The sequence below is a fragment of the Myotis myotis genome, unplaced genomic scaffold (genome assembly GCF_014108235.1).
Source record: "Myotis myotis isolate mMyoMyo1 unplaced genomic scaffold, mMyoMyo1.p scaffold_m19_p_3, whole genome shotgun sequence".
In the NCBI taxonomy this organism is placed as follows: domain Eukaryota; kingdom Metazoa; phylum Chordata; class Mammalia; order Chiroptera; family Vespertilionidae; genus Myotis; species Myotis myotis.
The window spans coordinates 76,127,731-76,416,088 of record NW_023416335.1 but is presented as its reverse complement, the minus strand read 5'-3'; the positions used below and the strand labels follow the sequence as shown (position 1 = coordinate 76,416,088).

Below are 288,358 nucleotides of genomic sequence, written 5' to 3'. Positions count from 1 at the left end.
GATATTGCTATGACATATGACTGATATTTTGCTGCCTATGGATTCTTCTAGGATTTTTATGGTTTCCTGTCTTATGTTTAAGTACTTTATACATTTTGAGTTTATTTTTGTTTAATGAGATAAGTTGGTGGTCTAGTTTCATTTTTTTGCTTGTATCTGTCCAACTTTCCCAATACCGTTTATTGAAGAGACTGTCTTAACTCCATTGTATGCTCTTGCCTCCTTTGTCAAATATTAATTGAGCATAATGGCTTGGGTTGATTTCTGTTTCTCTGTTCTATTTCATTGGTCTATATGTCTGTTCTTATGCCAGTACCAAGCACTTTTGAGAACAATGGCTTTGTAATGCAGCTTGATATCTGATATTGTGATCCCTCCAACTTTGTTCTTTTTTCTCAGGATTGCTGTGGCTATTCGGGGTCTTTTTTTACTTCGTATGATTTTTTGGAGAGTCTGTTGTAGGTGTGAAATGTGCCATTGGTATTTTAATGGTGATTGCAGAGAATCTATAGATTTCTTTGGGTATGGACATATTAATAAAACCTTCAAGATTCAACCACTGGAAAAAATGTTGAGCAAAGCAAGATATGTGCATATTATACAGCAATTTCAAATAATTTGTTCCAAGAATATTCCATGGCATATGTAAGAGTTTTTATTATAACATCAGATTTGAAGAGCATCATATGAAAAACATATATAAATGTAAAAGTATTTTAAAGTAATAAATCAAAATGTTTAAGTGAGTTGTCTGTGGGTATTACTAGTTGAAGTGAATAATATTCTTCTCACTCTACTTTTCAATATTTCTATTTAATTAAGTATCCAGTTTCCTGCCTTCCCAGATTGTGATATACTTACCTGTACTCTGTGTGCAATGCTCTTTTAAGACTTATAAATATAATAATTTATTAAACAATTTTCTAATTTGTGAATAAACAAAAATAACAACTTCCAACCCTGATCTTCAACCTTGCACTGAATATTTTAACTAGAATAATTCAGCAAGAAAAGGAAATCTAAGCAATTAAACAGAAAGAACTAAGTGAAAGTATCTCTATTTACATATGACATGATTCTTATATGGTATATTATAAAGAATCTACAAAATACTAGAACTAATAAAACAAATTAATCAAAGTTACTAAGTACAAGTTCAACATGAAAATATATTGTGTTTGACTGCACTCAACAATAAATGAAATTAAACAGGGTATTGAATAAACAATTCCATTTACAATAGCTTCTAAAACAATGGTTCTCAACCTTGGCTGCACATTAGAATCACCTGGGAATCTTTTTAAAATCCTGATTTCTGGGCCTTATCCTCCAGAAATTCTGTTTCTTTGTTATGGGGTGGGGCCACAATCTCTTCTTGTTCTCCTCTAATGAACTTTAAATTCCTCCATAATTTCCTCCTAAAACCTAATAAAAGTTGACCTTCTCTTTGTCTCATTGGACTTGCCTGTCATTTTGCTGATCCTGAATTGCAATTCTTTGCCATCCCTATATAATAAAAGCCTAATATGCTAAGTGTCCAGTCATCTGTTTGTCCATTCAACCAATCAAATTGTAATATGCTAATGATAGACTAAGGCCACTCAATCGCATGCTATGGCATGCACTGACCACCAGGGGGCAGACAGTTGACCGGTTGACCAGTTGCTATGATGTGCACTGACCACCAGGGGGCAGATGGTCTGATCGGTAGGTTAGCTTGCTGCTGGGGTCCAAGTGATCAGGACCGATCCAGATGGACCTGACACTCCCTAGAACCCTCCTGTGGTCCCTCCCCGGCTGGCCAACCTCCTGCATCCCTCCCCAGCTCCAATTTTACACTGGTGGGGTCCCTCAGCCTAGCCTGTGCCCTCTTGTAATCCGGAACCCCTCAGGGTAAGTCGGAGAACTGGTTTCAGCCCAATCCCGTAGGCCAGGCCAAGGGACCCCACTGGTGCACAAAGTCATGCACTGGGCCTCTAGTTACTGAATAAACTCATTTTGTTGGTAAAATAACTATTTTCTTTGTGACTTTAAAAAGTCACATAAATGTGAGCATCCTTCTCCTTTTCTTGTTTCTTTTGAATTTTGGCTTCTTTTTTGTTCCTGATTTTCCTAACCACTGTTTCTGTGTTATCAGATATGTTGTTATCTGAATAGATGGTGCAAATTGGAAGAAAATGGGTAGATAGTTGAATGATACAGTCTCAATAATATGAAGACTGTAAAACTGTCCTTCCCAATACTCATATTTTATAGAAGAGATAAATAGCTTCCTTGATGGTAGTAACAACTTGTTAGTAAAAATATTACAATGCTCTGTGATTCAAATAGCTTATCACCTTCTCTATGTTATGTGGGAAGCCACATTTGAGATTAGCACCCCAGTTAATTAGCATAAAATTTTACTCTTCACTATAAATATGTGTGTTTTTTCTATTGTAAAATGTGTAAGGTGATAAATAACATTAATGCAGATTCACCAAATAAAACAATTCAGATGATACTTTTTATTTTATATAAATCTATGCATGGTGTATATTTTGGAAAAACAGAAGAACACGTTTTATTACCATTGGAGAATTAGGCAACGTATATACAATGTACTAATTAAATATTTTTAAAAGTACTTTAAAAATTTATTAAAAATTCTTAAGGAATAACAATAAACATTGAAATGCAGACAAAAACAAAAAGAAAAAATACAAAGCATATTTACATTTCACACATTTAAATAGAAATGGGAAACTAATTTGCATTTTTCTCTTTATATGTCAGTGTTAAAGTTTCAGATGATGTCATAAGAATAAATGTCATGAGATATTAAACAATTATTAAATTAAAATGTTCATTCCTTCACACTTAACAAATCATTTAGTAAACAAAAGAAACATTTTGTGAATGACAACTTATATAAAATACAAATGTCCTGAAGTAATTGTTTGGTTTCATATGAATGGATGTTTCAGTTACTTAGCATATAGTTGTTGTTTTTTATGCTGTCTAAATTTTGTGTATGAGATTTTTAAACAGACTATATCCTGCCAATCTCAATATCATTTGAGTAATGTATTCAAGAATTAATCTCATATCATATATGAACAAACAATATGAGGGAACTTACTTCAATACACATCCAAACTCATACTCATGTCTATATCTAGCACCATCATATAATGGATGTGTTTCCTTCCTGCTTCTCGAGATGTGTCAATTTACCCCACTCCGAATTTCCACTATGTTCCAGTTTTGTTACTTATCTTCTTCTCTCAGTATCTATTTGTTCTATTTCCATTGACTGCTCTCCTAAGGTTTATAACATAAACAAAAATTTTATAAAAACGAATGCCCTAATGAAACACTTTCAAACAAAAAGCAAGCAACTTTTGACACTTTATCTCCCTCTAAGGTCCTGGACATCATCACTTTCTTCACCTCTCATATAATTCTTGACCTATCAGAATCTAGACATCCATTTTTTTCCCACATGGCCATTGCCATATCTTATATAAGTTAGAATGGATGTGTGGGATAGAATAAATACACAGATTTGAAAATTTCTCAAACGAATCTGTCCTGTCTATGACCGATCTGTTTACCTACCCACATACTTACAGTGACAGATCTTAGCTTTTCCCTAGGTTGTCAGAGATGGTACAAAGATAAAGGTGTCTTTCCTAAACTTAACTCCATTATGAAAATATTTAAGTATTCTTTTGGATTTCGTATAAATACTTAACAGATTTTAGAATTGAAAACAAATGTTTATGAAAGTCTTTAAAAGTGTTCAATTTATAAAAATCTTCACACACAGTATCAGCTTGAAACTAAAGCATTTTAAGATTTTTTATAAAGCTTGAATATCTCCAGTGTACGGGATAATTTAGGACAATCTGTTTAATACTTTTTAAAGGAAATGATTTGCAAAATATGGCAGTAAATCTCATACTTTAAAACTGGAACCTAAATCATTTGATTTTATCTGAAAAAAAATAATTGCAGTGTTGGAATTTGGAAACAATAGTTTAGCATATTCTTTGATATAGTTACACCATTAAAAAATGTCAATCTTTAATTATATATTTAGAAAGCTATATAAATAGACTTGATATCAATGTAGTTTATTTATTTAAAAAATAAAAATGCTTCTTGAAAGGAATCATTTATGGATAATATAAATATATTTTCATAAAATAAATGTACTACATTTTATTTGTACATCTAGCTAGTAGTTATTGAGGTACATAACATAAAATATTAACTGTCTTGTATAATTAGAATATCTGAATGAGTAATATACTCTGTATCAGGAAAGTTTTGGTACTGTGTTTTTACTCAAACTACTGACATATTTACTGATTCTAATGTGTATAACATGTACTGAAGACTATAGTTATTGAGCATAACATATTATGTCTCATATATGTGGATAGAGGTCATTCATATTTTAATGTAAATAAATACAACTTTGCAGGTTGTTGTTGATGACGTTTAATTAAAGGCCTGTCGAGATACTACTGTTGGTGAGAATTGTAATGTTAAAACTTTTCTCAAGTGGTCTATGTAGGAAGAAAAATATTTAATCTATCACAAACCATTATTTTTTTAAGAATAAAAAACAATAATAGAAAAATAAAATGAAAGATATATAGAATAAAAATTCATGTATTATTTCAACACACATAAAATTATCATGTTCAATTGCTATCAAAGCATATAAATTATTACTCTCAATTTTAGTATTGTGTCTTAAAATATGACTAAACTGTTCTCACACCAGCAAGGATCCAAGACCACTGCTTTATAATATCACAGTTCAGGTATTTTTTCTCTCTCACATGTACATTGTAAAGCTATATGTAGTGTCTAGGTTCCATGAGTTGGAAACATCAATATACCATTTAAATGATGGATATAACAACTGGATAGAGGACCAAAAAGAAATAAAAGACTTGAACAAAATTACAAACCAATTAAACCTAATGGACATCTATACAATACCCTATCTCAGAATATGAATACACATTCTTCTCAAATGTACTCGAAATAATCCCCATGAGGTATCTATATTTATAGATTAGATATAGATGATATTGATATAGATATAGATGATATAGATATAAATATAGATAGATATAGATATAGCTATAGCTATAGATATAGATATAGATATAGATATAGATATAGATATAGATATAGATATAGATTGTCTATGAATTAAATAAGACATCTAAAATAAAATTAGATCATAATTTAAGGTGAATAAAAATGCAATAACAACATACCAATGTTTATGTGGTTCACCTACAGCAATATTTAAATGAAAGAGCTACACAATTTTGAAAAAGAAGAACAAAGCTGGGGAAGCTGGGATCTCACTTATCCTGTGGGATGATAAACCTAGATGATATATGCGTGATGGTTTACTCTACAAATCTTTTTACTTTTATGTTTTAAGATGCTCATATTAATTTTTTAAGTTGGCAAACCTTATCACACTTTAGAATATAAAAGAAGATTAAAAACTTGAATTCTATAAAATATTTTCATAATTTCCAACATGTTGCTGTTTTAGGGCTCTATGGTATCTGTTTCTATGATACATATGAACGTTATTACAAAACATAGTAAAATCAAAGTGCAATAAATAACTCTGATCTTGACCTTGCTCATTTGTAAAACAATGATAACAGTGTCCATTGAAGAGGCAACTTTTAAAACTTAGATCTAGTCTGGGTCACTGATTTTAATAGCTCATTCTCCATACCCAGCAACATTGTGCTTTGTTTTATAGCTTATATATGTCTTAGTATTTAGTATTTTGTTTGATTAAAAGTTACATTTAAATGTATGGTTGTCTTAGACTTAACACTTCAATTTTGTGCCTCAGTTTTCACCTTTGTTCCTGACAGACATATTCTGAAAATACAAATGCTATTTAAGGGCTAACAACAGTTATTACTGCCTCATCAATATTATTTCCTCACATTTAGCTAGGTATCAAAATATGCCTACATTTATAGGACAAGCTTTAAAACAAACATATGAAGAATAAGTTAAATTTTCCTTTCGTCTTGGGAAATGAACTTTTATTAAAATAAACTAGTTTTTTTTTAAGTGTTGATGTCTGATTGCTTTAAAAATTACTTTATCATTAAAATAGATACTCAGATACTAGCATAAAATTGTATGTATGAGATTTTCTTCAGGAATGTCAAGCAATCAAAAGAAATGATTACTTCTCTCAAGTGCATAAAGCCTATAACCACTTTCTTTCTATATCTTTCTCTTGAACTACAGGTATTCTTCTATTTGTTATTAGTTTCTCTTCAAATGACACCAAATAAACCTACTCCATATCATCACAATGCCTCAATTCTTCACTCTTGCAATAGAAATAGGAAATCTATAAACTTTGCCCTTTCCTATATCTAGCATTTTTTTGTTAATGTGAGATATTTGCTCTTCACTATGTTAAAGATATATGTCTTAACAGTTTCTGTGCATACAATTTTGCCAGAGTCTAATACAAAATGAAAATGAGATCTGAGGCATTTACCTTGGGCAAAACAAGAAAACACCAGCTACTGACACTTTTTTAAATTATATTTTTACTAGAGGCCCAGTGCATGAAATTCTGCACAGAGTAGGGTGTCCCTCAGCCCAGCCTGCACCCTCTCCAATCCAGGACCCCTCGGACATCCCTCTCACAATCTGGGACCGCTGGCTCCAAACTGCTTATCTGCCTGCCTGCCTGATTGCCCCTAACTGCTCTCTCCTGCAGGCCTGATCACCCCTAACAGCCTCTGCCTTGGCCCCTGTCACCATGGCTTTGTCCGGAAGGACATCCAGAGGATGTCTGGAAGACGTCTGATATAATTAGCATGTTACCCTTTTATTCGTATAGATTGATTTTAGAGAGGAAGAGAGAGGAAAAGAGAGATAGAAACAGTGATGAGAGGGTATCATTGATAGGCTGCCTCCTGCATGACCCACATTGGGGATTGAGCTTGCAACCAGGGCATGTGCCCTAGACTGGAATTGAACCCAGGACACTTCAGTCCTCAGGCTAATGCTCTATCCACTGAGCCAAACTGACTAGGGTACTTACTGACACTTTTGAAATGTTTGTTTAAAACTCAATATGATCAAATATCTTATTTGATAGGCAATGACACATATATTAAAAGTTCATTATTTCATATTTGATTACACATAATGTCATTAATAACCTTACGGCAGTTACCAATAATGAGATATTATCATTATTATGAGTAAATTGAGGACATAACATATGCTATCACCTGTTATTTTAAAAAGAGTAAAATGCTCAACCTATTATATACATATGTATTATGTTGAGTATATATACACATCCTATCTAATAAAAGAGTAATATGCAAATTAGCCATAACTCAGTGACAAAGATGGCGGCATCTGGGCCAGGATGCTTGCGTTGTCGCCATGGCGACGACGCAGGTGTTCTGCCCCAACCTGCTGGTGGAGGGCCTCTGGGCCTGCTTGGTCAGCACTGCCGCTGGGATGGAGGAGCAGAGACACAGCCCTCAGGGGGGCTGGCAGCCAGCAGCTCCAAGCCCCGCCTGGGCACCTGGGTTGGAGGAGCAGAGACACAAGCCTTCAAGGGGGCCGGAACCCAGCAGCTCCAAGCCCCACAGCTGTGGTGGCGCTGGGGCCGCCAGGGCAGAGACATAGCCTGCAGGGGGGCTGGCACCCAGCAACTCTAAACCCTGTGGCCCCAGAGGCGCTGGGACCACTGGGGTCAGAGTAGCAGAGACACAGCCCTCAGGGGGGCCAGCACCCAGCCGCCTCAAGCCCCACAGCCACATCGGCACTGGAGCCGCTGGGGTCAGAGGAAAAGAGACAGAGCCCACAGGGGGGCCGGCACCCAGTAGCCCCAAGCCCCGCCTCAGCACTCAGGTCAGAGGAGCAGAGACACAAACCTTCAAGGGGTCCTGGCACCCAACAGCTCTAAGCCCTGAAGCTGAAGAGGTGCTGGGGTCAGAGGAGCAGAGACAGAGCCCGCAGGGGAACGGGTACCCAGCAGCCCCATGCCCCGCGGTGGCGCTGGGGCTGGAAGAGCAGAGACACAGCTTGTAGGCGGGGCCAGCACCCAGCAACCCCTAGCTACAAGGCCACAGAGGCGCTGGGGCCACTGGGGTTGCAGCAGAGACACAAACCTGCAGGAAACCTGTGGAAAGGGAGATAAACTATCATAACTTTATATCCCTTTCCACAAGATGAGAAAACTGACCCTGATTTATTTAGTGATATGGCCCACACCTTTCTACAAGCACAGGGTGTGTTATGACCACTCCCAGGAAGGTCTGGTCATAATACTGTCTCCACGGAATAACGCTATTGTGGCAAATCATCTAAGAGAGGAAACAAGCTTTTGTTGGGTTTATTCTGAAGGTCAGAGAACAGGCCACCCCAACATATGCCATGTTGTTATATTGATGATCTTGACCTGCAGATGCTTGAAAAACAGCAAATGCAAGGAGAGGCTTTCACTGAAGTCTCCTGCTCTGCCTAAAATCGGACCCCCCAACAGGTACCCTTGGTGGGGAAAGTGCCATCAGCCAGCAAAGACTGACTCCTGTCACAGGACAGGAGACTAGAAGTTGACATCACACCCAAACATTGTTACAAACTATCTCCCCCACCCCCATTCATCTTTCCTAAAAATCATGTACTCTCCTCTATGAGGCCCGTCTCTTTTCCCTAGGAAGAAGGTATTTAAATCTGGATTCTAAGCTACCTTGGGGAGTTATTCATTTTTCCCTGGGATCTCCCACTTATACATGAGGTACACATGTTAATGAACTTTGTTTTTCTCTTGGTAATCTGTCTTTCATTACAAGGGCCTCCGCTAAGACCTCAGAAGGGTAGAGGAAAACTATTTTTCCTCCTTCATAATTCTATCTTGGAAAATCAAGTCCCGGGCTGAACAGTGAGGTTGGTCCAAGTGCCAGGCAGTCCCAGCTGAGGGGAGGGAAGCTTCTAGGGGGAATTCAATGATATTGGCATCAAATTAGGACAGAGGGCACACGCATGGTTGCTGGTGGGAGTTTAAAGTGGTTCAACATTTTTGGAGGATGATTTGGCAAAATCGATAGAAATGTTCAAGGTACATCCAAGAGTCTTCTTCTAGGAATCTCATCTGCTGAGATAAAGCACGAGTGCACAAGCCCTGGTCAGGACCCAGGATGCTACTGCGGGCTCCCCTTCCATGATAGGAAAACCTGCTAACAACCTGCATTTTTAGGCAAGGTGGCATCTATACTAATAAAAAGGTAATACAATAATTAGACTGAACATCTTCCAGACGACCTTCTGGACAAAGCCATGGTGGCAGGGCTGAGGCAGAGGCGGTTAGAGGTGATCAGGCAGGCAGGGGAGAGCAGTTAGGAGGATCAGGATGGCAGGGGAGAGCAGTTAAGGGGATCAGGCCAGCAGGGGAGAGCAGTTAGGGGGCTCAGGCTGGCAGGCAGATGAGCGGTTAGGTGCCAGCAGACCTGAGGGGTCCCAGATTGGAGGGAGCCCCTGCTCCCATGCACGAATTTCGTGCACAGGGCCTCTAGTTTATATATAAATAAATTTCAAGAAAATATATTTTTTAGAAAATATTGTACCAAATGACTGAGCAAAGTGGTCTAGATTAGAGACAGGAAAGAAATATAAAATATTAAATAAAAATTATCTAGCTCTGAATGTTATATTAGGTAGGCAATATTAAGAGCAATACATCAAAGAGATCCTATATAACAAAAAGAACCATTATGAAAAAGACAATACAAGTGTAGCTGCCTATAATATAATATATTATTTTTGATATAACATAAAGTCATATTCATGCCAGTAAGTATGGAGGTTTCTCTATGATGGAGACTCTAAAGGTGGCAAACTTCTTGCTGAAATGTGGAATCTGAACCAAAAGGACAAGACTTAGATGTTAATTTACAGCTAAATAGATAGTAAGGACTCCAGAGAGATTACTTAACTACAGATGCATTTCTATTTAAAAGGGTGTGAGACCAATGTCATGTAGGTATTCCAGCTTTACAAAATTAAAGTTATAGCTTTATCTTTCATCTAGAAATATTTATTTATATACTAAAGTATTAAAGTAAATATTATCCCCATTTAATTTCCAAGGTGATTTTCTCAGAAGTGTTTGAAAGTTAGTAATAGTTGCCTCTTTCCTCTATATAAAAACACCAAATTTATTTTTTTAATATGCTCTTATCCTAAAGTGCAGACCTCTAATATACACTGTGGGCATTTGGTTCTTAAAATGAACATTCTAAGGTAAGAACTGGATATAGGAATCACACAGATATTATTTAGCTGTAAGCAAATAATAATAATAATCCTATATAATAAAGAGCTAATATGCTAATTAGACTGAATAACAGAATGACCGTCTGGATGAAACCAGGGTGGCAAGGGCTAAGGCAGCAGCTGGGGCGACTGTGAGGGCCGAGGCAGCAGCCTGGGGGTGTGGGGGCTGCGAAGGCCTACCCCTGCACGAATTTCGTTCATCTGGCCTCTAGTAATAATAATAATAGTCTGTTCTACTTCAGAACTGGTTACAGAAATCAGACAGATATTATTTGCTTATAAGTAAATAATAATAAAAGTCTGCTCTACTTCATTACTTGCATGCAAATTCAGGGACATGAGTTAATATGGATATAAAAAAACCTAGCATACTTGTTAGCCAGAATTTACTACAGGTCATTTCTTGCTTCAAAAGGAGGCTGGGGTCTTTAGTTTGGTTTCTAGCCAAAGCTAAAATTCTATTACTAAGTAAAAAGGGAAAATCACATTGGGGCAAGGCTGGCAATTTTGGCCATAGTATACAATAGGAGGATGGAAAAATGGCGGCGGTATAAACGGACGTGTCCTGTGCCTTGTCCTGGAGCAGATAAGGGTGAGCAGCTGAAACGGGTAACATGCAGCCCGAATAGGCAGAGGATTTTCAGCTGAGAGACTGTCTGCAGCTAGGAAAGACCGAGAACCCCCAGGAAAAAAAGGACGGTTGGAGACTGCGGCTGAAGCCTCTCGTGGTGCGCCAGCTAAGCAGTGGAGACTGCGCCATCTTGGGTGGTTGTTGCCGGCATCCAGAGACCAGCTACTAACCTGGAAACAAGGGGTCTCAAGCAGCGTCACTGCCTGAACTCAGACGAGCACTGCTTCTTCTCACGGAAAGGTTGGACATCCCCTAAAGGTGCGGTTTGAAGTTCGGGTTGGAGGGAGGACCGAGCTCGCGCGCGCGCGCGCGCGCGCACGTGCGCGCGGGGCGGAATCTGCGCCCCACAGAGTCTGCAGCCATTGGGACCAGCGTGACCCGCGAGTGGGGAAGGGGCCCCACAGGGCTGCTGGCAGAAGGGAACGCGAAAAATGAGCCCATAGCTGGACTGGATGTAAGGGAGCAGCCTTGGACTTTGCCAATCTGCTGGCTGCTTGGTGCCAGGGGCGAGTGAGCGCGCGGAGACTGTGCGCGGAGACTGTGCACAGACCTGGAAGGTGGAGGCTTGCGAATTCGCACAACTATCAGGCTCTTGTTACAGTTCCCCTTAGATCCGTGCATTTGATTATTAAACCCAGTGCATGGGATTCCCCAGTTGGGGTCATTCACAGAGCCTGTAGGGGAAAGTTCTTTTTGGGGAGCCTGGGAAACAGCGGGCAGTGGCAAGGAACCAGCTCTGGGCAGTGGTCTTTCCTGAATCAGTTCCCAATACCATAGAGAGAAAAAAAAAAAAAAAAAACCCTACTGATAGAGAGGACTTATAGCCTCGGAGGTCAATCCAGACACACTGCCACCCAGAGGCAGAGCCACGAACTGTCTCTTCTACGATCACAAATAAAGGCAGTCTGGTAAACAAATACAAGCTGCCTTAAAATCAGGTCTGTGGTTTACTGCACGGAGGGACAGTGTATCGCAGGGAAGTTCAACACTCCCCTGAATGCCTGGCAAGACTGAGGCGTGCCAAAAAGAAGAGTGGAAGATCTGAAGCACCTTCACTTCCGAATATTTTTATATATATATATATATTTTTTTTTAAATTCTTTTTTCACCATTTCATTAAGAACCTATTTTATTTTATTTTATTTTATTTTATTTTATTTTATTTTATTTTATTTTATTTTATTTTATTTTATTTTTTCATCACTTGATTTTACCTTTTTAATTACTACATTTTTTAACCAGTATTATTGCTATCCTTTTACCATTTTTTCAAGTGTCATTTTATTTTTTATTATTTTTTTAATTTTCCTTTATTTTATTTTGGGATTAGTGTTATACACACTATTTTCATCGTTCCTTTAGCATCATTTCTCTCTAGCTCACATTTACCCTTAAGCCAAAACTCTCTTCCTCACTTTTCCCCTTTTGTTGTCCTCTTTCTCTTACCCTATTCCTGCTTTGGATTTTACCTATTCCTTCTTTCTAACCACTGTCTAAATTTCACCCTACTTATATATCTAATTTCCAATCCCTCGCTCTCCCCATACAAATAGCCTCTTCCCCACCTCTATTTCATTCTCTTACTTTTTTTTTTTTTTGTGTGTGTATTTTTGTTTTTTTTCTTCTCTCCCTTTTCCCAATCTCATTTCGGCACTCCTTTTTGTTTTTTATTTTTCTCTTTAATCTTTTTCTCTTTTTTCTTCTATATCCCCTAATTCTCTTCGCTCGGGGGGTCACCTTTATTTGGGGTTATTAATATCGTGAATGCATTTAGTTTGTTGCCTTGTACGTTGTGCCTTGTTGTGTTGTATTTTGTGCCTTTGAATCAGCGCAGCAGAGAGAGAACTACATAGCCAAACACCTTGAGAAGAGAAATCATGGTGAAACAAAGAACCAACCCAAATATGAGAGAAAAACAGGCATCATCAGAAAAGGAAGTAAACGAAATGGAGGCAATGGAGGCAAGCAACCTGTCAGAGAAAGAATTCAGAGTAATGGTCATAAGGTGGATGAAAAAAATGGAAGACCAATTCAACAATATGTGTAGGAACCAAGAGGAAATGAAGAAGAACCAAGAAGAAATGAAGAGAAACCAAGAAGAAATGAAAAACGACATCACTGCCATAAAGAACTCAATAGAAAGCATCAACAGTAGACTAGACTACCCCGGTTTCCGTAGTGTAGTGGTTATCACGTTCGCCTAACAGTAGACTAGAAGAAGCAGAGGACCGCATCAGCGAGCTAGAAGACAAGGTAGAAAAAAATACCCAAACAGAACAGCTTCTAGAAAAAAAAATTAAAAAGCAGGAGGAGAGCCTAAGAGAACTCTGGGACAATGCTAAACGAAACAACATCCGAATAATAGGGGTGCCAGAAGGAGAGGAAACTGAGCAAGGAATAGAAAACCTGTTTGAAAAAATAGTAACAGAAAATTTCCCTGATATAGGGAGGAAAAAACTCACACAAATCCAAGAAGCTCACAGAGTCCCAAACAAAATGAACCCGAAAAGACCGACACCAAGGCACATAATAATTAAATTGGCAAACACCAACGACAAAGCAAGAATCTTAAAAGCAGCCAGAGAGAGACAGAAAGTTACCTACAAAGGATCCCCCATCAGACTAGCGACCGATTTCTCAACAGAAACACATCAGGCAAGAAGGGAATGGAATGAAATATACAAAGTCATGCAAAGGAAGGGTCTGAATCCAAGAATACTATACCCAGCGAGGCTATCAATCAAAATTGAGGGTCAAATCAGGAGCTTCACAGACAAAAACGGTCTACGGGAGTTTATCACAACCAAACCAGCAATGCAAGAAATGCTACAGGGTCTGCTGTAAATAGAAAAAACAGGAAACAAAGAAGGAACGCAGCGGTAAAGAACAAAAATGGCTACTAACAAGTTTCTATCAATAATAACTTTAAATGTAAATGGATTAAATTCCCCAGTCAAAAGGCATAGGGTAAATGAGTGGATAAGAAAACATGACCCATATATCTGCTGTCTACAGGAAACCCACCTCACAAAAAAAGACGCACACAGACTGATGGTGAAGGGATGGAAAAAGGTTTTTCAGGCCAATGGAAGTGAAAAAAAAGCCGGGGTAGCAATACTTATATCTGACAAATTAGATCTCAAAGTGAAGGACATAAAAAGAGATCAAGAAGGCCACTTCATAATACTAAAGGGAGCAATCCAACAAGAAGAAATAACTCTGGTAAATATATATGCACCCAATATAGGAGCACCCAAATACGTAAGAAATCTTCTGGAGAAGATCAAGGGAGAGATTGACAGCAATACAATCATAGTAGGGGATCTTAACACCCCATTATCTCCACTGGACAAATCCTCTAAACAGAAACTCAGCAAAGAAACATCAATCCTAAATGACTCACTAGATCAGATGGAATTAATTGACATCTTCAGAACATTTCACCCCAAAGTCACAGAATATACATTCTCCTCGGGTGCACATTTGTCATCTTCAAAGATAGACCATATATTGGGTCACAGACAAAGTCTCTTCAAATTCAAGAAAATTGAAATCATATCAAGTATCTTCTCAGATCACAAAGGCATAAAACTGGAAATCAACTACAACAAAAACAATCCAAAACAATCAAACACATGGAGACTAAATAGCATGCTATTAAACAACGACTGGGTCACCAGTGAGATCAAAGAAGAAATAAAAAACATCATGGCAACAAATGACAATGAAAACACAACAATCCAAAACCTATGGGACACAGCAAAAGCAGTCTTGAGAGGGAAGTTCATAGCTCTACAAGCCTACTGCAAGAAACAAGAAACAATGAGAATAAATGACCTAACTCTACAACTCGAAGAATTAGAAAGAGAGCAACAAAAAAAGCCCACTGTAAGCAGAAGGAAGGAAATAACAAAGATCAGAGCGGAGATAAACGACATAGAGACCAAAAAAACAATACAAAAGATCAACAAAACCAAGAGCTGGTTCTTTGAAAGGATAAACAAGATTGATACATAGTATACAATAGGTATATATCACTGTAAAAAACGTGATGTTTGCATATGCCAAAACAATAAAAATGTATTAAGGTTTATTAATTTATTCATCTTACAATTATTGTACACTTACTGATACATTTATTGATTCAAACCATACCTTTTTCACATTTTCTCAGTGACTTTTCATTATCTTCTGATTTGTGCTTACTTCTAGTTTCTGTTTTATCAAAGCAAATAAATCATTATTTCTAAATCATCTCTTTAACCTAGAAAGAGAAGCCAGCAATATTAAATTATAATGAAAATGAGAATTATTAAAAAAATTGTTATACTTTTATTTTTAAAGTCAATTATCTCATTTCAGAAGTTAATCTTTTTCTTTCTGTCTATTCTATCTGTTCTCAGAATGTTGGCATAATCCTAAAATGTCTTCTGTGACTACATTTTTTTGGTCCAATAGGACAGAGTGAGCTTACTTTCTTCTTTCACCCAACATACATTTTGGGTTTAATGTAGTTTAAATAAATTGTCATCTATTCATTGCTGAACACATTACCCTAGGCTATGTATATCAGAATAAAAATGTGGCAATATGTATTAACCTGCTTGATTTAGGCCAGTCATGGCCCTGCCTGGAAGAGTGAATAGACTCCATCTCACCTTCACTACTTGAGACTCCAATGAGGGAAGAATGGAATAAATTCTGGTAGAGAACCATAATGATTGAGCAAAGGTATAGTCAGATTATCAGCCCCAACATATATTTACAGAAAAAGTAATAGTTAAAACAGACAAGATTGAAGCATAATTATAACACCAAATTATATTAAATCTTAATGGTGTTTGAACTGTTGAGGAATTGGCACTGAAGAGCCATAGTTAAGCACTCGAGGTATCAGGAGAGACCTTTATTCAAGCAGCGGTGCTGGCTCAGGGGATTCAAAGATCCAAAGCCTGAACAAATGATACAATGAGATTGTCCCTTATATACATTCCTAGGTTTCTTTGTTTTCTATCTGTTTCCTACCTACCAGGCTTTTGTGGTGGGCTTCACAGCCCCTCCTGAGTCAGTTAGAATGGGGAGGTTAGATTGTATCTAAATGCCTGTTCTGGGTAGTGCCTGTAGCTAAGCTGTTACATTCTTTGTTTGTGGCCCTTTGTAAATTGGGAGTAATTAGGAAAACAGGTCTTGCAAGACCAGATTGTTAAGAAGGGCACTGATTTAATCATAGGCTACCAAGAATGTACATTAGGATACTGATTAATAGAGTCAGGCTGTTAGACTTCCTATATTCTTTCTCAGAACAGTTGAATATGCATTTTTGAAGGCAAATATGAACATGGTGTCTACTTCATACCATATGAAAAAAAAATTAAGTTGATGTGAATAGACAGATTTAAAACCTAAAATTACATCATCTAGTAAAAATCATAAAAGAACATATTTTTACTCCCTGAAAATAGACAAAAAAAATCTAGATAGAACATAGGAGGCGATAATGACAAAGGGAAAACTAGATAATTTAGACTTTATTGAAATGAGCATTGGTTAGGTGTGCATAACCAAAGGACACAAGACACTGTGGGATGGGGAGGCCCAGGGAAGGTCAAGGGGGGAAAAAAAGGAGACATATGTACTACTCTTTGTAATACTTTAAGCTATAAAACAAAATTAAAAAAAAAGAAATGAGCAACTTCTACCAAATAGACACCAGTAAAAAAATGAATAGCCAATTCATGGATTGAGAGAATATAGTCTTAAAGCATAAATTGGACAGAAGATTTGTACCTAGAATCTACAAGAAACATTCACAACTCAACAAGAAAAGAAAACAAAAACAAACTGCTAAAAATAAAAAAAAAATTAAAATAAGTTTTGCAAAGTGTTTTACATAAAAAGTACCCAACATTATAAACCTTAGAGGAATTATAATTACATTTAAAGTGGGTTACCACTGCAAACTTCAATGGCCAAACTTAAAGTGACACCATATGATAATAAGGATATAGAGTAATTGGAACTCTCCTATATATAGAAGGTGGGCATGTAAAACAGCACAATTTTGTCAAAGGTTTCTTACAAAGTAAACTATGCACTTACCCTGTAGACAAAAATAAAAATTTTATTTTTAGGTATTTTTTGACAATAAGTGAAAAGAAGAAAAATCCATAAAAAGATTGTATAAAAATATTCATAGTGACCATGTTCATAATTGTCAAAAGCTGAAAACAAGCCAAATGTCCTTAAGAAAATGAAAAAATAAATGGTGGTATAAAATGGAATAATAATTAGACATAAAAATAACTGAAGTTACCTACAGCCACAAGGATGAATCTCATGGAAATTGCCCTTGAGGGAAAGACTACCTAAACACAAGACTACCTACTAAATGATTATTACATAAAGAGTTGGAATAGGCAAAGTTAATGTAGATTGAAAACAAATCAGAAAAGTAGTTGCTTCTCTAATGGGAATTGGGTACAATGGAATTTTAGAGGGTGTTAAAATGTTGTATACATTTACAGATCTACAAAATTTTCAATAAATATTTGACTATACCTTGAGATTTGTTTATTTCACCTAATAAAATGTTACTTAAAACAAATAATGACAAATAAATAATGAGCTCTAATGAATTACTAATTTCTGAAACTACTTTCTTTCTTTGTATTCTAAACTTAAGCTAATAAACAAATCTATTATGGATAATGGGAGCTAGATTATTCTCTATTGGAGAAAGGAGTTCCAAATATGAAATTTAAGAGAACTAGATTAAAAACTATGGTACTGAAATGGAATTAGATATCTAAATGCAATCACCTTGTATGCAATATAATGTAATATAATATTTTCACTTCAAAGGACTAGAAGGAATGACACCACAGAGGTACTTAAATAAAAGAATGATTCTAGGGCTGAAGAAGATAAAAATCCTATCTAATAAAAGAGAAACATGGTAATTAGCTGTACCCCTGCTACCCTTCCCATTGGCTAATCAGGGCAATATGCAAATTAATTGTCAGCCAAGATGGTGGCCGGCAGCCAGGCTGCTTGAAGCGAACATGAGGCTTGCTTGCTTCAGTGGCGGAGGACTCCAACATTCCCCGCCTGCCTTGCAGGCCTCTGAGCCTGCAGTTTGAAACATTTTAACAAATATAGAAGCTAAAAAAAACCCCAGAAACCAGCTTTCAGCGAGCGGGAATCTCAGAGGTGGAGTTGATCATTGTTTCGAACCGAAACAAACCAGATACCTACTTTCAGCAGCAGAGGCCTAAGAACTGGAGCCTCAGAGCTAAAGCTGGCCCAGAATTAAAAAAAAAGAAAAAAAGGCCGAAACCGGTTTGGCTCAGTGGATAGAGCGTCGGCCTGCGGACTGAAGGGTCCCAGGTTCGATTCCGGTCAAGGGCATGTGCCTGGGTTGTGGGCACATCCCCAGTGGGAGATGTGCAGGAGGCAGCTGATCAGTGTTTCTAACTATCTCTCTCCCTTCCTCTCTGTAGAAAATCAATAAAATATATTTAAAAAAAAAAAACAAAAAAAAAAAACAAAAAAAAAAAAAAAAGAAAAAAAGAAAAAAAGGAGCAGTCGGGAGCTTCCGTCACCCGCCAGCCTGAAAACAGCCCTCAGCCCCTCACCCAGACTGGCCAGGCACCCCAGTGGGGACTTCCACCCTGAAGGGTGTGTGACCAGCAGCAAACAGCCATCATCCCCTCACCCAGGCTGGCCAGGCACCCCAGTGGGGACCCCCACCCTGATCCAGGACACCCTTCAGGGCAAACCAGCCAGCCCCACCCTTGCACCAGGCCTCTACCCTATATAGTAAAAGGGTAATATGCCTCTCAGCACCGGGATCAGCGGAGCCAAGAGGCCTCCCGGCACCAGGATCAGCATGACAGGGGGCAGCGCCCAAACCCCCTGATCGCCCTGCAGCTCTGTTTGTGACAGGGAGTGGGACCACAACCTCCCTATCCGCCCTGCTCTGTTTGTGACAGGGGAAGGCGCCCCAACCTCCTGATCAGCCCTGCTCTTTGCCTGATAAGGGGGAGCTCCCCAAGCTCTGATTGCCCTGCAGCTCTGTGTGTGACAGGGTGCAGCGCCCCAACCCCCTGATCGGCCCTGCTCTGTGTGTGACAGGGTAGAGCCATAACTTCCCCATCGGCCCTGCCCTGAGTGTGAGAGTGGTGGCGCCCCAACCCCCTGATCCACCCTGCTCTGTGGGTGATAGAGGGTGGCGTCACAACCCCCCCTGCCCCACGGAACCTGCTCTGTGTGTGATGGGGTAGAGCCATAACCTCCCCATCGGCCCTGCCCTGAGTGTGACAGTGGCGGAGTCCCAACCCCCTGATGCGCCCTGCTCTGTGTGTGACAGGGGGCTGTGCCCCAACTCCCCTATCGTCCCTACTCTGTGAGTGACAGGGGCGAGCTCCTCAACCCCCTAATGGGCCCTGCTCTGTGCATGACAGGTGGGAGCTCTCCAACCCCCTGATCGACCCTGCTCTGTTTATGACAGGGGGAGCTCCCCAACCCCCCTGATGGGCCCTGCTCTGTGCGTGACAGGGGGTGGCGCTGCAACCTCCCCATCGACCCTGCCTTTAGTGTGACAGGGGGCGGTGCCTCAACCCCCCAATCGGCCCTACCCTGAGGGTGACTGAGGGTGGCATCGCAACCTCCTAATCCACCCTGCTCTGTGCATGACAGGGAGCGGTGCCCCAACACCCCAATCAGCCCTGCTCTGAGCCTGACCAGGGGCTGTACCTAGGGATTGGGCCTCCCCTCTGCCACCTGGGAGCAGGCCTAAGCCAGCAGGGCGTTATCTCCTGAGGTGTCCCAGACTGCGAGAGGGCACAGGCCAGGCTGAGGGACCCCTCTTTCCCCCTGAGTGCACAAATTTTTGTGCACCGGGCCTCTAGTCCTATATAATAAAAGCCTAATATGCTAAGTTTCAGGTCAACCGGTTGTCTGTTCAACCAATCAAAGTGTAATATGTTAATGATATGCTAAGGCCACTCAACCACTCGCTATGACATGCACTGACCACCAGGGGGCAGACAGTCGACTGGTTGACCAGTTGCTATGATGTACACTGACCACCAGGACACCGATGCTCCGACTGGTAGATTAGCTTGCTGCTGGGGTCCTGCCGATCAGGACTGAGTGAGACTGGCTGGACAGCCCCTGGAGCCTTCTCATGGTCCCTCCCTGGATGGCCAACCTCCCACATCCATTTCCAGCCCCGATCATGCACCAGTGGGGTCCCTCAGCCTGGCCTGTGCCCTCTCACAATCTGGGGGATGTCAGAGAGCTGGTTTTTACCTGATCCCACTGAATGCACAAGCTGTCCCCTGGTGGTCAGTAAGTTCCCACAGGGGGAGCGCCACTCAACCAGAATCTGGGCTCATGGCTGGTGAGCACAGCAGCAGTGGTGGAAGCCTCTCTCACCTCCACAGCAGCCTGCTCCCCTAAGCCATCAGTCGGACATCCCCCGAGGGTTCCTGGACTGTGAGAGGGTACAGGCCGGGCTGAGGGACCCCCCCGCCCTGAGTGCATGGATATTGTGCACTGGGCCTCTAGTCAATTATAATGGAACAAGTATAATTTTATAGTAGATAACTGGTAGGCACTACTTTAGGCTGTGATAACCAACATTGAGACAAATATTCATTATGTGCTTTGTGATGATGCATTGAGAAAGATGATTACATATGTGCTCTCTGACAAAAATATAATAGGGTTATTTTTAGAAAATCCATAAGAAAATATCTAAGAATAAATGAGCACAATATCTTCAAATTACTCTTAAGTAGTTTAGGAAATATATATGAATCTAGAAAGTAAAAAAAAACGGGGAAAAATGTAAAAAAATAAAAGAAATTTATGTAAAGTATATATACAGATTCTTTGAAATAATATTGATTATTCTATCAAACAGAAAGTCACCAAAACAAACAAAACTTAAAGTTTCCTTAAAATACGTGTAGCTTTGACGTATACAATTACTATTTTTAAAGTCTTGTTGTTTGTTTTTTAGAAAAAGGTACCGAGGAGCATACATGAAATCTTGTGACAGTGAGTAAAAGTGGTACCAAGGTAGGAACTGGTACCATGTATGCACCTGTGATGTGGTGACTCATCACTAACAATTCTTTACATTACTCATATTGTGGTTGTTTCATACCATGATTATGCATATATTTAGAGATCAGACAGGGAGTGTGTTGAGCAGAAAAATAGAGTGGGTCAGAAAGAGATGAATAACATATTGTATCCAGGAGGATTAAAAACTCAAGTTGACTCAAAATTGGAAACTGTTAAACATTACACACTGATATCAACAATGTACAAACTACCAAAACAATGAAATAAATTAAACAATTTTATGAGTTATTAGGAAGGAAGATGTTATTTTATGATATCTATTAGGCAAACACCAGAATTAAAAATAAGTAAAATAAAATCCATATTTCAATTCTTTTTATTTTTTAATATTTGAATTTTTAATTCATTAGACTTTGGGTCAGTTGGGTATATGTGATACCCGAATGGTGAGCTGGAGTTCTTTCTGAGTTTGTGTCTCACAAAGTTGAAGAATAAAATTGTGGACCAGAGGAGTTAAGCAATAGCATGGAAATTTATCATAAGCAGTTACAAACTCTCTGCATGGGAGGGGGGCCAAGAATAGGATGCCACAGAAGCTTATTCAGGGGTGGGCAAACTTTTTGACTCGAGGGCCACAATGGGTTCTTAAACTGGACCGGAGGGCCGGAACAAAAGCATGGATGGAGTGTTTGTGTGAACTAATATAAATTCAAAGTAAACATCATTACATAAAAGGGTACGGTCTTTTTTTTTTTTAATTTTATTCATTTCAAACGGGCCGGATCCAGCCCGCGGGCCGTAGTTTGCCCACAGCTGGCTAGAGGTTTTTATTGCCATGGGCCCATTCTTTGTCTATGTGTGTCATTCTCTGATTGGCTTCTTCTACCCTCCTTGTCAAGCAACAATTTCAAAATCCATCTGGTGCTTTCCCCTCCTTCTTCCCTCCTCCCCATCCTTCTCTTAAAATATCCCGCACCTGCAATATACTAAGCATCCTTGGTTTGCAGCTCGGCCCTGCTCGACCCTGGTTGGCCCTGCAGTTATGTCTGCACATTTTTCTTTCACCCCTATCTCTTGTAACCTTCTGCACAGGCACAGTAAGTGTTCTTGTCCTGTGGCATTCCGTTTTTCTGCAAGACCAGCATTCCTGTGGTTTTAGTTGGCTCCAATTGTGTCCACACTCCTCTTTCCTTTTACCCCTTGCTCTGTCTGCCTAACCCTGATTTTAACCCCTCTCATAAGTGTGTGTTGTGTGCACATATGGGTATGTGTTGTATGAATTTGAAGAGTCACTCCTTTCTGAATATATGTATATTTTTCATTACTTTTCCTTACAAACCGCATAGGGGAAAAGTAAGTTTACTATTGAGAGTACACAAAACAGTTTATTCTTGTATTCCTATTTATTCATGATTGTATTATTTTCCATAAAAACAACTATAAACCTACTTTTTCCTTACCCTATATTTCAACAACAAAAACCTTAAATAATAGTGAGTTAAAGAAAATAGAAGTTTTTATTTTGGATGTAAAAATGTCCTGAGGTTTTCAGGCCAGTATGCTAACTTCATGGTGTCTTTAGTAACCCAGGGTTCACAAGTTTACACCAGCAGATTTGTAACTGATAGTGAAATCCAAGATGTCTAGCTGAGTTTAGGGAGAGCATGGGGAAATGTGAAAGTTTTTAATTGTTTTAAATGAAAAATACTGTTCATTATTATATATAAATATAATCACTATTTTTATCCATATTTGAACAGTGCCAGACATATAATAAGCTCTATGTAAGAAACTGTTAAAGAAATGAAAAAGTTAAGGATTTATTCAAGAAACTGTTTCTCCACTTGTCTATAATTGCCATGAATACAGAGCCTCACATTTATTTGGGTTTTCTAAGTGATTGTGACATGGATAGTTAAATGAATATTAAAGGTCAGACATACATATAATCTTTACAGACAAGGCAACCTTAAGAAGAGATAATTGATATATTAAGATAATCTCTTCTTTCAAAGATTCTGATATGTTGACTCACATCAGAAAAAACTCTTAAGGGAAATGTCTTTTAAACCATAAATAATAAAAACATAAGTCTTGCTGGGATCTTCACAGCTTCAGGAATTTTATGGAGAAAAAAAATTGTTTGCTATCTTCCATTAGTTCAATCACCTAAAAAAATGAGTAAGCAATAAAAACAATGTCTGAGCTCTTTGAATTAATTTACTTGAATTTATAATTTCTTTGGAAAACTTATTGCAATTCACATTGATAAAAACATTTACATCCTTGTGGTATTCATAAAGATACTAATTTTTCAAAAGTGAAAACACTACCTGCTTCCCTACATTCATTGCCATTTATCATCAGTTTTTGTTTATGATCTATTAGTCAGTTTCAGTCCATGTGACAGTGTTCATATTCAAACAAATTTATATTAATTTCTTAGTAAGATTTTTGAGACATAATGGCAACTGATTTATTAAAGTCACTTACTTAACATCAATACTTATCACTAATTATATCAAAATAACCTATTTTTTCTGACATTACTTATTCAACATCTGTTTTTTTCTACAGTGAATTTTATTACATAATATAACATTTCTATTTTATTTTTTTCCAAGTCTTTCAGCTTCCTAGATATGCAGTGGTTAAAAATAATTTTGGTTAACCATTAACAAATATCGCCCTTCTTTCTTGTTAACAAAATCCAAATTTCATTCAGGTATCCAGACTGCATTGGATTCAGAATATGCATAACATGAGTACCAACTCAAAAAAGAAATTATAATTGTGTTATTGTAATCATGAAATCCAATTTACTTGGCAGTGAAAATAAAATGCAAATATATATGAAAAAATTGGGGCAATATGATTATGGGGAAGTATATTGACAATATTCTTTAGTTTGATTTTGCTTGTTTTAAAAATTCTTATGAGACACCAGTGTGCCATGGCACACTCGCTGAAAATCTCTGTTCTAAACAAAATAAAACATAAATATAATAACTACATGTAAACATCTCTTAGAGGCAATAAGAAAGAAAAATGCTTTATATTATTGCAAATTTGAAGAATACATTATTTTGAATCATAATGTGTATTTTTATTCATCAATTTTCACAGTAATCTGCATAAAATTACAACTTTGTTTATATTCAGAAGCATATGAAATAAAAAATGAATTTGACTTAAAAGTGTAAAGATCATTATCTTAGTTTTCCTTTTGACTTTGGTATACTTCACAAACTCATTTGTTATATATTTGTAAAGTTCTGATATTTTCCAAAAGAATTGCTTTTATTATATGTTCAAAAAATAATTTTTCATATTGTCAATTTTTAGCAATAAGACCAATTTAAAGAGAATCATTTTTTGCACCTGCTAAGTTTCCATATCTGTAGGATGTAAATTGATTCGGATGTATAGTTTTACCAGTCTGAGAAAACCACAAATCTCTTCTGTTTCCTGAATAATCAAAAATGTTGTATAATCAGAAAAGCTGATTAAAGTGAAATTGACTTCTACCGACCAAAGAAATATTTTAGGAATTTCTAAATTTACAAGAAATATGTTTTTTCCCCTCAAACTCCTATAATTTTGATACCAAGTTTTGCTTAGAAGCTAAGTTCTGTTTTAAGATCTGTTTAGAAGTCAGTCTATGCTTGCAGAGTGGACTAGGAAAGAGCCAGAGTGTGATAAAATATGGGAAGAATTCTCAGTTGGTCATCACCCCTTTAGAAAACATAATGTCCTGATTAAGAACTCCAGCTTTTCTATCAAACTTCTGTGATTTGAGTTTTCATTTGCACCTCTCTCACTTACTAACTAGGTAAACTAGAGCAATATATTAGGGTACTAGCTAACATATGGTAACAAACATTAAAAAAACACTAAAAATCATTGTGGGGACTTAACTAAGAATAGTGTTTATTTCTTAATTATATAAAATTCTAGAACTGAGACTATGGAGCAGTCCATATGGGTGGCACATTTGTTCAAAAGGTATTTAACGGGACCAAGATATACTAGTATTTGTTCTTTTACACACTTTGATATTGCCCCATTCTCATGGCCAAAACTGAACTTGATGTAGTCTCTTTTTAACTTGCTGAAAGAGTTAGGAAGAACAATGGGATGGTAAACAGTTTCCTTTTAAAGAAGTTTAGCACATCACTAATAATTAAAGTTGGTTAGAACATAATTAAATAGACATAAATATTTTTAAAGATGGATGGAATTTTCCTAAACTAGATCTAGTTAAATAAATCTCTACTTTGGTAAAATTATATTGGAGAAACATTATTCTATGTTTCACAATTTTTTCATATTTAAATTGTATGTTTATGAATTTGTTATGGCAAGTGACCATGTCAATGTGTGCAAAATTCCTGGAAAAGTACTTGATATACCCCTGAGCTCTCAATATTTTTACATCTCATTTTTCTTTAATTCTTTCTTCTGTGGGCTGTTCCAGTGTATTAGAGATTATTAATAGAAATAGAAATTCTTTATTTATTAAAACTGTATTATCAATTTTCATAAGAAAATGGAGCAATCAATGATAAAAAAATGAATAATCAATTTAATAACTTATGCTGAAATCCCTGATTGGAAGAATATTGAAGAATTTTTAGTTTAATGGATTTTTAAGTTGGTGTTCCAATGTACCTCATTTGTGCCTTTTGTCAAATATTGTATTGTGAAGGAATGTTTCAAATTGACTGGGAGAATCGTTAAATTATTAACTAAACAAAGATAAAGCACTATCAGTGTTTTGAAAATTCTAAGTGAGGAGGATAAAAATAGATGATTTTAAATCAAATTTTGAAAATAACTACAAGTGAGATAAAAACAGAATTTTGATTTATAAGACAAAGGATTTATGGCAATAGAGTTTAGCAGTCTGTTACCAGAAACTTTATGTAATATATTCATGAAATTTAAATTTTAATTTTTAACTTGAGCAACTGTTATAAGAGAGTAAGAAGCTAGAAAATTTTCAGGACAAGCGGAATAGGGAAACTAAGATAGTTAAACAGCAGTTTGCAGTCATCTAGTAAACCCTATCTTCCCTAACCAAGGACACTTAAGAGTAAATGCTTTGCATATGTTCTTTATGAATGTTGTTTTGGGGTTCTTAGGATCTATTCCCAGAAGTGGGATCATTGGGTCAAATGGCAAATTATATTTTTAATTTTTTGAGGAAACTCCATATTGTTTTCCATAGTGGCTGCACCAGTCTGCATTCCCACCAGTAATGTACAAAGGTTCCCTTTTCTGCACATCCTCACCAGGACTTGTCCTTTGTTGATTTGTTGATGGTAGCCATTCTGACAGGTGTGAGGCGATACATCATTGTCATTTTATTTATTTATTTATTTATTTATTTATTTATTTATTTACTTACTTACTTATTTTTATCTCTTTTTTAAAAGGTTTCTTTTAATTTTTCCTTTATTGATTAAGGTATTACATATGTGTTCTTAGCCCCCTATTGGCCCCCCAGCCCTCCACTCATACCTTCACGCCCCTGGTATCTGTAGCCATTGGTTATGCTTGTATGCATGCATACAAGTCCTTTAGTTAATCTCTCCCCCTTACGCCCACACTTCCTTACCTACACTCTGAGGTCTGATCAATGCTCCTCTGTCTCTGGATCTGTTTTTGTTTATCAGTTTATGTTGTTTATTATATTTTACAAAAGAATGAGATTATGTGATATTTATTTTCTCCTACTGGCTTATTTTGCTTAGCATAATGCTCTCCAGTTCCATCCATGCTGTTGCAAATGGCAAGAATTCCTTATTTTTTACCAAAGTGTAGTATTCCATTGTGTAGATATACCACAGTTTTCTAATCCACTCATCTGCTGATGGGCACTTAGGCTGTTTCCAAATCTTAACTATGATAAATTGTGCTGCTATGAAAATATATGCACCCCTATTTATTTATTTTTTAATTTTTTTTTTCCATTTATTTCAGAGAAGAAGGGAAAAGAGAGATAAAAACATCTATGATGAGAGAGATTTATCAGGAATTGAACAGTGACCTCCTGGTTCATAGATCCATGCTTAACCACTGAGCCACACTGGGCAGTTCATTATCATTTTAATATGCATCTTCCTTATGATTAGTGACTTTGAACATTTTTTTTTTCATATGTTTCTTGGCCATCTGTATGTTTTCTTAGGAGAAGTATCTATTTAGGTCCTTTGACCATTTATAATTGGATATTTTTTCCTTCTGATAAGTTGTCTGAGTTCTTTATATATTTTGAAATTAACCCCTTATTAGATGTGTCATTGGCAAATACGTCCTCCCACACAATGGGATCTCTTTTCATTGTGATGACAGTTTCTTTTGCTGTACAGAAGCTTTCTACTTTGATGTAGTTCCACTGCTATTTACAATAGCTAAGATTTGGAAATAGCCCAAGTGACTATCAGAAGATGAGTGGATAAAAATGATGTAGTAGATTTACAAAATGGAATTATATGTAGCTGTAAAAAAAAAGGACCTCTTACCCTTTGAGACATCATGGAGGGACCTGGAAAATATATGCTAAGCGAAATAAGCCAATCTGAGAAAGACAAATATCACACAATCTCACTTATATGTGTGCTCTAATTAAAAAAATAGACTCAGAGACATGGAAGCATGGAACAGACTGACAAATCTCAGTGGAAAGGCAGGAAAGGGGAAGGGAAGAGATTAACCAAAGAATTTATGTGCATAAATGCGTAACCCTTGGACACAGACAACAGTGGGGTAGGTCTGGGGGCAGGGTGGCTGTAGGGTGGAGTTATTCAATGGGTGGAAAAAAGGGGACACCTGTAAAACTATCAATAAAGATAAATTTTATTTCTATCTATTACTTTTGTTTTGTTAATCCTAACCCAAGAAAATTTCCCATTGATTTTTAGAGAGAGTTGAAGGGAAGGGGAGAGATGCAGAGAGAAATAACAATGCGATGGAGATACATCAATTGGTTGCCTCCCACATACACCTGACCAGGGCTGGGATCAAGCCTGGAACTGATGTATGTGTCCTTGATAGGAATCGAAACCTGTGACCCTTTGGTGTGAGGGCAGATGCTTTAAGCACTGAGCCGAACTGACTATGCCTATAAAAATAAATTTCCAAATTTTTTTTTTTTTTTTTAAAGAGTAAATGTTAATGCCTGGGGGAGGGGAGGCCGGGGGAAGGTCAATGGGGGAAAAAAAGAAGACATATGTACTACTATCTGTAATACTTCAAATAATAAAATAAAATTTAAAAAAAGAGTAAATGTTTTGCAATTCTCCCCAACCAGAGGGTAAATGATTTAAATCAGACTACTTAGGGAAACAGATAACAGAAATTTAATTAATTCCATTTGCCAACCACACTCTAGGACAGACAAAATAAGAGAATAAATCTAATATTGGTATATCAGCATAAAGCTGATGAATATTCTGTTGACCCATCCTGGAACCTCCCCTAAATACCCAGCCTTCAAAGCCCTAAAAACGAAGGTTCCAGGGGTACCCTTCCTTCAGGAAGCACATCCATGCCACAGGCCCTTGTCTCCTAACTCCAAGGAGACTTTCAACCAAGGAAGTAGTGGGCAGTGGCAACTGGTCCCATGCTAATCCCCTGAACCTGTCCCCAAGGTCCCCTTTTCTGACTTCCCATTCAGGCTCTCCTGTTACTTCTTCAATGCCCTTCCTTGTTTCACTGTCCTAAATGTGTTTTTGCTGCAGTCAATAAATTCTTGCTTGTTCTTGTACACTTAGTCTCTTGATTGAAATCTTTCCTTCAAGAAGACAAGAATGAGGTCTCACCAGCTTGCCAGGAACAGTTAGTTATATAGCAAAGTAATTATAGACATGTGCATACACATTTTTTAGTATACACACATATATTTCTGTGTTCTGTTACCTAACAGGGCTAAAACAATGACACTACAGTAGCTGCGAACACTGTTAACATCTATATTTTGATTTCTAATACATTCCCCAATTAAAGAAATCAGTGTTCCACTCAAAAACAGCTTTTTCTATAACTAGGACAGGAAATATATATGATGAGGAAGGATCATCTTAAGTGTCAGAAAAAAGGAAATGCACAAAAAAGAAAACACACACACACACACATACACGCACGCACGCACGCACGTACACATGCACATACACATATTTTGATGAAAGCATGTTAAAGAAGCACAGGAACCAAGTGACACATGAGGTCAATGCTCAGAGAAGTTAAATAGATACATAAAGAAATAGTGGATTGTTATCCAAAGTATAAAATAACGATGTTATTTCTGTATTCATTCTAATATGTGTGTGTGTGTGTGTTTGTGTGTGTGTGTGCGTGTGTGTTAATATGTAACTAGAGGTTTGGTGAATGAAATTAGTGCATGGGTGGGGTCCCTAGGCCTGGCTGGCAACCAGGGCTGATGGGGGCCAGGTTGATAGGTGCCTGAAGGCCCCAGCGAGGTTGGGAGAGGAGGCTACGATCCCTGGGCCAGGTGCGGAAGGAATGGAAGCCGGACGCTGGATGCTGACGCCACCATCTGTGCCCCACCGTTCCGTGGTTCCCTTCCTCCCCCCTCCTCCTTCCCTTGCTGCTGCACCACCACCCGGGCCGCCGACTGGGGGGAGGGATGGGACCTTCAGACAGGGGGACGGACCACAGGAGGTTGGCTACCTTCCCCCCTCCTCCTTCCCTCTCAGCTACACTACCACCGCGGAAGGGTCAGGGGGAGGAACTGCAGGAGTTGGCCACCGGCCCCAAGGAGGGAGCTGGCCCTCAGCCACCCACTCCTAGTTCCTTGTCCAAACCGGGGCTCAGCCCTGATCAGGTTATCAGAGCCTGCCAGCTGGGTGGAAAGGACTGTGGGAGGTTGGCTGGCTGGGAGGAGGTTGGCTGTGGGAGCACACTGACCACCAGAGGGCAGCTCCTGCATTGAGTGTCTGTCTCTGGGTAGTCAGTGCGAGTTTTAGCGACCAATTGTTCTGGTCAGAATGATTGTTTAGGCTTTTATATATAGAGAGATATATAACTTTTAAATTACATTTAAATTTGTAGCTTTTAAAAGTTTAGAAACAAATAAAATGACAATATTTTAAAAATATGTTTTTATTGACTTTTAGAGAGAGAGGAAAGGAGAAAGAGAAAGAGATAGAAACATCAATCTGCTGCCTCCTGCATGTCACCTACTGGGAATCTAGCTGGCAACCTGGCCATTTGCCCTGACTGAGAATAGAACTGGTGACCTCTTGGTGCATGGGTCATAGCTCAATCACTGAGCCACATCAGCTGGGAAGACTATAAAGATATTTAAAATGATAATACATCATGAAAAAAAATGCAGTTTATCTCACAAATGCAAAGTTGGTGTAACATTTTAAATTCAATCAAAATAATAATAATAATGATAGTAATAATGAAAAAAACATTGAGTCATATGATCACTTTATTATATGTAGATTGAATCTCCCGCCTGGGCATTTGTGCTAGTATATTTTGTTGAGCAATTTGGGGGATAAAACACTTTACATATCCTTTGCATTCTAAACAACATCGTATGCAAATTTGGAAGTTCTCTTGAGATTGCTGACAAAAGTCAGGTTAAAAGAGTCAGCAAATTTTGTGGTTTTTTTTCATCATTGATTGTGTATTCTGGGTGTTTTGCTTTCCAATATAAACTTTAGATTCAATTTGTCAATACCTACAAAGTAATTTTCCTTAATATTGATTTGGACTGTGTTAAATCAAAATATCAATTTGGGATTAACTGGCATCTTAATTAATCAGGTCTTTCCATCCATATACACAACATTACTCTCTATTTGTTTATATATTTTAATTTTTCAGTGCTTTATAAGTTTTCAAAATATGTTCAGGATACTTAAGTATCCTAAGTATATTTTTTTTCTTTTCTCCTTCTCCTTCCCCTTCCCCTTCTCCTTCCCCTTCCCCTTCCCCTTCCCCTTCCCCTTCCCCTTCCCCTTCCCCTTCCCCTTCCCCTGCCCCTCCTCCTTCTCCTCCTCCTCCTCCTCCTCCTCCTCCTCCTCCTCCTCCTCCTCCTCCTTCTTCTTCTTCTTCTTCTTCTTCTTCTTCTTCTTCTTCTTCTTCTTCTTTGTACTAAAATAAATTATATTGTGTTTTGAATTTTAAATTCTAATTGCTCATTGCAAGTATATTGGAAAGAAAATGAGTTTTCTACTTTAATCATGTATTACAGATTTATTATAATCACATTAATTGCAGGATTTTGTTTTATCATTTGGAATTTTATACATACATAATCATATTATCTGTAAATAATGTCAGCTTATTTTCTCTCTTTCTAAACTCTATAACTTTATTTTCATATTTTGTATTAGTTTATATTAGCTAGGATTTTCAGGACTGTGCTGAATAAGAGCAGTGACAGGGACCATTCTTTTTTAAAAAATATATTTTTATTGATTTTTTTACAGAGAGGAAGCGAGAGGGATAGGGAGTTAGGAACATTGATGAGAGAGAAACATCAATCAGCTGCCTCCTGCACACCCCCTACTGGGGATGTGCCCACAACCAAGGTACATGCCCTTGACTGGAATCGAACCTGGGACCCTTGAGTCCACAGGCTGATGCTCTATCCACTGAGTCAAACTGGTTAGGGCGGGACCATTCTTGCCTTGCTCCTGATTTTAGGAGGAAAGTAGCTGGTTTTTCTCATCGTTATTAGTAAGTATGTAAGTGATTTTGTAGATGTTCTTTGATAAGTTGAGGAAATTCACTTCTATTCCTAGATTCCTGAAAATTTTATTTTTATCATAAATGGTGTTGAATATTTGTCAAATGTTTTTTTCATCAAGTATTTAAATAATTTGATTTTCTTTACACTGTTAATGTAATATGTTGCATTAATTATGTTTTAAATGTTGACCAGCCTTGCATACTTAGCATAAATCCCAAATGGCTCTGATGTATAAAGCATTTAATGTATTGTTTGATTATATTTGCTAAAATTTTCTTAATTAATTTTGTATCTGCATTCACTAGAGTTTTTAGTGCATAGTTTGTTCTTTCTATAATGGCTTTATCTAATTTTGGTATTGGGGAGTCCTAGCTTCAGAGTTTTAAAACATCTTTAAATTTTTGGTAGAAGTCACCAGTGAAAAAATCTTGGACTAGTGTTTTGTTTGTTAAGAAGTTATTAATTATTGATTTAATTTCTTAATATATAAGAAATATATAGCATCTACATATATAAAAGGCTAAGTGACTGACGTCTGTCCATCCAACTGTCTGATTGACTAACCAGCCAGTATATATCATGCACACTGGCAATCCTATCTAATAAAAGACAAAAAGGGTAATTGACCGTACCCTTCGCTACGCCTCCCATTGGCTAATCAGTGCGTTATGCAAATTAACCACCAACAAAGATGGCGGCTAATTTGAATACTGCAGGGAGATCCCGCTGTGCCTCCCCAGCATGAGATCCTGGCCTGCCATGTGCGGGGAGGGGCAAGCAGGGGGGGTGGGGCAGGCGGCAGCACGATCTGAGCGGCCACTCACCCCAGCGCGGGATCTGGGCCTGCCATCTGCGACCCTAAGCCAGCAGGTGGTTATCTCCTGAGGGGGTCCCAGACTGTGAGAGGGCACAGGTTCAGCTGAGGGACCCCCTCCCCTGCCAATGCACAAATTTTTGTGCATGGGCCTTCTAGTTTAAAAATAAATGTTGACTCGCGCATGCACAATATATATAAAGCTCTCACTGGAGCCAATTGCACGTGTGTTTCGATCTGTCATTGTAGATCATGAATTTGGTTGTTTTTGTTGACATTCTGAAGCTGAAAGAAAGTGTAGTCAACAGAATATGTCTGAAGATCAAATATTGTCACAACTGTCCCCATCTGACACTGGCCTCCCATTTAAATTAATTCGAAGACAGTTTCCTGTGATGCCAGCATTTGCAATGACTATTAATAAATCACAAGGACAAACTCTAGACAGAGTAGGAATATTCCTACCTGAACCTTTTTTCACACATGGTCAGTTATATGTTGCTTTCTCTTGCGTTTGAAGAGCATGTGACGTTACAGTTAAAGTTGTAAATACTTCATCACAAGGGAAATTAGTCAAGCACTCTGAAAGTGTTTTTACTTTTAATGTGGTATAACAGGGACATATTAGAATAATTTTAATCAATTTATCAGTCATTTTTTATCAATGTTTTTAAATCATGTCTTTATTGTTGTTATATCATGTTGTTATTGTTTATTCATTAATCAATTTATATGTTATTTTAATATACATTTTAGTAATGTTCTTTCATCTCTGATACTTCTATTATAGAAAAAGGGCAAATAGCGTTATTAAAATATTTCTTCTAATTATTTTCTTTTCAATGTGTATAAATCCATGCACAGGGCCACTAGTATTAGAATATTTGCTTAGTCTTGTGTGACTTTTGGTTTTGGTTTCTTTAATCAGGAATTCGTTCCTTTCATCTAAGTTATTAATGATGTAGGCATATTTGTGGTTGTAAATATTATCCCTTATTATTCTTTAGGTGATCATAGGTTCAGTAATGATAACCCCTCTTTCATTTCTTGGTTAGTGCTATGTGTCTTTTCTCTTTTTTTTCTGGTTAACTTGTATAGATATTTACCCATGTTACTGTTTTTTTTAAAATGAACAAGATTTTTTGGGTGATTTACTTTTTCTATTGACTTCCTAATTTCAATTTCAACTTTTTATTACCTGTTTCTCTATGCTTATACTGCAGTTCTTTCTATAGTTTCCTAATATAAAGCTTAGATTATTGATTTCACATCTTTCTTTTTTTTCTAATATACTAGAGCAGTGGTTCTCAACCTTCTGGCCCTTTAAATATAGTTCCTCATGTTGTGACCCAACCATAAAATTATTTTTGTTGATACTTCATAACTGTAATGTTGTTACTGTTATGAATCATAATGTAAATATCTGATATGCAGGATGGTCTTAAGCGACTCCTGTGAAGGGGTCGTTCTACCGCCAAAGGGGTCGTGACCCACAGGTTGAGAACCACTGTACTAGAGGCCCAGTGCACGGATTTGGGCACATTGAAAGTAAATTAATTAGAAGGTGGCCAGCAGGGCGGGACTGGGTGGAATGGGCCAGACACACCCTGGAGCCAACCTCCTGCAGTTCCTTCCTATCTGGCCACACCTGGGGCAGCACTGGGACTCGAAGGACATATGTGGATTGAGCAGGATCCTTCTAGCAGGTGGGGTCCCTAGGCAGTCCAACATCCCCCAATGTGCGAGAAGTCACCCTGCAAAGTTGTTGTCGCTTGGCAACTGCTGCATTGAGTATCTTCCCCCTGGTGGTCAGTGCATGTTGATCGGTAGGCTGGCTGGCTGGTTGATTAGCCTTTTATATATATATAGACTAGTAGCCCAGTGCATGAAATTCATGCACAGGGGGTGTGTCCCTCAGCCTGGCCTGCACCCTTTCCAATCTGGGACCCCTCAGGAGATGCCCCACAGGGATCAGGCCTAAACCTGCAGTTAGACATCCCTCTAGCAATCCGGGCTGGCTGGCTCCTAACTGCTCACTTGTCTGCCTGCCTGATCGCCCCTAACTACTCTGCCTGCCTGCCTGATCGCTCCCAACTGCCCCCCTACCAGCCTGATCACCCCTAACTGATACCCCTGCCAGCCTGATTGCCTCCAACTTACCCCCTTTCCAACTGGCTCACCCCCAAATGCCCCCCCTGCTGGCCTGCTTGCCCCCAACTGCCCCCCCCTTGCTGGTCCACTTGCCTCCATCTGCCCTCCCCTGCTGGCCTGCTCACCCCCAACTGCCCCCCCCCCCGCCAGCCTACTTGAACCCAACTGCCCCCCCCTGCCAGCCTGCTCGACCACAAAGACTCCCCGTGCCTCCTTGATCTCCCCTAACCACCTCTGCCTTGGCCCCTCTGTATATGCTTAATCTCAAAGTAGTATCAGTTTTCCCAGCTCTTTTTATTATTGATATCCTGATAATTCTATATGGATTAAGAGCATGCTTTGTATGGTTTCTATTCTTTTGTTTTTTTTGAGCAAGAATGTGGTATATTTCGATGAATGTTCCCTGAGAACTTGAAAATAAATTGTATTCTGCCAATAATGGATGAACTATTCTAGAAATGTTAATTAGTTGCAGTTCACTAGTGGTTATGACCATTTTCACTATATCTTTATGTTTTTTATGTCAGTTGGATCTGCCAAGTAATTACATATATGCTTTTGAAATATTCAAATATAATAGTGACTTTGAACATTTTTTCTTGCATCTCTAACAGTTTTATCTTCTTATATTTTGACATTCTATTGCAAGGTGCATACATGTGGAGGATTGTTATATCTTCTTGTAGAACAGACTCTTTTATCTTTAAGTAATGTTTTTATTTATCACAATAATGTTCCTATAATTTCCCTGTCTGCTATTTCAGAAATAAATACATGGACTCCAACTTTGTTTGACTTGTGTTAGCATCGTATATTTTGTTCTCCATCCCTTTAATTTTAAGCTATGTCTTTGTAATTAAAATGGATTTCTTTGGGGCAGTAAACTAGTGGTTGTGCCTTTTATTTTATTTTGATTAAAAATTCATGCTGGAAAACTCTGCCTTTTAATTGGTATATTTAGATCTTTTAGATTTATATTAACTATTGATACAGTTGGATTAAAATCTACTATGTTTATAGGTGTTTATTTTCTTTGTACTTGTTCTTTGTTTCACCTTTTAAAAAAATTATATTTATTGTTGAAAATATTACAGCTGTTCCTATCCCACCTCCCTTCATTGAATTCTTCCACCTCACTCCCCTCTACCCAGCCTCAGTTCTTCACAAAACTATTGGCACTTTTATCTTTCCTTTTTTTTTCTTTCTTCACTGGTTTAAATTAATAAACCACTTAAATCATTTTATAAGATTTTACCTTCTCTTAAACCTTTGTATATAAATTATATTTTTTAAGTTTTTATCTTTTGCTTATAATTTGCAATATACATGTGCAAATAATATAACACCACTTTCAGAGAACACTATGTCTTTACAATTAGTACAGTTACCTTATACTAGATTATTATGAATTCTACTCGCCACATTTATAACTTGCTGTCATTTATTTTACTTAACAATATGCTATGATCATCCTGTAACATTGTTGCTCTTATTACTTTAAAAAATATCTATATCATTAATTTCATAAGGCAATAACAGAAAATAACTAACTGATAAATGATACTAATATATGATGAGGAAAGAGTGCCAGAGAATAAATAAGTTGGTACTAAGTAGAATACTGAAAAAATTTGTCATATTTACACATGCATGCCCTGTATTAACAAATGGTAACATATTTATTTTTTATTAAATCAGGATCTTGTTGGTGGTTATTCAATATATTTTACAGGACCTATGTTTCATATGTATACAGACACATATGTAAAACTGTTACACATGCATACATATCTATATATACATAAAAGGCTAATATGCAAAGTGTCCCTCAGGAGTTCAATCAGGAGACTGGGAGTTCAGTCATTTGCTATGACATGTGCTGACCACCAGGGGGTGGCGTGGAATGAAGGAAGACCCTGGCCGGCAGCCTGCAACCAGCCCTGGCTGGTTGTAGCCAGAAGGATGGCCCTGGCCAGCAGCCAGAAGGCCCCAATTGTCCCTGATCGCTGGCCAGGCCTAGGGATCCTACCCATGCATGAATTTTGTGCATCAGGCCTCTAGTATAAATATAAAACTGTAACTCTGTTTAGATTCAGAAATATAACTTCAATATTTTAATTCATTTATGCAACACACTAGGCAACACTATCACATGTATACCAAAATTCACCACGTATGTACATCTAGATAAATATGTTGTGTATAGCTAATTAGTTACATCATTATCAGGAGACAATGAGATGATGGGAGTCAGTGTTTTCCATTCCAATTTCATGCTGCTTTACACTTTTAATAAACTTTTATTATTGAATAAAATATATTAACATGTTAAATTATATTAATATAAGCAATAACAATATTTTATATATGTAGACTTACTTGCACATTCTTTTTTTGTAATAGTGAAATCTAAATAAGATTCATGGGAAAACATTCTATAGTGCATATCAAAAATCTTTATAGTGTTTATGTATTGATGACCAATAGTTCTACATTTAGTAATCTTTGAGTTAATTTAAAAACTTAGGAACTGCCGAAACCGGTTTGGCTCACTGGATAGAGCGTCGGCCTGTGGACTGAAGGGTCCCAGGTTCGATTCCGGTCAAGGGCATGTACCTGGGTTGCGGGCACATCCCCAGTGGGAGATGTGCAGGAGGCAGCTGATCGATGTTTCTCTCTCATCGATGTTTCTAACTCTCTATTCCTCTCTCTTCCTCTCTGTAAAAAATCAATAAAATATATTTAAAAAAATAAAATAAAAACTTAGGAACAATTTACAGGTAACTGAATATTGAACTCAGTTATATGTATTATTATTGCATATACACAGAACAGAATTATTTTTGAAACACACTCAATGGTATGTAATATGATCAGTATTTAATATGAAAATTTTAAAAGCCATATAAAAACATTAAAATACATGTTTACTTTTAATACCTTAGTACTGAAAAAAATGTAAATGGGGAAATACAGAAAAATTTGAGAAATATATAACTTTTTTTCCAGTTTTTAGTTCTTAAAAATAGTACAAATAATACTCCTATGACTATACTTATACATGTCTCTTGATTCAATATATGTGTGAATTTCTTTTGGGTATAGTATATTTAATAATGAAATACCAGTGTGATAGAATATGCCTGTATTCAACTTCAGTACATACTGCCAGTTTTCCAATGTGGTTGTACCAATTTATATGCCTACCACTGGAGTGTGAAAGTTCCTATTGCTTTATAATCTTGCCAATAATTGATAGTGATAACACTGTTAATCTCAGAGTTGTAAGTTTACTGGTGATCTTTTTTATCTTCTATTCATATTTTATGTTCTAGCATTTTAAAAATGAGTAAAAGTAAACATTATTAAAATAAGATAATTATAGCTCAGATGGTATGGCTCAGTGGTTGAATGTCAACCTATGAACCAGAAGGTCACACTTTGATTGCTGGTCAAGGCACATGCCCAGGTTTCAGGCTCCAGATCAATGATTCTCTTCCATAATTGATCTCTCTCTCTCTCTCTCTCTCTCTCCCTTCCTCTCTGAAATCAATAAAAATATATTAAAAAATAAGGTAATTATATACTAAATAATATATTTCTATAGACCTCTATAAGAATTATATCTCTTATGTTACACACGTAGAATTCATCTCATATATCAGTTAAGTAAAAGGATTAGGATTAATTTAAAAATATATTGTGAAGATAAATAGATCTATAGGTTTAAAAACGACATGGGATAAACCACACAATTTTGTAAAGGGAATTCCAGATGTGGCAGAGGGACAGATTCGCTGAGTTAGGAGGACTTTTGTATCCCAAATGTGCCAGCATCTGTGATGATAACAGTCCTTTATTAATAACAGAATTCTTTTTCCTTAATTGGAAATTTCCTGGCCTGCTGTTCAGTGTTTATTTAGAAAAGTTGGCAAAAAATGTAATGTCACTTCTCTTTATAAGTACTCTTGTAAATAATTGTATAAAATTCTGTGATTCACATTTCTTAAATAACAAATAAAGATTATCAGCCCTTGTGAAGAGAGCTCATTAACTTTAATCCCTAGTAGGAAATATCATAGAGGATTTTCTGTTCTCAAAAGATGTATATCACGCACTCATAATCTCCTCTTTCTGGTTTCCCCCATAACAATTGCCTGAATAGTTCCGTGTATGGTAACACGCCATATATGGGATATGCCTTTGCGCTTTTCAGTTGTCCCCTGGGAATTACATGTCTTTATTTAACGTGTACCTTGTTTCTGTTATTATGCAAGAAATCATGCCTGAGTAAGTTCAGACAGTTCGAAAGGCGGGGGTTTGTGTAATTGCTATCGCGCTCCGCAGGTTTTTGCCTGTCATCTCTTTTGAAACTAGATTAAGGGTTTTTTTTAAAGAGTATGCTGCTCACCTGATTGTTCATTACATTAATTTAAGTTGTCTTTCCTGCTATTTGTTAAAAACCTTCCACCAGGAGAATTTGGTGAGGTCACTTTTCTCCCCTCCTACCTGCCTAAAGGCATTAATATCACCTTGTTATAGAGCATCATGTGTACAGTAAACTCTCCAATTTCCTCAAATATTTGATAACAGTGCCAGAATCAATCCATTTGTCCCTAGGGATAGCAATGTATACTCTTCTAATCTATCAGGATGGGCTGTAAAGCATTTAAAGCATAAATATCTATGAAAGACATTCTCAATAGGAAATAGTATATTCCCCTTGATACATGGTGCAGCAAACCCAAGTGACATCAGCTGAATCACTTTTTCCTCTCTAAGTCACATGAAATAGGATCCAATTTTCTGATTTAGGATTCAATTCTCCATATTCTATGGACATGGCAATAAACAACACATTTGTTTACCTGTATTATCATTAACCTGTACAGCTGTAATTTCTGTACTTGAAAGTTTGAGAATAAATATGTGACATGGTAACTGAGCAAGAATATTATTTATTACAGTATTTTATTTCATAATTTTAATAAGCAATATTTAGAAATGTAAAGATTAATCCTATCACCTGCCTATCATTTATGAGTTGCTACATATAATTAAAATAAAGTTCATTGTGCTAAACCATAGGCATATTTAAATCCACAGTATATTTGCAATTATTGTCAATTCTTTATAATATCCTCTTTAAGTCACTGCTAATTAAGCCCTTTGAGCGTTGCATATCAAGACAATTTCATCTTGCCGACCATCTGTGCACAACACATCTAAAAAGTTATTCTAAAAATTAATGTGAGGTCACTTTTTTTCCTATCCTACCTGCCTAAAGGCATTCATATGACCTTGTTATACAGTATCATGTGTACAGTAAACTCTCCAATTTCCTCAAATTTTTGTTAACAGTGCCAGAATCATCCATTTGTCTAATCTACTCTTCTAATCTATCAGGATGGGCTGTAAAGCATTTAAAGTATAAATATCTATGAAAGACATTCAGAAGGGTTTTACTTGTGGACTATATAAATGATTGGAAAATTGTAGCCCCTAAAGAAGAGATTGATTATAATCTGTCCTTATAATAGAATACTACAATAAAATTTAAAAGGTGTCATATAGTTTTTTGTTGTTGTTAAACATATTTTAATTGAGAATTAGCACACCTAAAAAGAAAGTCTGCACAACGTGTGAACTCAGAAAATGTTCACAAACCGAATGTTAGTGTAACCACCTCCAGGTAAAGAACTAGAACCCCCTCTGTCCCCAACAAAATGACACCTTAGCCTGTCGCACAGTCTGGTCCTGCCTGTTCGAGTGAGGTGCTATCAGATTGCACGCCCTCGCATAAATCTCACCTCTTGATCAGCTGAATGTCTGGGACATTCATCCCATCTACCACGTTGATTCTGAAAGTATGCCATCAAGTGAGCGCACGAACTTCATTCATCCATCCTCCTCTTGATGGACTTCAGTTGTTCACTGTTTTGGTCTCTTATGATCAGGCTGCTGTGACCTTCAGCACATGCCTCCTAGGGGTCTGTCCACACTTGTGTTGTGCACACATGCAGGGATGGGCAGCTGGGTCCGGGGTTTACAGCCTCTGTAGATGCGGCCCGTCCACTGCCCTCCAGCATCAGCACCGGCATTGCCAGGCTAGCTGTTTTAGCGGTTGTTTTAATAGGACTGAAAACGTTCAGGTATTTTGTTTGCTAAAAAGCAAGGGGCATGCCACTTGCATTATATATTTATCATATATATACAAACACACACACTGATTAGTTCATGTGAGACTAATTAGTTGTAAAATACATGTTGATGGCAGACTATTTCATCTTAACATGAAAGAAACATTTTTACATCTCCCTGAAAATAAAACGCATAAATACTAGAGCACTCAAAATCCTCATGAGAGTTGTAAATGAGCGAAAGTAACAGGAGCCCAAACCAGGTCATGAAATAAAACTTTAATTCAGAAAACCAGTTTTAAAGATATCATAAATCCCAAGTCAAATCGGGAATCTTGAAGAATGGTAGAGTTAGCAAGAGCCAGAAGATACCTGCACCCCTGGCTCTGAAGGAACCAAGGGGATTGTATTTATTGTATCAGGGCCCCCATATTGGGGCTGCTCAGAGGGAGTCAAGTCTGTAAAAATAGGCAGCCATTGTCAGAAAAGCTGCGAGCAGCAGAAACAGAGACAGAAGCACCCCAGGTTTCTCCTTTTCCCTGTACTCCAGTCTCCTGCCAATACTTCCCATCATCCAAACCTAGAGAAACCAGTTAGCAAGGGGTTTGACTCCAAAGGTGTTTGGCTGACAAACGTGTGTGTGGGGAAGCTATTTAAGAACATAAGGCAAATGACTTCTGTCAGGTTCCACCCATTATGTTAATCAGCATATATTTTTACCTCTCTGCCCATGTTTTACAAAGCAAATGTTTGTGCTTTTCTTCAAAGTAATTATCTTTTTCACAAAATAATATTATCTCACCTTACCCCCTTTGGGGGAAGTATATATATATATATATATATATATATATATATATATATATATATATATATATATATAGAAAACCCTAATATGCAAATAGACCGAATGGCAGAACAACTAAATAACAAAACAACCGGTCGCTATGATGTGCGCTGACCAACAAGGGGCACGCAGGGAACATGGCGGGTGTCAGCAGCAGGAGGCAGAGCGCAGAACATGGCGGTCATCGGCCATGGCAGGATGTTGGAGCAGATGAGCAGGGGCGCCAGACCAAGGCGGGGAGCCGCTGGGTGCTGCCATTGGGGAAAGCCTCTGGTAGTTACTGAAAATTCTTTGCTCCCACGCGCCATGGTCCCACCAGGCGCTCACACCTGCTGCTGGTGCTGGCCCTGCTCTCAGTCATTGCTGGCACCAGAGCCGCCTCTCACACCTGCTGCCAGAGCCTGGCACCAGCCCCAATCACTTGGCTCAGTCAGTGGGTGTGAGCAGAGAAACCTAATCACCCCTGAGGTCTTCTCACCTCCCCCTGCTCCTGTGGGGCAATCGGGGCGGCAGCCCTCACTGGCACCCACTACTGTCGCTGGCCCCAATCACTCTGTGCTGTCAGCAGGTGTGAGCAGGGCCAGAGCAGTCAGTGTGTGGGAGCGGCAGCAGCAGGAGCCAGGCTGCCGGCTGCCGGCAGACAAGGGACCTGGGACCACAGCATGAGGGGCCGGGCAGCCGAGTGGAGGATGGGCCGAGACCCATCCCTGTGCCCACCGTAGCCTCACGGCCCACAGTTCCTTTCAAGGTGCATGAAATCATGCACTGGGCTCCTAGTAAATTATAAAGAAAATCTCCTACCCAGCCCAGAAAATATCCCCACAAAGTTAGAAGAGAAAGAAAGATGTATTATTGATTATGCATTGCGTCAAAATGTGATGCACATCACAGGCAATCTGCTAAGAGATTGAAAAGACAGGAAGAAATCTCACCATTGTCTACATACAGCCACTCAGATACAACCTGTGACATGTTCTCAAAAAAACAACAAACTAACAAACAAACAAAAAAACACCAGAGGACTTGACAGCAACATTTGTCACATGTAGTAAAATCACTTGAGAATTTCAGTAGCCATCTCTGTTAGCTAGTTGACTTTACCCAAAGGAAAATAAACTTCTTGTATCTTTATAATAGGAAATAATTTTGCAACTTGGAGCAAGGTAACCCCTACATTAGGCTTTTAGCCACCCAATGAAACTGGGAGACAGGTCCCTCTCTTCCTTGATGTTTATATTTCAAGGAGATGATTCCAAGGTCCTTGAGAAAGATGTCCCTGTGGCTTAAAGCTGGCACGAGACTTACTAATGTTTGAACAATTTCTACATTCATTTCAAAGAACCAGAATTAAATTACAATTAAATTGTTCTAAAGTAAATATTCTTTTAAAAACAGAGAGGAGAAGCACTGCTCTTATTTTCAAGAATAAGAATTAAGCCTCTTATTTGCAATTCATATTTGCACTTATGCCCACAAATAAGGGTGATGCATGGTCCCATGCATTAAATAAAACACACTATAGCCCTCTCAACATCCAGGATCTTCATCCCTCCTTCTAGGTCTAAATGGAATTGCCCAAGGTCTGATTAAACATGAACTAACTATCATAAAGTTAAACCTCACTAACACTCTTTGCTTAAAATACTAGAGAAAGGAAAAATAAGAAAATAATTGCAAGATATGTGTAGACATATGCATAGCAAGCTGTTCAATGATGTCGCTGTCCTCCTGTAAGCAGATGTTCAAAAATCTATAGTTTTTATTTACCAATATCATTACTCGGGTTTTTATTGTATATAATCCTAGTGCTCTTTGTGTTTTATTTAATAGTTGTTGCTTGGAAAATTGTGTTCTCAGGAAATTTCATTTTATACTTATAACTTTAAAGGCTATTTTTATTGATTTTTTAGAGAGAGAGGGAAACCTCAATGTGAGAAGGAAACATTGATTGGTGGCCACTTGCATGCCCTCTACCAGAGATCGAACCTGCAACCTAGGCAGGTGCCCTGACCGTGATTTGAACCTTCCACCCATCAGTGCACGGAGGATGCCCAGCCAAGTGACCACAGGAGCCAGGGCTATATTTACAACTTTTGTTGAAGAAAACAAGCTGGGCCATTCTTTGAATTATTCCTAAAAGGAACCTCATTCAAAGTAACCAAACTGTCTATGCACACTTAGGTCACATGGCGCAGTGAACTATTTTTTTCATAATATGTGCTATTTTAATAGTATTGATAATAATAATAAAGTTGTTTGACTTTTGTAAAAGTTAATGCATTTGAGAATGCAATATCATGTAAATGGTCTCTAGGGATTCCAAAGTGATAGTTTGATCAGGCCTTATGTTATAACAGGAAATATTTGTTTGTACTTGATTATAGTTTCTAACCCAAATATATGATCCAGAAACACTATGCAGTATCCTTACTTCTTTCTGAGATCATCAAGTTGCCAAATCTTCATTGTGCAACTTTCTGTGTCTTTTTCAAAAAAACAAGCCTAAGATCTCACTGTCATGACTCATGTTCGGAACCAGCTGCTATTCAGATTTCATCCAAATCTCCCTAAATAGTTTGAATGCCATATTTTCTCATTCTCACACTCTCATTTACCCATCGCTGACAGAAATCTGATTTCTGCCCCTTATGCTGAGATCTCCAAAACGTTACTTTTTGCTAAATCCTTTTGTCATTACTTGGCTGTAGCTTCTACTTTCAACAACTCTCTTTCTCCAGCATTTTTTCCTTTGGCTTTTACAACAGTATGCTAGGTTTACTTATCAACCAGCTAAAGGTAATGAAATATGTTCACCAACATGTTCTTTATTTTGGGAGAAGCAAAAAGCTTTACCTTTGCTCCCACCAACACTTTTCAGTGGCAAATGGTCAAATCCCTTATAAATGCCTGGTGATGTTTCATATTGACTGACCTTATTCTGGAGTCAAGAACCCTGACTTTAATTCTGGCTCTGCCACTTACGAGTATGTGTTTAAGAAAATACCTGTGCTTCCTTCTCTTATTTGTAACATGGGTACATAATAACTATAAAATAAAGATAATTTATTTAATTTTAGAATATTTTCTAGATATATTTTATTTAATCTTAGAACATTTTCTAGCACAAAGTTGCTCTGACTCATTAAGTTATTGGGGGATTCAATGATATAGTGAATCAAAGAAACTAAAACGACTTGCCATACAGCAAGTGGATGCCTCAATGCCAGGTGGACATGGCTTTAAACATCAAAATTTTGGAAACCACACATATTGGCGTTAGTGAATGAGTTTGTTTTTTTTTTTTTCTTTCAATCTTAAACAGAAGACTGCACTATAAATTACAATTATGACAGCTACAATGCTCAATGTAACAAAGTCTGAAGTTTGGCAACTGAATAGCAAGAAGGAAAACAGTCTGTGCCTGAATAAACTGATTGCCAAAGAGCTCATCTAAAATTAAGTAACATGTATGCTAATGTGCTTTTTTTCCCTTAAATTAAGAAGTTAATCCTCAAATCCTCATCCTAACTAAGCAGTTCCCATGGCGCCATGTTTCTCATCAGATCGCTACCGAATCTTTTTCAGTTTAATGTGCATTGGGCACCACAACCTCCTCCATTCTAACAGCAATGAAAATGCTAAAATAATAATGATTTAAGACTACTCAAAACAAAATGCAGGATGATATAATATGATTAAAATAAGCTGGAAAGTCCCAGGAGACAGAGGAAACCAACATTCCATTATGAAAATATCTCTCTCTCTCTCTCTCTCTCTCTCTCTCTCTCTCTCTCTCTCTCACACACACACACACACACACACACACGCCCCAGTCACCATAATTCTAAGAGTTTAATTCTGTGATTTCTCATCTCTGAATGCCATGGATAAAGCTTTCCCTTATGGGACTATTTTCTGTAGACTTTGATAAACCACTAGGCCTTCATTTTGAGAAATATTGTTCCAAGGTACATCGACTAGAATGTAGCTATTAGGATTTGATTATGAGTTTTAAGAATAGTATTTAAAGGCTTTAATATAATACTGCTCACACTGATTTATTTGTTCATGCTTTGAAATACGAATTTGCCTAGAATTCTAGACAGGAATTTTAAATGTTCACCTCTTTGGCACTCCATGTCATTTTCATACAGATTTTCTATTAGGAAATTTTATAAAAGTTTACTTACTACACAATTAGCAAAGTCTGTCCCTTTGCTCAAAGGAAATATGGTTTATAGGAATCTTTTATTGTGGAACTCAAATACCCACAACTTCATATAGTTAACATTGGTTTAATTTTGGTTCAAAGAACTATGTTCATGTAGATAATTCTTGATTTCTATCAAATGATATAAAAAGTAGAAAAATATCTAGAATACTGGCAATGAAAATTAATTTATTTGAAAGATTCTTAACACTAGTTCCAACTTCTCTCATTTTTAGCCTTTATTAATTTTACTATTGATGATGTGATAGAGAAGATTACAGATCCATGTTTTCCTACAGTATGAGTGTAATTGGGAACCAATTACATTTATAAACTAGTGCCCTGGCCAATATGGCTCAATTGGTTGAGCATCATACCATGCACCTACAGGTCTCCAGTTTGATTCCAGGTCAGGGCACATGCCTGAGTTGAGGGCTTGATCCCAGTAGAGGTTGTGCAGGAGGCAGTGATTGATGTTTCTTTCTCTTTCTACCTCTGCCTTCCTCTCTCTATAAAAATCAAAATCAATAAAAACATTAAAAAATTTATAAACTGGTAAACAGGTTCATAAACTTGTTATTTTCTTTTTTTTAATATATTTTATTGATTTTTTACAGAGAGGAAGGGAGAGAGATAGAGAGTTAGAAACATCGATGAGAGAGAAACATCAATCAGCTGCCTCCTGCACATCTCCTACTGGGGATGTGCCCACAACCCAGGTACGTGCCCTTGACCGGAATCGAACCTGGGACCTTTCAGTCCGCAGGCCGATGCTCTATCCACTGAGCCAAACCGGTTTTGGCAAACTTGTTATTTTCAAATGACATTTTGATAGTGTAATACTTTTTTAAAAATATATTTTATTGATTTTTTACAGAGAGGAAGGGAGAGAGACAGAGAGCCGGAAACATCGATGAGAGAGAAACATCGATCAGCTGCCTCCTGCACACCTCCCACTGGGGATGTGCCCACAACCAAGGTACATGCCCACAACCAAGGTACATGCCCTTGACCAGAATCGAACCTGGGACCCTTCAGTCTGCAGGCCAACGCTCTATCCACTGAGCCAACCGGCTAGAGAGATAGTATAATGCTTTTTAACCATCCAATTTCTCATATATTAATTTTTTTGTTTAATATTAAAGTCATTTCTACATATCTATTCACAGACATATCCTTAAATGTAATTGTGATTACTGAGAGTGTATTTGCTGAAAGTGAAATTACATCTTAGTGATTTTCTTGACAGTATTAGATGCTCACTGTCATCCAACAAAACTCATATTTGCAAAATAGTTTTAGAAATGTAATTTACATTAATCTGTGCAGGGATGACCTGCATATATAGTTCAGTACAAAGGTACTAAATTAATATTGCTGTTATTGTTTTTTGCTGAATGCTCACGTTTTGGAAAATGATTTTATAATTAAATAAGTAAAAATCTTCTATTTGTTATAATTTGCCACATTTTCACTTTCTGGATTATTTGGGCTTTTTTTTCTTGCCAAAAATATTTATAATGTACTTTTTCTAAGAGGAATATATTTTAACATGAATGTATAGTGTATGAAATATTATTAAGCATCATCTTTCAATTGTTATTAATCTAATAGTAATGTTTATGTCCTATTTTATGTCCTATTTTGTGTGCTTTCCCATTTCTTCTTATGATGAAAACTAAAAGTGAAAGTAAAGCATATTCAAAGTATATTTTAAAAATAAACTATGGAGAAAAAGCAGATTATTTCATACTTTTATTATTCATTGTACCATTCATTTTATATTAAGAACCTACTAATGTTGGGTATTGGGTTCATATGTGTGAAAATGTAAAATGAAATATGACATTTCCATTGTTTCTGAAGAAGTGCAACTCTTTGAAAAGATCTAAAAATATACTAAGTGAAATAAGACAGGAAAGTTAAGAACCATATGATTTCACTCATATGTGGGATATAAAACTAAAAGCAACAAATGAACAAGAAAAATAAAGAAACAAAAACTCATAGACACAGACAACTGCATGGTGGTTACCAGAGAAAAGAGGGTGTAGGGGTAATAAAGGATAGTGGTGGTCAAATATATGTTGAAATAAGGAGAATTGGCTTTGGGTGGTGGACATGCAATACAATGTCTTGATCATGTATCATAGAATTGTACACTTGAAACCTATATAATTTTATTAATCAATGATGTCCCAATATATTTTATTTTAAAAATAACACATATGACAGTTGTTTATAAAGAACATTAAAGTGGGAAGGAGAAGGAAAATCAATTTGACCTTTCTACATAATAAAATACAAGTCTGCTCTTGGCATCCATTGGTGTCCTCATACCATCCACCTCTCCCTAGGGCAATCAGCCACCACTGAGCCCTTAGAATAATTTAATTTGATCAATGTTATTTGACACCCGGTTTTCTAACATCAACATTGTTTGGGGTCCATTTTAGCTGATTTTCTATTTCTTCTCTTTGCATAGAGGACATTTAGTAAATGTCTCATTTGTGAATAATGTCTGGTAAAATCAAATTTAAGGGGAAACTTAATTAGATCCACAGATGGTGAAACATAATTGATGAAAATATGTCAGTATAAACTGAAAGTAACTGTTTCTAATACTGTGTCAGCACTAGAAAAAATAAGCATTGTTAAGAACTGTGCTTAAGTGCTTTTAAGAATAATGCACTTAATTTTTTTTTTTAATTTCAGTTCTGACATTTTAGACACAAGAAACTCTGGTTTATGTGAGCAGTTTTCCTTCAATAAGATAGACATTTTGTTTTATATCTGCTACAGGAATAAAAAAAGAAAGACAAAGTTTCATGCTGATAATACATAAGCTATTCTTCTTAAAAACTGTATGACACTACCACCTGATAAGGGAGAAGAAAGCGTGTATAACCTTTTCTTTAAATGATATAGTGTCTACTGTAATGAAATAACTTTGTTTTGTGATTCTGTGTACCAGTGGTCACTCCTTATTTGTTTATGACAAGATGTGTGTAAGTTGGGCAAAAGTACTATTAGATGAACATGACCACACAAAATCTTTAAGGAAAGAAATATCAAAACAATTTTAAAAATTTTATGTGCAGTAGATTTTGACATTTACTATGAATGAGGACATGAAACTGTACTTAGATATGCAGTTAATTAGATTAGGAAACCATAGCAAACCACAAATAACAAAATAATTAGAACACCACCATGCCCCCCAAAAATAGATGCTACTTTGTAGTTAAATAAATTACTAATTTATTGTCAACATTAATTTTAAACATGTTAGACTCTATTTAAATTAACTACTAATAAAAATCCTAAATAATTATTCACATTCAAGATAATGTATAATTTAATTTTCAAAATGTGTTATCCTAGTGTCCATTTAAGTTAACAATGTGAATAATAGCAATAACAACAATAAAAATAATGGATATCATTTTTTGGCTCTCAGCTATACACATACACTGTTTATAACTTTATATGTTCACTTTCAAATGAAGTTTTTTTTTTATAACTTAAAAGCAAAATACATATTTAAATAGAAATAAATACTGGCAATAAAGGAAAGGAGTTTCTGAAGTTCAGATAATTTCCTTTAAGAAATTTTACTCTGTCTCAAAAGTGATTCTTTTAAAGTTTATTAAAGAACAAGAATATTTATGAGGGTTTTAAACAAAAAGTTATGACTAAGAGTGACTTTACATTTACTCAATCTATTTATAAATATCAGAAGACTTCCTCAATTGTTAAAAAATAAACACTATTAAAAATTCTTCTTTTAACCTAAAAAGAAATAATAGATTTAACCCTGCATATTCTTTATGAATTACTACTTAAGAATAAAAATGTATAACAATAAAAAAATTGCTATACAAATGTATGAAACCTAAATGAATAGAAAAATAATTTATTTTTAAAAAATAATTTCTGTTTTATTGATTTCAGAGACGAAGGGAGAGGGAGAGAGTAAGATAGAAACATCAAAGATAGAGAGAATCATCAATCAGCTGCCTCTATCATGCCCCCACTGGGGATCAAGCTCACAATTCAGGCATGTGTCTTCATCAGGAATCCAACTGTGACCTCCTGGTTCTAATGTCACCCTGGAGCAGCAGTTTTCAACCTGTGGGTCACGACCCCTTTGGCGGTCGAATGACCTTTTCACAGGGGTCGCCTAAGACCATCCTGCATATCAGATATTTACATTACAATTCATAACAGTAGCCACATTACAGTTATGAAGTAGCAACAAAAATAATTTTATGGTTGGGTCACAACATGAGGAACTGTATTTAAAGGGCCAGAAGGTTGAGAACCACTGCCCTAGAGTATTAATTGCACATTATCTATAATATGACAATAACTTGATTTGAAGTTTCAAAAATATACTACACATTTCCAAAATAATGTCACTTTTCAAGTTTGCTTAAATGTAGACATTTTTGTTGTATAATTTATTTTTATATTTTAGCTTAATTAAAGAGATTTATGTCTCACTCTCAAATATAACAAGCTATAGGCATGCTTTTACATTCATTATTATATACTACTAGAGGCCTGGTGCATGAAATGTATGCAGGGGTGGGGGTCCCATCAGCCCAGCCTGCACCCTCTCCAATCTGGAACCCCTCGGGGGATGTCTGACTGCCGGTTTAGGCTCGATCCCAGGGATCAGGGCTAAACTGGCAGTTGGACATCCCTATAAAAATCTGGGACTGCTGGCACCTAACCACTCACCTGCCTGCCTGCCTTGTTTCCCCCTAACTGCCCCCCCTGCCAGCCTGATTGCCCCTAACTGCCCCCTCTGCCGGCCTGGTCAACCCTAACTGACCCCACTGCTGGCCAGGTTGCCCCCAACTGCTCCCTCCTTGCCAGCCTGGTCACCCCTTATTGCCCCCCTGCTGGCCTGGTCACCCCTCAAGGCCTCCCCACCAGCCTGGTCACCCCACGTAGCCTGCTGTTCAATCGTTTGGTCATTCCTCACTAACCCCCCTGCTGGCCTGGTCGTAGGCAGCCATCTGGTGAGGTTGTGAGGGTTGATTTGCATATTACCTCTTTATTATATAGGATTATATGTAGTCATATATATATATATATATATATATATATATATATATATATATGCCATTTTTATCTTATAAAGAAAATTTACTTAGAAATTTCTAACTTTTATTTCTAAATTAAACCAATTGATTGGTAAACTTGGTGAACAACTTTCATTTTGGGATTTTATTCTATTTTACTCGTGGTTTATTTGTGTTTGAAAAGATCAGCTCATTGAAATGCAAATTATATTTACTCTCTTATTTATGAATATTTGGATGTTTCTCATTTGGGGCTGTTAAGAGTAAAGCCACAATGAGCAATCATATAAATATTTTGTTAACAATATTTTCATTTCTCTTAGGCAAATATCTAGGAGTAGACTTGTTGGGCATATGGTAACTGTGTATATATATTTATAAGAAATGGTCAAATTGCTTCCACAAATGGTTACACAATTTCCTATTTCCACCAGCAATGTATAAATACCCTGGTTTCAGCACATCCTCACTAAAACTTGATATTATCCATCTTTTTAAATTTGGCCATTCTCCTAAAAGTGTAGTGATCTCTTATTATGATTTTGATATGCATTTGCATTGTTCTGATGACTGAAATACTGAACCTTTATATATTCAGGATACAAATTCCTGGTCTTGTGTATTTATTGTAAACACTAGAGGCCCGGTGCACAAAATTCATGCAGTCAGAGGGGTCTCTCAGCCCGGCCGGCACCCTCTTGCAGTCCAGAGCCCTCGGGGGATGTCCAACTGATGGTTTTGGCTGCCCCCCAACGGGACATACTTAGTGTTGCCACAGAGGCAGAAGAGACTACCACCACCGCCACTATGCTCACCAGCCATGAGCCCAACTTCTGGCTGAGCAGCGCTCCCCCTGTGGGAGCACACTGATCACCAGGGGGCAGCTCCTGCATTGAACGTCTGCCCCTTGGTGATCAGTGCACGTCATAGCTACCGGTCGTTCAGCCATTCAGTTGATTTGCATATTAGACTTTTATTATATAGGATTTTAACCTCATATGACTTTCCTTTTTATTATCTTTTAACAGGGATTTTTGAAAAGTAATAATTTTAACTTCAATAAAACTCAATTTATTAATTTTGCTCTGCTTTAACTGGTAAAGTTTATTGTATTTATGCATATATATGCATATACACATGTATGACTTGGCTTACATGCAGGATATGACAAAAGTAGGTTTACAGTTGTGAGTAGGTGAAATATGGAGTTTATTCTTGTATTATCATTTATTAATGTATTATTTTCCACATGAACAACTGTAAGCCTACTTTTGTCCCATGCTATATTCTAATGCGATGCATAAGAACCCATCTACACTTACCCTTCTTTAAATGAGAATGATGAGAACATTCATTTTTTAGGATTTTTGATATTATTGAGAAAATTTATATACTTTGAAAACAACTCAGTACACAATAAGCACTAAATAAATATTAGTTATTGTTATTAAACTGGTTAAAAATTCTGAGATTAATGCAATAAAATCTCAGAGCCCAAGAGTTTATAATTAATAGATGACATACTTGTGACAATCATGGTAAAGAGAATAAACCAACAAATTAATTAGGCAACACAATCCTGAATTAGTCCTTTTAAAATATCTAACAAAGCATGGCCAATATATACATGCTGAAAGCTATGAAACATTGATTAAATAAATTAAAGAAAACAAACAGAGATAAATCTTCTTCACTCAACAAAAGATTCAATATTTTTAATGCTCAATATTTTCAGGATATTATTTTTTTCTAAATTAATTTTTAATTTCAATGTCATCCTAGACAAAATTCTAATAACTTTACACACAACGCACACACACACACACACACACAATATATGTAAATTGGCAAGTACATTCTAAAATTTATATGTAAAAGCCAAGCAACTAGATTAAGTTAGTTTTGAAAAAATAAAAAAACAAAGTCGGAGAACTTACAAACTTGACTCTGATGTAGTAGACATAAAGTGAGACAGTGATCATGGCAGTTTACTATTAGCATAAAGATAAACATAGAAAATAGATCCCAAAATACTTTAGAAATATGTTCACATGTATAAAGTCAATTTATTTTTTAACAAAGGTAATAAGTTAAAGCAAATGGGAAAATCTAGTCTTTTCAAACATTAGTATAAGAGAGTTGGACATATCATGAGCAAAAGTCATAACAAATAGCTTGGCTGGTGTGGCTCAGTGGTTGAATGTTGACCTGTGAACCAGGAAGTCATAGTTCAATTACTGGTCAGGGCACATGCCCAGGTTGCAAGCTCAATCCCCAGTACTGGGCCTATAGTAGACAACTGATCAATGATCCTTTCTCATCTTTGATGTTTCCATCCCTCTCTCCCTTTTCTGAAATCAATTAAAATATTTTTTTTAGATCATAAAAAATAAATATTAGCTTTTATCTTACATCATAAAAAAACAATATGAAGTGAATTATGTACCTAATTATAAAATGTAAAAAAAAGTAAAGTAAACACAAGAGAAAATCTTTGTTACACAGGGTAATCGAAAGTATTTTTAGGGAAAAATATAACAAAGGAAGTAAAAAAAAAATGCAACTTGATAGACTGGGTCCTATCAAAATGAAAAATATGTTCTCTTTACAACCACTATTAAGAAAATAAAAGGATCCCTGGCCTGGCCGGTTTGGCTCAGTGGATGGCTCAGTGGATAGAGTGTCGGCCTGTAGATTGAAGGGTCCCAGGTTCGACTCCAGTCAGGGGCATTCATGTACCTTGGTTGTGGACACATCTCCAGTAGTGGGTGTGCAGGAAGCAGCTGATCCATGTTTCTAACTCTCTATCCCTCTCCCTTCCTCTCTGTAAAAAATCAATAAAAACATAAAAAAGGGAAAGGAAAAAACACAAAATTATATATCTGCTAAAATATAAATATGCAGAATTTGAAGAGCTCTAACAATTAAATTTGACAAAAATAACCAATTTACTAAAATTAGGCAAAAGGTTTAAACAGACATTTCACCTCACCAAATAACTATAGATATCAAATAAAAACATGAAAGATGCTTAAAATAATCAAGACTTAGTTATCAGGTAAATAAAACTTTTAACTATCATGAGACACTACTTCAACACTACTTCATATCCACTAAAATGAAAAAATATAACATATAAAGTACTCATGAAAAAGAAGAATAAATACAAATTTCATGTAATGCTGGTAGGAAAGCAAATGTCACATTCTGGTAAGTAAACAATGTAGAGATAAAATTATATCCAGGATTGCCATCAGTTGGGAGTGAGAAGAGTTTCATTACAAAGGTGTATGAGAGAACTTTCTGTCATGATAAGAAACTTCTGAATCCCAACTATGGTGGTGTTTATATAACCATAACATTTTGTCAAAATTCATTTAATTGTTACTGTAAACTTAACAGCCTGTAAATTATAATTAGTAAACCTGACTACAAATGAAAGTAAAATAGAGGCTTTTTTTTTTTTTTTTTTTTTTTTTTTTTTTTTTTTACAAACAAAAGCTATTCTGTTTGTCCCACCAGACCTGACTCCAGTAGGCCTAACTTCACGCATCTTTCCAGCTAAAGAAAACTCATCCTCAATAGAAGCAAAGGTTTCACACAACAGGAAATAAGGACAATGGTAAGGTAAATATATAAGTACATGTAAGTAAGTATTGACTATTTAAAACAAAAGGGAATTAGAATTAAGGAAATCTCAAGGAATTTCTTAAAGAGCATATATGCTTAAATAAAATGTACAAAAACAGTAGCACAAAATGTTAAAAGTTCTTAATTTTTAGGATTCTTAGGAAAAAATATTCAATATAAAGAAAAAAAAAACTAACATCATCTTATATTGATAGTGGGATAATGAATTAGCCAAATACATCATAAGGCCAATTGTGCTATGTATCAAAACCTTTACAATGTTGATAAACATTTGGAATAGCGTAAGAATATTTTCATAAGTGTATTTAAATTATATATATAAAATATTAAACAGTCTTTGTATAATAACAAAACAGAATATTTTAATATCTAAACATTAAAATTGGGTAAATTTATTAATTAGTGTACATTATTGTAAAATATTTGCATACCTATTAGAAAACATTTCTTTGTCTACCTAAAATCGGCCATATTTTGGTAGAATTTCCTTAGCATATTATAGTCAAAAAACACCTAAAGAATGAAAGAAGTCATTCACTGCCAGTGAGGCTTAGTTGGTTGAGAGGTTTCCCATGTATCAAAAGGTCACTGGTTGGACTCAATGTCAGGGCACGGGTCAGGGTTGTGGGCTCGATCCCCAGTAGGGATCCCCAGGAAGCAGCCAACTGATGTTTCTCTCTCTCTCTTCCTCTCTTTCTAAACAATAAATAAAAACTTATTTTAAAAAAGAATGAAAGAAGTAATGAGTAATAAAACACTAATGATGATAGTACTATGAAATATAAAATGGGGTCACTGAATTTTTTTATAAATAGTTTAATTTTCAAATTGACCTGAACTAAATGTTTGCTTATAAGTTTCTGCTTCAGATAAAGCTACAGGATTTAACGGAAATCAGCACTTCCATGTGTCTCTTGCCATGTATGCTTTTGCCATAAAACAAACATTTTACTTTTTAAATTGTAAGATTCTCTGTTATTGAGAATAATTAGGACCATGTAAAACAAGTCTTTACTCTTAGCTCTATAACTAGTTAAGGACAGTGTATTCTAGATAAAGATCTCAAAAATGAACATAAAAGTAATACAAGTTTATGGGTGAACTTTGATGTATGCTTATGCATTAATTAGGAGAATGAGAAAAGATATTTGAAATATGGAACCAGACTCAATTGATTCTTTTGTTGCTTTTGGTCCTATTCCAGTAACACATTAATGTGTATATCAATATCTCTGCTGGGAAGCAGCATCATTTATTTTGTATTTTCTCATATCTTGGCTTTGCTTATTCAACATTATTTTAAAAACATTATTTTTATCATTTATATAGACTTGTGGGAAGTTCTTACATTTTTAAATGGTCTTATGGAATTGTTTTAAGTTTAAAAATCTGTATGTTTACTATTATTAAATAAAAATGCTATTTTTAATTTAATGTTAAGGATTATTATTGAGTATATAATATTATCTCTGAAACTTTAAAGTAGCCTTAAATGATATGCAATTGCCCATAGATAATATTATAACTTTTTCTCTGTCCTGGCAGTCTAAAACATAGCCCTTAAATTGGTACACTAATAAATAGTTGAGTTGATACTGGATCAAGTCATCCTCTTTCCCTCTCTATCCTCTACACACCCAGATGGAATCAACTATAGATGCATATTGGGCTGAGCTTGGTTGGCTTAAATTAAATTTCTTAATTAACTGCTATGATCTGAGGCATCACTTTCAGAGGAATAAATAAAATTGTTAATAATACGAGTAGTTAAAATCTTAAAAAGTTCTAATGACAGAAATGACCTAAGGTATCTGGCCCATCTGGTCAACTAAGACCATGACTATGATGCTTGTAAAGAGCTCACACTACAGTTTAGTATGGAATCCGATAAAGAGATCCTACAGGGAATGGTCCTCTCTATTTTGCTTATTAGTTCAGTTGGTTCATTAGATTCCACCTATGAGTGAAATCATATGGTATATGTCTTTCTCTCCCTATGTTGTTACAAAGGGTAAATTTTTCTTCTTCTTTTTAAATTTGAAACAATATGTGCTCCCCTATGCTCATTGAAGCATTATTTACAATAGCCAAGACTTGAAAGCAGCCCAAGTGTCCATCAGTAGATGAGTGAATGAAATAGCTATGGTACATTTACACAATGGGATATTATTACTCAGTCATAAAAAAGAAGAAAATATTTTATTAATGGAGCAAACAATGTCACAAAAAATTGATTGACAGATTTGACACAGCTCTTTTCCTCAAGGAAATCTCAGTAAGAGCAAGAAACTGACAAGTGTGGAGAGGGAATGAATCTAGATAGTTGCTAAAATAGAGGTTCTCAATAAAGATTATAGGGACTATAGAGTGGTATCCTCTAACTCACCCTAAAATGGGTGATAAGTAGTGTGATGAGGGATTTACAGAGAAAGAAGGGCCAATTACTATTAAGACTTCTTTATAAGAAGTGATATCTTCTATGTGGATTATAGAAAAGCATATTCATAGAAAGAACATTGACAAATCATAACACACCCAGGAAGCCATTTGCATGCCAGTAAATTATTGATAATATATTGCTAATTATTTCTTTTGGAAATGTGTAGTAATGAAACTGATCTGGTAAGCAAGGGAAAATACAGATGATTTATTCACAATCTACTTGTATAATTATGTCATATGTGTGTCATGTACTAAGCCTAATATTAGGGATTTGTGAACAAATAAGATAGACATGTCCAGATTCTCATAGAACTTACCACCAAATAGCAAGGACTAGAAATGTAGGTGCAGAAAATGTATTAAACAAATAATAATAATAAGTGTTGTGGGAGAAAATAAAGTTCTGACAAATTTAGGGTAACATTTTGCAGCACTCAAAGGCCAGATAACTTATTTTTGTTGAGATGAAGCAGCTTCTGAATTCTATATCATGTGATTGCTAATCCCTTATGCATTTATTGTATATACAGGTTTGTTTAGAGATTTTGTTATTTACATGATAGATATTATTAAATTAGAATTTGGAGATTTGTCATTAATGGTGTTGATAAAGAAATGAAGGAAGAAGAGAACACAGTCAGAAACACCATTTAGGAGACAAATTACAAGGGGCAAATCCCAGCCAGTTACAGTAGTAACAATAAGGGTCAATTTATTTGAGAAAATATTAAGAAGTAGAATTAATGTAACATATATATCAGGGGACCATCAATTTTATTTTTTATCTGTTTTACTTTGTTTTAAATAAAAACACAAATACTATCCAGGCTAGAAGAAAATGGATACTGCTGTTAGTTGTATAAATTGTTACATCTCTTCTGTGAAACAAATTGGTAATATGCATAGAGTTTTTAAATTATTGACGCCCCATTGATAGTTATTCTACTTCTGGGAATCAGTCATATAGTAATAACTGTAAATAAAGGTGTCTTGTTAAAGAAGATCAATAAAACATTATTTATACTAGTAAAATAAATGGAAATTGCATAAATGTTTAATTCAGTGGAGATGGATACATAAATTATTATGTGGAATTAAAAGCATTCTATGTTAAATAATGTGAATGAAACACAAAAGTATATGGCCTTGACTACAACTCCTACTGAAAAATATGCATTAAAAAAAGGAAGCAGATTTTTCAAAGTTATGTTTTATCTCTAGATGGTAAGATCACTTTTTATTTTCTTTTAAATTTATTTTAAAATTAGTTGAATGTGAACATTTATTATGTTTGTAGTGGGAAAAAAGTTAAATTTACTTTATTATTCTTAGGATGTGGTAATCCATTATGTGGTGGTAAGGAATAAATTAATAATTAATAATACTTTATACCAGATTTCTGGCTTGCTGGCTTGACATGGATACTATGAGGAGGAGCATATTTTGTGGGGAATGATGTCTGTAAACTTGATAATAACTCATTTTAATTTACCATATAATTAGGTTAAAAAATAAAAATTATATGCATAGTACAAAAACATACTTATACTCTGACTACTGCTTTTTTACTTATTGGCATTATTTTTGGTTTTGTTGATTATATTCTATATAAAAAAGTTACATGTTTACACAAGATCTGAATACAAATGTTCATAGCAGTTTTATTTGCATTATCCAAACCTCAAAATGGCCCATATGTTTATCATCAGGTAAACGGCCCCAAAATGTATGATGAACACATATAATATTCAATGTCATTTTGCTTAATAATATTCAGCAATTAACAGTGGATAATAAATAAGCTAAGCAAAAGAACTCAAACAAAAATACATTTAAAAAATTTTATTTATAAAAAGATTTAGAAGCTCAAAATTAGTCTTTAGTGACAGAATTCTGATCAGTGTTCCATTGGGGTCCCTGTGAGGGACAGGAAGGCACAACTTAAGCAGTATAAAAAATAGAAAATAAATTTTTGTGGGTTATAAAAATATTAAATATTGTACATGGGTGATTTTTTATGGATATTTATAAAGTTCAAAAACTCATCAGATTTTATCTTAAATATATGAATTATTTTTCTATAAAATGTTAAAATTGAAAAAAAATCAAATGTATTTGTATATAACAGTAATAAGCAAATTTACACTGACCCAAATTTAAGTATCATTAAAAATACCATATACCTAAGAATAAAATGCATTCTATTACTGTGGAAATTACAGGAGTTCTAAACAAATGGAGGGAGATATGTATGTATATATATAATATTAGTATATGTTTGTCTGTCTGTATGTGTGTGTGCATGTGTGTGTGCTTATGCACATGTATGATTAAGGCAGATTTTTGTGTAATATGTTAATTCAGATAGATAGATAAATAGGCAAACTTATTACAAAAAAGAAAATTTAACCTTCAGAGTTAGAGATTATATTTGATACATGTATTTTCTATGTAAAAGGACTTGTATTCTGAGTTTTGTCTGTTTATCTAGCTATACTTAATAAAGTATAACTAATGCAATCTTTATAAATAAAAAACAAGTAGAGGACTTATAACAAATATAAATAACTTGTATGTTATATAAATTGTATAATGTTGACAGAAATAATCATTGATTAATAAAATATTTTCTTATTAAAACTCATAATGCAATATGTAAAGAATAACTTAAATAAATGGTACTGGGTCAATTGAATATCCATTTAAAAATAAATAAATCTTGAAACCTAATTCATGTCACATTAAAAAATTAATTCCTGATGAATTTTAGATTAATGTGAAAGAAAAAAAGCATTAAGTTTCTAGAACATAACTAAAAAGAATTTTATGATTGAAAATAAGACACAATAAAAATTGGTGAAAGGTTGATAATTTGATTCATGTAAAATGAAGAGTTTTTGTTCTTTAAAAGATACCATTACAAAAATGAAAAGTTAACCTTCGGAGTTAGAGAGAATATTTGATACATGTATCTTATATGAAAGAGAACTTGTGTTATGAGTTTTAAAAAGGAGCTTTTACAAAACAATAGCAAAGGATTTAAAAATTTTAACATTTTATAGAAAAATAATTCATATATTTAAGATAAAATCTGATGAGTTTTTGAACTTTATAAATATCCATAAAAAATCCAATAAGTCTGGGCAAAACAATTTGAAACTTCAGGATAAGTATACTGAAGTTATTTAAAAACACATGAGAAGTTCAAGTTCAGTAATCACTAATCAATCAAATTCATTCATTTGGGGGATTACATTATCTGTACATAAAATAACCATTTTCTGTGATCCAGAAATTCCATTTTTCCCGCAGATATAAAGCAGAAATTCATATATGTATTCGCCAAAAGTCATATACTAGAATGTTTATTATAGCACTATTTATAGCAGCCTCCTCCTAGAAACAACACAGTTGTCTATGAACAGTAGAGTGGAGAAATAAGTTGTGATATATTCATTCCATAGAAAGTTATACAGAGATGGGAATAACAACATCAATAGCACATGATAATTTGATGGCCCTCACAAAAATAAAATTAAGCTAATGAGGTCAGATACTAAGAACAACATACCATATGATTTTATTTTGATGAAATTCAGAAGCAGTTAATCATTATTTATAACAGTTTTCTTTTTAAATTCAATATACTGGGGTGACACTGGTTAAGAATATTATATAGGTTTCAAGTGAACAATTCTATGATACATAAACTGCATATTGCATTGTGTCCCCACCACTCAAAGTCAAATCTCCTTCCATCACCATATATTTGACCCTTTTACACTCCCACCTCCCTTCCCTCTGATAACTGCCATACTGTTGCCTGTGTCTATGAGTATTTATTTGTTTGTTTGTTCATTTGTTACTTTCAATTTTATATTCCACATAAGATTGAAATCATATAGTTCTTTTTCTGTTTGACTGATTTTGCTTAACATGATATTCTCAAGTTACTATATTGTTTATTCTTGCACGATAGGCAGGAACTGGAAGGAGACTTCTATGACCATTGTAATGCTCTATTTCTTGATCTCAGTGCCAGTTACAATGATGTGTTCCAGTTTGACAAAATTCACTTATGATTATGTACCTTTCTGTGTATTATAGTATATTATAATATAGTATATTATACTGGTGTAAAATTCTTAACTAAAATCATTTTCAAATGCACAGATTCATCTCCTCAGCAATTTTGTCTTGAGTACCTTTCAAATTCTAGAATATTTTCATAAAAAACTTGAAAAAAGATTCAAATTGAACACTAAAACATTCAGCAACAATTATAAAGCAAACGTGTTTATAAAACATACATATAAAAACTTCCACAGCTATTACCCCTATCAATTATGTACCTTTCATAATGTTGTTTTTTAAAATGTTTTACTTTGACATATACTCTTTTTTAATTGAATTTATTGGAGTGATATTGGTTAATAAAATATTATAGGTTTCAGGTATACAATTCTATAATACATCATCTGTATATTGTATTGTGTGTTCACCATCTCAAGTCAAATTTCCTTCCATCACCATTTATCCCCCATTTACCCTCTTCTACCTTTCCCCACCCCTCTTTTCCTCTTGGAATCAGCATATTGTTGTCTGTATTTACGAATTTCATTTTTTGTCTTTGCTTAATACAAAATTGAAGAAGTTACAAATGAGTGGAAGCATACCATGCTCATGGGTGGGAAGAATTAACATTAATATAATGCCATACTACCCAAATAATCTATAGATCAGTGTAATTCCTATCAAGATACCAATGATGTATTTCACAGAACTAGGACAAATATTTCAAAAATTTATATGGAACCACAAAAGAGCCTGAATAGCCACAGTAAACTTGGGAAAGCAGGACATATACTCTTATTTCTGTTAGGCATAAAATTCTTGCACATTTCAGCAATTTATTTAAGGAATTTATGATTTTTTGTTGAGGTTATGTAAACCTTTGACCTGTTATCTCTTAACTGCAAAAGTAACTCTTACATTATATTATATTCAAACTGAACTTAAAGGTCTGTCAGGGAAATTACTGTAACTTTATGTAAATTATGTTCGTAAACAAAAGTGTGACAAATTTCTGTGTAATACATTATACTAAAGTCACTTTGCAAAACAAAAATGCCCATTGTTCCATATGTCTATCATGTAGCATAAACATTAGTCTGACTAGTAGGGTTTTTTCCTACACAAATGCAACCAACACAATCATTTTAGATTTTTAAAATTTTTTAAAAATATATATTTATTGATTTCAGAGAGAAAGGAAGAGTGAGAGAGATAGAAACATCAATGATGAGAGAGAATCATCAATTGACTGTCCCCTACATGCCCCCTACTGGGGATCAAGCCAAAATCTGGGCATGTGTCCTTGACAGAATCGGACCCAGGACCTTGAGTCTCCAGGCCAACACTCTATTCACTGAGCCAAACCAACCAGGGCTAGAATTTTAATCTAAATGTCTCCTGTTTATTATGTGCTAATCAAAGCCAATTAGAGAAACAAAATCTTTACATTTTTAAACATATATTCTTAAATAAGGAATCAACCTTTGAAAACATAAAGCTTGCAACTGAGTCAAGAAGAGCATATTTTGATACTGTTCTATCTTCTTATAAGGTTTCTGCAATATGCCTAGAGTAAAAAGACAAAATTTATTTTTCATTTTCAAATAATGTTGTCTGAATCAAATTCTAATATGTTCTAGATGCTTGCTAAACATTTTTAAATCAACCAAAGCAAGTATATTAAGATGCTAACTGATTTTCTTTTTTCTGTATGTTACAAGAGTGATTTTGTCACAGAAAATTACCTTCTGTTTCTAGCTAAAGATTATTTTAAAGGAGAATGGGTTTTGCTCAGTTTATTTCTACCCTAGAGAAGGTTCTTATGCATATGTTTAGAAAATAATTGAGAATTCTTGTTTTTCATTCCCAGGGATTCTTTTAAGTAAACTTCTAATGCCCTATAAAGAAAGTAAGTAGAAATAGTACAATTTATATTTTGTGTTGCCTAAGGATCAGACTGGTTTCTACATAAACGGGAGAAATGCAGCAACACTTTAACCAATTGAATGATATAATTATTTCTGGCAAACGTGCCCTTATTGATATCATATTTATTTTTGGATCATTGTTGTAATTGTCATCTGATTTTATGCCCTTTTATTTTTTAATATATATTTTCATTGATTTCATTGAGGAAGGGAGAGGCAGAGAGGGATAGAAACATCAAAGATGGGAGAGAATCATTGATTGACTGCCTCCCCCACTGGGGATCCAGCCAGCAACCTGGGCATGTGCCCTAGCAAGGTTCATAGGTAAATGCTCAACCACTAAGCCACTCTCGTCTGGCTCATGCCCCTTTTTACAATTTAATAGCATAGCTATGTGTTCTACAGTAGTTCGTTAAAAAATGCTGTAAAGAAAAATATTCATGCTTTATGAATTAGACAGCAATAGGGCAAATAAAAAATATATAAAATGTTTCCTTTTTTATACTATGATGCAAGAAAATTGATAAGCATGTAAACTGCACTAATTGTTTGAGATAAGCATATGTATCTTCAATTTTATCATTTACACTACAAAGAAATAAGTACTATATGAATTTGTATTGAGTAAACTGGTATATTTCCTCATGAACATTAATTTCCCACACAAACTGTATCTTTCATTTAAAATCTCTGTGTTATACAAATGAGTAGTTATGAAATAGTCATGGGGAAGTAAGTATAGCATAGAGGATATAGTCAATCATATTGTGATAACTAAGTGTGGTTGGCTACTGGAAATAGTGAGGGGAACACTATGCAGAGTATATAACTGTCTAACCAGTAAGTTATACATCCAAAACAGAGCTTAAAAAAATAAAACCTCTGTGCGATAAAAAGTATTCTTTCATAAGTCTCAGATTTTTAACATTTAATCTTTCAAGGTCAATATCCATAAAACTTTTTCTAATAATCATAACTTTAAAAAGTACCCCCCCTTCCTAAAATCCCAGAATCTATAATACTAAAAGTGTAATATGCTAATTAGACTTGTTGCCCTTCTGGATGAAGCCAGGGCTGCGAGGGAAGCCCGGGTCCCGGGTGCCAGAGGGAAGCCGGTGCCAACAGCTGGAGAAGGAAGGCCTACTCTTGCACTAATTTTGTGCATCAGGCCTCTAGTAAATATATAATGCACAACTATTTATAGAAATAAAATTTGAAGTAAATGGCTTATGGCAACTCAGAGGTGACACATTGGTAGATAAGGTGAAAAAGAAAAACACCCAGAGAAAAAACATAGCCAAGTCCACCAGAGGCTACATATGCACGAGAACTGCACTTCACAGAATAAGTTGAGCCAAGCCACTTAAACAAACAATAAAACAACTAAGGAAATAATGACAATAACAATTTTCATATGGGGATAGGGAGTACACAAGGTTCTTCATCTAGAATTGCTGCATTATATTATTAAAAAGTCAAGTTTTTTAAAACCAAAAAGTAGGAGATACAATACAAATAAACAACAAGACATCATATGGAAGTGTGGCACATGTACAAAAACCAAAGAACAGAAGGTAGAATCAGACTTTGGAGGTGGACTTGGACACAAGTATTTCAAACCAACTGTTTGAAATATGGTCAAAGAAGCAAAATAAATACTTAAAAATTATGAAGGAAGATATGAAACAACGTTGCATCAAATAGAGAATATGATTAAATATATTGCATTAAAAGAAAGGCACCAAATGGAGATTTTATAATTAAAAGTACATAAGTAAAATGAATGATTTACCACTTCTCAATAGTACAGTTTGGATAGCAGAAGAAAGAATTAGTGAAAATGAGGATAGAACAACAAAGATTATGCAATCTGCAGAACAGAGACCAAAAGAAAAATGAACAGTGCCTTAAAAATATCTAAAACACAACTCAATGAAGACATGACTAATGGGAATGCTATAGGGAGAGAAGGGAGGAAAACTGATAGTAAAAAATGCCCCCCCCCCCAAATAATAATGTCAATGGGAATATGTCTCTTAATTTGAAAAAAAAAAAAACCATTATTCTAGATATTCAGAAAATGCAGTAAGTTTCCAGAAAGAAAATTTGAAAAAATATTTAACTCAGGCATGTTAATACTCAAAATGCTGAAAGACAAACTTAAAGATAAATTCTTAAATATTAAATGGAGAACACTGGTGGTACTGAATCAGTCATATTGAATATAGGGAAGAGTAAAACCATGAAACACATAAAGAAAATGTATGCTCCCAGTTTTACAAATAAATGCTGTAAAGTAAAAGGAATACATTTAGAATCATTTGAACAAAATAATTATTTAATTCATCTTCTACTCTATATGCTAACAAAGCTTTACTGTTTGTATTAATTTAGGAAAAAACTGATGAAATACCAGTAGCTGATGATACTTACCAGCATGATACTGACATGGAATTTTAGGTAATAATGAAGTCAGACAATAAACTGTGAAATTTCCACTTACTTAACACAAATTTAATGTGAAATGTGTAATTGTTTCTATACCAATAAATAATTAAAATGGATGAAATTTATTTGTCATGGTTTCTATTTTTATTTTCCTTCCACAGTCTGGGTGGTTTATAAACCTTAATTTATTTGCCACAGTTCTGGAGACTGGAGTTCCAAAATCAGGATTCCAGCATGGTCATGTCTGGTGACCCCAATTATAAACCTGTGTCCTTGCATAGGAGAGGGTGATAGGGAGATCTGGGAATGGGGATCTCTTTTATAATGGCACTAATCACATGAGAGCGACATCTCCATGACTTAAGTACCTCCCAAAGATACCATCTACTTCATTCATATTGGGCATTAGAATTTCAGCTTGTGCAATTTGCAGGGGATGCATCCAGATTATAGCACGAGGGATCTGGGAGAAGGGTGAACCCCTCCAGCACTGGGACTGGCAAAGGGCAGAAGACAGGGAAGCCACCCCTACCGCATATGGGAAATAAAAGGCCCGGATGTGGCTCTACTCTACAGCAGACTTTGGTGCCCATGCTTAATGTGTGAGCTGCGGTCCCTGTGATTCAAAGCATAATAGGGAACCAGGGACAGACTGTTTAGGGCTCAGTGGCCTATTTGACTCTCATTTCTGGGAGAGCTCAATTATGTTGCCAGCAGTTGTCTCTCTAACATTATGTGGGTCTTGGGTGGGTAGTTTCTTCTGTCAGAAGCACAAGGACAACTTATGAGCATCATATGTAGTCCTGATACTTTAGCAGGCATGAGAGGTGGTTGCTATTGCCTCTAAAGTGAATCCACTCTCTGTGTGTGCTTGCAATTTGGAGTTTTTATAACCTTTTGCTGAAGGGGGCCCCATGCAAGCTTTGCCAATTTGCAAGTAACAGCAAATGGGCTTATGAAAAATTTATTATTGAGGAATGTGTTGCCTCTTGAACACTACAGGACTAAAATATGTTTGGTTTGTGCTAACATTGTGGTCCTGAGAGGGTCAGTGGTTCTTATTTGACAATGTCAGATATGAAGCGGTCCTGATTTTATCAAATAACTTTTAGGAATTTAATGAGATGGTGGGGCATTATCATATATGAGGCAATGGTTCTTCCCTTTCTAGTAAGTTCCTTTTGGAGTAATTGTATGTTCTGAATAGTGTTCAAATGGTTCTCTCCAGAAGAGGATCTCATTCAGTGTGATATCATACCTCTTCCCATGGGAAAAAAAAATGGATGGCAATGATGCATGTGAGATAACTCAGGTACTCCACAAGCATCTGAAAAAGATATATTGGGTCACTTTGGAGGTAAAGGCAAAATGAAACAGTATTAGTCACTTATTTCTGCTGTAAAAAATTAATTTTTAATTCCATCTGCTACCCAAATTAATTTTAGCCATCCTATATAATAAAAACATAATATGCAAATCAACCGAACGGCGGAATGATCAGTCGGCCTGGGGCAGAGCTGGCGAGCAGGCTGCACCAGGACAGCCAAGGTGCATGACAGCAGACAGAGGGAGGGGACAGCGGCGATGGAGGGAGAGGCGGCGGTGATCAGTAGCGGCACAATGGGGGGGCAGGGCCATGCCAGCTGGTGCCATCCCCTCAAGGGCCCACCTGTTTGCCTCCCACAGAGGCGATCAGTAGGACATCCCCTGAGGGCTCTCAGACTGTGAGAGGGTGCAGGCTGGGCTGAGGGAGCCCCTGAGTGCACAAATTTTCATACACCAGGCCTCTAGTATAATATAAAAACATATTGATATGTCCTGGGGATTAGGGAATGTATTCTTGAGTATGTAATATTACAGTATTCCATGAATTACAAACATGCATTATAATTCTGAGTATAGCTCTTATGTATTTTACCTCTATTTCATTTATAAAACATGTCAAAAATTTGTATATGTTGCCCAGCCAGGGAGGTTTGATGGATGAGCATCAACCTCTGAACCAGTTCAATTCTCAGTCAGGGCTCCACATACCCAGGTTGCTGGCTCGATCGCCTGTAAGCGGGTGTGCAGTAGGCAGCCAGTCAATGATTCTCAACATTGAAGATTCCATCTCTCTCTATCTTTCCCTTCCTCTCTGAAATCAATAAAAACATATTTTGAAAATTGTGTATGTTGTTACTATTGCTAACAAAATCAGCTATCCTTTATTTTTTTTATTTGATATGTGTGCTAGCTCTAACCCAGCTCTAATTTTTTCTATCTTCTGTTTAATAATTTTAGATTGTGAGTGTATTATTTTGGACGATGCATAGAAAAAATAGTAATAATTTTTGTCATTCCAGTTCTGTTTTGTTTGTTTGTTTGATAGCTTGCTTGCTTTGTTTGTTTGTTTTATTGCTAGCCAATTATTTCCATCTTCTGTATTGTCCTTCTGTAATAATTTATTTTATTTTTTCAGCCAGCATTTTGGTAAGGATGAAGCCTTTCAAGGATGTTAAATCTAGATATAATTCTAACCTCCCACTTGTCATGTTCAAATTTTTAATTCCTGTCTCCAATGAGGCATCAAGACTTAAGTTTCTGAATTTCTAAAATTAACATGCACCATGAACTATCCCTGGTATTTAATCTCAAAACAAACAAACAAAAACCTTAATTTTAACCCTTGCAAATTCCCTTAGTTGCTTTAAAAATTAGCTCATCATTGAATGGGATTTTCTGAAGCATTTCTAAATGTTAATAGTAAAAGAGTTTTTATAATATCCAATCAATCATATTACCCTTTCTTGTAAATTTATTATTTCTTTTAATTCTTTTTTTTATATTTAAAGAGTTTTCCAAATAAAGAAAAGGATATAAATATTAAATAGCTCATTGTGAGAAAGTGATTTAGCAATTTACTATGTATACATTTTATACTTTACTGCACTGTATATGCTTTAATCCTCACTGCTCTATAAAATACATAGAATTACTCTAGTTTTTTGTTTGTTTGTTTGTTTTTTTAGATAAGAAATGTGTAGTTTAGTGACATTAACTGGAAATTCTAATTAGATTGGCCTGATTCCATCCATTCAGCCATTCATGCATGCATTCATCCATTTATTTAACAATATGTGCACAATCTAGAGGGAGAGATGGATATAAACAAAAATAATTAAAACATAATTATCCAATTGTAGTTGTAATGATAACTATGAAAACAGATTGTAGTTTTCAACAAGAGCTTATGGCCATATATTTTATCAAGGGAGACTTCATTAATAAGGTAATGTTTAATAGTGACATAAAATGTTCCTCTGTACAGATTATATTAAGGTTGGATATGTGTGTGTGTGTGTGTGTGTGTGTGTGTGTGTGTGGCATATTAATATGTGTATGTAGCTGTGTGTTTGTGTGTCTGTGTGTGAGGAGGGAAAGAAACACACAGAGACGGACAGAGAGAGGAATGAAGAAAAATATGAGGGTGCTGACTTTGGCATACAAAGGTTATTTTGAAATGAAAAGTGACTGGTTAGAATCTCTATATATAAAAGCCTAAGTGACTGTTCCACCTTTCCACCATTCCACCGTTCCACCGTTCCACTGTTCCACCGTTTCACCATTCCATTGTTCCACCATCCCATCGTTCCACCATTCGACCAGTAGATATGATACGCACTGACCACCAAGGGGAAGATGCTCAATGCACAGGCATGGAAACCTGAAACAGACTGATGAATCTCAGAGGAAAAGGGGGAAGGGGAGAGAGGGAAGAGATTAACCAAAGATCTTATATCATACTAGAGGCCCAGTGCATGGATTTGTGCACCAGTGGAGTCCCTCAGCCTGGCATGTGGAGATCGGGATGAAACTGGTAGTCTGACATCCCCTAAGGGGTCCCGGATTACGAGAGGGTGCAGGCCAGGCTGAGGGACCCCCCTCCCCCCTCCAGTGCAGAAATCCATGCACTGGGCCTCTAGTTTTATATAAAAATGAAGAATCCAGGCTGAATCCAACCCATGTAGAAATTCATAGGTCATGATAAAAGAATTAAAAAGTTATTGATTGATTTTATTGTAGTGAATGTATAGCTAGAAATGATATGCCTAAATTTTTATTGGCCATGCTAATCCAGAACATTCTGTTTTAATATTCACATGGGAGTAAGCATTATAAGGTATTGTGGTCTTTAAAACTGGGGAATTGGAATTCCACGAATTCTTAAAAATTACTGTCATACACTGAGTAAATAAGGCAGATGTGGGTAAGACATTACAACTTGATGTGGTAATACTAGCAAATGAAATAATATCAAAAGAAGGGGTATTAAATTAGTAGAGAAGTTTTTCACCAGTTACATTGAGAGTTCAGGTAATATATGTGAATGAACTATTTTAAATATCGATTGAGGGCTAGTTAGGTAGTTAAATCTTCATAATTGTTACAGGCAGTGCTTCAAAACAGTCTCCTTGTACACATGTGTGAGAGTTTCTTAGGGTAGACATTTAGAAATGAAATGTAAATGTCACAGAGTACATGCCATTAAATTCTCTCCAAAATGATCGAACCAACATTCACTTCAATCATCAATGAGATTTCAATTTCAAAACTTTAAGGATATTATCTTAAGCAGTCAGTGAAGAAACATCAAAGGAGTTATAGTTACACAGTCACAATGAGAGACAAATAGACACATGCCAATCACAGACACTGCCAATATCAAATTCAAGGAAATTATATATTTCTATTCCCTTGTTTCTCATTCAGCACCATTCAAGACCATGGCAAAACAGCAGCTGGAAGAAGGAGAAATGGAATGCAAGGGAATGGAAATAAAGTTCTCAAGATACTCCTACAATTTCCCAATTAAAGATTGAGAGTTCAATAGCCCAAGGTGGAGCAAAAGAGATATTTTAGATATTTCAAGTTTTATGAACAGTCACTGATATGACCCTTGGTCTACACAAACCCTATTCTAAGCAAATTTCAAATATCTAGACAAAACCTCATGATGTTATTGTTATTATTCTTTAATTTGATGATGATAAAACTGAGCTATTAAGCATTGACACTGGGATTTGAGCCTAAGCAAACTGAGGAAACCAAGGTCTAAAATCACCATGTGTTGCTACCTTTTAGGACTAAAGACATTAATTAATAAAGCGAGACTGCTTTTGTGACCAGTTATGACCAGATAATTTAATTTTTTCTATGAGCTCTGAAAATAGCTCAGTTTTTATTCAGATACATAAGAAGAATGAATGAAGATTTATAGGTATTGATTAAAAGGGAGATAAAATGTTTGCTTTATGGTTAACAGCTTTTTTCCACACTCTCAACACAACAGTTAAATACATCCTTCCAGCTAGACTTGGACTACTCAGGGTTGCCCTGGCTTGGTGTTATTTTTAAATATCCTAAACCAAAGTGTTTTTTGTTTGTTTGTTTGTTTGCCAGAAGTGATGACAGTCTGGAAAGACTAGAGATACCTTGGTAGGTAATAAAGTTGATATGGGAGCATATAAAATTAGAAAAAAAGATAGCTTTGACTTTATAAAGAAAGTACTTCAGGTGTCTGCAGAAGGAAATCTCTGAGGAAGTTATGTTAGAGAGTCCTAGGAGAATTAATTAAAACACTTCTCAATCCTTTAAACTACCAATAACAGATAAAGGCAATGCTAGTCAAGTGAATATTTCCAGATCTGTATTGCTCTTCTCTCTCCTAGCAGGATCCCACAGGAACCAAGGTAATCCAGTTGGGGGATAAATAGAGGTAAAATCATAAAGAGGGTAAAATCAAACACACACACACACACACACACCAATCATGCTCTCTTTTTTAACTGAAAGCTCTGTAGTGTGAATCATTGCCAAGTTGGGAGAGAGTAAATTGTTTTTACCACTAACCTTGAAATCTTTATCATTAGAATGAAGTGGAAATTATATTTGCAGTATAGGGATTATTATATTATCTGATTAATAACTAAAACTAAAAAGTTATGGGAACTATCTGAATTTTTATCTAATAAACCATGAAAACTAGCTGCATAGGATGATTTTGAATGGAAAATGAGGAAGAAATAGTTTTCTATTTGCATCCTGTAAATGTTGCTCTTTCAATATAATAGCTAGATATAAAGATGATAGATATAGATGATATATGGATATAGACATAGAGATAGAGATAGATAGAGATAGAGATAGAGATAGAGATAGAGATAGAGATAGAGATAGAGATAGAGATAGAGATAGAGATAGAGATAGAGATAGAAATGATAGAGATAGAGATAGATAGAGATAGAGATAGAGATAGAGATAGAGATAGAGATAGAGATAGAGATAGAGATAGATAGAGATATACATAGATGATAGATAGAGAGATAATTTTATTTTCTGGAAACAAAATATGTAGCAGTTTTTAAATGGGTTATTCTAATTGAAAAAAACATTGACTAAAAATGGTCATAAACTAGACCATGGAGTAAAACTCAGTTAATTTCCACAGAAAGTACAAAGTGTAAAGACATATTCCTAATCTCAATGTAGAAAAAAATACTAATCATAAAATAGAAAAAAAAAACTTATTCCAGGAAATTTTAATAAAAATACATTTCAATGCCAAAGACAAACTTTTTGTCAGAAAACAATAAAAAACTGCAATATTGCAAAATGTTTATAAAACAAATAAAAATAAAAATATAAACAACTCATGTTAAAATATGAAATAAAGCTATGCTTCAAAGTAATGCTATATAAAATAAGTATATAAAGTGATTTAATATCAATTTAGTAAAAGTCTAACAAAATGTGGACTAATATAAAATAATAAAAGTAATGAATATAAAATTAGAAATCTAAATCTCACTTATAGGACTATATCCCAAGAAACCAGAAACACCAATCAGAAAGGATATATGCACCCCTATGTTCATAGCAGTACAATTTACAATAGCTAAGATTTGGAAACAACCTAAGTGCCCATCAGCAGATGAGTGGATTAAAAAACAGTGGTACATCTACACAATAGAATACTATGCTGCTATAAAAAAGAAGGAACTTTTATCATTTGCAACATCATGGATGGAACTGGAGAGCATTATGCTAAGTGAAATAAGCCAGTCAGAGAAAGATAAATATCCCATGATCTCATTCATATGTGGGATATAATGATCAACATAATTTGATGAACAAAAGTGGATCTAGAGATAAATGGCAGGAAAGATGGGGGGGTTAGAGAGCAACCAAAGGACTTGTGTGCGTGCATAATAGCATAACCAATGGAAAGAGACACTGGGGTGGTGGGGGCTTGCCAGGGGTAGGAATGGAGGGGGGGTCAATTGGGAAAAAGGAGACATATGTAATACTTAAGATAATTTATAAATAAATAAATAAACAAAATTAGAAATCTAAATGAGTAAAATATGAAATATTTTTAGCATTGCAAAGGAAATACAAATGAGATTAAATAAAATTATTTAACATTTAAAATAAATTAAATATACTCATAAAAATATGTATCATTTTTAATATATTCAATATAAAATTCAATATAATTTATAAAACACAACATTAATTATTTTGTGATTTTTTGTCCTGGAAAAAGAAGTAAGGTATAAAATACATTTACAATATTTTGTTTTCTAAAAGTTGAAAAATCAATATTCAACATCAGTTTCACTCAAGTAGCAATATATGGATATCTTGATTAAATCATTTTATTTGATTCATATATTAATTAAAATAAATTTTTCTCAAATATGAAAAATTAAAATTGAAGGAATCAAAATAACATAAATAGGCATAGTGTCTGCCATTGAAAATAAAGTGGATAAATTATGGACACTGCATGAATAAAGGCTGCACACATACACAAACACACATCTGCTAAAATTGAATTGCTGAAACCGAGGGAAAATACAGACACAAAAAAAAGTAACAACTACCAAAATTTCAAGGATATCAGTCAGTATTATGTAACATGTTCTAGGCCATCATAGAATTACAAAAGCTTCCAATATAATTTTATTCTCCTTTACACTATTGATAATAATAAAAGAGTAATATGCTAATTAGACCAGACGTCTTCTGGACGTCATTCTGGACATCCTTCCTGACGAAGCTGAGGCTGGAGGGAAACCAGCAGGTCCTGGGTGCCTGTGGGCAGGCAGACTGAGGGAAGCCAGACCAGGTCCCAGGAGCCTGCCGGCAGCCAGAAGAAAGCAGCCCAGATCCGGGGTGCCTGCCAGCGGCTGGAGGGGGAAAGCAGCCTGGGTCCCAGGTGCCAGGAGGAATTTGGTGCTGGCAGCCCGGGTCCCAGGTTCCAGGGGGAAGCCAGTGCCAGCAGCTGGGGGAAGGAAGGCCTACTTTTGCCTAAATTTTCATGCATTGGGCCTCTAGTCCATATATCACAGTCAGAGTACACAAAAGAGCTACACTATTCTCATGTATGAACCTTGACTAAAAACACAGTGAATACTAAAATTATCTGCACCATGAAATAAAGCAATGAGATAAATGTTTTAGTGTGGTTATGAAAATATATGTAAGTTACTTATGATACATAAAATATATGTGTGTATGTATGTATAGATACATATTTGTGAATATGTATGATCATATAAAAACACACAATTTTTCTTAACATATATAAGGGCGACTAGAGGAAAAATGGGAGTTTCTTTGTTAATTCCAGTGTACTGTTTTTGTTTTGTTCATGTGTGTTTTTTTCCTCTGTCAATGCATTATTAGTGAATTTTTAGAGTTAAAATATTTACAGTTTCCAAGGAGAAGCCATGGATTGCTGAGAATGAAAGTAATAGAGAATGGGTGCACAAATCAAGAACAATAAAAGTGGGTCAAATTTAAAGATACTTTTTTCAGCATATTTAATTGGGTATATTGCCAACAAATGAACACACCTGGATTTTTGTTTTCTTGATTCTTTTCTAAGAAAATATATAAACAATCACCTTCCCCATCTGTAGTTGACCATCTGTTGAGGGAAGGGAATAGATATTATATCTGTTTAGCAACAAATTATTTTTAAAATACTACAAAACTAGAAAACACATGGAGAAAAAGTTTGGAGAACTTCAATCTTTAGCACACAGAAAAGGAAATCATTCCCATCAGAACAATCTCCAATGCTATGACCTAACATTTTAAGGAACAATTGGACTGTAAATTTTATATTGATAGAAAATTGAGTCAATTTCTCAATGGAGACTTTTCAGAAAGTATTATTTTTAAAATAACTCATACATTTAATGGATACCATAGAACAATTATGCATAACTAAAGAATATCACACAAATAATATTTTATGAAAAGCAATTTTTACCAATGAAAAAATTATTTTTTTATAAATTTACTTCACTTATTCTATTTGTTTTCCAAAGAAATTCATATACTCTTTTGTTTTAAATTAATAGGAAAATATAAGAATTATAGTAGATAATAATGGGAAAATTTACCAGCTTTTTTCACTGATTCAAAAACAAGTAAATTTAGCAATATCATTGCTAAAAATGAGAACACTGCAACAATGTTCTACTTTAGCACTGCAGGAAATTGTCTCCCGATAAGTGAGAAAAGTCAAAATGACTTTGATTTCATTAGATCTATCTTCTTTACAGTTTTTAGTTGAATATGTTTAAGTGATAAAAATATTGATTTTTTTTAATGTGTGTGCATTAAGGAAATGGAGAGAGAGAGAGAGAGAACATCTATGAGTAATATATACTATATTTTAACTGACAACCATGCCTTATATTGAAACAGTACTATCCTGAAAGGTTTAGGATTTGTAACCTGAATTTGGAATAGCAACAAAAATAATCCTAAATCAAAGTATTTATTTTGTTGTTCACACTAATTTATTTTGTCGTTTACACTTTCCTTAGAGCTAATCCAGATTTATGTCTATCATTTTGGAATAATTGCTAATAGTATGTTCAATTATTCTCAAAGTGATCTCAGTTTAGACAATAATGTATATGGTCAGTCTATATATGAAGCCATTAATAAATATATCAATTATATATACCATAAATTTTTAAACTCTCTGTGTGTGTGTGTGCGTGTGTGTGTGTGTGTAGACCTGTGGCTGAGGGTTAATATTCCGTTGCATAATCCAAATAAGAATCCATTAAGTGAATGACTATGCATCCAGGCAGAAAGCCAAGGAAAGTTCTCAGTATACAAAATGAGACAAACAACAAAGCAATAGCTATTCCTGAGAAAGAAATTGTCAGTCACCAACTGGTCTGGATTTAGAAAGGAAGGGACCACAAGAAATAGCTCTTTCCTCTCTCAACCTGACACAGAGATCTGGGACAGCTGATTCTTTTAAGAATCCTCACTGGTCTCTGGCTTCCATCAGTTTTCCTAGGAATCCAGCTGAAGTCCCAAGAGCAAGTGGGGTTTAAAGTAGGAAGTGTAGCCCTGGTACTTACCAGAATTTGGCAATGCTGTTCATTAACTTTCATTCTAGTTTTCTCTTGGAATAACTGGTTGGCTATTTAAGGAAATAACTGGTAGTAGTTTACCAGAGAATCCTCCACAGTTCCGTCAACCATGAGAATGGTCTTTTGGGGCCTTTCTGTGAAGGTAAATATGAGAGCTTTGGAGTTGGTGTGGAAGGCCATGACAAAACCTTCAACCACAATCTGTTTGTTTGTTTGTATGTTTTAATTGCAAATGAATTTTTGAATTCCCGGCTAGTGTTTTGATAATGGATCCTTGAAGGATACAATATGGGGAGGATAGGTGTTTCAGGTTTCTGGTATTGAAGGGTTGCAGTTTTAACACCAACTTAGTAGGCTTTTGTTTATGGTCTTGTGAACTCTCTTGAGTGGAAAGGCAATTCAGATGGATGATTAGTAGGTACTCAAGAAAGGAGGATAAGAAGGGATAGTTTGAACCATGTCCATCCTATTGTTTTGTTTCAGGTACCACTTGTGTCTTTAATTTTTCATTAGTCTTTCAATGAATCTTTCATGAAGCTATTTTGAAATCTTGAAGGCTTTCGTAGGCTGCTGCGTGCCAATTAAAAGAGGTATCCTATTTCGTTTTATTTGAGAACCCTTGCTCTCAAGTGCCCTTCTTAAATGAATTATCTTATCTAATTGGAATATTCCTCAAAGTGGCCATTGCAATTCTGTGTTGTCTTAGTAAGATTTTGTCATTTTTCTAGATATCTACAGCTTCTGGGACCACAGTTCTTAGACATAAAACATGCATTGAAAAGGTGGCATTTTCAATTTTTTTGAAATTTGAGTATCCCATTTCTTAGCCAAGTCATGAGTCTTGTGGAGCCAAATTCATACTGAAGAGGAATGTGTGATTGAGTTGAGGATTGTTGTGGTGTTTTACAATGTACTGTGTTGCACAGAATTTTCCTTTACCTTGTTCCCTAGTGTCAGTCTAATCTACTCCATAACCAGCTTATGCTAACATGGAAGTCTTAGAGTTGGGTAGTAAGTGTCCCAGCAGCTTTTATGTGCTTGACCCGTGCCTACTAATTGTGCTGCTTTGGCTTTTGAGATGTCCATTAGCAATAGAATAGTATTCTTTTCAAGAGATTTTTTTTTTTTTTTTTTTTTTTTTTTAGTGGAGGATGCATTGATGGCTTTTAATGGTCCAACCTGTGCCTACTTAGATTTTTTACTTTTAATGGTCTAAACAGTTTGAATTTCTTGTCTTAACTTATTTTCCCAGGTTCCCAAGTGGTTTACGCTGTGGACTGACCTTGAGGCTTTGTGAGCCCCATAGCAGCTGCCACTCATAGCAGACTCCTAATATCACTACCCCAGAACCTCTCCAAGCCCAGAGACTTTCTGTGAACTTTAACAAAATCCAGAACTTTTCTGGGACCCAAAACCTTTCCGGGAACTATACGCTTGTTTGAAAATAAAGTTTGTTTGGATCAGAGAGCTGCATGCAATAGAACACAGCTCAAGTAGAGACTGTCTTGCCCATAATCCTCAGTAATGAAGAGAGGAACAATGCCCTCAAAGGCTTCAGTAGGTGCCTTGCTGTTTCCCAGGCTGTCAGCAGTAAGCTTCAGATCTCATTTTTCATTGCCAAAAACTCCTAAAAATAAATTTTAAAATGTACACAGTGCCAACACATTTTATTTAACACTTCAGGAAGTGGGTGGTGTCTTCTCAGAGAATTGGAAAATGGAATTCTTGGCTTGTAAACGAGCCCCAAACTCAAAGGGCAAGAAGAGACCCAAGAAAGAGGAACCACTCTAGATGGTAGGTGGCAGATTTAATAAACAAGGAAATTTACATATGAGGCTTTCTTGGGTAGCTACAAGACAAATAAATATCCACACCTGCTCACCAAAATTTTAAACGTTTATATAGGGTCCTTAACTGAACACAGTTCAGTATTCAACCCAGATGGTCTTAAAAACACATTTTTCTCTCAAACTTATGTATTTGAAATAGTTCTAGTGTAGGAATGGAGAGGGAACATACATTTCAAGGACAGGGAAGGGAGTAGCGAACTTCTGATTGCCTGGATCCAGCTCTTAAGGTCAACCAGGTCTCAATGACCTCCTCTAACAGGGGTAGAAGGCAGGAAGCTTTTTATAGAACAAAGAATAAAGAACAAGTAAGAGACAAATAGACATATAGAACTGCCTGGGGTCAAATAGTCAGCCTTGTTTGGGGTAAGAAAACCAGAAACTACCAAATGTGTCATTAAATAGAAATGTCTGAGAATGCAAACTGGATTTTAATGCAAAGTAGATTTTAATAAATCTTAACAGGTATCAAAACATTTGACAAGGAGAGATTGAGTCAGCTGAGGAAGGGTGGGTTTATAAAATCAGAAAATAGCTTGAATCAAATGCTATATAGTACAAATACTCCTATTGGAAACCTTCACAGAGGCAGGTAAATATGGATAAATAAGTCCCAACCTATTTGTCACTTGGAGTATATCAATTCAACTGATCTATATACAAATTGCTTATGTGTTTGCTCCTCAAAAAATCAGACACATGGGATCAGGGCAATATTCTAGTTAAGCATTATAATTCACATTCATATGCAACTTTACGGCTTAAAGAAGACAATTTTATTTTGTAAACAATGATATTGCTATGGCTATCTAAAAGTTATTTATTCTGATTCCTTAATGGGACAGCATTAAAATGTTTATCATGGAGATACATAAAATACTTAATAACTGGTAGAATGTATTACTAGAAAGAATTTTAGTAGAGATAAGTGTATTACAATTAGGAGTAATGTGATAAAATGTAACATTAGATTGATATAATTATTAGTATGATTAAGATTTTGCATAAATATACATTTTTCTAAATTTTAAGTATGCTTACATATGTAAACATATGATTCATATGTTAAGATGTACACACATTTGCACCTCTAATTATGATCTCTGGTACACAGATTAGATGCTATTACCAATAGCATCTGTTACAAAATTACATGCTATTATTCCAATTAGGTGGGACCCAAAATTGAGGGGAAATGTTTTTCTAAAAGATCTAATTTTACAAGTAAGATAGGATACAAACTCCAGATATTATTGCAATATGTGTTATCTACACACCCAATTATAGCATCTTATAAAATATACCAGAATTTGGTAAAAGTAAAAGTGTATTTTGGTTATGTTATAGTTTCTGTATATGACTAATTGTGGCTTCAGAATTTATTGCACCTGGATGACATTTTACCTTTAAAATAATAAGGGTTTTTATCAAGCAATGGCTCAAAATATTTATTGACTGATACTTATATCTAGGCAAATTCTTATTGTTGAAAACATAAAGGTACTTTTTGAAAAACTCTTTTTAAAAAATCAAAGCTTTTAAGAAAAGCTTGTACTTGGAGAGCACATCAAGATAAGATTAGGAAGTTAAGATGATAAAAGGCTAAGAAGAATTTTAGAACAAGTGATGATAACCTGAATAGAGAAAAGGAGATTACAAACAGTTTGATATGATAGAATGAAACTCAAGTAACAGAATGTCATGAAATGACTCTGACTAAATATAATAATGCAGGTTTTTGAAACCAAATGAGTTAAGTAATTTTAGTTTTACCTAGATGTAGAAAACAAAGGAGTATTGAAAGTCTTCCAAAGCAATGCCTATGTGTCCTGATAATAAAATCTCCCTCATAATAGATGGTTGAGACATCCAAAATACTCCAGCCCTGTGTGTATAGAAGCAGTTGGCTAGAATAAACCCTTGTGTTAAGGTGCAAATGAGGTGGAATGGATACCTAAACACATGTAATATTAAAATAGGCATTCCTTGGGTTTTCACAAAATACTGAATCTTCCAGTGCCTTGATCTTAGACTTCCTAGCTTCCGTAGCAACCCAACTAACTAAGACAGAAATTGTCACTGAGTAGGCTGTTATAGTAACAAATATCTAAAATTTTGGAGGCAGCTTTGCTATTGGGTAATAGGTAGAGGGTGGAAGAGTATGGAGGTGCAGCTACAAAAAGCCTACATTGCCATGAATGGACCTTTTAAGGCAATCCTTGTGAGAGCTCAGAACAAAAGGAGAGATATAGAAAAGTCTTAAATCTCTCAGAGAAAGCCTCACTACAGCAGGTACTCAGGGAATATGCTCTAAGACCCCTAGTCAAAGCTTGAAACTGGCTAGCATAAAACCCTATGTATACCATATTTTTCCTTATACATACATAACTATGATAAAATTTAATTTATAACTTAGGCAGTAAGCAACCGTTACCGCAGAATGACCAGAACGACCTGTCGCTATGATGTGCACTGACCACCAGGGGTCAGATGCTCAATGCAGGAGCTGCCCCCTGGTGGTCAGTATGCTCCCACAGTGGGAGCGCCACTCAGCCAAAAGCGGGCTCAGAGCTGCTAAGGAGCAGCCAATCGAGCGGTAAGGAACAGTGACCAGTAAGGAGCGAAGAGTCCCGGACTGCAAGAGGGCATAGGCTGGACTGGACCCCCCAGTGCACAAATTTCATGCACTGGGCCTCTAGTAACTGATAATAAAATAGAAAAAGGATAACAATATACTATATTGATACTTATATAAATATGATCTCTCTCTCTCTCTCTCTCTTCTCTCTCTCTTTCTCTCTCTCTCTCAATATTTTATTGTACTGTACTCACCCTTCTTCTTTGAGATGAGGCAATGCCTATGTGACCAGATGATGTGAGGTGAATGATGTAGACATTGTGTGACGTAGTGTTAGGCTACTATTGACTTCTGATGATTTGTTAGAAGGAGGGTCATGGAATCATGACAATGTCATGTCTTCCACGCAGAAACTTAATGCCTTTTCCATCTTTTTTTTTTTTTTTAATATATTCTACTGACTCTCTATAGAGAGGAAGGGAGAGGGACAGAGAGCCAGAAACATCTATAAGAGAGAAACATTGATCAGCTGCCTCCTACACACACACCCCTGGGGATGTGCCCGCAACCAAGATACAGGCCCTTGACTGGAATCGAACCTGGGACCCCTCAGTCCCCAGACCGACACTCCATCCACTGAGCCAAACTGGTCAGGGCAATGCCTTTTCTATCTTAACTAAGCACTTACCACACATTGTGCCATAACTTTTTCAGTTTGAGTTGTGATAGCAAAAATAGCACACATTTCTTTTTCATTTTACATAATTTCACAGATAGGTTTGTTTTACCATAGATCTTAACAACCTTAGCATATGATATTTCTGTCCTTATTAAGTAAAAAAAAAAATCCACATATTCACTTAAAAGAAGCACTTTATGGCTTCTCTTTGGGGCATATACAAATTGCCAACATGACTATTCCTCCACTTTGGGACCATTAGGAAGTAAAATAAGGGTTACTTGAACACAAGCACTGATATATCATGAGAGGGAACACCTATAGCATGAAGATATTGGACAAAAAATGATATGGATCATGGGAAGGATGGAGTGGGATGGCATGAGATTTCATCACACTACTCAGAATACAATGTGATTTAAAACATATGAATTGCTTATTTCTGGAATTTCTCATTTAATATTTTGTACCATAGTTGACAGAGGTTAACTGAAACTATGGACGGTGAAACTGCAGATAAGTTGGCACTACTTATGTAATCATAATCAGAATTTTGGTAGAACTATTTGCATCCAGATGCCATCTCACAAGGGAATCAGGACAGGTAGGTTTTATACTTGACTTTGGTTTGGGTCATGGCTGTGGCGTTGCAGCAGGTAGCATGGCAATAAGGACCTGAGGGTACAGGAGTGAAAGGGATGGGAACAGTGAGTTCCAAGGCCAGACCAAGTAGAATGGGGTTGGTGACAGATTCAGGATCCAGCTGGCACAAAGGGTGGCCAATGAAAAACTGCCTGTCTACCAGCAGCTCTCTAACCAGGAGGAATTTGCTGTACTGATAAAAAATAAATAAATAAATAAAAATAAGAAGAAAAATAAAAGAGAAAGGAAGGAAGGAATGAAGGAAGGAAGGAAGGTAGGAAGGAAGGAAGGAAGGAAGGAAGGAAGGAAGGAAGGAAGGAAGGAAGGAAGGAAGGGAAGGAAATAAGGAAGGAAGGAAATAAGGAAGGAAGGAAGTGCTGATCCTAATAAAAAGCCAGGGGCTGTCATGACCGAAACAACTGGATAGATGATTGAACAGCAGGCTGCATTGGGCGACCAGGCCAGCAGGGGAGTTAGTGAGGGACGACCAAACAATTGAATAGCAGGCTGTGTGGGACAACCAGGCCGGCAGGGGGAGCAATAAGGAGTGACCAGGCTGGTGGGGAGGGGGGGCAGTTAGGGGCTACCAGGATGGCAAAGGGGGGAAGTTGGGGGCAACCAGGCTGGGGGCAAGGCAGTAAGGGGCAATCAGGCTGGCAGGCAGAGGCAGTTAGGGGTGATCAGACTGGCGGGGGGGGGGGCAGTTAGGGGTGAGCAGGCAGGCAGGCAGGTGAGCAGTTAGGAGCCAGCGGTCTTGGATTGTGAGAGGGATGTCCGGCTGCTGGCCCTAAACCGGCAGTCAGACATCCCCCAAGGGGTCCCAGATTGGAGAGGGTGCAGGCTGGACTGGGGGGACACCCCCAGTGCAGAATTTTGTGCACCGGGCCTCTAGTTTAATATAAAAGTCATGCTGATGAGAAGCATTTATTGGAAACAGGAGGGAGGGTGATCCTTGCTATGTAAAGTTAACAAAAAACTTGGCTGAATTCATGTTCTAGGGTTTTGTGGAAGGTAAAACAAGATAGTGATGAAATTGGATGTTAAACTAAACAGATACCTAATCACACTGTTGAAAATATAGCTTGACTCCTCCTACTATTTAATAATAAAATGAGAGTATAGAGAAATGACATAAAAGTAAAATTGTTAAGCAAAAAGAAAGCAGAACTTAGAGATTTGGAAAATTCTCAGCTTAATCATTTTGTGAAAATGAGATGGTATGGAACATTGACTCTTTGGTAAAGAGATGAATATGGGTCATGCCATCAGTAAAACTTCCAGTTTGAACTGAAAAGAAAAGAGATGGGAAGGAATAAAGGAAATCTATGGGGCTTTTTGGATTTTAGAGCTATATGGCCACAAATGCTATACTTTAAGACAAAGAAAGAATGACTTTGAAGGTGATTCGGAGATAATCCTTAGACAGAAGTAGAATTTATCCATTCTTAGCCTGTCTTCATTTTTTAAAATAACTCTAGTTCTCTTCTAATTTCCTGTGAAATGCTTTTTTGCTTTACATACAAAATAATGCAGCTGGTGAGGGAGAATGCATGGTCTGGAATTAGATGTTGTGTGGTCAAATAAAAGTGCCAAATCACCAGCTGTTTAACCTTAAGTGAATTAAGTACCCTAAGAATCCTGTGTCTCATCTGTATGAAGTTAATATATCCTTTATCATTGTTGAATCAAATAATGTAAACTAGATAAATGCTTGGTGAAAGAACTAGAACAAAATCAGTTCTCATAAAAAAATATCTTCCAAGCCTTGGCCTAAAAGTAATTTATAATTTAGTGAAGAGAAAATGTGTAAAATTGATTCAAATGTAGTATTATTATTTTGTATGAAGATAGGCAGAGATACAATTAGGTAGAGGATAGTGTTTACTTACTAACCAAGATAATGTTGGGAAATCATCAAGGAAGTAATATTAATTCTTAAGCAATAAACGTGAATTATATTTAAGATTTAACCCAGCAAAAAATATGGTCATATAGCATAGAATTTAAGGAAAGTAAGTTATGTTGAGGCACAAATTCTAAGTAAGTAATGGTGCTAAATTGAGATGTAATTTTCTATTTAATATTGTCCTTGAGTAGTGATATGGTCTAAATATTATCTTTAATATGTTAGTGAATAGAAAAGTCATGAATGTATTGCTTGTTAAAAATATGGCGAGTGGGTATTTAGGAAGAGAAAATATCACCAGGATTATGATTTATGAAGAACATATCAAGAAAAAATTAAAAGCTCCATTTTATTTTTTTAAAATATATTTTATTGATTTTTTACAGAGAGGAAGGGAGAGGGATAGAGAATTAGAAACATCGATGAGAGAGAAACATTGATCAGCTGCCTCTTGCACACCTCCCACTGGGGATGTGCCCAAAACCAAGGTACATGCCCTTGATCAGAATCAAACCCAAGACCCTTCAGTCTGCAGGCTGACGCTCTATCCACTGAGCAAAACCACTCAAGACATCCATTTTCTTTTTGTAACAGAGACAATAGACTGAACATCAAAAGCCTATTAGAGAAAAATGTTGTTTTTTTCAACTTGAGGAAATAGTTTTCTCATGATTAATAAATCAACATGAACCAGGAAGATAGTTCCTATTGGTATATGATGTGATCTGTTCTTTGTTTTTAGTTTCTTCTTCAATAGATTTATCAATAAGACTAGATGCCCAGTGCATGAAATTATGCACTGGAGGGAGGTGTCCCTCAGCCTGGCGTGTGCCCTCTCTCAGTCTGGGACCCCTAGCTCCCCTGCAGTGGAGGCAGGAAAGGCTCCTGCCACTGCTGCTGCTCTCGCCAGCCATGAGCCAGGCTTCTGGCTGAGCAGTGCTCCCCCTGTGGGAACGCATTATCACCAGGGGGCAGCTCCTGCATTGAACGTCTTCCCCCTGGTGGTCAGTGTGCATCATAGCAACCGGTCATTCCACCGGTTGTTCTACCATTTGGTCAATTTGCATATTAGGGTTTTATTATATAGGATAATTAAGTGTACTTGTGAATTTACTGCATATATAGACTTGAGAAGGATAGTCATGTCCCGTGGATTACAAAATAAAGAGATCTTATCCAACAGAAGGGTTATTTGAAAGCCATAAAGTAAAGTTTAAAAGAAATAGTTGCAAAAATTATCTTGAACTTAAAAATACTCACAACCATATGAGAGTAAAATTGTCATGTTAAGCACACTCTTATACCTTATATTCCGGTGTACATTATTTTAAAGGAAATGACAGCAACTTTTTAAAAAGAAGAAAAGCAGCTGGTGATTGAATTCACTTGAGAAATGCTAAAATGCACAAAATTAAAGAAGCTTACTTACTAAATAAACCCTTAGACTTAATTTTCTCTAATATCAGTTGTGAATTTTTTTGGGGGAATAATATTAAATAAAATTTTAATTACTTTAAAGTAAAACTTGCCTCTTTCAATGCAGCATCTCCTGAAATCTGTATTGCTTGAGGCAAAGCTCTAAGATTTCTAGAAATGATGAAAATGAAAGAATTTTGTAGTCAAGAGATCTTACTAGGAATACATTTGTACAACTTAACCAGATCACATTGAATGCCTTATAAATGAACAAGAAACTAGATACAAAGAACAGATTGCATGGCATACCAATAGGAACTTTTGTAATTCACTTAGAAAAATTTAGCTATAAAATGTATGCTTCCCATTGGGAGAAAGAAGGATAAAATTACTTGTAATAAGACAATATAAAGAGGCAATTTTGTTTATTTTTTACATGTATGAAATACTATTGGTAAGAGCAATTTGAAAGGAGAAGTGAAAAAAAAAAAGCAAACAGAAGTAAACCCTCAGTGATGGGGAGGTATGTGAAAGGAAACAGAAGCCAACTGAAAATTTTCACATAGCTAGGGTATTCTGAGAAACAAAATGAATAAATAAAGAGGTACTAAATTACAATCTAACACATAAATATCCATCAGTCCACTTTTGATGTAAATAAAGTATTGAATAAGTAAATGGATGAGACAAATGTCTTTTGCTGAAGAATCTCAAATAATTTACTTAGTTACTCCATTTAAATTCTCTATACTTATGTTCCATACAGCATAACTACCACTCCTAATACAGTGGATATAGTGTCTTCTCTGTACAATATAGAAAGTGGGGGAAAGTATGACTTCATAGTGGAGAAACAAAAATGATGTCATATTGAATTTCATGTACCCATGATATGATAGGATGTGAAGAAAATGATATTTTACCTCTATCTTCCTTCCGAAAAAACAGCAACTCCAGTATAATCATGAGAAAAATATAAAAATCCTAATTCAATAACATTCTCTTTTTTATTTTATTTTTTTATTACTTAAAGTATTACAAAGAGTATTACATATGTCTCCTTTTTTCCCCCCGCCCTTGAGAATCCCCTGGCCTCCCCTACCCCCCAGTGTCTTATGTCCATTGGTTATGCTTATATGCATGCATACAAGTCCTTCGGTTGATCTCTTACTCCCCACTTCTGACCCCCAACCCTCCCTGGCCTTCCCGCTGCAGTTTGACAGTCTGTTTGAGGCAGCTCTGCCTCTGTATCTATTTTTGTTCATAAGTTTATGATGGTCTTTATTATCCATGAATGAGTGAGATCATGTGGTATTTTTCCTTCATTGACTGGCTTATTTCACTTAGCATAATGCTCTCCAGTTCCATCCATGCCGTTGCAAATGTTAAGAGTTCCTTCTTTTTTACAGCAGCATAGTATTCCATATTGATCAATACCCTTCAAAATTTCATCAACCCAATGAAAGTCCGAGATTTTATTGAAGTCAAATAGCATAAGGAGAATGACACCTAATTATAATGTGATATCCTTGATGGGACCAGAAACAGTAAAAAGACATGGCATAACACTTAAGAAAATCCATAAAGTAAGGACTTCAAATCATAATATTGTATCAATATGGGTTCATCAATTTTAATAAATGTGTCGACTTTATACAATATGTACAAAATAGGAGAAAGAGGATGGGCAACACATGAGCATTCTCTGTACTATCTTTGTAACTTTCCTAAGTCTATAACCATTATAAAAATGTTTAAATTATTTAAAATAATGCAATTTTCAACAAATAGCAATTTAGAAATATACTTATATCATACATAACACAGAGAGCACTATATGCATTTTATCTTTTTTAAAAAGCTGCTTTTTAAGACAGTAAAAAAAATGGAGTTTCAGAAGCAATCATTTCTTTAAATGCTGCAGTTAATTTTTAAAGTTTTAAACATAGAGAAGCAGGTTTTCTTATTACTAATTCAATGTCTTGAAAGGGATTAAGTACAGAATTACAAGACTTGCTAAAAATGTGTAAGTCACTTAGAAACACTTAGCTATAAAAGGCATGCTTTACATAGGGTGAGAGAAGGATAAAATTATTAGACATTTTGTGATAGGACAAAATAAAGAGGCAATTTTATTTATTTTAAAATGTATAAAATAGTGTTGGTAAGAGAAATTTGTGTTAAACTACTTATTTAAAATTTAATAACCCACTTAAAGTTTTCATCATCATTATTCTCAAATCGTTCTTTAGTTTCAAAATCCTCTGAAACTAAATCTCAGTTCTGGATTCTGTATGGTAATTTGTGCTATAGAAAAAGAAAAAAACACAAGTGGGTTGTAATTGAAAGCAATTAATTTTTAAAAAATATATTTTTTATTGACTTCAGAGAGGAAGGGAGAGAGAGAGATAAAAACATTAATGATGATAATCATTGATCTGCTGCCTCCTGCACGCCCCCTACTGGGGATCGAGCCCTAAACCCGGGTTGTGCCCTGACCAGAATTGAACCCCGGACCATTGAGTCCACTGAGCCAAACCAGCTAGGGGGGAAAAATTAATTTTGACAGTAGAGTCAACATTCTGGAAAATTGGGCCCCAAAGTAGAATGTATCATGCTGGAAGCAAAGGTAGATAAAGATAGATAATAGGTGGCATGATGAATAGAAACAAACATAAAAAATAAACAACACTTTAAAGTCAAAAGTTAAACTAGTAACCTCAAGATACTCTAAGGCAGCGTTCTCAACCTGTGGGTTGCGACCCCTTTGGGGGTCAAACGACCCTTTCACAGTGATTGCCTAAGACCATCAGAAAACACATATATAATTATATATTGTTTTTGTGATTAATCACTATGCTTTAATTATGTTCAATTTGTAACAATGAAAATACATCCTGCATATCAGATATTTACATTACAATTCATAACAGTAGCAAAATTACAGTTATGAAGTAGCAACGAAAATAATTTTATGGTTGGGGGTCACCACAACATGAGGACTGTATTAAAGGGTCGAGGCATTAGGAAGGTTGAGAACCACTTAGAGTCTAAGCCAGCCGTGGGCAAACTACGGCCCGTGGGCCGGATCCGGCCTGTTGGAAATGAATAAAACTATTGAAAAAAAAGACCGTACCCTTTTATGTAATGATGTTTACTTTGAATTTATATTAGTTCACACAAACACTCCATCCATGCTTTTGTTCCGGCCCTCCGGTCCAGTTTAAGAACCCATTGTGGCCCTCGAGTCAAAAAGTTTGCCCACCCCTGGTAGGCGGAGTTCTTGCTTAAATTGGTAGAGTGAACTAAAATCATTTGTCCATGTTAGCTTCTGTCTTTCGTCTGTCAACACTAAATCAATCAATAAAAGAGCACAATTTATGTTGTCACAAAAATTAAGTAATCTTTTCAAGGTAATATAGGTACTTGGTGTGGTGTCTTTGATAACCTATTTAAAATAAGTCTTTGTTTTTTTAAGTTTATTGTTGACACTATTACTGATGTCCCCAATCCCCTCCACCCTTTGTACGCCTCCACCCAGCCCCTACTCCCACTTTCCCTCTGGCCATCACCACACTGTTGTCTGTGTCTATGGGTTATGCAGATATGTTCTTTGGTTAGTCCCTTCACTTCCTCTCTTTCTTGGTCACTGTACCAAATTGGTTTCCTTTTATTTATTGAGTCAAAATCAGGTACTGAATGTGTAAGATAATATGCACTTCTATATAAATACAAATACAAAATCAGTAACAAAATAAATTGTTTTTTGCTCTATATAGTTTCTAATGTCATATTTATTTGCACTCATTTTAATTCCTAATAAAACGTTATTGGTCTTTTAGCTCTCCTTAGTTCCCATGGGTTATATATTACTTTATTTTATATTTGTTACATTTACTTTTTTCACTTTCTTTTTATGAGTCAATGTGAAGGTTATATATTTTTGCAAAACTTGATAAGTTGAAAGCAAGATTGAGATATAAAAGCTATTCTCTGGCATATTAGAATATTCTATTTACTAATTAAAATTTTATTCAAAAATTTTTATGATGATGAAAAACATATAGCATATAATCTTTTTTCAATTATAGTTCACATTCAATATTATTCTGTATTAGTTTCAGGTGCACAAAATAGTGGATAGACAATCATATACTTTACAGAGTGGTCCCCTGATATTTCAAATATCCCCCCCCACCCCCGGCCTATACACAGCTATTACAATATTATTTTTTTACTCCATTGACCTCTCCCCGGACACTCCCCCAGCACACGTCCTCACCCCCCCTAGTGACTGTGTACATTGGTAATATTGGTAATGCTTATATGCATGCATGCAAATCTTTTGGTAGATCTCTTACCCCCACCCCCCACTCCCACCTTCCCTCTTAGGTTTGACAGTCAGTTTGATGCTTCTCTGTCTCTGGATCTATTTCTCTATTTTTGTTCATCAGTTTATGTTGTTCACTATATTCCACAAATGAGTGAGATCATGTGGTATTTATCTTTCTTTGACTGGCTTATTTCACTTAGCATAATGCTCTCCAGTTCCAACCATGCTGTTGCAAATGCTAAGAGTTCTTTCTTTTTACAGCATAGTATTCCATTGTGTAGATGTACCACTGTTTTTTAATCCACTCATCTGCTGATGGGCACTTAGGCTGTTTCCAAATTTTAGCTATTGTAAATTGTGCTGCTATGAGCATAGGGGTGCATATATCCTTTCTGGTAGGTGTTTCTGATTTCTTGGGATATGTTCCTAGAAGTGGGATTACTGGGTCAAGTGGGAGTTCCATTTTTAAGTTTTTGAGGAAACTCCATACTGGTTTCCACAGTGTTTGCACCAGTCTGCATTCCCACCAGCAGTGCACAAGGGTTCTTTTTTCTCTACATCCTCGCTAGCACTTGTTGTTTGTTGATTTGTTGATGATAGCCACACACACACACACACACACACACACAAACAAACAAATAAATAAATAATAAAATGTGATTTTTGACTAATTTAATTTGATTAAAATAATTTTTTAAAAAAAATTGTATGGTTTTTATTTTCCTTATGCTGGGTTAGCTTTGTCAAAAATAATTTAGGGGTACTTCTCAATAAATAAAAATTTAGTAATTTTTAATTATTCCATCGCTATTAAATTAACGCTCGTTAAGTGGAGCACAGGGTGCCAAATGGTCAGTAGTGGTGCAATGATCGACTATAAGAGAAATTGATAGAAAAGTGTAATACTCAGAGGACCTGGAGAAAGTACCCAGAAGGTCTCAAGAAGCCACATGTGAAAGTCAAGGCAAAGTGTAATGGAGAGAGAGATGCAGGACATGGGGCAAATGCCTTTATTAGAGTCTATGAATAGCGTATTTTGGGGTTCATGGTCTAGATCCAGATTGGTCAATTCAAACCAAAAGAATGAGGTTTGGGCAAGCCCACCGGGGTCTTATCTAAGAGGTACAAAAGGTAGCATATAAACACTGAGGTCAGGGGAGACTGTTATAAGAAAAGCTATTGAGGAAGTCACACCAGGAACTTGTATTTACATGTGCCTCTGTGGGCTGCTATCAGGGAATGCCTGTGCTTGAGGGAGTTAGTTCCAGTTTAGGGCACTGCAGGCTGCTTGGTCAAACAAAATGGATGCAGAGGCAGCAATACCATGGAGTGACTTTAGCTAACCTAGAGGATCATTTACACATTTGTTCCAATAAATATTAGCTGAGCACCTATTTATATGTAGAGTAACCTGAGATATTATGTATCAGATTAAAACAAAACCTGTTAACAACCATTCTCTCTACTTAAGGAACTTGCTGCCTCGTTCAAAGCAATAACATTATTATTAAGAAATACTGTTACATAAAGTCATATAATCATTGGCTAAATGAGTGACATACATTTCTGCTATGTGTGTTAACTATGATGAGTTTATTGGTATTAAAAATAAAATTCCAAAAACAAAAATTTGTATTCTAGTAAGATTTAGATATTTTAAAGTCAGTTTTGTAGAGACCATTTCACCAGGTACCAATATCTTATTTGATAAATTATGCTCCATTGAAATAAGCAATATTCCAGGGATCAAATGCTAACCATGCTTTTATGTTATAGTATGCAAATCATAATTATAATACTTTAATTTCATTTTATTGCCTTAAATTACAAACTCAAAGAAGTTTTACATATATATTTAAAAGAATAAAAACAAAGAGAACAGGTAGCACACTGGGGCCCCTAATAATTTATTAACAACATGCTACAATTGTATCTCTTTATTCTCTTAAAATATAATTGTGTTGTCATGTAATTGCATTAGAATATATATTACTTACAAGCATAGTGTTATTTTGGTGGAGTGGGAGCAGAATAGATAGTTTAGTAACAAATTTCTAATATACCTTATAACTCTCACCAGAGGTTACAAAATTATTAATTTTCTTATTATTTTACAAAGGAACATTATCACTATTGATCCTCATATCATGTGTGTTCTTTTATTTTATTTTATCATTTTCTTCTCTGATCATTACTTTCTTCAGATTAAATTCTTATTTGATTAAATTCTTTTTGATATATGTGTACATCATTAATTTTTCTCTCTCCTAATAAATACATTTTGGGCTATAATTTCTTTTATTTTAATACAGTTTATCTTGTATACCACTAGACAAATTATAGAAGTAATATAAGCCTTAAAATTATTTGCCTTTCTCAAGTTATGTTTATATGTGGCAGTAAACTGAGAACATTGGTAATCTTTACTTACTTTAATACAAAGTGAAGGATTGAGATCATCCCGAATTGGGCTTGAGTAATTGACAAAAGTGTTTCCAGTGTTTTCTAACACTAGGGTACAGTGGAATATGGTGTGGCTTTGACAGGCCTGAGATTTCAACTTTGCCCTTCTGGTTCCATCAGAATATGGATAGTTTTCATAGCCTCTCATACCTTGGGTGACTAATTCTGGGGTCTTTACTCTGGATTTCCATTTTTAATCAACCGATTGACTCATAATTCTTCACTAGCATGAGAACTCTCTGTGCCTTAATCTGCTCTTACCAAAAGAAAAAGTCTCTTGTGTGTTAAAGGAGTTTACCTTTAAGAAAAAAGACTATGAGAACTATTCACAGGGTCTTTGACTTACCATGGCTCGACTGGCTTTTTTTTTTTTACTTTAGGAGAGTGCAAAGGCAATACACATTTAATAGAAACTGTAATTTGAATTTTGGTATTTTTCTGGGCTAGCAGTATGTGGTACCATCCTCTCTCATTGTGTGCTGGGCAGCAGCAGCAACCCTCGGCTCCAGTGAGCCATTCAGTGGCTAGTGCTAACAATAAATGCTCTACAGTGTACTATTTTGCCAGGTTTTTTTTTATTATTATTTGTTTGTTTGTTTGTGGATCTTGTGTTTTATGTTTTCTCATCCCATCATGTCTACAAAACACTCATCTGTGTCTCCTGCTTCTGGTGACAGGAAAAAGAGCAAAGTATTACTTTTGAAAGGAAACTCACCATGACTGTCCAACAGTCGGCTAGTGTTAAGGGTATGAGTCCCTTTAAGACGGGCTAGGCTAAGCTCTGTAGTTCAGTAGGTTAGTGAATTAAGTACATGTTGACTTACATTTTCAACTTACTATTTACTGAAACATAACTCCATTGTGAGTTGAGGAGCATCTGTAAATCCTCAATGTTTTATCTATTTTTCTTTACAAATTCTAACATGCTTTCAGTCACATCTTTTAAAAAGTGTGGTAAACTCCTTGCTCTAATGCTTTGCTATAACCTTTTTCAATGGGAATCTTTAAAACTTTGCTATTGACTATGTATTAGTTGTTGATTTTTATTAGCGTGTATCACTTAAAATATTTATCATAAAGTGTTGCTGAGGAAACATGATACAGCACCAAGCAAATTAAACTCCTAAATACATTTTAAATTTGAAAGTTTTAAAAATAGAACGCATGATCCATATTTAATTTTCAAGATATCTCTTTACTGTTACATTTTTAAATGTACAAACTCAGTTTATGGTAATTTGTTCTTGAAACTAAAAAGTTTAATAATTTATTGTATTTCACAAAGTCTGAGAAAAAGTGTTATCTTTTTTATTGTTTTTATTGTTGGAAGTATTACAAATAGTAGTACATATGTCTCATTTTCCCCCCATTGACCTCCCTGCCAGCTTCCCCTATCCCCTGGCACATGCCCCCCCCACCCCTCGCCCCGTGTCTGTGTCCATTGGTTATGCTTATATGAATGCATACAAGTCCTTCGGTTGATCTTTTACCCCCACCACCGCCCCCGCCAATCCGCCCCTGCCTTCCTGCTATAGTTTGACAGTCTCTCTTAATGATACAAGAACTTTCCCAAATAGGAACTTTATGAAAAATGTTCAACTTGCATTAATTTACTATATGCCAAAATTTTAAAGTATTTTTATATTCAGTATTTAAGTTCAAAAATGTATTCCTTATTAAATATATTTTCTCACGCTTTGAACTCTGATCATATACAGGTAATTTGTTAAATTTACTTCTCTTTTAGAGTGCATTCGTTCATTAAGCTTTTCACATTGTCTGCATTGTTCACAACAAAGAATTTAGTCACCCAGTCTAATCAAAAGCTGGAGGGTCCTAGGATTCCTGTTTTATTAGGTTGCTTTTTACATCTCATTAACTTCCTCTAATTGACACTGCTATTCAATGTATACTTTTTGTACTGCTATTGCCACAGAACAAATTATTCTACCCCTCATGACTGCTCTGGCAACTTTCCAAAAAAACACCAGGCTGGTTTCTTGTGTGTTGTTTTTTTTTTTAATTATTGATATTAATGTATTCTGAAATAGTCTTCATCTGTTGTACAAATGCTGCAGTTTTAATTACAGTGTTGTTAAATCTCCATACTTAAGATCTCTTATAATTTATTATATCACCAGAGACATTGACACCAGGAAATTATTAAACAAAGTAAGATTTTTCAGTAGCAGATAGTTAAATTCTCCAACATATCTGTTATTTTTTAATATTCCAGAAGTCAGTTTTCAATAAAACATAATAAATAAATTTCTATACTATTTTCAGTAGTTTATTTCTCAATTAATATGCAATTGCGTATAAAGTTACCTGTGCAAAATACTTTTCTGCATCTTTCCTTGTTTTTGTATTTTTTTAACTTTTCTATATATTGTGAAGACTATTAAAAGCAGTTTGTATTTACTCAATTTGGGGAGTTGGATCTGCATAGTATTATATCATTTAGGTATATCATAATTTATTTAACTAGTTCCTATAAATTGATATCAAGGTAATTTTGATGATTCCGAGGAAATCTTGGCATGATAGGAGTGGCAAGTCTCAAAAAATTTTTTGAAATTGAGTTTTTTGGACTTCTGATATTAACATCCTTATGTCTAAGAATGTATACTCTCAATATCATATTTTGTCTTATGGAATAAGTTTATTGACAGATTTAACTTTATAGTGTTTTTTCTTTCTTTTATTTTTAAAAAACAGTGCAAAAAAAGCACACCCAAAGAATATAGCAGTCTGAATAATGTGTGCAATCATATTTAAGTATTTTTCCAAATTGCAAACTATATCAAATATCTAGAAAGCTCAAGAGATATAACAGACAAAAATGCATGCTCTCTCTTGCTCACGCTTTCAGTTACACCTGAATAGTCATGAACTATTATGGTAAGTTATGAACCTATGAATCCCCCCTTCCCCTTCCCAATACAAGTAACTATTATTCTTAAGTGCAAGAGTCTTCTTCTGATTAATGTTTCTATGCTCTTATTCATATGAACATTTCTTTCCATACTATATACTACTGTTTACTGTGTTATAAAAGTTATAAAGTCTCTATCATACCTTATCATATTTTATATCCTGTTTACAAATGTTATTCCTTTTTAACATTATTATTATAAAATTCAACTAGCATTGATAAACATAGATGTATTTCACTGACTCAAATAATTAAATAGCATAACAAAGCATGAACAAGCAACATCTGTGTGCCATCATACACTAAGAACAAATTTGTACCCACGCTTTTTCTTATACCAATACAAATCTCACTGTCATGAATATCCATATGCATATGTTTCTCCAGTGTGGATAATTAGATGTAAAATTAATACACCTTATAAGATGAATGGCACCTAGTTTTTCAGATAATGTCATCTGTTGGTTAACAATAGAATACATTCTAAGAAATGCAGCACTAGAGTTTTTTTTTAAATATATTTTATTGACTTTTTACAGAGAGGAAGGGTGAGGGGTAGAGAGCTAGAAACATCCATGAGTGAGAAACATCGATCAGCTGCCTCCTGCACACACCCCACTGGGGATGTGCCCTCAACCAAGGTACAGGCCCCTGACCGGAATCAAACCTGGGACCCTTCAGTCCACAGGCTGACATTCCATCCACTGAGCCAAACCGGTCAGCACTAGAGATTTTGACATTATGCAAACATCATAGAGTGTACATACAAAAATCTAGATGGTATAGCCTATTATAGGTTGTTTGCTATAGTTTATTATTCCTGGGCTGCAAAGCTGTATAGCAGGGGTCCTCAAACTTTTTAAACAGGGGGCCAGTTCACTGTCCCTCAGACCGTTGGAGGGCCGGACTATAGTTTAAAAAAAACTATGAACAAATTCCTATGCACACTGCACATATCTTATTTTGAAGTAAAAAAACAAACGGGAACAAATACAATATTTGTATTTGCATGTGGCTCGTGGGCCGTAGTTTGAGGACCCCTGCTGTATAGCATGTTACTGCACTGAATAATGTAGGCAATTGTAACACAATGGTAAGTATTTGAGCATCTAAACATATATAAAGAAAGAAAAGGTACAGTGAAATATGATATAAAATATAAATGGTGCACCTGGTTCTGGAAAGTGTTGCTGAGTGGTTAGAGCATTGGCCCATGGATTGAATGGCTGTGGGTTCGATTTCCGGTCCAGGGCACACACCTGGTTTGCTTGTTAAATACCTGGCCTCTGTTAGGGGCCCCTCCCTCCCTTCCACTCTCTCTAAAAATCAATGGGGACAAAATATCCTTGGGTGAGGGTTAAAATGAATAATAAATAAATAATAATGGTACACCTATACCAGACAAATTCTATAAATGGGGTTTGCAAAACCGGAAATTGCTCTGTCGAGTCAGTGAGTGAGTAGTGAGTGAACGTGAAGGCCAAGGACAATACTGTACACTACTGCAAACTTTATAAACACCATGCACTTAGGTTACACATAATTTATAATTGTTGCTTTCAATAGTAATCTTAGCTTGCTGCAACTTTACTTTATAAAGTTTTACATTTTTTTAATTTTTCAACTATTTTGTAATAACACTTAGCCTAAAGCCCATACACATGACATAGCTGTACAAAAATATTTTCATATAAGCTTTTACCTATTTAATTTTAAAAAATCTTTACTATTTTGTTAAAAACTGAGACACAAACCTGCACATTTAGCCTAGGCCTACACAGGGTCAGGATGATCAGTACTGCTGCCTTCGTCTGCCACATCCTGTCACACTGAACGGCCTTTAGAGACAATCACGTGCCTAGATCTGTCATCGCCTATGAAAGCAATGCCTTTTTCTGGACTACTTCCTGAATGATGTGCCAGAGGCACTTCTTAAAATGGTGATTTGTTGATTTGTTTCTTTTTTTCATTTTAGGTTTGCTTGTATGCAAATACTCACCATGAATGTTCCTCTATTAATGGAAACCTTTTTCTTTTGGAGGTTCATTGTTTTTTTTAATGTTTTAAGGAGCTTTTTGAGGTCTACAGAAGCTTCTACTTACCACTTCGCTATAAATTTTCTGGGGATTCTTCTTCTTTTTCTTCTCCTGCATGTTCATTTTTCTCTAGCCTCCTTTTTGGCTATGCATTCCTGTTTCCTTTCCAACAATCCCTGGTTAGTCAGTTCCTCAGGAACCACTTTAAGGAGCACCTCAATGTCATCCTCATCCATACCCTAGTTAAAGTACTTTGTCGTCTCAATCATGAACCTGTTGATTTTTGCAATGACTCCCTTGCATATCCTTTTGTTATATTGTAAATCAGAAGACGCCTTAATTATTAAGCCAAATTTATTTGGAGTCTTTTTCATTTCGCTAGCGCTAGCGGGCCCAGAGGAAATATTGCTTCTCAAATTCTGGGGCCCCACATGGTAGAAGTCTTTCCTGTTTATATGTTTTTTAGCTCTTTGTCTCCCAAATTTGGAATGAGACTTCCGGACCTTCTGAGAAAAAGTCCTGTCTGTTGGGACAGGGCCGTGAGACCATATCTCAAGGCCTGGCCTGGCGCCAGCACTGGCAACTCTGTCTGGGGTATAGTTTATGGCCTCTCTGGAATGGAAGTAATTTTATTTTGCCCTATTATTTAAACAAGCAAATGCTTACAGAAGCCAGAATAGCAGGGTTAAAATTTTAATCAGCAGTTTTTACCCAAGATGGAGGTTGCAATGTTTCACTTTGAAGTCTCGGACAAACCTCTTGAGTGTCTGCTTCCAGATGCTATTCTATGCTCTTTGGTGACAAAAATCCAAGACCAAGCAATATCCTTGATGGAGTCATGGAGGTTGTAATCCTTCCAGGACTGCATCAATATTTTCTCCACGTCTTTTTCAGTTGCAGCAATAGTCAGGACAAAGGTCTTCTTCGGGTAACATGTCCTATAAGCTGCTGTAACTCCTGATCCATTTGATCCATTGGTTGGGTCAAATAAGTAGTATTTTGAGGAGAAACACCACTTGGATATTGAGATAAAAGTCACCAATAAAAGGATGTTGTCTGGAAGCATGATCAGGTACACACATGTCTGGAAAAGTATATTATTCTCTCTCTCACTGGCATAGCAATTCATGAGACATCTTGTAGGAGAAGCTGCATTATCCACGTCTTCTTATTGCGCCTGCAGTGCACTGGCAGTGTGTGCTGATTGATGTGCTTGAAGGCCCTGGGGTTCTCACGGTGCCAGATTACAAAAGATTTTAGTGTATAGCCTACAACATTGCCCCCAAGCATGACTGTTAACCTGGCATTAAAAGCCTTGAAACTTGGGAGTGACTTTGCCTCCTTATGGATGAAAAGCCTTTCGAGCATCTGTCTCCAGAACAGAAAGGTTTCATCGATGTCGAGTATTTGCTTTGACAAGTAATGTCCCTCCACAATCAGTTCATTTCGAGTTCCCAAAAATTCTTTAGCTGCCTTCAGAGCAGCACTCATAAACTCTCCGCCCACTTTTAGATGATCTAATCTTTAATTGTTTAAACCACCAAAACTACCAGTAAATTCAACGTTGCAGATAAACCGTTTTGTTTTAGCCCTATTTATCATGGTGCTGAGAAGGTTAAGCTTCTGTGTCTGGTCTTCATTCCAGATCATTAGAAATTTCTCCATGTCTGATACAAGACATCTTCAAATTTGTGTAGGTCCCATTGCCTTCAATAAAGCAGATTCTTTAACATTTTCCATAACTTTGTTCTTTTTTTTCAAGATTGCAGCTATGGTGGAATGGGGCATGCCTGACTGACAAGTAATAACTATCACTGATTTTCCACCTCAATAGTCCTTAATCACTCTAAATTTAGTCCCAGGTAAATCACTTGTGATGTGGCCTCTTACTGGCTACATTAGCAGTGGATTTGGCACCCTTAGGGGTCATGATGAACAGAAAAATACAAGATTAAATCAAGCACCAGAGAAAATGATTCAATCAAGAGATGTGGTAATCAGGACATGCATGAGGCTGCTCCTGGCATAACAAGGCAATTTTTACAGCAAACTTTTTTTCTTAATAAGTAGCAAAAGTAAACTCTAAAAGAATGATAAAAATATAGTACAGTAAATACATAAACCAGTAATATAGGTGCTTATTATCATGATCAAGTATCATGTACTATACTTAATTATATGTGCTGTACTTTTATAGGACTAACAGCACATTTCATTTGTTTACACCAGTGTCACCACAAACACAGGTGTGTTGTGCCACGGCATTATGACTGCTATGACATCACTGGTTACAGGAATCTTTCAGCTCCATAATAACCTTATGGGACCACTAACATATATCCAGTTTGTATTGACCGAAACTCCATTATGTGGTGCATGACTGTACTGCAAAATTGCTCTTATGTATATGTAACAGTTGACATTCTCAACAATAATTACCAACAATTAATATCATAACTCATTAATTTTTGTCACTATCATAAATGTAAAACTTAAAATTCATCTTTAAATGTTTGGATTTCCCTAATATGCATAAATTAGCAACTGGAAATCCCATTTTTGTAAATTGCCTATTTCAATTCAGTGAACATATTTCAACTGGGATATGTGTGGTGTCCTTATTTGGTTGAAATTTTATAATCTATAACATAGTTAATATTTTTGCGATTAGATATTTTTGAAAAACATTGACTCTTGCCTGAGATTTAGCTTTAACTTTATAATATTGCTGTATTGAATGTTAAGATGTATATTTTATTGAACTATTTGATGTTTGTGTGGTTCAAAAATATTTATTTTTAAATAGAGAAGTATATACTCTACATTTCTATTAAAATAATTTTCTTTTTTATATTTAGATTGTAATATGTTTAGAAAAATTTTTCTGGTATATGGTGCAAAAACATGTATGTAAATTTATAAATTGTGTATATATATATATATATATATATATGTACACATATATACACAAACGTATATATATTCAAAAACATATAGGGGAGGGCCAAAGTAGCTGTACAGTCGATCATTTGATAAATGATATAATTATTAAGAAATAATAATATAAGAATAAACTCTGTTTCATGTATTTACAACTGTAAACCCACTTTTGCACACCTCTATTGATATAAATAATTTTTGCCTTACTAAAATAAACCCAAATTGTTCATGTTGTGCTTAAGCACAAAGTACTTTTTGCATGTTTCAATTTTGATTTATTCTATGAATATTGTCATCATAAAGTGATTTTTAGTGTTTTTCTGATTCCTTAGAATTTTTAAAAATATTGTAAAAAATAAGATTGCATATTCTTTAAATATGAGCATTAACCCTCTTGAAAAATATCTAAAAGTGATTTCCTGATATATTTTCGCATTTAAAAAGTTGGTAGATTTTAATTATTGATAAAGAAAGGTTATGCATGTGCTTAGATTTCAAAAACTATAACATTAGTAATAAGTCATATTTCCCTAGAAAATTTTCATTTATTTAAAACTATCAAATATTTATAATTTGTACATTTTTAAAAATTGATTTTAGAAAGAGGAAGGGAGAGAGATAGAAACATCAGTGATGGAGAGAAACATCAATTGATCTGTTACCGCCCACATGCATTCTGACCAGAGATGGGATTCCCCAACCTGGGTATGAGCCCTGACTGGGAATTGAACCCACTATCTTTTGGTGTACAGGATGATGCTCCAACCTAGTCACACTGGCTAGGTCTGCATGGCCTTTTTAAAATAACTCTCCACTATATCTGTATTTTATCTTTTTCCCTAATATTTATTTGCACACTGTTTTACTTTTCTTCTTAAATGCTGAATTCCCACTGGGATAGACTATCACAACTTATACTGTTTAATGCTTGAATTATTGATTTAAAATTTTTATTTCTTCTTGTATGTATTGATCGCTAAAAAATTCAGTAAGTCTTTTCTTATCTATCACAAAATTTTTTGATATTTAGTGAATTTTGTTGTCATTTTTATGTAAAAATTATCTAATCTTGATGCATAACTTAAACTGTAAAGTAGTTTGTCTCTTTAAAATGTAACATTTTCACTTTGTAATATTTATTTCATTATTGCATTTATAAATATACACATACATATGCTAGGATTTGTCAATTATTTGCCAGATGTTTATTTATTTGCTTGCTTTGACATTACTTTTTTTAAATAATAAAATATACAGTATTCTTTATTGTAAATTCATACAAGATACTGGTTAGCACAAAATATTTGTTTATTTTTGCCAAATACTTGTATCTGTAATATTTGCTGCATCATTTTCGTATGTCTAGACAATCAACAAAACAATAAATCAAGCCTAGCTCTATAGCATCTGCCAGTTTCCATGATGTAAATGCTCTCAACATAGCCAATTTCAAGTTACCAACAGGATGTCACTGAACACAGGGTTGGATAGAGATTCACAATAACTCACCATTATACAGTATTTCCACCATATAGATATAATAGAGGTAAATACCCTAACTAACCTAAATAATCCTATATTATAAAGAGATAATATGCAAATTGACCATCACTCCAACACACAAGATAGCTGCCCCCATGTGGTCAAAGATGACCAACAGAGGAGGGCAGTTGGGGGGGCAAGCTTGCAGGGGAGGGCAGTTGGGGTCAAACAGACCTGCAGGGGAGTGCAGTTGGGGGTGACCAGGACAGCAGAGGAAGGCAGTTAGGGGCAATCAGGCCAGCAGGGGAGTAGTTAGGCATCGATCAGGCTGGCAGGGGAGTGGTTAGGGCAGCCGTGGGCAAACTACGGCCCGCGGGCCAGATCCGGCCCGTTGGAAATGAATAAAACTATTGAAAAAAAAGACCGTACCCTTTTATGTAATGATGTTTACTTTGAATTTATATTAGTTCACACAAACACTCCATCCATGCTTTTGTTCCAGCCCTCCGGTCCAGTTTAAGAACCCATTGTCGCCCTCGAGTCAAAAAGTTTGCCCACCCCTGGGTTAGGGGGTGATCAGGCAGGCAGGCAGAAGCGGTTAGGGGCAATCAGGCAGGCAGGCAGGCAGGCAAGTGGTTGGGCATCAGCAGTCCTGGATTGTGAGAGGGATGTCCGACTGCCTGTTTAGGCCCCATCCCACCGGGTCCCCTGCAACTGCCCTCCCCTGCAGGCCTGTTCGCCCCCAACTTCCCAGTGGGATCGGGCCTAAATGGGCATTCGGACATCCCTCTAGGGTCCCAGATCAGAAAGGGTGCAAGCTGGGCTGAAGGACATACACACCCTGTGCACAAATTTCGTGCACCAGACCTCTAGTAATAAAATAAAGTTGAATAATTAGGAAATAATAAGTTTTAGTATTTATTGCCTTTTAAATTTGGTAAATATAGTTTTATGTATAAATAATTGTCTTTAATAAAATCTGTGTTTAACAGTTAATATGCAAAATTCTTGAAAAATTAACAGTCAGCTCTTATAGGCTGGTTAAGAGGTTTCTCCTGCACACCATTGACTAAAAACACCTTTACCTTCTAGCAGATGGTGAATTCCCACTATTTCAACAATCAGAATTAAACACATGTACCAACTAGGAAAAACATCTTCAGTAAGAAGCACCAGTAGTTTGAGAGAGAAATATCAACCTATAGAATTAGAATAAAACACCTTCAATTATTTTGAACATCATATTTTTTCAATTGACACACATATATTTATAAAAAGTTATTTATTTTATCATTATTAGACATCTTTATTTATATATAACTAGAGGCCCAGTGCACAAAATTTGTACATGTGTACAGTCCCTAGGCCTGGCCTGCAATCAGGACTATCTTCTCCAGCTGCCCGCAGCTGGCCCTGCCCCCCGCTGCCATGCACCCCTGGTTTCCATTCGCCATCGGGTGATTGGTGCCTGATGGCTGGGGGAAGGAACCGAGAGGTCGGCTGTTCCCGCCCACTCACTGGCCCTGCCCCCACAATGGGTGGCCATCAGGAGATGGGAGCCTGCCGGCCGGGGAAAGGAACCAAGAGGGGGTCAGTGTGCCTCATAGTGACTGGTCCAACGGTCATTCTGGTCATTCTGCCGTTAGAGTCAATTTGCATATTATCCTTTTATTATATAGGCTATCTCTTTTTAAAGATGTTTTATTTTATTATACTATATAGTAAAACTTCACAACCTTACCTTTGATTTAAATTTTTGAGGCATATCTTCCTCTCTCTTATTGAATCTTTCTGGGCATTATATTTATTAATTTCTTTTTATTTTAAAAACTTTGATAGAATTTTTGCTTTTAATCTTATAAGTTTAATCTCTTCACATTTTTTAAATAGCTAATACAGTGTGATTTACTCCTTCCAACTTTTTGTACTTTCTTCTTACCATATCTATTCTATTCTTCTCCCTCTCCTTTTCTATTAGATTTGTAAAGTTGTCTTTATTACCTTGTCATTCACTTTGTGATTTGACAATTCCAAATTCATTTATAATGTTTATTGTTATTTAGAGATAATCATAAATATTTAAAATGTGCACTCAATTGGACTAAATGAAAAATTATTAAAAACATGCAGAACTACATAGAATTTTGGGATTCTTATAACCATAAAAGCAAATAACATTATATTTTTTAATTAAAAATTTTAATGTTGACATTATTGCAGATATTCCCATTGCCCCTCTTTGACCACCTCCACTCACCCCTGTCTCCCCCTCTCTTGGCTTTCACCACACTATTATCCGTGTCTATGGGGTATACATATATGTTCTTTAGCTAATCACTTCACCTTCTTTATCCAGTCACCTCCACAATCCTCTCTGGTATCTGCCAGTCTGTTCCATGTATTCATGCTTCTGGCTCCATTTTGTTCATCGGTATTTTGTTCATTAGGTTCCACATATTAGTGAGAGAATATGGTATTTGTCTTTCTCTTACTGGTTTATTATGCTTAACCTAATACTTTGGTGTAGCTGTGACCAGACGAAGTGGGATCTCCTTTTTCCCACTGGTTACTGGGGTTGAAGTCCTTACAATATCTAGAGAAAAAGAATTTTCTAAAACTCACATGGGAGATGAGTGATTTTTACTTGCCTGGAATTACATCTCTGTATTTTTAAAGTCCAATTTCCCTTAATGAACTCATGGAAGAAGTGTAGCTGGAAGCAAAGGCAGTGTCCAGAGTTCCCTTTCCATGTTGGAGCTGGGTCCAGTACAGCAGCAGGCTAGCTTCAGCCCATTAGTCCATTGTATGTGGGGTCATGTGGGAGAACACAAAGGGAGCCCACAAATCCAGAGTCACACAAATCCTGAGTCCCAAGATCTGTAAGAGCTGCTCAGGAATTAAAATCCCCAATTTTGTACCCTTGCAGTAGACACACCCATACTGACCAATGGTCTCTTTACCAGGTGTCATCCCAATTTCACTGAGCATGCATCTGAAATGTGGGATTCAGGGTGCAGACTTCTTCTCATGGGTCCTTGTCTGACAAAGATGAAGAATAAATTGGTGGACTAACAGAATTTTTAATAAAAATGTAGAAGTTTATTGGAAGCATATACAAACTCCATCTGCTCTTTCACTCTCTCCAATGGGGAAAAAAAAAATCTAAAACCTAAAAATCTGAAAATCTGTAACCTAAAAAAAATCTGTCTCACGCCCTTTGTCTCCAGTTTATATATGCTATCATTCTTTGTTTAAACCTGACCCTTTCAAATTGGACCCTTCTTAATTTAAGACCCCTATGCTTTCCTCATGGGTCCTAGTGTCAATTTCAAAGGCCAAAGCCCACGTGGTGCCCCCCTTTCACTCTCCCCTTATCTTGCAACATCCCTCTCTTCTCTGTGGAAAATATATTTCCTTCTTTTCATTATCCTGTGACTTTTCTTTATCCACTGTGAATGTATGTCTTCCTCCCACTTATGCTGTGGCATTTCTCTATCCTCTGTACAAGTAAGATAACCATTTTGGCATCTCCAAGCCCCCATCTATGCATTCCTCTCCCATGGACCCTTCTTAATTTAGGACTCCCTAAACCTGCCTATTTTATCTCTAAAATTCCTTTCACATCTGTCTCCCCTTTGTTGGACCCCTGGGAAAGGTAAAGTTGTAGCTTCCTGATAAAACTGTCTAAATAACATGCCTATAATATTTGTCCTTCTCTTTGGTCCTTTTCTATTATTAATAACTAGAGGCCCAGTGCATGAAATTTGTGCATGGGGGGAGGAAGGTCCCTCAGCCTGGCCTGCATCCTCTCCTATCTGGGACCCCTCTGGGAATGTCAGACTGCCAGTTTAGGCCCGATCCCGCACCAGCAGTCGGACATCCCTCTTGCGATTCAGGACCGCTGGCTCCTAACTGCTCACCTGCCTGCCTGCCTGGTCACCCCTAACCACTCTGCCTGCCAACCTTATCACCCCCCCCTGCCAGCCTGATTGCCCCCAAAAGCCCCCCTGCCAGCCTGATTGGGGTTGGGTGTCCAATTGGTGACAGGGCCAGCTATGGGGAGGGGCTGTGGTTGGTGGGCCGGATAGCCATGCCCCTGAATGTGGTAGAGGTTGTCGATCGGGGGCCAGTGGCCTTAGGGAGGAGCCATGGGTGGTTGGCCAGCAAGCCCTGCCTCTGATCGGGGTCGGGGGGCTGATCAGGAGTGGGGCTGGTCATTGGGAGGGGCTGCAGGAGATTGGCTAGCCGGCCCCGACCCCTATTGAGGTGGGGGGATCAGGGGCAGGACCAGCCTGGGGAGGGGCTGCAGGAGGTTGGCATTCCAGCCCCTCCCCCTATTGGGATGGGGGGGTGCAGTCAGGGGCGGGCAGCTGCGGGAGGGGCTGCGAGCCTATTGTGGTGGGGCAGGCTGATCGAGGGTAGGGATGGCCGGGGGTGGGGGGGCAGGAAGGGGGTATTTGGCAGGCCCTCTGGCTCTTTATTTATTTATTTTTTTTTGGCAACTTCACGACTTTTATTTGTGGTGCCTGTGCTATGTCAGAAAAATACCTTCTCCCCCTGCCCAGGACAGCATTAGGGAGGGGTCAGCAAAAAATAGAAGATGTCCCTCTCTATTGCACACGGACCCTATATATAGGCCCACCTGGCCCAGGCCGGTGTGATGCTTGGCACAGTCTCGGATCCCTGCTCAGGGGCTGGAGGGGTGACTGGTGGCAGCACACGTGAGAGGGGACCTCTGGGTGGCCACTCTGGTCCTGGCTACTGGTCCTGGCATGTCCTGGTCCTCGGTTCCTTTCTGACCCTGCCTGCGGCCTTGGTGCCCCTACCTGGCTCAGCCTCCCGTCTCCATCCTGGACTCAGATGGCCCCCTTGGCTCCTGGGGAGTCTTTCTTCCCCTCCCAGCTTGGAAGTCCCAAGGGGAGGTTATGGCTTCTCAGAGCCCCCCAGCATCCCTGTCACTCATGTTCACACAGGGGAAGAGGTGCGTGTGGCAGAAGCGTCTGTATAAATGCAGGTGCAGGGGTAAGTCCTCCGGGGTCACTTGGACAGTTTGCTGATGACGCAGATCAGGGCCACATTCTCATCCTTGAGGCGCTGGTTGTCAGCTCGGAGGTTGGACAGGCCCTTCAGCTCCTCTTCCATCCAGTTCAGCGGCCTTTCTCTCCAGACCCCTGCACTCAAATCTCTCCAGCTCCAGGAGGGCCGGCCTCTCTGCAAAGCCCTCTTGCCTCTGCGTGGTGTGCTCCAGCTCCACCTTGAGCTGCTCTAGCCGCAGCGTGGTCTGGGTCAGGGCCTCATGAAGTCTCTCCTTTCTCAATGCACAGCTTTGTGTAGAGCTTCCTGAAGCTCCCTATTGCTCTTCTGATTTGGGCTGGGGTTCTGAGTTTAGGTCCTGCTGCCTCCAGAGGGGAAGGGCTGGATTCTAGGCTGATGTCCACTGGCTTCACCTCCTCCACCTTCGCAGGCCCTCTCCTCTCCTTGCGAACTCTGCAGTGCTCCCTGGAGGCCTGTGGTCCCTGTCCCTGCCCCTCAGGCACCTCTACTCTCTGGGCAGGGCCATCAGAATTCTCAACCCCAGGGACTCGGGGCTGCCAGGAAGGGTCCAGGCTCTGTGCACCCTGCTCTTGATTGGGATGGGAGAGTCCAATCAGGAGAAGGCCGCCAGGGGGAAGGGCCTCCAGGTTGGCTTCTGGCCTCACCCCCTGATCAGGCAGGTTGCTGGCTACAGTGGGCGTCATAGCAACAGGCCCAATCAGGGCCATCTTCTGCCCGTTTGTAAGTTCCCAGGCCCAACACTGCCTCCACTGCCAGGCTGTCAGGCCATTGGGATCACCAGCTCATCTCCAGCTGCTTGGGGGCTCAGGCCTGCGGGAAAGCAGGCACTGGTGACTTCACTTACATGCGTGTGCACCAGGCCGGCCACTGATGGAACGCGCTGCCCGCTGGGGGCCGCTCACGCCTGGGAGGGTAGGTCGCAGGTATTGCTGCTGATGCTACTACAGCTGCCACTGCCGCTGCTGCTGGGGCTTGAGGCACTGACAGCACGACTGCGACCTACCTGCCCCAGTGTGAGTGGCCCCAGCGGGCAGCTCATTCCATCAGCTGCAGGACCAGCACATGGGCAAGGAGGTAAAGTCACTTTCCCACATGCCTGAGCCCCTGAGCAGCAGGAGATGAGCCGGTGATCCTAACAGCCTGACAGCCAGCCCAGTCCTCCCGCCACCCACCCTGATTCCCCTGTTCACCATGGCAGATCCATTGGAGCCCGCGGAGGCCTAGGCCTGGCCCCAGGCCTCCTGGTGATGGATTGTGACAGTGATGCAAGTCCCTAATGCAGCAAGTCCCCACCGACCACGCCAGCTGCGTGTACAACCTCGTCTTGTCTGGTTGTGACCATTACTGCATCCCAGCCTAATTTGCATATTACCTCTTTTATATATATACTAGAGGCCTGGTGCACAAAAATTTGTGCACTCGGGGGGGAGGGGAAGATGTCCCTCAGCCCGGCCTGTGCCCTCTCACAGTCTGGGACCCCTCGGGAGATAATGACCTGCTGGCTTAGGCCTGCTCCCGGATGGCAGAGGGCAGGCCCAATCCCTAGGTGCCTTCCCTGCAGTTCCTGGTCAGGCTCAGAGCATGGCTGATTGGGGAGTTGGGGTGCCACCCTCTGTCATGTACAGAGCAGGGCAGATCAGGAGGTTGGGGAGCTCCCTCCTATCAGGCACAGAGCAGAGCTGATCAGGGGGTTGGGGTGTCTTCCCCTTTCACAAACAGAGCAGAGCAGATAGGGAGGTTGTGGCCCCGCCCGCTGTCACACACAGAGCCGCAGGGCAATCAGGGGGTTTGTGCACTGCCCCCTGTCATGCTGTTCCAGGGGCCAGGGGGCCTCGCGGCTCCACTGATCCCAGTGCTAGGAGGCCTTGCTGCTCTGCTGATCCCGGTGCTGGGATGCCTCACGGCTCCGCTTGACACAGGGGCAGTGAGGCCTCACTGCTCCGCTGATCCTGGTGCCAGGAGGCCTCGCGGCTCCACTGATCCCGGGTTCGGGAGACCTTGTGGCTCCACTGATCCCAGGCCGGGAGGTCTTGTGGCTCCGCTGATCCTGGTGCCGGGAGGCCTCATGGCTCTGCTGATCTCGGGTTCGGAAGGCCTCGAGGCTCTGCTGATCCTGGTGCTGGGAGGCATATTACCATTTTACTATATAGGATAGAGGCCTGGTGCATGGGTGGGGGCTGGCTGGTTTGCCCTGAAGGGTGTCCTGGATCAGGGTGGGGGTCCTGCTTGGGTGCCTGGCCAGCCTAGGTGAGGGGATGATGGCTGTTTGCATCTGGTCACATGCCCTTCAGGGTGGGGGTGCTGCTTGGGTGCCTGGCCAGTCTGGGTGAGGGGATGATGGCTGTTTGCAGCTGGTCACACCCCCTTCAGGGTGGGGGCCCCCACTGGGGTGCCTGGCCAGTCTGGGTGAGGGGCTGAGGGCCGTTTTCAGGCTGGCGGGTGACTGAAGCTCCCAGCCTCTCCTTTTTTCCTTTTTTTTAATTCTGGGATTTATTTACTTTCTATGGCTGTCACTGGAGCTGAGAGGCAGCTTTTGCTCAGACCTCGGCTGCTGAAAGCAGGTTCTGGACTTTGTTTACCTTCTGTATTTGAAACTTTGTTGTGACTCCAGCTCTGAGATCCTGGCTGACTGAAAGCAGGTTTCTGGGGTTTTGTTTAGCTTCTATATTTGTAACAATGTTTCTTAGAGAGCAGCGTAGAGCCCAGCAGCGGCAAGCGGGGAACCTGGCTTCCTCCGTCACTGGAGCAAGCAAGCCTCCCTGTTTGCATCAGTTGCCTGGCTGCCGGCCGCCATCTTGGTTGGCAGTTAATTTGCATATCTCCCTGATTAGCCAATGGGAAGTGTAGTGAAGTTACGACTAATTACCATTTTTCTCTTTTATTAGATAGGATATATATATATTAGCTAATTACAACAGCACCACAGCCACTATGGGAAACAGTTTGCTCAAAAAATTAAAAATGGAACTGTCTTTTGACCCAGCATTCATTCCCACTACTGGGAATATATCCTAAGAATCCCAAAACACCAATCAGAAAGACTGTATGCATTCCTAAGTTCACAGCATTGTTATTTATAACTAGAGGCCCAGTGCACGAATTCAAGCACCAGTGGGGTCCCTCGGCCTGGCCTGCCGAATTGGGCCGAAACCAGCTCTCCGACATCCCCTGAGGGGTCCCGGATTGCGAGAGAGAATGCAGGCCTGGCTGAGGGACCCCACCAGTGCATGATCAGGGCTGAGGAGGGACATGGGAGGTTGCCTGGCTGGAGAGGGACCACGAGAGGGCTCCAAAGCATATCCAGCCTGCCTCGCTCAGTCCTGATCAGCCAGACCCCAGCCACAAGCTAACCTACGGATCAGAGTGTCTACTCCCTGGTCATCAGTGCACATTATAGCTAGCAGTTGAGCAGCCTTAGCATTTCATTAGCATATTATGCTTTGATTGGTTGAACAGCCAACCAGTAGACCAAACACTTAGCATATTAGGCTTTTATTATATAAGATAGTCAAAATCTGGAAACACCTCAACTGTCCATCAGTAGATGAGTGGATAAAAGAGCTATGGTACATTTGTACCATGGAATATGACTTTTTAATGGATGTTTATTCCAGTTATACATATGTTCACCAATTTAGTTACTCAGATTGCCTCTTATATACTACTGCTTTTTTCCTGCTTGTATTATTTTGCTCCTGGAGGATACCCTATATCTCCACCTACTCCCATACCCCTGAAATCACCACAGTGTTGTCCATGTCCATGTGTTTTTTCTCAATTTTTTTTTCTTTTGTGCTCAATCTCCCCAACCCCTACAACAGCCCAACACCACCACAGCCTTCTGCCTGTTCTCTATCTATGAGTTTTTCTTTATTTTCTTGTTCATTCATTAAATTGCACATATGACTGCTTATTTCACTTAGCATAATTCTCTCCAAGTTCATCCATGCTATTGCAAAGGGTAAAATTTTACTGTTTCTTTTCTTCCTTCCTTTCTTTTTTCTTTCTTTCTTTCTTTCTTTCTTTCTTTCTTTCTTTCTTTCTTTCTTTCTTTCTTTCTTTCTTTCTTCCTTTCTTTCTTCTTTCTTTCTCTCTCTCTCTTTCTTTCTTCTTTCTTTCTTTCTTTCTTTCTTTCTTTCTTTCTTTCTTTCTTTCTTCTTTCTTTCTTTCTTTCCTTTTTTAATGGCATAGTAGTATTTCATTGTGTAAATGTACCATAACTGGTTAGTACTTGGCAATTTTTTCTTAATTTCAGTATCTTCCTAATTATCTCAACCCTATCTTATGATACTCTTTTTTGATATACAATCTATCTTCTATTTAAAAATGCCATATGTTTTCCCCCATTTTTATATGGATTCTGTGGGCTCTCCTTAAATCGTTTTTATAGTTTACTAATTTCTGCTTAAATATATATTTTCCACTTACATTTCTATGTCTACACATTACATTGGAAGTGATTTTCCACAGTGGTTTTGCCTATTACATACTATGTATCCTGGGAGTATGTTTAAAAATGAAAGATCTAGGTTAATGGGGTTACAAAATATGTAGTTCTTTCTTCATTTATGGTTCATCACTATTTCATTAGTATTTTATTTGTTTTATAAGATACAGTATGCACTGAAAGGTATTCTGTTTCATCCAGCACTTCTAAGTGTTTCTCAAGGGAAAATGCATATTTTCATATTTCCAGAATATAAACTGAATATAGCTATTTATTTATTGGTTACTAACTCACTTTAAATTTATATTAATGCAAATCAAATATGTTTAACATATATATATATATATATATATATATATATATATACATCTCAGTTAATAGATAAATAGATTTTAAATGTATACAGATGCTTTACATAAAAGCAAATTAAAACAGATAATTTAAAAATGTTATTTCAGTGTGATAAGAAGAGCTTATAAAATTTTATTAAAATAGATTAAACCTATGAACATAAGATATATTGCTAGAAGTGGGAACACTGGGCCAAATGAGAGTTCCATTTTCAATTTTTTAAGGAAATGCCATACTGTCTTCCATAGTGGCTGCACCAGTCTGCATTCTCACCAGCAGTATACTAGGGTTCCCTTTTCTCCACATCCTGGCCAGCACTTGTCATTTATTGATTTATTGATGGTAGCCGTTCTGACAAGTGTGAGTTGATACCTCATTGTCATTTGGATCTCTCTGATGATCAGTGACTTTGAGCAAGTCTTCATATGTAGCTAGCCATCTGTATGTTCCCTTTGGAGAAGTGTCTATTTAGGTCCTTTCCCCACTTTTTAATTGGATTATTTATCTTCCTTTTGTTAAGTTGTATGAGCCCCTTATATATTTTGAATATTAACCCTTTATCAGGTGTATCATTGACAAATATGTTCTCCCATACAGTGGGCTCCTTTTTCATTTTGTTGATGGTTTCTTTTGCTGTGCAGAAGCTTTTTATTTTAATGTAGTCCCATTTGTTTATTTTCCCTTTAGTTTCCTTGCTTTCAGAAATGTATCTGCCAACATATTTCAAAGACAAATATATGAGATTTTGCTGCCTATGGCTTCTTCTAGGATTGTTATGGTTTCCTGACTTACATTTAAGTCTTTTTTTCCATTTTGAGTTTATTCTTGTATATGGTGTTAAGTTGGTGGTCTAGTTTCATTTTTTTTTTGCTTGTATTTGTCTAACTTTCCCAAAACAATTTATTGAAAAGACTGAAAGATGCACTGTTCATAGCAGCATAATTCATAATACTTAAGTTCTGGAAACAGTCCAAGTTACCATATGTAGATAAGTGGATAAAAAAGCTGTGGTACGTTTATAACATGGAATACTATGCAGCTGTAAAAAAAAAAAAAAAAAAAAAAAAAAGGCTCTCTTACTCTTTGAGACAGCATGGAGGGAACTGGAGAACATTATGCTAAGTGAAATAAGTCAGTCAGAGAAAGACAAATATCACATAATCTCATATGTGTAATCTAATTAACAAAATAAACTGATGAACGGAGTGGGTCCGGAGACATGGAAGCATGAAACAGAGTGGGGAATCTCAGGAGGAAGTTGAAGGTGAGTGGTGGGTGGGGAGAGATTAACCAAGGAACTTATATGCATATATGCATAGCCCATGGACACAGACTATTGTGTGGTGAAGGCCTTGTGAGTGGGAGGGAGAGGGATCAATGGGGAAAAAAAGGAGTGGTCATAAGGAATACATTTAAACACATTTAACAATAAGAATAAATTTTAAAAAATAGAATATACCTGGGAGCTATTTTTTCTCAATTCCCTAACTTTGTCTTCTCTTCATAGTTATAGTTACCTAACATTATATCTTAAATTATAGGTTTGGTTTTTACCATCAGTATGGATGTGGTATAATACTAATATTTTTTATATATAATCATGAATGGAGTCAAGAAGAATGTATTTATTAGCTTTATTAGTTTGTTAGCAATAACCTTTTTTACTTTAAGGATATTAATGCATAATAAAATGTTATTGATAAAAATGTTGTCTTCAGAAATTAAGAGACTTACAAGACTAAAAGAACAGATTGGAAGCTGTTGTAAAAGCCTAAGGTTAGTATACATAGTAACATAATAAATTGAAGAAAGGAGATTTAGATTTATTTTCAGAAAATTTAAAATTAAAGTAGTCAGGAGAAAATTAGAAAAGGTAAAATATAAATTATATTTTTTGTATTATTGGAGAAAAAATAATGCAAATAAAATTTGAAAACATCTAAAGCAAGTCCAATACTCAGGTCATTGGTAATACATCATGAACTCCTATTACAAATATAAATAATAATTGGAACTCTAAGTGATTAATTTTTGTCCAACAAACATACTCTTGCTTTCCATGGCTTGCATAGATGTAATATTGAAACATTCTGATTTAATACATACGAGCTATAACTTGTTTTCCAACAGGTAGCAGCATATTAGCCTCTGTTGGGAATTTTCCCACAGGATGATATAAATTTTAATGTATTTTGGTAGTTTCATTTACTTCTTCCTATGTTTTTCCAAACAATCTTTGTTAATATTTTGAAATATTTAAGGTAAATCAGGCATTGTATGCATTTGAAAATGGAATTTCATAATATAGTTGTATTAATTTTTAAACCAATTATTATATCAATAATAGGATGGTTAAAAATTATGTTTTGAAATTCAAGTTTTTGTCTATATCAATGAGCTTATTTTTCTTTTGTTATTGTCTATGTTGCTTACTGAAAAATAATGAGTAGTTGATGTATATATATAATCTTCATAGTTACTGGAAGAATTAACACTAAAATAGAATTTCTGGGAATAATGTCAAAATTTTGATTAATCACTATTAACTGATACAATAATTTCATTACTTAGAACATCACTCTTCCAAGTAGGACAATTTTAAAAGAGAATAAATTAGAAAAGCTTCAACATGTATACATTTATTATATCTATCAAAATGTGATCAACAAAATGAGCAAGCCATTTCTTTAAAATACTAACCGGAAATCGGCAATTGATATTTATTTCCTATATTTGTGATACTTTTATTTTGTAATCAAATGCATACCCTATTAAGGACTGCATTATATATTTCTCATTTATTATATTTTCCTAGAAGCTTCATTGTAGACAATGAATAATGGAGTCTTTCTTAAGTTTGTAAGAGTAGTAATTTTCTGGAAATGATAGAAAAGGACATTTTAAATTTAAAATGTGCATTTGGGGAATTAAGATAATATTTTTCATAAAATTATTTTATTATAAATGTATACTGAACATTTATTTAAAGAGCTAGTCAATCATTATGTGTCATGATGCTAATGTCTTCCCTCTCCATATATCTTTTACATATACCGTCCTGATGTACCTTTCAGTTTTTATTTATTCACATCTCTGGTCTTCAATGAAAAGTCTAGATTTTGATCTTAATCCAAAGAGTTTGTACCCTGGAAGTTTTACATATTTTTGTCAAGAGGGAGTGAATCACTGGCTCCTGAGGCAAACCTAACTTGGTACGTATCCTTAAGGCAAACCTCCTATTCTCTCACCTGCCTGGAGCTAGCATAATTCTAGTGTCTTATGCACTCTTACCAAATACCCTACATTCAATTTCCTGGTCTCTGAACCATTTAAGAAGGGGAAGACTCCCTCTAATCCTTACAGATGAAGAAAGTTCAGATAGATAAACTGATTTTTTAAGAAAAGATCAAAGCAGCCCAATATTTCACACAAAGTAAACAATTTTCTCAACCAGAAATCACATAGAGCTGAATTTCAGTAAATCCTTAAAAACAAATGAAAAATACCCACTGTTGACCTAAATAGGGAATGAGAATTGTCCAATAATATTCATAATATTGATTCAGGTTCTTGTTAGGTCGGAGAGAGCCCAGGATCGGATACATGCAGACATGACAAGATAATGGACTTCCCCTGGAATTTCTCACAGATCAAGGTGCCAGACAGAGATACCAGCTTCTTCTTCCTGAATTCACATACCCCCACACAGATAAGAACTTAGTCCTCAATATTCCGCCCATTCCCTGCAGCAGAGAATTCCTCAGCTCATGTCCCCGCCCCTCACCCAACCGCAGTATAAAAAAAGCGCCCCCCTCCCTGTTGGCGTGAATCCACGTGCCCTGTCCTTGGGGTACGTGGGTCTCCCGGGGACGCAGAATAAACCTTTTCCTTTCCTTTCTTTTCTGATTCACTGGACTCTATTTCTTGCGCCGCCTCCTGAGCCACCTAACCTAACAGTTCTTTTTCTGAGCAGGATGCAAGGATGATTTCTTTCCGTGGTCCTTGTCCAGATGGATTCAAAGAATGAAAGGTGGTAGATAAAAGGGTGGAAATTTATTGGCAGCAAGTACAGACTCCCAGGTAGGGAGTAACCCACAAAGCCCTTTTTTTCTAAGGATTTTAAAAGCTGTAACTTTTTTTAATTCATGCTCCCTTCTAATTGGTCACTCCTATTGCAGAATATCAGATTCAAAGCCCAAACCCCACATGGTGCCCCACTCCCTTTCTCCCCCTTATCTTATAACATTTCTCTATCTCCTGTGAAAATCTGTTTTCCTCTTTCTGCCACTTATCAGGCATTTCTCTCTCCTCTGTGAGAGTTTGTTTTCTTTTTCCCCATTCTCTGTGGCTTTTCCTTATCTTCTGTGAATAGATGTCTTCCTCTCCCCTTATCCTGTGGCACTTTTTTTTTCTTTCTCTGTGAATGCATGCCTTCTGGTAGCTTCAAGCCCTCACCTATGCATTCCTTCCCCATGGACCCTTTTTATTCCTAAAACTCCCTAAACCTGCTTAGTTTGTCCCTAAAACTCCTTTCAATATAACTGAGCCAAAATTGAAAATAAAGAATTATCAAGGTATTAAGTATTTGTTTTATTGCATGACTGCCAAATTTAAATACCTAAACATTATATTTATTGCTAAATTTCTATGCTATGTTTTCTGCATAAATTATCCTATCTAATAATAGACAAACAGGTTAATTGACCATACCTTCGCTATGCCTCCCATTGGCTAATCAGCACAATATGCAAATTAACCACCAACAAAGATGGCGGCTAATTTGCATATGTAGGCCCCCACTGGCTATCGGCTATTGGAGCCTGCAATCAGAGCTGAGAGGTCCCCTGCCCAGGCCTGACACCTCGGTCAGAAGCGTTAGGCCTAGGCATGGGTGGAGCCAGGATGGTGGGGAGCAGGGGGGAAGCCAGCAATTGTGGGGAGCAGGGGCAGAGCCGGTGATGGCGGGGAGCTGGGGATCTCCTGCCCAGGCCTAATGCCTTGGTGAGAGGTGTTAGGCCTGGGCAGGGGTGGAGCTGGCAATCATAGGGAGCAGGGGCCGAGTTGGTGATCATGGGGAGCTGGGGGTTTCCTGCCCAGGCCTAATGCCTGGGCCATAGACATTAGGCCTGGGCAGGGGCGGTGCCAGTGATCACAGGTAGCAGGGGCAGACCCGGTGATGGTGGGAGCTGGGGGTCCTCTGCCCAGGCCTAATGCCTTAGACAGAGGCATTAGGCCTGGGAAGGGGCAGAACTTGTCATTGCGGGGAGCTGAGCATCCCCTGCCCAGGCCTAATGCCTTGGCCACAGGCATTAGGCCTGGGCAGGGGCATAGCAGGAGATCACAGGAGCAGGGGCCGAGTTGGCGATCGTGGGGAGCTCGGGGTCCCCTGCCCAGGCTTAATGCCTGGGCCACAGGTGTTAGGCTTGGGCAGGGGCAGAGTGGGAGATCGCGGAGAGTTGGAGGTCCCCTACCCAGGCCTAATGCCTTGGCCAGAGGTGTTAGGTCTGGGCAGGGGCGGTTCCAGCAATCAGGGGTAGCAGGGGCAGAGCTGGTGATGGTGGGAGCTGTGGGTCCCCTGCCCAGGGCTAAGGCCTTGGCCAGAGGAGTTAGGCCTGTGCAGGGGCGGAGCCAGCGATCATGGGGAGCAGGGGCTGAGCCCACGATTGAGGGAGTTGGAGGTCCCCTGCCCAGAAGCCTGAGGCCTGGGCAGGGGCCAAGCCAGCAATTGGTGTGAACTACAGAGGAAACACCTTTTCTGACTGCTCATTGGCTTAGTTCCCTGTATGCCACTGGTAATATTCTTAGTAACTTGGGTAATAAGAATCCAAATAGGTGATCTAGGGTTTTTTACCACACTCCTGGAGAAAAAAAGGAAGGTCCACTGCTGGAGGGCTAAGAAATGTCATATCCTGTCCTAGCTTGTTTTGCTCAGTGGATAATGCCTCGGCCTACCCAATGCTGGGTCTGGGTTCAATTCTGACCAAGGGCATGTACCTAGGTTGCAGGCTCCTCCTTGGCCTGGGCCCAGGTCAGGGCTCATGCAGGAGGCAACCAATCAAAGTGTTCCTCTCACTTTGATGTTTCTCTCTGTCTTTCCCTTTCTCTTTCACATTCTCTAAAAATCAATGGAAACATATCTCCAGGTGAGGATAAAAAGAAAGAAAGAAATGAAAGAAAGAAAGAAAGAAAGAAAGAAAGAAAGAAAGAAAGAAAGAAAGAAAGAAAGAAAGAAAGAAAGGTCATATCCTATGAAAGACACATCTTGAAATTGCCTAAAGAAAGTTGTCATTTTTTTCATGGTAAAGGGACTGGAGTCCGTGTTGATGAAAACACCTTGCTGGCTGCGGTGACTGGCAGTGGCTGCAACAGCGGGGTGATGGGGCTGGTGCCTTCCCCTGATCAGCCCGGTCGCCTGCCACAAAGGGAGACCAGACTGTGGCTTAGGCTGGCTCCCCAAGGGGAGCAGGGAGCAGAGAGTAGGACATCCCCTGAGGGCTCCCAGTATGTGATAGAGGGCAAGCTGAGCTGAGGGGCCTCCCTCCAGTGCACAAAGTTTTGTGCACTGAGCCTCTAGTCTCTTATAAGGGAGATATGAATTATTGAATTATCAGATGATTCTCTAAAGTCAAAAGTCAAGGTAAAAGTCAGTGATAATATTTCCTTTGTTTTATGTAATTATAAAGTTTGAAGTATTGTTTAATTTTTTTTATATTACATAATCCATTTCATTAGTTTTAGGTTTGAATAAAAAGTTTAAAAGTCATCTTTTTATTTGCCTAGTCAAAATAATGTAATCTTTGGTGTCCCTATTGAGTAAGATCTCAAAGAGTTTTATAGTAGATTAACAAAGTTGCAAAACATCTTGAAAATACTTTGGCCACACTGGAAAGAAAGCAACGTCCACAGCTTTTATATTAGAAATGAGACTAGGCTTTTAAATTTATTTTTAATTCTTTATTGTTGAAAGCATTGAAACATGGGGTTCAGCGTGTAGACTTCTTCCATGGGTTCTTGCCCTATGAAGTTTGAAGAATAAACTTGTCGACATAAAGTCTTCTTTAATAAAAATGTAGAAGTTTATTGGAAGCAGATACAAATTCCATAGGGTCAGAGGGTTCCCCAAATGGGACTCCTTGGGGAGCGGCCCCCAAATGGGAATAGGAAAAGCGCCCCCCCCCCCCATAATGGGAAAGTCAATCTAAAAAATGTGCCTCTTGACCCTTTGTCTTCAGTTTATATATGCTGCAGTTTTTTGTCTGAACCTGACCTTTCTAATTGGACCCTTCCTTGATTTAGGAGCCCCTTGCTTTCCTCATTGATCATTCTGCTACATGGTATAAGTTTCAAAGCTCAAAGCCCACATGGTTCCCCTCTCCTCTCTCCCCTTATCTTGCAACATTTCTTTATCCTACAAATAAGATAAGTGTGTTGGCATCTCGAAGCCCCCATCTATGCATTCCTCGCCCACTTGTCCTGGCTGGATATGTTTTATTACCCCTTTAGTCAGGGCTGTTTAGATCTAACTTATGGCTGCTTTAATTGTTCATGCCAGAAATACCTCCATCCTTCCTGGACCCCCTTTCTACTTAAACTAGCTAGGTAACCCTTTTCAGTATTACATATGTCCCCTTTTCCCCCCATTGTCCTCTCCAAGCCTAACACTGTGCCCCAACCCAGGCCTTCACTCACCTATTGTCTGTGTCCATTGGTTATGCTTATATGCATACAAGTTCTTTGGTTGATTTCTTCCCCATCCCCCATCTGCCCTCACGCCCCTCCCCTGCCTTCCTTCTGAAGTTTGATGGTCTGAGACTAGGCTCTTTTATTCTCACTCCAATTTCAGCCACACCATTCAAATAGATATTGCTTTATAAAAGCAGTAATCATTTGGGACGTTTTCCAGACTCATTTATAAGAAAGCAAAGAGCTCAATTTGAGCTACCTTTTGCAGGGCTCTTCATTGTTTTATTAGGACCTGAATCTCTTACACAGAACTCTCTGTAGCCTTTGTGTGGGAGCATTGAGTGCATCCTTTTGTCACTTCAAATGCATTATTCTGTACTGGGTATGCAGGAAACAATCCAGGCCTTTCACTGAAGATTCATTCTGTGAAATGCAAGATAGTGACTCAATTTGAGGACAATGTGCTCTGCTTTCTTTCAGGTGGAGCTGGTCAATATGCACTTCCTTGTTTCCAAGCCTGGAAGTTTCCCTGATATTTTTACAGTTTACTTTGTGAAATATACAGCAGACATAGTAGGAAATTGTAAGAAGTTTTTATATTAATTCGGGATCCCAAATGTCACCACAGCTCAGTCTAAATATAATTATAGGTATACTTTTGGGCAAAACAGCAGCTACTATATTTTCTTAATCATGTTTGAGTTCCAAGTATTTTGCATTCCAAGAGTGTTTTTTTTTCTTTTTAAATAAAATATTTTCTTTGCTCTTTCACTGTAATTAGATTTGTGTTTTTTGTCAATGTTGATATTAAGTTTTTTCAGACTTTCCTGGTTTGAGGACAGCTTATTCTAACACATTCTCTCACTATAGCTTTCCACTTATTTAATATTTTATCACCGTTCCAATAGTATTCCCTATATATAAGATCAGTGAAGGAAAAGTATAGTAACAACTAAGTATGCTTCTCAATGAGTCGGTTGTATTCATAATACCCTTTATAAATGGTGGTCCAAAAAGCTAACAAAACAACTAATATCTGAAGCCAAACATCATGCATTCACTTTCTCATTCATTTATTGCTTCTTTCAAACAATTTTTTTATTCTATAGTATCAGACAATGTCCAAAGAAGTCTTATTCTAACTCATTGAATTACAAAGATTAATTGTACATAAGCATATAAAAATATAAATATATCTTGAAATTATTTTAACCACATTTGAATTTGGTACTATACAACACACATTTCCAAAAACACTATATCTACGTATAACATTTAAAAGCAGATAATTTTATATAAATTTTGCTTATTTAATGAGCAATGTCATTTTGTCCTGTTTTCTATTTATCACACTGAAGATCTTTTCAAGTTAGATCCACACAACATTATTTAGTAACATTAATTATTTGAATAATAATCTGATATAAATAAAACAATTAATTAGTAGAATTAGCAATATTTGGGTAATTCTGCATATGCCATGTTAGTCCTCCCAAATACTGTGATAGTTTCTAATGAGAAGTCAACCTAACATTAAAAAATATAGGCTAAAAAATTATGTCTTCATGGAGAATCAATCCCTTATTAATTTGTAATGCCTCTTTTAAAACCTGATATTTTTTTGTTCTGAAGTCAGCTCTATCTGAAATTAATGTTGCTACTGTAGCATCTTTTAATTAGCATTAGCACAGTACTTCTATTATAATAATAAAGAGCATATAGGTATATCTCTAACAAAATATAAGCAAATTTTGTAAAAAAGTTAGAAATCTTTGATAAAAGTTATCAAAGAGCATCTAAATAAGCAGAGTAATTTCATGTTCAATAGGAGAATAATATTTTAAAATGGCAATTATTCCTAAATTGATTTCTAGGCCTAAGACAACTCTAATGAAAATCCAAAGAAGCTATATTATAAACATCTACAAACTAATTCTAAATTTTATTTGGAAAAACAGGATCCCAAAAATAACAAACAAAATACGAATTAAGAATAATGCTTGAGAACTAACACTACCCTACTTTTAGACTTATGATAATCTATCATGGCATTTAGCAAAAGAACATACATGTCAATTAATGAAACAAATAGTGAGCCCATGAACTAAATTAAAAATATAGCAAAAAAATTTTTGGCAAAAGGAGTAAAGGAAATTCAATGGAGAAATGACATCTTTTTCAGCAAATGGTTCTAAAAAAATTAGACATTGTATACCAAATAAATCAACCTAGAGACAGATGACAAGACAAAATTAACTCATAGTACATTTTAAACTAAATATAAAACAACACTGGAAAACTCATAGAAAATATTCTAGCCAATTGCTTTGTTTCTTGGTTTGGTGATGTATTTTTTTGATGTAAAACCAAAACTACAAATTATGAAAAATGTAATTGATTTGAGAGTCTATTGAAATGGAAACATTTTTGCTATGATGTAGATACTGTTCAGAAAAGAAAAGGATTAGTCATTTACTGTAAGAAAAAACATACACACACACACACACACACACACACACACACCACACACATACAGGCCCGGCTTGAGTTGCTCAGTGGTTGAGAGTTGATCTATGAACTAAAAGGTCACAGTTCAATTCCTGGTCAGGACACATGATGGCATTGTGGGCTCAATCCCCAGTGTGAGGTGATCCCCAGTGTGGGGTGTGCAGGAGGCAGCTGGTCAATGATTTTCTCTTATCATTGATGTTTCTATCTCTGTCTCCCTCTCCCTTCCTCCCTAAAATCAATAAAACTATATATTTTTAAAAATACAAAACACATATAAAGTTTTGTATAAAATTATACAAGATATTCTTAAAACTCAACAATAAATATAAATAATAACATTGAATAAAAAGAAAAAAAATGATCTGAAAAGACCTTACAAGTAAGATATATAAATGACAAATGAGAATGTGAAAAGATGCTCAACATTCTGTGCCATCATGGAATTGCACATTAAAACTAAAATGAGATACCACTACACACCTATTAAAATGACTATAATCCAAAAACCTGATAATACCAAATTCTGGCAAGAAATTAAAGAAACAAAAATTCTCCTTTATCCCTGCTGGGAATGAACAATGTTGCAGACACTTTGGCAGACAGTTTAGCAGCTTCTTACAAAGCTGAACACAGTCTTACTATATGATGCAGTAATTGTGTTCCTAGTGATCTGCCAAATTGATTTCAAACCTTATGTCCAAACAAAAATCTGCACAAAAATGTTTATAAAAGTTTTATTCATGATCATCAAATACTAGAAACAAATGAGATGTCCTTCTTGGGACATTTATAGATGAATCGATAAGCAAACTATGGGACATCTATGCAATAGAACTCATTCACTGATAAAATAAATGATTAAGCCACAAAAAAATATAAAGGAAATGTAAATGCATCTTGCTAAGGGAAAGATGACAGAATAAAAAGCTTATATAGTTTGTGATTCCTATTATGTGGCATTCTGGAAAAAGCAAATCTAGAAACAGTTAAAAACATCAGTGGTTATCAGAGGTTTGGGGACAACAGGAGGACCAGTTAAGAAACGTTATGGGGATTGATAAGGCACTGTAATCATGTATAGATGATATTATATATTTGACAAAACCCATACCACTTTACATTACAGAAATAAACTCTAATACATGCAAATATTTTAAAACCATTTAGGAGGCTAGAGACTACAAGAATGAGTGTAAACTGTGACAGAAGAATCTAACTACATCTCAAATGTATGAAACAACCTGAGTTTGGGGATGGGAGGAAAAGATGCCCATCTAAGTTACCTGGAAATAGGTGGGATCTATAAGACCAAACACAAAGGAACAGCACACAGAGCAGTAATATAGCTGTAAACAGTGCTGCCCATGAAGACGTGAGTTCACATTTCTGATAACGATACATTATAGTATAGTATAGTTATCTACTTGATTTGCACAACTAAATAAATGAATGACAGATAGTGAGAGGCTTATTTCTCACTAATGGCCTAAGAATTACAGAGTAGTAAGGGAAGGACCTTAGTATGATCTATATGGCAATAGATTAGAGTTGAAGACATCAGAAACAACTCATGGTTAGCTTTCCATATTTACCTAGAAATATTTATAGTTATGTATTAGTGTATGTGTTAGTAGAGGGGTATATATATATATATATATATATATATATATATCCCTTGTTATGTCAGAAGAGAAAGCCTAAAATAAATGATAACTCAGTAGCAACAACAAAACTAGCAATCAGCTCTTGGTTTTGACTGATCTTCTCCAATAAAAGGAACTGGTGTTGCTTAGATAAATTGTTGATTCTGAATCTCATCATAAAAATGATGAGCCTAGTACATTTTAAAATGCAAAATACACACACTCACACACACATACATTGATGAAATATATATACATATATATATATATATATATATATATATATATATATATATATATATATATATATATATATTCTACACAGAATGAAAAGGCTCCCAGTGGCTAAAACTAGAAAAGTTTGAGGAATGAAATAAATAAAATAGCATTGGGCTATTCCCCAACTTTAAAATAAATATCCATTTCTCCACACTGATATAAATAAATGGTTGGCTAAATTAATTTTAATGAGATAAAAAATAAATATTCCATTCAGAAGAATTTTTAATAATTTAGGAAAATACTCTGTCCTTAAATAATAAAAGCATAATTAAGTACAGTGTGTATAGTGACTCCATTTCAAAGAAGAGTATATGGAAATTAAAGAGAAAAGAATAATGTTATAGTGGAGAAAATTGGCAAGTTTCAGCTACGTGTAGAAAGCTAACATTAATAGTGATGATTATGTTGATAGATTAGGCCTTTTATATGATGAAAATGAAACTTTATGCCTATGTTCATCCTCCTCAAAATTGATAATTCCAATCTAATCATGAGAAAAATATCAGGAAATCTCAAATGAAGGACATTCAACTGTCATAGCTACAAGTATTCTAAGGATATGTGACTGATAAATGTAATGTAGTACCCTGAATGTTATCATGGAACATAAAAAGGAAATTATACAAAAACTACAATATATGGACTTTATTTAATATTAATGTACCAATATTAGTTTATTAATTGTAACTCATATACCATATTCTAACAAACAGAAGCGTAATATGCTAATTAGACCCGACAGCTGAATGTCCTTCCAGATGAAGCCATGGCAGCAGGGGCTGAGGCAAAGGCCATTAGGGGTGGTCAGGCAGGCAGGTGAGCGGTTAGGGGAGATCAGGCAGGCAGATGAGTGGTTAGGGACGATCAGGCAGGCAGGAAAAGGTGGTTAGGAGAAATCAGGCAGGCAGGCAGGCAGGTGAGCGGTTAGGCGGCTCCTGTCCCAGGTTGTAAGAGGGATGTCCCACTGCCAATTTAGGCCCACTGGGATCAGGTCTAAACCAGCAGTCAGACATTCCCATAGGGGTCCCGAATTGCTAGAGGGTGCAGTCCAGGCTGAGGGAATCCCCCCACCACCGTGCACAAATTTCATGCACTATGCCTCTAGTAATCTAATAATAAGTGAGTAACATGGGTATGAATATTTAGGAATTCTCTGTATTATCTTATCAACTTCTATGAATCTATATATGTTGTAACAAAAGTCTACATAATAAAAATCATGTAAAGATATTTTGATATTTTGAAATGATGAGAGTATATATGAGACCAATTTTCCCTCAAGTCCCAGTAAGCCTGAAAGAAAAATTGTAAATAAACATAATCCTTTATCATCCCTCTTTTTTTCCAAAAAGAATTTGAAAAATTGAACTTTCCCTTAGCATTTTTGCACAAAACCTAAGTTAATACAAATTTAAAATTACATTATTAAATTTTCTTATTTAACTCATTTATCAGCATGGAACAGCTCTCTGAAAGTGGTAACTGACCCAAACCTAAAAAACAAACAAACAAACAAATAAAAACTGTTCAGATAAATAACCCTATCTACTAGTATTATCATATACTCTTCATTTATGCATGTATTAAACCTACTTGTAGTCATTGAGAAATGAGAAAAATTACATGGCTTAATTTAGAATCACCCAAGTTGCTAACATCTATACTAATAAAAGGGTAATATGCTAATTAGACCAGACATCTTCTGGACATCCATCAATGGCCAGCCTGCAAACTGCCATCAGCCCCTCACCCAGGCCAGCCCTGCCCTGAGTGGGCACCCTCACCCGAATGGTGGTGTGGCCAGCCTTAAAAGGGCCATCAGCCCCTCACTCAGGCCAACCACAGCCTCCAGCAGGGACCCCCACCCTGATGAGGGTATGGCTGGCCTGAAAACCCTAGGACACCCCTCACCCAGGCCGGCCCTGCCCCCAGCAAGGTCCCCCCACCCCAATTGGGCAATCAGGGATGTGGCAAGTCTGTAAACTGCCCCAGGCTCCTTGCCCAGACTGGCACCACCCCTCAACAGTGACTCCCAACCCGACCGGGGTGTGGCTGGCCTGAAAACTGTCCCAGGTCCCTCGCCCAGGCTGGCCCCGCCCCCTAAGGAGACCCCCACCCTGATCCAGGACCCCCTTCAGGGCAGACTAGCTGGCCCCTACCTGTGCACTAGGCCTCTATCTATACTAATAAAAGGGTAATATGCTAATTAGACCAAATGTCCTTTTGAATAAAGCCATGGTGGTGGGGCCAAGGCAGAGGTGGTTAGGGGTGATCAGGGTGGCAGGGGAGAGCAGTTAGAGCGATCAGGCTGGTAGGCAGGCAAGCGGTTAGGAGCCAGTGGTCCTGGATTGAGAGAGGGATGTTCCAGATTAGAGAAGGTGCAGGCCGGGCTGAGGAACACCCCTCACCCATGCACAAATTTCATGCACCAGGCCTCTAGTTTCATAGATAAAGAAGAAAGCTATTGGCCCTCTAGTCTTGCAAATAGCTAACAAATGTGGAGTCACTGAATGATAAGATAATAAAATGATGATTTTTTAATTTTTTCATGTAATAATGTTCTGAGATATAAATGATATAAGAACATAGAATGAATGCTGCTTAAGTAAATATTTTAATTGTTTACTCATTGATAGCAGCAAATTGAGTAGAAATCATTTTTCATTGAATAGTGCCCTATTATAGAAAAGCAAAATAAAACATTTAAAATTTGTTTTATGAGGCTCCTGAACTAACTGGAAAAACAAAACAAGTGTGCATAATTAGATGTTTCATGCCTGGAGAAAAAATAAAGTATCTAAATATTTAAATGGTTTCAGAGCTTGATTTACCACTCAGAAATATAATTGTTTCAACCCTTATCCTTTCTTATTAGTGAAAATGCATACACACATACACACACACACACACATACACACACACAAATGCATACTCATTATAAATGAGAATAACTGAATTTGAAAATACAGTGTCTAATGATATTCTGTATGAAATATATTTATAGAACATTCTTTAAATCATACAATCCATCTTCTGATGACAAGGTAAAATAATACATGAATGCACTATCCTATATAAAAAAAGCCCAGCCACCAAACAATGGAATGACCAGAACGACCAGTCAACCAGTCACTATGACATGCACTGTCCACAGAGGGCAGATGCTTAGTGCAGGAGCTCCCCCCTGGTGGTCAGTGTGCTCCCATAGTGGGAGCTACTCTTGGCTGACCAGGATGACTGGTGCTCCCACAGCAGGCAGATTCCTGAAGGCCACACCCCCCACCAGTGCCTTAATCCCATGCACTGAACCTCTAGTTTTTAATATTTTGAAGCTGTTGACAAATGCATGAAAATGCAACACTTATGTTAGCACTCTAAATCATAGGTGCTTTAGTAAGAATTACAGCAGCTTCTGTTTAATTAAATTTATAAGGTGGAAATTAAGTATAGATTCAAAAGAGAGTTCATCATTGTAGATACAGTAAGTAAGCTTTAAAAATATTCAAGAATGAATGGAACATTTTTTATCCTCAACAATCGTAAACAGAAGACCACTTATTTCGTAATGATCTTAGTGAAATGCTATAAAATGTAAATAAGTAGCAAAGAGCTGCTTAGAAGCTAAAACACTATTGTGAAACTGGTAAATTCTTTCATTAATTACCTAAACCAGAAAAGTCCAAAGAAATAATGCTATTAATTTTATGATGGGTTTGTTGACAATCATAGTTTATTGATATTAAATATGCATTTTAGTGTCTTTTAGTTTTTCAAACTAATAAAAAACTTCACATAACATTTTCATGAGCAAAGTTAATGTCTTTATTTCTGAAATGTATGTTCTGGAAGTTCAATTTTAACCAAAAATAAGATAATTATCATTATTTTATAATTCTCTTTTTCTTATTTAATTCACCAAACATGAAAGATATGGTGGAAATGTCATACTTCATATATACGCAACATAAAATATTGTTTGATCTTGTCAAGATTTTCCTTTGCTTTTTCTTAGATTGGACAAGAACAGCTTTTAGTCTAGGGCCAATTTCCCCTTATTGTTAAGACAATAACTCCATGAATACTTTAACCAACACCTCATGTGTTATGAGACTTTTCTACTCTGGCTGGTGGACACACAACCTACTCTGAGCCTGTGTGAGCTTCAGGATTGTTCTGCCTGTTAATTTCTGGTGAGTCTCCCCAGGCTCAGAATTATCTTCACATAAGTTACCTGGTCAGTGTTCAGTAAAGACTCAAGGGCACCTTTGGCAGATCTCTGTGACTCTGTCTGTATAACAGTATTAACGAATAGTAAAAATACCACTCTACTTGTCCAGCTGGGTATATTAACCAAGAATGTCCACAATTTGCTGAAAAGCTTTTGGAATACCGTAGCCCTTCCTGTAAAAGGACACATGTTTTCCCTATTCAACCAAAATAGCATATCTTGACAGAAAAGTCTCAGGTCTTTTCTATTAAGCCAGACATTTTTATTTTTAAAAATGTTCCAATTTTTAAATTGGAAATATGTAGAACCATTTCACACATTACTACTCTGAGAGAAAAATATTTTTTAATCTGTTAGTTTTGACATTTTAATAGTTATATTATTTAATGAATTATTAATAAGTACTTTTAAATATAATGTTTTTATTGCTAATATTATAGGTGTAAATATCTCTACACCAAATAAAAGAAGTTAAACATTCATATAATTAAGATTTTGAGATTTGTTGATCCATTTAATTTTCATAGACTAATTATTAGTTTTACTCATTTGAAACAAACTAATGTCAATGCTTTTCTGTATGCTATTTTTTTTTCAGGGTAAATTTATTAAACATTAGGTTAAACTGAAACTTTTAGATGAAAATTGTTTTAGCCTCAATATTTGAAGATATTTGTCCTTTCTTTAAATATGTGATTCCACAAAAATGTCTGAAAAGTATGTAAGACAGAAACATTTGTGTAATTTTACCTTTGGGCGACTCAAATGGTTTCTTGTCAGTTAGGATGTGTGCATGAGATATGAAGATGTGGTGAGAGGTTTGTATAGGTAATATCATTTATTTATACCAATCGCCCCAAAACTCAAGATTCTGCTTGGATTTCAATTCTCAGAGAGATCTATGTATATACATAACATAAAGTATAGCACTGTCTATCCTTTTCTGGGATTTATACTATAGCATCATAAAGAGGAAATCCACTCACAGAAAAATGCTCAAGGGCCTGCACAAAGATCTTAAAAGATCCCACAATAGAATATGGAAGCAGGACTCTATTCTCATTTCCAGGAGGGCTGCAATTTATCATTCCCTAGCTATCTCCCTCAGCAAAGAAATCTATAAATTTCACCTTGGAGGAATTAGCTGAGCTGCTTTTGTGAATCTGTAATATGTTCATGAATTCTGTCTCTACTGTCTTATTAGTGTGAATCATGAGCAGTCGGTTCTTTATTCCTTAGTCTTCTACATCTTCTTCCCAAGAAAGACCTTTAAAAGTCACCTAAAAAAAAAAAAAAAAAAAAAAAAAAGAAGAAGCAGAATGCTGTGGGTCCTTTGAGACTAGTAAATTTCTACTCCTTAGCCGGTTTGTTACAATGTTAAACTCATTTCCTGACAAGTCTAAAGCTCTATACAGGACATTTTTGTCCTTTTTAAAGGTCTCCCATCAGGATGAGGATTTATTTTGCATTTATTTTAAAATCTAGCAAAATTTGGTGCCATAAAAAATTAAAGGAATATTGATTGGCTTCATAATAAATATCTCTAACGTAATAATTTCTATCTTTGGTAAAAACTGTCCAAATGTATTACCTTTACAACAAAATTATAATTTTTTTCCTTGCTATTGCAATCCTAGAAACTCTCACAAAGATTCCTAATTGTTTGTTAAATGAATTTAAAAATATTTCTTGCAATTGAAATGTAAATATATGACTAGAAATGTAAATAAATTCACACAATAATTTTTCATCTTCTAACCATATACATATACAGTAAACAATAGAGAAGAAAATATTAAAGACTTTATTACATAATATATTTATCTTTATATGATTATCATACACAAATTTATCTTGGTATTTATATAGGTTTGTGTGTGTATTTAGGTAGGTATGTATTTTTTCAAGTCAACTGATGGTAAGTTCCCTGACAAAATGACAAAAATTAATTATTAAAAAACTTGCATCATTTTTATTACTAACCGAACTACACTGTAAATAATAGATGAATAAATTTGTGCTTGATTATAAGACTGATATATTTATTAATACATTTTATTTAAATTAAATTTCCAAAATTTCAAAATTTTATAATTTAAAATGGTTTGATTAAATTTATATTATTTTTACTAGAACATAATAAGAACATATAACAAAAACATAAAAAAAACATAAAAAAACATTTAAAATTAATAAAATACTTATATATTATGAAAAATATATATTTTTCTCAATCAAATATATGTATGAACATACTAAAATTTTGAATAGCATCCTAACAAAATGGCAAGATAGATGACATAAAAGCTCTCCAAAGATAATTGAGAGAGAAAAAACACTATACAAACAAAACAAAACAAACAAAAAAACACCTGTTTCAATGAACTGATTTAAGTAAATAAATTTTCAGGAACCATTAAGAAAAACAGAAGCATATAGGAGAACAGTGAACATATATACAATCACGTCTAATATACTTTCTGTAAAACTAGAATAAATGAGTGAAGTATGTACAAAAGTAAAACACTACAAATTTTCCAGTTTGATGAACAACAAGAATCCTTAGATATTTAAATACAATGCACAGAGAATGAATTAGAGTGATAACTTAAACTATATATTACTGATATAATTTTCAACAAAGAATGAAAAATTAGACTAGAAATTAATTTTATCTGAGCAGAAAAAAAATCATAAAATTTTTATAGGCACCTCTCACTGACACCAGAGAGATGTTACGAGACAGGACAGCCCCCAGAGCTAGTGGGATACAGCTGTCCCCAACCTCGATCCTTGTCTTCTCATGCAAATGAATTTATATGAGAGACACTGACTGCATTGTGAAATGCCAATTTATTCAAGCAATTAAAGCATGCACCTTTATTGAAAAAGCAAACAAAGCAAGCAATTCTATTTCATCAGGCTTGGAGCACCGGAAAAGCAAATGTCTGGAGCAAGTTCGAGGAGTAATATACCCTCCTCCTGTCTGTAAGTTTCAAAAGATTCTTTTGCTGAATATCTTGTTATAGATAAAGTCCCAACTTTTTCTTGTTGTGGTCTTCCCAGAATCCTGGCAATTTTATCTTGCCAAGCCCCAAGACTGCTGGCTTCTCTACTTAGGGCATAAAAATGTCCTTTTTCCTTTCCCCTTTTCCCCTGCTGTTCTCTCATTAGGGAGGTCTTTAACTATTTACTCTCAGAGTGTCCTTGGCTGGGGAACATAGTGGTTTGTTATTTCAGGCCAGCTTCAAATTATTCATACTGTTTGGTCTTGTCCTAATTGTCCTATCTCAGTTTCCCCTATTCCTCCTGCCCTGGAATCCTGTAACAAAATAATGGAATATCATTAAATACTGAGAAAAAATTATTTATCCATCTGATGAAATACCATTACATTTAAAGTTAAACCCAGATCAATTTCTGTCTCCTTATTTGTTATCCAGAGGAAATTATTATCCTTACATCAATACCCATGATCACCAAGCACATATTTTTGCTACATTATATATATTCACTTGTAAAATGTTTTGCTGAGTTGTGCTTATATCTTTTTGCATTTTTGTTATTTATTCTTTTTTTTTTGTTGTTCATAGTTTATAATGGTCTTTATTATCCATGAATGAGCGAGATCATGTGGTATTTTTCTTTCATTGACTGGCTTATTTCATTTAGCATAATGCTTTCCAGTTCCATCCATGCCGTTGCAAATGGTAAGAGTTCCTTCTTTTTACAGCAGCAATAGTATTCCATCGTGTAGGTGTACCATGGTTTTCTAATCCATTCATCTACTGATGGGCACTTAGGCTGTTTCCAGATCTTAGCTATGGTGAATTGTGCTGCTATGAACATATGGGTGCATATATTCTTAATATAAAACTAACCCTCTCATACATAAATGCAATATATTTATATGAGTAGAGAAACTTGTTCTAAATGCTTTAGTATCAATAAAGTTTTATAAATGTTATAAGTAAACACAAAATTTTAGTAGGTTTTTTTCCCCTAGATACCTCATAGTTTTGATGATTTCTGAAATAGTATTTTTAAGGTAAGAATGCTTTTATGAATTTTCTAAATTCTTGTTGTTAAAGTGTAAAAATGCTGTTTATTCACAATACACACACACACACATACACACACACACTCATACAATTTAGCCAAATTATCTAAGTATATAAATTCTTTATAAGTATATTCTTTCTTAATAAACTATATCATGTTAATAATAGTTTATTTTCCCTACTAGAAGCCCGGTGCATGAAATTCAAGCATGGCAGAGGGTTGGTGGGGGGGTCCCTCACCCTGCCTGCAAACTCTCCAATCTGGGACCCCTCGAGGGATGTCCGACTGCCCATTTAGGCCCGATCTCACAGGCCTGCAGGCCTGGTCCCCCCCAACTGCCCTCCTCTGCTGACCCGGTCCCCCCTACCTGCCCTCCCCTGCAGGCCATTTTGTGTCCACATGGCGGTGGCCATCTTTGACCACATGGGTGTGGCCATTTTGTGTGTTGGAGGGATGGTCAATTTGCATATTACCTTTTTGTTATATAGGATATTAACCTGATACAATTTATTATTTTCCCATCAAATTTGCCCAACTAGTATTTTCCAAATTACATTACAATAGCAAGCTTTTTATTATTATTATTTATTCTTAAATATAATAATTCTACATTTCTTCAATATTATTTTCAATATAGTGTTGGTATTTGTATTTCAAGGTGAAGCAAACCTCCTTTATTACCGAGTGGCTAGGAGACCTGTGGTACCTTAAATTTATCCTGCTTTTCTCTTCTCCATATTATAGTCCCCATCTATATTCTTTATAGCTTAACTTATTAATATTCACAAAACAGCACCTGCTTTTTTGTTATTTAAATATTTAAAATCTTGGAATCTTCCATCTACAATTTCATACATATTTAGGTGCTGTTATACAAATGGAAGCATACTCTGACACACTTGAAATGATAAACTATTGATGACTGTCTTATATCTATTTGAGTTAACCCACCTACTATTTTAAATCTTCAATTCAGTTTCTGGCATTTAAAGCTATCTTCAGCAATTCTTTTAGGCATAGGCTCTCCTATGCTAATATACCCCAATATATGAGACCAATCTCTTTCGGAAAAGTTTAAACTTTTAAGATATATATGTCCCAAGATCTTCGTATTGTTTTTGTTGTTGTTAATTCTCACCCAAATATATGTTTTCCATTGCTTTTTAGAGAAAGTGGAGGAAGGGAGAGAGGGAGGGAGGGAGAGAAGGGGGAAGGAGAGAGAGAGAGAGAGAGAGAGAGAGAGAGAGACATAGATGTGAGAGTGACATATCAATTGGTTGCCTCCTACATGCACCCTGACCAGAAGACCAAAATAGTGCTGGGGTTAGAACCTACAACCTTGACCGGGACTCAAACCCATGACCCCTCCCTCAGGCTGATGCTCTAAGTACTGAGCAATACCAGCCAGGGCTGGCCCAGAATTTTCTTTATTGATGTAGCAGGCAATGGAATGGTCTCTGAGTCATTATGTAAGCCAACATCAAAGAGCTGTGACTGGACATATAAAGGTTAAAAATGCAATCTCAATCTCAAAATGGTTTCCAGTAGTTCCCTCTGAATGAGGGAATTCTAAAAAATGAGTCACATATTAATACTTTTCCTTTTAAAATAAACATGGTAAAGATGCACAGATGATGAGCCAGGAAATCATGGTTCAATTCTTGGTCAGGGCACATGCCCGGGTTGCAGGCTGGGTCCCCAGTGTGGGTCATGCAGGCAGTGGCCGATCAATGATTTTCTCTCATCATTGATGTTTCCATTTATTTCTCCCTCTCCCTTCCTCTCTGAAATCAATCAATCAATCAATCAGATAAATCAATCAATCAATCAATCAATCAATCAATCAATCAATCCCTGGAAAACAACCAAGTAAATCTAGATCAGCTAACCACTATTTATACACCAGATAGAAATATTCATTTCTGTATGTCACTGAGATTCTGTGACATCTTTTAATCAGCAATTTTGTGGCAATACTCATTTGAACTAATTGAGCTAACTACCTAAAACCAGTTAAACGACATAGGCCCTTTTAATTATTTTCTCATTTAATGCTCACAAAAAGCATTTATGTGTATGTATCAGATTTCACTGAAGGTTTTAGATACACATGGTTTCCAATATCAAAATCTTTAAAACTGAAACTGTTGTGTAGTCCTTCACCACCTTGCCATAAGGAGTCCTCATTATGTATTGCCCCAGAGTTCTACCTCCTGACAAGGCTCTCCCATTGAATAAGAGATTAATGTGCCTCTACATGCTCCAGCCCTCTGTGGCTCTGGCTCCCGACTTATTTCATCACATAGATGAATTAAATTCCCCCTTATTCCTTAGGTCTAGGTTTACTTTGCATATAGAAAGGGTCTTTAATGGGTTTTTCTTAGCAGAATCACGTAATCAGTGTCTCATCACTTCATATCTAAAAGAACTGGCAAAGCTTGAATATATAATCTTCTCTTTCTCCCTTTCTAGGTCCTGTTGAAAGAGCAAAATCCCTATTTATTTTTCCACTGATATAAAACTATGTATCTATTAGAAGGTAGAAGCATTTATAATAATTTTAAAATAACTAATAATTAATTTGTATAATACTGATGTTTATAAAAATACTGTACATGCACACACAATGATCTACATTTGCCAATTTATTATTGAAAAGTTGTGATTGGCAGGGTCCTATATAATTGAGCTAAATAGTGTCAATACATTGTTTGATATGTTATGAAAATTATATGTACCTACAATTATTGTAAAGAAAAATCTTCTGCTAAAAATTGCATTTTATTATAAATTCATAATAACCTAGAAATATCAAAGTGAAATCTAAAGCTAAAGACACATTAAAAGTGGAATATGTGTCTCTGAAACTCAGAAAGCAACTACGCTAATAGTATTTTTTTGGTCATGACTAGACTGGTATATGGTGTAATTTAAAAGATGCACTATGTTGGTCAAATTTTATTTTTGCAAAAAGTCACTTAGTAGCAACGTGAAGACTAATTTGGAGGAGACATAGGAAGGCTTATTAAATGTCTACGGTATTCATATAAAAATGATAATTATTGCAATGAAAATTGCACAATATATTAGCTACATTTCAAGGAATTTAGGAAGCAAATTTTATGAAACTTAAATATAGATTGGGTAGTAATTGTTAGGAACAAAGACTAGAAAAATAATGCTCTATGGTTTATACTTGAATATGAACTAATGAACAAATTGTGATGATTCCTATTTCCAATAGTTTCAAAATGGGCTTAATGCTTTTTTTATCCAACTGCAGATGATAGAAATATCAGGCACTACATTCAAACCTGCATTTATTTTAACAAAGTACTTCTGGTTATTTAATAAGAGCCCAGATATATTATTTCCCTTTATCTTTCATATATGCCTTTAATAGTGATATTGAAACTATAGATTTATTTGTGGAAGTCAGAAACATGGTTAGCATAGTAGACTCATCATTCATTTATTTTATTTTTCAATTACAGCTTACATTCCATATAATTTTTATTTGTTTCAGGTGTACAGCAAAGTGGTTAAACAATCATTTACTTTACAAAGTTGTCCCCTTGATTTTTCAAGTACCCACCTGGCACAGTAGGTAGTTATTAAAAAATATTATTGACTATATTCCCTATGCTGCACTTTCCATCCCCAGGGCTATTTTGTGACTACCAATTTGTAGTTCTTAATCTCTTCACCTTTTTCACCCAGTCTGCAGCTCACTTACTCTGGAAAGAGCAAATATTGTGGTTCCTCTCATCAGGATGGGCAGTTATTACGCTTGACACCAAGTGAGACTTCTTGGAGATACTAAATCTCATGCTTGGAAGCATCACCAAATATAAGATGGGTAGAATTAATGGCCTGGTAACTTGTAAATTCCATCTACCAAAGAGTGGCTCATATCAGTTACCAGTAATAGAACCTTCTTAGCATTCTTTTCCATTAAACTAGAGATGAAAGCGGGGGGAGGGGGGGTGCGGTATTTCAACTATTTCCACCTAACTATTAGATTTATACCTCAAGAGTTGCCAGTGGTCAAGGACAAAATCTAGCTGAGACTGAAACTAACGTTCAGAAGAAAGCAGTAAAAGAGAGAGGAAAGAGCTATCCCCAATGTCATTCCTATGATTCCTATGTGTGGATTAAGTTAAATCCACAGCCTTGCAGTAACACATGATTATGGCATCGATGAATTCCCTTTTTGGCCCAAGCTAATTTCAGTTGGGTTTCTGAACTCAAAGCCAATAGTCATATTAAATTCCATATTGCATAAGTGATTTTTAAAAGAATGGTCATTTATATAAAAAATATTATATACTTCATTATTTTTCTGGACACATTTTGTATTACTTACTTAATCAAATTGCAGCCATAATTTTGGTTTATGCCATAGTGGTTAACTAGTATATTTTACTACTGTACAGTCTATGTTTATGCTTCATTAGGAACATATTCTGCTTATGAAATTAAATATTTTCTAGTATGTCTCAAATATATAACCTTTGTAATATAAATATATGCTAATATCCCAAGTATTTAAAAATACTTTACGTTTTTCATGATATCATTACCCTGTACTTCACAGCTTCATATATCTAGAAACACTTGCCAGTAGAATTCTTAGTGTCATTGACCATGTCTGATGTTTATATAGCTACGTTTTGGAAAATTTAATAAAAAATATAATAATGTTCAGGATTCATAGCTACTCTATAGAGCCAATTTCTAGTCAATATAATCACTTCTCATTGTAAACTTCAGGATAAAGATAAGATTTGCAGTGAACAATAAGTTTAGAATCAAACTATTGAGTTAATAGAAAAAAATTCAAAATCATGTGGTTAAAAAAAACTTGGAATTATAAAGTAATATACAGAAACTGAACACTACATTATTATTTCAATCTAAACATAAGTTTTTGTTTTGTTTTTTTTTTTTTTGAGTAGAGGTAAAGCTCTGGCTAAATCAAAGCAACTAATTAAGGATCAAAAAGAGAAAGCCTGAAATATTTAAAGAAAATTTTTACATTTTAAAGACTACATTTTACAAATAAGTATTTGACCATCAAAACTTGAAATCTGTATGTATAATTAACCAATGTCACCCCAATAAATTCAATTAAAAGAAAATGTTTTAGTTTTGTGACCACTAATGCCAATAATATTCTTTCAGTGATATTTCCATCGCTATAAAAGACTGAACTTAGACACACACATACACACACACACACACACACACAAACACACACAGGAAATATCATGAATTGAGCATAAAATAAAATAGTCTTGTGGGTTTTTTAAAATGCTTTTTAAAGCATTTTATACTCATGCTCATAAATACAAAAAAATCTTGAATTATGTTACAAAAATATTGCTATTTTAAGGTTTTTTTTAAAGAAATATTAAATATTTCTTTGTTTTAAACTCTAAAATCAAGGTGACTATTCCAGAGGTCTAAAATATTACTTGAATAGAGAAATTACAGAGCCAAGCCTTGTGACCATAATGAAATCTCTACCATATACAGTGATATCCTAACAGAAGCATTCTATCTTATTGAGATAACAGTGCAATTCCTATCATTCTGTTAAAATTCTCAGATAATGATCTTATCACTTGGCAGATGGCTGTAATGTCTTTATCATACTTTTAGTCATGACATGGAGTGGCACAAGCGTCCTCATTTGCTCTATAACAGTTTGCAAGCTAGTTGTCAGTGAAAGGAACCAGAAAGATATTCCACTTGTGTTTCACACACTGTCTTTTAAAAATGTAAATTAAGTAAAAATATTGAAAATCAAGCTATTTCACATAAAAAGAAACATTTTTTGTTCTTTTCCAAAAGTAAGAATATCTGACCAAAATTGACACACATTTCCAGAGAGCAACAGTTCACCTTCTCAGAACAGTGGCTGCTTGTCTTCATAAAGCGCCACAATTTCTTATTTTCATTTATTATATGTTTTTTCTTTGATAATTGTATCATGAAATGGCCCCTGTAGCTCTTTGAGTAAGTGATTTATGTTCCATAATAAGTCATTTAAGTCAAGATAAATAGTTTCTTAGATACACATAATTCAAAATATAACATGGAAACCATAACAGAAAAGCTCTTGGAACCACATGAGTAGAGTTGATATCTAAATGTTGTAAACACTACTCATATTATAAACTTCACATAAGAAAAATAAATTTGGACACAAAATATTTTGAACATTATCAAAAGCTAAACAATATTCATACACTTAAATGAATGAAAGTGGAACATTGTCAGCCATATTTACTTATGTGACTAGTCAGAATGATAGTTTTCCTTTCTAATACATAATATTATATTATATGCATGAAATATTGGTCCCTGGATAGGAAATTCAGTTAGGGCTTTCAAAGGTGTAGCTCAAAAAATACTTGAATTATAATAAAAATATTTGGGTCATACAATGAAGAAGTTGTGCCTTTTTGTTTAAGTTTTACTTATCATAGACTTTTATTTTGGCAACTGTAAGAAAGAGTGTATAATTTTATTTCTAAGTGTTATTTTTATGCCATCTGATAATTGATTTTGAAAGGCTTTTGTAAATAATAAAATGTGTGGAAAATAATTTATTATTTTATTATTTTTATAGGACTCCAAAACTTTGGTATATGTATAAAATGGAAATGTTATTCAAGGGAAAAAACACTGAGAGCTTCTCTCAATTATTGAAATAAATACAGTATCAAAGCACCACAATTTTTTAAAATATACTTTTTGTTAGATCATGTTAGTGAGGGGGGGCCAATCTTACAATATAAAATTGATATCGACATATTTTATTATTTTTCAAACAATTAATTTTTCCTGAGTATACTAACTTAGTAATTTAATGTTTCCCATAATTATTAAAATTTAACAGATTTCCACATGATTATGTTGGTTTTTAAAAATCTTAGATATCAAAGGACAGACCTGTACATGGAACCCTGAAGGGGTCAACCACATTGATACTCTCATGAGGTTGGTGGAGAAATATCAACAAAAATAAGCTATAAACCTTTTATGTAATAGAACTGGAAGTCTAACAAGCAGATACACATGAAAATTCAGAAAATTCTACAGCAATTTTAGAGAAAGAACAACATGCTAATATTTAAGTAGGGTGCTGCAGGGAGCCTTTAATGAGAAGATAACATTGAGTAATGGCAAGGAAAAGACGATGTGCAAGTAATAAATATGTCCAAAGAAACTTGGTTATACTGAGAAAAAACAATTTTCAAAATGTTTGAGTTGTAGCCAATATATTATGTTCCAGGAACAAACAGGAGACTGCTGTTTTTAGGTGCACTGAATGAGGAGAAGGGAGCTCCTGATTGGATAAAACTTAAGAAAAACTTAAGGGGAATTGGGAACAAAAGAAGCAATGATCTTTTACTTCAGAGAGAATTTGAAGGGAGTGGTTGGGTCACAAGGAGGTGCTTATGAAAAACAGGAGAAAAAATGGAAAAGATACAGAAAAAAAGAAAAAAACATGAAGAGAAAATTATTTGAGTGAGGTCTTTGAGTAGGCAAAATAAATTATATCTAGTGTAAAAATAAAAGAGTTGCACGTAAATATCAATATGGGTAGGTAAATTGGAAAACTTGAAGAGAAGTGGCCTAATATTTGAACCACTGAACTGCATTTACGAGATAACAAAATATAAATGGCTCTTAATATATCCATCCTCAGATTAATTGGCTCCAGATTTATTCATAAAAGCCACTTATCCTAGATTCAGAAATTAATGTAAGCTAACTTGAGTATCTTAAAGTAGATCTAAAATAGTTCTTTTGGTCAGCAGACTTAAGCCTAGGCACAATAGTGGCTTATTATACATGCTAAAACTTTTGTGCCAACGTGTACAAAGTAAATTCAAAGATTTACTCTGATGATATTGATGGATCAGACTTATTAAATGTCAACCACTCTGCAACCTATATTTTCTAAAAGCTGAAAGAAACATTCATGAAGGCATTGAAAAATATATTAGTAATGGAAACACTAACATCCTTAAACGTTATGTTCTCAGAAAAGGCTGGGGATGATGAGAGATGAAATGAGAGCGAGAGCTCATGAGCATGCTGGAAATGTCTTAAACATTTGGTAATATTTAAATAGTTCTTTTGTTGTTGTTAATCCTCACCTGAGATTTTTTTTCCATTGATTTTTAGAGACCTGCAGCTGAGGTATGTGCCCTTGACTGGAATCAAATCTGGTATCCTTCCGTTCTCGAGCTCATACTCTACCCACTGGAGAGTATTGAGCTAAGTGAAAGTAGCCAGTCAGAAAAAGACAAGTATCACATGATCTCACTCATAAGTGGAATCTAATGAACAAAATAAATTGATGAACAAGATAGAACCAGAGACATAGAAACATGGAACAGACTGTTGAATCTCAGAGGGAAGGCAGGGGTGGGTGGGTGGGAAGAGAATAACCAAAGAACTTGTATGCATTTATATGCATAACCCATGGACACATACAATAGGGTGGTGAAGGACTGGGGTGGGTGATGGGGGTGGGCCAGAAAGGGCCAATAGGGGGGAAAAAAAGCAAAGCATATGTTCCATCAAAGTTATTGGATATAAGATTGATAGAGCTCAGTTGGTGACACTTCACCGTAAGAGGCAAAATAAATGCAATAACTATTATAGGGAGGAAGAATGAAAACCAGAGTATTTAAAACCAGAATTCATAGTAGTGGCTAATTGATTAGGAGGTCATTGTGAATGAAATATGTTGCCCTCTACTACTTCCTAATCTATATAACAGTACAAACTCTAGTTCTGGTGAACCAACTCCTGACCTTAGAGAACTCAATAGATTCAGAACCTCTCAAATAGTTCTTAAACTTAAGCTAACTCCATATATCAAGATTCCATGATTGCTCTAACCGGTTTGGCTCAGTGGATAGAGTGTCAGCCTGTGGACTCAAGGGTCCCAGGTTTGATTCCGGTCAAGGGCATGTACCTTGGTTGCGGGCACATCCCCAATAGGAAGTGTGCAGGAGGCAGCTGATCGATGTTTCTCTCTCATCGATGTTTCTAACTCTCTATCCCTCTCTGTAAAAAGTCAATAAAATATATTTTAAAAAAGATTCCATGATTGAAGTGTCTTTGAGAAAATACTCTATGCTACTACTAAGGTTATTACTGTAAATATTTATCTAAGTGCTAGAGGCCCAATGCATGAAATTCTGCAAGGGCCTTGGTCACGTTGCATCGGTCCCTGCCCACTGCCACTGTTTTGGCCCCTGCCCACTGCCCCTTTGTCCAGAAGGAAGGACATCAACACTTTTTACCTTTCATCTTTTTTTTTTATATATACTGGCACTCATAAGAAAAGCAGAGAGATATCATTGAGGTTTTGATTCTCCTTTCCCTGATTATTAGTGATGTTAAACTTCTTTTCTTATACTTGCTGGTCATTTCTATTTCTTCTTTAGAGAAATGTCTCCTTAAGTACTTTGCTCATTTTTTTGATTAACTTATTTGAATTTTGTTACATTATTGCTATTGAGTTGTAGTTACTAATCTATTTTTAATATTAACCCCATATCAGAGAGATGGCTTGCTAATACTTTCTCTATTGAACTATATTTCTTGCTTCATTTTCCAAAAAGCAGAAGTGTTTTAGTTTAAAACAATTAATTTATCTGTTTTTGCTTTGGTTTGCTGTGCTTTTGGTGTCATATCCAAGAAATCTTTGCCAAGAGCAATGTTATGAAGATTTTCATCTTTTTATGCAAATTATTATTAAATTTATTGGGGGTGACATTGGAAAATAAAATTATATAGGTTTCAGGTATACAATTTTACAGTACATCATCAGTCCATTGTATAGTGTGTGTACTCCCCCAAGTCAAGTTTCCTTCCATCACCATTTATTTCCTCCTTTACTCTCTTCTACCTCTCACCCCTTCCCTTGACAATCACCATCCTATTGTCTGTGTCCATAAGCCTTTCTTTCTTTTTTTACCTTTGCTTAATTCCTTCGCCCTTCTCACCCAGCCCCCACCTGTTTCCCTCTGACAGCTTTCAGTTTGTTCTCTGTATCAATGAGCCTAGGAGTTTTACAGTTACAGTTAAGTGTTTAATCCACTTTAATTTTTTATATATTATCTAAGAAATGGGTCCAATTGCATTCTTTTGCATGTGGGTATCTAATATTCAGTAACTCCAACACCATTTGATGCTGAGAATCTTTCTCCACTATGTATTCTTAGCACCCTTCTCATTAATCAGGATCCTTTGTGGTTCCATATGAATTTTAGAATATTTTTTGATATTTCTGTAAAAAATGTCACTGGTATTTAGATGTGGATTGCATTGAATCTTTAGATGCTATGGACATTTTAATAATATTGCCTTTCAATTCATGATCATGAGATGTCTTTCCATATATTTGCCTCATCTTTATGTATTTTTTTCATCAATGCCTGAGTCTTATACTGCATCAGTTCCAATAGTGCTTACTTGGTAAATTTTTAATAATATATTAACAAAATTAATTAAGCAAAAGTATTTAGGTGTTAATGCAAAGCCATGAACTTTTCTGCTGTTAACCATTCTCATTTGGAAGGGCAGCTGCTACCTTGTACTGAAAATATGTAGAATGTTTTATGATAGGGCACTAAAAATATGTAGTTTTAGTTGCTCACCATGAAGCAAGTATTATCTGAGAGAAAAAATATGTCGATGAATCAAGGAAATGTTGAGACTTATCTTTCTCAAGTTCATCAATCAAAATTCTTCATTCTATATTTTAAGATTTTGCTTTTTCTCTTAGGACCAGGTTCTTACAAAGAGAACCTGCTGAGGCTAAACATGTCCTCTCCTTCGTCATTCTTCTGCCTTCAAAGTCACATCATATTCATGATTACAGCATAGTTTTTAGTGTGACTGTAAGAAATCTGACTCCATCAAATATACCATAAAAGACCTCTGCCTCTGACAACATCACTCAAGCTGTCAGTTAGATGCCCTGAATAACCTTTAATTTACCATCAATACAGCATGCCCTCGTGATGATCCTTATTATCATCATTGTATCTTTACCAAATAAGCATCACATCCTTCATGCATCCTAATACTCCACTTTCCATTTTGCAACTCAAACGAATTAACCACTCATGAAAACTTCAGTGACTGTGATGCTACTGCATGCAAGAAATTACACCTTAAAACCCCTACTCCACATGCAAACATTGACCATGAATAGTAACGGCCCCATTGCCTTTATAATAGTGGGACATCCAAATTCACAATCAATTCTGGGTTCTGATTTCCTTATTTTTTTTCAGAAATCCTACACAATGCAGAAATATAAAAAACATAAAAATATTTTCTTTGAAAGCCCACAAACGGAAATCAGTCTGTATTATATTAAAGGGTTGATAAATGCAGATAGGACTAGCATATAATTTTAATTGCATGCATACATGCATAATATTATAGGTTATATTTTATTGTGTAATATAAATGGAAATGGAAAAATAAAATTTCCAGTATACACGAAAACATGAGTGTTTGATTTTTTTCTCCTGTTTTGGGTATTACTGCCAAGGCCTATGTCATGAAGCTTCCCTCTATGCTTTTATTCTAGGAGTTTTATTGTTCCAGGACTTAGATGTCTAAGTATTTAGCCCATTTTAAGTTTCTCTTTTTATATTAACTAAAGCTTTTTTCTTTTAATTTATGTAAGTATATATAAATGCAAAAATCAGAAAAAAAACACTAAAAATCATTTGGGGATAAATGTTACTCATATAATTTTCTTCTATAATATGAAACATGACAGCAGAAAAAATATTAGACCTGATTTCTTAATATAGAAACAATAATCATGAATTTCTTTAATTGTCAACATTTGGCTTCATTAACCATACAAGTTACCACGTTGTTTCAGAGTGTACTATTAAATATGGGCTAGTGACAAAGGCTGTGCGTCTCTATTAATAGTCATCCCAGAAAACATTTATTTACTAAGGGAATTTTATTTACTCAGATGTTTTATGTACTATAGTAATTAAAATCTTTTATGATAAAACTGGAGACAATAAAATTTCCTTAAATCACAGGACTGAAAAATAAAAATAAAGACAGATTTATGAAAGGGCTTTGTTGTCATATTTACATTTGTACTATATCTTATAAAATTGTTTCTTACTTTTTATGAAAAAATAAATTACTTCAATTTTATTGTGAAAATATTTTATAGATACTCAAACTCTAAAATTTTAATGTTATCGCTTATGCATTGTAGCCATTAATCTTCTATTGGTTCTAATTAATTGTCATATAAAACTTTTTTCAATCATCTGTCTGAAAGTCATTTATATGTTTCTAAACGTCTTCAGTTGCCAAAATGTTATTCCATTCATCGCTCTGCTTCTTCTTTTGTGTTGAGCATTATTAATAAAATCACTTATTCTAGCTGAATATTTGTCTTAGTGTTAAAAAATGTTTTCTATATCAAATAGTGTCAAAAGCATCCTTACGACTGCATACACTGTTGGCACATATTTTATTTATTCAGCTCCTCTGCAGAAACTAATGTCACTAATTATTCCTATCCAAAAATTATCAAACTAAAAACATAGAGTGGAATTAGGAGTGGTAGAACTTGACTAAGTTTTGAGACCTATTGCCACTTTTATGATAGTTTCTTTACTTTGGGGTTATTTTCTTTCTCTGTAATGAGTATTTTGACTTCAAAGTCAAGTTATAAACTCTAATTTTAGCAGCACACTTATCAAAAAATGTTGATATAGCTGAAGGCCAAGGAAAAATGTATGAATAACTATAATTTTCACATAACATACCCACAAAATATTCCCCGGGGCTTACCATGAAGCACTGATGTGAAGAGGCTATAATGTTGTTTAATTTTCCTATTCAATTTCCAATTTTAATATTAAATCCATTAATGCTTTAGAAATTTAGCTGTAAAATCCCCATTATTATGAGCACATTTTAAAGATTCTAGTACTATCAAAAGTTTAAAAAAAAAAAGTTTTAAGCATTGCATATCTGTGTGTGTGTGTGTGTGTGTGTGTTTTCATAAATAAGACAAATGCCTATTTATGAAAAGATATATGAACCTAGCTTTACTCAAGAGGAGAAAAGCTCATTTTAACAATTTTTATTTATTTATTCATTTTTTTGTTTCAAAAATTTAATGGATGCCCAGTGGGGTATGGTTTGTGGTCCTACCTCACCCACTTGGTCTTTCCTGTCACCAGCAAGTCTGGTTTGTCTGCATCCTCCAGCACCTCCTCTCTGCCAGGATCTTCAAATGAGGTAAGAATACCAGGAATCCTCAGTGAATTTATTTTTAATGATGATTATGTCATTCATATAATATAGTCAATAACATCCAATTTCATTTATATGAGCAAAAATAATATAAATTTTCCATCATCTAGTTATTCAAGTATGTCAGAAGAAAGGGTGTTTAAAGAGACAGAAAAAACTTGGTCCATGGAGAAGTGAATCCTATGCATTGAGTGGCTATCTTGATAGAATTCATTTTGTATTCATACTAAGCATGTCATTATGTTTTCTTGGCATCCAAAACTTAATTATACTGTTAATAAAGCTAAAAGGACTATAGCCAGTTCTTTTTTTTCCCCTGAGTTTTGAAAACTCTATGTGGTGCTTTTTCAGAATACTTAAGAACAATAACTGCTAATAGTGATCATGATAACAAAGAATATAAAGGCCTTCTCTGCAGGATTTATTTATGTTCATTGTTCATTGTATTTCAATAACAGATTTTAATATAGTTTTAATCAGTTGAATTTTCTTGAAAATGAAAATTATGAGGCAAGTTTGATCACAGAGAAAAAAATAAGGGCCTAACCAGAAAGCTAAACATAATAGATATAAGGTGATTGATCTTATCAATGCACTTTTTTATTTTACCTGAAAAGAGAACCAATGTATAAAAGAAAACTAAATGGTTATAGTATTTTTTCCATTGAATAGTTAAATTATAAAGAATAATATTTCATTAAAAATCATCTTTAATTTTATTGGTTAATTCATTTATATTTGATGATTAAATATAAAAAGTCATTTTTGTTAAATGATAATGAACTTTTGAACTGTATCTTGAAAAATATTTTGAAAAATAACATTTATTATTGAGAGTGATTTCAGAGACAGAACAAGCAGTTAGGGAAAAGGGGTTCTATGGGAAAGGAATGCATATGTGAGTGATGGGAGGAGAAGGCTCCAACTAGCATAGCATGGGGGACATAAAATAAGGAAGTGTTCAATTGGAAAGTGGAATGAACAGACAAAGAGCTACTAGCATTTATAAACCCGTAGACAAAGAAACTCAGAAGACTGTTTTTTTCCAGAGAGAGAGAGAGAGAGAGAGAGAGAGAGAGAGAGAGGGAGAGAGCTCTCCCATTTTGGGGACCCTTCCCCAGGGAGTTTGTATATGCTTGCAATAAACTTCCACATTTTTGCTAAAAATCTTTTAATCTCAAATTTTATTCTCCAAACTTCATAGGACAAGTACCTACAATGAAGAGAGTCCAGCTTGCCATTCATTCCACATCTCATTATTATTGTTGCTCTGTTTTTCATATTTCCAACCTTAGTGGGAATCATTGGTGAACTCATGGTAATTGAATTACTTCTTACTATGTTTTCAAAAATTAATTTCAGTGGTAAAAAGGATACAATGAATATATAAAGAAGGAATGCAAGTGTTTAATGGTTGTTTAAAAATAAAATTACATTAAAAGGACTGTTTTTTATGTCTCTAAATTTTGAATAAGAGACTACATCCTTCCAAAAATAAATAAATTTAAAAGTACCCATTCCTTACTCTAAAGGGCATTTGTACTGCTAGAATGATATATCTGCCTATTTACTCATTTTTATTCGTAAATGATTGGTAGAGCTCAGTATAAACAGCTTCATTCAATTGAAAAATTGGTCAAACTCCCAGAGGTAAAATTCACAACATCATGGAGGCGCCCTTATAACTTGGTCGCCATGAAGTTTTTATCTCTCAGAGTTGTCCACACTGTGCCTCCAGTTACTCCTCACTTACAGTTCAGGTTTTCCTACTCCAGCTCATGAGTCTCTGTGTCCAGAATCTATGTCTCTTTACATTTGCCTGTCTGTCTCTCTAATCTTGGGGTCAGCATTCTTCCCTATTTCCTTTGCCTCTCTTTTGGATACAAAGTGTGTTTTTTGTTTGTTTGTTTTTGTTTTTTATATTACAGTGACCTCTAAAGGTTAGTTAATGACCTTCCTCTCTATGTACTACAAATCCTCTGAAGAAAATAGTCCCTTGTATTATTGAGTTTCATCTATCCACAAAGGAGAGTTTTCTGTATTTTCAAGATTAATGATCATAGGAAAATACAATTAGCCCATCAATAATCGATATATACATAAAGATGTAAAATGCAAATTTGTCCAGGATGCTGTAACAGTCACAACTGGACAAATTTGCATATTACCTCTTTATAGGCTGGGCGAGCAGGCTGGGGGGAGAGGACTGCTGCTCCGTGAGGCAAGCCATGGATGGCGCAGGCGCAGAGAGCAGGGCAGAGCAGGGCCTGCAGAGAACAGGAAGCAGGGCCTGCCAGTCGCCCTGGGGATGAGCAGGTCTGCAGAGAGCAGGGCAGAGCAGGCCGCAGAGGGAATGGCAGCTGAGAGGCAGCGGGGAGTTCCCAGTCCACCACCATTGGGAGACAGCGCCCCAGCAGGCCAGCCTCTGCCTGTGAACTGCAGAGGAAACACCTTTTCTAACTGCTCATTAGTTAAGCTCCAGCACGCCACTTGCAGTGTTCTTGATAACTTCAGTAATAAGAATCCAAGAAGGTGATCTAGGGTTTTTCCACCTCACTCCTGGAGGGAAAAACAAAGGTCCACTGCTGGAGTGGATAAGAAATGTCATATCCTGCCCTAGCTGGTTTGGCTCAGTGGATAGAGCCTTGGCCTGTGGACTGCAGGGTCCAGGTTCGATTCTGGTCAAGGGCATGTACCTAGGTTGCAGGCTCCTCCCTGGCCGGGGCCCAAGTCACGGCTCATGCAGGAGGCAACCAATCAAAATGTCCCTCTCATATTGATGTTTCTCTCTCTTTCCCTCTCTCTTCCATGCTCTCTAAAAAATCAATGGAAAAATATTCTCAGGTGAGGATAAAAAAAAAAAAAGAAGAAGAAGAAAGAAATGTCATATCCTATGAAGGAGACATCTTGAAAATGCCTAAAGAAAGTTGTCAATTTTTTGTGGTGAAGGGACTGGAGTCCGTGTTGATGAAAACACCTTGGCAGCTGGCAGTGGCAGCAGCAGCGGGTTGATGGGGGTGGTGCCTTCCCCTGATCAGCCCGCAAAGGCAGGCCAGACTTCAGTCAGTAGGACATCCCCTGAGGGCTTCCAGACTGTGAGAGGTGGCAGGCTGGGCTGAGGGAACCCCACAGTACACAAATTTCATGCACCAGGACTCTAGTTCTTTAAATACATATTTTTATTTATCTCCAGATTAAGTAAAGTGATTTTTACATATCCTATTTCACTCCTACTGCAAAATAATGAAATAACTGGCTAACATTGTTCTCTTTGAGACATCTCTTGAGTCTTACTTTTTAATTTTTTGGTCAGAGCGGCAATAGAGAAGATAAACCAATTAACAAAATACAAGTAAAAATATATCTTGAATGTTATTTTTAATCTTGTATTTTCTAAGAAAATGTGAATAAAACTCTCTAAGACTCTCATCTTATATGTGAAATGAATTAATTATACCTGCTTGAAGTTTGGAAACCATGTTATATTAAATAAATGTAAGGTAGATACTATTATTCCTCTCGTTAATAATCAAATATTACCACTATGCTACTTTATGTCTTTTTAGTTTCATAAATAAATAGAGGAGAATTAAAGCTTTCTAAGATTTTAAAAGAAAATGATATCACATCCCAAACTATTGTAGTTTTACTAAACCACATTTACAACTAACCATGTATTGAATAGCATATTATCTTTAATATATTTCAGTTACAAAAGCTATTCATTAGTAAAAATATGCAAGAGCAAGCAGATTAATTTGGTGACTTTTAAGCACTGACTAGGAACTAGCTTTCTTTTTTAAAAAACACATTCAAAGTATTTGCTTCTAATTATTAGAACCTTCCATATAACTATTAAAACCTCTGTACCAGTCTCCTTGTAAATAGATAGACGTAGTGATATTATTGCCAGGAAGGGGAATTCAAATTCCATTACCTCCCATTATCTTACTAGGCATTTTACTTCTGCTAGCTTTAATTAAGTTAAAATCTATTTCACTTGCATTACTGATTAAAACTAATTGAGTTTGTTGCTTAATTCTATCTAGAAAGTCTATTCCTTAAACAGGTTTACTTCCATATAAAATTGTTTTAGAAGGGAAGTCTCTACAATATGAAGATTTTATTTTATTTCATTTAAATTTTTAATATGTTTTCTGGATTTATTCCAGTTGGGGAAACTCTCAAATCCAAATCCAAGAGAGTTTTTCTTTTGCATTGTTTTGGAAATGTAGATTGTTTGTTACTGATAAAAGTTAATCTTTGCTACTTAAAGGAAAACAACAACAACAACAACAAACTGGCAAAATGAAAAAAGCACCAGGCTTCAATTACTTCAATTCGGAGTCTATAGATTGGCATGATTTATCTTTAATTTATTTATTATTTAAGAATTTATTACTGTGACTTAGAAAAAAATTTTAATAAATGTTTAAGAATCTTAAACTGTAGAATATTACTACACAATTTGTCATACATGTTTTTGTAACTAAACTCTGTATGAACCAAGAAATAAATAAAATAAATTATTTTCTTTTTTCTGAGTTATAAAAAATAAAACCTCATAACCAACAAATTCTCTTCCAAATTTATACTGTTCTATAAATTTTACTGTTCTATAAATTTTACAGCTAATGTAGCTCCACCATTGCACTGTAGCCAAATCTCACAGGAAATCTTTTAATCTTCTATATCCACTGAGAAGATGACAAAAATATAATCCTCAAAGTAGAGTAGAGCTGGAATAAAACACAACTCCCAAACTCACTAGTCCACAGTTCACAGTAGGCTGAAATCAACAGACAGTCACTCTTGGACTTCCTTTGCCTTCAGTTCTGCTCAAGGGTCATTATGCCTCTGTCAGACAATATAATTTCAAAATAGTCAAAGAGAAATAAGAAGATGTAATCCAGATTTTTGTAAAATAACACTAATTTAATTTTCCTTTTACAGCTATGGTGATATGAATTTTTAAAAAGATATAGTGATATATTAGCAATTTGAAATTGAACACTCAGTTTTCATGCCCCCAAATGACCATGGCTTTTTGTCATTTGGGATTTTACTGAAAGTTGAATGTGAATCTTGTGCAGGCTTGTTAGTTAGGGTTATGTAGATAATTCTGTAGCTTGCATAATGAAATTTCTGCATTCACCTTTATTTTGATCTAAGCTAATTATTTTAATCTAAGATCATTTTTTTTTAGTTTAAAGATATTTTCCCAAAGAAAGGGTCGTTAATAGTGTTAGTCATGAACATGAAGATATGTGATAAAATATTTTTAAACAATGGATCTCAAACTTTGTAGAGTATGGCATAGTATGATTATGCATACCTTGATCCTTATAGGGGTCAAGGAAATAAGAAAAACTGGCTCATAAAAATGTTTTAGAAAAAGTTATATAGCATACATTCAAGTGTGGCTGTTTGTAAAGATATATTTGTATCACTTGAGAATGTAAGAGACTTCCTCTAATACTTGGACAATGAAAAATCAATAGACTAAATGTATTGGTGAAGTGATGTATTGCTATCATTTCTCATCTTCAAAGAAAGATTGATATAAATGGAATATATTCTAGTATACATTATGGGGAATAACAATAATATTTAAAGACATAATAGTGATATTACCAGGAAAAAAGTAATGTTACAATTTTGAAAAGTCATCTAAGGAGAAATAAAGCAGTAATAATGACTTTCTAGTTATTACTATTATTTTTAGAAGTAAACATTTATTTTATATCTTCTGTCTCTTTTATAAATTTATTGGGGTGACAGTGGTTAATAAGATCATACAGGCTTTAAGTGTTTATTTCTATAATACAGGATCGGTCTTTTTTTAATGAGAGAAATTCAGGGCACTAAGAGGAAAAAAAAACTTTTGGTGGGAGGTGGTATTTGCCATCTCAAGAAGTAAAGAAAAATAATAATAGATGAGAAGAACTTGTCCATATATAACATTTTCACCAAGTGGCTTGAGCTTGAAAACTGTCAGCAAGCAAGGACATTTCCAATTTTAATTATTCTGAAAAAGTATACCTCTTAAATATATATATAAAGAAGTAATATGCAAATTAAGCCAGGACACTGTAATGTCACGACCGCTCAGGAAAAGGCTGTGCACACAGGTGGGCGGGAGGGGACTGCAGCAGCGGCGAGCAGGGAGGCCTGCAGAGAGCAGAGACGAGGGCCTCCCTGCAGAGAACAGGGCCTGCCAGCCAGGCGCGCTGGCAGTCCCACCTCTGCACATGAGCTGCAGAGGAAACACCTCTTCTGACCGCTCATTGGCTAAGCTCCCAGTACACCACTCACAGTGTTCTTGTAATTTGAATAATAAGAATCCAAGAAGGTGACCTAGGGTTTTTCCACCTCCCTCCTGGAGGAAAAAATGAAGGTCCGCTGCTGGAGGGGCTAAGAAATGTCATATCCTGCCCTAGCTGGTTTGGCTCAGTGGATAGAGCCTCGGCCTGTGGACCGCAGGGTCCGGGTTCGATTCTGATCAAGGGCATGTGCCTAGGTTGCAGGCTCCTCCCTGGCCAGGGTCTAGGTCAGGACTCATGCAGGAGGCAACTAATCAAAGTGTCCCTCTCACAGTGATGTTTTGCTCTGTCTTTCCCTCTCTCTTCTACGCTCTCTAAAAATCAATGGAAAAATAGCCTTAGGTGAGGATAAAAAAGAAAGAAAAGAAGAAAAAAAAGAAAGAAAGAAAGGAAGGAAGGAAGGAAGGAAGGAAGGAAGGAAGGAAGGAAGGAAGGAAGAAAGAAAGGAAGAAAGAAAGGAAGAAAGGAAGAAAGAAAGGAATAAAGAAAGTCACATCCTATGAAAGAGTCATCTTGAAAATGCCTAAAGAAAGTTGTCAGGTTTTTTTGTGGTGAAGGGACTGGAGTTTGTGTTGATGAAAACACCTTGGTGGTTGCAGTGGCCAGCAGTGGCAGCAGTAGCGGGGTGGTGGGGTGGCCTCTTCCCCTGATCAGTCTGGTCACTTCCTGCAGAAGCGGGCCTAAGCCATCAGTAGGACATCTCCTGAGGGCTCCCAGATTGGAAAGGGTACAGTTCGGGCTGAGCACCCCCCACACCCCCCATGCATGAATTTTGTGCACCGGGCCCTAGTAATTATATAAAAAGGTACTTTTTAATACCATGATTGTTAAAAATAAAAATGAAGTGCTTCCCTAGCTTGTTTGGCTCAGTGGATAGAGTCTTGGCCTGTGGATTGAAAGGTCCTGGGTTCAATTCCGTTCAAGGACATATGCCTGGGTTTCAGGCTCAACCCTCATGAGGGGGCATGCAGGAGGCCACCAATTAATGATTTTCTCTCATCATTGGTGCTTTCATCTCTCTCTCCCTCTCCCTTCCTCTCTGAAATCAATAAAAATATGTAGTTTTTAAAAATGAAGTGCTCACAAATATAATCTGTTATTTAAATGCATAAAATTATATGAGTTAGCATGACCATTAAGCAAAATCATTGTTTTATTTTAAAATGTTTATCAGTCTTTCCGAATATTTTAAAATATATGTTTTTGTGCTTTAAAGAAAATGCTATAGAAAATTAAAATTAGATAATTGAAAGATAATTTTCAACAAGTCAATGATATAAATAAATCTTTGTGAACAAATGTTCAACTGTTACTTCTTGTGTTAAACCTATGTTCTCTGATTTCCCATTTTGTATTCTAAACCAAAGTTCAATTAGAAATATTTACTTTATTCTTTAGTAATATAAACATTGTAGATACAAGCACATCTCTAAATCAGTTTAAGAAATATTATTAGTAGGTAAATGTTGAAAAATATTGTCTCCATTTGTCTTTAGAGCTTCATTTTCTTCATTTCAGAATAAATTCTTTCTTAGAACATGCAGTGCTCTAGTGTTCATATTATGTTTCTCACAGCTATCACAGCTAGATAATTCCTTATGTGTCAGTGAATGACAGTAATCCTGTGTTGAATTTCAATATCTCCTGTTCTGAGTAATTCAGTGGAGAGACAAGATCTATCCTAGATGTACTTTCCTTCAAGCAATGCCACACACTACAGTCATTCAAAAACCTCAGAGACCAATGACTCAGCAGTATATGGCTCAAACTGTTAATACGCTTGTAGCAGCATTCACTTTTGATTTTTGCTGGTGCTTGCTTTTTATTTCCACCATTGCACATGAATTTGAGAATTCAAACTGTCTTATAATAGTAATTCCCAAATACAATGAAATTGATAACTTTACTGCAACTTATCCTTATACCATCTTCCACCCCCTTAAGCAGATAACTTACCTCTATGTGCTTGACAGATCATCACTTAATAATTAGAATACATTTTGAAGGGGTGGTGAAAGTAACTGTAAGGAGGAAAAACATGTTTAAAAGAAGAAATTGTAGTGAGTAAAGGTGCTATGTGGCCTTGAGCCTATAGTTTTTGTTTACATGTGTTTGCTAATTGAAGTCCTGTTCTAATACTCCTGAAGATTTTGGTGTGCATCTAAAAGTGAATTAGAATATTGAGAAAGGTCATAATGGATCCTTGATAATTTTGGTAGTAAAAGGATGAGGAAATATTAGCATTCTTGCAAAATTATTTACTTTTTTTAGCATGCTAAACTAAAGATCAACCAATAATTCTATATAACTGAAATGGTAAGCAGAGAATTATATAAATCCTATATAATAAACATGCAAATTAACCATCCCTCCACTACGCTCAAGAAACGCCCACAAGCCACACCCACCATCCAATCAGGAGTAAGTATGCAAATTAGCCCAACTAAGATGGTGGTAGAGTTAGAACAAGTTTCATGGCATAATGACAATTTGCATGTTACATCTTTATTATATAGGATTTCCTCAAGGCAGCAACTGTACTTTTTAAAATCTGTATGCTTGGTGCCTGTGATTTCATCTGGCACACTGTATGTGAATATGCGCTTATTTAATGACTATTCAATGTCGATGCATCTCTCAGCTGGAAGTCTTGAACTTTCTCTTATGAACTATTCCAAGCATGAATCTTCCTAGAAAATAAAATAGTATTCCGTCCTACTGACTTATAAACCCATAGAAGTAAAGTAAAGCAGATATTTTTCCTTAAGATACTGCGAGAGTTTCTTCGGTCCTTCATTTTAGGCTATGCACCTCAAAACAATGATTACTGCTTTGGCCCTTAGGACCAAAGAAAGATCTTGGACTGAGGAATTTACATTCTAGTGTGAACAAGGAGATAGATAATAAAGAATTAATGTAATATAGAAATAAGCTACATACTATATTAGAAAATAAATGAAAAAATGGTAAGGGGGATGAGGCATGCAGAGGGACTGAGAAGGGAAGTAATGTGCTGATGTTAGCTAGAATGTACCACATGAACATTTAGTCTTGATCAGTAATTGACATGAATGGGTCAACTCTTATAAAAATAAATTGATTTTTTTCTCAATTTTCCTTTTAAACTTTTTTTAGTAGTCCCATTTTACTTTTATTTGAATATTTAACTCATTTCATTATATTAATGCAAACATAATATCATCTGTGGAAAATCTAAACTGGAAAATAATTACTATAAATTTAGATTGTAGAACACACATAAATATAAGAATCATACCTAGCATTTACATAGTAGTGTCTGAGATTTAAACTTTTCTTTAAATATATTTTATTGATTTTTTACAGACAGGAATGGAGAGGGATAGAGAATTAGAAACATTGATGAGAGAGAAACATCGACCAGGTGCCTCCTGCACACCTCCTACTGGGGATGTGCTGGCAACCAAGGTACATGCCCTTGACTGGAATCGAACCTGGGACCCTTCAGTCCGCAGGCCAACACTCTAACCACCGAGCCAAACTGGTTAGAGCTGAGATTTAAACTTTTAAATAAACTCAGTTTAAATGTTAGCAAACCTGATGGAGAAAAATGAGATATGTGACTTTTATTCATTTTTTCACTGTTGGATTTCTACTGATTTAATAGGGAGGAAAAAACCCAAAAAACAAACAAGCAAACAAACAAACAATAACAACAACAACAAACACAGTATTTTTGTTTCTATGTATAACAGATAAATAGTGTTGTTTTGTTTTGTTTCCTAATCATTTAAGACTATGTAATTAAGAAAAGGATTTATTTTGATTACTTGGGGGAAATGTGAAATGTCATATTATTTATTAAAGAAAACATTTGTTCTAAGAAAACAGATATTGATTTAATTAAAAAAAAACTGGATTATAGAAATGATCTTTTGTTACTTTTTCAAAGGGTGGTAACTGAGAGCTCCTTATTGGATTGTGGTTTGGAAGCTACTAAGAACAAATGTGTAATGAACACATAATTTTATAAATACAGATACAGTGTAAATGTTTGAGGTACTTGAAAATATAGCTCTCTTAAATAATTAAATCTTTACTGATAAACATATTTACATTATTTAGTTAAACCACAGAAAATCATTTCAGCTAACTAAATAAACTTTATTCAGGTGATCTGTGACTTCTGATTTAGTGACATCTAAATGAATGGGGATTTTTTTGGTGTTTTATTTTTATGGTCATTTTAAACTTGTCAACTTTTTTTTAATACTCTTCATATTTTAATATGTGCTCAATATCTATCCCACCAAAATGTAATGAAATTCATGTGATTATTTCAGTTTGCATAATTTGTATCTCTTCATAATCCCAATGCCTTGATTATTATGAGATCTTGATAAAATCTGCAAAGAACATCTGAGTAAAGTTTATACTTAAATACCTATATTTTTTAAAAATAAATATGGGTTAGAATAGCAGTAAACTTGGGAACTCTGAACTCAAGGGCCATCTCCACAAGTTACTGACAATTTGTACCTCACTGAACTTCATTTTCTTCACCTGAAAAAGAGCAAAATAGTACCTCAGGGTATCCTGAGAATTAGACAATGTAGCTGAAATTGCTTTGTAAATTTCTACATATATTATGACTTCATGGAATTATTATTTTCCCAACCAGGAAGCAAAGGCGTGTTTTGTTTCATTTTTTTGTTTGTTTCTTACCAAACTAGTTTCTGGTGTATAGGTGGTATTGAATAAAATTTTGTTTAATATTGAATAAAAGTTCTCTGGGCAGAATAAACTCTAAAGTTCTACAATAAATGTTGTTTAACACACACACAAACACACACACACACACACACACACACACACACACACACACACACAGTTTTTTTACAATTCATGCATGACTGTTTGCCAAGTATAGAATCTATATGGCAAATCAGCAGTTAATCTTAAAGATTAAATGGAAAAAAAAATGGGAAAAATATAAAAGGTTACTGCAGAGCAGTTGATTCATCTTGTCAAAATGCCAGATGTCTCTTGCTCTTTGATTCTAGATATTATTAAAGCTGGTTTCAAGATTTCTCTCTTTCTCTCATTTGCTTTCTCTCTCCTTATCCCAATCAACATATTTGGCTGCATTGCTCAATTACTGGACAAATGTAACTTTCTCTTCTCTGCTCAGCCACTTTTAAAGCCTCCCTAACAGATGCTATCATATGACACTTATTGGAGAATCATGAACTAAGTATATTCTTTGCCCTTCTTGCTTTTTAATTTTAATCAAAGATAAGCCATCTTCTTTTACCCTCTTAAGTTGCAAATTTCTTTGTAACATCAACCTTGCATTTATCTTCATAATGTAAATAGATATTTAAAGCTCAAGTTCAGAAGTATAATTTGTTAAAAGCTATATGCTGGCACTGATATTAAGTTTGAGCATCATAAGTTAGATCTCATTTTCTGGTAATAGTTTTATATTTTAATCATATACATGTAAAAAAGAAGGATCATACTTACCCTTTTTTAAGATATATAATTTTAGCAAAAAATACAGTTTCATTAAAATATATTGTAGAATTAACCTGTAAACACTAAATAAATATTGCATTTATGAAAACTTCAGACATAACATTACATGGGCAATTAGAAATACTTGCACTATTTATATTCACATATAAAAATTATCAGTGCTAGTCTATGTATTAAAATACCAGGCTGAAGAAAAATATAGGAATAGAGAACTTAAATATACATAGTAGATAATTAAAGTAAAGCACTAATTCAGAATTTATGACATGCATTAACACCCATATTTCGTATTCCATTAATAATAAATTTAAGAGAAAATATAATACTTTTTTACATTAATGCTGTGAGTCATGCAAAAATAGTACTTTTCTAAAAAATGAACTAAGAGTTTTAAGGGTTGATATAGAAAGAAGAGAAATTACCAATTGTTCCTGTATTTCTAGTACTGTAACAAACCATGCAATAATTCCAACAAAATAAGAAACTTTAATATATTTTTCTCAGCAGTAATATACAGCAATTCTACTTTTATCCCACTCCTACTTTGGTAAAACCTTGGTTTCCCTTCTGCCTCTTCTTTCACTTCACTCTCTCTGTCAATTCCTCATTTTCTTCTGAAAATCTCGATCTGAAAGGGCCCTGAAGTTCCTTACTCCCTAAAACTGACCCAGAGCTATTTAGCTTTGTAGGGCTTTAGCTAAGAATACAAATGATTCAAAAATGCATGTCTCCTGTCAAGACTTCTATCCTAACTAAGGGACATTAACATTTTAACAAGTCTTTAATTGAAATCTAAATTGTTTTACCTCCCCAAACCACTCTTCCAGCTCACATATCTCAACAGAATATGACTTGATTCATCCTTCCATCATTTTGTTCTATTTTTAAGAGATATTATCAACTGAAATATTACATATCTGTATGTTGGTTTTTCCATTTCCACTATATTGCAGAATCTCCAAGGGAGCCTCATGCACATTTCTAGAAAGAATAGGAATGAGACTGCTGACTGGACTTTAACATCGCACGTTGACAGCAATAAAATACTATTTTCAGTGTTCGATGTTGCTGTAACAAATTACTACAGTTTTAGCAATTAAAGAGCAATTTTTTAAACCTTGTAATTATAGAAGATAGAATTTTCACACAGGTTATACTTAGGCTAAAATCAGATTTTGGCTGGGCAGTAATTTTTTTTTCCTATTTTGCTTTCTGGAGGCCTTAGGGGAGAATCTGTTTTATCGTACTTCCCAGATTCTGGAGAGCACCCGCATTTCTTTTTCTCTATTTTCAAATCCAGCAACATTGCACTTTGTTTTTACTGTTCTTCTGTAGTCATATTTCATTCTGGTTCTCTTCTACCTCCCTGTGGCACTGTTAAGGTTCCTTGTGCACCCGTGGGTACACCTGGATATTAAGATATAATCTGCCTACATGCAAACTTAATTCCATCTACAGCCTTAATTCTCTTTCAATATGAAACCTAAGCTATTCACATATTCTGAGAATAAAAATGTGCACATCTCTCAGAGAAACATTTCTGCCTGCTACAAATACCCAAGAACCTGATTATGGTGTAAACAAAAGGTCCAGCAATCCTTCTGTAAAATTAAAAGAGAGTTCATTATGATTTGAAATCAGGGAATATAGCCTTTGATATGAATTGAAGGTGCTCTCCAAAGTGGGGAAGACAGAGTAGGTTTTTTAATTTTTTGTAATTTTAAAGATTTTAAAATTGATTTTGAGAGAGAGAGAGAGAGAGAGAGAGAGAGAGAGAGAGAGAGAGAGAGAGAGAAATAGATGTTCGAGAGAAATATCAACCAGTTCTCTCCCTCACCTGCCCCAAATGAGGATCAAACCCACAACCAGAGTATGAGGCCTGACTGGGAATTGAACCTGCCACCTTCTGGTGTACAGACAATGCTCCAACCAACTGAGCCACACCAGCCAGGCCAGGGAAGGTTTTTTAAAAACACAACTTGCAAGAGGTTGACTAACAAAGAGATGGGTTGCTAGGGAAACAAGGTCATAATCTTAGGTCACATTGGAGGGGCAATTGGTCTTTCAATGTTCAGCTGACTCAGTGGTCAGTAAGTGGGGTTCTGAGAAAAGAAGAATGAGTAAGATATGATTGTGTATTCATCAACGTCCTAGTTTCAATTCATTAGTCATCAGTCCAGTAGTCATCTCATTTGTTTGAACAGTTTATTTTGGGAAATAAAATTGCTTAGGCACAGTCCAAAGGTTATTTTGCCTTGTTTTCATATTGCAAAAGTTTGAGAAAAACAATATGCTCTGGCCTGGCAACTCTGGTTCCATTTTAAAATGGCTCCATTTATATATTGTTTACAATGGTACGGCATGTAAAACTTAGCTTATAAGAGAGTTGGGTTTTAAAAATTTCTGAGGAAACATAGAGTTTTAAAATAAGATTTGGGGCAAGTTGCCCTTCCTTAGAGGAAAATAATTTAAGCCAGATCCCTATTTCATGAAAGATCTTTTTTAAAAAGAAAAAGTACAAACAAACAAAAATCACCACATAGTATGTATATGGAAAAAAATAAAACAAGAATACAGACAGAGAAGCATCAATCAGATGCCCAAACCTCAAAGGGAAGGTAGGGGAGGGTGGGGCTAAGGGGGAGAGATCAACCAAAGGACTTGTATGCATGCATATAAGCCTAACCAATGGGCACAGACAGTAGGAGTGAGGGCATCAGTTGGGGGATTGGGGGGGGCAATGGGGCAATAAGGACACATATGTAATACTTTAATCAATAAAGAAAAAAAGAATACATTTATAATACTAAGAATTGAACAGTACAGTATATTCAAAACATACAAATTAATCAATGAAGCATAAAGATAATTTTAGAGTGGATAAGATAGAAATGCAAACAATCACATGCATATCAACAATTAAAAGGCACAATCACAATGGGAAGTACAGACAAGATGCTGAAACCTTTACTTTGTAAAGAATTCTTGAAGTCTACGAGAAAAATACTAAAAATAGAAAACCATTACCAAAAAGGAAAAGGTCAATTATAGAAAAATAAAATTTAAAAGCATTAGGCTAATGAAGAAATTATTTTAATGATGTAAAAAATCAAAAACAAACAAAAATAACCTCTTCTTTATGATCTTTAACTTGTAAAAAATTAAATATGATAATGCTATGCAATCATTAGGTTGTAGTAAAACAAAAGTAAGAATATTTTTAAACATGTAATGGGGAATTTTAAGTGGAATTTCATGATATATTTGAATTATAAAAACATTGCAAAACACAGTTTTTCAAACCAGCTGTATTTCTTTTATGCCACCTGGTAAATTGTTATCATTATGGTAATTACTGTTACCATAAATTTCTACCAAATATATGGAATAGTTCTGGGATGGGAAGGGTTCTGGATTAGTATTTATACTGCTCTCTATTCTGAGAAATTGCCTTCAGAAAACCTTCATAAAATCTATTACAATGATAATCCTTAGTATACAAAGAACAAGAAGGATGTAAAAAGAGAAAAGAAGCAGTGTGGATTTTAGGGGTTATATCAGGAACCCTGGGCTTTGGGGCCGATTTGGCACGCTTCCTCCAAATGTACTATCAAAGCTACCAGCTTGAGCAGAATAACAGGCTTGTGTTACTCACTGCTAAGCACCAAAATAAGTATAATTAATTTTAATTAAAGTTATATAAAATGTATACCTATAACTATTGAATTCATAACAATGTGTCTAATTCTTTTAAGATTCTTTTAATCTTAAAAAATAATTCAACTGATTTTTTTCACTTCTGTTGGACATATTTCAGAGTCTACAGAGTCTGAGATGGTTATTGTTGGTCTTTTGTTTTTTAAAAAATAGCTCATTTTAATCTAGCTCTATAAAAATGATGAGATGTTGATAAAAAGTAATTTCCTGAATCAAATTCATTCCAGGCACTTCCTAAAATGTCACTTATTATTGGAAAAAAAAAGGCTGCTTCTATTCAAGTCAGATATGGCCTGAAGAAATAGCTGATAAACTTCAATTACCTTAATAACATCTGTCTAATGCCTCTTGCATTTTTCCTTCTCTCTCTGTCTAGTACGCTTTATTCCAATTGTGAAATCTATCCTTTCAGTATCACATTTTTTTTCCCCTTGGCATCTGTGAAGGATTGAAATTCATTTTGAGAGCTCAGAATGCCTAGAAGTCATAGGTAGGTTTAGATAAGTGAGGTGTTTTGTCACTTTCCCTGTTATTTATTATTTTGCCCTTATCTCCCTTAGTAGAATAAAGTGCATTGCTTCTAGCTTTTTTAGATGCAATAGGAATGAAAAAAGCTTTTAAAATAATATGTTCTTAAAATCACATTATAATAGATTTGTAGGGTTTGGGGGTTTTTTGTTTGTTTATATGGGATAGGGGGTATTATTTTTGTTATTTTATGTTTGTTAATAAAAACATAAATGAAAATGGCAAGAAATCATAAACAAAATGACTTTAGGACTTTCAGGTGAGCACCCAGTCAAAACAGTTACAGTTAGGGAGCATCTTGATTCATCTGAACATGATCAGTTGTCTGTGTATGCCTGTATGTGATATATATTCAGTTGACTATTCTATACATATAGTACTTTGTAAATTCTTAATAAGTAGGTCGATAAATATTTGTATTCACCACTAATTTACTTTCATTTTGTCTTTTCATTATCTGTAATAGTTCATCAGGAATGTGTGGCTTAGTTCTATATTAGTCCTAATTGAGCTTCTTAATCTTTACATTTTCAGAGATTTTCTAAGATGCAATATTAAGATTGCACATGAAATCAAAAAGAATTCAGGGCACTAGTTATGTGATAGATGTAGGATAAATGTCCTTGGAGAGCAATGCCTTATGGGGCCCAGGGAAGTTCTGACATTACCTATCTTATGGGCTTTTGTTTGTATTTACAACAAATAAAGGTGACAAAGAACTACTTTTTCTTATAAATATAAAAGAATTCTTCAGTTTTATTTCCTTTTTATTCCAAAAGGAAACTTGGATTTTCTTCATATTACACATACATACAAAAGCATCATTTTAACAAAAGCCACCTATGAGTGTTTTCATGTAATTTTTTTTGTCTGAAAGTGCTTTATAGGTAGTAAACATAATGGTCAGGTAGGAGGCTTTCTGCACACTCTCTGTGTGACTATTCCCCGATGCTCAAAGGGTTGTGACACTCATAACCAATTGATCTGTGGTACTTGACTTATGGACCCGCACCTCTCCCTTAATTAGCCTTCTACCCTGCAGACTTTTCACTCCCATCCAAGAGGGCTAAACTAATCATTATTATATATCACATTGACTTTGTTACACATGTCTTTAAATTGGTTTGTATTCTCCAGAACTTCAAATCTGATTTGACTTGGTCACCGGAGTGTCAAAACCTCCTGAGTGGCTATCTCTGCCTACTCATCTCCTCCCATGAGGCGCTTTCCTACCTTTCAACTTGAAACAGTATAATGATTATGATACCTAGACCTCTCTGCTCTTTACTTCTGTCCTCTCATTTTTTGTCTTCTCTTATACAAAGAGCAAAAAAACAGTTACTAGCAGCCTGTTGTCCAAATTATTTTATAATCTTCGCTATTTTCAGGGAATTACATTCATTCTTCAGAGAAGAGCTGATAATACTCTCTTCATTCTTTCTCTTAATAATAATATTAAAATTTGTCTTAATATCAAATTATTGAACAATTTTCTCTTTAGAAAGCTAATTTAATAAGTTTCTTTATGTGATGCACATAATTTAACTTAATGCACACACAGGTATCCTATCCATAGGTCAAGAGATGACTTTACTTTGAAAAGCCAAGTTCACCCTGACCTAGCACTAATAATCTTTTTGGGTCATTTAGGAACAGTTAAAATGTCAATTTTCCTTTTATTTTTTTTTAATGTTTCAGTGATGCAAAGGTCAAGTTACCTCTTCATTTAAGCAAAATAAATAAACCACTGTACCCATTATGTTTATCCCGATGAAACATACAGCCTCTAAAAGCATTAAGATAAGGACAAAAAAAGTAAAGAAGATCCTAATGAAATAATATCTATTCATTAGGTTTGTTGTTGTTGTTGTTTTTAACTAAAGTATAAAATATATAAAAGTGAGTACTATAGATAGAGATGATATAAATATCATGAGCTATTAACAATGATACAGATACAGATATATACATATTGGAAAACATTGCATACATATGCGTATGGGCATTGATGTATACTGAGAGAGTTTGGGGGAAGGAAGAAACTTTCTTCTACCCATCAAGGTTCTTTTGGCTGCTCTGACAAATCTAGAAGAGACAGATTAACAGGAGGAAATAACCAAATTTAGTTACATGTGTATGTGGGGGAATTACAATAAAAACATGAGAGTTAGAGACCCCACATACATGAGAGGTTCAAAGACAGAAAGGGAAAATGAGATATATGTGGCATTTTGAGCTAAGGATGAAGTAGGTGCTTTTGGGCTTCAGAAGGCCAGATGAGAGGGAGGATGGTCCTTGCAGGACAATAAGAGCAGATATTTAGTAATTAGAAATTTGCCTTGGCATACAAACAGATAAAAAAAAAGTTATTTTGGGTTAATTCTTATATGGGCAAGATCCCCAATTTAAATTCTTCTGGGTAGTTAAGGCAGGTGTGGGGACCTGGAGCAGTTATTTGAACCTTCAGTCTCTCCATTGCTTTAGCTAAAAGCAGTCTACATACCACGGAGCCATCTTGTGCTGACTCATTCTGACCTCCTACCGAGTAATTAAGTTATTGCACAGGGATATTTTAGAGAAAGAGAATCCCTTGTATTCAAATATTAATGAGGAAAACAAATTGGGACCTTGGAAACTCAGTTTTATTCCACAGAAATAAAACTTCCCACCATACATCTTCCACTCATGGGAGCCTCAGGAAATTCTTATTCCCACAGCACCCCAAGAAGACCACTTCCACCAGCAACAGGTAGAGACACGGAGTACTCCCCACCGATAACAGAAGTGGGTTCACATTTATTCCTTCTGCAACATGGGAGATACCCAGAAAAAGTGAGTAAAACTTGACTTGGGTGGTGAACAAACAATACAATGTACAGATGATGTATTTAGAATTGTATACCTGAAACCTGTATAATTTTATTTACCAAAGTCACCCCAATAAATTCAACTTAAAAACAAAAACTCTGTTAAATGACCCAAGCCACCATCTTAAACACAACCTTCTACAAACAACCTGAAGATGTTAGAGACAAGCTAAGGGAGGTTATCAGAAAAACACAGTGAACAAGGGGTAATGTAGTTATCCAGATTTAAGCCTACCTTCTCCATTGATAAGAGTTTCTTGTGATTTCATCATCCTTTTCTTCTAGTATAGTGAGGGAAACACTCTTACAGAGTTTTTACTTATAAATGTAAATTTCCCTTACACAATGGTAACCTCTACTGTTTCCAGAAATTCTCTTTGGTCTTCACTTTTGCAAATAATCAGCTTAAAATAATCCTTATGCCTTATTGGCATATTTTGGAGTGGTGTGTTCTACCACTCTTCAACCCTATAATTTTATACATGAAAAAGCATAGGCAAAAGGTGCTGATACTTACTGCAAGACAGCATGGCTACTTAAAGGCCAGCAGGGGTGCATTCTGCAGTGCACTGACTGCAAGAGGAGCAGTCCTGGAGGCCAGCTGCTGCAGTTGGAATCATGACTCCTCATATAGCAGACAGTCTTTGCTAATACAATTTTAGACCAGTTCTGTAACCTCTCTGTGTTAGTTTCTTTAGAAAATTGGCATTGCAGAAGCACATTGCTTATTTTGGAATCTGAGGAGAATTAAAGGTGTGTAATGTTGACTCTGTTCTTGGCCTTCTGGGCCCACCCTCAGGACTGTTTGCATTCGCTCTCCTTTCATCTGAGTCTTATCCACTCTCTGCCCCTTTAAAGCATGCAACATCTCTATGTAGTTATACTTTTGCAAGCCAGTCATCTAGAGCCCAAAGAGGATCAAATATTGACTTAATCAAATTCCCCAAAGGTGTTATTTAACATTTAATAATAGTAATCTCTTTTCAAATGACATTAAGAGAGAGACAAATCCCATATGATTTTGCTTATATGTGGAATCTAAAGAACAAGATAAATGAACAAACAAAATTGAAACAGACTTATAGACAAACTAGAGGCCTATTGCACAAAAAGAATCATGCAATAGGCTTTCCCTTCCCTTGGCTGCCGGCACCGGTTTTCCTCCAGCACCCAGGACCCAGGCCTTCACTCTGGCTGGAGCCACCTTCAAGCCTTCACTGCCCCTCCCGGCCACCCCAGGTCGGGACGCACACAGGACACCCGCCACTTCGGATCGCAGATAGCAGGCCTGGATGGCAGCAGGGCAGGTGGGATGGCGCTGTTCCACCCTGCCTGCAGCATGCAAATTAGCCGCCATCTTTGTTGGCGGTTAATTTGCATATTGTGTTGATTAGCCAATGGGATGCATAGCAAAGGTACGGTCAATACCATGTTTGTCTATTATTAGATAAGATGGTCTGATGGTTGCCAGAGAGGTGGAAGATTGGGTGAGAGAGGTGAAGGGATTAAGAAGTATTAATTGGTAGTTATTGGGTACAAAATGGGCCACATGCTAATCTGACTAGCTCAGGGAAGGCTTGATTGGCAGGAAAGAAATCTTGGGGGGTGAAATAGGCAGGTTTAGGAAATTTTAAAAAATTAAGGGGTCCATGGAAAAAACACAGGGCTACAGAGTTGCAAAAGTTACATTTCCATAAGACAAGGGAGCTTCAGAAGTTACATTTCCGTAAGACAAGGGAGCTGTGAGTAGCAAAAGGTACACATTTACAGAATAAAGGTAAGGAAGCCTCTCATTCAAATAGGGAGGAAGAAAGCCCAGAGAGAATAGAACAATAAGGGAGGAGAAGAAGGAAACCTCCTGTACTTCAGGTGAGGCTTGATCTTAGGAGTTGCTATAGTGATCAAGTCAAAGGGGAATAGTGCCCAATCAGAGGGATATTGAAGCACAAAATAACTGCAGCCTGTATAAACCTTAGGGAAAAGGGACTTGGGGGACTATATCCCCCTCTCCACGTGGGAGTCTGTACTTGTTCTTCAATAAATTTCCACCTTTACTATACCACCTTCCATCCACGGTCTCATTCTTTGACTCTGACAGACAAAGAGCCTGGGAAAAACCATTCTGCCTGGGGGAACACTGCATTTTCCAGTCCAAAAATCCTTATCAGCAGTCTTGCAAACTCAGAGACATAAAGTGACCACAAATGATGGTCTGAAATTAAAACTTCAACTAAAAGCAGTTTATGGTGGGTAGTCACATTCTAGGCCTGTATCTTCCCTGACAAAAATAAACTTTGATCTTAACTGAGTCTATGGCCTTTAAAAAAAAAAAATCCTATATAATGAAACCCTAATATAGACCAAATGATGGAACGGCCAGCAGAATGACCAGTCACTATGATGTGCACTGACCACCAGGGGACAGACTCTCAATGCAGGAGCTTTCCCCGGTTGGAGGCAGCTTCTGCATTGAGCATCTGCCACCCCACCCCACAGAGGGAGGTGACCGGCAGTGGTGATTGGGGGTGGGGCCCCGATCACCCCACCCACCAGTCACCCCATAGATAGCTCTGATGGCCAACCAGGCCTAGGGACCCTACCCTATATATTGGGAACAGTCTCTTAGATTTAAAATTAAAAACCTGGCAAGGCTACTCTAACACTGAAAAAACAGGATGATGCAGTGGTGATATGCATGAACTCTGGCTTGCACATTTTGTGTGGTCAGCCCTGATTCTGACACTTACAACTGTGTGACAAAGCCAATTACTTAACTTCTCTCTGCTTTAGTTTTTCCACCCATAAGATGGGGAAAATGGTACTACTGCCTCAGAAGGATCATGTTATGTACTATTTTTTATAATCAGGGCAAAAAATGTAGCTGCCCATACAACAGCAAGATGCCTTTCATCTGAATGAAAAGTATGATCACTGGTGCATGCAGCATCCCAGATTGCAAGAGGGATGTCTGACTGCCAGTTTAGGCCCAATATCCCACGAAGGGTCCCAGATTGCAAGAGGGTGCAGGCCGGACTGAGGAACCCCCCTCTCTGTGCATGAATATATATATATATATATATATTGATTTATATATATATATATATATATTGATTTCAAAAAGGAAGGGAGAGGTAGAGAGAGAGATAGAAACATCAAGGGTGAGAGAGAATCATTGATTGGCTGCCTCCTGCATGCCCCCTACTGGGGATCAAGCCCACAACCCGGGCATGTGCCCTTGACCAGAATCAAATCTGGGACCCTTTAGTCTGCAGGCGATGCTCTAGCCAGTGAGCGAAAGGAGCTAGGGTAAGCCTATATTATATCTATGATAACATGCCTTCGAATGTCAAGGTAACTTCTCTTTTTCTGGACCGCTCAGGGCACAACCAATGCACCAGGGCAGAGACCGTAAATTCCCTCATTGTTATTGTTATCCTGTTAATTGTTGATGAACTGTCCTGTAACCACCTATGTAAAAGAAGTATGTGTCTGTCATTTTACTTTTTATCCAATCCTAGAGGCCTCCCCCTCTGTTTCTTTCTCCCGCCTCCCTAGTCTATCACCAGGGAATTTTATGTAACCCACTTAAGTCTCTTATTTTCATTGTAATGAAAAAAAGAAAAGCAAGGTGAAAAGCTTCCAGTCTCCAGAGCATTATCTCAATCCATTGAGATTTGGCTTCCCTGCAATTTTCTACAGTTTGGCTCAAATAAACTCACAAAAATTCTTTACAGGTTTGAATGTTTCTTATGTTAATATTATGAAATATTCACAGGAGTGTAAAGTATAGCATAGGGAATATAGTCAATAATATTACAATAACTATGTATAGGACAAGTGGGTATTGGAAATATCAGGGGGAACACTTTATAAATATATGATCATTTAACCAGGATGCTGTACACCTGAAGCCAATACTATATAATAAAAGCCTAATATGCAAATTGTCCCCTCGGGTGGTCGTTTGGGAGTTTGCTCACTATGACGTGCGCTGGCCACAAGGGGGTGGAATGGAACGTGTCAGTCATTGGCAACACGGTGCTGGCAGCAGGGACAGATGGGCTCCCAAAAGAGCGGGACCATGGTGGGATGGCAGAGCAGGTCAGGGGGTGCCAGGCCAAGGTGGGGTGCCAGGCAGGGCTGCTGGGGTGTGAGCTGGGGCCCTGATTTCTGCAGGCCACCCCGAGGGACCCCACCCATGCATAAATTCATGCACCAGGTCTCTAGTATAAAATAATATTGAAAGTAAACTGTAACTAAAAAAAAAAATAAAAAGAGAAATTACTATTTTTAGTAAAAAAACTTATTTTACTATTTATTATTATTTTAAATAAATTTTTATTGATTTCAGAGAGGAAAGGAGAAGAAGGGTGAGAGAGAGATAAAAGCATCAATGATAAAAGCGAATCATTGATCGGCTGCCTCCTGCACATCCCACACTGGAGATGGAGCCCACAACCTGGACATGTGCCCTGACCAGGAATCAAACGGTGACCTCCTGGTCCATAGGCCGACACTCAATCATTGAGCCACGTCAGGTGGGCTAAAATTCATTTTAATAATAAATAATTTTTAATATGTTGTTGGTTTTATATTATATCCCAAATCAATAGCTTAATTTTATCTATTTTAAATATTTGTTGGAAGAGGCTTACAATGGTCAGAATCAGCATGAATTACTGTTATATAGAGTGATAATTTCTAGGTTCCAACCTGATTATCTAAGTGTATCTTTTTCATTATCTCTTTGCCAGCATCCTTTAAAATGAATAATGCCTTCTCTAAGGCAACATTTCTACATCTAAAGTCTAATAGACCTTTCTCTTTACTTTGTATTCTTGTTAAGCCTTTATAATGGAGAATGCTTTCCTTTGTGTCCTGCATTTTCCCTTATCTGAGGAGAAAGCTGCCTTCTGGCAGTTCCTTTAAATTCTAGGAGGTTGCTGTAACCTTGTTTGTGATTAGGTTGCTGGCAATCTGCTACTTTCCTGCATAATGCATTTCTAAAACACTAATGAAAGAAAAATGAACCAAACAGTGATTTTTCTTAGTTTTGGATGGGGTGGCAGGTGGATCTTTTGGTTCTCAGGGAGAAAACAAGTACACTCCTTCACTTTCAGTTCATATTATTTTGGAATATTATATGTGGTTTTATTTGAGTTTTGTCCCCCCCCCCCCCCAACACACACACACACTTATTTCAGGAAACACAGTGGACTAGCTTAAAAAGAATGCCAAATTAAACTGCAAGGGGGCCAAAGTTTTCTGAAGCTATTCATTTTTATTTTTGACAATTTTTAATATATATATATATATATATATATTAGTTTGTGCATTTACTGTAGCATTTGTATCATCACTGCATAACCTTTTAAAATGTTTTTCCACTACTTGGTAAGAGTTAAAGAATGAAGTGCAATAAAATACACAGAATTTAACAGATCACTGCTTTTTTGAAATAAGAATTATTTTTAGATGGTTACTTTTAAGAAAGAGTAGACACAGGGACAGCTCTGAAAACCAATAAGTTACTCTTCTGTAAGAGACAATTACATGTATAAGAGAAATCTCCATTTAGTCTTCCCAATAGCAATGTCAAGTTTTAAATTATTGTTTAAGAAATGAACACACTGCTAGAGAGCATTGAAACGTGGGGTGCAGGGGGCAGATCTCCCCCCTTGTGAGTTCTTATCTCACAAAACTTGAAGAATAAAATTCATGAACTAAAAGAACTTGTTAGTAAAAGGGTAGAAATTTATTGGAAGCAAATACAGACTCCTGTGTAGGGAGGGGATCCCAAGGGGGTAACCCTCTAACCCCCTTTTTTCTCAGGCTTATAAAGGCTGTAGTTCTTTGTTTCTCATGCTCCCTTCTACTTGGACCCCTTCCCCATTTTATGACTGTGCTTTTCTAATTGGTCAGTCTTTTCAAAACCCAAGTGGTGCCCTCCACTCTCTCTCCCCCTTAATTGTAGCATTTCTCTATTCCCTGTGAACACATGTTTCCGTTTTCCCAGCATTTGTCAGCATTTCTCTATCCTCTGTGCAAGTATGTTTCCTTTTTCCTCATACTCTGTGATTTTTCCCTATCTTCTGTGAATGTATGTCTTCCTCTTCTCGGATTTATCCTGGGAAACCTTTCTATTCTCTGTGAATGCATGCCTTCTGGTGGCTCCAAGCCCTTACCTATGCATTCCTCCCCCATGGGCCCTCTTTATTCCTAAAGTTCCCTAAACCTGCCTATTTTATCCCTAAAAGTCCTTTCATCATTATGCTAAGTGAAATAAGCCAGAGAAAGACAAGTACCAAATGATTTCACTCATATGTGGAATTTAATAAACAAAATAAACTAACAAACAAAATAGAAACAAACACATAGATAGAGAACAGACTAACCGCTATCAGAGGGGGGTTGGGGGCTGGGTGAAAAGGTGAAGGGATTAAGCCAAAAAAGAAAGAAAGAAAGTTCATACACACAGACAGCAGTATGGTGATTACCAAAGGGAAAGTCAGGTGGACAGAAGGAAGCAGAATGGAGTATAGGGGGAATAAATGTTGATGGAAGGAGACTTGGAGTGGGGAACACACAGTAAAATATACAGATGATGTATTATAGAATTGTACACCTGAAACTTACATAATTTTATTAAGCAAAGTCACTACAATAAATTCAATAAAAAAGGAAAAACAATTAAACACACCAGAAACTAGAACATTTACTTAACTTGAATATGGAATGGATGTTTGGCAAATTAGCAAACAATAATCCCTATATGATAATCCAAATATATATAGTTTAACTTGTTTTTTTTCTATGGAGAAATAAAATGCATTATAATTTTATATATCTATTTAAATATGTATTAGCTATACAGGGTTTTAACTCATTGGTTAAGTACATAATTATCAAACTTTTATATATAAAATATATCTTTAATTTATCAAAGGGAAGCTATTTACATTATTAATTTGAATTATGCTACAGGCATTTCTTATATTCTTTGAGATTTCTTTTTTTTTAATTAAATCTTTATTGTTCAGATTATTACATTTGTTCCTCTATTTTTCCCCCCATAACTCCCCTCCTCCCAGTTCCTGCCCCACCCTCCGCCCTCACTCCCCACCCACTGTCCTCATCCATAGGTGCACGATTTTTGTCCAGTCTCTTCCCGCATCTCCCACACCCCTTTCCCCCCCAGGAATAGTCAGTCCATTCCCTTTCTATGTCCCTGATTCTATTATAATCAACAGTTCATTCTGTTCATCAGATTATTTATTCACTTGATTCTTAGATTCACTTGTTGATAGATGCATATTTGTTCTTCATAATTTGTATCTTTACCTTTTTCTTCCTCTTCCTCTTCTTAAAGGATACCTTTCAGCATTTCATATAGTCCTGGTTTGGTGGTGATGAACTCCTTTAGCTTTTCCTTATCTGTGAAGCTCTTTATCTGACCTTCAATTCTGAATGATAGCTTTGCTGGATAAAGTAATCTTGGTTGTAGGTTCTTGGTATTCATCACTTTGAATATTTCTTGCCACTCCCTTCTGGCCTGCAAAGTTTCTGTTGAGAAATCAGCTGACAGTCATATGGGTATTCCCTTGTAGGTAACTGAGTTTCTTTCTCTTGCTGTTTTTAAGATTCTCTCTTTGTCTTTTGCTCTTGGCATTTTAATTATGATGTGTCTTGGTGTGGTCCTCTTTGGATTCCTTTCGTTTGGGGTTCTCCGCGCTTCTTGGACCTGTAAGTCCATTTCTTTCACCAGGTGGGGGAAGTTTTCTGTCATTATTTCTTCAAATAGGTTTTCAATATCTTGCTCTCTCTCATCTTCTGGCACCCCTATAATTCTGATGTTGGTACGCTTGAAGCTGTCCCAGAGGCTCCTTACACTATCCTCGCATTTTTGGATTCTTTTTTCATTTTGCTTTTCTGGTTGGGTGTTTTTTGCTTCCTCGCATTTCAAATCATTGACTTGATTCTTGCGCTCCTCTGGTCTGCTGTCGGGAGTCTGTATAATATTCGTTATTTCAGTCCATGTATGCTTAATTTCTAGTTGGTTCCCCAATATAAGATCGAGGGTCTCATTAGTTTTCTTGTAGATCTCATTAAGTTTATCGGCGGCTTCTAAACAGTTCTTGAGAGACCTTAAAAGTGTGGTTCTGAACTCTATATCTTCCATTGACAATTCTGTCCTGTTTCTTTGTCTCCGCATTTTGTTATGCTTCCTTGGTGCACCCCCTAGTGGTCTTTGTTCGAAGTCTTATAGTTAAATCTTGATTGTTGTAGCTAATTCCAGGGAGGGTTTGACCTCCAGGCCAAGTGGCTATGAGAATCAGCTGTGTCAGCAGTGAGAGAACTTCTGTCCTCTAGGGAGGTGCTAATCTGGCGTTTGCCTGAGGCTATCTGGCAAATGCCTCTGTGCAGGGCTTGGGCGGGGCGGGTCGCACAGGATCAACAGGGTGGGCCGGAGAGAGCAGTTATGGCGGCTCTCAGTCCTGTCCCCAGGGGCTCTGCCTCTCTGAGTCCCAGGACCCGTTGCAAAACTCAGAGAGAAAGCTGCACTTGCTCTGACCGAAGCCAGACAGTCCCGCTTCTCCCATTTGAGTCTGGGTCCCTAAAGACTCGCCTGTATCTGGAGCTCAGAGTCTGCGACTCCCTCCCGATTGAAAACGCCAACCGCGCCCTCCGCCGCCAGCCCGCTCCGCGCACTCCGCACCTCAGAATTTGACTTCAGCACTGCGCCTCCTCTGAGTGTCCGTATGCGTTTCTCTTTCCTCCTAGTTGTAGGACTTCCACTCAGCCAGCGTTCCTGTGGTTCTGGGTGATGTCCCTTCCGTTTTTTGGTTTCACTTTTGAAGTAGTTGTTCAAAGCAGCAAACTCCGGCGTTAACCTATGCCGCCATCTTGGTTCTCCGGGAAAATGATCAGAGATTTCTAAACTTAAACAATTGGAAACCATATTTTTTGAAATTAACAATCTGAGATTCAGAGAAATTAACTATATGTATATGTGCTGTGGAATGGCTGAAGGATAAATTCCTCTGTAAATCTGAATGACTGTGCCATGTATGTTTCTGCAAAGCATTTTACATACTAGGTAATTTATTTTCTACATTAAAAATAAATAAAAAAAGGTATTAGAAAATTTGTGTGTGTGACCCTAATTAGAATTCTAAAATACTCAGGTGGTTGTTGGAAAATCATTGAAACTTAATAAGAAAGAATCAGTTTTGTAAAAATATTGCCTTGATTTAGATATATATGTATTGTTTTTTTGTATTATTATTCTCCTTTGGTAATGGTAATATTCAGCATAAAAATATTTACTTTTATTTCTACTGAGGTTAGGTTGTTAAACACACTAATTAAAATTGTTTTTGTTGCTTCCAATTAGTCTATAATAGTTTAACATCAATAAATCCAATAATATGTTTTATTGTTCAGGAACAACATTGGCACCTATGCTATGAAAATTAATCTACAAAAAGAAAACTCTGGCCTTTGCCCTTGATGATTGAGGGGTAACCTCTAGACCCCTGAAAGGTTTTGCCTGACAAGTGTCTTTTGCCTGGTGATTGTGACCACCAGATGGTCTTATAATATGAATTATGATTAATTAAATATCAAAATATCAGTTCTGACCTTCTGAGACACTTGTGACTAAAGGTATTTGCCCTTCCTCTGCAAGGGCGTGGGGAGCAAGCCAGCCATGTAGACAGACAGTGTGCAATTGATCCCCAATGAAAACTCTTTGCGTGGAAGCCTGGGGTGAGTTTCCCTCGTGTGCAGCACTTACTCCGTGAGCATTGTCACGCGTCATGCACAGGAATAGGTAACACCACCCAGTGCCATATAGGAGAGTGTGATCAGAGGCTCTACATGTGGACCCTTCCCAGACTTGGCCCTATGCGCCTTTTCTTTTGGCCGGGCTGAACTTTTAATTTTTCCTCATAATAAACTGTAACTATGAGTGTAATAGCTTTCTTTGCGTTCTGTGTGACCTTCTAATAAATAATTGGAAATAAGGGGGTTTTTGAAGCCCTCTGCAATGGCAAATGATGTCGTAAGTGTCAAGCAAGGGCGGTCTTAAGGGAACTGTACCTGCACTCTTTATAATTTGGCTAATTTTGGTTGACTCCCAATTTAGGCCATCTATACTAAAAATAGACTAGGGCCATCACAACCAGACTGAGGGCCAGACTCCGCCTGGATTGGGGCGTGGCCGGCCTTCAAGCCCCAGGTGACCTCTAGCCCAGGCTGGCCAGTTCCAGGATGGGGGTGGGGAGGGGAGCGTGGGACTCCAAACCGCCAGTGGCCCTAGCCCAGGCCGGCCAGCACCCCAGAGGAGACCCCGCCAGGATCGGGATCATGGCTGGCCTTCAAACTGCAGAGGGCCCTAGCCCCAGGAGGCATCCTAGCCGAGGACACCTGAGTCTGTTCTGCACCTAAGGCCAGGCTCTACCTGTGAGCGACTTGGAAGCCACCCGTGTCTAACTGCCAGTCTCCAGGAGGTAGGAGTGCGTCCACTGTCCACCAAAAAGTAGGACCATCGAACCGTTCACAGTCTCAGTGCAGGCACGGGTCGGTGGCTGACAGGGTGGAGGCCAGACCAAAACAAAACAGCAGAAACACTCTGCCCACCTTAGTGGGTGCAGCTGCAGTCCGCGTGGGCCTGGGCAGTGTAGAAAGTGCTACCTTCTCCCGGGTCCTGTGCTGGCACTGCCGCCTTGCTCACCCTCAAGCCCCCCTGAGTCCTGACAGCAAAATGTGTAAGGCATCCTTAAGGAGCTGTGCCGTTTTGGGTGCTTTTGCCCAAAGACACCTTTTGGGATGAATTCAGAGCCACATCTCACTTCCCTTGAGACTGGAAGAACCATGTAAAAGGAATTCAACAAAAGCTTCCCACATCCCAGTTTATTCTTTTGGATCCATAAAACGACCTTAAAAATAGCATTCAGGCCACCTAAGAGAGAATGCACTTTCTGGCCAGAGCATGCAGGATCCTTTTGCCCAACAGGTTAAAGGAAGCAGAGAGCTGGCACAGTGGAAATGGCCCTGGTGCCTCATGAGGAGACCGCGGGAATGGGGTTGCAGAATTTCCACAAGCCTCTTGCCACCTTCTCCTTCCAAACCACACCATCCAGATCCACCAGGACTGGAGGCAACTGGGAGTCGCAGCCGTGGTTTGGGACGTGGTATGCAAATCCTGGGGGGGCTCTGAAAACATCTGCAATTGATTATAAGACTGGTCTTTATTTAAAAAGAAATAAAAGAACAGCTTTGTTGAGATATGATTCATATACTGTACATGTCACCTAAAGTGTACAATGTACTGTTTTTTTTTAAAGTAAATTCAGAGTGGTACAACCATCACCATGCTCAATTTTTAAATATCTTCACGACCCCATCCTCTCCAAAAAAAACTTCTACCCACTAGAATCACTTTCCTGATCATCTTCCCCAAAATAGATTGCATTTTAAGGGTGGGTAAAGGAAAGTTGAGGGAAGTTAGAATACTGCACAAAGGATATTGTAAAATGACAAAGCCCAAAGTGAAGATCATGTGTTTTCTTTTCTTAAATATATATATATTTAAGAAAAATATATATATATATTATTTCATAGAGAAAGGGAGAGGGAGAGATAGAAACGTCAATGATAAGAATCACTGATCAGCTGCCTCCTGCAGGCCCCTTACTGGGGATTAAGCCCTCAACCCAGGCATGTGCCCCTGACCAGAATCAAACCTGGGACCCTTCAGTTCACAGGCTGATGCTCTCTCCATTAAGCCAAACCATCCAGGGCCATGTTTTTCCTTTAAGTTCTGCATGGTTGTAATGGTCCACAAATCTATACTAATAAAAGGGTAACATGCTAATTCGAGTGGTCATCTTCCAGACGTCCTTCTAGACAAAACTGTAGTAGCTGTGATGGCTGAGGCTCAGGTAGCCGTGGGCAGCTGGGAAGGGCTGAGGCTCAGGCCGGCAGTGGGGGCGGTGTCTTCCCCTGATCTGCCAGGTCGCCTCCCTCAGAGGGAGGCCACACTGGGGGCCAAGGCACAGACAGTTAAGGGTGATCAGGCAAGTAGGGGAGGGCAGTTGGGGGCTATCGGGCTGGCAGGGGAGGGCAAGGTAGGGGCGATCAGGCAGGCAGGCAGAGGGGTTAGGGGCAATCAGGCAGGCAGGCAGGCGAGTGGTTAGGAGCCAACAGTCCTGGTTTGTGAGAGGGATGTCCAACTGCTGGCAGTTGAACGTCCCCTGAGGGGTCCCAGATTGGAAAGAGTGCAGGCTGCGCTGAGGGACAACCCCCTCCCCAGTGCACAAATATCATGCACCAGGCCTCTAGTGGTAGTATAATAATTTTGTTTCTGATGATTTGGAAGCTTAAGTTCAATAACCTTGTATAGTAAAATGGGCCCTTGACTCACTGATTAAAAATAAATATATCTTTCGTTAGTAAAGTGTATAACGTTTGATATTTAATGAATTCAAAAAATTTAAGGTATTTAAGAATTCAGTGAGTAGAAACTAGATCCTTTTAAGACTATAACATTAGTTTTGAGCAGTTCAATTTAAAATATCATTGATGAAAAATTAAGATGTAGTCTAAAATATTGAAGCAACTTTAATGCTATACAGTAACTTGGTTTTCTATGCTCAAAATTAAACTTTGTCAAATTATTTATGACTTTTTACAAATATTTTGCATATTATGTTGTACTAAATTATCAAAAATAATGGGAAAAGATTAAATTTACTGTGTACCTATAGGCCTCTTCTCAAGTAATTATTGTATCAACACTGTGAGAGCTAATGCCCTCTTCAGTATTTAGAATTCAGAATAAATTTAGAGAAGTATAGAATTTCACTAAATCTATATAACTTGTAAGTGGCTGATCTAGGACTTATATTGAGTTAGTGACATCAGAACAAAGGAATGTTTATAGCATTTTGATAATCCAATTAAATTATGTATTTCTTAGTTGCTGTCTGTTTGTACTCAGCTACATCTCCACCATTTTTATCTTCCCTTCTTTATCTGGGCTACACACTCAGAAACAACATTTCCTTAAAATTCTTAATATCAAGATTTAAGATTATATTCTTAAAGGAATGATACTGCATAAAATTGGAAGGCAGAATAAGAAGCAAAAGCCATCATTTTCTCCTTCAAACAACTATGGGTTAGTATAAAGGCAAATGGCATGTGGGAGGTTCTGCAATGACTAATGGTAAATTCTGTGAAAATCATATTTTTGAAATGCGGTTAGCTGAAATCACTATGACAAATTTCTGACTTCCTAAGAGCAAGTAATGGTTTTCCAAAATCTTTGTTTCCTCTGCCCTTCCAGTAGTTCAAGTACCTAATTCCCTATGTGAAATTTCTTCTTAATAAAAAAAATCTGGACTGACTTATTTTATCCTGATCAAACTGTGACAGAGGTTTGTGGAAAACCTATTATTTTTATCATGTCTCTAAACAGCAGGAAATAACTATTTATATATTAGTAGGAATAGATTGTAACCAGTTGGCCTTGGAAAACTTTGCCAAGCCAAGTACCCAGAATTTGAAATAATTCTGGCTTCACAATATTATAGTAATAGAAGTTTTCTAAGAATGGCAGAATTTGGGGTTATTAGAAACCTAAACTGTAAAAATATAAACCCATGAATAACTGTTCTTTATGTTATCATTGATAGATATCCATACAAATTCTGCTTTAACATTTGGAATAATCTACTCATTTTGAATCTAGATTGGATAACTTGATAAAAAATGCCTTAAATGCTAGTCTAGAAATCTTTCATTTTATATATTGTCCTTCAATACCTACTTGACTATTTGGGAACACATTATTTACTGTGAGAAATGAGCATAAACCAAGAACCAGAGGTCATTATATTAAATATAGTGTAGATATAGGTGTTTCATACACTCTTTTAAAATGTTATCTTTATTGTTGAAAGTATTACAGATGTCTTCTTCTTTTTTTTTTTTTTTTTACCCGTAGACCACTTCTAGCTCATATCTGCCCCCACCCCAGCCCTTCATCACACTATTGTCTGTATCCATGCATTATACATATAAGTTCTTTGGTTAATCTCTTCCCACTCACCCGCACCCACCTTCCCTCTGAGATTCCACAGTCATACACTTTTTAATTTTGCTAGCTCTCTGATTATCCTATTTAGTTTCTTCTAAGTAGCATTATATGGATTAGTAACAGCAATACAGAAGCAAACAAACAAAAAGAAGGCTAGAGAAGAAATTGAAGATGCTCCTGCCAAAAAGAAAACATTCCCACAGGATATTATAATTTAGATCACTCAAATCTACTTCACATGAAGTCAGACTGATGCACTCCATTGCCAGTAGCTTAACATTTATCAACAAAACTGGTAATTTAATAACAGTAGCAGCATCTCTCAATCACAGACATTTTTGTCATTAAATAAGCAGTTCTATTTCTATTTAATAGCAAAAATGGAGAGTGAATGGAAATTTGTCTGAATGTTTTTTTCATGACTGACACAGGCATTTTTAATTGAGGTAAACCTGGGAGGATTTTGCCCTCTTTAACATTTTATTTTTTTTCCAAAATTAAGAGAGACTATTTCAAATGTATATGTAAACCAAAGAGCCATTACTAAGAACTATCTGTGATTCTACATTATTATTTTCTTCAATTGGAATATGACCAGTATTTATTATAACTTAGATACTGCATAAAACCTTGGGGATACTAAGACTAACAAAACATTGCTTTTTTCCACCTGGAACCATTTATTTACTTATTAAATTTATGGGGTGATATTGGTTGATAAGATTATATAGGTATCAAGTGTACATTTCTATCATGATCTTCTGTCACCATATATTTGACCCTCTTTACATTTATCCCACCCTTTCCTTCTGATAACCACCATATTGTTCACATTGTTGGTGTCTATGAGTTTTGGCTTTTTTGTTTTTCTTGCCTATTCATTTGTTGTTTTAGGTTTTATATTGCACATATGAGTGAAATTGTGTAGTTCTTAAATTTTCTATATGACTTATTTCACTTAGTATAATATTCTCCAAATGGCCGTCCTTCAACTTTTCTTATGTCTGAGTAGTAGTCCATTGTATATATTTACCACCACTTCTTTATCCAATTATCTGTCAAAGGACACTTGTTTTCTTGTCTTGGCCACTATGAATAATGCTTCACTGAACATAGAGGTACATATAACTTTGTGGATAACTTTTAAAATTTTGGCATAAATACACAGAAGAAAGGTTGCTAGGTCATATGGTAATTCTATTCTTTTTTTTTTAAATATATTTCACTGATTTTTTTACAGAGAGGAAGGGAGAGAGAGATAGAGAGTTAGAAACATCGAAGGGAGAGAAACATCGATCAGCCGCCTCCTGCACATCTCCTACTGGGGATGTGCCCGCAACCCAGGTACATGCCCTTGACCGGAATCGAACCTGGGACCCTTCAGTCCGCAAGCCGACACTCTATCCACTGAGCCAAACCAGTTTCGGCGGTAATTCTATTCTTAATTTTTTGAAGAACTGACATACTATTTTCCATAGTGGCTTTACCAGTTCACATTCCCACCAGCAGTGAATGAGTCATAGCAAAGGTTTACAATTCACCAATGGCCTTCCAATGCACCAATGAGTTAACTTTTTGTGCTATGAAGTATGTTAAACTATTTCTCCTACCATTTTTTACATTCATTACATCATTTATTTTGGTTGACTGTTTAGCCCTCAAGCATATCTTTAGTAGTGCCCTTTTGTAGATTTCTTAATATATTTCTGTTGTTTAGCCTCTCCAAACATCATGACATATCACTGTAAAATATTGGAGATTACATATATATCATGCAAGCTATTTGCTGCCCCCTTCTGTGGACATGGTTGGATTGTATTTTATGGTTTTCTTTTGATTGTTTGACTATCTTTTATATATATATGTGGAATATAATAGGGTGACTTGGGTTAATAAAATTATATAGATGCCGTGTGTACAATTCTATAACAAAGCATCTGTGTATTGTATTGTGTGTTCACCACCTAAAGTCAAGTCTCCTTCAGTTCCATCATATTTACCCCTTTTCCCCTCCCCTGCCTCTCTCCACTTCCTTTTTGCTCTAGTAATCACTATATTGTTGTCTGTGTCTATGAGATTTTTTGTTTGTTTGTTTTCTTTTGCTCAGTCCCTTCCATTTTTTTCACCTGCTCCCTCACCCCCCTCAGCTCTAATAATTGTTAGCCTATTCTCTGTATCTATGAAACTGTTTCTATTTTGTTTCTTGACTTATTTTCTTCATTAGATTCAATGTATAAATGAAATCATATGGAACTTGTCTTTTTCTGACTGGATTTTTCACTTAGCATAATGCTCTCCAGATCTATGTTATCACAAAAGGTAAGACTTCCTTCTTTGTTACAGCTGAGTAGTATTCCATTGGGTAAATGTATCACAGATTTTTAATCCACTCACCTACTGATGAGCACTTGAGCTGCTTCTAAATCTGACTGTCTTAATAGTTGTGATAAGGAGAAACACGGTACTCAGGAATTTTGAGGTATTTGATTGCTGCTGTGATACCCTGCAAAGCTCTTTTCCCTCTAACATAATAACACGTAATGTTCAAGATGGCACATGCTCTGTTGGCAGAGGTCTCTGAGAAACCAAGATGGGCATAGCCCTCAAGGACACATGGGGGATACTTACTAGTAGTGTGAGGGAATAAGCAATGAAATTGAGAAATACACACTGCACATTATATATTATCTAAATATAATATTTGTATAAGCTATTTGTACATATGATTTTGTATATATATTTAAAATCAGTGATGTTATACTTTCATTAACACTATCCTCAAAATTATAGCTTTTTCAGATTCTGATTTCAAAGTTTTCCCCACATTTTAGTCTTTTGTGGGTTTTGGGGCATGATTTAGCATTCATGTGCCAATTCTGTATTATTTATTTACTAGAGGCCCACTGCAAGGAATTCATGCATGGGGTGGGGGGGGAGGGTCCCTCAGCCCGGCCTGCACCCTCTCCAATCCGGGACCTCTCAGGGGATGTCCGACTGCCAGTTGAGGCCCAATTCGGGACTGCTGGCTCTTAATCGCTCTCCCCTGATGGCCTGATCGCCCCCAAATGCCCTCCCCTGCAGGCCTGGTCACCCCCAACTGCCTTCCCCTGCAGGCCTGGTCACCCCCAACTGCCCTCCCCTGCAGGCCTGGTTGCCCCCAACTACCCTCCCCTGCAGGCCTGGTCACCCCCAACTGCCCTCCCCCGCAGGTCTGGTCCACCCCTAACTGCCCTCCCCTGCAGGCCTGATCACCCCCAAATGCCCTCCCCTGCAGGCCTGATCACCCCCAAATGCCTCCCCTGCAGGCCTGATCACCCCCAACTGCCCTCCCCTGCAGGCCCAGTCCACCCCTAACTGCCCCCCCAATGCAAGCCATCTTGTGCCCACTTGGCGGAAGCCATCTTGTGCAAGGTTGTGACAGTCAATTTGTATATTACCTCTTTATTATGTAGGATTACTGTACAATAAGTTACATCAAAACTTAACAGCTTAAAAAGCACTCATTTATTCTTTTCACAGTTAATATTAATCAGCTATCTGGTTCAGCTTATATGATTGTTTCAGGCTCAGGAATTCTGTCAGTGTGGGCTTTGAATTCTTTTGAAAGCTCTACTATAAGGATGTCAATCCTCTTCCAAGTTGATCCATGTGGCTTTTTGCAGGTGACAGTACTTTGTCTCAGGCATCTCCACCAAGCTGCCTTACAGCACAACAGCTGGCTTCTGTCAGGGTGAGCCACCCAGACAAAGCTAGAGAGTATATGCAAGGTGGAAGGCACAGTGTTTTGTTTTGTTTTTAAAATGATTCTTTATTGTTGAAAGTATTACATATGCCCCCTTTTCCCCCATTGCCCCCCTGCCCCACCCCCTCGCCCCAGGCCTTCAACATTCTATTGTCTGTGTCCATGCATTATGCATATATGCATACAATGTCTTTGGTTGATTATCTCTCACCCACCCACCCTCCCCCTCTTATGGTAACCTAAATATTAGAAGGAGCATACAACATGACCTCACACCATTCATATGTACTAGTTAAAAGTGTGTAAGTCCAGCTCATACCAAGGCGAGAGGGTTGCACAAATGTGTAAAGATTAGGAATTGGAGATCATTGAGGGCATCTTAAAGGCTACCTACAATAATCTTATTATAATTTTGATTATAAACTTAATTTATAAACCAATTATGGGAACACTGACATCTTAAAAGTATTTTTTCTTCCATCTAAAGGTAAGAATTAATGAATCAGGGAACTACTTCTTAAATTCTCTGCAATTTCCTAATTCATTTTTTAAAAACGACATTCTGGAACTCTTATTAATGCTACACAACTCCAAAATCCCTCATTCTCCAATCTTCCTCATTACACTGCTCATCTAGACCACAAGTACTAGTTTTATAGTACTCTCCCACTTTCATTTTTCCCTATTATTGAGTTTCTAAGATTTATTCCAGTCCTGTATGAGAAACCTAGAATATAGACTGCACCATGAGCTTCTTCTAATTATGTGGAAAATGTGCAATGTGAGCAAAGGAAACATCTCTTAAGCTTTCAGAGTGAGCCATGGTTGCAATGTTTCCCTACCAGTAAAGGCCTACCTGTATTTTTATAGCTTCCAACATACTAAGGAATAAAGTATGTCTTTATATGAGAGAAAATAAATTTATTTTAAATTATAAGGGTCAAATAAAACCATGGCTTGGTAAGCCTCATTAATGAATTACCTTTCTTGACAGCATAGATGGACCTGGTAGTTATTATGTTAAGTAAAATAAGACAGTCAGAAAAAGACAAGTATAACATGATCTCACTTATAAGTAGAATCTAATGAACATAATGAACTGATGAACAAAAAGGAAACAGAGACATGGATACATGAAACAGACTGACAGCTGCCAGAGGGCAGAGATATTGGGAGACTGGATAAAAGAAGGTGGATGGATTAGCCAAAAACATATATACACTAGAGGCCTGCTGCATGAAATTCATGCACTGGTAGGGTCTCTAGGCCTGGCCAAAGATCAGGGCCAATTGGGGCCTTCCAGCTGCTGGCCGGGGCCTTCCTTTGAGCTGCTGGCCAGGGCCTCCCTTCCCCAGCTACCGGCTGCCAGCCAGGGCATTCCTTCATTAAGCACCACCCCCTGGTGGTCAGTGCATGTCATAGAGAGCAATCGGTCTCCTGGTTGAACTTCTGGGGGGATAATTTGCATATTAGGCTTTTATATATATAGATAACCCATAGATATGGACAACAATGTGGTTATAGTCAGGGGGGTGGGAGAGTGGGAGGTAGGTGGAAGTGGGCAAAGTAAAGAGAAATGGGGACTGGAGATGGGAAGGGACTTAGCCTGGGGCAATGCACACACCATGCAGTATGAAGATGATGCTTTATTGAGTTGTACACTTGAGACCTGTATGGTTTTGCAAACCAATGGCACCACAATAAATTCAATTAAAAAACAAAAAAGAAATGATTTCAGCTAAAACCATAAAATAAATTTATAACACTGAGAAGATGCCCATTAAAAAGGTGTAATGTTTAATTACTGACCCATCAAAATGTCATCATTATTGTGATCATTTATAAAATATAGGATATACAACTTATGGACTTTACATCTTAAAAGGGCATATCCAAAATGGCAGGCTATTTTGTTATTCAATCCCTAAAAACTACTGAGGTTGAATTCAACAAATTCTCCTTTTTTTCATTTTAGTGTTGTAGTATTAAGTAAAAATTAATTATAAGCAAAATTTGTTCCTTAGAATACATTTGCAATTTGATTTATGCCACACTTTTCTAATTTTTAAAAATGATTTTTTAAAAATATCCTCACCTGAGGATATTTTTCCATTGACTTTTTAGAAAAGGTGGAAGGGAAGGAGAGAGATAGAGAGAGAAACATTGATGTGAGACACATTGATTGATTGCGTCTGGCATGTGCCAACCAGGGCCAGAGATTGAGCCTGCAACCAAGGTACATGCCCTTGACCAGAATGGAACCTGGGACCCTTCAGTCCACAGGCTGATACTCTATTCACTGAGCATAACTGACTAGGGCTAAAAATGATTTTTAAATTCTGCCTTTTCTAAAACATTTGAAATCAGTTTTCCAATAGAAGTTTTTCAGTAAAAATTTTGGAAGAAATAATTATTTCTTTAAGCAGCATTTTTTATTTAAATATGAAAGACCCCTTAAAGCTCATTATACAACTGAATCCCAGGGAAGTTCCATGACTTTGACAAAGTCACATACAGAATTAACATAACTAATACTGAAGCCATAACTTTTTATTCATATAGTTATTCCTAATACATACTGTTGTGTATTATGTGTAATTATTATCCTATATAATAAAAGCCTAATATGCAAATTGACTGAATGGCAGAACAACCTGTGGAAAGACCGGTCTCTATGACATGCACTGACCACCAGGGGGAAGACGCTCTATGCAGGAGCTGCTCCCAGTCCACAGGCTCCAGGCTGGCCAACGAGGGTGCCAGAGGGGTCCCTCTGATCAACCCGCCAGTCACCCCACAGATTGGCCCTGATCACCGGCCAGGCCTAGGGACCATAACCAAGCACAAATTTTGTGCATCGGGCCTCTAGTTAGGAAATAATTATAAAAAGAAAAAGGTTCACAAATTATTTCATATCATCAGCTGGCAAAACATTCAATTACCTGTGAATAATGAGAGATAAATATTAGTGGGTAACACCATTTAATACAGAAAAGCATGAAGTGTCTGAAAGAACCTATTATTGTTTGTAACATAGGCCATTATCAGCCAATCCAGAGACTACAATTAATGATGGATTCATGGATTTTAGAAATTTTAGAGATTTGCTTGATTTAAAAGTCTGGAGTTCATCATATTATTCTATGTACAAATTCCAAATATATTAGCATATGAAACTATAACCTACTGACTATAAACACTATAAACTATAGACCAGGGGTCCTCAAACTTTTTAAACAGGGGGCCAGTTCACTGTCGCTCAGACCGTTGGAGGGCTGGACTATAGTTTAAAAAAAAACTATGAACAAATTCCTATGCACACTGCACATATCTTATTTTGAAGTAAAAAAAACAAAACGGGAACGAATACAATATTTGAATTTGCATGTGGCCTGCAGGCTATAGTTTGAGGACCCCTGCTATAGACTTTAAAAAGTAAGCACTGCAAATATTATATTTATTACTAGGGGCCCGGTGCATGAAATTCGTGCACTGGGTGTGTGTGGGGGGGGGGAGTGTCCCTCAGCCCAGCCTGCCCCTCTCACATACTGGGAGCCCTCAGGCGTTGACCCCCATCACCCTCCGATCGCCTGATCGGCCCCTTGCCCAGGCCTGATGCCTCCGCCAGAGGTGTCAGGCTTGGACAGGGGACCCCCATCTCCCCCCGATCACTGGCTCTGGCCCCCGCCCAGGCCTGAAGCCTCTGGCCCAGGAATCATGCCTGGGCAGGGGACCCCCATCTCCCTCTGATCGCTTGCTCCACCCCCCGCCCAAGCCTGACGCCTCTGATCCAGGCTTCAGGCCTGGGCAAGGGGACCATCATATCCCCCCAATCCCCGGCTCCGCCCCCCACCCAGGCCTGATGCCTCGGCCAGAGGAGTTGACCCTCATCACCCTCCGATCACCAATCACCGGATCGGCCCCTTGACCAGGCCTGAGGCCTCCGGCAGAGGTGTCAGGCCTGGGCAGGGGACCCCCAGCTCCCCGCAGTTGCAGGCTCCGCCCCTGCCAGGCCTAACGCCTCTGGCCTAGGCGTCCGGCCCGGGCAGCAGGGACCTGCAATGGCAGCGGGGGGCGCCGCGATCGTGGGCTTCGCTTTAGGCCCAGGCAAGGGACCCCTAGCTCCCGGGACTGCCAGCTTCGACCATGCCCAGCTCCCATCGCTGGCTCCACCCCTACTTCCTGCTATCACTGGCCAGGGCGGCAAAGGCGCCTGATTCTCCGATCATGACCCCAGGGCCGCCTTTGCCCAGCCCCCCAGCTCTTAGCTCCCCCCTGGGTTTCCAACCACTGTCAGTGGCAGGGGGCTTCTTCCTGCTTTCCCTTTCGCCTCCCTGCATTGTGCCTACATATGCAAATTAACTGCCATCTTGTTGGCAGTTAACTGCCAATCTTAGTTGGCAGTTAATTTGCATATAGCCCTGATTAGCCAATGAAAACGGTATCGCCGTACGCCAATTACCATTTTTCTCTTTTATTAGTGTAGATGGTGTTATAACTGAAGGCGGTATTTTAAAAATAAGTTATCAGACTATGTATTAATCCTGTGTGCTTATTGGGCATTGTTCAAGACATGGCTTAAGTTCTGATAATTAATAAGTTGAAGAATTAAGAAATGAGTCTCAATGCTTATATTAGTTATCACTCAAGAATATGTTTTTCATTGATTCTAGAGAGAGAGGAAGGGAGAGGGAGAGAGAGAGAAACATTGATTGGTTGCCTGTAACCCAGGTATGTGCCCTGACTAGGAATTGAACCCATGCCCCTATGGTGCATGTGTGGACTCTCTAACCAACTGAGCCACTCTGGAGAGCCACTTTATATCTTCTAATATCTTTAAATACTTGATGATTTATGGAGATATGTGGTTACCTTTGCTAATTAGTAAAATTTCCCTTAGAAAAGAAGCTGTGCTTTGCTTAATAATACATAAATAAAAACATGAAAGACTTTGCTATTTAGAACAGTCAAGTAATAGCATTCTTTAGTTGAGAGCATAATACACAACATATATATATATTTTTTTTTTTTTTTTTTTTTTTTTTTTTTGCCCAACTTAATACAAAGGGTATAAATACTTTATTTTTTCCTTGGGAAAATTAGAAATATTTGCTACTACTCATCGCTTCTCGGCCTTTTGCCTAAGATCAAGTGTAGAAATATTTGCTACTCATTTGCACCCTAAAGCTTCATTGTCCTGTCTGATATAATATTAAAATACTTCTCACAATGAAGATTCAGAAGCACCTAGTTTTAATATACATAAATCAGAGGGTGAAAGATGTAAAGTGTGATTCAGTTTCAAGAAAAGTATCTCACTTGTTCCCATGTCAGAGACTCAGCTTTTCTAACATTTTAAAGTTTTCAAATTGTACCCATTGATTGTACAAAATGAAATATTTTCTGTTAAGTTGGTTTAATAAATAGATGATGGACTTTTATTACACTCAAATGATGTGTTTACTTGTTACACTTAAAGTTCAGCTGGCATATTTAGAGATATTTCAAACAAAGCTTTTTTAGAAAGAAAATTCCAGTTAACATCTGAACAAGGAATGATATTCATTCTATCTGAAATAAATTAACTGAATAAGATAGGCATATCTTATATTCCTTTATCTCTTAAACTTTCTCTGCCTTTGAAAACTTTCTATAAGTTAATGTCAGCACAAGTCCTTAAAAGAAAAATAACTGAATAATTTGGCTCTATAAGTTCTGTTGATTTTGTTCTGCTTTTGATAGACTTACAATTGAGCTATAAAGAGGTTTGTTTGTTTTTTAAATATATTTTTATTGATTTCAGAGAGGAAGGGAGAGGAAGAGAGAGATAGAAACATCAATGATGAGAGAGAATCATTGATTGGCTGCCTCCTCCACTCCCCTTATTGGGGATCGAGCCTGGACCAGGTCATATGCCCTTGACAGGAATCAAACCCGGAACCCTCAGTCTGCAGGCTGAGGCACTATACCACTGAGCCAAACCAACCATGGCTATGGAGTTTTTTAAGCTCCATTACAAGTTATAGCTTCCAGTTATGTCCTCCATGGAAGTCAGCTTCGGGAAGGGAACATAAACTGAGAATTAGAGAGTTCAAGAGCCAACGGAAAAATGAAATGAAGATTAGAGCTAAATAAAAACTTAACCAAAGAAGAAACTGTGATAAAGCAGTTTTAATGAATAAGGTGAGAAGTTCCATGGAAAGGAGATATAAAAGGAAAGAGGTTTAGAAGAGCTGAAAATTCCTTTAGTAGAATGATGAAACAGCATTAGCTAACTAGTTCTTACTAAAGCTGCATCAGTGTTTGTTTAGGAAGTTGTGCAATGGAAATTCAGATTAATAACAACAGATGATAAAAAGAAAGAGTTAATAAGATTTGGGTGATAAAGGCTGGATACTTCTATTACATTTTGATGACAAATTAAAGCTGCTAAAAGATTTTAATGTTTGTATGTGTTTTGAAGAAGAATATTTATATTTACATTTTAAAAATCACATATTTAGTTTTTATGAAATTGATACACAAATGACATTAAAAACAAGATTTAACTAATAGCTTTATAATGGACAGTATTAGTATTCCACCTTATACATATCACCTTTACTTTATTGCATGTATTTTTAATTATCTTATGGTTATTTTTCCCATTACCTTTATTTTAGTAATTAATTATGCTTTACCATTATACATTTACTGTGTGTTACAATAATTAAAATTTCGCTTATTTTAACAAATTTCTTCATATCCAGCCAACATATTTTTCAAGGTATATATATGATTAACTTTGTATCTTGTACTGTCTCCTTTGTAAAGTTAAGGAAACTGAACATTAAAATAGTTTCTCATAGCTACAATACTATCTGGTCTTGTTTTATTAACCATAGAATTGCCTGGTGCAAAATAATTGCTTTATAAACTTCTATAACTGCTATCTTTGGTAGGTAACTTTCCCTCTTTATGCCTCTGTTTCCTTATTTGTGAAGGACAATAAGAATAGAACATAGATTATACAGTAGCTTTTAGAATTATGTGAGTTCATGCATTAAAGAAAACATAAAAATTGGTGCAGAGGATATACATAATATGTGTTAGTTATTGTGAGAATATTGACTCTTCCATCAATTCTAATATGCACTCTTTACTATTGATTGTGGATCATATGTTAGCTGCCAGTGTTTTTCTCTGTGGCATGTGAAATAATGGTGTATATGACAAAAACTGATCCTTGGATTCCATGATAATTTAATGGGTGAATCTTACAATCAATTCACTCTTAGATTTTATGAAACATTTTTGTCTTATTTTATTTATATTATTAAAGCTATAAATTGAATCAAATTTGAAAATAAACGGTATCAATGCCAAATGTAAATGTGATTTACATATTACATATATATAATTTGTGCAGTTATTTAAAATATTATGACTGAATTTTCTATCTTTATTATTGTATTTTTAAATCTTTTTAAGTTATTTAAAACTTTGAATATTTAGATTGCCCAATTCCTATGGAAAGCTTTCTCCTGGAATTCCTCCATTGTTCTGATCTAATATTAACTGAGTTCTCATTAGGAGAGCACCAAAGATATTCATGAGACGTCATTTTACTGCTTTCCTGATTTGATCATTTGTTACTTCAAGTTTATAACAAAATTCTTATTTTTCTGAGGCAATTCAGACATAACATGTCAAGAAATAAATTGTGAAACATTTTTTTAAAAATATATTTTATTGATTTTTTACAGAGAGGAAGGGAGAGGGATAGAGAGTTAGAAACATCGATGAGAGAGAAACATCGATCAGTTGCCTCCTGCACACTCCCCACTGGGGTTGTGTCTGCAACCAAGGTACATGCCCTTGACCAGAATCGAACCTGGGACCCTTGAGCATCCGCAAGCTGATGCTCTATCCACTGAGCCAAACTGGTTAGGGCAATTGTGAAACATTTTTGAAGACTGTTTTATATGTATAAAATGTCTTACTTAGCCCTTATTATTATTCAGTAATTTAGCTGAATTCTATAATTGTACATTATGTAACAATTTTCCATATATTTTTATTGATTTTTATCATCAATATTACTGGTAAGATGTCTGATTTTAGTCTGATTAGCATTTACTTTCATGTACTCTATTTTTTTGTATGGATTATTTTGGTGATTTCTTTGGTTAGTTTTGTTTTTGATGTATTCTTCCAAGAAACTTTTATAATCATCCTTCGTTTGTGTACTGAGATGTCACAGTGTATGTGTTGTGTGTTTTTTTTGTTGGTGTGTGTGTGTGTGTATGTGTGTGTGTGTGTGTGTGTCCCAACCCAGGTTCAGTTGCCTGCCATAATGAAAGTGAAACTCATGAGATAGGAGCTGGTTGAAAGGAAAGAGATTTATTCAAGTGCCAGCATCTTGAGAAGATGCGGGACTCCTATCCTCAAAAAAACCATCTCCACATCTCAGTGCAGGCAGAGGTTTTTATTAAAAGGGAGAGGGAAAGCAGAACAAAGAGATCGGGGGGAGGCTGTAGACATTCAGGCAGGGCAGTGTCCTTGCAGGTCCCAATATGAATTTCCATAGTCAGCATCCTTGAGTTGGCCATCTGTTTTTTTGTCAGTGAATTCCTGTATCTGGCTGGTCAGCACTAGCCAGAGCCTTGCAGATCAGGCTGCTGCTTAGGTTCACACAGAAACTAAAACTGCTGGATTGTGAAGTATACTAAAAAAAAGTTTGACATCTAAGCTGTAGTTTTGAGAAAAATCAGTTTAGAGTAACAGTTGGGTTTAACATTTACTAAGATTAATATGGGTAGCTTTATATAAGTAGAGAATATTCATTCCCCAGTCCATGTATATGTGTGTTCTATAAATTGATTGATATTTTTAATTTATAGAATTTTATCTTTTGGTGCTGTGAAATTACCCTGCATTATTTCTTTGGTATTTTCCTCTCCTATGTTTTTATCTTGTTCTTTCTTTCTAATAGCATACCTATTTTATTCTGTTGGACCAGATAGTTTTGTGTTATATACATATTATTTAAATATATTTTTGTTTTCTTGACTATTTGATTCATTTTGAGGAAATATAATTAACTGATGGGTTTTAAATAGAGGAAGAAATGATCAAATTTGTGCTTTGGTGGGGGGAAGGAGGAGAGAACAACAAAGGACTTGCATGCATGCATATAAGCATAACCAGTGGACACAGACACTAGGGAGTTGAGGGCACAAGCAGAAGAGGGGGTAGGGGGTCAATGAGGGAATAAGGAGACATGTAATACCTTAATCCAGGGGTTCTCAACCTGTGGGTTGCAAACAATGAAAATACATCCTGCATATCAGGCATTTACATTAGGATTAATAACAGTAACAAAATTACAGTTATGAAGTAGCAATGAAAATAATTTTATGGTTGGAGGTCACCACAACATGAGGAACTGTATTAAAGGGTTGTGGCATTAGGAAGATTGAGAACCACTGCTTAATCAATAAAGAAAAGATAAACATATTAAAAATTAATTATAAAAAAATTAAAAATCCAGTGTAGAAAACTGTTACTACTACTTTCTCTAAAGGTCTTAGCAAGATAATTGAAGATAACCAAAGAATACGCTCAGATTATTTTTTTTCCATTTTTTATACATCTTCCTTCTTTCCTTTCTTTAAGAACATTCATTCTTACTCGGATGAAAATTTTATTAAAATTCAATTTATATAAAATGCTTCTGACAGACCTAAAATTACCAGTTTATCTTAAGCTGCAAATGGTCTGTTATGCTGTTAAAGGTGTATATCTATACTAATAAAAGGGTAATATGCTAATTAGACTGGACATCTTCCAGGGGACCTTCTGGACATCCTTCTGGACAAAGCCATGGTGGCGGGACCAAGGCAGAGGCAGTTAGGGGAGATCTGGCTGGCAGGAAGAGGTTAGAGGTGATCAGGAAAGCAGGCAGAGGCAGTTAGGGGCAATCAGGCAGGTAGAGGAGCAGTTAGGGGCATCAAGCAGGCAAGCAGAGTGGTTAGGGGTGATCAGGCAGGCAGGCTGGCGAGCAGTTAGGAACCAGCGGTTCACGGATTGCAAGAGGGACATCTGACTGCTGGTTTAGGCCTGATCCCACAGGCATCAGGCCTGAACCGAAAGTCAGACATCCCCTGGGTTGGAGAGGGTTCAGGCAGGGCTGAGGGACACTCCCCCCACTCCGTGCACAAATTTTGTGCACTGGGCCTCTAGTCTATATATAAACTTGTAGGAAATGTGTGGCTGATAATTATATTATTTAAAAATAACAGTTTGCATCTATCTAGATATTAAAGTAAGGAAGAGGAATGCATTTTATTGGAAATATGAAATATGTAGCATTATATTAAGCTGGGAATAAAATAAGTATAGATCTCAAGGAGTTCATGCTATATTCATGTATTGAATATGTGAACAAATAGATTTAATGTAATATTTAAGTGCTGTAAAAGAGATATGAAAAAGCAATACTAACATTCAGGGAATTAATGCAGGTGATTCCCAGATTCAGTTTGTAAGGGTTACTGAGGAGGCGAATAAGTGTTTCTTAGAAAAGATAACTTATGAATTAATTAATCCTTTATGGGTTGGTAGTGTTGTACATGAAGCTGGAGACCAGACACCATGAATCATACATATAACTCCTATGGTAATCATAACCCCTATTATTTGAAAAAAAGTATAACAAGCTCAGTATTTTAAAAAATATTCCAAGGTTCTTCCATTGATGGATTTATGGAAAATAATGTTGAAAATTGTGTTTGAAGAGTAAAGGTGAGATGAAATGGTAATTAGCCTTGAATGTCAGGCTAAAGAATGTGAATTTTATAAATTTGGAAATGTTCAGGTGAGTTATAGTATGCATTTTTTTTAAAGAAGAAGTATGGTATTATAAACTGGAGATGACAATTAAGAAATTCTTAAAATAACTCATATATCCTAAAAATGTTTCCTATATTATTTAAGCATACTACAGAACACATATAATTAAAATTCCTATTAAGATATGATCTGCCATTCATTCTTTTTCTACTACTAACTCTAGTGAGACTAATAAATACAATCTGGATTTATGCACATTTTTGTTTTCAATTTTGATCCTTAGCTGGAATTAGAAAAGTGATTTTTATTGTTAGATCTTTTTTAATAGAGTTAGGTAGGAACCATGGCAGGGATACCTAAGATTATGTAACTTTATTGTTGCCCATATAGTCATAAGGGTTTCATTGTTTGTTCTCTGTAGAATTGAACACATTAGCATTATTTTCCTAAGTATATTTTTTAACAGAGTGTTGCCATGTAAGGCATTTTGCTTTGCTGGACTTAATCTCTAGAGAAGAGAACTATGGACCAAAATGGTATCATATTGACAGAACAGGAAGAAAACATCATTGTTCAATATGTTATTGACTTATTTTACCAAGAGATTTCATATGGAGATATGAAAAATATAATTTACTGCAATTTTATAACTGTATGTCAGGTGGCATAAATTGGGCTAATCAAGTATGATTTTCAATTTTTGTCTGCCTACTATTTGTCACATGCCTACTCATTGTTTGCATTTTGCTATATATTTTAGCATGTAAAAGCCACTTACATTATTTTTTTAAGGTGTAACATTTATTTTTATATGTCTTTGCAATTGTAAACTTGCAGGGTTACTGAAATACTGTAGATTAATTCTCAGTGAATAATATTAAACAAAACAATATTTTATAACAAATTTAATGGGTAATCCTGTATTTTCACTCTTTGGATGATATCACTCACTAGATGCCCTCTGGCCATGGAGAGTCCAATATCCTTCAACTCAAGCTATAGCCATTTTTAGTGGCATCTGACAGGGGGGGAAAAAGTTCACCATTTTACAGATGTGCTTGGGGTCTGCAGGCCTGAAGGATGTAGGAGTGACACGGGATATATGTCAGTATTGACTTCAGCCTGCTCCGGAGAAATACTGATTATGGCTGTTGAACATTTTCTCAGCTGCTGACCCTCCTCAGTTAGGGAATCCACTAAATATTTCTAGTTAAAAAATCCTAGAGGAGTATTTATAGGGGTTATTATACACCAGCAGACAGTAGAGAAAGCTCATCCAACTTTAAAGTATATGCAATTTTTAATATTTAGAGTCAGTGCTAATTACCAATGTTATTTCTGTATTTGGTTATTTTATATATACCTATATACTCCTGTTGCAATTTATTATGTTCCAGTTTTATGTCTATTTTTAAAATGGTTTTAAATTGTTAAATTATAGTTGACATTCAATATTATATTAGTTTCAGGTGTACACAGTTATTAGCCATTTTTATAACATATTAAGTGATCACTCCAATAAATCTAGTAGGCATCTGATACCATAGATAGTTATTATAATACTAGAGGCCCATTTCACAAAGAGATTTGTGCAATAGGCCTTCCCTTCCCCTGACTGCAGCCACCGGTTTTCCTCCGGCACCTGAGACCCAGGCCTTCGCTCCGGCCGGAGCCTTCCATCTTCGCTGCTCCAGCCTGGAGCCTTCTGTCTTTGCTCCACCACTTCGTGCCTATGTATACAAATTAACTGCCATCTTTGTTGGGTTAATTTGCATACTACCCTGATTAGCAGGTGAGTGTAGTAGAGGGAAGGTCAATTTACATGTTTGTCTATTATTAAGTAAGGTCACCTATCTTCCCTATGCTACAATTTACATTCATATCACTATTTTATAATTATCAACTTGTACTTCTTAATCCTTTCCCTGTTTGACTTGCCCCTCAATCACCCTCAGATCAGGCAACCATCTATATCTAGTAGTTTGTTTCTGTTTCGTTGGTTCATTTCTTTTATTTTTTAGATTTCACATATAAATGAAATGATATTGTATTTGATTCTTCTGCCTGACTTAATTCATTTAGCAAAATACCCTGTGGGTCCATCCAAGTTGTTGTAGATGGTGAAATTTCATTCTTTTTATGGCTGAGTAATATTCTATTATGCATATGAATCACCGCTTCTTTATCCATTCATCAATCGATGAACACTTCAGTTGCTTCCACATCTTGGTTATTGTAAATAATGCTGCAATGAGCGTATGGATGATATGTCTTTTCAAATTACTGTTTGGGATTTCTTTGGATAAAATCCCAGAAGTGGAATATCTGGGTCCTTCTTTGTCTCTTGTTATATAACCTTTGCTTTAAAGTCTATAATCACTTTGTACTTAAAGTCTATTCTATCTGGTTAAAGTAGTGCTTCCCCAGCATTTTTGTTTTCACGTTCATGAAGTATCTTTTTCCATCCCATTACTTTTAGTCTGTGTATATTTTTCAATCTGAAGTGAGTTTGTTGTTGAAAGCATATGTAAGTGTCTTAAGTTCTTACCCACTCAGCGACTCTATGTCTTTTGATTGGAGCATTTAATTTATTTACATTTAAAGTACTTATTGATAGAAATTTATTGCCATTTTATTATTCATTTTTTTTCTTTTTTAAAAATGAACCTTTTACATTTTATATAATACTGGTTTGGTAATGATGAATTTGTTTAGCTATTTCTTATCTTCAAAGCTTTAAAAAGAAATCTTTATTGTTGAGAGTATCCCCCCCCCCCCATTTTTCCCCTTCACCTGGTTCCCACCCTGCCCCAGGCCTTTAGCACCCTATTGTTTGTGTCCATAGGTAATGCATATAAGTATGTTCTTTGGTTAATCTCTTCCTCCCCCCTTCTCTCTGATATTTGTCAGTCTGTTCCATGTTTCCATGCCTCTGGTTCTATTTTATTCAACAGTTTATTTTGTTCATTAGATTTTTTGTTCATTTATTTTGATTTTTATATTCAATTGTTGCTAGCTATGTATTTACCATTTTTTTGTTCATAATTTTTAAAACTTTTTTCTTGTTCTTGTTCTTGTTCTTTTTCTTCTTAAATAATATCCTTGAACATTTTATGTAATACTGGTTTGGTGGTGATGAACTCCTTTAGCTTTTTCTTCAATTCTAAATGATAGCTTTGCTGGGTAGAGTAATCTTGGTTATAGGTCCTTGCTATTCATCACTTTGACTATTTATTGCCACTCCCTCTAGTCTACAAAGTTTCTGTTGAGAAATCAGCTGACAGTCATATCTCTCTTTCAATTCTAAATGATAGTTTTGCTAGGTCAAATAAACTTGGTTGTAGGTGCTTGCTTTTACTCACTTTGAAATTTCTTGCCACTCCCTTCTTGCCCAAAACTTTCTATTGAGAAAGTAGCTGATAGTCTAAATACACATCCATTGCAGGTAACTAACTGTTTTGTGTTTTTTGTTATTTTTAATTTTTTTTATTGTTGAGAGTATTACAGATATCCCCTATTTTCCTCAATTCCCCCCCTTCACCTGGCTCCCACACATTCCAGGCCTTCCCCAACTATCGTTGTGACCATGGGTTATGCATATATCCATATAAGTTATTTAATTAATCTCTCACTGATCTCCCTTCTACCTTCCCTCTATGATCTGTCAGTCTGTTCCGTGCTTCCAAGTCTATGGTCTTATTTTTATTTTATTTTTAAATATATTTTTATGGACTTCAGAGAGGAAAGGAAAGGGAGAAAGAGACAAACATCAGTGATGAGAGAATCATTGATTGGCTGCCTCCTACACATCCCACACTGGGAATTGAACCCACAACCTGAGCATGCATCCTGACTAGGAATCAAACCCTGATCTCTTGGTTCATAGTTAACCCTCAACCACTACTGAGGCAGCTGGGCTATGGTCCTATTTTGTTGGTCAGTTTATTTTGTTCATTAGATTCATATATAAGTGAGATCATGTGATATTTGTCTTTCTATGATAGGCTTATTTAGCTGTGCATAATACTCTCCAAGTTCCTTCATGATATCTTGAATGGTAAGAAATCATTCTTTTCACAACTGCAAAGTATTCCATTGTGTAAATGTACCCTTGCTTTTTTTATTCACTCATCTACTGATGGGTGCTTGGGCTATTTCCAGATCTTAACTGCTATAAATAATGCAGCTATGAACATAGGGGTGCATATATTCTTTCAGAATGGTGTTTCTGAATTCTTAGGATATATTTCCAGAAGGGGGATTGCTGAGTCAAGGGCAGTTCCATTTTTAATTTTCTGAGGAAACTCCATACTGTTTCCCATAATGGCTGCACCAGTCTGCATCCCTACCAGCAGTGTACTAGGGTTCCCTTTTCCCCACATCTTTGCCAACACTTATTATTTGTTGATGTATTGACGGTAGCCATTCTGGCAGGTGTGAGGTGATACCTAATTGTGGTTTTAATTTGCATCTATCTGATTATTAGTGATGTTGAGCATTTTTCAATATGTCTCTTGGCCATCTATTTCTCCTCTTTGGAGAAGTGTCTATTCAAGACCATTGCCTATTTTTAAAATTGAATTATTTGTCTTCTTTTTGTTGAGTTGTATGAGTTGTTTATATATTTTGGAAATTAAACACTTATCAGATGAATCACTGGTGAATATATTCCCATATTTTGGGTTCCCTTTGCATTTTGAGGATGGTTTCCTTTGCTGTGAAGAAGCTGTTTAGTTTGATATAGTATCATTTATTTATTTTTCCTTTCTCTTGCCCTAAGACATGTCTTGATGTATGGACAAAAATTCTGCTATGTGAAATGCTGAGGCTTTACTGCCTATATTTTCTTCTAAGACTTTTATGATTTCATTACTTATATTTAAGTCTTTTGTCCATTTTGAGTTTATTCTTCTGTATGGTATAAATTGGTAGTCTAGTTTCATTTTTTATATGTACCTGTACAATTTTCCCAACATCATTTATTGAAGAGACTGTTTTACTCCATTGTATGCTCATGCCTCCTTTAAATGACATAGAGACTAAAACAAACAAATGAACAACAAAAATACAAAATATCACTGAAACCAAGAGCTAGTTCTTTGAAAACATAAACAAGATTGAGGAACCTTTAGCCAGACTCATCAAGAAAAAGAGTTCCAAAATAAATAAAATCAGAAATAAAAGAGGTGATAACAACAGATATAATAGAAATACAAATAATTATAAGAAAATATTATGAGCAACTCTATGGACAACTTGGGTAAAATGAAAAAAAAAAAAAAAAAAGGATTCTAGAAACATACAATCTGCCAAAACTAAATCAGGAGGAATCAGAAAACTTGAATAGGCTGATAACTAAGAGAATTGAAGCAATAATTTAAAAAAAAAAATCCCATCAAGCAGAAGTCCTGAACTGGATGGATTTACAGGCAAGTTTTAGCAAACATTAAAAGAAAAATTAACACCTATTCTCCTCAAATTATTTAGAAAATTCAAGCGGAAAGAAGAGTCCCAGCCTCTTTTAATGAGACCAGAAGTATCCTAATTTCAAAATCAGATAGAGACACTACAAATAATGAAAATTATGGGCCAATATCACTGATGAACATAGATGCTAAAATACTCAAAAATATTAGCAAATAGTACCTAGCAATCCATTAAAAAGATCATACACATGACGAAATGAAATTTATTCTGAGAATAGAATGCTGGTATGATATTCACAAATCAATAAATGCGATACAGCACATAAACAACATAAAGGAGAAAAATCACAGGATCATATCAACAGATACAGATAAAGCATTCAACAAAATAAAGGCCATATATGACAAACCTGCAGCCAATATCACACTTAATCAGCAAAGACCAAAAACTTTTCCTTTAAGAACAGGAATAAGACAGGGTTGTCCACTTTCACCACTCTTATTCAACATAGTACTGGAAGTCTTCAGAAAAGAAGAAAAAAATAAATAAAAGGCATCCAAATTGGAAAGGAAGAAGCAAAACTGTCATTATTTCCAGATGGCATGATAACGCATATAGAGAACCCTAAACACTCCAGTAAAAAACTATTAGATTTAAAAAATAAATTCAGTAAAGCAACAGGAAACAAAATTAATCTCCAAAAATTGATGGCATTTTTATACACTAGCTAGAGACCAGGTGCATGAAATTTGTACAGGGGTGTGTGTGTGTGTGTGTGTGTGTGTGTGTGTGTGTGTGTGTGTCCCTCAGGCAAGATTTCACCCTCTCCAATCTGGGACCCCTCGAGGGTCTAAATGGGCAGTCGGTCATCCCTCTCACAATCCAGGACTGCTGGCTCCCAACTGCACACCTGTCTGCCTGCCTGATTGCCCCTAACCACTTCTGCCTGCCAGCCTGATCACCCCCTAACCACTCCCCTGCCAGCCTGATCAACTCCTAACTGCTCCCCCGCCGGCCCGATTGCCCCTAACTGCCCTCCCCTACCAGCTTCTTCACCACAAAATGCCCTCCCCTGCAGGCCTGGTCATCCCCAACTGCCCTCCCCTGCAGGCCATCTTGTGGTGGCCATCTTGTGGCCATATGGGGGTGGCCATCTTTGACCACATGGGGGAGGCCATCTTGTGTGTTGGAATGATGGTCAATTTGCATACTGGACATGACTAATTAGCATATCCAGGCTAATTAGCATACCCCTCTCTTATTATATAAGATAATGAACTCTCAGAAATAAAAATTTAAAAAAAACCTATGCCATTCACCTTTGCAACTAAGTCCTTTTACTTTCTGCTATTAAGACTCCTTCTTGGTCTTCAACCTTTGGCATTCTAATTATGATAAGTCTTGGTGTGGCTATTTTGAGTTCATCTTGTTTGAAACTCTGCACTTCCTGGCTTTATATATTTATTTACTTCACCAAGTTAGGAAGTTTTTTTATTATTTCTTCAAATAGGTTTTCAATTTCTTTCTCTCATCTCTGGTACCCTAATGATATGAATGATGATAAACTTGATGTTGTTGAAGAGGCCCCTTACATTACCCTTTTTTTTTCCTTGTTTTTAATTCTTTTTTCTTTTTGCTATTCTGATTGGGTGTTTTCTGCTACCTTATCTTCCAAATTGCTTATTCGATCTGTTGTTTCATCTAATCTACTGTTAGTAACCTTTAATGTATTCTACATTTTAGTTATTGTATTCTTCATTTCTGACTGAGTCTTTTTTACGTTTGTTTTCTATCTCTATTTTTATGTTTCATATCTCTGTTGAAGTTCTTGATGAAATTAGTGAGCATCCTTATAACCAGTGTTTTGAACTCTGCATCTGGTAGATTGCTTGTCTCCATTTTTAGTTGTTTTTTCTGTAATTTTATTCTGTTCTTTCATTTTGGATGTATGTCTTTGTCTCCTCATTTTTGCTGCTGTGCTCTGGTTTTTGTTGTTTATTTTATAGAGCTGTTATGTCTGGTAGAATTGCCTTATGCAGTAGAGGTCCTGTGGGCCCAGTGGCACAGTCTTCCTGGTCACAAGAGCTGGGTACTCCATGTGTATCCTTTGTGTGTTTTGTGTGTGACCACCTTTTGTAGTTGACCCTTGATTGCTGTTGTCCCATAAGTAGGAGGGATTAACTGTCAGGTTGATTGGTTGTGAGGTCTGGTTGTGAGTACAGTGGAGGTGCTGTTGTGCAGGGGCTGAGCTATGGAATATGTTCACTTCACTAGCACTCTGGTGCCTGCTAAGTCTGTCCTTTGAGTGTGTTGTTTGTGGAGGTTGGGTGTTACTCTGTTGTAGTCTGCACCTAGCCACTGGGGATGTTGGTTCTGGGGTCTCTTGGGAAGGGTTCTGGGGTAGGGCAAGCTTAGCCACTGCCTGTGCCCTGACAAGGGGCACTTGGTATAAGCTACAAAGTTATCTGCAGATGGTTGCCAGTGTGCTGGCCTTGGAGAGTTCTTGGAGAGACTTGGCTGTGAACTGAGGGTGGGTGATGCTAGTGCTGGGGTTGGTCTTCTTAGCAAGGGGTCACACTGAGGCCAAATTCTGCTTGTCTGGGGTTTGTAAACCTTTGAGAGTTTTTAGGCGAGTCCACAGCAGGAGCAAAGTCAGGCCATTTGTATGGAAAAGCCACTGGAAATAAATTGGGGGCGGGGGGCTTATGTGTTGGGTAAGATGGGGGTCTCAGGAATCACCAACAAGGAACTAATGGTATTAACCAGGCAATGGAGACTCAGATATGGCACCCATGCCTACACATGCAGGATGGGATGGGGAAGGGATCAAAGGAATAATGGCTTTTGCCAGCACTTCTGTCTGGGAGAATGCTGCTCATCCAGCCCTCATCCTGAAGTCAGACAATTCAGTTCCTCCCCTATATTCCTGGTGCTTTTCAAGTTTCTGCCCTAGCAGTGGAGCTCAGAGCAAGTGAGTCTGAGTATGCTCATGCATGAACCCTTTAAGAGGAACTCCTGGAAGTCCAGAGCCCTCCATCTCACTCAGCCACAATCTCTGCTTGTTTTCATAACCAGAAGTTATTGGACTTCTCTTCCTAGAATTGGCTGGGACCCAGGTGTAGGGCTGGGAGCCCTAACTTTTCAGAAGGGACTTTGGCAGCCAAGAAATCCCTCTGAATTTTTTAAAAAATGTTTTATTATTATTATATTTTAGAGAAGGAGATAGGGAGAGGGACAGATAGAAACATCAATGAAAGATAAACATCAACACCCATCAGCTGCCTCCTGCATGCCCTACTGAGGATTGAGCCTGCAACCCAGGCATGTGCCCTGACCAGGAATCGAACTGGCAACCTCTTGGTGCATGGGCCAATGCTTAACCATTAAGCCACAGCTGCCAGGCTACCACTGAACTTTTATTGCCGTGCGTGTGTGTGTGAGATTAGTCTGTTCTGCCTCTCCACCTGTCCTCCCACCCTTGAGGTGGCTTCTTCTGTCTCTCCTCAGTTATATGACTTTTGTTTGACTAGACTTCAGGCAGGTCTCAATGATGGTTGTTCTTTAGTTTATTTGTTATTTTGATGTGGTGAATAGAAGAGGTGGGTTCAGTATTTATCTACTCTGCCATCTTGATCAGAGGCCTCTTTTATTCTTAACTATATGGAAAATATATTTAAATAATATTTATTTAGGCATTAAATTTGTATTTCATACAATTAATGTATAACTGTGGTTTGTTTGTTTGTTTTTGGCCTAAGTCTCCCAATATTAAGTGTTTTGAGCTATTGTTTTACTTTCATATTTGAAAAGGGAAGCTATATTGATAAGGAATTATCATCCTATAGATTGAAAGATAGATGGAAGAATAAACACTTTCTGGATTCATTTTTTTGAACTTATCATATCTTTAAATGTGAAATATGTTAGTATTTATCTCAGCCGTGGGCAAACTACTACTACTTTTGTTCCGGCCCTCCGGTCCAGTTTAAGAACCCATTGTGGCCCTCAAGTCAAAAAGTTTGCCCACCCCTGATTTATCTGTTTAAAGGGATAATTTTCCAAGAAACGTTTTTAAGAACATTAAATATAGCTATATTTATTTTAATATTTTAACAATGTTGACTATTTTCAGTTGACCAAATACTCAACTAATTTCTATGAAATACACAGGAAAATGTCCTGCTTAGCTAATAGTATCTATCTATCTATCTATCTATCTAATCTATAATTTATCTATCTATTTATCATATACCCATCTATCATTTATCTATTTATCTATCTATCATCGAACTTTCAACATTTTATATTCATGGACTTGGAAGATGGAATTCTGTTCATTTAATAATTTTCATGTGAAAGGATATCAGTGTGACTCTTTGGGTAATATAGTTGAAGGATGACAGCTGACATTTCTAACATAAATGACATCTCTTTTCACACAGAATTCTCTTCACAAAGATGTTTTCTGTAGAGCTTCTAATTTTCTCATTTTTTTCTGATGAATAGGAAACCACGTTTAAGATACATTTATAAATTTATTTTTTATTCAATAGACTCAGATTATAGATCCATGCAAATTTAGAGAGGAAAGACTTCAAATTTAAACCTCTACATCAGACTAACCTTGAACTACTCATTTAATCTTCCTAAGCCTTGGTTTCTGCCTCTATAAAATAAGCAAAGTAATAACTACATTACAGGGTGCTTTAGAAGTGTGCAATTAATGTGCTACATAGCAGGTAGGATAAAGTCTTATGCAAAGTAAGTGTTCAACTCTTGTTATTTCCCTCTTTTTGTTATTAGTTAAAAATAAAATAGAAACATGTCATAATTAAGCGACAAAGAGGAATTTGTTTATCTTGATTTTAGGGCATCTAAATGGTGTTGCATGTCCTTCATGTAAAAATACAACATAACCAGTTAATAGAAAAATGCTGATTTTATTCATATTTTTATAAGAATATGAACTGCTTTGTTAGGTTTTAGTAGCATATCACAGAAAGGAAAAATAAGTTTGGTATATTTCTGAGCTATTTTAGATTGATTTAAGGTGGGTTTTCAAATTAGGGGTTTTATTGTGTAAGGATCAAAATATAATGGTTTAGGATTGCAGGGCACACCAAAGTTTGGATTTTGTTTGGATTACTTCAAAGAGACCAGTAAAAAAAAACAATTATTTGATGATATTGAATAACTGAGTTAAATAGTTTGATGTTTAATATGGGGGAGAAGAAGAATTACTGGAAGGAACAGCAGTAGAATTATTCTCAACATTTTTCAACCTGGACAAAAATTTTTTTGTAATAATAAAATTATTTTGTTAGAGATAGTGGATACAGTAAGTCATCTGTTCTGGGGTGGATTCAGGTCTCATTGTCATCCCTTATGGTTATTTTCAGCCTGACCTAAATGATGCATCATTAATATATACGGTCTTGATTAATCCAGATCACAGCAACATGAGTTATATCATGCTTTCATGTCGAGTTTACTGTTATGGTTGTTTAAACCCCCATATATACCAGGATCTCACAGATATCGATAGATAGACGATAGATAGATAGATAGATAGATAGATAGATAGATAGACAGATAGATAGATGATATATACATGATAGCTAGATGATAGATATCAGAACAGCAGTGAACATGTGAAGATCACAAGCTAAACAGTCCAACAGAGACATAATAAAAAAAAAAAGGATTATTATCAGAGTTTGTAGTTCACTGCCAGGCTATTAATATGTAATGGTGAGATCATTAGGCAGATCTAGAGCAAAGAGAAGTTTGTCTTACTTGTAGGATCTGTGAAAAATGAGACAGACTTCAAATATGCACCATCTGTTCCTTCACTTCTAAGTTCTACTTCTTAAAAGTTCAGTTATAGAAGCTAGTTCCCACATAAGCTACTGAAGTTGTATTCCATGGCAAAAACTAATCTTTTCTATCTGAGATGTGATTTTTAGGTTTTTATACTTCAGGATACCAGCCCGTGTTGTGTTTGCCATCTAAAAAGTTTTGCATAGGTTGAATCCTGTTAACCAGATAATCAACTGATACCAGGCAACACAAGAATCTCATTCTAGTGCCCTCTTCTAACAGGGGTACTCTTTTTATCAGAATGTTGTTACAAGAACTATAAAGCTTTGGAATTTTGAGAAAAGTAGGAAGAACTAATGTTAATTCTGAGATGAAAAGAAACAAAACTCTCTCGAAATCCTCCAACTCCCATGCATTTAAGCTATTAGCATCGGACTAATGACAATGCCATCGATTTCTTTGGGTGTCACCAATTCTCCTCGTTACTATATGATAGTGACAGGCGGGAACATGTGTTGTGATACATCATCTCCGTTCCCAAACAATATATCATTGCAAGAAGACTTTGCCAAAATTACATGAGACTTAAGCGATGTACCGAATGCCATCACCAACAGTTATGAGAAGCTTTCCTCTTTTTTTTTTTTTTCCAAAACAAACTACATGACTTAAAACCAGGATAACCTAGATCTTGATTGATAGGAGTTTACATCTCCCAATTAAAGAGGCATATAACATCCACGAATCACTGGAATATAATGTCTCTTCCCATTGAAGATGACTAGGAAAACTTCAGAAGCATATCAGATATTTGTAAGGAAATAGATTCCACCCAAGACTTTTAGATCAAATCAGCAACATAAGATGTAGATAGCTTTCAATGAAGATTCACAGAACAAAACCTTAGATTATTGCATTTTATTTATTCTTTTATTCTTCATTTTTCTACCTATCTTCTTTCCAGTTTTATTGATTTAAGGCTACCTTTAATTTTGTTAATTATAAGCAATTATAATTCTTAATATTACTTTTTACCTTTAATACATTCTTCAGTATGAGTTCAAAATTTAGTTGCAAATGGTATGTGAACTGGCTAACTCATACAACAAACTGACTTGGATTTGTGCACACATTTTTTTTGAGAACCACCTAACTTTCATTAATACTAGTCATTTGTCACTTTTAATTTTATTTTTAATTTAACTTTTTACCAAATAATTCTTTTAACGTGCTCTCAGGCAATGAAAGTATTCCATGCATCCTGAGAATAAGAAAACAATGAAAGTCACATATGCACAAGACATTCATGCGATAAATATATGAAATAGAGTTAATCAAAGGGTTACTGAGTTTTGGGCTTACTTAGCCTTACCTGGCCTTTTACCAAAATTATGCTGGTGACAAATAATGAACAGGATCTAAAATTTTAATACATTTTTTTCTCACCAGTATTGTGTGAGTGTAGTAGCAGCTTTGCCTTTTGCTGTGGTAGACAGTGTCATGTCTAGGTGTATGCTGCCATTGGTGGTACTCCCGTGTTCCTAAGCAGCCATCTTTGTAGCTTATTCTCATGCAGACTGCATTCATATTTTCCACAGCACCTTTCCCCCTGCCCCACCCCCGCCCCTGGCTGGCATTAATTGCTGCTATGTGATAATACCTTTTGAAACTTTTAAAACATTCTTTTTGAGTATATGATGGGTCGGAGCTCCTCTCCTCGGGACTGGACCTCTTTAGCTGCCAGGAACTGGGAGAAGACACAGCAGCCTCAGGCATATAGAACATGTTTTATTGCAAAAAAAAAGCAGCCATGGCAAACAAGGTAGCCATTGCTAACAAAGCAGCCATGGCAAACAAACAGCCAGCCACCAGGCACATGTTTTATACTAACTCAGACACAAGAGGCTTCTTACCAAATAGTAGCATCAGCATTACATAAGATAAAGGTGCACCTGCGCAGTGTGTACAGCAAAACTGCCCTGTCAGTGCCTTTGCACAGGATTACAGAAAATGGGTCTTTAACACCCTCATACTCTAATCAGAGACCCCACAGTATATAACTGGGATGTCTAGTTATGGGCAGCAGGGGCATTGTCCCCACTCTCTAAGCTGTTCCCTTATATCCACCTTTTAAGAGAACGTTAGAGCACATAGAAGTTCTCTAATGTTTCTACTACTTTTGGATGAGTTTGAGAACTCTCCTGGTTTTTTAAGAATTCCCAAATTATAGCCTACTCCCCACGGCTTATCCATTATCACTGTGTACGTAAGGCCTCTATTTCCAGCTGACTGAAAAGCTCTGGTGAGCACACTGATGTCTGCCTTCTGGGTAGATCTTGACTCTGTCAAAGTGCCATATTCTAGGGGTGAGATCACATCTTTCAGAGGCCATGCCAAGGGTGTGTTTTTTTCTTCTTCAGTATCAAGTTACTACAAATCACTAAATAAGATTAATAAGAAAATAAGATTACATTCTCAAGATTTTTCCAATAAATCTACCTGAAATAGTTTATGAATAAGAGTTTAGACAATTATGAGTTTTTCCTTTTTCATTAATGAAATAAGAGTAGCAGGATCCAAAACATTACAATGATGAATGGAAATGTATGAGGGAGAAAATGGGATTTCATAGGAAATAAGTCTGCTTTCTAAAAATGTGTATTTTTTGCCCTGGCCCATATGGCTCAGTTGGTTGAGCATCCACCTATGAATCAGGAAGTCATGGTTCGATTTCTGGTCAGGGCACATGCCTGAGTTGCATGTGGAGGGCATGCAGGAGGCAGCCCATCAATGATTCTCTCTCATCATTGATGTGTTTCTCTATCCCCTCTCCTTTCCTCTCTGAAATCAGTAAAAATATATTTTAAAAAATAAAAAACGTATATTTTCAATGAAAGAAAACATAGTAAAACATGAAGAATGATTAAGTTTAAAGGAGATGCTAAAGCCAAATTTGCAGGAGCCTCTGCTTATTTATCTGCTTTGGCTATTATCTTTAGACAAAGTGGATAGGTTTTTGGCATGAGGTCAAGACAGAATCTACAGTTAGGTATTGGTCTATACACTATGATCATTTCTGCAACATTGATCAAGAACATTAAGGACTTGTCCAAAGCTCTCATGTGTGAATTGGCAGAAAGGTTTATGATGATTAGGTAAGCCCAAACCAGATGTTTAAAGAAAAATTTTACTCACATATGTTTTCAAGGAAGAGTCTCACCTACCAAGGATTTGCTTAAGTTGTACAGTGTTTTGGTGATTTCAGAAAAATTAGGCCTATGGCCTGTAAGAGTCAGTAACATTAAGGAATTCCTTCAATTGTCTTTTCTATTGATCTGGGAAAGTTTTAAATGACTTGTAGTCAGTCAGCAACAAAAGATCTGTCTCCTTGGGATATATTATGCTCTAGATAATGGACTTCCCTTAAGAAAACATTTAAATTCTCTTTGGAAATCTTATGCTCTTTCTAAACTTTAATAGTAAGTAGATACAGTCAATCAATCTTAGAATTTTCTTTATTATTAAAACAAAACTAATGAGCATACACATACTGAATATGAGTAGAATCTCAGGGAGGTGCAATGCTTCCTTAAGGTCTTGGTTGGGGACTTGTGAAGAGTGCTGAATGCCCCACACTCCTGGGGTATGATTTGTTCTATGATGTTTTTTGTTTGTTTTTTGTTTGTTTTTTTATCCAGGAGAAGGTGCACATTGCCTATATTGATCTGATTTTAAAAGGACACTAAATAAAGTAGCACAGAGATCTGCAGGTTCAACTAATTCCAGTTTACAATGTAGTTGGGGGGAAAGACTCTTCTATTTTTATGGTTCTCAGATTCTAAATAAATGTATATCCTTGCTTCCTGTATTTTTGACAGGGAGGATTGGAGGACTGTGAGACTAGTAAAGGTATGTTGAGCACTTTCTCTATTATTAGGGTTTTAATATTGGTTTTAGTCTGTTTTTACATTCTTGTTTAAGAGCTAATTTATTAGTTTGAATAGAGGTTGACATGGGACACTGGGCACATAAACTGACTTAGACCCCAAAATCCAACCTATAGAATATTTTTTCTAAGAAGTGAGCACTTCTCCTAAGTATTTAATTTGGACTTATTTTGGACAGAAGGGTACTCATGAATCAGTGTCTAAAATAGCTATTACTTATTATGAAAAGAGATGACCTTAGGGAGTTGAAGAAGACTGCCAGGAGAGGATTTAAACTGGCAATTCCATTTGCCACTAAAAGCTTCACAATTAAGTTAGTGGGTGTGTTCCCCAAAAGCAGGAAGAATGTTCCTTGTTTATGGGTATGAGGTAATAGGTTTGGACTGGGCAGAATGTCTGAGGACTGTGATTACTAGAGATATCTACAATCAGAATAATTTGTTGACTCTGAGGTGGGGGATTGTATAACATTGTTTAGATTTAAAGTGATAATGCATTGCCCATATCAAACTTTTTCAAAGTTGTCCTTTAAAAAAGACACTTTTACTTTTACTTTAAGGTTTTATTGAGATATATTTTATATACCATACTAGAGGCCCAGTGCACAAATTTTTGTGCACTCGGGGGGGAGGGGGGTCTCTCAGCCTGGCCTGTGCCTTCTCGCAGTCTGGGACCCCTTGGGAGATAACGACCTGCTGGCTTAGGCCTGCTCCCGGGTGGCAGAGGGAAGGCCCAATCCCTAGGTGCAGCCCCTGGTCGGGCTCAGAGCAGGGCCGATTGGGGAGTTGGGGCGCCGCCCCATCATGCACAGAGCAGAGCAGATAGGGAGGTTGTGATGCCATCCTCAGTCACGCTCAGGGTAGGGCCAATTGGGGGGTTGGGGCATCACCCCCTGTCACACTCAAGGCAGGGTCGATGGGGAGGTTGCGGCGCCACCCCCTGTCACGCACAGAGCAGGGCCAATCAGGGGGTTGGGGCACCGCCCTCTATCACCCACAGAGCAGGGCCCATCAGGGGGTTGGGGCACCATCCTCTATCACCCACAGAGCAGGGCCCATCAGGGGGTTGGGGCACCGCCCTCTATCACCCACAGAGCAGGGCCAATCAGGGGGTTGGGGCGTTGCCACTCTCACACTCAGGGCAGGGCCGATGGGGAGGTTATGGCTCTACCCCATCACACACAGAGCAGGGCCCGTGGGGGGTGGGGGGGTTGGGGAGCTCCCCCCTATCAGGCACAGAGCAGGGCTGCTCAGGGGGTTGGGGCCCCGCCCCCTGTCACACACAGAGCCGCAGGGCGATCAGGGGGTTTGGGCGCTGCCCCCTGTCACACTGATCCCGGTGCCGGGAGGCATATTACCCTTTTACTATATAGGGTAGAGGCCGGGTGCATGGGTGGGGCCGGCTGGTTTGCCCTGAAGGGTGTCCTGGATCAGGGTGGGGGTCCCCACTGGGGTACCTGGCCAGTCTGGGTGAGGGGCTGAGGGCTATTTTCAGGCTGGGGGTGACTGAAGTTCCCAACCACTCCTTTTTTTCTTTTTTTTTTTTTAATTCTGGGCCAGCTTTACCTTGAGGCTTGGCTCCAGCTCTTAGGCCTGCCTCCGCGGCTGAAAGTAGGTTTCTGGCCTTTGCTTACAATGTTGCGAATCTGCTGGCTGAAGTCCAGCGGTATTTGTTACAATGTTTCTTAAACTGCCCACTCAGAGGCCTGCTGCTGCAGGTGCGTAACTTTGGTTTCCTCCAACGATCCTCCGTCACTGAAGCAAGCAAGCCTCATGTTAGTTTCAAGCTGCCTGGCTGCCGGCCGCCATCTTGACTGACAGTTAATTTGCATATCTCGCTGATTAACCAATGAAAAGGGTAGCAGTTGTACGCCAATTACCATGTTTCTCTTTTATTAGTGTAGATAATACTACCATATACAATGCACAGTTCAGTGTGTTTTTTATTCACAGAAAAAATTATATGTATATCATCAAAATCTAGAACATTTTAACATAATTACCACCAAAAAACATGTGTATATTTGATTTCATTCCAAATCCCCGACCCCTCCAACTCCAGGTAACTGCTAATTTATTTTAGGTTTCTATGGATTTCCTTATTCTGATAGTGATATTATATATAATATTTTATAGATTATATTTGACATAATAATACTTGTAAAGTTTAATGGATAAACCCATTTTTTTTATTTCCATATGATATTCTATTGTGTGTATATACCATATTGTTTAATCCAATCATCAGTTTATAGGCATTTAGGTTGTTTCTATTTATTTGCTATTATGAGTAATCCTGCTATCTACTTTTGCACACACAAAAATTTGTTTATGTGTATGGATTTTGCCTGGACATGTTTTTGTTTCTTTTGGATGTAAATTTAAAAGTAGAATTGCTGGATCATTTGTAACATTATATTTAAGATTTTGAGGAACTGACAAACTGTTTTCCAAAGTTTACATTCACACTAAGAAATTGTATGATTGTTTCAATTTCTCTCCACATTATTGCCAACACTTCTTATTTGCTGTCATCTTTTCTAGGCACCTAATGGATATAAAGTGACATCTTATGGTGGTTTTGATTTGCATTTTTGTACTAATGATAGTGAGCATCTGTTCCCATATTTAGTGGCCATTTGTATATTTTTAGGGGGGAAAGTCTTCAAATGATTTGCTTATGTTTTAATTGGATTATTTATTCTTTTATTGTTTATCTGTAAGAGTTCTTTATGTTCTGGGAAAAAAATATCCCTTGTTAGATATGTGATTTGCAAATGTATTTTCCTATCCTGTGTGTTGTCTTTCACTTTCTTGATGATATCTTTTAAAGCAGTTTTTAATTTTGATTAATTCCAATCTGTGTATTACTTCTTTGACTGTGTTTTTTGGTATCTTACCAAAGAAACCACTACCTAACTGAAAGTCAGAAAGAATGTATTATATGTGGGTTTTTTTTTTCCCCTAGAAGTTTTATTCATTTAGCTATTACACATAAGTCTATGATCCATTCTGAGGTAATTTTTCTGTATGGAGTGAGAGAGAATAGGGTGTAAATTTAAACCCTGTGGGGATATCTGTTTGATTCAGCATCATTTGTTAAATAGACCATTAACTCCTCATTGGATTATCTTGGCATTCTATTGAAAATCAACTGACCATATATTTAGAGTTTATATCTGCACTCTCTATTGTAATAATTTTATCTATATGTCTATCCTTATGCCAGACTGCACTGTCTTTATTACTGAAACTTTTTAGTTTGTTTTGAAGCCAAAAAGGATGAGTCCTCCAAATATTTTCCTTTTAAAAATATTTGGCTATTCTAGGTCCTTTACATTTCCATATGAATTTTAGATTTAGCTTGCCATTTTGCTAAAAAGAAAAAAACAGCTTGGATTTTAATAAGGATAATATTGGATCTATACATCAGTTTGGGTACTATTAGCATCTTAATAGTATTAAGGCATCTAAACCAGGTACATGGAATTACTTTTATTTGTTTAGATATTTTCTTTAGTTTCAATGATGTTTTATAAATTTCAGTGTACAAGTATTGTACAAGTTTTTTGTTAAATTTATTCCTAGTATACATAAAGTTGGTTTTTTTACTTGAATTTTGGGTGTTTATTGTTAACTAAAGGCCCGGTGCACAAAAATTCCTAGTGGGGTCCCTCAGCCCAGGACCCCTAAGGGGATGTCCACCTGCTAGCTTAGGCCCGATCCTCTGGGGATCGGGCCTAAGCTTGCAGTCAGACATCCCTCTGGCAGCCCAGGAGCCCTCAGGGGTTGTCTGATTGATGGCTTAGGCCCGCTCACCACGGGAGCGGGTCTAAGCTGCAGTCAGACAGCCTTAGTGCTGCTGAGGAGGCAGGAGAGGCTCCCACCACTGCCGCTGCACTCATAGCCATCAGCCCAGCTTGTGGATGAGCGGAGCTCCCGCTGTGGGAGCACACTGACCACTGGGGGGAATCTCCTGCGTTGAACATCTGCTCCCTGGTGGTCAGTGTGCATCATAGCGACCAGTCATTCCTGGTTGTTCCACCATTAGGGTCAATTTGCATATTAACCTTTTATTATATAAGATAGATAGAAATACAATGAATTTTTGTACCAAAAATTACTATAGTTGTTTATAATTTTGGTACATTCATCATGATTTTCTATGTAAAGATTATGTCATCTACAAATATAGTTTACTTTTTCCTTTCCAATATGGTTCTTGCCTAATTGCCCTAGATAAAACCTCTGGTACTGTTATTGAATAGAAGTCGTGAGAGAGGGTTTTTTTGCCTAGTTTCTAATTTTAAATATAAATCATTCAGCTTTACACTAGTAAGTGTGCTGTAAGTTACCACTTAAGAGTAGATATCCTTTACTGGTTTAATTTTTCATTTGTTTATTTATGTTTAATCATGAAAAGGTGTTGGATTTTGTGAAATAATTTTTCTGTGTATATTGAGATGATCATGTGTTCTTTTTCCCTTTATTCTGTAAATATGGTATATTATATTGATAGATTTTTATTTGTTAAATGAATATTGCATGCCTACAATAATTACCACTTGGTCATGGTGTATAATCCATTTTAATTGTCTCTGGATTCAGTTTGCTAGCAATGTGTTGATTTTCATGACTACATTCATAAGTAATATTGCCCTATAGCTTTATTGTGATGTGTTTATTTGGTTTTTGTTTCAATATAATAATGTCCTCATAGAATTAGTTTGGAAGTATTCCCTCCTCTTCTATATTTTGAAAGAAATTGTGAGGTTTTGCTATTAATTCTCAAAATATCCCACCGGGCCCTGGGCCGGATGTTTAAAATTATTAATTGAATCATTTTGCATGTTATAAATCTACTTAGATTTTCTGTCTCTTCTTAAGTCAGTTTTGTTAGCTTGTCTCTATGTAGGAATTTAACCATTTTATCCAAATTATCTAATTTTTTAGCATACAATTGTTCATAATGTTATTTTATTATTCTTTTTTATCTCTCTAAGAGTAATAATAATGTTTCCTCTTTTATTCCTGACTTTAGTAATTTGAATTTTCTCTCTTGTTTTCTTGGTCGATCTAGCTAAAAGGTTTTTATTTCACTCTTTGAACTTTTCAAACATTTTATATTAAATTGATTTATTTTATTTTTTCTATTTTAATTTGAAATATAATATTTATTATTATTCATTGTCACTGCATTACATTTAACTTTCTCTTTGTTTTCTAATTCTTGAAATTTTATTATTGATTTTATATCTTTATTAAGATTTCAATAGACATTTACAGTTATAAATGCCCTTATAAGTACTTTCTTTTCTTTCTTATTTATAGTTTTCACTTATTTGTTTGGTTTTTTTAAAAAAGTATCTTTATTATTGAAAGTATTATAGATGTTCCCCAAATTTTCCCCATTAGCCCCCTTTTTCCCACTCCAGCCCCATTCCCAGGCCTTCACTGCATTATTGTCTGTCTATGGGCTATGCAAATATGCATATAAATTATTTGATTTATCTTTTTCCCCTCTCTCCTGAAATTTGTCAGTGTGTCACATGCTTCAGTGTTTCTGGATCTATTTTGTTCATCAGTTTACTTTGTTTGTTAGTTTTCAAATATAAGTGAGATCATGTAATACTTATCTTTCTCTGACTGGCTTATTTCACTTAGCATAATTCTCTTCAAGTCCCTCCATACTGTCTCAAAGGGTAAGAGAGCCTTCTTTTTAACAGCTGCATATTATTCCATGTCGTAAATGTATCACATCCTTTTGGTCCACTCATCTACTGATGGACACAGGCTGTTTCCTGATCTTGGCTGCTATGAACACAGGAGTGCATATATTCTTTCTGATTGGTGTTTCAGGTTTCTTAGAATATATTCCTAGAAGTGGAATCACTGGGTCAAAGGGCAGTTCCATTTTTAATTTTTTTAGGAAACTCCATACTGTTTCTTATAATGGCTGCACCAGTCTGCATTCCCACAAGCCGTGCACTAGGTTTACCTTTTCTTCACATCCTTGATAGCACTTGTCATGTACTGAGTTGTTGATAGTAGCCATTCTAGCAGATGTGAAGTGATACCTCACTGTCATTTTAACTTGCATTTCTCTGATGATTAGTGATATTGACACTTTTACCTATGTCTCTTGGACATCAGTATGTGCTCTTTGGAAAAGTGTCTATTTAGGTCTTTTGCCCATTTTTAAAAATTTGATTATTTGTCCTAGTACACTGCTGGTGGGAATGCAGACTGGTGCAAACACTGTGGAAAACAGTATGGAGTTTCCTCAAAAAATTAAAAATAGAACTCCCATTTGACCCAGTAATCCCACTTCTAGGAATATATCCCAAGAAATCAGAAACACCAATCAGAAAGAATATATATGCACCTCTATGTTCATAGCAGCACAATTTACAATAGCTAAGACTTGGAAATAGCCTAAGTGCTCATCAGCAGATGAGTGGATTAAAAAACATGAGTACATCTACACAATGGAATACTATGCTTCTGTAAAAAGAAGGAACTCTTACCATTTGCAATATCATGGATGAACTGGAGAGCATTATGCTAAGTGAAATAAGCCAGTCAGAGAAAGATAAATATCACATGATCTCACTCATTTGTGGAATATAATGAACATAAACTGATGAACAAGAACAGATCCAGAAACAGAGAAACATTGAACAGACTGTCCAACCTCAGAGGGAAGGCAGGGGAGGAGGGAATTAAGAGATCAACCAAAGGACTTGTATGCATGCATATAAGCATAATCCATGGACACAGACAGCAGTGGGGTGAGTGCAGGTGCTGGTTGTGGGAATGGCCAGGGAGAGATCAATGGGGGGAAAAGGAGACATATGTATGTAATACTTTAAACAATAAAGAATTTAAATTTTTTAAAAATGTCCATACTACCAAAAGCAATCTATAGATTAAATGCAATCCCTAGTAATATATTAATAGCATATTTCACAGATTTATAACAAATCCTCCAAAATGTATGTGGAATCAAAAAAGACCCTGAATAGCTGCAGCACTCTTGATAAAGAAGAACAAAGTTTGAAGAATCACAATACTAGATGTCCAGTTATACTACAAAGCCACTGTAATCAAAACAGCCTGGTACTGGAACAAGAACAGACATATAGATCAATGGAACAGAACAGAGCACCCAGAAATTAACCCAAACCATTATGCTCAGTTAATATTTGACAAAGGTGGCAAGAGCATACAATGGAGTAAAGACAGTTTCTTCAATAAATGATGCTGAGAAAATTGGACAGGCACATGTAAAAAAATAAAACTAGACTATCAACTTACACCATACACAGGAATCAACTCAAAATGGATAAAAGACTTAAATGTAAGTCAGAAAACCATGAAAATCCTAGAAGAAACCATATGCAGCAAAATCTTGGGCATCTGTCATAATAGTATGTTTGCCAATACATCTCCTAAGGTAAGGGAAAGAAAGGAGAAAAATGAACAAATGGGATTACATCAAAATAAAAAGCTTCTGCACAGCCAAAGAAACCATCAACAAAATGAAAAGGGATCCCACTGTATGGGAGGACATTTGTAAATGGTACATCTGATAAGGGGTTAACTTCCAAAATATATAAAGAAGTCATACAACTTAACAAAAAGAAGAAAATCCAATTAAAAAAAAATAGGCAAAGGACATAAATAGACACTTTTCCAAAGAGGATATACAGAAGGCCAAGAGATATGAAAAAATGCTCAAAGTCACTAATCATCAGAGTGATGCAAGTTAAAACCACAATGAGTTATCACCTTATACCTGTCAGAATAGCTATCATCAAGAAATCAACAAATAACAACTTCTAACTAGGATATGGAGAAAAGGGAACCCAAGCATGATGTAATCAGAACAAACTGGTACTGGCACAAGAAAAAAAAAATTAAACTGGTGAAAATTCAGACTAGTGCAGCCACGATGGAAAATAGTATGGAGTTTCCTCAAAAAATTTAAAATGGTACCAGATTTGACCCAGTGGTTTCACTTCTAGAACTATATCCTAAGACATCAAAAATACCAATCAGAAAAAATATATGCATCCGCATGTTTATAGAAGCACAATTTACAATATCTATGATGTGGAAACAGCCTAAGTGCCCATCAGCACATGAGCGGTTAAAATAGCTGTGGTACATTTACACAATGGATTACTACGCAGCTATAAAAGAGGATCTCTTTCTCTTGAGACAGCATGGAGGGACGGGGAGAGTATTATACTAAGCATATTAAGCCAGTCAGAGAAAGATAAGTACCATGTTGTCTCACTCTCGTGTGGAATCTAGTAAAGGAAATAAATTGCTAAACAAAATAGATCTTGAGACATAGACATATGGAACAGTCTGATGAATCTCATAGGGAAGGGTTAGGTGGTGAGTGGCGAGAGATTAACCAGAGAACTTGTATGCATATATGCATAGCCCATGGGCACAGACAATAGTGTGGCAAAGGCCTGGGAGGGGTGAGTGCTGGGTGGAGGGTACCAATGTGAAAAAAAACAGTGGAGGGCATCTGTAGTACTTTCAATGATAAAGATAATTTTTTTAAAATGATACAATATTGACATTTTGATGTTGAGATGTACAAAAGGGAAGGAAACTTTTTGGATAGTGTGACAATGGGAAAGATTATTTCCCAAGGGAGAACAAAGTAGAAATCATTAAAACATGACAGCTTGCATGTGATTCTCTACAGATGTGCTATTGGTTTTGGATAGAACAAACCTTTTCTATTTTGTTGATCCCATGTCTCAGACCATTTAGTTTGTTATCTCCTACCCCTCTAAATGCCAACAACATTGGTGGGGAGCAGCTGGCCCGTGGGTTGTATAAGGCTCACAAAATCATTTGCTCTGGCCCTGCCAGGGCATTAGGGATGAGTTAATTAAATGCTTGACCAAATATAGCAGGTTAATTTTTAATTTGATAATTTTGTATGGCTATAAATTTTGCTATAAATACCCAAATGGCCCTTGGCAGAAATAAGGTTTCCCATCCTTGACCAAGAGTGACCCCGTCCCCAGTCATTTTGCCTACCTAAAATACCCACATATTTATGTTGGAGAAACATACTTCCCAGGGTTAAGAACCTTGTTAAAGATTATATGGAAGATATTTACCAGCTTAAGTGGTAGTCTGGGAAGAGTGAAATGTGAGTTCTAGAAGGAGTTTTATATTGGACTAATAATACATTATTTAAAACAAAAAATAAAATGAAAATCCCTTAAAACAGGGATTCAGGCTTTAGGCTAACTTTCTCTTAATAGAAGAATGATAATGAGATACCCTGAATAATAAAAGTAGTTTTAGTGAAAATTCTGTGAAGGTGGGTATCATGGGGAGAAAAAACACAAAACACAAATATTAAAAGAAAGACAGAGCTATGGAGGGTGAGGCAGCATTGTTATATATCTTTCCGCCTTGGCTTGATTAGCTCAGTGGTTAGAGTGTTGGCCTTCACCCTAAAGGGTCACGGTTTGATTCTTGGTCAAGGGCATATTCCTAGGTTGCAGGCTCCATCCCTGGTCCAGTAGGGGAGCATGCAGCAGGCAACCAGTCAATGTGTCTCTCTCACATCAATATTTCTCTTTATCTTCCCCCTCCTCCCTTCCATTCTAAATACAAGCAATGGAAAAATGTCCTCCAGTGAGGATTTAAAAAATTAATAAATAAAATATATATCTTCCCTGCTACAATATACAGTCTTCTTGAGGGAAGGCAAATATTCTAATGTACTCACATTTGTATATCTAGGGAATACCAAAAAGCCCTAAACATTGTAGGTGGCCAATTAATAACATGTTTAGTAAATGAATATGTGACAATTAAATATCTAAGCAATTAATAGGTTTAAATCAATGGTAATACTTTATATGAATTCTCCCATTTTCAAGGATTATTTTTTGCAACTTAACTCCATCCCTATAAAATAAATTATTTTTATTTCCTTTCTTATTTTCTTCATTTTTGTTTTAGGCTTTGGAAAAGCTACATATTACGCCAAGTTTACCTACTAGTGGCCTTTGGTATCTGATCTTTTGGTACTTGGATCAAGTGTTGTTCTACTAGCTGCCTAGAGACACTTTCTGAAGTTCTAAGAAATCGCTCATGATATTAAGGATATGTTCGTTTTCGTTACTACTGAGTCCTGAAGCTTAGCTATTCAATTCAACTGTAATGGAAAAGCTACACAAAAGTCACACTTTATGATTTTTCATTTTTGTTGTTTTTTTAAATATACATTTTTTATTGATTTTTTACAGAGAGGAAGGGAGAGGGATAGAGAGTTAGAAACATTGATGAGAGAGAAACATCGATCAGTTGCCTCCTGCACACTCCCCACTGGGGATGTGCCCGCAACCAAAGTACATGCCCTTGACTGGAATTGAACCTGGGACCTTTCAGTCTGCAGGCTGACGCTCTATCCACTGAGCCAAACTAGACAGGGCTCATTTGTTTTTATTTATATAAATTGATTCACCGAGCCTTTCATAAATATGTGAGGAAAGAGATTGCAGAGAGCAAGAAGATCAGAAGTAAAGAAGGAGACTTGAAGAAAATTTAGTTGTCTAGTTAGTTGTGAATATATATCAGCCTTTTTAGCTTCTAAAATAGATATCTTTTTTAAAAACTGATAATATAAAAACAATTGTACAATGTAGCAAGACAGCTGCTTGTTTTCAAATTAAATACCACCCAGGACCTATTTTGGAGATTGGAGGCCTGTATAAGTAGTTCCCCTAGCACAGGTAAAGGTGTTATTTGGTCAAAAAATAACTCTTATCCTTAAACAAAGCTACTAAGTGATAATTTATGTATCTTGCTATTTCCAAATGTATTATAAAGAGTGGAAGTACAAAGAACATTTCATATTGAAAAATTAGCATGAAATAATTCTACATTATCTGGATTCATTAACATAGCAGTTGCTACTTATTTAGTGTAATTAATATTTGTTAGCTTGTCATATAGCCAGGTACTCAGTATTTTATTTTATTTTTCATTTTTTTTACATTTCTCATACAGTTGCTACTGAAATATGTTCTTAATTTAATTATTAGTATTATTTAAGTCTATACATTTAATCTATATTATAGTTAATTTATATTCACTATGTAAACTGTCTATTTCATTATAAAGTGTCTAAAACATTTTATTTTAATTAATGTTTAACTTCTAAATCTGTCTATCTTTATTTCTCATCCCATATTTCAATTTTCTCAGCCTGAAAAGACAATGCAGCAGGTTTATAAAAAGCATTCTTGTTGAAAATCTCAAGTAATTATAAATGAGTAGTCCAATTCAGTGAAATAACTGAATCTAAGAGGGAATTGCTGCATACATTATTTACTATTATCCACAACTCATTGCAGGTTTGGGTGTACATATGAATTCAGAATTATACATGTTCATCAATCATCAGTTCACTGCTATAAATTCATAATATTGGAGTACTGCTATTTATTGTCTATCATATTTATCTATAAATCTAGAATCAGATTTACTTATTAGCTCTGATCAGATGCAAAATCCGTTTCAAAATGAGTCATGTTAGATAAAGACCTAACATATTGTCCTAGAAGCCTGGATGTCTCATTTGGAAGACCTATTGTGAAATGAACATCAAATTATTTCTTGCTTATACTTTTTATGCTTCTGATGAATGGCATGAAGGGAGTTTTCTCTTAGCAGCTAGATATATTTTGGCATATTTCTGATATGCAACATAGGTATGTTAGCATATCTATAGTTAGTATGATTGTTATTATGAGGCTGTTGAAAGTATTATAAAATCATAAGAAGCTGGAAATGTTTTTGAAGCTTATTTTGAAGTAATTTACCTGACAAAAATATCCCAGAAAATAATTGACTACTTAGCTAATGAAAATATTCACTTTCTGAATTTTATAATATCATTTTATGTATTTGGCTATCGCAGAATACATAACAATTTAAGTATTCAGTTAATATTATAGTACATAACATTATCATATGCAGTAATCCTAATCATCTTAATTTTTCTACAGTGTTTGAATTATGGGTTTTTAAAAAAAAAAAAAAAAAAAAAACTTAGTCTCAGAACATCTAGATATGAATCTTTGCTTGGTCAAGAGAAATATGACACATTTAAATACTTCAGGATGGGAAGTATTTTTTCTTTCTTTGGTGATACTATATAATGTCATGCATAAAGAATATATATAAATTATGAAAATTGAAATATTAATTCATTTTTTAGTATTTTGGATATTTTGCTTTTTATTTCTTAAGGTTTAGTAGGTTCACAAAATATAATCCTTTAGCTTCAATGAAACTCTTTTAGATGTATTTTTCTCAATACAATGTACATTTTCATCCCATTTATTGCTCAATCAATTGTTGGGGTACACTCTGAAATATGTTTCATTTGCTTAAACTTATATATTTTATTTGCCCTTGAAAGGTAACTAAAGAGTATCATTTTGAAGATATTTGTGAAAATATAGCTAAATTACTCTTGGTATTCTGTTGTAGCAGAAATAGAGTTCAGTCTATTAGAGATCGATATCCATGTAATTATTTGCACATATCCTGTCTTCAGGCTGAGTTAGAGTGTTTTCGGTCCTCATATTTTCTTGCCCATGTTTCTGACTCTTTCAGTGCTTAGACACAGAGAAAGACATCTTTTGGCATGAAGGAGAGTTCTTGTGTGTATCATTCTTCCAAGATGAGTAAAACACCTCTAGCTGGGAAATTACAGCCCTCCCCACTACATAAGCACAGTCTACTGCCTATAATGAACTATGGGATCTACCGAGGGAAGACCCATGTTCTGTGGTGGCATATGCAATGTCTGGTGGAGAGGAGAAGAGAATGGGACAAAAACCATGGACATTAGGGAATTGCTGGAAACTGTCATAATTTTAGTTTTTTATAACAACATCTACACTAACAAAAGAGAAACATGGTAATTAGTGTCACTCCACTACCCTTCCCATTGGCTAATCCCACTGTCACTCACAGAGTAGGGACTAGATATGCAAATTAACTGGCAGCCAAGATGGTGGCCGGCAGCCAGGCAGCTGATGCGAACAGGGAGGCTTGCTTGCTTCAGTGACGGAGAACTCCAACATTCCCCGCCTGATTTGCCGGCCTCTCAGCTGCAACTCTAAGCAACTATGTTGCAAATAAAGAAGCTAAAAAAAACCCAGAAACCTGCTTTACTCAGCAGAGCTTCAGCCAGCCGGACCGCATTAAGGCTGCATTCTCCTTCCCTAATACATGTTGCTTGAAGTACACAATGGTTTGTGTTTAGACATGTGATAAACATGGGGAAGGCAAAGTTTTGTGCTTTAGAACAAAAGAGTCTGGAGTCTTTGAGGGTGTCTCTCTCTCTCTCACACACACACACACACACACACACACGCACTCACTCCTTCCTCCTCTCTTCCCTGGCCTAGAGAATCTTCACTCAGAAAGTTAACCCTAGTTCCTCAGAGCCCACCCTTGCTGGAGTGGCCTCTGTTTTGTTTTGATTTTTTTCCCTCACAATGTTTTTTTCTAACCTCTAAACCGGCAGTCGGACATCCCCAGAAGGGTCCTGGATTGTGAGAGGGCACAGGCGGGCTGAGGGACCTCCCCCCCCCACCCGTGCATGCATTTCATGAACCAGGCCTCTAGTTGTTACATAACAACATTTAAAACAATGTTAAATAAGATTTAATTAATTTTATAATTAACATTTTTGCATATATTAAAAACACATAAAATTTTATATCAAATTACACATCTTTTTGGTAAACATTGATTTGTAGCTATCTGACAGTTGTGAGACTGAAAAGTCTATGAATCAATGAGTCATATGAATAGAACATTTGAGAGTTAGAAGCAGCAGTCATAGTGCAATAAACCCATAGTTGGTCTTATTATACCATCTTGCCACTATGGTATTATTCTATTAGAAGTTGAATATCTACTTGTTTAGAGTACTTTAAATATGGAATTCATTTATTAGTAACTGAGATAATTTTGTTCAATTACTAAAACAGAATATTCATAATTCCAGACTTGTTTTTATGCCTAAGTAAAATAATAGACTTTATAGAGCATTTTGTGTACATTCCTTTACAATTGCCTGGTCAGGAAAATAGGTTCCATTTTTGAGATGACAACCTAAAATTAAAATACATTAAGTAATCAATTCTAATGTTGTGAGAATTGGAGTTTGTGATGTAGTTCTTTCAAGGGAGGTAGTTTCTCCCATTTCTGCACCATGAGCAAAAATAAACATGCTTTTAAAATGCTAATTTAATCTTATTGAAGTTTTATTTAAAATGAAGTTTTGTTTTGTCATTCATGAAACAACTAAAAAGTTATACAACCTATTTTATTTACCCCAAGGAACAAATAACATGGAATGAATATAATATTCATTGAAGTGGACTTGGAGTTTTAAATAAATTTTTTAAAAAGTATATATATATATATATATATATATATATATATATATATATATATATATAGCTTTAGTCCTTCCCCTAGTGATAACTACACAGTGTAATTATAAATTATAATGCACTCACTTATTCATCGCTTAAATAAAAAGGTATGAGAATGTGCATTCAGTTGGGAAATCAAATTGATTTTATAACACCATAGTGAAATAGTGGAAAATGCTACATATTTGCTCTTTTGAAAGTATATTTAAACCTAAGTGTTAATTTTGGGAAATATTCATTTCATCTCTCTACATGTTTAATAAAAGCAATGTATTCCCAAAATAAATCATTTTGATCTCATTCTGAAATCCTAATAGCTCAAATTTAATTGATGTTTTAATATGGGAAAGAGGTATGATGAAATTAACACAAGTTCAATTTTGCTTGTGCCATTTATTTCCATGGATTTATTTTAATGTTTATGAAAATATTATAACATAGTGTTTGTTACACTGCATTATCTTGTCCTATTCAAATATACCATGCAGACATCCATGCATGCTTTTACATGTTAAGTATCTAGGATATAATATTCATATATAGTTTAAACAGTTATAGTTAACATATTTGAAAATGATCTCCTGATCCTTTTCTTTAAAATTTATGCCACACAGAATTATCCAATTATGTCAAGAGCCACTCTATCCTCCCACTATTTTTTTAAAAACAAAAATATATATACAGTGGGACCTTGACTTATGAGTGTCCCGACTAACGAGTTTTTTGAGATACCAGCTGTCTGTTGGCTGATTTTTTGCATTGAGTTGATAGAGTAATTTGAGTTAACGAGCTCCTTAACGAGCTCGGTCTTGGAACGAATTAAACTTGTAAGTCAAGGCCCCACTGTATACCTATATCTATCTATCAACCTATTTATATATCTATCTATCTATAATTTATAATTATCCTTGACTCCTCTCACACTCCTTTCCTATTAGTGAGAAAATCATGTTGACTGTACCTCAAAATATATTTAGGATCCAACATCTTACCACCACTTTATGGATGATCACATATAGTTATCATTACAAACCTCTTAGTGCCCTAAACAGGAAGTCTGACCAGTTTAGGATGGGAAAGTAAAGTAACATTTTATAATATTATTCAGAAAATAAAGATCATACTTAGCCATAAAATTTACTGTATTTTTTATGCTTTAAGTAAAATGACAGATGAAATTCAAAAAGAACTCTTTCCATATTTATGTAAGCACCTGACTGATTTGTTTACAATATGATCTCAGTGCAAATTAATGAATATATTTTTAACTCAATTTTGTGGTAAACATCTATTAAACATTTAAACATGCACTAATATTGGCACTAGGATATTTTTTACATAATGGCTTTTCTGATTATCACAATAGCTCTGCTATTCTCTCTTTATCACCCATAAAAACTATTTTCCTGCATGTACACATGATCCTCCATAAGAAAGTTAGGCATATTTTTTGTATAGAGACAGATAATAAATGTTTTTTATTATTATGGCTATTTGGTCTCTGTTGCAAATATACAACCCTTACATTCTAGAAAGAAAGAACTCATGGATATAAATGAATGAATGGGTCGGTCTGTGTTCCAAGAAATGTTATTTACAAAAGCAGGTGGCAAATCAGATTTGGTCAATAGGCTGTTGGCAGACAGTTCTATACCACAGAGGTTATAACAATTCCAAGTATGTAGACAATACTCAGCAAAAAACTGTTGAATTGATATCTACATTACATTAGTGAATTTATATAGTTTTATAAATGTGGATGAATTATGATTTTTTAAAAAAATATGCTATAATTAATCTTTTATTATATCAGTAATTAAGTAAATACACCAAATATTTACTTAAGCCTCCTGAAGGATTATGCTCAGTAACATATACCATAAATATATCTCTATAAGAGATTAGTTGTTGAAAACTTAGTTTATAGTACCTTAAATTTATTTTAAAATACATCAGCATATGCAGTGGGCTTATGGGAGAATCTTTAAATTGACCTAATGGCTATAAATCAGAAAAACAGTCTGATATGTTAAAAGATCAAATGAGTTTCAGAGAACCAAGATGTAGGCATAGGTGATCTCCAGTACTTGCCACCTCCCACAACCACATCAAAATTACAACTAAAATACAGAACAACCATCATTCAAAACTACCTGAAATCTGGTTAAATGGAAGTCCTATGACTGGAGAAGTAAAGAAGAAAGTACATTGGATTAGTAGGAGGGGTGGAGGCACTGAACAAGCTGGCTGACACCCACATTTGGCATTATTTTAATTATGAGGGAGATCTCTAAGGCCTCCTGTGAGAAACAGGGGTTCTTAGCCCCACAGCAGACTCCCAGTCCAGGGATCCAGAGTTGGAAAGAAATGTCCCCTTAACTATGGGCTGTAAAAGACTATGGGGATTGTGTCTGAGTGACAAGAAGGCTCCTGGAGACCCAGCAATTCCTCTGAAAGGGCCCTCACATGAACTTACAAGGTCCTATTTCCTCTGAGCTGTAGCTCTGGTCTGTGGATTTGGGGAAATCCAGGGACATATAGGAAGGAACTGGACTGTCTGGTATCAGGGAAGGAATTGGGGGTAGCTTTCTTTCAGACTGGGGTGCTCAAAAGGGTCATTGTTCCTGTGCTGTGACCTGCCCCCTTCACAGAACTGACTGGCAGCCATATCTGAGTCTCCATCATCCTGGTTCACACTGTTCACCCCACCCTGGTGATTCCCTGAGAACCTGCCTCATCCAATTTGCAGCTCCCACCCAAGATATTTGCAGTGGTTTTTCCATATGAATGGCCTGTCCTGGCTCAGGCTTCAGACTTTGCTAAAATTTCTCAAAAAAGATGCAGTTGGTGTCAGCATATTCCAAAGCTATCAATAAAAGGTCCCAAACCTGACACTACCACCAACCTGTCTTGCATCATAGATAGGCCTGGCCTGCGTACTTTCTAGCCCAGCCGTGGGCAAACTACGGCCCGCGGGCCAGATCCGGCCCATTTGAAATGAATAAAACTATTGAAAAAAAAGACCGTACCCTTTTATGTAATGATGTTTACTTTGAATTTATATTAGTTCACACAAACACTCCATCCATGCTTTTGTTCCGGCCCTCCAGTCCCATTGTGGCCCTCGAGTCAAAAAGTTTGCCCACCTCTGTTCTAGCCCAATATAAACAGCAGCCATATGCAGATTTCTGTAGCTCCTATCAGGTGGCCCCAGGAGCTTTTTGACTTTGAACCTCCCAGAAAGCCCCAGAGCCTGAACACCCAGTGTACAGCTTCAGACCCCATGGGATTACAATTCAACATATCCACAAGTGACACACTCAAATGGCAGACTAAGTGAGCACCAAGCCCCATTAAAACAAGTCCTGTTCCATCAGAGTGTCTCCTACACAGCAGCTCTTCCATTATAGACAGCTGGTCCTCATGCCAATTGGCCTGAAGGTTAATTCCTCCTAATAACACCAACAGCAATCAAAGCTAAGCTACACCAAGATTATACACATAGCCCACACAGGTGAATGCCTAGAGAACCCAGCTCAAGTGACTGGGGAGGCTGAGCCACTGGGCCCTAAGGACAACTAACACACAACGCCACTCTACCAATTTCAGGAGACATAACAGCTCTACCTAATACATAGAAACAAACACAAGGAAGCAGCCAAAATTCTGAGACAAAGAAATATGTTACAAATGAATGAAATGGAAGCAAGCAAACTACTAGATACAGAGTTCAAAACAATGGTTATAAAATTATTCAAGGATCTTAATGAGTGCTACAAAGGACTTAATGAGAGCTGCAAGGGACTCAGTGAGACTTTCAAGGATCTTAATAAGAAGTTCAAAGATATGAAAAAGGGCCAGTCAAAAATTAAATAATTCCACTTCTAAGAATATATCCCAAGAAACCAGAAACACCAATCAGAAAGGACATATGCACCCCTATGTTCATAGCAGCACAATTTACAATAGCTAAGATTTGGAAACAGCCTAAGTGCTCATCAGCAGATGAGTGGATTATAAAACAGGATATTTCTACACAATGGAATCATATGCTACTGTAAAAAAGAAGGAACTCTTACTATTTGCAACAACATGGATGGACCTGGAGAGCATTATGCTAAGTGAAATAAGCTGGTTGAAAAAAGATAAATATCACATGATCACACTCATTTGTGGAATATAATGAACAACATAATCTGATTAACTAAAGTGGATCCAGAGACATAGAAGATTGAACAGATAATACAACCTCAGAAGGAAGGCTGTGGGGGGTGGTGGTGGTGGTTATAGATCAGGGGTGGGCAAACTTTTTGACTCGAGGGCCACAATGGGTTCTTAAACTGGACTCAGAAGAAGGAGCTTCGGCTGTGTTTCCCGACGTTGCCATGTTAACACTGCTGCTGGTGAAGGAGTGGAGGGGAGAGCAAGAGAACCCTCTGCTCTTTCGACTCTGCGGGCAGGATAGAACAGCCGAACGGGCCGGATCCGGCCCATCGGCCGTAGTTTGCCCACGGCTGTTATAGATCAACCATATGAGCATAACTCATGGGCACAGACACTAGGAGGGTAAAGGCATATGCCGGGAGTGGGGGGGAGGGGGGGTGTGGGAACAACTGAAAAGAGGTCAATGGGGGAAAAAGGAGTTTTAAACAATAAAGAATTTTTTTAAAAAGTATTAATGAAAGTTACAAATATCTAAGCAAAAGAATATAGCAAATCAATTCCAAATAAACTGTTAAAATTTCCTTTAAAGGAAAAAGAAATTAAACATACACTAACTGAAATCTCTCTATATAAAAGCCTAAGCAACCGAATGACCGAACTACTGAACAACCAAATGATCATTCGACTGGTTGCCATGACGTTCACCAACCACCAGGGGGAGGCGCTCAATGCAGGAGCTTCCCCCTAGTGGTCAGTGCTCTCCCACAGCCAACCTCCTGCAGTCCTTCCCATTGGCTGGCCGAACCTCCTGTGGTACCTCCCTCTGGCCGGCCAGCCACATCAGCCCAGATTGGGGCAGCCGGCCAACCTCCCACAGACCCTCCCTCTGCCAGCCAGCCTTGATGGCCCCGATCAAGCTGGTTGGCCAACTTCCTGTGGCCCCTATTGGCTCTGATCACTGGCCAGGCTGAGGGACCCCACCTGTGCACAAATTTGTGCAGCGATTCTGTAGTAAATAATTACAGTTTTCAACAGTAGAGTAGAGGATTCCAATAATCAAATCAATGATTTGGAATTTGAGGAAGCAAAAAACACCCAATCAGAAGAGTAAAGTGCCAGAAGGAGATGAGAGAGAACAAAATATTGAGAATCTATTTGATGAAATAATGACAGACAACTTCCCCTACCTGGTGAAAGAAAAAGACTGACAAGTCCAGGAAGTGAAGAGCGTCCCAAACAAGAGGAACCCAAATAGGCCCACACCAAGACACATCATAGTTAAAATGCCAAGAGCTAAAGACAAAGAGAGAATCTTAAAAGCAGCAAGAGGAAACCAGTTAGTTACCTTCAATGGAGCACCCATATGACTGTCAGTGATTTCTCAACAGAAACTTTGCAGGCCAGAGGGAGTGGTAAGAACTATTCAAAGTGGTGAATAGCAAGGACCTACAACCAAGATTACTCTGTTCAGCAAAGCTATCATTTAGAATTAAAGGTCAGATAAAGAACTTTACAGACAAGAAAAAAGTAAAGGAATTCATCACCAACAAACTAGTATTATATGAAATGTTGAAGGGTATTCTTTAAGAAGAGGAAGAAGAAGAAAAATATATACAAAAAATATGAGCAATAAAATGGCAATAAATACATATCTATCAATAATTAAATCTAAAAATGAAAATAAAGGAACAAGAACTCTAATGAACAAAATAAACTGGTGAATGAAATAGAATCAGAGGTATGGAGACATCAAACAGGCTGACGAATCTCAGAGGGAATGAGGTTTCAGGAAGCGGAGAGATTAACCAAAGATCTTATATGAAAAAATGCATTATTTATGGACACAGACAATAAGGTGGTGAAAGCCTGGGTGGGGTGGGAACCAGGTGGAGGGATGTAATGGGGCTTAAAAAGGGGAACATCTGTAATACTCTGGACAATAAAGATTTCAAAAAAATAATAATAAAAGATCAAATGAGTTTCTTTAATTTTATGTATGGTTTAGAGTAAATATAACACGTTTTCATAAGCTATGTTCAGGCCACACCTTTGTTTTCTTTTTAACTATTAAATAAAAGAATAGTTCTAGAGTTTACCTGGACATAAAACATGACAGAGATATTTTACATATTATTTTTTTAGCATACAGTATTATTGACAGAACATTCTACATTCTTTAATAGCTGAGTGTATTTAATATGATTATTTATGTGCTTAATATGACATAACCTAGGGGCATGTATTTATGACAATTATCTAGTTTTGATTACTGGGGATGTTTTAAGAACCATATTTTTATTTTTATTTATTTATTTATTTATTTATTTTTAATTTGGAAATGTCGGGGAGCCAGGCGGGCAAGTCCAACTCAAGGAGAGAGACTTCCTCCGATGCTCTGGCTGCTCCAACCTTTTATTTGGTCTGGGGTAGCCCTAGGGTAAGGAGGTTTGTCTGGGGTAGCCCTAGGGTAAGGAGGTTTCAATGACACACAGACTAGGTCATAGCATGACCCTTAGGCAATTCACATGATTAAAGGTAGGGAGGTTGCTTCAGCTACCATTATCTAGATTAACTGGGTGGTATCTAGATTAACTGGGTGGTGTCTAGATTAACTGGGTGGTACACAGCCCTGACCTTTGCTAGGGCTTCAAGGTTACTAACTTTTGGGGTCTCTGTCTATACTCAGCTAATAAAGACAGTAAATGAGAACCATATTTTTAAATGTAAAAAACAGAACAGCTAAATTCAATGCTTATAAACTGTGAAAAATAAGCCAGCTGTTCATATACCCCTGGGGTATGGATTAGTTACTATGCATTTCAGTCCTTTAATTTTGTATATGATTTGTATCAAAAATCCTGGGTATTAAATTGATTTTATTCAAGGATTACAGGTCATCCAGCTTCAAAGTTGTTATCTTGGCTATCTAAAAATTCTAAAATTACTTGCCAAGTTCTAAGAACAAACTGTTTAATTCCTGATCTGTGCATTATTCAACAACACAATTGGATAGAGTAGAATATTGGCAAATTAAGTCTCAGAATAAACAATTTTATGTACATGGAGATTTATAACATATTTAATTGTTAAAAAGCCTTTATTTTTAATAATTGTTTTCTAATTTCATCTTTAACATGTTAAGCTTAATAGAGTTTATGCCATTTAAAATGCTTCTCAATTAATTTAATAGCAAGTATTCATTAATTAACATGATGCTACATTACTAATTTATATTTCAAATTTGATTCACATTTGAATGTGTTTTGAAATGATGAGATTTGATAAAGTTCTTAGTATATTTTTATTTTTTAGAAACCAAAGGGAAATTTCCTATTCTCAAAAAGAGCCAGTGATAATTATGTTTTCATGTTTTGCCTCAAGTTTTCAGGATAAATATTCCCAATTACTTCCATCAAAAACATGCACAATAATGCTAAGTCTGCTGGTTAAAGACTGATACAAAATACAGTTGATGTAGACATAGAAGAGTGGAAGGGAGAGGAATATTCTAGTTTTCTCTGTCTATTGTATAAAGAGAATACATAAATAGCACACTAAAGGAATGTGGGAAGATGATTGTCATGTATACTTTCTGAATTTTCGACTCTATGTCTATTTTCTTTCTGTGTGACATTATTATTAGTAGTAGTGTTTTATTATGGACTTAATTTGCCCCTCCCTTCGAAACTCATATGTTTAAACCCTAAACCCTAATAAGATTGTATTTGGAATGAGGGCCTTTAAGGTGGTAATTATGCTTAAATGAGATCACAAGTGTGGGACCCTACTCCAGGGACTGCTGTTATTGTGAGAAGATGAAGAGACAGACACCTTGGATGTGTGCACCAAAGAAAGGTTATGTGAGGACACAGGGAGAAGCCTGCTGTCTTCAAATCATGGAGAGATGCCATAGGAGAAACCAAACCTGACACATTAGTCTTGGAATTTCAGTCTCCAGAACTGTGATAAAATATATTCCTCTTGTTCAAGCCACCCAGTCTGTGGTGTTTTGTTACAGCAGCCCTAGTGAACTAGTACAATTGCTGTAAAACATACTTATGAACAAGTACATAAATTGTAAGTATTGCTTGATTAAATTTACATAACCCATGAGACTACCCCACACATTATGATATGTAAGTTTACCAGCACCCCAGAAACCCCATCAGACATCCTCCTTTTTTACTACATCACCAATGATAACTGTTTGCCTTGCTCTTGAAATGTATAGATATATTTCTTAAAATAGATGCACACAAGACACACACTCACATACAATAATTACTCTTTTTAACTTAACCTATTTAGCTTAACATTAAGCTTCTGAAATTCATTTGACTTGTTATTCATATGTATAGTTCACTCATTCTCATTGCTTTGTATCATCTGTTGAATGAATATAACATACATTTATGTACTCTGCTATTGATGGCATTTCAGTAGCTTCCACTTTACCAGTACTTTGCTGAACATTGAGATTAAGCATATAACTAGAATTCACTCTTAGGACATGTTTCCCTGTCTTCCACATTGGTTGTACCAATTTGCACTCCCTCTAGCATTACATGAGACTTTAGCAGCGGTTCTCAACCTGTGGGTCGCGACCCCTTTGGCGGTCGAACGACCCTTTCACAGGGGTCGCCTAAGACCATCCTGCATATCAGATATTTACATTATGATTCATAACAGTAGCAACATTACAGTTATGAAGTAACAACGAAAATAATTTTATGGTTGGGTCACAACATGAGGAACTGTATTTAAAAGGCCAGAAGGTTGAGAACCACTGTTTTACAGGTTCTACATACTTACTTGAACTTGATGTTTTCAAGACTTTTAATTGTTCCTGTTCTGTTATTTTAATTTTCTATAACCACTGAAGTTGATCATCTTTTGTTTTAATGTTTGTTGATATACTTTTAAATGGGTTGAAAATATTTCATCCACTAAAGCTCTGAGGTAGATCTTATTTTGACTAAAATTATAGCATTGCTACCTCATCAGTGACAATGACCAAAGCTGGGGGAAGGGACAGAAGAGGGTGGAATCGAGTCTTGTTCTTCTGTAATTTTACTCTAATATTACTCTGTTTCCTCTTAGGTCTTCTTTTGTCCCACTGGTTTACAGGTATTAGAGGCCCAGTGAAGTTTGCATTTTGAGAAAGCATACCCATATACATATAAGTTTTGTAATGTCAGAATGAGCCATGCATAAGTTAGATCTCTTGTATATTACATTATTTTATATATTGGTCTTCACCTATTTTATTTTAGAATTTTTATTGTCCTCTGGACAAAACTAAATTTCTAAGTTTCCCAGGTCATTATGCTACTAACATTCATAACCACCATCAATGTTGGAGGACAAGGTGGGAGGCAAGAACTATACCCTTTAATTTAAAATTGTGAGATATTATTTAGTAAAAACCAAAACTAACTTTCCCATTCAGATACCTGAAGTACTTCATAAAATCCAGTTTGTCTTCTTTACATTTATCATTTATTTCAGATAATTTTACATCTTAGTGATTAGATTAATTTCCTTTCGAATAGATCTGTCCCAAGCACCGGTATCTTAAACACATTTGCTACCTGAGGTATTATCTATAAATAACAAATTTTATCACATATTCTCTTGCCTCTCTGTTGCCCCCCAAAATCCAGATTCTTCTTGGTTCCATATTTCCTCTTTAGCTTAGCCTGAGAATGCCACATTTGACCTTGCATCAGCTCCAGCCATGTCTTTGACTTCTTGGAACTCCATTTTCCATCTTTAATGCATCTTTAATTTCCCTTAATTTGTTTTTTCCCTTGGTTTTCCTGTTACATATTTATAATTCTGAGTTCTTTATCTCTAAAATTGGACATTTCCTGCCCAGCCAGCATGGCTCAATGGTTGAACATTGACCCATGAACCAGGAGGTCACGGTTCAATTCCTGGTCAGGGTATATGCCCAGGTTGCAGGCTCGATCCCCAGTGTGGGGCAGGCAGGAGGCAGCTGATCAATGATTATCTCTCATTATTGATGTTTCTATCTCTTGTTCTCCCTTCCTTTCTTAAATCAATAAACATTTGTTTTAAAAGTTAGACATTTCCTAATGTTATATCTTATGTTCTTTTCTTCCTTGTACTTTCAAAGCTGTCTCTTGGTTCTCGTCTGTTCTTAAAATGTAGATACATCAATGTAGAGAATATAAAATTGGTTTCCAATTCAAGTTCTAAAACACAAACACTCAGATCCTTTGTTCATATGAAATAAAACGTTTTGTCAGATTCACATGTGATGAAAATAGTTTGTTCCACTGTAGTCATATCTTGTTGTGGCATATTAAGCACACTCATTTGTTGGTCATGTTATAGTTATATGTACAAGAGTTTTATAGTCAAACTAGAAATGTGGTGCATGAATTTGTGCACAGGTGGGCCCCCTTCTGGGTGGCCTGCAGGGATTGGACTGAAACCCGAAGTCCAACGCTGCCTGCAGCTTCTACCTGCCTCTCCCACCCATCCCGCCCCGACTGTGTCTGCTGTGGATTCCCGCCCAATCAGTCCCAGGAGAGGCTCACACTGCCACAGCAGCACTCACCAGCTGTGAGCCCTGCATCTGGTGCCCTACTGAGGGGAGTGGCATGTGGGATGAGGCTGAAACTGGCTCTCTGACATCCCCCACAGGGTCCCGGATTGCAAGAGGGCACAGGCCAGGCTGAGGACCCCACTGGTGCACAATCAGGCTGTGGAGGGACTATGGGCGGGCTCCAGGGTGTGTCTGACTCATCTCGCTCCGTCCTGATCAGCCAGACCCCAGCAGTAAGCTAACCTACAGATTGAAGTGTCTGCCCCCTGATGGTCAGTGCACATCGAATGGTTGAATGGCCTTAGCATATCATTAGCATATTACGTTTTGATTGGTTAAACAGTCGACTGGTCACTGGACAACTGAATACTTAGCATACTAGGCTTTTATTATATAGGATATGCTTGTGCCATTTGCTACCTGGGTCATCCTAATAAAGTTAGGATCCCAAATAAGCCCTGTGTTTCCCATTTCTGAAAATGGGAAAAATAAAACTGGTAGAGTGTGATAGTGTGCATATTAAGTAAGTATGCGTTATTGGTAACATCAGAGTAGGTGCAGAAAATTCCTGAAAGGCTACCAGCCACATAAAAAACATTAATTTTATTTCTCTCCACCAATTTCTAAAATGTTAAAGCCACACCTAAAGGCAGCCTTTAGTCCACTGAGAATTTAGAAGTATATGGCTTTCACTTTCCCTAGGTCCTATGTAATTTATTGTTTAATTCCTATGGAATTAAATAAAATGCAAGGACTAGGGGCCAAACTGTTAGGTATACTGCATAATGAGTGCAAAACTTATCTTACATGCAGGATGTGGCTGTGATTTGAAATATGACAATAAGAAGTAATGTGCTGTGTTTTCTTAATATGAACCGTCCCCAAGAAATTGTGGCTTTGATACATTTCCGAGTTCCTAAATCAGTGGTTCTCAACCTTGGCTGCACATAAGAATCACCTGGGAATCTTTTAAAAATCCTGATTCCGGGGCCTCATCCTCCAGAATTCTGTTTCTTTGTTACTAATATTGTGGCCCCACCCCATAACAAAGAAACAGAATTTCTGGAGGATGAGGCCCAGAAGTCAGGGTTTTAAAAAGATTCCCAGGTGATTCTAATGTGCAGCCAAGGTTGAGAACCACTGTCCTAGGTGAAGATTAATGTTTGTCATTGTTTAATTTGAACAGATTTGATATTACTGCTTTTAAAGTTTAATGTCCCATATTTATACAACTGTTATAATATGACAATCTTTAAAAAGTAAAACTTTTTTCTCTTTTAAAGAAAAATTTTTGTAACACACGTTGCATGACTGCCTCCCTGAAACTCTTTGTATGCTTAGATTGTACGTATTGTTCTAAATGTAAAATGGTTACATCAGAATGAATACAAAGCTGCATTTACTTTTCATGTATTTAGTTGGTTGCTTTATTCATTTTAATAAGCTAGCATCCTGAGTAGGGATAAATGCTAAGCATTTGAAAGTCTGATTAATTTGCTTTAATTTTTAAAGACTTGCACATATTTAGATTGGCTTGCAGTCTCCTAAGTTACCGAGGGACCTGGAGGATCATTTCTTAAAGCAGGATGTATGCTCACCCTGTTTGGGATGCAGGTAACATGGCAGAAGCCCTGACAATGTAAGTGACCTCTCTCCGTGTGAAAGGCTCAAGTGTATACATAGATTAATGAACTTCTTCAGAGAGTGATCACTGGACAGATTCTTATTAGTCAACCTAATCACTTGATTAAAGATGACTAATCATATTGTATTTTGAAGAAATCTCTTAATTATTAATTTGAGCCAAAGGAAACAGGAGAGCCAATTCACTTTAGCTACTGAAACTGTGTGCGGAGAATTGGACATTTTGCATTGCCATGCATATACTCTGGGTAAGTGTAGAGAAGGAATATAAATTTTTGGCTGTTGTGTTCTGTCTAGGTGCAAGTGGAAGTAAGCCTTTGAGATTTAAGGCTTAGAGAATCCGTAGTTAATTGATAGAAAATTTACCTTCTTCCAGAGTGTATTTTGCAAAGTGATTGTAAAGGTGCTTGCCAAATGCAAAATAGATTAATGAATAATCTGGATTGTGTTGACTTTAGAAACACTCTTAGTTAAACAAAAACTAATTCTAGCAGCATTTTATTTTAACATTATGTCACCTAGTGAATATTTGAGTTGATATTGATATAGAAGTATTTATTTTTCAAAGAAATGTTCAATGAATGTAGCATGCTTAATTTGAACTGCAGTCCTTTTTTGCTGGTTAGCTATTTGAATAAAAAAGTATAATATATATAAGATAAAGATTTTTAAAACATGAAACTCTTAAAAAATGAGGTTAATTCTGTCAAATTTCTAACAAATTATTAGGTAAACTATTGTAGCTCTAGAATGTCATATAGGTGTGGGTTAGGACCATTATCTGAGGGTAATTTGTCTTAAATCTGCTTTCAGAAGGTACACTCTGTTTTGCTTCTTAAGAGAGTCAGAAAAAAAAATTTCTAATTTAAATCATATACTTCTTTTTAAAATTAAGGAAATGCAGTAAACTAACAAAATTTTAAAATAAGCCCCACTCAGCTGGTGTGGCTCAGTGGTTGAGCATCCATTTCTGAACCAAGAGATCAAGGTTTGATTCCTGGTCAAGGGCACAAGTCCAGGTTTCCGGCTAGACCCCTAGTAGGGGGCATGCAGGAGGCATCCAATCATTGATTCTCTCTCATCATTGATGTTTCTAACTCTCTCTCCCTCTCCCTTCCTCTCTGAACTCAATAAAAATATAAAGATAAGACCTAATTCTAACTCTCAGGGAAAATAATAGATTGCATTAAGATAATGAGGTATCCTATATAATAAAAGGCTAATATGCAAATCGACTGAACGGCAGAACAACCCATCACTATGATGCATACTGACTACCAGGGGGCAGAAGCTCAACACAGGAGTTGCTCTCTAGTGGTCAGTGCACTCCCACAGGGGGAGTGCTGGTCAACCAGAAGCCAGGCTCATGGCTGGCGAGCTCAGAGGTGATGGCAGAAGGCTCTCCCACCTCCACATCCACAGCAGCACTAAGGATTTCAGTCAGACATCCCCCGAGGGCTCCCAGACTGTGAGACGGTGTAGGCCGGGCTGAGGGACTCCCCTGCCCCCCACCGCCCCCTCCCCCAGTGCACAAATGTCCTGGACACCGGGCCTCTAGTCTCAAACTCTCTCTCTCTCTCTCTCTCTCTCTCTCTCTCTCTCTATATATATATATATATATATATATATATCCTATCTAATAAAAGAGTAACATGGTAATTAGCCATACGTCCGCTACCCTGATAATCAGGGCGATATGCAAATTAATTGCCAGCCAAGCAGCTTGAAGCTAACATGAGGCTTGCTTGCTTCAGTGACGGAGGAAACCAACGTTCCCACCTGCCTTGCCAGCCTCTGAGCTTGCAGATTGAAACATTGTTACAAATATAGAAGCTAAACAAAACCCCAGAAACCTGCTTTTAGCCAGCCGGGATCTCAGAGCTTGAGTTGATACAGTGTTTCGATTATAGAACCCAAACAAACCAGATACCTGCTTTCAGCAGCAGAGGCCTCAGAGCTGGAGCCTCAGAACTAAAGCTCGCCCAGAATTAAAAAAAAAGAAAAAAAGGAGCGGCTGGGAGCTTCAGTCATCTGCCAGCCTGAAAACAGCCCTCAGCCCCTCACCCAGACTAGCCAGGCACCCCAGTGGGGACCCCCACCCTGAAGGGTGTGTGACCAGCTGCAAACAGCCATCATCCCCTCATCCAGGCTGGCCAGGCCCAGGGGGACCCCCACCCTGATCCAGGACACCCTTCAGGGCAAACCAGCCAGCCCCCACCCGTGCACCAGGCCTCTATCCTATATAGTAAAAGGGTAATATGCCACCCAGCACTGGGATCAGCAGAGCCGAGAGGCCACCCGGCACGGGGATCAGCGTGACAGGGGGCAGTGCTCAAACCCCCTGATTGCCCTGCGGCTCTGTGTGTGACAGGGGGCGGGGCCACAACCTCCCTATCCACCCTGCTCTGTTCGTGACAGGGGAAGGCACCCTAACCCTTGATCAGCCCTGCACTGTGCCTGATAGGGGGAGCTCCCAACCCCCTGATCAGCCCTGCTCTGTGTGTGACAGGGTGCGGCGCCCCAACACCTCCCCACGGGCCCTGCTCTGTGTGTGACGGGGTAGAGCTATAACCTCCCCATCAGCCCTGCCCTGAGTGTGAGAGTGGTGGCGCCCCAACCCCCTGATCGGCCCTGCTCTATGGGTGATAGAGAGCGGCGCCCCAACACCCCCCCATGGGCCCTGCTCTGTATGTGATGGGGTAGAGCCATAACCTCCCCATTGGTCCTGCCCTGAGTGTGACAGTGGCGGCACCCCAACCCCCTGATCGGCCTTGCTCTGTGGGTGATAGAGGGGGGCGCCCCAACACCCTGATCCGCCCTGCTCTGTGTGTGACAGGGGGTGGTGTCCCAACTCCTCTATCGGCCCTGCTCTGTGCATGACAAGGGGTGGTGCCGCAACCTCCCCATCGACCCTGCCTTGAGTGTGACAGGGGGTGATGCCCCAACCCCCCAATTGGCCCTACCCTGAGCGTGACTGAGGGTGGCATCGCAACCTCCTGATCCACCCTGCTTTGTGCATGACAGGGAGTGGCGCTCCAACTCCCCAATTGGCCCTGATCTGAGCCCGACCAGGGGCTGCACCTAGGTATTGGGGCTTCCCTCTGCCACCAGGAGCAAGCCTAAGTCAGCAGGTCATTATCTCCCGAGGGGTCCCAGACTGCAAGAGGGCACTGGCCGGGCTGAGGGACCCCCCTCCCCCCCGAGTGCACAAATTTTTCTGTACCGAGAGAGAGAGAGAGAGAGAGAGAGAGAGAGAGGCCCATTGTATGAAGAGATTCGTGCAACAGGCTTTCCCTACCCCTAGCTGCCAGCACCGGTTTTCCTCTGGCACCCGGGACCCAGGCCTTTGCTCTCGCTGGAGCCTTCAGTCCTTGCGGCTCCTAAGTGACCTGCCAACCAGCCTGCTGCAGGGATTGGGCCAAAACTGGCTCTCTAACATCTCCCAAGGGGTCCCAGATTGAGAGAGTGAAAAGGCCAGGACGAGGGACCCCACCAGTACATGAATCTGTGCACCGGGCCTCTAGTATTTTTATATATTTATTCGAAAGATTGACAGGAAATACTTTATGAAAACAGAACCCAATTATATATGTTATACTTAGTTTTACCCATGATGAACAGAAAGGTGGTTCATGGAACACAGCCTCAGCATCTTGAATGCATGCCTGCTGTCCTTGGTCTATTACTAGCCTGAGTCTCAGCATCGCTTCAGATGTATCATCGTGATGTGGGCAAAGTCATGGGCTCTGATCTAGACTAGAAGGGGACGGTTGTCACCAGAGGACCAAAGCTAGTGACCAACTGTGTAAAGCCCTAAAGGAAGAATAAGAGCATTTCTGGAGATATTTTGTCCCTTGAGGATAACTATGAACAAGAACGACTCTAGTCTGAAAAAGGACCTGCTGATGTCTCTAATCCCAGTGGTCACAGGGCTGAAAAACAAGAATTGTTGGCTCTACTCCTGCAGCTGCTGCCAATGGGAATTTGCAGGTGAGAAGACCAAGGAACAAAGGCAACCATTTTCACTACTATTAAGTATTCCCCAAATATTTATTCATTGCAATGTGTGAACATTTTCATACGGGGTCCATAATTATGACAGTTTATATAGGATACATATTTAGAAGTGAATTAAAGAGATTTCTAATTTCCCTCTAATATCAATCACCCTCTTTTTTTTAAGGTAGAATGTGAATTCCTGATATTTAGCTGGCATATGGTCCATCCGAATAAAAGTATAATTTACCCTAGTTTGTATTTATATGTAACTAAGTACTGGCCAAGGAAAATGAGATCATGTATTTTCTTGTCAAATTAGTCTCAGACAAATTGGAGATCTCACTGAGTATTAACCTTCACTCGTGAAATCAAGTCCTTAAGTAATAAATTACAAGGAATTTTGAAAAGTCATCCAGGATTTACAATGTGGCTTCCTGGGGTATTGCTCACTGCATCAGACTCACTCTATCAGCATTTTGTTTTATTTTATTATTTAAAAAAAATTTTAATCATCTTTATTTTTTTTTCATATATTTTACTGATTTTTTACAGAGAGGAAGGGAGAGGGGTAGAGAGTTAGAAACATTGATGAGAGAGAAACATCGATCAGCTGCCAAGGTAAATGCCCTTGACTGGAATCAAACCTGGGACCCTTCAGTCTGCAGACTGACGCTCTATCCTCTGAGCCAAACCGGTTAGGGCTTATTTTATTTTTTAAATTTTAAATTTGACCTCCTCCATATTGCCTCCCGTCGCCCAGGTACACCTCCCAGACCTTCACCACACTATTATCTGTGTCCCTGGGTTGTGTATATCCTATCTAATAAAAGACAAAAAGGGTAATTAACTGTACCTTTGCTACACTTCCCATTGGCTAATCAGGGCAATATGCAAATTAACCACCAACAAAGATGGCAGCCTGCCACGAAGCTGAAGCGAGCAGGAGGCTTGCTTTCTCCAGTGATGGAGAAAGCCAAGGTTCCCCGCCTGCCGCGGCCCGGCTCTGAGTTCTGAAAGCAACAAAGTTTCAATTATAGAAGCTAAACAAACCCCAGATACCTGCTTTCAGCAGGCCATGGCCTCAGAGCTGGAGCGAGCAGAAGCCTGCTCTCAGCTCCAGTGACGGCAACAAAGTTTCAATTATAGAAGGTAAATAAATCCCAGAATAAAAAGAAAAAAGAAAAAAAGGGGAGGCTGGGAGCTTCAGTCACCAGCCAGCCTGAAAACAGCTCTCAGCCCCTCACCCAGACTGGCCAGGCACCCCAGTGGGGACCTCCACTCTGAAAGGGGTGTGACCAGCTGAAAACAGCCATCAGCCCCTCACTCAGGCTGGCCAGGCACCCAAGCGGGACCCCCACCCTGATCCGGGACACCCTTCAGGGCAAACCAGCCGGCCCCCACCCATGCACCAGGCCTCTATCCTATATAGTACAGGGGTAATATGCAAACTGACCATAACAGCAGAAAGACTGGGAATGACTGTTCACTATGACACACACTGACCACCAGCAGGCAGATGCTCAATGCAGGAGCTGCCCTCTGGTAGTTAGTGGGCTCCCATATGGGGGAGCGCCACTCAGCCACAAGTCAGGCTGATGGCTTCCAGTACAGCGGTGGTGGTGGGAGCCTCTCCTGCCTCCTCAGCAGCCCTAAGGATGTCCGACTACAGTTTAGGCCTGCTCCCCACTGGCAAGTGGACATCCCCTGAGGGCTACCAGGCTGCCAGAGGGATGTCTGATTGCCAGCTTAGGCCCAATCCCCCAGGGAGCAGGCCTAAGCCAGCAGGTGGAAATCCCCAGAGGGGTCCCAGACTGTGAGAGGGCACAGACCGGGCTGAGGGATGCCCCCCCCCCCACACTCCAAGTGCACAAATTTTTGTGCACCGTGCCTCTAGTATGGATATAAGCTCCTTGCTTAATCTTTCCCCTGCATTCTTCGCCCTGACCTTCCCTCTGAGATTCTTCAGTCTGTTAAATGTTTTGATTTCTCTGGATCTATTTTGTTCATCAATTTATTTTGTTCACTAAATGCCACATATGAGTAAGAGCATGTGATATTTGTCTTTTTCTTACTGGCTTATTTCACTTAGCATAATACTCTCCAGGTTCCTCCATGCTGTTTAAATGTGTGATATTAAGTGATGTATGCACACACATTTCTTACACAGAAGGAGTCATCTCAGTTATGAAACATTTTCACTTTATATTCAGATAGTGATAGAACTTTAGTGATAATTTCCAGAGAGCCATTTCCCATAAATCCATACATTTTGTGCTTGTATTTTATAATCAATCCCAGACAACCTGTTAAATATCACCTGCTAAATGTGTCCCATCTATACAGACTTTTGCTAGCAAATATCATTAGTTTGCCTGCCAGGAAGTCTGATTAACATGCTTAAAAGGACATTAAAGCAGGTCATCTGCTTTCTTTCTTTTCTTGAATGAAAATTGGATTCTTAACTCTTTCTTCACCAAATATATAAATAAGCAGGCTTTCAACATTTTTGTCATTCTCTTTAACATTAGAGATTATTCTCCGTCCTTCCTCACTTTAAGTGGAGTCTGCGTAGAGTGTATGGAAATCCACCAGCCATTTTGGCCTTTGATATGACCCTGAGAATGAAAACTTTACCAAGTAGAGAAACACTAACAACTCTCTATATTCCTGTGCTTTTGGAGTGACATGCCAGTGCTAGCATGCCTACTCTGGCCTTTTTAAATAAGAGTAAACTTCTATCTTATTTAAACTCATGTTACTTTACAAGTGACTCTAATGATAACCAAAAAAAAAAAAAAAAAGGCATCTAGAAGTGGAGTGCTGTGCATGGCAGAACCAACTTATGTGACATTGAAATAACAGCAGCACATGGTTTGCAACTACTAAGTACTCAAGTCTTGCCCATTGGCAATCTGAAAATGCTTGTTATGTAATGGAAATTGTATCAGCACATTATTGGATAGAGTTAAAAGCACCTTTAAGGAGAAGAGTTGGTCTTGGTTGTCCATTTTTTGTCACTTCTAATAAAGTCCTTCAATAGAGAAGTACTCAGCTAGAATTAGACAGACTTCAAGTGGAGATAGAAAGGAATGAAGGCTTGCTAAAGAAAGCATACTCTGTGGCTAAATATAATGTAATTTGAATCCTTGATGATTGATAAAATGGCTTCTGTTTCCCAAACCATATTATTATAAATTTTGATTATAAATCAGAAGCCTTAGCTGATAGATAAATGGAATATTTCTGACTTACTTGCAGCTAGTTGTCACTCAATTTTGCCAAAAAATTTAATTCGATATAGTATGTGCATTTTCTGGGAACTAACCATAAGTAAAAATGTCATTAAAATGTATTTTTCTATTTTCTACTCGTTGAGTATAAATACAATTGCTAGAGCTCCCAGAAAAGTTTTCACAAAATTAAAAGTCAAAAACAAATATACACTAAAAGGACAATTAAGATCAGAATAATTTGAAATATATGTAAGTTTCCATCAGTATTTTTGATTAGCTAATCTAGAAAAAATTAAAAACCTAAAAATTTGAGTAATACCTATCATTACAAGAAATTAAAAACAAAGTGAAATTAGAAATTTGGGGAGACAATTAAGTACTCAAACTAGCTTTTACTATCTTTCTAAAAATTTTAATTAATTAATTAATGTGTTAAGCCTACCCGGGGATTTTTATTATATTTTATTTTTTGAGAGAGTGGAGGGGGAAAGAAAGAGAGAGGTAGAGAAACACCCATGTGAGAGAGACACATAGATTGGTTGCCTCCCACACATGCTCCAGTTGGAGCCCCAGATCAACCCTGCAACAGAGGCATGTGTCCCTGACTGGGACTGGAACCCAGAGCCCTTTGGTAGGTGGGCCGATGCTCTAACCATTGAGCCATGGATGCCATGGCATTTTTAAAAATATATTTTTATTGATTTCAGAGAAGAAAGGAGAGGGAAAGATAGAAACATCAATAATGAGAGATAAACATTGATCAGCTGCTTCCTGCACGCCCCCTACTGGGGATTGAATCTGCAACCTGAGCATGTACCCTGACCAGTAATCAACCATTACCCCCTAGTTCCTAGGTCAACACTCAACCACTGAGTGACACAGGCCGGTATTTTATTTTATTAAAATGTTTAATGTTGACATTATTGTAGGTGTACTCTATTTTTCCTCCCCTTTGCCCACCTCCACCCACTCATCCTTCCTCTCCCTTGGCCCTCACCAAACTATTGACACTGTCAGTGGAATATGCATATATGTTCTCGAGCTAATCCCTTCACATTCTTTATCCAGTCATCCCTCGGGCACCAGCCAAGCTGTTTCATGTGTCCATGTCTCCATTTCAATTTTGTTCATCAAATTATCATGTTCGTTAGATTCCACATATGAGTGAGGTCATATAGTATTTGTCTTTCTCTGACTGGTTTATTTCACTTAGCATAATACTCTCCAGGTTAATCCATGCTTTTACTCTCATTGTGTCTGCTGAACCCTAGTATATTGAGCTTTTTATTTTCATGGCCTCACAGGTCCAGAAGAGAAAAAGTCTAGAGCTCACTCAAGTTTGGGATTCTAATTGAAAACTAATCAGAATTTAGGATACAATGAGTTATCCCCTTTGTGAAAGGTAAATAAAAATGATGAAGGGATTAGCCAAAGAACAAAGATGCATAACCCACCGACATAGACAATAGTGTGGTGATGGCCAGAGGGTGGGGACAGTGGTGGCTGGGTGGAGGTGGGCAAAGTGGGTGATGGGGACATCAGTAACAGTATCTACAGTACAATAAACATAAAGGTAAAAAAAATAAAATAAATTCATAATACAAGGATAGAAAGGAAACTTTCCCTTCTCAATGGTTTTCTATGGATTGGTGCTGGAGACTATCTTAACAGGACATTTATAAACAAGTCAATCCTCAGATGCGTTTATGTCCTAAATCCATGCTACCTTGTGGATGAAGGGACTCATGGGGTAGAATTTAATTGAAAATATCCCGGGGTTAGAAAGGCATACTTTCAAGAGGAAAATAAACTTCAGCACACTGTCAAAATCACAAAATCAACATAGAAACAAGGAGAATGTCCCTACCATAAAGTTAGGTTATATATCAGACAAAAACATTATTTTTATAGCTTTTATTTATATTGATAATCTAATAAATATTATAAAATAAGCATATTAAGTTGTTTTAATGAAAGTGTACCTTTACAAATTGAACAATAATCAAGAGATAATAATGATGATAGAAATGTATTTAAAAACAAATCACTTAAAGCATTCAAGAAAAAATGTAATAATAATTGAAATATAAAACTCAGTGAAAGAGTTAGAGAGCAGATAAATCAGCAGAAGATAGAGATAAAGCATTGAAAATAGATTTAAAAAATTATCCAAAGCACATTACAGTGAAACAAAGGGAGAGGAGACAAGAAATAAGACACTGAGTCACCAATGGTAAAATGGAAAATTAGATAGATGTTCCATTCATTAGAGGTTTCACAAATGGTGAAAGAGACAAAAATATTCATTGTGGTGATGACTAAAAGTTTCCAGATTAAAGGCACTGTGCTCGTACCAAAAAAGTCCAATAGCCTCATACAGAATAAATTAAAAGAATAAAATCTGGATATCTCTATCTATCTATCTATCTATCTATCTATCTATCTATCTATCTATCATCTATCTATCTATCTATCTATCTATCTATCTATCTATCTATCTATCATCTATCTATCTATCTATCTATCTATCTATCTATCATCATCTATCATCTATCTATCATCTATCTATCTATCTATCTATCTATCTATCTATCTATCTATCTATCTATCTATTTATCTATCTATCTATCATCTATCTAAAATCAGAAGAACAAAGATAACCAGTAAGCAAAGATCACCTACTCACACAGAAAAATGACAATCAGACACATGGGTAACTTCTTAGCATCAACAATGTCAGTAAAAACACAGTAAAATAATATTGTCAATTTCCTGAGAGGAAACAAATACCAAGCAGCCAATATAAAGTATTTTGATATTTTAGGAACCACTGTTTTCATTTTATTGGTGTATGCAATGAATCATATTAATGAATTCCTAAGATTTTATTCTTTTTTTATATCTTAAGATTAACTTATTAAAATTTAACTAGGTATTGTTCATAAGTTAGATGGTCTGTATTGCATTTTGAGTTATTTATTTTTTTTCCTACCAAGTTTTGAAATAAAAATGGAGTTTATGTTATAAATGTATTGAGATTTTTTGTTGTTGTTGTTCAAGGCCTGGTATAGATATAATACTGCCTACACATACTTCAGTAAGTAGATCATTTTTTCACTACTAGCCAATTACAATGAAATAATTGCTTTTCAAAAATATATTTTGTACCTATCCTACATGTATTCTATATTTCAAATGTCCCAGATTATTCTATCATAAGCCCATGTCTAGTATTCCTGGGATGTCTTTAGTGCACATAATGTCTTTAATCTGAAGAATCATCCCAAAGGCCATCTCCTTAACAGTAATGTCTTTAACGACCACATCCAGACACATACATGCTACCACCATAGCAATCCACATCTCCCCCCATTAGTATGTCCTATTAGAGTTCTTTGTTTACATGTCTGTCCAATCATCTGAGTATTAGTGACACTATTGGATCCTCTGTGAGTTTTGCATTGTGAACATTAGTGGGTAAATAGACAGGAGCTTCAGACAGCAGGAGAGCTAATGTATTCTTTTAGCACTGTGCTTCTAAGGTTATGAAAACACATACAGAGAAAAAATTCAGAAGCACATTCCTGATAAACAGAAGCTGACTACTTTTACATAATTAACATATTTATTCTTCCCTGTCAAGAATACTTAACAATGTCATGTTTACAATTTTGTCTATAACCAAACTAAATAATAGAGCTTGTACACAAAATGTAAAATAAAAACTGATTTATACTAAACAGGGAACTCTTGTTATAAGTCCAGGAACAGGAAAAAAAAAATTCACATATTTTTTATTCAAGTTCCTCATATTCATTTTGGAGAAGCAGAGCCATTTAAGAACATTCCATTAGGTTTACTTTTAGTTTTAAACTAAATTTAGCTACTAGGTAGGTAAAACTACCCCCTCCCCCCGTTTACTTTTTTAAAAAATATATTTTAGTGATTTTTTACAGAGAAGAATGGAGAGTTAGAAACATCGATCAGCTGCCTCCTGCACACCCCCTACTGGGGATGTGCCTGCAACCAAGGTACATGGAATCAAACCTGGGACCCTTCAGTCCGCAGGCTTTATCTACCGAGTCAAGCCGGTTAGGGCTCCCCTTCCGTTTTCTAAATGGTTGGTACTCTTGAGGTTTTGGAGTGGTGAATATTAAAAACAATTACAGACACGATTTGTACATTTTTACATTAATATACAACTTTGAGACGGTTGACATTGTAGTTAGAGTCAATTATTTATAGACATATTTTTTTTCACTGAAGTTTTGATATTTCACTGTAAATCATAAGCCCAGGTCCAATCTAGGTAATGATAAAATGGGTTTGAATGAGTCTAGCTCAGTACTGTCTAAGCAATAAATAACACCTGTTATTGCTGCTTTTATTTATACTTGAATTTGAAATTATATTCCCTTCATAGCACAGATGTCAAAACTAGATCCTATAAAATATCTAGGTGAGGAAATACTTTGTTAGTAATTTTTATTCTCAATCAGGACCTGTCTGCATGTCATAGTTCCAATATAATGTGTTTGGTTCTGTTAATAGACTGATGTCAAATGCCTTAAAAATTTTAATTTCCATTTTCTTTCAGTCTGAAGGAGTGGGGGCTGGGTGGAGGGTGGCAAAGGGGGGAATAGGGGACATCTGTAACACTGTCAACTGTAAATAAAATAAGCAAATCCCTTTAAAATGCATTTTATCTTACTCTTAAAACATGCTAAGATAACACCTATTTTATTTTGATATCTGATATGTACAGCGTCTTTATTATGTCAGACAACAACACTGATTGAGCTCATTATTTGTGAGTTGTGGACACCTTTTGTTAAAACTGAACTCCCATGGAGGAAGTTCAATCTGGAGGCTTTTTTGACACTCCCACGTGATTGTGCTGATGAAGACCGTCTTATTCATTGAGAATCACATATCTAGGAGTACAAAAAAATTGATATCAATAATAAGAAATAAAGCAGCTTATTATCTCACTAAGAGAACCAAACAGTAATGATGACCATGGATTAGCTCCTTGTTAATATGCTATAACAATGAGTTAACCTCAGAGAGTTCTAAATACCTGCATTCTGTTATATTGTTTATTTTGTTTGTTTCTTTTGACAGTTGATACCTAGTTACATTTATAAAGTAGCTTACATTTCTGAGACATTTCTTTTGAAAGTATAAGCTTTTGACTTTATAAACATATATATCTTCATTTCTGGACTTGAAAGATGGTTCTGCTGAAGCTAATAACTAAAAATATCAACAAATGACTCTTAATAATGTCAATCAGAGCTAGATTGACTGGACTGTAGAAGTACAGTTTTTAAATTTGAAACAATTTAGTTTATACTATATCCAGTAACTTTGAGATAATGATAGGTGTGATTTTATGGAAACAATGTAACAATTCCAGGGAAAATAAGTTAATTATGGATAGATGAATTGTTTGATGAGAAAACAATTTGAGATGACCAAAAGGTACCAAGGGCCTAGACTACATCTACAAAAAAAAAAAAAAAAAAAAAAAAAAGAGGATTAAAGCAAGATATATTAGAAAGATAGCATTTTATGCCAGAAAAGACCCAAGTCAATCACTTATGAACAAGCTGTGCATGAATTAAAATATATAAAAATGCAAGCAATAAATATAGTTGTATCATTGTTTTATGTTTTACAGCTATACCCTGTATTTGCAAAGTCTACTTCTAAATTTTCTATGTTTCTTTCATTTGGATTATGTGATGTCTTTACTCAGATGAAGTCTCATTTCTGTTTCTAATATGTTTTTAAATAATTTGCTTACCTATATATTATACTTAATTTTATTTTTCTATTATTCAGTGCTCATTTGTTTCAGTATTTTAATAATAAATTGTCTTTAAAAAGAGAAAGAGAAATGAGAGATAGATAGATGGATGAAAAGAAAAAGAAAGAAACAAAAATCCAGTTACAGAGTAGAAGAAAGGAAAATATATGTCGAAAAGATGACATTCAAACCTTGGTAGAAGTTATTTTAAGACCTTCACAAAATGAATCTTAATAAATGCTTTTGATTCATGCAAAATATGAGAATGGGAGACATGCTAACAGTCTCCATTTACAGACATGTGCTAATGATTTAACTAATCATCTTCTCTTTGTGAAGTTGAGTTAATTTAAAATAATGAGATCACCATCTCCAGTTCCTACTTTAAGCCTTTTTACAATAAGCATTGAAATTGCAAATGAAATTGAAAAATGATGGCATCTTAGTTCTTTTCAAAAAATAAATACACAACCTGAGTGTGTAAGCCCACTGTCACTTCATATAGTAGCAATCTAGACTAAAATGAAGATGAAACAGCTTTCTTGGCTGGAGTAAAGATATCAACTGCACTAAATTGGATTTTTTGGTTCTTAAGTGAAAGACAGTTTTTCCAGTCTCTGAATTACCTGCCTCAAATCAGTTCACAAATTGGACTAAACAGTATTGAGTTTTGGGGTTGTTTTTCTATTCTCGTTGGTTGACACAAAGTTCAGTGCTTCATATCTTCTTTAACTATTAGAAGAGCTGTAATAACAGAGACTATCAGTACTGCAGAAATAAAATGTTTCAAATTGCATTTGTGTCCCCAGTGCCTACTTCAGACATCTCATAAAAGCACATATTTTGAAGTAGTTTTAAAGGGCTCTCCTTTTGAATGGAAATAATTTATTTCATGAGATACACATTTTATCTTTTGAAAATAAGAGAAATATAATTACTCTTTGTTCACTTTTCAGTGTAATTGTCTAGAGAATATTGGCACTTACTGATTATTTCAGTTTCCACAGTGTTAGAATGTATATTTTAAACACACACACACACACACACACACACACACACACACACACACACGCACTTACCATTAATAATCTTACTATTATCATGGTGATAGCTCTGTAAGTTCAAATTTATTGGTCTGTATATAAGGTAGGAAAGTAAAAAAAATAAATTTCTACTCAGAATTCTTCAATTATGAAATCATTATATGTACACAGAGAAACAGTTATAAATATACCCATTATACACAGAAAAATAGTTCTATAAAAATGAGAAAAAAGCATAAATAGTAGAGTTGTAATTCAACATTTATATCATCTGCTAGACAATATAGGAAATGCTTTATAATAGATTTTGAATAACAAAAGGAATTTTAAAATCTTATTATTGATGGATTAAATTAATTTTAACCTTTTAATATAAATATCAAGGCTGGTTGAATAAGATACTCCTTGTAAAAAATAAAAAAAGGATACTCCTTGCAGTCAACCTATGTCATAGGAACTAGAATATTACTTAATTCACATAAACCTTTTTTTTAAAAATTAAATCTTTTATTGTTCAGATTATTACAGTTGTTCCTCTTTTTCCCCCCATAGCTCTCCTCTACCCGGTTCCCCTCCCACCCTCTGCCCTCACCCCCCACCACTGTCCTCATCCATAGGTGCACGATTTTTGTCCGGTCTCTTCCCTCATCCCCCACACCCCTTTCCCCCCCAAGAATAGTCAGTCAACTCCCTTTCTATGCCCCTGATTCTATTATAATCACCAGTTTATTCTGATCATCAGATTATTTATTTACTTGATTTTTAGATTCACTTGTTGATGGATGTTTATTTGTTGTTCATAATTTGTATCTTTACCTTTTTCTTCTTCTTCCTCTTCTTAAAGGATACCTTTCAGCATTTCATATAATACTGGTTTAGTGGTGATGAACCCCTTTAGGTTTTTCTTGTCTGTGAAGCTCTTTATCTGACTTTCAATTCTGAATGATAGCTTTGCTGAATAAAGTAATCTTGGTTGTAGGTTCTTGGCATTCATCACTTTAAATATTTCTTGCCACTCCCTTCTGGCCTGCAAAGTTTCTGTTGAGAAATCAGCTGACAGTCGTATGGGTACTCCCTTGTAGGTAATTGACTGTCTTTCTCTTGCTGCTTTTAAGATTCTCTCTTTGTCTTTTGCTCTTGGCATTTTAATTATGATGTGTCTTGGTGTGGTCCTCTTTGGATTCCTTTTGTTTGGGGTTCTCTGCGCTTCCTGGAGTTGTAAGTCTATTTCTTTCACCAGGTAGGGGAAATTTTCTGTCATCATTTCTTCAAATAGGTTTTCAATATCTTGCTCTCTCTCTTCTTCTGGCACCCCTATAATTTGGATGTTGGTATGCTTGAAGCTGTCCCAGAGGCTCCTTACACTATCTTCGTATTTTTGGATTCTTTTTTCATTTTGCTTTTCCGGTTGGGTGTTTTTTGCTTCTTCGTATTTCAAATCTTTGACTTGATTCTTGCGATCCTCTGGTCTGCTGTTGGGAGTCTGTATAATATTCTTTATTTCAGTCAGTCTATGCTTAATTTCTAGTTGGTCTTTTTCATAACATCGAGGGTCTCACTAGATTTCTTGAGGGTCTCATTAAGTTTATCGGCGGTTTCTAGAAAATTCTTGAAAAACCTTAAAAGTGTGGTTTTGAACTCTATATCCAGTAGTTTGCTTTCCTCCATTTCTGTCATTTGTGACCTGTTTCTTTGTCTCCACATTTTTTTATGCTTTGCTGTGTCAATAGAGTGGCTTTCTGTGCTAAGTGCCCTATAGGGCCCAATGGCTCAGCCTCCCCAATTACCTGAGGTAGACACTCTTGGTGCACCCCCTTGTGGGCTTTGTGCACAGTCTTGTTGTAGTTAAGCCTTGATTGTTGTAGGTAACTCTGGGAGGATTTGACCTCTAGGTCAATTGGCTGTGAGAATCAGCTGTGTCTACCGGTGGGAGAACTTCTGTGCTGAAGACACCCTTATGGGGAAAGACTTGCTTCATTGGGGCTTTTTGGGCTCAATGAGTCTGCGCCCTGAGTGTATCCCTTATGGATCTGAGGAGTTGTAATTGGATGGTCCCACTCTGACCACTGGGTACACTGGCTCTTGGATATAAGGAGGTGCTAATCTAGCCTCTGCCTGAGGCTACCCAGCAGAAGCCAGCTGTAAATCAATGCAAGTTGCCCTTGGGCCTTGGGGCAGCTGCAGTTTGTTAAGTAATTTTCAGATTACAAGGGGCTGGGCCTTTCATATGCAAAAGCCTCCATGCACAGATTGGACGGGGTGGGGTCCCAGGGGATCAATAGGGTGGGTGGAGCAAGCAGTATGGCTGCTCTCAGTCCTGCCCTCAGAGGCCCCGGCAATCACTGGGAGCACCTCCCAGAGAAAGTTGCCCTTGAGTTCCGACTGATGCCAGACAGTCCAGTTTCTCCCCGTATGAGTCTGGGTCCCCTGAGTCTCGCCTGGAACTGGAGCTCAGAGCTTGAGACTCCCTCTCGATTGAAAAAGACAATTGTGTCCTCAGCCGCCTGCCCTCTCCACATGAACCTCCGCACCTTTGTATTTTACTTCTGCACCACACCTCCTCTGAATCTCGGTATGCTTTTCTCTTTCCTTCTAGTTGTAGAATTTCCACTCAACCAGCCTTCCTGTGGTTCTGTATGATGTCCATTCCGTCTTTTAGTTGTATTTTTGAAGTGGTTGTGCGAGGCAGCAATGTCCGGTGTTTACCTATGCTGCCATCTTGGTTTCTCTCTTAATTCACATAAACCTTGTATTTTCAGAGTCTACTAATCTTCTTAGAATATGCAAGTAAGTAGTTTCTCAATAAATAACTACTGAATTGAATTTACGGTAAAAACTGGCTGTTATTGAAATTAAATAATTACTACTAAACTGTACTGTTTGTTTTTTGCCATGCATGCTGACACTAACTTTACAATGTCATAAATTATACCTTTGATTTTTTAAAAATAATCTTTATTTTTAATTAATTTAAAATTAACTCTAGGTTTTTAAAATTAAAATTTACTTAACATACAATTTTAATTTTAGGTATATAATATAATTATTTAATATTTAAATACCTAATGAATTGATCACCATGGTAAATCCAATACACCTATGTTGGATTTTTAAGGATTTAATAGATTGATGTTAAGCCACATATATTTTCCCCTTACATTAGAATTTTGCAAAATAAAATCGATACCTGACTATCCAGCTGTATCTTTATAAGAGTTAAGTAATATTTAAATCAATAATATTCTAATTAAAAGAAGCTACTTGACTTTAAATTCATTAAAATAAAGCTACATTCTATTAGCTACAATAATCTGAATTTGGGTTCACCAATTGAATCATTTTGATCATTTATCAGATCATTCCCTTCTGAAGATTGTTACTTGTTCCTTATAATCACACTCTACTCACAGAAGATCAAACACTTAGTGATTACATGCATAATTATAAAACAAATAAAAGCATGAATGCCTCCTAGTTTCATATTGGGTGTATGCAAATACACACATATACTCACAGAATATTTTGTCTGAGACTGTAAATATTGCTAATCCCAGAATCCCATCTTGGGCTTTGTGTATTTCCATAATCCAGACTGTCTGTTAATGATTTTGCAATAATGAAAATGGCAGATATGGCAGTTACTTTTTAGAAAATGACTAGTGGTCTGGTGCACAAAATTCAAGCACATTAAAGGGAATTAATTAGGGGAAATATTTTAATTGTGATATTTGCCCTTTCTCTATAATAAAACTGTCAGAGATGAAAGAAAATTAATAAAATGTATATGAAAATCTCCCTCCTGTCAAAGTCTTGGGTGCACCATGGGACCCAGAGTCAAGTCCCCACACATCCGCGTGCACCTTGAAATCTCACAAGACCCAAAACTGGCTGGCACAGCCTTAGGTCCCCTGTCAAGCCTTGCTGGGTGGGAGGGTGTGGCCTCAGGTTCCCTGACCCAGCTTCAGGTCCCCCAGCCCTAGTGCTAGGGCGCAAGGGCATGACAACATGAGGGCGTGACAACCATTTGCATATTAGCTCTTTATTATATAGGATGTCACTGCTTAAGACTCTTAAGATTAAATAATAAATTAAAATTAATTTTATTAGGCATTATGCAATATTAATTTTTAAGATAAAATAGTAAAGATTTATGGGTTATTACTTAGGATGTACAGGTTAGCAATAACAAACAAATAAAATAAAATGCCACCATCTGGAAGCAACCAAGATAGGTTATTTTTTAATCATGTAATATGCATGGTTGTCTTCTTGCTACCACATAGGTCAGTTTCTCTTCTCCAGGTTCTCTCTGTTCTTAGGTATTTTTATTATCTCATTCTTTGCCAATCAACAAGAAAAAATAAAAACTTGTTAGGTTGTTCTTTTGAATATTTTGAGAAAATATATGTTTATGTGTAGATTAGTGGCCATTTGCATTTTTTTTCCTGAAGCTTCTGTACCTTTCTCCTACAAGATCCGTTGCCAGTCTCATGACTAATGTTTCTAATTTTCACAATGATATATCCTAAAATGATTGCTTTAGTGTCCTGAAGACCTAAAACAAATTACACATGAATTTAATGATTCATATTCAAAGTTTTTTATTGAACATACTCATGTGTCAGACATTATTGAGAAAACAGAGGATAAAGAAACAAGCATCATAGTTTGGTCCTTCTAAACATGGGGCTCACAGACTAGTGAGGGAAGAGACATTACAGATTTAAAAATGGTAACAAATACTCTGGAGTAACCATAAAACCAGAAGCCATATAAATACTACTAAGATAAAACTCCAACATTTTTGATGATTTTATTTGTTCAAACTTAAAACGTTCTCTTCAGCAAATTTTCCAGAGTGCATTTATAATTGCTGTGATATTTATGTTAATAAATTTGGCCTTCCTAGTGAAGAAACAATATGTTGATATTTAATGAAACAATAAATTACACACCTGCTCCCTTTTCTCCTCACTCTCCTACTCAAGTTTATATTTGAAAAGAAGATAAAGGAATAAGTACAGATCCCTGATATAGCAATTTAGAGAACTTGGCATAGGACTCCATCAGTTCCGTAATATTTCACTGCAGAATTAAATTGACTTATTAGTTTCCTAGGGCTTCCATAACAAATTACCACAATCTGGATAGTTTAAAACAACAGAAATTCATTCTCTCAAGAGTACTGGATGCTAACAACCCCAAAATGAAGGTGTCAGCAGAGCTATGCTGCCTCTGAAGGTTTTAGAGAATATCTTCCTAGCTTACGGTGGTTGCCAGCAATCCTTGGCATTCCTTGAGTATAGCTGCATCAGTCCAATTTCTGCCTTATCTTTGCACTTTTCTTCCAGGATTATACAGTATTTATCTTAATAAAACTAATGATATGTACTAATAGAATCTATTTAAACAAAATAGCTCATGTGTGTGCCTTAACATTCCCTGACACAATGATTATTTCATAAGTGATAACTTTCATTTTCATCGCCTTCCGTACAATAGCCCACAATAAACTGAATTCAGTCAACAACCACTTATGTGAACATGGAAGCAAATTCACCTTCAATAAGGTCATTTCAGCCTTGGCGAATGGTTCAATTGCACGTGTGAGAGGCACAGTCAGAGGATCCACGTAAACTATGCTCACATTCTCAACCCACAGAAATTGTGACATAAAGTTGTTTGTTTAGCCCTATCTGGTTTGGCTCAGTGGATAAAGCGTCAGCCCAAGGACTGAAGGATCTTGAGTTTGATTCTGATCAAGGACACATACCTTGGTTGCAGGCTAGATCCCAGGGCTAGGTCAGGGTGCATGCTGGAGGCAACCAATGGATGTGTCTCTCTCACATCAATGTTTCTCTCTGTTACTCCTTCTCCCTTCCCCTCTCTTTAAAAATCAATGGAAAAATATCCTTGGCTGAGGATGAACAACAAAAGAAAGTTGTTTAAACACTATGAATTATAACACTTTGTCATGAAGCATCTGCTAACTAATGCAAAGAATGTAAGAATGGATTAACTTTGTTGGATTTAGTGATTATAATTTAAGGTCACCAAATACACATTGTTTAATGGGAAGGGCAGGAAATGAGACCAAATAAAAGTATAAAAGGGTAGTTAGGAAATAGATACCAAAAAAATAAGAATACTTAAAAAATGACAGCAATAGCACAAGGGAGCATGGGAGCTTGAAAAAAATGTAAGTAAAATGATACATCCCAGGTGTGGCTCAAGTGGTTGAGCATTGTCCCATGCACCAAAAAGTCACTGGTTTGATTCCCCCTGTTGGGCTGTTTACAGGAGGCAACACATCAATGTTTCTCTTTCCCGCTTTCTTATTCTTTGCCTAAAAATATCAATAAAAACATATTTAACATATTGCTACCAGAGATATTGGAGATTTTGTTACCTATTGAAGCAGGAATTTGGGGGGAACATAGGCAGGCGTAGGGATTTTTTTAGAATTGGGGTCCATCAAAAAGCATGGGGCTGCAGACTGGGAGAAGGTGCATTTCCATAACACAAGGAACCAGGTGAAGTTACATCTCCATAAGACAAGGGAGCAGCAAAAGGTATATTTACATAAGACAAGGGAACTAGAAGAAGCCAGGAAAGGTCTATATTTACAAAAAAAGAGAAGGAAGCCCTTAATTCAGATGGAAAAGAAGAAAGCCCAGAGGAATGGAAGGACTATGAAGGAGGAGGGCCTTAGGAATCACTATAGTAACCAATTCAAAGGGAAATATTGACCAATCAGAGGGGATATCAGGCACCACGATCTGCAACTTATATAAACCATGGAAACAGGAATTCAGTGTGACCTTTTCCCCCTCCCTACTTGGGAGGCCATTCTGTGGAACTCTTCCCTCTCCCCATGTGGGAGTCTGTAATTGTTCTTCAATAAATCTCCACCTTTGCTATAACACTGTCTGTCCATGGATTCATTCTTTGATTCTGGCAGACAAAGGATCTGGGTTCCAGTCCAAAAGTTCAGTATCGTGATGATTTATTTTTTTTTATTTTTTATGGTTTCACAACTTACATTTAAGTCTATTATCTATTTGGAGTTTATTTTTGTGTATGGTGTAAGTTGGTGGTCTTGTTTCATTTTTCACATGTACCTGTCCAATTTTCCCAACATCATTTATTGAAGAGACTGTCTTTACTCCATTGTATGCTCTTGCCTCCTTTGTCAAATATTAATTGAGCATAGTGGCTTGGGTCAATTTCTGGGTTCTCTGTTCTGTTCCATTGGTATACATGCCTGTTAGTTTGCTGGTACCAGGTTGTTTTGATTACAGTGGCTTTGTAGCATAACTTGATATCTGGTATTGTGATCTCTCCAACTTCGTTCTTTCTTAAGATTGCTGCAGCTATTCAGGGTCTTTTATGATTCCATATAAATTTTTGGAGGTTTTGCTCTAGATCTGTGAAATATGGCATCAAGATTGCATTGAATCTATAGATTGCTTTGGGTAATATGGACATTTTAATGATGTTAAGTCATGAAGCCATAAAAATCCTAGAAGAAACCATAGGCAGAAAAATCTTAACCATCTCTCTTAGCAATGTGTTTGCTGATACATCTCCTAGGGCAAGGAAAACAAGGGAGAAAATAAACATATGGAATTGCATCAAAATAAAAAGCTTCTGCATAGCAAAAGAAACCATCAACAGCAACAAAAAAGGGAATGCACTTTATGGGAGAGCAATGAAATATCTGATAAGGGGTTAATTTTGACAGTATATAAGGAACTCATACAACTTAATAAAAGGAAGACAAACAATCTAATAAAAAAATGGGCAAAGGATCTAAATAGATACTTTTTCAAAGTGGACATGTAGATGGCCAAGAGACAGTAAAAAACTGCTCAAAATCACTAGTAATCAGAGAGATACAAATTAAAATGACAATGAGGTATCACCTCACACCTGTCAGAATGGCTACTATCAACAAACCAACATATATGACAAATGCTAGCAAGGATGTGGAAGAAAGAGAAACCTATTACACTGCTGGTGGGAATACAGACTAGTACAACCATTATGGAAAATAGTATGTAGTTTCCTCAAACAATTAAAAATGGAACCACCATTTAACCCAGTGATCCCACTGCTAGGATTATATCCTAAGAAACCTGAAACACCAATCATAAAGAATATATACACCCCTCTTTTATAGCAGTGCAATGTACAATAGCTAAGATCTGGAAAAAGCCTAAATGCACCCATCATTACTAGATGAGTGGATAAAAAAGCTGTGGTACATTTATACCACAGAATAGTATGCAGCTGTAAAAAAGAATGATCTCTTAACTTTTGAGGCAGCATGGAGGGACCTGGAGAATATTATGCTCAACAAAATAAGCCAGTCATAGAACAACAAGTATCACATGATATTACTCATGTGGAATCTCATGAACAAAATAAACCAATGAACAAAATAGATCCAGAGACATAGAAACATGGAACAGACTGTCGAATCTCAGATGGAAGGAGGGTGTGGGAAGGTTGGGTAGGGAGAGATTAACCAAGAATTTATATGTATATATTGAATAAACGATGGACACAGACAGTGTGGTGAAGGCCTAGAGGTGAGGTACAGGGGAGGGCGTCAATGGGGAAAAAAGGGGACATATGAAATACTTTCAACAATAAAGATAAATTTAAAAAACATATTTAAAAGAAAATGGAAAAAATGTAAGTAAAATTAGTAAATGATAAACTATAAAATTATAATGCTTATTTTTAATAGTTCCTTCTTATTAGTTACATCTTAATGGAAAGATATCTTATTATAATTGTGTCCCATCCACTCCCAAGACAAATATTTTGGCAAATAAAATATACATAAATCCCAAGTTTTAGCTCTAAAACAAACAAAAACTCATAGACATAGACAATAGTATGATAGCTACCTGAGGAAAAGGGGTTGAGAGGGTAGTAAAGGGTAGAGGGGGTCAAATATATGGTGATGGAAGATTTGACTTTAGATGTTGAGTAAACAATGCAATCTACAAAAGATGTATCATAGAATTGTACACTTGAAACCTAAATAATCTTTTTAACCAATGTCACCTGAATAAATTTAATTTAGAAAGAAAAAAGGAAAGATGATTTTTGTATAAGTGTAAAAATTTTAATCAGTATAAAAGAAATAGTTCATAAAATTTGTATATGTATTCTATACATGTAGTAGGTCACAGAAATCTACAATGCTACACAAAGTACACTATCATTTTTATTACTGAACATATTGAATTTTCAGTCTCTTCATTTTTCCCCTGACAGATGTTTTTGGAATATAGGAATACATTTTTTAAAAATGAATCAATTTTGAAGAATTGATAGTAAAATCAATATTTTAAAAATGAACTGCACATGAATATTGTTTCAATGTGATAAAAGGCCTTCAGAATCAATTTTTTTTCCTACCTACTTGTGTTAACAGATAAATTGTGCTCAAATCAGCTGTTCATACTCAAAATTAGTTTGTGGAGCTCTGAAAAAATTAACAGAGTATTCATGATAGAGAAGCAATAAGGATTCTCTAACCCTAGCTCATCACTGTACAGGTAATTGAGTTACAAATAAATGAAGTCACCTGTACTCATTAAGCTAAACTTTGGATCCCGAATTTGCCACTCAAGAGCCCAGTGGCCATGGGAAAATTGTTTTATCCATGGCTGTGTCTTCTATTATTAATCTCCATGCCTCCCAGCCTTCACTAGAGCACACTCCATGGTTACTTTTTTGGCCACTTCTAAAAACCTAAGACTCATAATTGTCCCATGAACAGCTATACTACATGTTCCCCATAGACACCTAAAATTTAATACCATTAGAATTGTATGTTTCATCTTGTTAGACTATATCTCTACCATCGCTTATGTCTCTCAATCAGTGTAGTGGATTGCCTAAGGTTTAAAAACATCAGTTTTTAATGAACCTATCCCATTACTTTCTTGACATGATCTTTGATTATATTATTAAAATTTTGATATTGAAATATGTCTCACTCAGTGAATACTTGCTGTATGTCAAAATTATTCTAAATAATATTATACATATCTGTATGCATATCTATATGCTATATATATAAATATATATATTTATTTTATCTTATTTTTGAAACAACCTTATAAAGTAGAAACTATTACACTTAATTTTATACCCAAAATAATTAATGCATATAAAGTCTAAGTAACCTACACAAGATATCTATCTAGTTTGTGAAAAAAACAAACAAAAAAAAACAAGACTCAAATTCAGGCAAGACTTCTCTTCACAGCTGAGAAACGATGTTGTTGTATTAAGATTTATCAATCTGCTTTTAAATTTTCTCTTAGTCTCAAATCCTATCAAATGAATTATCTATTATTTTCTGTATTAAATATATAGTTTTTAAAAATGTTTTTCCATGTTTCCTTCACTATCCTGATTGCATTTTGTCTGTTCAAATGCTGAGTGTCTCCTTTAAAAATTGAGACAGATTTTTCTTTGATCCAATCCACGCCTTTCTCTGAAGTTATAACGTTTCCTTTGAACTCATAACACTTGTTGTAGTGTGTTTATCAATTTGTGTTATAACAAAAATGTGTAAGACACTAAGTAACATATATTCTAAGCATAATGCTCAAACTTCTCCATATATTTATTTATTTACTAGAGGCCCAGTGCATGAAAATTCATGCACTGAAGGGGGGGTCCCTCAGCCTGGCCTGCCCCCTCTCACAGTCCGGGAGCCCTCAGGGGTGGGAGGCAACCCAGTGATCAGGCGAAGGCGATGCCCCATCACACCTCTGCTGCTGCCACTGCCAGCAGTGCAAGCCTCGGCTGGCCCTGGTTACCTGAGCCTTGGGCGGCCTGGGCTGCTGTGGGGCTGAGGGGACTGGGGGACTCTGGGAGCAGGCCTGCGGAGCAGCTGGGCCTACCTGGGTGTGGGCCCGGCCTTGCTGTGCTCCTGTTGCCCCAGAGGGGCTGAGGGGACTGGGTGCTGCCATCTGTGACTGTGGGCACCACCATCTTTGAGGATGTGACAGTCAATTAGCATATTCCCTCCTTATTGGCTGTGGGCACCACCATCTTTGAGGATGTGACAATCAATTAGCATATTCCCTCCTTATTGGTTGTGGGCACCACCATCTTTGAGGATGTGACAGTCAATTAGCATATTTCCTCCTTATTGGCTGTGGGCACCGCCATCTTTGCAATGGTATGAGTGTCAATTAGCATATTCCTTCTTTATTAGATAGGATTTGTCTCATCCTATTAGGTACTATAATTATTTATACTTTATAGATGAAAAAAAATAAAGTTTAAAGTTAAATAATTTGCCTATAGTGGTGGAATCAGGATTTTGACAGAAAGTCCAATGCAATCAACTATAAAAATTCTTTTTCATTGGAGTTGCATGGTCCTTGTCCAGAAAATTGTTTTTGATTTTTTTTTTGTAGATGATAAAATAGATAAAAGTCTTATAAGTAGAGCAAATGTAAGTAAAATAAACTTGCAATATGTAATTTATTATTTAAACTTAGGACACTTTTTCATTTATTTTTTATTGTTGACAGCATTACACATATTTCCCATTTTTCCCCCTTTTACCCTCTTTCACCAAGCCCCTGCCCCACCCCTGGCCTTCACTGCACTTTTGAGAGTAAATTTATCTAATTAATAATTGTACTTAGTCAACATGTTCATATACAGACTCTGGTTTAGAGTCACCTTATATAAATAGAATTCTAAAATATTTCAGTGTAAACACATAAAAAGTGGAGTTGCTGCATCCAAATCACCCTCAACCCAAATTTCTGAATCTCTACAGAGGCAGAAAATATTTCCCAAAGCCGCAGATTCCCTAGCCTTATATCCATCAGGGATATTTTGTTCCATTTAGAGTTTCTGAACTTCTGTACCAATGAGTCACCTTAGGTAATAAGACAGTGTTTAGTAAATCTAGAGAAAATTATTTCATTTGCAATTGTTACAAATTCAAATTTTACCTTATCAGTCTGTTTTATCCACATTTTGGCAAAGTATTTCTAGGATTAAATGTCTCCTTTTTCCCTTATTTCTTGCCCAGTCCCTTCATTACCCCTTGCAGTTTATAGACCTAACCTGAAGCCCCTGTGATCAATTCTTTCTCTTTCATAACCACACCTTGTGGCCTACATTCATAGACTGGGATATTGTTAATAATAAATGTTCACCATTCAACAGGTAATGTTTTAAAAATGTTTTTATTTATTTTAGAGAGAGAAGAAAGGAGAGGAAGAGAGACGGAAACATCAATGAGAGAGAAACATGGATGGGCTGCTGCCTGCACACCCCCTATTGGGGACAGATCCCACAACCTGGGTATGTGCCCTTCATGGGAATTAACCAGCAAACACTTGGTGCATGGGTCAATGCTCAATCAACTGAACCACACTGGCCAGGGAAATTATTAACAAGTAATTTTTAGTGATCACCTCAACATTGTGAAATCTGGTGATATAAAAGCAAATAAAATGTAACCCCCAGTAACAAGGAGCCGTAGCAATCAAGTGGTAAAGACAAATAGGTGTTAAGAATTAATCACTTCCTTGACCAGACCTCCTCTGAAAGGCTGTACTTTAAGAAAAAAAACATTTGCAGCTGTGTCACTATTCTTTGTGCCCATATTGTCCTGAGTGGTTGAAACCCAATTGTTGTAAGTTAAATGACAAAAGCTCTTTCCTTCTGCTGTCATTCTGTTACTCAAAGAAAACCAAAATATATTTGCTGAAATATGAAAACAATCAACACAATAAAAAAAGTCAAGGATCTTAATGGTAGAAAGAAGAAAATCATGTGTGAATATCCCCAGTCTTACAACTTTATTATAGTCATAAATTTCAGGAATCTCATTCTCTAAATAACTAAAATGATTGTATTTGCTTTTGTGTTTTCTTTTGTTTGTTTGTTTTTAGTGTAATCAGGCAATGTAAAAACTCAGTGGAGCATTTGTTAGAATCACTGACATATAATCAAAGTACATTGAATGGGGGTGGGGTTGGGGTCAGGCTCACCCAGAATGAAAACAGTGGCCTATCTGCTCATCCAGGTAATTGCTGGGTCATGTCAGATGCCCTGATGCCATAGGATAACAAAAGAGATGTCTTCAAGCAAAATTGTCGCAGTTTGTTTGTTTGTGTTTGTCTGTGTGGAAAAGGCGTTCATTACAGAGCTATAAATTAGAGGTGGGGGGTTGGAGTGGGGTGGGAGGAGCAAGTGGTCCTATTTGGAGCCTCTGATCTTTCCCTCTGTCTTTCTGGGCCTGGGTATGAGCACCTCCTCCATGCACTCCTTTGCTCTGAGCACCTCTTACGGCAGAAGAAGGAGTCATCCACAGATTTATCCTTCACCTTGAATAGGTGTTCCTAGCTCTGCAGAGGAGGGGAAACAGTGCAGGTGTGCTGTCTCTGGATTAAAGAGGCAGGGGAAGCTTCTGGATCTCATCTGGGTTCAGCTTGGAGACAGTGAGAATCTGCTGTGCCTCCTGGAGGCTGAGACCAGAGATTGAGAAGCAGCTGCAGACTGGTGTCCAGCACATCCCTGGTATCAGCTGCTGCCCACCTGGCTGCAAAATCCTGGTGCAGGTCCCAGGCAAAGGTCTTGCCCATGACTCATGCCCCCATCACAAGAATCTGAGCCAGGTAGTTGGCCATGGTGGATGCTCTGCCTCAGGCTCCTTCTTCCAGGCTCCAGGTCCAGCTTAAGAACAGTCAGTGGGTCTAAGGTCAAGGGAGCCTGCTGGAGCAGGCCCAGTTTTTGTTGTTGTTGTTTTTTTTTAATGGAGAACCTAAATTGGTTCTATTTTTTTTAATATATTTTTATTGATTTCAGAGAAGAAGGAAGAGAGAAAGAGAGATAAAAACATCAGTGATGAGAGAGAATCATTCATTGGCTGCCTCCTGCACGCCCCCCACTGGGGATCCAGCCCACAACCTGAGCATGTGCCCTTGACCGGAATCCAAACTTGGACCTTTCAGTCCGCAGGCCAATGCTATATTCACCAAGCCAAACTGGCTAGGGCAGTCCCAGTTTTTAAGGGAAGACAGAATTCAACTTTGGGAATTTCCATATGTAGATTAAAATAAAGAGGCTGGTTTAGAATGGAAGGACCTTGCTAAGTACTTTGACAAGCTAGATAGAATGTTGTGAAAATTAAGTAGAAAAGATAGTAGAAAAAACATGTTGCAAAGCAATTGAGTGTGAGCAATAACATTAAAATTATAAAATAACAGAAAATTTTACAATTGAAGTATGTTTTCACCTCCAAGACTAAGAAAAGATAAAAAAAAAAAAAAAACACGTTGGAGACCTGATTGTACATCACAGCAAATAACTATGGTCTAAAATTGCTCAAATCTTTGGATATAAAGAAAATTATATCAAAATTGTCATAAATAAGAAAAAAAAATCAACTACAAAAAATACTTGAAGAACAGTGTAAAAGCTATGGTGCTTCAATTGAAACAATTTGAAAAAGATGTGAGAGAACTGCCAGGTTGAAGAAGAGCAACATGAGGCCTAAGTCAGAAAGAAAGAAAGAAAGAAAGAAAGAAAGAAAGAAAGAAAGAAAGAAAGAAAGGAAGGAAGGAAGGAAGGAAGGAAGGAAGGAAGGAAGGAAGGAAGGAAGGAAGGAAGGAAGGAAGGAAGGAAGGAAGGAAGAGGGGGAGGGAGGGAGGGAGGGAGGGAGGGAGGGAGGAAGGAAGGGAGGGAGGGAGGGAGGAAGGAAGGAAGGAAGGAAGGAAGGAAGGAAGGAAGAAGGAAGGAAGGAAGGAAGAGGGGGGAGGGAGGGAGGGAGGGAGGAAGGAAAGGAAGGAGGGAGGGAGGGAGGAGGAAGGAAGGAAGGAAGGAAGGAAGGAAGGAAGGAAGGAAGGAAGGAAGGAAGAAGAGGAAGAAGAAGAATTCAGAGGACCAAGACTAGAGATATGGCAGAGAAAGTTGAGAGAGTGGTGAACCAAGAAACTACACATAGCTAACTAGATAGGCAGATAAAGCAGAATCCCTCAGCACATAGAAAAGCCTTTATGTTAACTGTGGGATATCATGAGAAAGGCAGAACATTCCTAAAAAGAAAAGACTATGGAATAGCCTTTCCATTCCATGCCCGTTAGAGTCTGACAAATATTTCTGAGTCTTGTATAGAGCTGTTAGGCTCAGTAGATTACTATGCAGTGCTAACAGCTGGACATAATATGGTGTTTTTTCTGCTTGGAACAACTGAAATGCCTTGACAATGCAGAAAAAGAAATTAACTTGGCCCAGAAATGCTTTAAAATTGTTGTGGAGAAAATCATCAGAGACTGGTTCAAATATAAGGGAACTATGGGAAAATTGCTTCAAGGTATTTAAAATTATTACAGTGGAAATGATGAAAGGGCTTGTATCTCAACAAGGCTTGTCAACATTTAAATAGCTCTATATTGATCCATCAAAAGTTTACAACTTGTTATAGTTGCAAGCTACTTCCCGGGAAGCCTGGTTTGGAAAAGGGTGCATGACAAGACTATGGATCAGGTAATCACCCATATTATCAACTGCAGAGAATTAGCCTAAATAAGGAAAGGGTGGGGGAAGATTCTGCCTAAAGAACATTGACTCTTTGAAAAGAATGGGCCACTCCATGCACACAGCCAAGCAAGACCCTCCATCAAACCAGTAGGAACTTGGACAAAGCCCTGAAGATTATTCCCAGTACTCTTCAGATGTGGTGGTTAAATGATTCAGACCCTGAAACCAACAATCATCAAGAAAGTCCTTCTCTGGAAAATATTAAAGAACTGTTATACATGAGTTTTGATGTGTTAGTGGCCAAGCTGCCCTGAGACCATACAGGAGAAATGTCCAGCTTACCCAGACCCTTGCTCATAATGGAGAAAGTCTCCCTCCTGGCCTACCGCTCTTGGGGTAGATTCTTTATCAATGTCATTCATTTTCCCTTCAGATTCCTCAGGATCGTCTAGAGCAGTGGTTCTCAACCTTCCTAATGCCGCGACCCTTTAATACAGTTCTTCATGTTGTGGTGATCCCCAGCCATAAAATTATTTGCATTGCTACTTCATAACTGTAATTTTGCTACTGTTATGAATCGCAATGTAAATATCTGATATGCAGGATGTATTTTCATTGTTACAAATTGAACATAATTAAAGCATAGTGATTAATCACAAAAACAATATGTAATTATATATATGTTTTCCTATGGTCTTAGGCGACCCCTGTGAAAGGGTCATTTGACCCCCAAAGGGCTCACGACCCACAGGTTGGTGACCCACAGGTTGAGAACCGCTGGTCTAGTGCCTCAAGAAATGAAGGTATGTACCCAGAGACCATCAAGGGTATATTGGAAGATATTTCAGAATATGAAGAGGATTATCTTGATACAACTCTGGAAGACAAAATTATTATTATCCTATGTTGAAAATACAAAGTCATCTAAAAAGAAAGACTAAGTAATAAAAAGAACTACTTAGTTTCTGCTTAGAAAGTATATCATTATTAAAAGTCTAAACTGAATACATCATATGTAACTATTATTATGATGTTAAGCTTCACTTAAAACTTCAAAATCAATTTTACTTACTTTTTACTATATGAACTGGTATTTACATGGTCCTAATGAGTACAAAGAGATAATCATTAAAGCTAGAGACTAAAAGTAAGTAACTTCAAAGACCTGAAATTTCTTGGTTGAAGTAAATTTCACAAAATCACCCATTATTTTGCCTAAACACATGGATACAAATATATATGCATATAATTCCATCCTCTGTAAAAATAAGTACTCAACTTTATGCCATTATTATTTATGTATTTATTAAAAACATGCATTTTAGGAAAGCTTTTCAACATATTTTGATTCTGTGAACTTAGAGAAATACAAATGAAATAGTTGTCATGATTTTAATTTCCAGTTGTGTGATATGTAGTTGAAAAACTAAAGACTTGTTTACCAAACAATTAAGTGCAAAATCCTATATTATTCTTCTCAAGAAATAATGAAATAATTATTTTTTAGAAATTCAACAGTAAAGAAAAGAAGACCAACCAGGAAAGCCCCTGAGAAAAAGGTAGAATTCTAAATAGAGTTTTATTTATTTTTAAATATGTTTTTATTGATTTCAGAAAGAGGAAGGGTGAGGGAGAGAGAGAAACACCAATGATGAGAGAGAATCATAGAATCTGCTGCCTCCTGCACACCCCCCACTGGGGATGGAGCCTGTAACCTGGGCATGTGCCCTGACCAGGAGGGAACTGTGACCTCCTATTTCATGGGTCGATGCCCAACAACTGAGACACACTGGACAGACGGGCCTAACTGGAAGTATTGAATGTATGACAGGTAAATACTGATCCTATCTAATAAGGAGAGAATGCTAATTGACTGCCCATCTTCAAAGATGGCAGCACCCACAGCCAATAAGGAGGGAATATGCTAATTGACTGTCACTCCCTCAAACATGGTGGTGGCCACAACCACAAGATGGCGGTGCCCAATCCCCTTAGTCCCGCTGGGGCAGCAGGCACATGGCAAGGCTGGGCCTGCCCCACATACCTGCCTCCAGAGTTCCCCAGTTCCCTCAGCCCCCCAGCCGCCCAGGGCCAGCCTGAGGCACAGGCAAGCCTTGGATGGCAGCTGCCCAGCTGCCCAAGGCCGCCCGAGGCTAAGGTAACCAGGGCCAGCAGAGGCTTGCACTGCCGGCAGTGGCAGCAGCAGAGGTGTGATGGGGTGTCGCCTTCCCCTGATCTCTGGGTCACCTCCCACCCCTGAGGGCTCCCAGACTGTGAGAGGGGGCAGGCAGGGCTGAGGGACCCCCCCTCCAGTGCATGAATTTTCAAGCACTGGGCCTCTAGTTTATTATAAGCACTTACTGGAATACAAGTGTTTTAGAAGGAGCCAATAGATGTGTCTGGATAAATAAAAGAAATGTATTAATGAGTATTGAGAGATGATTTTATACAGGTTCTAAAGATGTAAGACCAAGGAGTGTTAGTCTTACCTTTCTCGTCAATTGAAATATTCATGACTTTTATATGTATTTTTTAATATTCTATTTGAGTCTTTAAAATCTGTAATTATAACATCTATTTATGGCAAGATCTTTGACAGCAGAGCTGCCTTCTACACATACATATGCCATTTATATTGCATGGCATAAGGCCTTAAGAATAGGTAGGTGGATCTATAATAAAATCCTCACAGTTTTGATTAGTATGTTTAAATTTTTTAAAAGTCTATATTTTTTGGGGGGGTGGGGGAGGCAAACAAACAACTGTAGATAAACCAAAGTGGTAATTATATGTGAGTATACCAGCAAATATTAACTGAATTCTTAAGACACCCAAGAATTTATAACTGACATGAAAACTTCAGAAATTCTTAAATTCTTTCCACAATAAATTACAGTTTAACAAGGAAAGGTGGTATACCCCATAAATTTGGATACCTAATTCAGTTACACTAATTATTTTCCCTCTAGCTTTCAGTAGGTGAAAAATATTTGTAGTGAAGATGGATAATAACTTTCCTCTTTCTAACTACAGAGGAACCAATGAGAATTTGGAAACAGATTAATTCTAAAAGATTACCACCTGTAACTGAATGAGAAAGGAAGAAATTTAAAAAAGAAGTTCAGATTGGTGAAAGATGCTTGATAATGGACACATTTTGATCGAGGCTTTGACCTAAAAATCTACATTACCTTGTATTTAATTTTGTGCAACAGTAAGCCCACGGAGGAATTTAAAGAGTAACAACATGCCTGGATTATCTTTTGAAAGGAAGATACTGGCTGATTTTAAGAAAAGACTGTAATGATGCAATGGCCAATATGTGAGGCTAGCCTGGAAGCTTGTGATTATCTCAGCAATTGTTGATGGTGGAATGGGGGTTGGTTTGTAAGGAGGGTGAGGGAGACTTTCTTTAAGGGGGGCTTCTACAATGGGGTCTTGTAGTAGGAGTGATAGATTGGGCTCAACTCTGAATAAAACAAGGAAAACAAAGCAAAAAAAGTGGGAATGTATAGGAAAGGAGCAGTGTGGGGGTTTAGTGGATGAAAAGTTATTAAGGGGAATCATCAGGAGTATTGTGTTCTGGCTACATCAACCAAAAAGGATTCTTGCTGAAGTAGGACAGGGTGATTCAATACTACTTAAGGAAAAATGGAGAATGCGGAACCAAATCATATATAAAGGGAGACAAGATATCCATGATGGGGAATTATGGTTAAACTGATTTAGCAGGATCCTTGCTAGAACTGGGTTGTTGAGGGACACAAGCCTATGAACCTTTCAACCAGTAAACTTCAGAGAACCCCGCCATCAGTTTGATCCAGGACAGAATCTTTGTCGGTGGGTAATAAAGAGGTAGCAAGAAATATGATTCTGGCTATATTTCAAAGTGGATCCCACAGGATTTTTGAAAACTTGATCATAGGCATAAAAAAGATTCCCAAGATTTTTGGAAGCATGTAGTTGTCATTTACTATGAGCTTGGCTATTTCAGCATAAGATTATTATGATGATGATTATATACAAATAGTGACATTCTGTATTTGGAAAATACATGTGAAAATTCAAAAATATTTAAATGATATTTAAAGTTATCTATTAAGGTGTTTTAAATATTGAAAGAATAATAAAAAAAAGTTGTTATTATATCCTCATTTCTACAGCTGATCTCAAGGTTATGAGTATTATTTTCAACTGACTTTCTTCTTTATCTATCCCATGTTGTTGTTGTTTTTGTGTTCTCAAGAAGTACCACAGAGTACTTTATTTAATAAGTATTTTAAATCTTCATTACTAGGTTTTCTGGTCCTGTCCACATGAGATGGGTGTTATATTCTATTAAATGTTACTATTAGATGTGGCAGTACTAGTTGGTCACAGGGATTCTCATGACTTTATCCCTATTCCATCCTTTTTGTTTAGGGGCTGTATTTTTCCCTTTAGAGTAAGGATTAGTTATTAGACAGTAATTCATCTTTGTTCTATTTATCTAGAGTTATGTATTACTTAAAATGACTTATAATGCAAAGGAAACCCTGTTGTATTACCTCATGTATAATCTCTCTATATATAAAAACCTAAGCCACCATTATGACCAAATGACCAGAACGACTGGAATGACTGGTTGATCAGTCGCTATGATGCACACTGACCAGCAGAGGGCAGACGTTCAACTCAGGAGCTGCCCCTAGTGGCCAGTGAGCTCCCACAACCAACCTCCCATGGCAAGCCAAACTCCCGTGGACCTTCCCCACAGCTGGCCAGCCCCCCCCCAATCTGCCCCAATGGGGGGGACCAGCTGGCCAACCTCCCATGCCCCTCCCCCTGGCAGGACAACTTCTCACAGACCCTCTCCACAACCAGCCAGCTAACCTCCTGTTGCCCCTCCCCTGGATGGCTGAAGCCCCTCCCCACAGTGGGCTGGCCCCCCTGACTGGCTGGCCAACCTCCCAGGATCCCTCCCCCTGGCTGGCTGGCCCCCTGATAGGCCTCAATTGCTGGCCAGGCCAAGGGACACCACCTGCGCATAAATTCGTGCACCAGGCCTCTAGTCTTTGTATAAAGATTGTATAATCTTTCATTGATATAAAACTAGTGACCAAGCAGTCTTGGATGCCAAGGAGTAGACCATACATTCTCAAGTAGGTCATAGATGTGATAGTGAGAATTACCTCTTCCATTTCTTTCCCTCTAGATCTATATATTCTGGCTAGGAGGAAAAAATTATACCTTATATTAGTAAATTTTTATCTTTTTAGGATAGAAAATAAAGCTTGAAAGATACATATGTCAATTCCAGTATACTAGTATTCTAGGGCAGCTGCTTCGGAAAGATGGAGTACATGTTCAGACCAGTGAATGCCATAAGCAACAGTATGAAACCTAATATTTTTAATTATAAAATATTTTTGTCATAAGGATTATTGTAGGTTAAATCATGATATCAAATAACACATTTAGTAAATTAGCTTTAGGACATGCTAACTAAAATATAATGACATGCTTAAGGACATGCTAACTGACATTTAATAGTAATTGAAAATCAATAACAGCTCTTTTCCTTGTTGAAAATATTTAAAGCAAAAAAAAAAATTACCACCATACTGGCTGCTTGCCTGAAAGGGTATGGTGATGCATAGGTTTGATTCATGTCATATCTGCTAGTATTGTTAATCAGGTCACCTTGATATGGTGAAGTCAATGTTGGACTATGTATACTCTTTGCCCCTTCTATCACTATCACTTGGTACCGGAGCCCTTGGGTGAGAACTGAGAATGGTGAGGTCAAAGGCTAGTTGACATCCACAGGCTTCACAACAGCTGAAGCCTTTGTTGGCACTCACACATGGCAAAGGTATCACACTCCTGGAACATATGAAGCAGACCATTTACTTAATTCTTCCCCAAAGCTCATAATTAGAATTCCAATATTATTTTTGCCAACTCAAAATATATTCAAATCATTAGTCCCAAATGGTGGAGATCCTTACCTCTATATACCTTTTCATTCTAATAAAAGTAGCAGTGAGACAAATCATTAACATCTTCAGCCCAGGAGGATTTCTCTTCTCTGCTATCTTCTCACTTGAACTTTACTATCAAAATATTACCTTCCTTTAAGGTGATAGAACATTTTATAGATCTATTTTTAAAATAAGCTTAATACTTTTTTTTGCATCAACTCTATATATTTGGTGTTCATGAAGCCAATAGTGCAGATTGAGGGAAGAGGAGTGGGGCAGTTATTTTAGGCTAATGAGCTTATATGCTCAGGCAGCCTGTTTGTGCCTTCAGAGCCTGTTTGAACCTGGTCCCATCTCTAATGCTTAATAATGAATATTGCTCAGTATGTCTGAGAGACGAGAGAGAGAGAGAGAGAGAGAGAGAGAGAGAGAGAGAGAGAGAGAGAGAGATCTGTTGCCTCCTTTATGTGCCCTACTGGGGATCAAACCTGCAACCTATGTATGGGCCCTAACCAGGAATCGAACTCACAACATTTTGGTGTATGGGTCAACACTTCCAGCAACGAAACTACCTGACCAGGGCAAGCTTAATATATTTCTAAAAACATATCTAATTTGTATTTGTTTAGCCAAACAGAGGAGTTACATGGGGATAATATAGGAATCACTATCTTTTCTGTTTTGCTTTCTAAAACTCGACAATAATAACATTTATGATACCCCAGGAGTATGTTGTTGCTTTTGGTTTACTATTTTGAAAGAATAATGCAGTTCCAGTGTGTTTCACTAGGCTCTTTCTAATATAAGTTCTATTATTTGTGGGTAATTATTTTAACCATAAATTCAGAAACTGGAGATTTAATAGCCCATCATCCAATCCTGTGTTAGGTGTCATGAACAGGGTTCTCTAATAGCATATCATTTGTAATCATGGAGTATTTTAAAGTATAAATAACTTTCAGAATGTCTATCAGATCATCCTAATTATAAATTAAGCTTTGCCTAAAACTACTTTCTTCCTACATTTTGCTTCATTGTGCTTTGTGCACGGGTGGGGTCCCTCTGGGTGGCCAGCAGGGATTGGGCCAAAACCCACAGTCCAACGCCACCTGCAGCTCCTACCTGCCACTCCTATTCATTCCGGCCCCACTGTGCCTACTGTGGGCTCGCGCCAATCAGTCCAGATCGGGAGAGGCACACCCTACAACAGCAGCGCTCACCAGTCATGAGCCCTGCGTCTGGAACCCTCCCAAGTGGAGTGGCCTGTGGAACCAGGCTGAAACCAACTTTCTGACATCTCCCAAGAGGTCCCGGAATGCAAGAGGGTGCGGGCCAGGCTGAGGGACCCCACCAGTGCACAATTGGGCTGGGGAGGGACTGAGGGAGGACTCCAGGGCATGTCCGACCCATCTCGCTCAGTCTAGATAGGCCAGACCCCAGCAGCAAGCTAACCTACCAGTAGAGCATCTGCCCCCTGGTGGTCAGTGCACATCATAGCAAGCTCTTGAGCAGCCTTAGCATATCATTTGCATATTACACTTTGATTGATTGTATGGTTGTTCTGCTGTTTGGTCTATTTGCATATTACCCATTTATTATATAGGACTAGAGGCCCGGTGCACAAAAATTTGTGCACTCAGGCGGGGTGGGTCCCTCAGCCCAGCCTGTGCCCTCTCTCAGTCTGGGACCCCTCAGGGGATGACCACCTGCTGGCTGAGGCCTGCTCCCCAGGGGATTGGGACTAAAATGGCAATCAGACTCCCTCTGGCAGCCTGGCAGCCCTCGGGGGATGTCCACTTCTCAGCGGGGAACAGACCTAAGCTTCAGTCAGACATCCTTAGTGCTGCTGAGGAGGCAGGAGAGGCTCCCACCACCACTGCTGTACTGGCAGCCATCAGCCTGGCTTGTGGCTGAGCAGAGTTACCCCATGTGGGAGCACACTGACCACCAGAGGGCAGCTCCTGCATTGAGCAACTGCCCCCTGGTGGTCAGTGTGTGTCATAGTGACCAGTCATTCTCAGTCTTTCTGCTGTTAGGGTCAGTTTGCATAATACCCTTTTACTATATAGGATAGAGGCCTGTTGCACTAGTGGTGACCAGCTGGTTTGCCCTGAATCATGTCCCAGATCAGGGTGGGGGTCCCCACTGGGGTGCCTGGCCAGCCTGGATGAGGGGCTGATGGCTGTTTTCAGGCTGCCTGCACCCCCTTCAGGGTGGGGGTCCCCACTGGGGTGCCTGGCCATCCTGGATGAGGGGCTGAGGGCTGTTTTCAGTTGGGCCAAGCCTATAACGGAAGCTCCCAGTCTCTCCTTTTTTTCTTTTATTTTTACTCTGGGATTTATTTACCTTCTGTAATTGAAACTTTGTTGCGGCTCCAGCTCCGAGGCCAGCTGGCTGAAAGCAGGTTTCTGGGTTTGTTTAGCTTCTATAATTGCAACATTGTTGCTTAGAGTGCAGCTCAGAGCTGGGCCGCGGCAGGCCGGGAACCTTGGCTTCCTCCATCACTGGAGCAAGCAAGCCTCATGTTCACTTCAGCTGTGTGGCTGCCGGCCACCATCTTGGATGGCAGTTAATTTGCATATCGCACTGATTAGCCAATGGGAAGCGTAGTGGAGGTATGTTTAATTACCATGCTTGTCTATTATTAGATAGGATAGTATTATAGATGTCCCCTTTGTTTTTTTTCTCATTGAGCCCCTCTACCCTGCACCCGCTCCTTCCAGGCCTTTAACACACTATTATCTGTGTCAATGGGCTATACATATATGCATATAAGTTTCCTGGTTAATCTTCCCCTACCTCCCTTTTCCCCACCACCTCCCTTCCTCTCCTTCCCTCTGAAATTTGTTGGTTTGTTCCATGGTTCTTTGTCTCTGGATCTATTTAGTTCATCACTTTATTTTACACATTAAATTTCACATATGAGTGAGATCCTGTGATACTTATCTTCCTCTGCCTGGCTTATTTTGCTAGGATAATACTCTATAGGTCTATCCATACTGTTGCAAATGGTAAGACTTACTTCTTTTTTACTGCCACATAGTATTCCACAGCATAAATGTACCACGGATTTTTTATCCACTCAGCTGCTGATGGGCACTTGGGCTATTTCCAAATCTTAGCTGTTGTAAATTGTGCTGCTATGAATTTAGGAGTGCGTATATTTTTTCTAATTGGTGTTTTGGGTTTCTTAGGATATATTGCTAGAAGTGGGATCACTTGGTCAAATGAGAGAGTATGAGAAAATTTGGGGAACAAGAAGAATTATATCACTTCAAAAATCCTAGGACTTTGTCCTTTTTTTAACCTCATAATATCAATGTTCTATAGGTTTTTAAAAGTGATTCTTATATTCTATATAGAAGATACAGAACCTGTATTATTCTGACCAGCATAGGACCCTTAACAAAATGACTCGGGTATGACACATTATAGAGCACTACGATCAAACAATCAATTAACAATTTATTAACCCTGTATGACTTATCCTGTATAACTAAGACATCTAATAATTCAAATTTAAAACAGGACACCAGTATCTAGGAAATTTAGACACATTTCTGTAGAAAGAGATATTCCAGAGTATCAATATAAAATGGTTTATAAAAGTTAATTAACCTTGCCTAATTTGGAATAATACTTAAAGCGTAAATAGTTTGAATGAATAAAAATGCAGCATAAAGGCAATACATAACAAAAGAAGTGAAGTACTCATAGAAGGATTAAATTTTCAATGAGTGAGGCCAATTGTTCTAGTATGATAAATAGTAGTATTTTTCCATTCTCAACAGTGTCCTGAGTTAAATGTAAGTTGTAAATGATATGCACTTGGATAAGAGATAAGAATATGAAAAAAAATGGAAGACATCAGCCAGCAGGACAGGTGTGAAGAGGTGAGGTCACTGCTCATGTCTGAAGAGGTGATTGGGCAAGGGGACACAGCCAGTGATGTTACATCCTGACAATGGAGCCATACAGAAACTGGAACCCTGATGAACAGGAAGCCTCATTCATTAACTGTCCCTCCCATCTCACTCAGATAGAGACATTGGAGAGGATACCATGTTTTCATGTTGTCTGCCCTGGTCCCGAGGCCGATGCCTCAAGAGAGGCAGTGATGAGAGTCTGTTCAGCAGTGGTAGCCGTTGGATCTGCACTGAGAGGAGAGGACGCCTGTGGCCCTTTGCCCGGCGGGATCAAGAGGTAATGCAGGGAGGTTTGGTTTGGGCCAGCCCACCCCTCTGATCCCAACTGAGCAGCCCTATGTCCCCTCCCCGTGTGTTTGGGGGCATGGGGGGTGAACGGAGTGTTCACGTGAGGAGGGTCTGTCCAGAACAGGAGCAGGCTGGGTTGGGGTGTCAGGACCAATCATGTTCACACCCCAGGTCAAGGCTAGCTGGGTGGACGTGGAGTGTGGGTGGCACCCTCTGCCCGAGGTCTGTCCTGAGCCCTGGAGGTGAGTCTCCTTTCCTCTCGGTGGATGTCTGTGTAGACACAGGGCTGGACTCAATCCAGGAGCAGAAGTTCCAGTGGGCAGAAGCAGCAGTGACTAGGGCCGGGCTTGAGTCCTCCCAGTCAGCTGCCGGTCACTGTCATTGCAGACCTCCAGCCAGGCCAAGAAGAGGTCTCAGCTGGTCAAAGAGGAGCAGGGGCCGGTCCGTGAAGACCCCCGCCCCACGCCCAGCAGGGAGGGGCCGGTGAGCCACACCACTTCAGGCCAAAGCAGGGCTGAAGTGAGTGTGGCCACCTGGGCGTCTGGGGAACCAGGGCCCATGGGGGCACGGAGTAGGCCTCCTCCACCAGAGCCACCCAGGCCCCACAGGCCTCCAACCTCGAAGCCGCTCCGTCCCCACAGGCGGATGGCCATTGTCAGCCTGGCCCTGCAGTGCTGGGGCTATGGTCATCGCAGCAGGCGACAAGACCGGGAGCCTCAGGAGGCCGCGCCGAAGGGTGAGAAGGTGGGATGGTGGGGTGGAATGGGTGGGGAGGTCCACGTGAGCTTATGGGGAGGGATGGTTGCCAGACACACAGGGAGCCTGGCCGGGAGCAAAGACTGGCCTCAGACCCCCCAGCTGCTGGACTTTGGGCTGGGAGGTTGTCCTGTGGTGGAACCTGCACTCTAGCTGTGTGCTGTGTCTGGGGGGCACAAGGGAATACTGGCATGTGGGTGACTTTCTCTCCTCTCACAACTCCAGCACCAGCCCAGGGGTTAGGTGAGGCTCCTCTTGGAACACCAAGAGTCCAACCTGGGCAGCCAGAGGCAGAGCTGCAGGCGGGTGAACCTTCAGAGTCCTTGTCAGCTCCAGCCACCTCTCCAGCTTCAGCAGCAGAGCCTGGGCCGGCCGCGGACAGAACTGAGGCGCCAGCAGCAGAGGAAGAAGAACCCTCCCCGGGACCCTTGCAGGGTCCTGTGTCAGAAGAGGAGCTGCCTGTGAAGGGACCAACTCAAGGGCCTTCTGGGGAAACGGCCCACGCTGTCCCAAGGGAAAATATCATTTCCCCCGCACTCGTTGATTTCTCCCTTTTATTAGCTGTTCTTATTTTGTTTGTATGGACGCGATGGCGTACTTTCTCTTTTGATCGTTTTCTTACTTTAGGGTTTGGAGCGAGTTTCGCTTTAATTCTTTTCTTTTGTCTGGTGTTGGCCTTCATCATTCCTTGGTATAATCCCTTTTAAATAATAAAATTATTGTTTTTTATTCAAACCGGTGTCATTCCTGATCATGAAACACAGTCACGATGCTGATCAAGCATCACCACTCTCCTTGTAGAGGCAGTGCCCATACCAGCACATCTCAGAGATGCCCTATGTCCCCAAAGTGGAGCTGTCCACTGTGATATCTAGGGAGAGAGCACTGTTACCATTAGACTGACAGGCTTCTTGTCTACTGGGGACCCGTCCTGGGGACAAAGTGAGGCGGCAGAGGGGTTAGCAGATTTACTAGGGAGCATGTCAAGAAAGAGAGAAAAAAAATAGCATCTATATATACATATATATATGTATATGTATATGCATGTATATATATAAATATATACATACACATATATATACATTTACATATATATATATGATCTCAGAAAATCTTAAAACTCCATTCAGAGAGGAATATATAAGGTTTCCTTTCTAATGGCTAAGGTACCATATACCCATTGTAAAACATTTGGAAAATGTTTAAAAAGCTTAAAGAATGACTTTTTTTTTATCATTCATAGTCAATTTACAATAACTGTTGAGTAGACATTTTTATATGTACTTTTTAAATGATTTTTTTTTGAGAGAGAGAGAGACAGAGGGAGAGGGAGATAGGGAAATATGAATGTTAAAGCGGGTCATCAATTGGCTGCCTCCTGCACACCCCCTACTTGGGATTGAGCCTGCATCCCAGACATGTGCCCTGATGAGGAATCAAACTGCCAAGCTTTAGGTTCATGGACGATGCCCAATCACCTGAGCATACTGGCCAGTTCCTTATATGTATTGTTGCATAGTTTTTAATGAATTTAGATCTCATATCTCTTGATATAATTATCAAAAGCAATAAGTATGCAACTAAAATGTTACTAAGTCACAGACATGATTTACATATTTCAAAACATAATTCTATTTTTTCCATGCTTTTGCAAACATGCATAATGTCAATTTTAGGCGCATCCTATATACTCAAAGCCCAGCGACCGAAATGGCGAAATGACCAGAACGACCACAGACCAGTACAACCGCTGCCCCTCGCCCCGGCCAACCCCGCATCCCAGTGGGATGTCCCCCAACCTGGTCAGGGGTGGGGCCGCCAGGAAACTGCCTCTGGCCCCTCCAGCAGGGACTTCCACACCGATCCGGGGCCCCCATCAGGGCAGGCCAGCCAGCCCCCACCCGTGTACCGAGCCTCTATCATCAGGTATAATCAAAGGCTAACACTCAAGTTGACCCTAACAATGGAACGACCAGAATGACTGCTCAACCAGTCTCTATGACAGCGATGGCGAGCCTTTTGAGCAAGGCGTGGCAAAATTTTTAAAAATCCTAACTTAAGTCTGGTGCCGTGTCACATACAGAACTACTCAAAAGAATTTTTTTTTGGTATTTGCAACCATAGTAAAAGACAAAGACTTATATTTCTGATATTATTTTATATACTGAAATGCCATGTAACCAGAAAAAATCGAGCCAAAAAATGAGTTCCCGTGTCACGTCTGACACGCTTTTCATAGGTTCGCCATCACTGGTTTAGACAGTCGAGAGAAATCTGCTAGCTCTTTATCTCATTAGTAAAAATATGGATGCCCCGATGTAACTATTGCAAAAACACACACGTTTATATTATATGTGTTTAATAAAATGTTATCCTTTGTTATACTACTGTTTCAGCAGTATTGACAATGATGTTATGGGTGTGGATGTTGGTTTTATTTATCATATGTTCAAACCTGGATAAAATCCTACTCTCTCCCTGGCTGATATGGCTCAGGTGGTGGGAGCATCATCCTGTGCACCAGAGGGCTGCGGGTTCAACTCATACCTCACATGCTGACAATGGAGCCCAAGTGAGCCTGGAACCCAGGTAACCAGGCAGCCACATTCTGTCACTGCCCCTCCCATCTCAGTGGGATAGAGACATTGGAGAAGACACCATGTTTTCGTGTTGTCTGCCCTTGTCCCGAGGCCGATGCCTCAAGAGAGGCAGCGATGAGAGTGTGTTTAGTGGTGGTCGCCGCTGGGTCGGCACTGAGAGGAGAGGACGCCTGTGGCCCTTTGCCCGGCGGGATCAAGAGGTAATGCAGGGAGGTTTGGTTTGGGCCAGCCCACCCCTCTGATCCCAACTGAGCAGCCCTATGTCCCCTCCCCGTGTGTTTGGGGGCATGGGGGGTGAACGGAGTGTTCACGTGAGGAGGGTCTGTCCAGAACAGGAGCAGGCTGGGTTGGGGTGTCAGGACCAATCATGTTCACACCCCAGGTCAAGGCTAGCTGGGTGGACGTGGAGTGTGGGTGGCACCCTCTGCCCGAGGTCTGTCCTGAGCCCTGGAGGTGAGTCTCCTTTCCTCTCGGTGGATGTCTGTGTAGACACAGGGCTGGACTCAATCCAGGAGCAGAAGTTCCAGTGGGCAGAAGCAGCAGTGACTAGGGCCGGGCTTGAGTCCTCCCAGTCAGCTGCCGGTCACTGTCATTGCAGACCTCCAGCCAGGCCAAGAAGAGGTCTCAGCTGGTCAAAGAGGAGCAGGGGCCGGTCCGTGAAGACCCCCGCCCCACGCCCAGCAGGGAGGGGCCGGTGAGCCACACCACTTCAGGCCAAAGCAGGGCTGAAGTGAGTGTGGCCACCTGGGCGTCTGGGGAACCAGGGCCCATGGGGGCACGGAGTAGGCCTCCTCCACCAGAGCCACCCAGGCCCCACAGGCCTCCAACCTCGAAGCCGCTCCGTCCCCACAGGCGGATGGCCATTGTCAGCCTGGCCCTGCAGTGCTGGGGCTATGGTCATCGCAGCAGGCGACAAGACCGGGAGCCTCAGGAGGCCGCGCCGAAGGGTGAGAAGGTGGGATGGTGGGGTGGAATGGGTGGGGAGGTCCACGTGAGCTTATGGGGAGGGATGGTTGCCAGACACACAGGGAGCCTGGCCGGGAGCAAAGACTGGCCTCAGACCCCCCAGCTGCTGGACTTTGGGCTGGGAGGTTGTCCTGTGGTGGAACCTGCACTCTAGCTGTGTGCTGTGTCTGGGGGGCACAAGGGAATACTGGCATGTGGGTGACTTTCTCTCCTCTCACAACTCCAGCACCAGCCCAGGGGTTAGGTGAGGCTCCTCTTGGAACACCGAGAGACCAACCTGAGGAACCAGAGGCAGAGCTGCAGGCGGGTGAACCTTCAGAGCCCTTGTCAGCTCCAGCCACCTCTCCAGCTGCAGCATCAGAGCCAGGGCCGGCCGCGGACAGAACTGAGGCGCCAGCAGCAGAGGAAGAAGAACCCTCCCCGGGACCCTTGCAGGGTCCTGTGTCAGAAGAGGAGCTGCCTGTGAAGGGACCAACTCAAGGGCCTTCTGGGGAAACGGCCCACGCTGTCCCAAGGGAAAATATCATTTCCCCCGCACTCGTTGATTTCTCCCTTTTATTAGCTGTTCTTATTTTGTTTGTATGGACGCGATGGCGTACTTTCTCTTTTGATCGTTTTCTTACTTTAGGGTTTGGAGCGAGTTTCGCTTTCGTTCTTTTCTTTTGTCTGGTGTTGGCCTTCATCATTCCTTGGTATAATCCCTTTTAAATAATAAAATTATTGTTTTTTATTCAAACCGGTGTCATTCCTGATCATGAAACACATTCACGATGCTGATCAAGCATCACCACTCTCCTTGTAGAGGCAGTGCCCATACCAGCACATCTCAGAGATGCCCTATGTCCCCAAAGTGGAGCTATCCACTGTGAACTCTGGGGAGAGAGCACTGCTACCATTAGACTCACAGGCTTCTTTTCTACTGGGGAACAATCCTGGGGACAAAGTGAGGCGGCAGAGGGGTTAGCAGATTTACTAGGGAGCATGTCAAGAAAGAGAGAAAAAAAATAGCATCTATATATACATATATATATGTATATGTATATGTATGTATATATATAAATATATACATACACATATATATACATTTACATATATATATATGATCTCAGAAAATCTTAAAACTCCATTCAGAGAGGAATATATAAGGTTTCCTTTCTAATGGCTAAGGTACCATATACCCATTTTAAAACATTTGGAAACTGTTTAGAAGCTTAAAGAATGATTTTTTTTTATAATTCATAGTCAATTCAGAATCACTGTTGAGTAGACATTTTTATATGTACCTTTTAAAAGATTTTTTTTTTTGAGAGAGAGAGACAGAGGTAGAAGGAGATAGGGAAATATCAATGTGAAAGCGAGTCATCAATTGGCTGCCTCCTGCACACCCCCTACTGGGGATTGAGCCTGCATCCCAGACATGTGCCCTGATGAGGAATCAAACTGCCACGCTTTAGGTTCATGGACGATGCCCAATCACCTGAGCATACTGGCCAGTTCCTTATATGTATTGTTGCATAGTTTTTAATGAATTTAGATCTCATATCTCTTGATATAATTATCAAAAGCAATAAGTATGCAACTAAAATGTTACTAAGTCACAGACATGATTTACATATTTCAAAACATAATTCTATTTTTTCCATGCTTTTGCAAACATTCATAATGTCAATTTTAGGCGCATCCTATATACTCAAAGCCCAGCGACCGAAATGGCGAAATGACCAGAACGACCAGAGACCAGTACAACCGCTGCCCCTCGCCCCGGCCAACCCCGCATCCCAGTGGGATGTCCCCCAACCTGGTCAGGGGTGGGGCCGCCAGGAAACTGCCTCTGGCCCCTCCAGCAGGGACTTCCACACCGATCCGGGGCCCCCATCAGGGCAGGCCAGCCAGCCCCCACCCGTGTACCGGGCCTCTATCATCATGTATAATCAAAGGCTAACACTCAAGTTGACCCTAACAATGGAACGACCAGAATGACTGCTCAACCAGTCACTGTGACAGCGATGGCGAGCCTTTTGAGCAAGGCGGGGCAAAATTTTTAAAAATCCTAACTTAGGTCTGGTGCCGTGTCACATACAGAACTACTCAAAAGAATTTTTTTTTGGTATTTGCAACCATAGTAAAAGACAAAGACTTATATTTCTGATATTATTTTATATATGTAAATGCCATGTAACCAGAAAAAATCGAGCCAAAAAATGAGTTCCCGGGTCACGTCTGACACGCTTTTCATAGGTTCGCCATCACTGGGTTAGACAGTCGAAAGAAATCTGCCAGCTCTTTATCTCAATAGTAAAAATATGGATGCCCCGATGTAACTATTGCAAAACACCCACGTTTATATTATATGTGTTTAATAAAATGTTATCCTTTGTTATACTACTGTTTCAGCAGTATTGACAATGATGTCATGGGTGTGGATGTTGGTTTTATTTATCATATGTTCAAACCTGGATAAAATCCTACTCTACCCCTGGCTGATATGGCTCAGGTGGTGGGAGCATCATCCTGTGCACCAGAGGGCTGCGGGTTCAACTCATACCTCACATGCTGACAATGGAGCCCAAGTGAGCCTGGAACCCAGGTAACCAGGCAGCCACATTCTGTCACTGCCCCTCCCATCTCACTGGGATAGAGACATTGGAGAAGACACCATGTTTTCGTGTTGTCTGCCCTTGTCCCGAGGCCGATGCCTCAAGAGAGGCAGCGATGAGAGTGTGTTTAGTGGTGGTCGCCGCTGGGTCGGCACTGAGAGGAGAGGACGCCTGTGGCCCTTTGCCCGGCGGGATCAAGAGGTAATGCAGGGAGGTTTGGTTTGGGCCAGCCCACCCCTCTGATCCCAACTGAGCAGCCCTATGTCCCCTCCCCGTGTGTTTGGGGGCATGGGGGGTGAACGGAGTGTTCACGTGAGGAGGGTCTGTCCAGAACAGGAGCAGGCTGGGTTGGGGTGTCAGGACCAATCATGTTCACACCCCAGGTCAAGGCTAGCTGGGTGGACGTGGAGTGTGGGTGGCACCCTCTGCCCGAGGTCTGTCCTGAGCCCTGGAGGTGAGTCTCCTTTCCTCTCGGTGGATGTCTGTGTAGACACAGGGCTGGACTCAATCCAGGAGCAGAAGGTCCAGTGGGCAGAAGCAGCAGTGACTAGGGCCGGGCTTGAGTCCTCCCAGTCAGCTGCCGGTCACTGTCATTGCAGACCTCCAGCCAGGCCAAGAAGAGGTCTCAGCTGGTCAAAGAGGAGCAGGGGCCGGTCCGTGAAGACCCCCGCCCCACGCCCAGCAGGGAGGGGCCGGTGAGCCACACCACTTCAGGCCAAAGCAGGGCTGAAGTGACTGTGGCCACCTGGGCGTCTGGGGAACCAGGGCCCATGGGGGCACGGAGTAGGCCTCCTCCACCAGAGCCACCCAGGCCCCACAGGCCTCCAACCTCGAAGCCGCTCCGTCCCCACAGGCGGATGGCCATTGTCAGCCTGGCCCTGCAGTGCTGGGGCTATGGTCATCGCAGCAGGCGACAAGACCGGGAGCCTCAGGAGGCCGCGCCGAAGGGTGAGAAGGTGGGATGGTGGGGTGGAATGGGTGGGGAGGTCCACGTGAGCTTATGGGGAGGGATGGTTGCCAGACACACAGGGAGCCTGGCCGGGAGCAAAGACTGGCCTCAGACCCCCCAGCTGCTGGACTTTGGGCTAGGAGGTTGTCCTGTGGTGGAACCTGCACTCTAGCTGTGTGCTGTGTCTGGGGGGCACAAGGGAATACTGGCATGTGGGTGACTTTCTCTCCTCTCACAACTCCAGCACCAGCCCAGGGGTTAGGTGAGGCTCCTCTTGGAACACCGAGAGACCAACCTGAGGAGCCAGAGGCAGAGCTGCAGGCGGGTGAACCTACAGAGCCCTGGTCAGCTCCAGCCACCTCTCCAGCTGCAGCATCAGAGCCAGGGCCGGCCGCGGACAGAAGTGAGGCGCCAGCAGCAGAGGAAGAAGAACCCTCCCCGGGACCCTTGCAGGGTCCTGTGTCAGAAGAGGAGCTGCCTGTGAAGGGACCAACTCAAGGGCCTTCTGGGGAAACGGCCCACGCTGTCCCAAGGGAAAATATCATTTCCCCCGCACTCGTTGATTTCTCCCTTTTATTAGCTGTTCTTATTTTGTTTGTATGGACGCGATGGCGTACTTTCTCTTTTGATCGTTTTCTTACTTTCGGGTTTGGAGCGAGTTTCGCTTTAATTCTTTTCTTTTGTCTGGTGTTGGCCTTCATCATTCCTTGGTATAATCCCTTTTAAATAATAAAATTATTGTTTTTTATTCAAACCGGTGTCATTCCTGATCATGAAACACAGTCACGATGCTGATCAAGCATCACCACTCTCCTTGTAGAGGCAGTGCCCATACCAGCACATCTCAGAGATGCCCTATGTCCCCAAAGTGGAGCTGTCCACTGTGAACTCTGGGGAGAGAGCACTGTTACCATTAGACTGACAGGCTTCTTGTCTACTGGGGACCCGTCCTGGGGACAAAGTGAGGCGGCAGAGGGGTTAGCAGATTTACTAGGGAGCATGTCAAGAAAGAGAGAAAAAAAATAGCATCTATATATACATATATATATGTATATGTATATGCATGTATATATATAAATATATACATACACATATATATACATTTACATATATATATATGATCTCAGAAAATCTTAAAACTCCATTCAGAGAGGAATATATAAGGTTTCCTTTCTAATGGCTAAGGTACCATATACCCATTTTAAAACATTTGGAAACTGTTTAGAAGCTTAAAGAATGATTTTTTTTTATAATTCATAGTCAATTCAGAATCACTGTTGAGTAGACATTTTTATATGTACCTTTTAAAAGATTTTTTTTTTTTGAGAGAGAGAGACAGAGGTAGAAGGAGATAGGGAAATATCAATGTGAAAGCGAGTCATCAATTGGCTGCCTCCTGCACACCCCCTACTGGGGATTGAGCCTGCATCCCAGACATGTGCCCTGATGAGGAATCAAACTGCCACGCTTTAGGTTCATGGACGATGCCCAATCACCTGAGCATACTGGCCAGTTCCTTATATGTATTGTTGCATAGTTTTTAATGAATTTAGATCTCATATCTCTTGATATAGTTATCAAAAGCAATAAGTATGCAACTAAAATGTTACTAAGTCACAGACATGATTTACATATTTCAAAACATAATTCTATTTTTTCCATGCTTTTGCAAACATTCATAATGTCAATTTTAGGCGCATCCTATATACTCAAAGCCCAGCGACCGAAATGGCGAAATGACCAGAACGACCAGAGACCAGTACAACCGCTGCCCCTCGCCCCGGCCAACCCCGCATCCCAGTGGGATGTCCCCCAACCTGGTCAGGGGTGGGGCCGCCAGGAAACTGCCTCTGGCCCCTCCAGCAGGGACTTCCACACCGATCCGGGGCCCCCATCAGGGCAGGCCAGCCAGCCCCCACCCGTGTACCGGGCCTCTATCATCATGTATAATCAAAGGCTAACACTCAAGTTGACCCTAACAATGGAACGACCAGAATGACTGCTCAACCAGTCTCTATGACAGCGATGGCGAGCCTTTTGAGCAAGGCGTGGCAAAATTTTTAAAAATCCTAACTTAAGTCTGGTGCCGTGTCACATACAGAACTACTCAAAAGAATTTTTTTTTGGTATTTGCAACCATAGTAAAAGACAAAGACTTATATTTCTGATATTATTTTATATACTGAAATGCCATGTAACCAGAAAAAATCGAGCCAAAAAATGAGTTCCCGTGTCACGTCTGACACGCTTTTCATAGGTTCGCCATCACTGGTTTAGACAGTCGAGAGAAATCTGCTAGCTCTTTATCTCATTAGTAAAAATATGGATGCCCCGATGTAACTATTGCAAAAACACCCACGTTTATATTATATGTGTTTAATAAAATGTTATCCTTTGTTATACTACTGTTTCAGCAGTATTGACAATGATGTTATGGGTGTGGATGTTGGTTTTATTTATCATATGTTCAAACCTGGATAAAATCCTACTCTCTCCCTGGCTGATATGGCTCAGGTGGTGGGAGCATCATCCTGTGCACCAAAGGGCTGCGGGTTCAACTCATACCTCACATGCTGACAATGGAGCCCAAGTGAGCCTGGAACCCAGGTAACCAGGCAGCCACATTCTGTACCTGCCCCTCCCATCTCAGTGGGATAGAGACATTGGAGAAGACACCATGTTTTCGTGTTGTCTGCCCTTGTCCCGAGGCCGATGCCTCAAGAGAGGCAGCGATGAGAGTGTGTTTAGTGGTGGTCGCCGCTGGATGCGCACTGAGAGGAGAGGACGCCTGTGGCCCTTTGCCCGGCGGGATCAAGAGGTAATGCAGGGAGGTTTGGTTTGGGCCAGCCCACCCCTCTGATCCCAACTGAGCAGCCCTATGTCCCCTCCCCGTGTGTTTGGGGGCATGGGGGGTGAACGGAGTGTTCACGTGAGGAGGGTCTGTCCAGAACAGGAGCAGGCTGGGTTGGGGTGTCAGGACCAATCATGTTCACACCCCAGGTCAAGGCTAGCTGGGTGGACGTGGAGTGTGGGTGGCACCCTCTGCCCGAGGTCTGTCCTGAGCCCTGGAGGTGAGTCTCCTTTCCTCTCGGTGGATGTCTGTGTAGACACAGGGCTGGACTCAATCCAGGAGCAGAAGGTCCAGTGGGCAGAAGCAGCAGTGACTAGGGCCGGGCTTGAGTCCTCCCAGTCAGCTGCCGGTCACTGTCATTGCAGACCTCCAGCCAGGCCAAGAAGAGGTCTCAGCTGGTCAAAGAGGAGCAGGGGCCGGTCCGTGAAGACCCCCGCCCCACGCCCAGCAGGGAGGGGCCGGTGAGCCACACCACTTCAGGCCAAAGCAGGGCTGAAGTGAGTGTGGCCACCTGGGCGTCTGGGGAACCAGGGCCCATGGGGGCACGGAGTAGGCCTCCTCCACCAGAGCCACCCAGGCCCCACAGGCCTCCAACCTCGAAGCCGCTCCGTCCCCACAGGCGGATGGCCATTGTCAGCCTGGCCCTGCAGTGCTGGGGCTATGGTCATCGCAGCAGGCGACAAGACCGGGAGCCTCAGGAGGCCGCGCCGAAGGGTGAGAAGGTGGGATGGTGGGGTGGAATGGGTGGGGAGGTCCACGTGAGCTTATGGGGAGGGATGGTTGCCAGACACACAGGGAGCCTGGCCGGGAGCAAAGACTGGCCTCAGACCCCCCAGCTGCTGGACTTTGGGCTGGGAGGTTGTCCTGTGGTGGAACCTGCACTCTAGCTGTGTGCTGTGTCTGGGGGGCACAAGGGAATACTGGCATGTGGGTGACTTTCTCTCCTCTCACAACTCCAGCACCAGCCCAGGGGTTAGGTGAGGCTCCTCTTGGAACACCGAGAGACCAACCTGAGGAGCCAGAGGCAGAGCTGCAGGCGGGTGAACCTTCAGAGCCCTGGTCAGCTCCAGCCACCTCTCCAGCTGCAGCATCAGAGCCAGGGCCGGCCGCGGACAGAAGTGAGGCGCCAGCAGCAGAGGAAGAAGAACCCTCCCCGGGACCCTTGCAGGGTCCTGTGTCAGAAGAGGAGCTGCCTGTGAAGGGACCAACTCAAGGGCCTTCTGGGGAAACGGCCCACGCTGTCCCAAGGGAAAATATCATTTCCCCCGCACTCGTTGATTTCTCCCTTTTATTAGCTGTTCTTATTTTGTTTGTATGGACGCGATGGCGTACTTTCTCTTTTGATCGTTTTCTTACTTTAGGGTTTGGAGCGAGTTTCGCTTTAATTCTTTTCTTTTGTCTGGTGTTGGCCTTCATCATTCCTTGGTATAATCCCTTTTAAATAATAAAATTATTGTTTTTTATTCAAACCGGTGTCATTCCTGATCATGAAACACAGTCACGATGCTGATCAAGCATCACCACTCTCCTTGTAGAGGCAGTGCCCATACCAGCACATCTCAGAGATGCCCTATGTCCCCAAAGTGGAGCTCTACACTGTGAACTCTGGGGAGAGAGCACTGCTACCATTAGACTGACAGGTTTCTTGTCTACTGGGGACCAGTCCTGGGGACAAAGTGAGGCGGCAGAGGGTTTAGCAGATTTACTAGGGAGCATGTCAAGAAAGAGAGAAAAAAAATAGCATCTATATATACATATATATATGTATATGTATATGTATGTATATATATAAATATATACATACACATATATATACATTTACATATATATATATGATCTCAGAAAATCTTAAAACTCCATTCAGAGAGGAATATATAAGGTTTCCTTTCTAATGGCTAAGGTACCATATACCCATTTTAAAACATTTGGAAACTGTTTAGAAGCTTAAAGAATGATTTTTTTTTATAATTCATAGTCAATTCAGAATCACTGTTGAGTAGACATTTTTATATGTACCTTTTAAAAGAGTTTTTTTGAGAGAGAGAGAGACAGAGGTAGAAGGAGATAGGGAAATATCAATGTGAAAGCGAGTCATCAATTGGCTGCCTCCTGCACACCCCCTACTGGGGATTGAGCCTGCATCCCAGACATGTGCCCTGATGAGGAATCAAACTGCCACGCTTTAGGTTCATGGACGATGCCCAATCACCTGAGCATACTGGCCAGTTCCTTATATGTATTGTTGCATAGTTTTTAATGAATTTAGATCTCATATCTCTTGATATAGTTATCAAAAGCAATAAGTATGCAACTAAAATGTTACTAAGTCACAGACATGATTTACATATTTCAAAACATAATTCTATTTTTTCCATGCTTTTGCAAACATTCATAATGTCAATTTTAGGCGCATCCTATATACTCAAAGCCCAGCGACCGAAATGGCGAAATGACCAGAACGACCAGAGACCAGTACAACCGCTGCCCCTCGCCCCGGCCAACCCCGCATCCCAGTGGGATGTCCCCCAACCTGGTCAGGGGTGGGGCCGCCAGGAAACTGCCTCTGGCCCCTCCAGCAGGGACTTCCACACCGATCCGGGGCCCCCATCAGGGCAGGCCAGCCAGCCCCCACCCGTGTACCGGGCCTCTATCATCATGTATAATCAAAGGCTAACACTCAAGTTGACCCTAACAATGGAACGACCAGAATGACTGCTCAACCAGTCTCTATGACAGCGATGGCGAGCCTTTTGAGCAAGGCGTGGCAAAATTTTTAAAAATCCTAACTTAAGTCTGGTGCCGTGTCACATACAGAACTACTCAAAAGAATTTTTTTTTGGTATTTGCAACCATAGTAAAAGACAAAGACTTATATTTCTGATATTATTTTATATATGTAAATGCCATGTAACCAGAAAAAATCGAGCCAAAAAATGAGTTCCCGGGTCACGTCTGACACGCTTTTCAGAGGTTCGCCATCACTGGTTTAGACAGTCGAAAGCAATCTGCCAGCTATTGATCTCATTAGTAAAAACATGGATGCCCCGATGTAACTATTGCAAAAACACCCACGTTTATATTATATGTGTTTAATTAAATGTTATCCTTTGTTATACTACTGTTTCAGCAGTATTGACAATGATGTTATGGGTGTGGATGTTGGTTTTATTTATCATATGTTCAA

At 37.5% G+C, this 288,358-nt stretch overlaps 1 pseudogene; it reads left to right on the top strand.

Annotated features, from left to right (window-relative positions):
- The first annotated feature begins 112,403 nt into the window (after positions 1-112,403).
- On the top strand, positions 112,404-265,188 carry LOC118650456 (annotated as a pseudogene).
- Positions 265,189-288,358: the final 23,170 nt, after the last annotated feature.